The sequence below is a fragment of the Pelodiscus sinensis genome, chromosome 3 (assembly GCF_049634645.1).
Source record: "Pelodiscus sinensis isolate JC-2024 chromosome 3, ASM4963464v1, whole genome shotgun sequence".
In the NCBI taxonomy this organism is placed as follows: domain Eukaryota; kingdom Metazoa; phylum Chordata; order Testudines; family Trionychidae; genus Pelodiscus; species Pelodiscus sinensis.
In genome coordinates, this window is record NC_134713.1 from 28599356 (window position 1) to 28861823 (window position 262468).

Below are 262468 nucleotides of genomic sequence, written 5' to 3' on the forward strand. Positions count from 1 at the left end.
CCACTGAATTTACCGTTAAGGTCACCTTTATACATATACCTGAGGGCTTCTGACACCTGTCCCTTCTGACCCTAGTTTAAAGCCCTCCCCGGTGAGTGGGTGTTGAGAAGATGCACTTCCCCTTCTTAAACAAAATACAGGACTATGTAGCACTTTAAAGACTAACAAGATGGTTTATTAGATGATGAGCTTTCGTGGGCCAGACCCACTTCCTCAGTGGCCCACGAAAGCTCATCATCTAATAAACCATCTTGTCTTTAAAGTGCTACATAGTCCTGTATTTTGTTTCAGCTACACCAGACTAACACAGCTACATTTCTATCACTATTCCCCTTCGTAGTTAGGCAGATACCATCTCATAAGAACATAAGAACGGCCGTACTGGGTTAGACCAAAGGTCCATCTAGCCCAGTATCCTGTCTGCCGACAGTGGCCAGCACCAGGTGCCCCAGAGAGGGTGGACCGAAGACAATGATCAAGCAATTTGTCTCCTGCCATCCCTCTCCAGCCTCTGACAAACACCATTTTATCCCCTAGCTAATAGCCTTTTATGGACCTGACCTCCATGAATTTATCCAGAATTTATTGCTAGAAGAGTATCACTAGTAAAGGAAGCCAAAACTTTCCTGCTGGTACATCAGTGCAGCCATTCATTCATTTCCAGGATGTGTGAGTAAGAGAACAATTCCAAACTCAGAAGAAGCAAGTGCATCTCAAGGACAGAGGAAATGAAACCATACATTTTTGTCTGAGAGATTTATGAGATTATTTGATTAATTTTGCTGCCACTGTTTGTGCTCTGGGATTTTCCTGCAAGGCACTCTAATTTGCTTGTATTGTAAGGGTTATTTTATTGGATCCAACCATTTTCTAGCTCTGGTTGGGGACTGGAAAGAAGTGTTTGGTTAAATAATGTTATTCGAGTGATGTCCCTGTGCGTGCTCCGCGGTTGGTGTCAGGCTTGTCCCAGCGCCACGAATTGGCGACTTTTAGAGCAGTATCCAGTTGGGCTACACATGCACAAGCGATGAGCAGCTTTCCTGTCCTTTAAGTTAGCGCACGCAGCCCAATTCAACTCAGTTCCTTCTTCACCACCCTTGGTTATGGACAGAGTTGCAAACCCTCTCCTCTTTAGCATACTTCTGAAAGACGACGAGATATTTATTTAGATAGATAGTGTTGACTTATCCATTAGTTCCTTCCCTGTTAATACAGTTTAAACTTTTTTTCCCCTTCAGCTTGTTTATAGCTTAGTTATATTAACAGTTTACTGCCATGCAGCTGCAAGCTACAGCAAATTACAAACCAAATAAATAAATAAATAATTCCGCAAACACAAGCGGCTCCACTCATAACTACAGTCACAAGCAGCAGAGTCTGGCACTGGGAGAGATGCCAAGCTCTCCTGAAGTCAAAAGATACGACAACTGACAAGACTCTATGCCAGCCTCTGATGGTCACAACGAATGCATACGCTGTTCGGGAAGCATGCATGTTTCACAAAAATTTGTCCATTGTTGCAATCAGACAGCAAGAGCTCACAAGGATAGAGAGCTCAGAATACGCACACTGTCTATTGATAAAGCCCTAAATTCCCATGTCCACTCAGGGGAACTTCTCAAGCCCTTCACCTCAAAAAGCACATTAAAAAACCAAGGCCTCATTGGTCCGCTCCCTCCTGTTATGAATGAGTAACAGAGATGAACCTGGCACCTCAGGCATGGCAAAATCTCGAGCCTCCTCACTAACAGGTTCAACAGTGCACTCTAAACAGGTTGCGAAACCAGCTTCCCAAGCACGTACTAAGGGCCCCGAATTAACAGAGGCACCACTGGCATTTCTGGCACATGATGCCACCAGCACAGGCAATATCCCTGGATTGGTGCAAGCCCCTCGTGCAGCTTTCACCTCGGGCATTGAGAAATTATAGAGCTAGTTCTAATTGCCCTTCCATACCTCACATTAACCCCAGATCTCCAAGGGTATTAACTGCACCCATGCCTCCACCGCAAGCACTGGTGGACTCGGCAATGGGACACAAATCAACAACACACTGCCATTCTCCAATGTGCAAAACACATGCTCCACCAATAAATGACAGGAGATCTAGAATCAGATCTCCTGCTGAGTCTGCGGCACGACACTGTTCTTGCTCCCCATCGTCAATGGGAGGCTCTCTGCCCTCAGCATGCTCACCTACTTTATCACAACTCAGTGCCTACCACAGGGATACAAGGAGTGTGTTCTCTTTACAACACTCTTCCCCAGATAGACTGTATGCATCATCTGGGGCACACAGGCTACCACATTATCAATATACCCTGTGGCATCCCGACTGGCAGTACTATTCCTGGCATAATAGCCAGTAGTCCCCCTATCGCTTCTGGGCACCATAACACACCTCGACTGCCCCCCTCCACCTGCACAGAGATCACTGCCCTCTATACACTCTCATCCATTACATTCTCCATCTGAGGGCACGGATCTCAAGGAAGGGCAGACAGGATGATCCAACCATCCAACAATCAGACATTTCACCAACTGATAACTTCTCCTCTGCTCCTAATGAAGCAGTTATCCCAAATGACTCAACACCTAGTCACAACATGAAACAATTCCAGGAGCGTCAAAAGAGTGACTGCCAGTCAGGAGGTCGTATTATCAGGAAAAACACCACAGGCTTCTAAAGAACTTTCAGCCCTCTACAAAATCCAAAATTGCGCTGCCTCTAGATGAAGCAATACTTGAAGCAGCTGAATAAGTATGGCAAACGCCAGCCACAGTGCCCCAACTAACAAAAGGGCTGATAGAAAGTACTTCATCCCATCAAAAGGCATGGACTTTCTCTACTTATACCCTCAATCCATTTCTTAGTGGTTGATGCTGCAAATCAGAGGTCTAAAAATCCTCAACACAAAACACATACACAAGACAAAGACCAAAAATGCCTGGATGTGTTTAGGAGGAAAATGTACTCCTCCTCAACCCTTCAACTTCGCATAGCTAACTACACAGCCCTGCCTGCAAATCATGACTTTGACAACTATGCAAAACTAACAGAGCTCATGCAACATCTCCCAGATGACAAGAGACTTATCCTTAAAGCCATCATTAAAGGGGGATATACTATATCCCATGCAGCTTTCCAAATGGCCCTCAACGCCACAGACACGCGGCAAGAGCTACAGAAAAGTCCGTAGTAATGAAACGTGAATCTTGGCTTCAAACAGCAGGAGTTCCTAAGGACCTTCAGGCCAAAGTAGAGGATCTACCATTTGATAAGGCCAAATTGTTTGCTGCAGAGACAGATAAAGCACTGCATTCTAGCAAAGACTCATGCACTACCTTATGCACGTTGGGGATGTACACTCCCCCCTACAGAAGGAAGCGCTACACGCCCTGCCAAAGACACAGGGATACAACCTTTGGCAGACAAAAGCAGTATTGACTATTTGACCAAAACTGCTTCTGACTGTGAAACCAACACAGAAGAACCCCAAACACATGCTCTTCCATTATTCAGGTCTCTAGACAGCATGTCTGAAAATTTAGTTGAGAGTCTGCTTGACTTCCTCTCCATACCAGTGCCAGGCAAGTCCAACATCTTCCACCACTGCTACAATCAATTGGCAGCAATCACATCAGATTGGTGGGTTCTAGAATTCATCAGCCACGGATATTCTATCCCTTTCATAGCTATCCCCCCAACCTCTCCACTCTCTCTCTCCCTCTTCAGGGACCCCTCTCATGAAACATTGCTCCCCCAAGAAGTTCAACACCTGAGCTGTAGAACGAATCCCTGAACAATACTAAGGGACAGGTTTTAACTCAAACTACTTTCTCAAAGAAAAGAGAACAGGGGGTTAGACTCCTATCTTAGTCCTCTGTCAACTAAACAAATACCTTTGCAGCAGCGTTTCAAAATGGTTACTTGCCATGATGATTCCCACGCTGGACAGGGCAGATTGGTTTTCCACCCTCAACCTCTAAGACGCATGTTTCGACATCACAATACATCCGGTGCACAGACATTTTCTACACTTTACAGGAGCATTAGACCATTTTCAGTACTTCCATTAGGACTTCCATTAGGACTCTCCTCTACCCACAAAGTCTTCTCCAAGACCCTGGCAGTTGTAGGAGAGCATCTGTAGACAGACAGGAACCCCTTTTGTAACATCCATTTTTGCTTGCCTGGATATGCAGGCTCAGTGACCGTGAATGGCTGTAAACAGAGATATGCCAATTGCTGACCAAGAGGCTGCCGAGGAGTGCCCTTGACTAAAACCCATATTGATACGAACACACAGCCGTCCGCGGGGGGAGGAATCTCCCGCCCAGCAAAGAACATCCGGCACTCCTAATTTAGCTATCTTCCTCTTTTACAAGTGTAAGTTATTTGAAACTCCCTTGTAAGACTAGAGCCACAAAACGGACCAGTACAATTTGGCATCTTAAGATAAGAAAGAGGATACGAGCCCCCAGGAGTATAAAGATGGGTCCAGCAGCACATTTACTCTGAGTGTCAATCTACCATCTATCTGCTGGTCGGGTTAGGTGTTTGACCTCCTGAGGTTCCATGGGGATGCCCACTTCGTATTCGTCTTTCCTAGGAATTGAGGGACCAGCCCTGGCCTGACATGCTGGGACCGAGAGGCACAGAAGGGGGTAAAACTTGTACCTGGATGTGGTCCTTTGTCTTAAGTGTACACATAGACTTAGAGCTCTTTAAAGATTAAGCTGTCACTTGGTACCATTATTTCTATTTTCTATCTTTATTTTCTTTGTAACCATTTTTAAGATCTATATTTTTAGCAGTTAAGAAATAGAGCAATAGCCATTGTAACCATAAGATCTGTATTTGCTATCAGTTAAGAAAGAGAGCGATAGCCATTGTAACCATATGCTTTTATAAGTCTTTTTAATAAACCTGTAACTGTTTAAGTTTTTAACCTGACTCCTTCAGTTGCTGTAACAGAACCAAGCACAATTTAAAAGAACGTCAGCCGGTCATAAGGGACAGGTATAGGAAGAGCTTGGGCATTTTGGATTGTGTCACTCCCAAGTGACAGATCCATTGGGGCATATCTCAGTCTTCCCTAGACTGCCCGCTGCGAAGGGATCCTGTATCCTAGCAGCTGAAATCTGAGATGTAATAAGCTCTTCCTATAAACTCTGGGGCATCTGTCAGCCTGTTGGCTGCCCTCCGCGACGGGACCCCGGTCCTAGCGGTAAAGACATGGACGTTAAACCTTTTCTCAGTGACACACACACTCACACTCACACACCCCCGACCGTCGACTGACAGCATCTCAGATGAAAAGATATCACAATCTTCTCGTATTTGGATGATTGTCTCATCTGAGGTCCCTTCCAACAGATCACAAGGGACATGATCAGATTCACAAAGGCCTTCCTTCAGTCTCCAGGCTTCATTATCAACTACTAGAAGTCTACTCTATGCCCCACACAATCCCTAGATTTCAAAGAGCTCACACAGATTCTACAACAGCACACACCTATCTCCCTAATTACCATTTTGACAATATAAAAAAACTGGTCACAATCCTCTCCTAATTTGTCTGAAACTCATGGGGCATATAGCAGCCAACACATATGTCGTCCCATATGCCAGACTGCACTTTTGATGTTTCCAGCATTTGGACTTCCTCAATCTATATACCAACCAGCCGCCAAGTCCACAGACACGTTTCCCCTCCTCCGAAAGTCCTTACTCCCTTATAAAGGTGAATGCAAGGACAGAACCTCTGCAGTGGCATGCCCTTCTACCGAGATCAATTGTCCAAACAAATCACTACGGCCGCCTCACTGCTAGACTGGGGTGCACACTTCTAACAAAAATACGTGCAAAGGAAGTGGTCCAAAGATGAGTCCAGATTCCACATCAACCTGCTTGAGCTTCGAGTGGTTTACAACGTATGCAAGTACTTCCTTCCACATATTCGAGCATCTTTGGTGCATATCCTCACTGACAATACGACCACTATGTTTTACATCAACCTGCTAAAGGGGTTCGAAATCTCCTTTGCAATGTGCAGAGGCATTCCCGCTATGGAATTGGTGCATCCACCACAGCATAATCATCAAGTCAGTATACTTATCTGGGGACAAGAATATTATGGCTGATATCGATGCACTGCAACTTTCTCACGGAATATGAATGGGAATTGCATCATCAGATCACCCATGATCTGTTCCAACACTGGGGTCAACCGCAAATAGACCTCTTTGCAACCAGCCAAAATTTCAAATGCCCCCAATACTGTTTGAGAGCAGGCATAGGACACAGCTCCTTGGGAGACACAATGCTCCTCCCATAGGATGCTCACCTATTAGATGCATTCCCTCCTATCCCTCTCATCCCCAGAATTCTCCAGAAGATACAGACAGACAGGGCACGTGTAAGTCTAATAGCTTCAACTTGGCCTCAACAGACATGGTTCCCATGTCTTTATCAACTTATCTCTAGGACCTCCCTGCCCGCTTTTGATCCGCCTGGACCTCCTCTCCCAGAACACGGGTGCGATACTTCATCCCCAGCTGCCAACACTGCATCTGACGACACGGTACATGGTTCTCGGAAGCAGTGCGAGCACTGTCCTACTACATAGCAGGAGACAAACAACACGCAAGAGTTACCTGTACAAATGGCAATGGTTTATACAGTGGTGCACACGGAGAGGAATCCAACCATCTATGGCTCCGCTCCATTTGATACTGGAATACATCATGCTCCTGCAACAACAAAATGTATCCCTTTCATCACTCTGAGTTCACATGGCCGCGATTGCAGGCTTCCATCTCCCCGATTGATGGTTTCTCTATATTTGCCCACTCCATCTCTAAGAGATTTTGGAAGGGCCTACAGAACCTTCACCCATCAGGTAAACCAGTGCTCTCCACATGGGATTTAAAACTGGTCCTTCACTCTCAAAACCTTTGAGCCAATGGCAACTTCATCACTTACCTTTCTCACCATGAAAACGTTGTTCCTTCTGGCAATCAGGTCTGTAAGGAAGATTAGCGAACTTGTAGCTCTCAATGCCTCGCCTCCATACATGACCTTTTACAGACAAAGTTATTCTATGGTCCCATCCCTCCTTCTTCCCCAAAGTCATTTCCAAATTTCCTATCAATGAACTAATAGTCCTTCCCACCTTCTACCCAAACCCACACCACTCCAGGGAAGAAACCATATTACACACTTTAGATGTGCGAAGGGCCATTGCCTTCTATCTGGATAGGATTTCGACTATCCCAGAGATTTCTGGTATCCCTAGCCAAAAGGTCCAAGGGAAAACCATTTTCTTCACAGTGCATATCAAATTGATAACATTCTGTATTACTATCTGCAGGGCTTGCCGAATCACTATTTGCTATTTGCTCCAGAATAGGGCATTACCGACAACTCCCAAAGCCCATTCCACCAGCAACATGGCAACATCAACTGCCTTCCTCAAGGGAGTCTCACTCCATGAAATATGCAGAGCAGCGACATGGTCATCCTATTGCACCTTCATGAAGCGTTATGCAATTCCATCATGCTCGACAACAGATACTGCAGTAGCCAAAGCGATCCTCTCCATAGCCTGTAACAATTAGCTGAAGCCCACCTTCCGTCTAAATGGGCACTGCTATACAGTCACCAACACTAGAGCATTCACCGGGACATCGATCAAAGAAGAAATAGAAGTTACTCACTCTATGCAGTAATGATGGTTCTTCGAGATGTCTGTCCCTGTGGGTGTTCCATTACCCGCCTTTCTCCCCATTTCTTCTGGCATTAATAATCTGCTACAAGGGCTAACTTCAAAGGCAGGAACACCGTTCGCCGCTTACACAAGCAGAGCCTGAATGAACACAGCTCTAAAAGTCTCTGATCCGTGGTGCCAGGATGAGGCCCACGCCAACAGCAAAGCACCCATGGAGGGGACACATCTGGAAGAACCTTTGTTACTGCACTGAGTGAGTAACTTCTCTTTTTCATATATATTTAACATCTTGGACTCTTGTTTGAAGTAAAGGGGCTATAAGACTGCTAAACACTTAACTATGTTTCAAGATTTGAAAAGGGCCCCCCGGGGCTAGTTTTTTAAAGGATGGTTAAGCTGTTTAGTGCAAGTGAGTTATAAATCTTTCACAAAGTCCTAGATCTCATTCTGTCCTTCACTCCCCCTGTCCCTTTCCCCCACATGCCCACACCAACTGGCTGGTGACTTTCTGCATAGTATCATCTGAATTTCTGGAGATATACCTATCTCATAGAGCTGGAAGAGACTTGAAAGGTTGTCCTGTCCTGTCCCCTGCCCTCACAACAGGACTAAATACCATCTCTGACAGATTTGCCCCCCATCCCTAAATGGCCCCCTCAAGGATTAAGCTCACTACCCTGGGTTTAGCTAGCCAATGCTCAAACCACTGAGCTATCCTACCCCCCATATCAAGTCTTGTCCTCCAATTACTTGAATCTAGACAAACAATGGAACATTTTTAGTTGAGAAAAAAAGCTAATTATGTCTGGGAAGTGATGGAGACTCCATAAAGCTCAAGAGGTTAACACAAGGGACGACAAATTAATGAGACTAACTATATGAATAAAATCGTTGTGGGCTTTTCAAGACTCACGAAGCTCTTCAGCACAGGGGCCCAGTTATCTTGCCTTTGGGAACCCTTAGAGGCACCTCCTTTCGCCGAGGGCCACTGCTGAAACGCCCACAAATCACAACTGCTCTTCGTCTGAAGTCAGTGCATTCACACTGAAGAGCCCCTCCCGTGTGCACTTCAGGGTGCTAAGCTGCGCACAGCGGCTGCGTGTCTTAAGTTATTTCACAAAAAACCACCAGGTCTGTAGGAAGAACATGTTGTGGCCGCGCTGTCCGTTACAAGCCGGTTCACTTGTGGCTGCACAAGTTAACCGGTTGCATTCAGTCCTGTCGCACCAGCAAGGCTGCAGGGTCTCCTCGGAGCCCAGGGACCACGGGCGGGGCGCGCGCTGGAAGAACCCGTTCGTTAAAATAACCGCTGCCAGTCACCCAACGGTCCCAGGGCGCCCCAGCCTGCACATAACACGCAAAGCCCTGAGGCCGCCGAACGGGACGGGCCCTGCCGTTGGGCCAGGAACGCTTAGCAGGCACCCGCCGCTCTGCTTGGGGCCCGCTAGGGCAGCCCGAAGACCAGCGGGGGCACAGAACTCGGACAGGCGTCTCAGCCGAGGCGGAGTCTGCCGCAGGGAGGGACCAGCGGGGAGAAGAGAAGGCGACGAGATCCCGCGGGCGTTCCACCCCCGAGGCCGGCCGGGCCTAAAGGCAACTTAGGCCACTCCTGTGCCCAGGTCCAAGGCGTCGGGAGGACTCACGTGACCGGCTCCGAGGCGGGAGGGGGGCCAGGGAGACTAGGAGGAGGCAAGATGGCTGCCACCATCGCTGCCGGGTGCTGGTGAGGAGCCCTTGGAGCTGCCGCAGTTTGCGGAACGGAGCTAACCGCCGCCGTCGTAGTGTCTCCCGGGACCGGAGAGGCCGCCCTCCCGCCCGCGAGCGCCGAGTTCCGTCGGCTGCGAGGTAAGTAGCGGGGGAGTGCAGAGCTGTCAGTCAGACAAAGGGGTGCGAAGGAGCCGCCTTGACCCCCGGCTGCGGGCCCTGCCCTGTCTGGGGCTGGGCCGGGCGTGGTCGCTGTGCGGGCCGGGTTAGCTTCCCGGCTCCGTGTGCCGCCCTTTGCCTGGCGGGACGTGGCTCCTTGCTGCCCGGATTCGGCGGCGGTGAGGCTGTAAAGGGAGAGGCGGCGCCCACCTGCTCCATCTTCCCAGCTCCCACAGCCGCGCTGGGGGTCGTGTATTTAGAGCAAAACGCTTTCCGGGCTCGTGAACGGGCCTGCTCTTGGTCCATTTTCACCCCCACCTATTGTGTAGTATATTGTTATTTACACACCTTTACATCCACGTCCCGCCCCCGTGCAGGGAATCGTCATTTACACTCGTCCACCACCCCGGGATATTACAATCTTGAGTAGGTACTGTCAGCCACACTACAACATCTTTCTTCTTAATGTATTTTTTCCATTATTGCTAATATGGAGAGACAAACATTATATTGATGTAAAGTATAACTCTTATTAACCTGCATACCCATAACCCCCCCCTTCAATAAATCTCCCCACCCATAGGGAAGATATTTTTTAAAACCTAGTAGGCAGAGCAGGTGGAAAGAAATATAGCAAAGGAAAAGAAAATTGCATTTCAAATCCCCAAAACCATATACAAAATAAAAGTACTTAATTCCTGATTTACTGGGTAGACTATTTTTAAATGTCTAAAATATATTTCAGGAATAAAGCATGTGAAATAATATATTATATAGGACCAGCTTCAAGCATGTTAAGATCTCTTTGGTTAATAACATACAGTGTTGAGTTAAATGTGTTCATTATAGAGGACCTGCCATTTAAAGGCACCATTGAAATTAATTTAGTTTATAACAATATGAAATGATTATAGAAATATGATTATAGCAATTATGAAATATTAGTGTATACCATTTTTCTATTTTACAGCTTGTGATTAATATAAATATGAGAAATTAAGAAGTCTCTGTTTATTTGAAGCCTTAATTAAAAAAGTGAACTATAAAAATGGGAAACTGACAATCTGCTGCAAGGAGTTAGTCTAAAACAGAGATAGCACAAGATGCACTAGATGACTGAAAATGGTAATTTAGATGCCAGTTCAGTAAATTGATCATCGTGAGTGGACGCCTGCACTGGTATGAAGCACTGTTTTAAGTAGTCACTAGGGCTACACATAGGCAGATAGGTTGTCCATGTGGAGCAGTTAGGAAGATAGTGGTCTTAGTGCAGTTACTTTTTCAGGGTGAATAAATGTGTTCTTGCATACAAGATAAGAATCAAAACCATTTTTAAATTAGATTTTAATAAAGTATGTGTCATTTTTATTGCTAGATTATTTGCAGTCTCAGAGGGATTGTAGTATTAATCTGTATCTTAAAAAATAATGAGGAGTCAGTCTTGTAGCACCTTAGAGACTACCAGATTTACTAACTAGGGCATAAGCTTTTGTGGGTAAAAACCACTCCATCTGATGAATTGGGGTGGCAGTTACAGAAGTAGGAGTGTATGTGAAGAAAGTTGCTTATGTTAATGAAGCTACTCAAGTCAGGGCGGAAGTGGGTCATTGCTATATAGCATTTGGTCTGGAGATGTGAATATTCAGAGAGAAGAAACTGCCTTTGTAATGTGTTAACCGGTTGAGATCCTTATTCAGTCCTAAACTGATAGTGTTGACTTTGCAAATTAATTCCAGTTCAGATGTCTCCCCTGGTTACCAGTTTTGAAATTCTTTTGTAGAAGGATAGCTACTTTGAAATCAATTATAATGTGCAGGGAGGTTAAAATGTTTCCCTACAGCTTTGTGTGTGTGATCCTTCTTCATATCTGATTTATTTCCATTTATTCTTTGGCGTAGAAAGATTGTCCAATTTGGCCAATATATGGGGCAAAGCGATATGGTTGACACTTGATGGCATATATCACATTAGTAGCTATGCAGGTGGATGAGCCCCTAATAGTGTGGATTATGTGCATAGGTCCTGTGATGGTGTCACTTGATAGATGTGTTGGCAACAGGGTTTGTTGTAGGGAGAGTTTCCTGGATTTCTTCAGTAATTGTCAGAATTGCTGTAAATGTCATTTTTTTATGGATCTATTTATTTGGTAGTGTGGATGTTTAATTTAAAAGTTTATGGACTTGTCATTAACCTTATATGGAATATGTGTGTGATGAATAGTGTTCATGTTGTAAGGTAATGAATGATAAAATACACCAGTGGGATATAGTATATACTCAGTGATGACTTTACTTTCTACTCTGGTTTAAAAAAAAAAAATCTGAGCGAATACTGTGCAAAATGGTGGAGTGTTTGAGAATTAGAAATTAGATCATTGGTCCTGTGTGTAGAAAAAAGAATTATGTATAAATAATAGTTCTCTGTGTAAATAGATCTTTTAAAATGAATATTTCCTCCCCATTGCACATCTGAGGTACATTTGTAGATTTTAGTAACTGTGTACTATAAAATGCAATTGTATCCTCTGTATAAGGAGTCATCTAGGAATTCTTTGTGAGTAAGGAAAATTAGCTTTCCTGCGCTGAGGGTCAGCCCCTGGGGCAGGCGCGCATGGGGCTTCCCTGCACCGGGGGAAGGGGTTTCAGCCTCCAGGGCAGGTGCGCGCATGGGGTTTTCCTACGCCAGGGGGTCGGCCCCGGGGCAGGCATGCGCTGGTTTCCCTCTGGGGGGCGGGAATCCTGGGAGGAGGCAGATACAAGGGACTCTCTGCCTCCACTGGCACCCCACTCCTCAGCCACAGAACTCTCTCCCCACTCCCATATTCCCACTCCCCAAACTCTGTCCCCACTCCCCTGTCCCCAGCCACAGAATTCTGTTCCCCACTCCCCGAACTCTGTCCCCACTCCCCTGTCCCCAGCCACAGAACTCTGTCCCTATTCCTGTCCCCACTGGCACTCTGTCCCCTGCTGCAGAACCCTGTCCTCTGCCCTCCCAGCACCCTGTTCCCTCTTCCCTGGCCCCCGCCTCAGTACTCTGTCCCCACAAAATGTATAATTATAAAGGCTTCATTTTAGATTTAAATAGCATGAATAAAAAACAGACCATTTATTTCATAACTATAAACACGTGATTTTAATTTTATACGTCACATAATTTAAAAATAAACTGTTTATCAGAGTGTGTAAGTAAGGGCTGGGGATAGCAAGTGATGGACAGGAGGAGAATAGGAAGGGGCGGGGCTTCAAGGAAGGGGCAGGGTGGTATTTCTTTGCCTGTTCGGAGATTTAAAAAGTGATCTTGGGTGTAAAAATGTTGGAGACCACTGCCTTAGGGTGTGTCTACACAGGAGGGCTTAACTCGAAATAAGCCAGGCAAATTGAGCTACGTCAGTTGCATAGCTTATTTTAAATAGCTTATTTTGAAACTGGGAGCATATACATAGCACTTATTTTGAAATAGAGCACTCTTCCTCTGACTTTTCTTACTTCGGGTACAATGAGGGTTATAGGAGTTTGAGTAAGAAGACCTCCAGCTTGACAGTATTTCAACATTAGTTCGAAATAACTGCTTGCTGTGTAGATGTGGATGAATTTATTTCGAAATAATGTTGCTGTATAGACATACCCTAAGTCATCTCTTTTCCAAGCTAAGGAGCCCCAGTCTTATTAATCTCTCCTCACATGGCAGCCATTCCAAATGTAAAAGCCGGCTCCCCATGAGAGGCAGCAGCACAGGGGGAGGGCAAGGAAGGGTGCTGTGGAGCAGCCTCTGTCCACAGAAGGCCCAGAGGTAGCAGCGCAGAGTGACGGGGGCTCCCCAGGGACTGTCAAATAATCGTAACTGCTAAGATTACTGATGAATAAAGAGGAAGCAAGGGCGTGGTGGGGGTCTGCAGGAGCCAATACACATGGGAAGCTGGCTTGAAACCACCTCCTCGCGTGTATTAGCTCCAGCCTGTCCCTCTCACCCTCTGCGCTGCTGCCTCTCTATCAGAGGCAGCAGGGTGGGGAAAAGGAGGTGGATCTATTGCTCCTGGGGAGCTGGACCCTACTGGATACTATGTCAAAATGGGTACTATGTATTTGTTATCAATTGAATGATAATTAAATACATTAAGAGTAAGAGGAAGATGTAAGTTCTCTAGTAGAATGAACGAAAGCTAATAATTGATAAAAAGAAGAAAACTGAAGTGTTTGGTGCCAGTTTTGCTTCAGTTTTCAGACAAATAAAGTCCCAGAGGACTGAAGAACAAAAAACATAGTACCTTTCTTTTAAAAGGGGAACAAAGATAATCCAGGGAATTATAGGCTGTTCTTGGGGGCCTTGAATAACTGCACCATTAGGCACACCAAGATAGACATCAACATCACAATGGTTTGATGCAATATGGTATCCACAGCAGGGGCTGTGCTTATGCTGTGGTGTCTTTGCAGGCAACCAGGGCTAAAAAGGGCGAGAAGACTGTTTCACATTGATCTCAAGCAAGGGAGGAGGGAGTAGACAAGCGTGTTATGGGATGCTGATGACATGAACCCATAACCACCTGCTCCACAGCTTTGGTCCCTGAGTACACTGGGAGTATAACCCAGAATGCATAGCAGCACAGGCACGGTGGGCTAGTTACCCACAGTGCATTGCTCTCAAAGTTTATGGCAGTCTCCCTAATGGGAGTGTGCTACTTCGATCTACATTTAATTCTTGTGCACAGTGGGGACACAGACCTTCGATTTTGCAAAATCGGGTGACCAGAGCTCATCCTTAAATAGGTTTGACCTTATCTCATAGTATAGACATGGCCTAAGCTGTGTGATTCTCTTTAGAGCTATAAAATCATCCAATAGATGTAGCTCCACAGGGCCTTCTGGGCCCAGAACTACTCATTAATCCTTGGTTGCACAGTGTGTGACTTTTACATATCCATGTGATGGTATGTAAGATAAAAGGAAAAACTTACTTATCATAGGAGTAGTTGAGCTCTGAAACAGGTTTACACAGGAAATTGTGAAATCCCCATCATTAGAGATTTTTAAGAACAGTTTGGAAAAACACTTAGGGTAGTTTAGGTTTACTCAGTATAGCCTCAGTGCAAAGATCATGTCTGAGGTTTCTTCTAGCCCTACATTTTTCTCTGATACTATTATTGTGGAATGTGGAAGGATAGGGAATCGTAATCACTTTGGGATAAATTCATCCATCCTTATTTATGTTCAGAGCCCTGTGCAGATACAAAATTTATACCTGCATCTGTATCTGCAAAAATGAGCTTCGGATATCCACATTGACATTTGCAGATATAGATACCTGTAGATATCTGCAAATTTGCAGTGTTCTAGATACAAAATTTGTATCTGCATCCATATACTCAAAAATGAGCTGTGGATATCCACATCCACGGATTCGGAAACTTACAGATATGAAGCGGATATCTGCAGATTTGTGGGGCTCAGTGTATGTTCACTAGTACATTAAAGGTAGCTCTTGGAAATCATTGAAAGTATTTGCACAGTGTAAGGAAGTAAGGGTGGCACAAGCTAACTTTTTACAATTAAGACTAGAACTGAAAGATGTGAATGGTTAACTGGTAAACCTCCACTTAATGGGTGAGGCTTACTGGTTCCAGTTAACCAGTGGAGGCTGGAGCTGCTCCCTGCCCGCTCAGGGGCCCACCGGAAACAGATGCTGCTCCAACAGGTCTGCCTGCCAGAGCAGCCACTGTCTCTGGAGGGCCCAGACCCTGACACTGTGCTGCAGGCAAGGGCTGCTCTGACTGGCCAGCTGGATCAGCCCCTGATCATGGACGGCCCAACCCCCCCGCCGCAGGGTTAAACCAGTTAAACAGAATTTTATATCCCTAGTTCAGTGTAGATTTTTCAAAATTGATCATAGCATTTTATTAACAAAATATAATAGAATAAAATAGTTTAAAATTTGTGAGGAGGTAAGTTTTACTGACTCCCAATTCTTATTAACCTCTTGTAATAAGTATCACATAGAAATGTAATTACATTGTATCCCAATGTCTAATTTACAGTATCTAATATAGATTAGGGAGAATACCACATCTGTTTATTCAGTGTTCATTCAAACACTGCATTTAGATATTTTAGATATGCACACCTATTTTGCAGCAGATTTTCTTTATTCATCAGCAAGTACTGTCTTATGTATTTCCATTTCACATCTTTTTGCAGGTAATTGAAAAAGGCATCTTCCCCTCTCAGCAGGGAAGGGAAGGTAGATTTTGTAATAAAGACAGAAGAGAAAAATATTAAGGAAAACAAAATAAAAATACTTTGCTTTGTGAACTCCCTTAAATTTCATTTTTAAGAAACTAAATTGGTTAATTTTATGACCAATTTTTTTTTCTTTTTTTAAAATTAGGTTACGAAGTAGTGCTACAGTTGACTGTCTGTTACCTAGTCTAATTTTAAATATTCAGCTACTGACATGGGCAGAATGTCAACATGTGCTCTGGTGATTTGTCAAAATCAAATCACCAGACTACATATACTCTGCTTTCCTCTCTTGACAAATAATGGCCGTATTTTTAGTTTCCCTGTCAACATACTGAGCAAAGCACTGTGGATATGCATCCCATAGTACCTAGTGACACCACCTTTCACTAGGCACTGTAAGAATGCAGAACACATACTGTTTGTTTCCAGTCCTCCAGGGGCTTCCCGCTTCCTTATGGACCATTCTGTAAATTGCCCATCTTTGCTGTCCACTTCAGTATCTGCTGTGAAAAATCATGGGTGGCACATTTCTCTCCTATGCTGTGCTGTGTTTAGTGTTTTGAAGATGTCACGCATTGCAGCAGAGTTACTTTTGAAGTTACTGACAGAGGAAAAAGACTTGCAGGTAGATAACACTGTGAATGACAGGGATAGCAGCAACCTGGCATTGCATTTGGCTGTCACTGCACCTTTGCCTTTGGGCTTGGGAAACCAAGACTGAGTGGTGGGATCTCAATGTCATGCAGGTGTGGGCCAAAGGCCAGCGGCTACAGAATTTTAGGATGAGCAAAGCAACTGTCCTGGAGCTGTGTGGTAAGCTGGCACCTGAACTGCGACGGCAAGGACACCCAAATGAGAGCTACCCTCTTGGCAGGCTTTTGGGGCTGCTTCCTTGCTACTCATTCTGAGTAACATGTTCCCATGAAACAAAGGATGTGACAGCCTTCAACCTGATGCCTGATTTGGGTTGTAGAACAAGAAAACAGTGTCATTGTACTGTTAAACGTTTTTTCCTTGATTGATCACTGCATATCACATTCACACATCTAGTGTGAATGTTTTTTGGTAAGGGAGGGTTAGGAGTAGGGGAAAGCCTCGCAGCTCTGTGTAGATCCAGCTGCTGTAGTTACAGATGTGATGGGGAGTGGAGGTTGGCTGAAACTAAGGATTGCCAGACAGTGCAAAGGAGTGTGTGGGTGTAGAGCAGGGCTGGGCAAAATACAGCTTGGGGCCAGATATGGCCTGTCTAACAATTTGATCTGTCCTGCAGATTGCATCTAGCTCCTTTCTATGTACATCCTTCTGCCAGAATTTCCAGGTAGTGATTCCTACCACAGGAACCTATTTAAATGGTTCACTGTTGCGGCACTACCTGGCAAGGACTTGAGCTGTGAACCTTTTAAATAGCTTCATCCACCCAAGCTGGCTGCCATGCATTGCAGTAATGGGCAGAGTTAGGGTTATGAGTCCTTTACAGTGTTTTTAGTTCAGACCCTCCAGTCCCAGACAACTTCGTGGGGAGACTGGTCCCCAGCCCCACCCCTTCCATCCCAGGTCCTCCCCTTCCAGGGGTGGAGCCAAACTGTGACCACATAGCAAAATTAAGTAGCCTCCCTGTGAAAATTATTGCCTGCCCCTAGTATAGAGGGTGGGTTGCTGGACAAAGAATTCTGTATCTATTGTCAGAGATGTTGATGCCATTTCTGTTCATTCTGCATCTTGATTAAACATTTCAGCATCTCGGTTTGGTCCTCCGGGAGCTTGATCATACAGTCAATGGCATTTTTCCTATCTTTTATCTCTATTATTCATCTCCCCTCTCTTCTCTCTACCATTGACCTCCCTCACAATTTCCTCCCTATTTCGCCTTGGTCTCCCCCACAGTTGATGCTGTTGTTCAGCAGGAGAAGTTTTCTGAATTGTCAAGGTCTTCCCTGCAGCATACATGAACAAAAGAGGGATTGTAAAATTTCTGCTCAAGGTTTAAACACTTCACTCAGTAACACCTTTTGCAACATAAGCTGCCACTTTCCCATGGACTTTTGAGCAAAGCACACATCTCTGAAGGCTCTGTGAACATGGTGAGTTTTGGAGACAGGAACAGAGAAAATAAGGGGTGTAAATGGAGGCATAAGGCCTTGTGCAGCAGGTTTGTATTAGAGATGTTAGATACTGTGTAATTGGATAATCATGTAACCACACCCTATATGATCAGTTATATAATTATTCAGTAGTCCCTGTGGGCAAGGCTGGCAGCCAGTGTGCTCCCAGCCCCACTCCTGAGGAGCTCCCTGCATGTTGCTGCTTCTGTGTCAGAGGCAGCAGCACAGGGTGGCAGGTGGGAGCTGGTCTGGGAGGGGAGCCAATTTAAAAACTGGCTCCCCGCACTGACCAGCTGCCCTGCGCTGCTGCAGCCCCTGTTTGTCGGAGGCATGAGCTCCCCACAGACAGACTGCTCCATGGCAGTCTTCTCAGCTCCCTGCAGTGCTGCCTCTGATAGCTGGCTCCCCATGCATATTGGCTCCTGCCTGCCTTCCCTTGTTCTGGTGCCTCTGATGGGGGACGGAGAGGTGGGGGGGGGAGGAGGCAGGCGGAAGGTAATATGCACAGGCAGCCCCCTTGAAAGCTGGCTTCCTGTGTGTACCAGCTGCCACTTGCCCCCTTCACCCTCTGTGCTGCTGCTGCCTCTCTATCAGAAGCAGTAGCAAGGGGATGGAGATGCAGGTGGCTCCTCAGGATCCTGTGCTTTGGGGAGCTGGCTTAGAAGGCAGCAAGAGGGTGTGTGTTACATCTAGATAGCTGATAGGATAAACAGATAAGCTTTGCTTAATCGTGTACTATACTACACATTGACATCCCTGATTTGTATGGACATAATTCTAGTAATGCGCCACTTGTCCACAGGCTGGCATCACTCTTGCTGATATCTCACTCATTGAGGGTAAGCAGGGAAACCTGGGTTCTACTTCTGGATGATGGTGGTGTTTGCCCCACTCGTTCTACAGCCTAATAATGTGCCACTTTGGTTCCTTCAGTACTGATTGAAGAATTTACAGAAGAGTATCGTACAATGGCGGGGGCACTGCTATGGAATATGCGAGAGATGATTAATAAATACCTCAGGCAAAGTTCCCAGAGCATCTCTTTTCAGGATTCAATTGACATCTCAGTGTGCCTCAACATTTTGCTTTGACATAACATCTAGCCATGCAGGATTGCATCAGCTGACAGAAACACAACCACTCTCCTTTATTTCTCTGACCTTCTTCCTTCTCCCCCTCAAATCTCCAAGCCAGAGCCATTTATCCCGCTTCTCTTCTGAGCTGCTGCTCAGAATCATTCACCTTTGGACTTGAAAACAGTTCCTGGCTGCTTTTCATACTAGGCAATCCTGCTGTGAGCCCCATGTCCTCATCTAGTTCTCCCTCCCCATCTATAATTTCATCCTCTGGGTTAAATCTTTTTCCTCCTGACTCAGTGCCTTTGAAAGTATTCACAGGGCTCTTTGCAGTAGAGGTGGGGTCTCCATTCAGGATTGCATCTGACTCTTTATAAAAATGGCATGTCTTGGGTGCAGCGCCAGAATGATGGTTTGTTTGCCTTCCTCTGAACTGCAGTGTGTCCCACTCATCCCTTCTCACATAAGGATCGAGAAATGTGGCCATGTGTGTCCCAGTTCCTACGGGACACTGCCAGTTGTGACAGTGCAGACTACTCTCTGTATGCACTGATGAGATTCAAAATCTACACAGTGGTCCAAGCAGGTGAGCATCTGAAGTGACATCCAGGCATGATCAGCTGGGAAGATAGCTTGAGAGCACTCCATGCTGATTTCAAAGTTTTTTGGCTTGTGAGGAGGAGGAGTGGATTGTTGTCTACCTGGCTGCAGAGCAGTGGAGTTCAAAGTGCTGCCCAGAGTGACTACTTACACATTGTGGGAAATGTCTTAGAGTTGAATAAAGTTAATAAAAGCCTTTTGTGACACACACTGAATACTTGTGGACAGTACAGGGAGAGAAAAAAGTTCATGTGAAGGTGAAAGTTTTTTGTCATCAAAACTGGGTAGTGTTTGCAACTTTTATGTTGCCGTGTGAACACTATTGGGCTACGTCTACACTGCAGGCTTCTTGCGCAAGAACTGTTTTGCGTAAGAGTTCTTGCGCAAAAGGTCTTCCACAAGAGCGCATAAACACTGCCATGTGTTTTTGCGCAAGAATGTCCGTGGCAGTGTAAACACTCTCTTGCGCAAAAAAGCTCTGATAGCCATTTTAGCCATAGGGCTTTCTTGCCTGTCTATGCTGCCTTCTTGTGGAAGAACTCTTGCGCAAGATGGCTTATTCCTCACGGGGAGAGGAATAACTTCTGGAAGAAGCCCTATTTTCCAACGCTGTACTATATACTTGCATGCACAAGAATGCACGTAAAGTGTAGATGCTCCGCAAGGTTTTGTGCAAGAACCATTGTTCTTGCGCAAAAAGCCTGCAGTGTAGATATAGCCTTGGGGTTTTGTCACCAAAAATGGGTTTGGCAATAAAACTTGCCATTGTAGTCATGTCCGAAACAAAGGAGAAGAATTATTTAGAAATTAGGGTTTATCATACTTTCAGGATTTTATTCCCAAAAGGGAAGAGTACTGAGTTTAAGGAGGAATTTATTTTATATCAGTGACATGTGGGGAGCCCTAAACAGCAGTTTTACTGTGCTGCTAAGAAATCATTTATTTCATGATGCTTAGCATTTGAAAAAGTAAAACTTCAAAATGCATCTAACACAACAGATTTGATTTAAGCCACTGTTGATATTTTTTCCCTTGAGGACTGCTATGTCAGTTATTTTGCCATTTCCTGAATGTTTAATTGGTATCTGAGGGATAAAAATCTACATTAAAACAGAGCATTCACCAGCTGAATAATCATCAGCTTAAATAATAATTTGCAAAGCAGTACACTTATCTCTAGTGCAACAGGACTGTCTGCACTTTTGAAATGTGGAAGTCATTGACATTAAGGGAAGAATCTTGCTTTTAGTATGCAGAATACTCTTATCTCTCATATTCACTGTAGAATTGCCAACTGAGAATTTGCTGATACAATCTTATAAATATATAGAGTAATTTATTTTGGAAATGTTCATCACTTTCTCCTAATACATTTTATTTGTTGCAGGTTTTTTGGTATAGAAAAATATTTGTTCCTCTTGCGGAATGTTTTCAATAAAACATCAAAATAAAATATGTGGAATATGAAGGAAATCTGTAGAATTTTTGTTTAAAAAAAGTAGTTTTGTTGGAATTACAAAATGTAATTTTATTTACCGATATTAACTGTTTGCAGTATATGTTGTTTGGGTGATTGAATAAATGTTACTGTAGCAAAGTCTTTTTCCTTATTGGGCTATTAAACTCCTGTAGAGCAGGGTACTTAACCCTTACCTAACTTTTAAGCATGGGAATAGTCCATTTGACATGGCATTAAGGACCTTGTGAATTGGAATTCTGGTGCTAAAAACAGTGGATGGAAGTATATTTGTTCTGTTGATGTCTATGATTTGTTTTTTGTTTGGAAGGGGTATCAGACCCCTTTGTATTTTGGCCACATCATAGCATGCTCAGGATGTGAACTGTAGATGGTCTGCATTCTTCTTTATGATAACATTGTGGGAGCTGACTACTTATCCATAGCTTCTTATAGAAGGGAAAAAATTCACATTTCTGCTTTTCTCTTGTGACTGTTTAGCCCTTATGGCAACTGAGCTAAATAAAGCAGGCAAAAGCTGTCAGAAAAAAACACTGTAGAAAATAGCTGAAGCAGGGAATGCTGCACAGGGAGAAAGGAAGATGGAGTGGGAAATGGCCCCAACCAGGGCAAACCCAGCATGATCTATACAGGCAGTCCCCGGGTTACGTACAAGATAGGGACTGTAGGTTTGTTCTTAAGTTGAATCTGTATGTAAGTCGGAACTGGCGTCCAGATTCAGCCGCTGCTGAAACTGACCGCCAGTTCTGACTTACATACAGATTCAACTTAAGAACCCCAAGCTGCCCCAAGTCAGCTGCTGCTGAAACTGATCAGCGGCTGATTCCAGGAAGCCTGGGGCAGAGCAACTCTGCCTCGGGCTTCCTGTAGTCAGCGCTGGTCAGTTTCAGCAGCGGCTGACTTGGGGACGCCTGGGGCAGAGCAGCTGGGGTGCTGCTGGGTTGCTCTAGTAGCACCGCTCCTCGGCACTACTGGACCAACCCAGCAGCACCCCAGCTGCTCTGCCCCAGGTGTCCTGATTCAGCCACTGCTGAAACTGACCAGCAGCGGCTGAATCAGGACCTGGGGCAGAGCAGCTGGGGTGCTGCCGGGTTGGTCCAGTAGTGCCCAGAGCGGCGCTGCAGGACCAATCGGCAGCGCCCCAGCTGCTCTGCCCCAGGGTCCAAAACAAAAGCCTGGTCTGCTGGGGGGGGGGGAGGGGGCACACTAGCTGCGTCCCCCCCCCTCCCCCCAGCAGACCAGGGACACGGGAGCAGAGCCGCAGCGGCAGCGGGGTGCAAAGTCTCAGAGGCACGGGACCCCTCCGCTGCTGCGGCTTCAGTCCCGGTGCCTGTGGTCTGCTGGGGACCGTCCCCAGCAGACCACAGGCACCAGGACTGAAGCCGCAGCAGCGGTGGGTTCCCGTGCTTCTGAGGCTTTGCTCTGGCAAAGCCTCAGAAGCGCGGGAACCCGCCCGGTGCCCCTGGTCTGCTGGAGACGGTCTCCAGCAGACCAGGGGAACCGGAGCAGCTTACGAACGGGGCTTTCTCGCCCCGGAGCTCGCAGGTAGCAATCCGCCACCTCGACCTCCAGGGCGAGAAAGCCCCGTTCGTAAGTGCGGATCCGACATAAGTCGGATCCGCGTAAGTCGGGGACTGCCTGTACCTGGAACTGTGCAGGTGAGAGACTCCTTTCCCAGGCACTAAGAACCAACCTGCCATCTGGCCTTGAGCAAAGAAACTACAGGCCAAGCCAGATACTAGCTGCTAAGAGTAGCCAAAGAAGGAACTCCTACAGAAAATTCTGCAGTTTTGACCAGACTTACTCTGCTCTCTTTGGTTTAATTGTTTGCTCCAACTTCTATCTGCTTCCTTTCTAACAGTTTCTTAATTTCAGCCTTATACTGCATTTGTCCTTCTTGCCCCTCTTTTCTCCTGGGGATTCTTCATCTTTACTGTTCTTTCCCTTTAGCTCAGTGGTCACCTTCCAGTCGATATTCATGCAGTATTCTCAGCCTCTACTTGCTCCCCCCCTCACAACGTGCTGGCGCTACTGCATCCTGACACTTGCAGAATTGGAGCCAGCACTGGCTTCCTGTGGTGGGAGGAGGAAGTCCTGCAGCTCTGTGCCAGATCCGGCTTCCCAGGAAGCGCACACGTGCTGCTTCTTCCCTCCCAACAGCAGCACGCACACTTTCTTCTCTTCTCTTCCTTCCCCTGTGCTCTAGGGAGGCAGGGTCAGAGGGTGGGGTGGCCTGAGGCCTTGAACGTAATATTTTATTTAAAAATGAAGCCTGGCCAGCAAGCCCCTATTTGGGGCAAAGCCTTCCTCTGGCTGCAGCATCATAACACTGCTACATCCCCCACACACCCCGACTCTGAGACCATCATACACCTGAACTCTCTGCTCTGAGCCCCTACATCCTCAGTCTTGTTCCACAACACTCTTGCACCACCCACACACCAAAGCCCATCACACACCCAACCCAAACTCCTGCACCCTAATATTCACAAGTCTGTGGTTTGCTCAGCCCCCAACCCACCACCTGATCCTAACACTCTCCAGCCTTGAGCCCTCTCCCTGAGCCAGCATCCCCTCCTGCATCTCCTCCTACATCCAGATTCCCTCCCAGAACTTGCACCTCTCACCTCTTCCCACCCCAAAATCCCTCATTCCCACCCCAGAGCCCACACCTCCTGTCTCAACCTGGTGAGAGTGAATAAGGGATGAGGACACCATCTGATGGAGAGGGTGGGAGTGTGACGTAGTGGGGGTACCTGGCTGGTTTCTATGCTGCTGGCTCTGGGGTAACTCCCCCTGGCTGCCGTGGGTACCACGACCCAGCAAAACAGGATGAGTCACTATGCAAACCAGTATGGCCAGACACCCCCCATGGAGAGGAACAAAGGAAGGTGGAATGCTGCCCTGGCTGGGGGGCAGGGCTGGAAGAGGGTTAGTTAGTGGCTGTCTGGGAGCATGGAGGAGACAGCCTAGGGAAAGGGGCTGGAGTTTAGGGGTCCAGTCTCCCCCATCTCAAGGGGGCCTGAGGCATCCTAGCCCAGCTCTGTGACCAGATTACATCTGTGCTGTGCTGTATCCTGGAGAGGCAATAAACTTCCTCTATTCCACCGGCTGGTGCAGTCTGTTTGTGCCATTTCGGGGTGCAGGAGACGGGGGACCCCCACATAAGGGATGGGGACACCATCTGATGGAGAGGGTGGGGGTCACAAGGAATGGGTGGGGTCTTGGGGAAGAGATGGGGTAGATCTTGGATTGTCCCGATATTTAAAAAGTGATCTTGGGTGTGAAAAGGTTGGAGACCACTGCTTTAGCTTAAGTTTTCCTAATGGTCTCCCAACAGTTTTCCTAACTGTCTTCCTTTTTGAGCCCCCAAACTAGGCATGCAAAATCCTATTTCATTAGTTAACGGGTTAAACAGGTAACTGATTAAATGGGGATGGATGAGGGGGCTGCTTCAGAGGGTCTGGAGTGCTCTTGTCCATTCACATCCCTACCCCCATCATGTTATTAAAAATTCCACGACTCACTTGCACCTCACTAACTGGCTTTCTGTATTTAAAAACAAGGGCCTGTATTAAAGGGTAGGAAGCAGGGCAGTTGCCTAGGGCTCTGTGCCACAGAGGGCTCTGTGCCACAGTGACCTCTGCAAAGTTACATTACAGAGACTTGGACTTCAGCCTGGGTAGCAGGAATCAGGGCACTGGGCTTCAAATTCTATGCTGTCCTTGTTTGACCACTCCCCAGAAACCTGTTTGCTTCAGCTCGCCCTCCTCTCCCAGTGGGCTCCAGACTGCCCGATGGCCAAGGTGGGGGAAGAGCTGGGGCTAACCCAGCCTTGGCCCTGCAAGATGGCCAGGAGGGCGAGGAAAGCCTGGGCTGGCTTGGCCATTGCCAGGTGGCTGGGAGGAGGTGGAGGGGGGCCTGCTCTGCTCACCTTGGCCTACTCCTCCCTGGTGGCTAGGAGGAGAGCCTGAGGCTGCCTACCCCCAGAGATGGAGGGAGTGGGGATCGGCAAGCGTAGTGAGCACAAGGCACCACTCCTTAGTTAAGAATGTATTTTTATATCAATATGGGAGACCACCAGCCACCAATTTAACCATAAATTCCTTAATATAAGTATATAATGCACCGTTAGGTCTTTATAATTGCCCCAGACTTGCCAAACAGCCTGAAACTTAAGCGGTCACTACCCCCAGTACTCTAACAAAGTATTCATAAGCATGTGATCAGTATATTTATAAATGGGTCAAACTTAGGAAAACTGTTTCATGCGGTTGTGCTCCAGCATGATCAGATAGGGTCTCTTTTTTAATGAGGTTACAAATTTGCCTGACAAAAAGAATAATGTTGATATAGTATATTAATATCTAGTACCACATAATATTTTGGTTAAAAATCCTAAAATTTAATGTGACACAGCCATTTTTTACTCCATTTACTAACTGGTTTCAAATTCTCAGAAGTATAGCTGTGTTAGCATGTAGCTAAAAAAAGCTGTTTTAAGGGTTTTTTTTTTTTTTTTGGTTCTTATTTCAAATTGTAATTGTAAGTGGGGAATTGTCCTTGAAACACTCTGTTTTCGGTTAGGTTTCTCAGGATCAGTTCTTGACCCTATGCTATTTAACATTTTTTATCAGTTATCTTGAAAGATCATCATCAAAATTATACTACTAAAGTTTGCAGATGACACAAAAATTAGGGGAATGGTAAATAATGAAGGGGACTGGTCATTGATTAAGAGGGCTATAGATTAGGGATATTAAAGACTAATTGATTCCCCCACCCCCACTTTCTGTCTCTATAAGATAGAGACCGCATAAGGGGGGAAGAGAGGGTACTTGAAAGCGGCAGCTCTGCACAGCTGAGCCCAGGACACAGCTGAGTCGAGGTGGCGTTCAAAGGGGAAGCCTTGGCTTTTCAAAGTGGCAGCACGTGGAGCTGGGGTCAGCTGGGGAGTCCCCAGCTGATTCTGGGTTCCGCGGAAATGTTGCACTGGAGCCTGGGATCAGCTGGGGAGTCCACAGTTGACGCCGGCTCCGCGTGGCATTTCAAAGCGGCAGCACTGCATGGATCCCAGGGTCAGCAGGGGAAATAGGTTTTACATAGAAAATAGGCTTTACATAGATTGAATTCTTTAGTCTATTTATTTAGCTTAACATCGAGAAGGTTAAAGGGTGATTTGATTACAGTTTTTAAGTATCTACACAAGAAACAACAATTTAGTAGTGGGATCTTAAATATATTTTAGATAGGTAAAATACAATCCAGTGGCTAGAAGTTGGAACTATACAAATTCAGGGCGGAAATAAATAATACATTTTTGATGGTGAGGGTAATTAGCCATTGGAATAATGTATCATCGATCATGGTCAATTTTCCATTACTGACCATTTTAAAACCAAAATTGGATATAAAAGCTATGAGTTAGTAATTATTTCAGGGAAGGTCTATCTTCTGTATTATAGAGGAGGGTAGACTGATGACCAGAGTGGACTCTGGGGCAGAACTCTTAAAAATAACTTCAAATAATTGGAGTTTGGAAGATAGCTTGGGGCCAACTCTGCTGCAGTTGAGTTTCTATATACTAAGAAATAAGCAAAACAAGTAGTATCTTTTAGGGTGACAAGGACATTTAGGTGGTCTGTAATGCAGTCTTACACCGTAATGTGTGGGGGTGAGGTATGCACCCTGGTTGCTGGCTTCTCCCCAGATCGGCTCTTACCAGGGTGGGGGTGGGAAGGGAGCGGGTGTGTCCCAGTCACCAGTTTTGACCTGGAGTGGAAAGGGGAGAGTATATATGGCCGCCAACTCTACCCTGGGGCCGTCCTGGGAATGGGAGGGGCCTGTGCAGGCCTCCCACAAGTGTTCCCTATTCCTGGCCTGGGCACAGGGGGACCACGCTGGCCTCCTGTGGGTGCTCCCTGTACCCAACCTAGGGTTGGGATGCTTGCTGCCCCTTGGTGGTCATTCCACATTATAACTCTCTCCAACCAGACTCTTCTCTTTCCATTTTATGAGAAACAGTCGAATTCCAGGCACATCTCATTGTCTTGGCACAACCAAACTTTGACCTTGCTTTTAGTTAGGATAAGAGAAAGCTGCATACCAAATTTGGTGGTCCTGGTTCTTATAGTATTTTAATATCCCTAGGTACAGGAGGAGTTCTTGAACAAATGGACTCACACACTGACAGTCAGACACACATTTCTAAAATACATAAAGTGTAAAGAATATTATTTTTCTTTCAGAAGCTGCTATTCTTACAAAATGCTAAGAATAGGGTAAGCATTTGAATTTTCAAAGAATTTCAAAAGATTTAACTACTCAGTCTTTATTAAAATGGAGAGTTAGAGTTGTTAGTCACGAGAAGTATTTTATTGCTGAGTGGCAGATAACTTACATGCAATAAGTAGTTTTCATTCTGTAATAAAATCAGATCTGAATGCTTCATTACTAACACTTTTTTTTTTTAAATAATACAGGTATATACTGTTATAGAAGTACTTGAAGTACTATCTAAAAATGGCAAGTCTTATGACTCACAGTCTTGTGACCTATGTGGAAGAGGAAAATGTTCCTGCTCTGAAAGCACTTCTTGAGAAGTGCAAAGATGTGGATGAAAGAAATGAGGTAAGAAGAGTTTCTCAAAGATCTCTTAAATATTGTTACATGTTAATTGCAAGATAAATAACTGATAGAACATCACACTGGATATTAAATATAATTAGGAATGTAAAATCCTGTTTAATTGGTTAACCGATTAAATGTTATGTTTAACTGGTTAATCGATTAAATAAGAACCCATGGGGGAAGGGGGAGGGCACTCCAGTTCATTTGGGCTGCTGGTTAACCAGGAACTGGTAAGCATCACCCGTAAGGGTGATTCCTACTGGTTAACTAGTAGTATCTCTAAATATGATAAATTCCTATCCATAAATTACTTATTGCTTAGTAGCTTTTTTTCTTTATTACACTGTAAGAGATATCCCATTGTGCAAAATTTATTACTAGGATAATTATTCATAATGCTACTATCTGGAAAAATCCAATTAAAACTAACTTAAGAAATATGCCTGCTACATCAGAAATCTCTCATGGAGGAGTCAATGAATTTCCATAATGTAGTGTACTAAAAATAGAAGAAAGGACTTTATTAACATATTTTCCTTAATCACTTGCTGGTGACTACTTAATTACTAACCTTTACTAAAGCAGATGTCATCAGATTCCACGTGTGAGTAGTTTCTGGAAAATTACTGATTTACTACTTATAATGATATGGCTCTTGCATGCAGGCGTTCAGTGCATATCACTAAAGATGAGAAAATTTGGACGCTGCTCTTTGCATCTTTAAGGGAAGCAATGATCCTTTCAGATACAGGGTAACTTCTAACTTGAAGACGTGGAGTGGAGTGGAGGAGAGTAGTGAGAAATTCATTGTCTCACGGGGGCCAGTTGTAAATACTTTCTGACAAATTCTGTCATCTGCAAACTCACTGTAAGCTTGAGTATATCAAATTCCCCCCTCCTGCCCTTCCTACTCTGTCTCACAATAAGAAATTATCTTCTACGATGCCATAATGGATGGAGGAGAAACAATCTTTTTCATAGCTGAGTGACTTATGGATTGAGAGTCACCACAAAAGAAAGTGTTTAGTTCCAAGCAATGTAATCCGGGATAGTTCTTTTCCTCCTCCATCTGAGAAAGATGGGAAAGATGCCTTCTTGGAGAGAAAAAACAGGACTATGTAGCACTTTAAAGACTAATAAGATGGTTTATTAGGTGATGAGCTTTCGTGGGCCAGACCCGCTTCCTCAGATCAAATTGTGGAAGAAAATAGGCATGACCATATATACCAAAGGGATACAATCAAAAAAAGTGAACACATATAAAAAGGACAAATCAAAATTCGGGGGGTTTGTCCTTTTTATATGTGTTCACTTTTTTTGATTGTATCCCTTTGGTATATATGGTCATGCCTGTTTTCTTCCACAATTTGATCTGAGGAAGTGGGTCTGGCCCACGAAAGCTCATCACCTAATAAGCCATCTTGTTAGTCTTTAAAGTGCTACATAGTCCTGTTTTTTGTTTCAGCTAGACTAGACTAACACGGCTACATCTCTGTTACTATTCTTGGAGAGAGGTGTCTCCAAAGAAAGGACTCAGCTTTGTATCAGTTTTCTTTTCGTATCATGAAGGCTGGATTCAGTCAGATGAGACTACCTGTTACAGGAGTGGGCAACATACCGTCTGTGGGTCATATACAGCCCATCAGCTGTTTTAATCTGGCCCTCGAGCTCACACTGGGGAACAGGGTTGGACCCCTGCTCTGCTCTGTGCATGCTGTGATATGCACTGCTCAGAGCCTCCAACCACATCCTTTGCCCCAATCCTCTGTCCAAGCCCTGATCCCCTTCCCATCCTTGTTCCAGCCCAGAGCACCATCCTGTACCTAGGGATGTTAAAATGTGGGGTTTTTGTAAACATGTAACTGCTGAAATTTTCAGCTGTTATATGCTTTCATGTGGGGTGAGGGGCAAGCAAAACCTGTTTTCCACATGTACTGGGTCCTCCCTGAACTCCCTCCTCCTGCTGTAGGTGAGCCACGAATGGCTTGTTCCCCTTGCGCTTCTGCCTCTGTATCCGAGGCAGCAGTGCGGCAGGGGTGGAGGGCAGGAGGAGCAGGGGCAGGTGGCTCATAGGGAAACTGCTTAAAAACCCCATAAGCACCACCTCCCACCTGCTTCACCTCCCTGATAGTGGTTACACAGTAACAAAATTATATGTTAGTTTGCATCTTTATTACATACTCCCACACTTCAATGTTCTGCCCCAGCCCTGATTCCCCTCCCTCCCTCCGAACCCCTTGGTCCCAGTCTGGTACCTCCTCCTGTACCCCACACCTTTCATCCCCTGTCTCACCCCAGATATAGAGACAGTAGTATGTGGTGGAGGTACCCCTTGCATGTAGTCATAAAGGTTAACCAATGAGCCCAGACTGATCAGTTAACTGATTAAATGTATGTAATGTATGTATACTATCACATTCCTACCTGTACCTCGAACTACTCATCCATGGCCCCGTCCCAGAGCCCACACCACCAGTTGGAGCCCTTATGCACTAGGGATGTTAGTGTGTAGTTGTTTACACAATTAATTGATAACCCTGAGTTTATTGGTTAATCCTAACTACACACACCCTCCCTTTTGTTTCCTCTGTATTGAAGACAGCAAGGGGGTAGGAGGTTGGAGCTGGTGCCTGAGGAATCGCCTGTCCTCCCCTCCTGTTGCTACTTGTTAGGCAGCAGTGTGGGGGGATAAAGAGAGCAGGAGGTAGCTGGTACGTGTGGTCCTGGTTCATACCGGCTCAGAATCCACAGAGGCTACTTTCAGGCCCCCCCCCCCCCCCCGCACACTGCTACTTCTGCATCAGAGACAGCAGTGAGTGGAGGGGGCAGGTGGAGCCAATACGCATGGGAAGCCAGTTTTTAAGTTGGCTCTCCATGCATGCTGGCTGTGCAGAGCTGCCTCCTTCCCCTTGCTGCCTCCCATGGAGGCAGCAGCATGGAGGTCAGGGGACAGGGGGGCGCTGGTACTTGTATGGGAGTGGGCTTGCTGCTCCTGGGGAGCCAGCTTTCAACTCTTGTGGCACCATCCACCACTTCCTCACCTTGGTGCTTCCTCTAATAAAGAGGCAGCAGCCCAAGGGCATGGGGAGACAGGCAGGATACAGTGTACGTGGGAATTTGCTTTCAAGCCAGCTCTCAGCGCGTATTGGCTCCCACAAAGCTGCCTGGCTCCCGTGCTGCTGCCTCTTTGTCAGAGGAGGACAGACAGGAGCCAGTGCTTGTGGGGAGCAGGCTTAAAAGCTAGTTTCCCACAAGCGCTGGCTCTCGGGAGGGCCCCCCCCATCATGTGTAAAAAATCCAGTGGTTACATGTTCACAGAAATACATGTTAGTTAACCTCCCTATTACATGTGCCCATATCTCAGCTTTCTGTCCCAGCCCTGATTGTCTTTCCTCACTCTGAATCCCTCTGTCCCAGCCAGGTACTTCCTCCTGTACCCCAAATCCTTTATCCTCAGTCCTGTTCCGGAGCCTGCACCCCCAGCTGTAGCCCTCACATCCTCCCACAACCCAACTTCAATACTGTGAGCATTTGTGGCCTGACAGACCATTTCTGTACCCTGATGTACACCTCTGGCCTAGTACCTTGCCCACCTTTGGCCTAGTACCTTGCAGGATAAGACTAATAGACTCTGAGTTGCTCAGTTTTCTCATACAATGGCAATCATATTTGTATTCAGAAAATAAAAAAATGTATAACTGAACTATAGTTTCTGGACTTACAACAGAAATTTTAGTATGGACTTTTGGTGCTCTACAGATACTAACTTGTTGGTTGGACTATGGCTTTTTTTTAATTGTATGGCTAAGCTTTTTGTAAGTGTGAATAGGAAAGAAGAATTCTGGATCTCCAGTTGTATTAGGTGGACAAATGAATTGTGGACTGTTATGTTATAGGTGTATTACAATGCTTTTCTAAAAGCCACTCTTCATATATTTGAAACCACTGTTTGACTATGTGCGGAAAGATTTAATATAGTGTTGCCATTTCGTTTTTCATTGAATTTTTTTGCATGTGTAAATGAGTTATTTGAGTGTTTGTTTCTTTACATACTGAATTAAAGCATAAATTATGAGAAAAATACCTGAAATTCTTTTATAGATTATGGGTACTTCATTTGTGGTGTATATAACTGCGGGTTGTATAACTTGTCTAAATAGTTCAGCTGTAACTATCATTTGATTACAGAATGGTCAGACTCCATTGATGTTGGCTGCCGAGCAAGGCAATTTAGAAATTGTACAAGAATTGCTCAAGAAAGGAGCTAACTGCAACCTGGAAGATTCAGTAAGTATTAGTGTCATTTTCTTTGTCCAAGGTAGTTCCTTAGCTGATGTGTGTAGCTCTACAATATCATAGAATACTAGAACTGGAAGGGACTTCGAAAGGTCAAGTCCAGTCCCCTGCCCTCATAGCAGGACCAAGCACCTACTAGACCATCTCTGACAGATGCCTATCTAACCTGCTCTTAAATATCTTCAATGATGAAAATTCCACAACCTCCCTAGGCAATTTATTCCAGGACTTAACCACCCTGACAATGAGGAAGCTTTTCCTAATGTCCAACCCAAACCTCCCTTGCTGCAGCTGAAGCCCATTGCTTCTTGTCCTATCAGAGAACAAGGAGAACAATTTTTCTCCCTCCTCCTTGTAACACTTTTAGATACTTGAAAACAGTTATGTGCCCTCTCAGTCTTCTCTTTTCTAAACTATACAAGCCCAATTCTTCAGTCTTCCCACATAGGTCATGTTTTCTAGGCCTTTAATCATTTTTGTTGCTCTTCTCTGGACCTTCAATTTCTCCACATCTTTCTTGAAATGTGGTGCCCAGAACTGGACACGATATTCCATTTAATGATTTCTGATTGTGTTGAGGCTTGCTGCCATCAGCCATTTTGAAAGAAAATAATTTTTTAAAATTTGATTGGTGGGATGTTGCATACTTGTTCTTTGATACAACTTTAGAGAAAGAGTATGAAAGATTAGACAGAGGAAAAAATAATAATTTTATTTCAAAATGGCTGATGGCAGCAAGCCTCAACACAATCAGAAATCGAGATGGAAAGCGGGACATAAACCCTAAAAGGGACATGGAAATCAATTAAAAGTATATAGTGATGAATGCTATTGAGATATATACTACGCAGACTTCATAGTTAGGAAATCAATGTAATATGAGATTTAATGCGAAGAATATCCACAACTTCAGAGTGGATGAACAAGTCACTCATTCATTAGTTGAATAAGCCAAGTACGTTATAAACATTAATTTGTACTTCATACTAAAAACAATATTTGATAACTGTAAGGGAATGACTGTATACCAGGTTTAGTAGTTTGGTATGTAAAATCTCCATATTCTATTGAATTAAATACCACTAATTGAATTAAACTACTTTTTTCAACTCTTTTCTTATTTTAGGATAACTGGACAGCTCTTATTTCGGCAGCTAAAGAAGGATATGTAGAGATTGTAGCAGAGCTACTTAACTATAATGTAAATTTGGAGCACCGGGATATGGTATGATCTTTTTACTAATTTAAAATGGAATAGATACACTAATAGGGATATATATGACTTGATTTTTTCCAACTGTGCGAAACCAAATTAAGATCTTCTATTGTTGGAGTGCTTTAAAATGTAAAACGTTCTGCTTTAAAATTTTATCTATTGATAGAAAAGAACATATTTTTCCAGGACTCTTTTCTTTTTCTGTATATTAAAAAATTACTGAAACTGTGAAGTGAAAACTCTGTTATTCTCTAGACTGTCTTCCATGTTGGAGGAATCTCAGATCTTTTACTTTTTAATGTACTTATGTAGAATTGTTAAATGTAATATTTTCAAATATATGTTATGGAGGGGAAAAAAACCAAGCATTTTAATGGCTGATTTTGTTCATTGTTTGGAGAACAAAGGATACATTTTAAATCCCTTCAGCAAGTTCAGTCTACTTTTGGAGCTTGATTATATGTGCAATAGCATGTATAAGTGATAAGGTAGTCTCCTGATGTGGCATATGTTAAGGGTTATTAATCTAATTGAATTGCACAATCCAATTCTTGAAATTCTTTGGATTCTGAGAATTTGATTTTGTTGTGGGAGGTGGCTAAAAAGGAAAATACTTTGTTGGTGTTCTTCAATAAAGTAAATGTTAATATGGTTGCTCTAGGTAGGGAGAAACCCATATTTGCTTGTCTTTTATGAAACCGTGTACAGTAAAGTGGCAAGCCATGCTCTTGAAATCTGTTTATGCTTCTAGAACAATGAGTTCAGATTTGTCCATGGATTTTCCCAATAATGTTTATTTAACCAACTGTAATATTGGCAGGTTTGTCCCCCTTCATTATGGAAGCATCTTATTCAGTCTAGATACTGCAGTGCTTTTGTTTGAAGTCAGTAATTTTATCTGCAGCAAGTTGGATAAAATTGTTTAGGAGAGAATTTTGATTCTTCCTCCCCAGATACTGCCCTAAGTTCTACATGATCTTTTTACTAATTTAAAATGGAATAGATACACTAACAGGGATATATATGGACTTGATTTTTCCAACTGTGCAAAACCAAATTAAGATCTTCTATTGTTTGAGTGCTTTAAAATGTAAAACGTTCTGCTTTAAAATTTTATTTAAAAAAGTTTAGTATTAAATTTTACATGTTTGAATTTTTGCAACATTTACAATATTTCTTGTGATAGACTCCTGTTAATGAGTCTAAGAATAGATATGAATCTAAAAAATGCATAAGTATGTGTTTTAAATAAATCACTCTGATATCTTCTCAATTATACTTTACAGGGTGGGTGGACAGCCCTAATGTGGGCATCTTATAAAGGTTGTACTAAAGTAGCTGAGCTGCTTCTTGAGAAAGGAGCAAACCCAAACATCACTGGGCAGGTAAGGCTTAATTTCTGAGAGGAGGAAAATCCTTCAAAAACCTGAATTGTATAGTGGTATTATTTGTGAAGAACTATGAGTTATATAAAATTTTTGTAATGCATTTCATGGCAATAAATTGATTGTTTTAATATTTAGTTCATAGCAACTATTCTTAATTGGAGTAGATGATTTTATGTATTTAATTAAGCTTTTCATCAGAAAGATATTAAGATTGTGACAAGTAATTTCTATGTGTATGTACAGTAGAAGAATCATTCTATTCAGTTTTAATTACTATTTCTAGAAATAGATAATTTAATAAACACATATATAACTAAGAGTACAGGTTAAACCACTAAAATCTGGGATTCTGTGGTCTGGCAACATCTGTTGTACGGTAGAGAGGCAGCATCTATGGTATGGCTGGAGAGGTTCAGGGGTGGGCTGGCAGTGGGGAGTGCAGCCCCGGTGGCAGAGCACAGCCCTGGCTGGAGCTGGTGGCAGGGAGTGCTACCCCAGTAGGGCTGCAGGTAGTGGGGCTGGTGCCTGGAAGAGCAGCCCCAGCCAATCTGGGACTGCAGGGAGTGCAGCCCCACCTGGGTCAGGGGCAACATAGCCAGCTGCGCCCAGGAGTGCAGCCCCGGCTAGGACTGGCACAGCAGGGAGCACAGCCCCAGAGACAGTGGGGCCTGGGCTGGCACAGCTAGGGCCAGAGACAGTGGGGCCTGGTTTTCTCAGTGTGGTGGGGAGCACTGCCCTGTCCTCAGGCAAGTGTAGCCCTGGCAGGGCTAGGGACAGAGGGGCTGGCAGTGGAGCAGGGTTGACAGCCTTGACCTCTCTGGTCCAGCAAACTCTATGGTTGGGGATTGCTCAAGTTCCAAAGGTGCCAGACCAGGCAGGTCCTACATGTAGTAACATGTCTTTTAATTATTTCTTGGTAACTAATAGATAGTCTGGGTTGTATTATATATACAGGTATTCATGAGAACGTGTCATGACACTGATTTTTGGCAGTCTATTCTGTCTTCTGCATTTGTTGGCATCTTGAAGCGTATGTGATGTGATTATATACATAATGGCTCTGTCATTACAATTGTTTTTTAGGCTCTGTCATTCCAATGTGTAAATAGTGAGATATTAGGAAATTGTTACCTTTAACTGTTAAGGGTAACTGTTCTTTTTTACTGGGTTATGTCTACACTGCAGGGCTAAAGTCAAATTAAACTACGCAACTTGAGCCACGTGAATTGCACAGCTGAAATGAAATAGCTTTATTTGGCTTTTGGCGCTGTCTATACCGCAGGAAGTCGAAGAAAGAGTTTTCTTCCTTTGACTTGGCTTACTCCTCATGAAATGTGTATGTACAATGTGTACGTTACCATGAGTCAGAGTAAGAAGTCCTCCAGCTCGACTTTATTTCAAAATCAAGGCTTATAGTGTAGATGTGCACTAAGTTATGTAATGCTGCTGTGTAGACATACCCCCTTCTGATTACAGGATGTACTTCCCTGGTATGGCACCCTTAGGACCTGATGGGTCCCAAACAAGGGAATTTTTCAGACAAGGAGTGGTCAATGCTGGCCCCTCTGCTGCTGCTGGCCGCAGAGCTCCACTTTAGAGGGCAGCAGAGGCACTGGCATTGACCAAGCAGTGACTGGGGTGGAAGGTATTTGGGACAAGAGGCAGGGCAGCTGCGTAGACCCATGGCCCATCCAGTGGCAGCAGAGAGGCTGGCATTGACTAAGTAGGGCTCTCTGAGGAGGAGGCAGGATGGCTTTGGAGCCCCTGTAGGCAGGGGTCAGATAGTGGTCTGCAGTCTTGGCCCCTGATCATGGGGCTTTGTAGCCATCCTCCATGTCCTCCCTCACTCTCCTTAAGTTTGAGCACCACAAATGAACCCTTTGCAGTGCTCAGGAACCTCTAGAAGGATGGGGAGGAGTTGCTGGACACATGGCCCAGCTTTTTCCCAGGAGCACTCCAGCTCTGGAGCACTCACAGGGATGGTGAACCACAGATGTTGCCAGATGATGGAAGACTGGAGTACAGAGGTCCAACCTGCTAATCAAGTGAAGGGCCTTATTTCCAGTATAGCAGTGAGCTACTGGAAGCATCCAGTTGACAATACAGATACAGATGAAGCCATGGGTTTGATGGACAAGGATGCACAGATTTACAAGGAAAGTACCAACAGAAATAATTTGACCGCTTCTGTCAGGAATTAGGAAATGAGAAGCTATCACTTCAGATATGACAGATTTCCACTTACTTAACAATAAGGACAGGCTGTTACATGCCATTTAATTGGTAATAATTACTGAGGTATAGTCAGTAGATAATGCTGTACACATTTCTTTCATGTTTTGTGAAGTCCTAGACATTGTTAGATATTAATGTATAAATACAATAACCATTTATTTATTTATTTATTTATTTATTTATTTTATTTAAATATTTTTACCCTGCCTTTCTATTTAAAATATTCAAGGCGGCTTACAAGAACAAACAAAAAAAATACAAATATATATAAAAATTTAAAATATGAGAATTTAAAATATGAACATCTTCGTTGTTTCACATGACTTAGTTTTTATATTGTTATTGTTTGATTCAAGCAATACAGTGTTTATCCAATCATTTGGGCAGCAGGACGTGGCCACTCGGATATAGTACATCTCTTGCTGCAACATGGAGCTAAAGTCAACTGCTCTGATAAAGTAAGCTATGATGGTGTTTAGCAATTTATATTAGTACAGAAATTTTTGTGCAGTCCAGAAAAGTGTCAAAATGTTCAGGAAATTATCTGGTATATATTATCCAGAATTTTTCTTTTTCTTTAAAAAAATGCATTTATGCAGGAATATCAACATGTATACAACATTTTCTGATTAAGACATTTGTCTCTGATTCTGAAAAAAATGGTCTGAATTAAATTTTTTGCTCACATAGTTAAAATTCACGTGGCATAGATCAAGCCACCAGCTTGGCAAGTATCCTTTGCAAGTCTTTGTGCTTAATTTAGTATTTAATAATTATCTATGAATAATAAGCTAAATATAATATTGAAATATAGTGAACCCTGATTGATTACGTTAAAATATGGGTTTTTTTTTATGCTTTTATAACTCTTTGAAATGATGCTAGCCTAACTTGTGTGTACACACAATTCTGGTACCTAGAAACCTGTGAGAGAGGAGTTAAAATTGCAAGCATTTTAAATGTGCTAACTTCATTTTGTAAGGGCTAGCTTTTGTGACTAGTTGGTTGATCATTGTACAAATCAAATAGCTTCTGAGAAGGGATACAAATAAATGAAGCTTTAGCCTAAATGCTTAATGGAAATATTCAGAAGAAGTTGGATGACGAAATTATTTTTTAATTCAAAGTTACTTACTGGCCAATATAAGATACTCCAAAAGATGTTTAATGTTCCTGTTCCAAGGCATAGATCAGGTGTACTAATGAAAATGCAGACTGACACTTAATGGAAAGATGAAAAGAGAAGTAAATTACTGGCTGCTCAGTTTTGAAATGAAAATTTCACTGTTATTTTCTATTTTGCAAACTGGCGGGTCATATTTTTGAAAAAAATGAACATAATATTTTTACAGTCTATATTGTTTTTCCTCAAAGTCCTGAATAACAATACAACATCAAAACCTTGCTTATTCTTTTAATTCCCTTCTGCCTCTTACCTTAAAGGGCATCTTACTTAATAGGGAAACTTACTTTTGAAATCTGGGTTGTTAATTTTAAATACTTAATGAGACGCTTAGCGTTACGAGAATAAAACCCTTTTCTCAGAAGTTTTTATGCTTTCATCTGTAAAAACTGCGTAAGTAGCTAGTCAGTTCGATTTTTCTAAACAGTTGCTATGAAGGTGACCCCTTTGAGTTATTCTAGATGTCTCTCTGAAAACTCTACTCCTGTTATATGTATCTATTGTTATTGGGGGGTATCTTTTTTTTTATACTGTAAAATATTTTTTTAAATTTTTGTGTATTTTATCATGCCATGCATGTTGTGCTAGACAATATATAGTCTTGCCATTGAATACAACAACTCAACTTGAAAGAACATATTAATTTTTTGTGACTGATTTTGTTTATAGTATGGAACCACTCCATTGATTTGGGCTGCTCGGAAGGGTCATTTGGAATGTGTGAAATACTTGCTGCAGATGGGTGCTGATGTTGATCAAGAAGGGGCTGTAAGTAACTAATTTTGTTTTCCATGGTAAGATGCATCGACTTCTTGTTTCAAGTATAAACAGACTAACATTTCTAGCATGCAGAAATGAAACAAAACTACAGGTTGAACCTCCCTGGTCTGTCACCATCAGGACCCGAGTGCTCCCGAACAAGGGAATTTGCCAGACCAGGGGAGGTCAGGTGTCCAGGCTCTCCTGGGGCTCCCCTCCTCACTCCTGCCCCAGGAGCAGACAGGAGGCCTTACTTCCTCCAGCCCACCTGCCTGGTTCTGCTGCCCCCAGCCTACTTGTGGCACTCTGCTGCCTGCCCCCACCCTGCCAGGGACAGCAGCTGCCCTTGGGGCTCCCAGTCCTCAGCCATTCAGCCCCATGCGGGGCAGCAGCTGTTCCCGGGGTTCCCTGGCCCCACGTGGGGCCACAACTGTTCTGGAGGCTCTCTATCCCTAGGTCACTGGCCCGGCTGGCTGCCACTCCCCAGACCAGCTCCACTGGTTCTATTTAATTTTTCTGAAATGGAATTGGCATAATTAGTGTATTGATTATTTTCATAAAACTGCAGAAAGATTGTACAGTTCATATTTTTTTCAAAATTTATGATGAATTTTTAGGTTTTTAATGCTTGCATTTAGAAAGTTCTTGGAGATAGTACCTGTTTATTTTTAAACTTTAGATAGCTTTCAGTATACAGGTATTGTAATTATCTGTATTCCTTATTCAGTGTGTAATATTTTCTTTTTCTTTTTTAAGAACTCTATGACTGCACTTATTGTAGCAGTAAAAGGTGGTTACACTGACTCAGTAAAGGAAATTCTGAAAAGGAATCCAAATGTAAATTTAACAGATAAAGATGGAAATACAGCTTTGATGATTGCTTCGAAGGAAGGACATACGGAAATTGTGCAGGATCTGCTTGATGCAGGAACTTACGTGAACATTCCTGATAGGGTTAGTGTTCTGATGATAAACTTGGTGTCAAACATGTGCCTGATATAGAAGACTGAATAACTTAAATGTAGTGTGTAGTGGTGTGATGAGTTTATTATAAGCTATATATATTTTATGTTGTTTTTAATTTTCTGCTACCAGGTGGCAGATTTTTATATTACCATTGTTAATCACCCATGGACAACATTCTTGACAGGGAAAAATACTGTTTGTATAGAGATAGAGAAAGTCTAACCTTCTGGCACTACCAGTTGTCACTAATGTATAGATGGGCTAGTGATCACCTCTTCAACGAGCCTTTTCCAAGCCCCCTTGGTTTGCAGTTGTCATGAAATCTTTTCACATCCTGGCTTAACACAACAGTACTATTCATTGTGGAAAATCCAATTATGTTTCTTAACAGATGATCTTCCTGTTTTTACATGTATTTCCAAAAGATATGCTGTAGATCAGGGGTTCCCAAACTTTTTGACATTGGGACCTGTCAATCCATTCATGAGCTTTTGGAGGACTGATAACATTCATTTGTATATTTGCATGTTCATTAAGCAAATGATGAATATTCAAATAAGTTGGTTTTTGTCCTCCCAAAGCCCCCAGTGCCAGCTTTAGCAGAGCTTTTGGTACAGTCACCCACAATATTCTTGCCAGCAAGTTAAGGGAATATGGATTGGATAAATGGACTGTAAGATGGCTAGAAAGCTGGCTAGGCCAGGGTTTCGCAACTTTTTACTCGAGTTGGAACCCGTTTTTTTTTTTTTCAGTACTGTTTTTTGCAGCCCAAAAATATAAACGCATATTTTAAAAAAAGAACTAAAAATGAATAAATTTTCAGTGTTTCACCCGGCTGCATCCTACGCCCAACGTAGGCCCGGGCTTGGGGTACCCACATGGGCACTCCAGGAGGTGGGAGCAGATTTGCATGATCAGACAGCTAAGATTATGTTCTGTGAAATACCAACGCCTAATACGTTTGGCTCAGTGACAAAAACTTAGTGGTTGCTGCCATTTAAAAAAAATTGAAACTACTAATATCCACACTTAAATATCTACTTCATGAATCTCCGGAATAGTTTTGTACTAAACCGCTGACAGTATATACGGTATGAAAACTGTCTATTTTAAACATTTACAGAAACAAATGTTAAAATACTTTCATCTTCTGTTAGGAGCAAGATATGTAATTGGAGGGGATTGGAACTCTTCATTCTTTTTCTGATTAGGCTTCCAATATATGAAGCCTGGTTGTGGTTGAATAAGTATCTTTTGGAACTGTAAAATAATTAGTCTTATTACATGCTCTCCCGCTTCTTTCGCCCCTTTCCTTTTCAATACAGATTTTGTCGCAATGATTAGTCAGCTTAAAAGAAAAAATAAAATTTTGGTCAATATTACATTCACTAACACCCATTTTTATCTGCAACATTTAAGCTTAGAATTTTGGTACCTGGGAGGAGATGTTACTGAGACTCTGACCACTAGATTGCTTATACAGAATGGTGGTCATGTTTAGATTTACTTGCTCATTTACTGATGGCACTTATTTTCTCTCTTTCATGGAGTGTGTAATTTTTTCCACAGTTATGCAAATTGAGAGGTATTAAATAAAATGTAAATTGGATTTTATGCCTTTATTCTTCAAATTGTACTTCTATGTAATTCCAATGATGACGTGAAATTACTGCTTTTTATGTTACATCGGTGAAACCAGAATTAGCTGCTTGTGTACAGCATTTATTTATCAAAAGATAGTACTTAAGTATCAAAACTCCGCATGCTCTATGAAGAAAGAGCACAGATTTCTGAAGGATTAAAAGAATACTTTTCTGTATTAATACCTATACATTGATACAAAATTAAGCAAGAAAAATTTGACTTTTCCTCATGTATTTTTCTTCATGTTCTTCCATGCTGGCACTATTTTAAGATTTAGTCCCTCAAATTGTAATCTTGCTTATGATTGTTTTACTTCAAACACTTAATGTCCGACCTCTTTTTTGAATAAAAATACTCATTGACAAATGGAAGCCTTTTCTACTGTGAGTATAGTTAACTAAAATAAACTAGGGATGTAAGAGACTAGTTGAATATCCGATAAGCAAAAGTTTATTGGATAGTCGACTGGTCCCTTGACTAGTCACTTCCCCATCCCCCTTTGCTGCCTCTCAGAGGCAGCAAGGTTGTGGAGGATGAGCCAGTGCTGGGGGGAGCAGGCTTATAATCCGGTTCCCTCCAGCACCTTCTTCATGTGGGATACGGGGGTGGTTCGGAATGGGTGTGAACCAGAAATCAGCTGATTCCCAGTTGTTGTGCTTCTGCTTTTTAAATGTTTTAAGAGCCTGCAGGCTCTTAATACACTTAAAAATCAGAAGTACAGTAGAGGGGAGAGGGGCATCCAGCTGATTCCCAGCTTGTGCTGGGTCCTCCCTACTGCACAGCCTTTTAAGTGGAGCCTTTGGCTATTATCTATGAAGAGTCGTGGAGATCGGGAGAAATCCCGGATGACTGGAAAAAGGCAAATGTAGTGCCCATCTTCAAAAAAGGGAAGAAGGATGATCCAGGGAACTATAGGCCGGTCAGTCTTACCTCGGTTCCTGGAAAAATCATGGAAGGGATCCTTAAGGAATCCATATTGAGGCACTTGGATGAGAAGAAAGTGATTAGGAATAGTCAGCATGGATTCACAAAGGGCAAGTCGTGTCTGACCAATCTGATTAGCTTCTACGATGAAGTAACTGGCTCGGTGGACATGGGGAAGTCAGTGGATGTTATATACCTTGACTTTAGGAAGGCTTTTGATACAGTCTCCCACAATATTCTTGCCAGCAAGTTAAGGGATTGTGGATTGGATAAATGGACGGTAAGATGGATAGAAAGATGGCTAGAAGGCCGGGTCCAGCAGGTAGTGATCAATGGCTCGATGTCAGGATGGTGGTCAGTTTCTAGCGGAGTGCCCCAAGGTTCGGTTCTAGGACCGGTTTTGTTCAATATCTTTATTAATGATCTGGATGAGGGGATGGATTGCACCCTCAGCAGTTTGCGGATGATACTAAGCTGGGGGGGAGAGGTAGATACGCTTAAGGGCAGAGATAGGGTACAGAATGACTTAGACAATTTGGAGGATTGGGCCACAAGAAATCTGATGAGGCTCAACAAGGACAAGTGTAGAGTCCTGCACTTGGGACGGAAGAATCCTAAGCATAGTTACAAGCTGGGGACCAACCAGTTAAATAGTAGTTCTGCAGAAAAGGACCTGGGGGTTACAGTGGATGAGAAGCTAGATATGAGTCAACAGTGTGTCCTTGTAGCCAAGAAGGCTAATGGCATATTAGGTTGCATTAAGAGGAGCATTGCCAGCAGATCCGGAGATGTCATTATTCCCCTTTATTCGGCTTTGGTGAGGCCGCATCTGGAGTATTGTGTCCAGTTCTGGGCCCCCAACTACAAAAAGGATGTGGACGCATTGGACAGGGTCCAGCGGAGGGCAACCAAAATGATTGGGGGGCTGGAGCATATGACTTGTGAGGAGAGGCTGAAGGACTTGGGTCTGTTTAGTCTGCAGAAGCGAAGAGTGAGGGGGGATTTGATAGCAGCCGTCAACTTCCTGAAGGGAGGTTCCAGAGAGGATGGAGAGAGGCAGTTCTCAGTAGTGACAGATGGCAGAACAAGGAGCAATGGTCTCAAGTTGTGGTGGGAGAGGTCCAGGTTGGATATTAGGAAAAACTATTTCACTAGGAGGGTGGTGAAGCACTGGAATGGGTTACCTAGGGAAGTAGTGGAGTCTCCATCCCTGGAGGTGTTTAAGTCTTGGCTTGACAAAGCCCTGGCCGGGTTGATTTAGTTGGAATTGGCCCTACCTAGAGCAGGGGGCTGGACTTGATGACCTTCTGAGGTCTCTTCCAGTTCTATGATTCTAAGACTTTTAAAAAGCTAAAGCACGGTGTGTGTGTGTTTGGTGGGGTGGGGTGGGGTGGGAGAAGAGACCCAGTGTGAGCTGGAAATCAGCTTTCCCAGCTTGCACTGGGTCCTCCCTGCTGCGCTTCAGCTTTTTAAATGTATAAAGAGCCAGATGGCTCTTAACACATTTAAAAGAAAGAGCCACAGTGGGCTTAACTCCCAGGGTGGTAGCTGACCCTGCTGCGGCTCCCCCATTTATTGACTAATTGACTATTTGATTGAAAATCCATCGACTAGTCAATTAGCTGATTAAACTAAATTTAACATCACAGTATAAACTAATAAGTAATCTGAACTTCATTATATAAAGATTTAGTAAAAATAGACCTAATATATGCATTCATGGGTTTTGACTTGTCATGTAATATGATTTCAGGCAAAATACTATGTTTTCCTTGATAAATTATTTTAATCAAATGAGGATTAATCTATTGTTCCTGTTTTGTCATTATAATTTATTTTCAGAGTGGCGACACTGTGTTGATAGGGGCTGTTAGAGGAGGTCATGTTGAAATTGTGAGGGCTCTACTACATAAATATGCTGACATAGACATTAGAGGTCAGGTAAGTACATTGGTGTTGATTTTATTATGTTCCTTATGTGAAATTGAGAATTTCATGGTTTCGCTAAATCTACGGCTTGAGTAATTTGTCCAAAATCTACCAGCCAGAGGACAAAGCCTACTAATTGGCGTGAAGAAGTAATTATTGAATATATTTGATGCATTTTACTACTATTTCTGTAATATATATACTGAATAAATTGTATTGAAATTCACTGAATAGTACTTAGTTGTTGGTACTATTTGACAAGGGCCAATCACAACATCTTTCTTGGTTTTGTTAGAACTTCTTTCCCTTCTTAGCTTAACTCTTCAATTACTGTTCTTTTTTTTTTCTTCCACGCTTTTGTTTTGACTCAATTTTTTCTGATTTGTTCTATGTTTCTCTTCTTTCCTCTGCCCCTAAAGCATCTCTCCCAATATAGTACAGGCAGTCCCCGACTTACGTGGATCCGACTTCCATCGGATCCCTAGATAGGAACAGGTTGAGGCAACTCCCGCACATGCGCAGCAGCATTCCCGGGGCTCGCTCACCTGGGTCCTAGGATCCTCCTCCTCCTCGGGCCGGCTCCGACTGGGGTCCCGCAGAGCTGCCGGGCAGAGGAAAAGTGCCTCCCCACGCCCGCTGCCCCCCCCCACCCCCCTGCCAGCAACAGGCTGCCCCCTCCCCTGAGCAACAGGCTGCCGAACAGACAAAAGCAGCCTCTCTGCCCCTCCTCCCCTCTATACATGCTGAGCTCCCGGAGCGCAGCAGCGTCCCTGGGGCTCGCTCACCTGGGTCCTAGAATCCACCTCTTCCTCCTCTTCGGCCGGCTCCAACTGGCCTCTGCCTGCAGCAGCTGGCCACAGGGACAGGGATCCCGCAGAGCTGCCGGGCAGAGGAAAAGTGCCTTCCCACGCCCGCTGCCCCCCCCCCTGCGGCCTCGCATCCTGCACGCCTCCCCCCTCCCCCCCTGCCAGCAACAGGCTGCCGAACAGCAGACAAAAGCAGCCTCTCCGCCCCTCCTCCCCCTATACATGCTGGGCTCCCTGGGCAAACAAAGACTCCACCAAAACAAACAAAGTGCTGGCCTCATTGTGTTAGCCAAAAAAGGACCCTCCTCCTAGAACTCTGGGTGGTGTGTGGAAATAAAGCTATTAGCTCAAAGCATGGTGCAGAGCTGTTTGGTATTTGATGAGTTACTCCTTTAGTCCTGAGTTTGTCACAGGGACAGAAATAGATGTGAAATCTTCTGAACAGGGGAACAGACAGCAAAACAAACATTAGAGGGGAGTTAACCTTTCCCTATGCTATCCAAAACTAAAAAAAATGTTTGGCTAGAGTTTCCCCTACAATATGTACCAGTTCCGACTTACATACAAATTCAACTTAAGAACAAACCTACAGTCCCTATCTTGTACGTAACCCGGGGACTGCCTGTACTTATCTTCTCAAACTTATAACATTCAATTCTCTCTTGATAAACTTTCTAGCCATGTACAGAATTGATTGGTGCCCCAATGTCTGTACATTGACCTAGGGAGAAGCCAAGCTGTTTCCCCCAGCAGCTATGAAAGGGAAAGAATTTTTTTAGGCCTAATGCCATTATACTGTCACTGGATCCTGCTTGGGAATTCCATCTTTGTCATATCAGATTTTGGCTAGTATATATCTGATACATTTGGCGCCTTTTGGTGTCCTCAAGGTACTGGAATAGAAAAGGAAAACTTTCTGTTAGTTGCTTGGCTGCTGTAGTGAAGAGGGAAGGCTGGGTTACCACTGCCTGATCTCCTTCCCGAAGTCATCTTGACTGAATAGCTTATAGTTCAGGTCAGAGATTTCCCAAGCAACAGTGGGACAAAACTAACTTGATTCTTTGATCATAAACTATTTGCAGTAAAACAGACTAAAGCAAGACCATTTTTCATTGTATTGTACCTTGCTAAAATTATAGCAAACAGCAGAGATAATTCAGTAATCTATTGGCAGACTTAGAAATGCTTCATCAATTCATACATGGTTAGTTTTTCAAGAGTTGTCAGGTTATCTTCAGAGGTAAAAGAACTAGAAAATTGAATTGTTTAAAGAAAATCTTTTGGTTTTGGAAAAGTTGATGATCATTGCCCATGAAAGCTGCTTACTTGCTTTTGGTGAGTAAACAAGTGTTCTCCTCTCCTCCCCCCACGCTCTGGTTGAACAAATTGTATGGCTTGTAGACCAAGTTTTAAATGTGTTAAAAACTACTCTATATTTTGGCTAAGTATTTAAGAACAAGACCATGCAAATAGGCAGAGTCATCAGTAGGTTTTCCAGGACACTAATCAAAATGAGTAAATATTTATAAACTCTGTTGTGGTAAGACCTTCTATTCTTCCTTGATCCATGGTACATCTGCATCTTGAATACAGATGTGCTTGCCTCATCTCAAAAAAGATGTATTAGAATTGAAAAGTTTCAGAAAGAGCAAAAGAAATGATTAGGGGCATAAAGTGGCTGCCACATGGCGAGAGTAATAAGACTGGGTCTTTTCAGTTTGGAAAAGAGACAACTAAAGGAGAATATGATAGAGTGTATAAAATCATGACTGGTGTGGAGAAGGTGAATAAGAAAGTTCTATTTTCACTCTTCCAGAACACAAGAACTTGGGGTCACCAAATAAAACTAATAAGCAGCCGGTTTAAAACAAACAAAAGGAAGTATTTCTTCACACAATGCACAGTCAGCCTATGAAACTCCCTGCCAGAGGATGTTATGAAGACCACGAATTTAGCAGAGTTCAAAATTATTACTACTGTTGTTATTGTGTTCACAGTTGCTGTGGTCAAATCATTGCCTGGTGACCAACCTTCTAGTGATGAGCCTCTCCACACTTTGCTAGGCTGGTACTTGGACGGTGGAAATACAGTCGGCTGTCAGGACCGCACTTGAAACCTTTCCAGCTTGGTAGAACCTGCTGGAGCTTGCACTCCTCTGGAATAGCTTTCAAGAGCTCAGGGTCCCCTCCAAGCCATGATGAGGCAACAGAACAGGATTTTGTGGAGAACGATCTATGCCTGTATTGATGATGTCCTCGAGGAAAACATGAGAAGGGAACAGGCAGGCTTTCGTAGGGGATTTCCCACAGTGGATCATATTTTTGTGTCACACTGATGACTGACAGGTGTAGAGAGTACATGATCCCTCTATGTTTGTTATTCATTGACTTTAAAAAAGCCTTTGACTAGGTAGAACAAAATGCAGTTTTAAGTGCTCTTCTTTTGCAGGGTTTCTCCTGTATATGTTAGAATCATACAAGATTCCATTATGGATATAACTACGGAAATGATCCCTTGATCATTGACGTTAAATGAGGTGTAAATCAGGAGGATGTTTGTGCATCAAAGTTTTTTGCCAGTGTCCAGGAAGATGTCCTGTGGAAGATCAAAGTGAAAGATTAATTTCTTATTGATAGCGAGGTTCTTCAGATGCTCCTTTTTGTATATGACATTGTCCTAATTGCTTAAAAACCTGCAACATTGCAAACCCTCCTCAGTGACATCAGTAAGAATGCAAAGGAGATTGGCCTAACCATCCACACTGGAAAAACGAAGTGGATGAAAAACGCATATTGTTCAGAGTATGTCATGCAGTTGGATGGACAGACTGTTGAGCTGGTAGATCAATATGTATATCTTGGACAAACATTGCGATGGACAGTGAGTTGGGCCCAAAGTTGAGCAAGAGGAGGAAGTCAGGCTGGATTGCCTTTGGGAGTCTGCACAGTGTTTTTGTCAATCCCAAAGTTTCCACCACCATGAAAGCCCATCTCTTTAACACCTCTGTCCTTCCAGTAAATGTTCTATGGCTGCGAAACCTGGAATAGGATGCTTACAGATTAAAGCTGCAAATCATCCAAAGATCAATGGAAAGATTCATGGTGGATGTAAGTATGCTACAACATGTTACTATTGATGATTTGTCTGCCAGAAGTGATGTCAACGATATCATCCAAGTTATGTGCGATCAGAAAAGGAGATGGATTAGCCATGTAGCGAGACTGAGACACAACAGATGGAGATCACGTATACTTCATTGGTATCCATCAGATGTAAAAAGGACAAGAGGAAGGCATCCAGCATGTTGGGTGGATCCTTTATGAAAGATTCATGGAAGGACATGGATGAGAACTGCACAAAACCAGACAGCGTGGAAAAGTTGCTATCTGCATCAGTAGAGAGACTATTCACATCGATGAAATCACAGATCTTCCAAGTATTCCGAGTTTAAAAAAAAAAAGATAAAAATCACAGAGGATAGGTCCATTAATGGCTATTAGCCAAGAGGGGCATAGATGGTGTCCCAGACCCTAGCTTCTGCCAGGCAGAGCTGGGAATGAGTGACAGAGAATGGATCATGTCAAGATGACTTGTTCTGTTCATTCCCAGAAGATTGGATACTGGCTAGATTGACCTTTGGTCTGACCCAGTATGGCTGTTCTCTTGACCATAAATCTGGGACCAATTAGTCCTGCCTAAGCACAACCTGGTCTGGCTCTGTTTAGCAGTTCAGTGCCTACCTTCTACACTAGCTGTTCTAGTACTGTAGACTATAAAGCAATAATTTATGATTCTTTGTGCTGGCTATAACTTCTACCTACTTCTACACATGCAAAGAAAGAGCTTGGAGTCCTATAAAATAAAGAATATTTTCTGCTAATAGAGGTTCTTGTGGGGGAGGGTGTGAGGGAGAAGTAAAAGGAGCTGCTTTTCAGGAAGGGACCCACTTTTGTGACTGGATGTACGTACCAATCAACAGTAGGAGAGAGATTCATGGAGACCAGGAGCAGTTGGCACCATTCCAATCTAGAAATATACCAGTTATATACAATATCAAATGACATAATGGAATTCCACATTGCAGGCATTCATGTCTCTTCGCTGCCCTTTAATTCATGAAATATTTATGGAAAATTCCCCACCAATGTCCTTTCTGAACTTGAGAGTGGGTGGGGAAAAACGTACATAGCGTGGGACAAGAAGTCAAACCCATGTTCTGAACCTGCTTGTACTATCAAAAGTATGTATGGCCAGCAAATTGGGATGGCCAGAAAGCTTTGTTGAATTGGCAAATGGTGTTCCCATCATTACCCTATGCAATACATGTTGGGTGATCCTCATTCCTCAGAGAGATGAATTATCCAAACAGACTGCCTGGTATTCTAGTCTCTCTGAAGGCTTCCTTCCTTCCCCTGAATGTCACATAGTGTCTGACAATTACCAGTTTGTTTCTGCCCTACTGCTTCCAGGAAGCCAGTCCTGGGAGAAGGGATGGAGTGAATTGTTTCTTAGCTCTTGAAATTACATTTGAGAACCAAATTTACTTGTCTGCCAGTGTGCTGTTGCTCACATTTTATTTCTCATGTCTATCTGGAAACTCAGTATAAAGACCTCTGATCTTGCAAATGTAGAAGATTTGAGTTTTTTTATATTTGAATTGTAACTTATCTCAGAGAAACTAGCAATCTGGCAGAAAATATATTGATTTGTCCATAGGCAGTACGCTTTACTCTCAGTTGTGCCTAAAGCAATGCCCTAGAATGGTGTTAGGAGAAGTTGTTTGGTTAGAAGTCCTGACTATTTTGACTAACTAAAAATCTTTCTGGCACCTTGTACAGGCGGTAACCCCTATTTTCTAGCCAAATTCTGGTGCAAGGGGTTGTGTGCCACTCACCCCAAATCCACCTGAAGTTATAGTTGTATGTTGTAATGTCCTCTGCTTTTCTTGAACTATGATATAATCGTGCTGTATGACTTAGTGTTTTTCCCATATGTTCTAAAAAATGGATCCTGCTGGATGAAAACTGCTGTGTAAATCTAAAATGTTGGTTGTTTGTTTTTATAGGATAGCAAAACTGCTTTATATTGGGCTGTTGAAAAAGGAAATGCTACAATGGTGAGGGATATCTTGCAATGCAATCCTGATACTGAAATATGTACAAAGGTAAGTGACTGGGACTATAACCACAGATATGGTGTTTGTTGTTCTTCGTCAAGTAGTGTCCCTGAGGGTGCTTCACTCGAGGTGCTGGGCTCGTCCTGGCGCTGCAAACCGGAGGATTTTTGCTAGCAGTAGCCCTACCGGACCATGCATGCGTGACTGCTGCCTCATGCCGCTCAGCTGAGCGTGGTCCGGTCTTGTCAGTTTCCTTTAACTGTCCGCGACCACAGACGGAGATAGGACGCGCGCTCTCTCTGATCTGAGGAGAAAGGGAACTTTAGTGTTTAGTACTTAGTTAGTAGTTTGTTAGTTCAGCGTTTCTGTTAGCTCTTCCTGTTAGTAGTTGTAGTTGTAGTGATTTTATTGCAGTTAAAAAAAAAAAAAAAAGAGCTGTTTCAGTTCTAGTTCTAGGCTTGTGTTTAAAACTAAGACTTTAGTACACATAGCATCATCATGCCAGGATCATCTGGCTTTAAGAAATGCTCACAGTGCCGAGAGGCAACGCCTGCATCGGGCACTCACGATGCATCAAGTGCCTGGGAGACGGACGTATTCCGCTTAAGTGCGCACTCTGCATGAAACTGACAGCCAGGGCAAGGCGCTAGAGAGATGAGGCTACGGATGCTTCTCTTCAGCAAAGCCCTCCAAGCGCCCGAAGAAAATGAATTGTCCTCGGGCTCCCCAGGCAGGCATGAAGCTTGCCTGACTTACTAAGCAGCCTCTGTGCAAAATGTCAAGTCCCCCTGCCAGAGTCAGTGTGGGGGATAGACCTGGCACCTCAGGTGTACAGCCTAGGTAACCGATGGAGATGACGGGCAATGGCCATAGTTCATCAGCCGCAAGTCCTGCCGAAACACATGGTACCAACCTTTGTTAAAGGGCCGTGGGCTGAGTTGGCACAGGCAATGGCTCTAATGGCCGTTCAGAAGCCGGCAATGGCCGCACCAGCATCAGCTTCTCTGGCGCCTGCACAGATGGGAGCAACTCAGCTGGCACCCACAATAGCCAGAGTTAGGCACCAGACACTTCTCATCACCGATGCTGCTTCCGGTGCCGGAACAGCTGATAGCACCAGCGGCACCGGCTTACACGGATGGCAATGGCCGCTTTGCTGAAGCTGTCTGTGCAGCGATCAGCCCCTTGCACATGGCACTGTCCTCCCCATACATCTCCTCGGTACTGACCAAGGCACAGCAGAAGGCAAGGCGCATTCGAACGGTCTCCCTCACTCCAGATCGGGCTGCTTTCTCTCCAGGACCATTATCACCAGCATCATCCTGTTCTGCCAGTCACCACCGTGCTCCATGTTATGTTTCTACTAGGGAGCGCTACTACAGGTCACCTCGTCACTCCCCTTCACGACGGTATTATCGAGATCACTACTCTCGCTCCCCATCACATTACACCATGAGGTCTGTTTCCCCAAGGTCCTCAAGCCCTTCAGCATACTCACATCGCTATGGTACATCACAAAGATATTCCCCAAGATGCTCGCCAGGGTTGTATCATCACAGATGATACTATAGCCATTATTACCATGACCATCCATGCTCACTCAGCAGACGATACCCGCGATCGCGATTTCCGTATCGCAGCAGTCTAGCTTCTCTGTCACCCACCGTGAGAAGGCGAGACTGTTAATAAGTAATAAACTCTGAAAGTCTGTCATTGCAGGTACTGTAACTGAAAAGAGGAAATACTGTACGTAACAATGATTTAACTTTTTTTGCAAGTACATTGTTATCCATGTTATGGGAACTGTCCCTTTCTTTTAGACTGATTTTGGACTGTGTAATGAAGTGTCTGTAGGAAGGCTTTTACATTGTTTATGATCAATTTGCTATGTTCTTGAATAGTGAATGCATTTTTACCAGAAAAGTTGCGAAGCACTATTTTTTTATGTAGTGATGCTTCTGAAATTATAAGTGTCCTCCCTTAAAAGTAAAGAATGTAGTTTGTTTAAACATTTCTAATTATGATGAGTCGAAAGACGATGTTTTATGAAGGTTTTTATGTTTGTTTTTAAATCCTTTCATTTTTAGGATGGAGAAACACCTCTTATAAAAGCAACCAAGATGAGAAATATTGATATAGTAGAGCTTCTGCTGGATAAAGGTGCTAAGGTTTCTGCTATAGACAAGGTAAAGAATATTTGGTAATTTATTTTTAGTATTTCTGATCATATTAGTTTCGTACACAAGTGTGGTAGTGAATAATGAGTACTTTTTGTAGCCAGATAGAGCTCTGTTTTTGGGAGCAAGCCATGGATTTTTCCATCCTATAGCCTATATTTTATTTCCGTTCTCATATTGTAACCGTCACTATGTTATCTTAATCAACATGTGCTCTACCAGTAGTTGTAGTGCTGGTGTGCTGAGGCCATGGCTTGTGATGCTGTACTGTAAGTTGTCATGGTTTTCTTGTACTACCCTATCTGGCTATGTGATCTTACTTCTTGTCTTATACTTAGATTATAAGCTCTTCGTGACAGAATTTTGTGGGTTTTTTTGTTTTTTTTTTTCTTTTTGTATTGTGCCTAACACAATGGGATCCTGGTCCATGATTGGTCTCCCAGGTACTGTATTAATAGCCTTCTCTCCTTGCAAACAGGTTTCTGCATGGAGTCCATTCAAAGTGAAAGGACCTGCTAGTAGATACCACATTGTTCCAGCAGTTTAGAGTTGTTCAGTGTTAATGGCTCTTTGAATGTTCTGTGTCAGCTTCTTAGACATAGTGGACAGACTATGCCTGAGACTAGGTATCAAGTCTGTGCTACAGGATGGATGCTCTGATCTACGCTGAAGGTTACAGTTATAAATAAGGTTGCCAACTAATCACAGAGAACCATACACTCTTACCCTGCCCCTTCTCTGAGGGGGAAGAAGAAAGAACAGGGAAAGAGATTAACAAAATGCCAACAAAGGGTTTAAAAAGTGCAACAAGTGTCACAACCCTATGCTTGCCTCAGATGGCCATGGGTTATGTATTCGCTGCTTGGGTGAGGCACATGTTCTGCAGAAATGTGTGCATTATTGTAGCTTCATGGACAGGGCCTGAAAAGACTAGAGAGCTCAGATTCAGGATGTTGCTGTTTGATAAGGCTCTGAAGCCTCTAACCAGGTTTGCAAAGGGAAGTACTCAGCAGGAGATCCCCTCTAAGCAAAAGAAAGGGGCAGGCTTGTTTTCATCTAAGCCGCCTGCAAAAAAGAGAGCATCTCTAGCCCACTCCTTATCTCCCAGAGTCAGCACGGGAGATAAATCAGGTACCTCTGGCACTGGGCATCCCCATGCCACATCGTTTGCAGAACCGCAACAGCAAACTCCAGTGTTGGGGATGCACATATTAGGGTGTGTCTAGACTACCTAGTTTTGTCGACAAAAGTGGACTTTTGTCGACAAAACTATACCAGCGTCTATACTACCGCTGAGTTCTGTCGACATAACGTTGACAGAACTCAGCAGTTTTGTCGACGCTGGTATACCTCATTTTACGAGGCATAACACCTTCTGTCGACAGAACTCTGTCGACAGAAGGTGTTATTGCCTGTAATGTTGCGTCCAGACTACAGAGTTCTGTTGACAAAGCAGCTTGCTTTGTCGACAGAACTCAATGTGTCTGGACGCTCTTTGTCGACGGAAGTTTTGTCGACAGTATCTGTCGACAAAACTTCCGTCGACAAAACGCAGTAGTCTAGATGTACCCTTAAAGAACCGTTGTTACTGCACGGGGGAGTAACTTTCCCTTTCACAGGCCTTAAAATATGGAACAAGTCAGCTGAATTTTTTAAAATGTATTTTTCTGTTATAGTCCTCCTTGTCTGTATGTTAAATTTTGGTGAATTTCTTCAATGTTGTGTTCATGAGCACGTACCAGAGAGAATTTGTGTCACTAAGTTTTCCACAGTAATACTTTGGAATATGTATTATGTTCAGAATCTCACTTTTCAAAAATAATACCCATTGCTATTAAGAGAACTTTCCACTTGATCTAATTTCAGAAAGGAGATACTCCACTTCATATTGCCATTCGTGGAAGAAGCCGTAAACTTGCAGAACTGCTTTTAAGAAATCCAAAAGATGGCAGACTGCTTTATAGACCCAACAAAGCAGGAGAGACACCTTACAACATTGACTGTAGCCATCAGAAAAGCATTTTAACTCAGATATTTGGTGCCAGTAAGTGCGAGTGTTGTTTCTTTTTCTTAAGTATTGTTATGTGCTTTTAAGGAGAACAGAGTTCCTACTAGGACTTAAAGATTAAACCATGTGCATTAGAATAATCTTCCTAGGCTGCCTTTCTGTTTATCCCATTGTATGATGAAAATTGAGTGTAGTTTAGAAAAGTGCAGTTTTAATGAGGGGAAAGGTGGTAATCTAAAAAGGAAATCAGAGCTTGACTGGTATATAGTAAGAAAATCCATTATTTTGGCGCCCTAATACAGTTATAATTAACTCTTTTGTCATTTGTTTCTGAACAGTAAACTCATGTGAAATGTGTTGACAAGGACTCCCTTACGTTTGGTTTTGGTTATATTTAGTTTTTTGTTTTGAAAGGAATTTATTTTCTTCAACTTGTTGCAACTATAGGATATTGTTTGAATCCTTGCATGCTAAATCTTAATAGTCTTGAAACTGTAGTTCTTATGAGATGTGTCCTGTTTTCTTGCTATATTGCTTATGTACTTACAGTTGAAATCCAGTTGAGCTAGACTATATAATCAAAAGCAATGATTTTTAGTCTTTCATTGAATTTTTTATTACACAAGTGGATTTGTCATGATTTGAAGTAATTGTGTGAAATATATAACATGAAAAACATAATGTGTTATATTTACATTGCAGGACATTTGTCTCCTACTGAAAGTGATGGAGACATGCTGGGTTATGATCTCTATAGCAGTGCCCTGGCTGATATTCTCAGTGAGCCAACCATGCAGCCACCTATCTGTGTAGGGCTGTATGCCCAATGGGGAAGTGGGAAATCTTTTTTGCTCAAAAAACTGGAAGGTAATATTTGATGATGGCTTTTTTGTATGTTTAGATACATTGTCTATAAAATATCACATAGGTGTTACTACACTGAGGTAGACCATCAGGTTCAGTATCCTTTGATTCAATAATACAACTCTTCTCAGAAACTCTCCTCCTCCATATCGTGCCCATAAGTCAGGGAAAATATATAGCATGAGGACTGATAACCTTTAAGTTAGTTAGTGCTGTCCTAAAATTATACATTTTATATAGTTTCTAACCAGTTTTTGCTAACCTTTTGGTCTACAGGACTTCCTGTAGTAGTGAATCCTCCACATGGTAATTCTGTTGCTTTGAAAATATTTAATTTTCTTAGTTTGGAATTCTACTTTGAATATTAAATAGTTTTATTTTTTTATTATATGAAAATGTGAATACTGATCGCCAGGGCTCGACAAATTATACAGTCTACTCGTCACAGGCGAGTAGATTATAACCCGGAAGAGCTGGGTTCCGGCGATCTGCGCATGCACAAAACGATCTGCACATGCACAGATCACCAGACAGCACGGCTGGCGAGTGGGGCTCACTGCGGTTCGGCGAGCCCTGCTGATTGCTGTTTCTTTATTACAGTAGACTTCTGATAATCCAGTACCTTTGGGACCCAGGGGGTGCCGGATTATTGGATATACCGGAGTATCAGGAGGTACTGCAGTGGTGGGGGCTGGGGCGGCTGGGAAAGGGGATCGGCAGGGAACGAACCCTCCGCCGTTTTGCAGGGAGGTGGGGGAAGCCCCGCGCAGCTGCCGGCAACAGGCCAGCTAGGGCTACACGTGGCAGCAGCGGACTTGGGGAAGCGGTGGGGCAGAGCAGCTGGGGTGCTGTCGGGTTGGTCCTGCAGCGCCGCCCCTCATTTGAGCGGCGCTGCGGGGCCAACCCAGCAGCACCCCAGCTTCTCTGCCCTGCCGCTTCCCCAAGTCCACCGCTCGTCAGTTTCAGCAGCGGCGGACTTGGGGAAGCGGCTGAGCAGAGTAGCTGCGGTGGTGCCGAGTTGGTCCCACAGCGCTGCCCCTCACCTTGCCCCCTCTCCTCCACTACCGCTTGCAGCCCCAGCTGGTCTGTAGCAGGCAGCTGAGCGGGGCTCTTCCCTGCCTCCCTGCAAAACGGTGGAGGGTTCGCCCTTCGCCGCGCTGTTCCCTGCCGCCCCCTGCCCCCCGGCCGGCCACAGTGCGGGTCCTGGCAGACCCGTCATGGATATAATCCCCTTCCCGTCTCCTCCCCTTCCCTTTCCCGGCTCGTGAGTGTGCGTGGGGCTCACAGGAGCTCCAATTGTCCAGCTGGCTGGAGCACTTCTAGGTTCTAGTTGGTGCTGGCCTATCAGGAGTGCCGGACCACTGGATGCTGGACAATTGGAGTTTTACTGTATATCATTTGCTCCTTTTATGTATATTACCCATTTTATCTTTCAAAACTAAACTCTGGAATTTTAATTCTCTTATGTGGTTTGTGATTCTAGTAACTTGTCTTGCCATTTTCTTGCCTTTTTTATTGTAGAGGTCAACTTTCTGAGAGTGCATAATTAGGCTAAATGCAATATTTGAAGAGAGAATCATGATTAACTCATTTAATGCCATTTAAATATTTTCCATGTATTCTGTATTGTCTGTTGTAATGCATATAAACACTTATTTACAATTTTGACAACTACCGCTCATTGAGATTTCCAGGTTGTTCCTGTAAATATTTGAGATGTTCTATCAAATTCATAAAAGTTAACATACCTTCTAAAATGTATAATGGATTTATTCAATTTAATTCATCATCCTAATATCCAGTCACTCATGCTCACAATTTTTTTATGGTTTGAATAACTTAAAAGAATTAATACTTGAGCAGATATATCCATTCACTTTTCCACCTTATCCTTCCCATCATAAATAAAACTAACATACATTATTGGCTCTAATATCTGCCCTAAGTTAATGTTTTTTATTTGGAGAACTTTTGTTTGTTCTCAGTCTTTGCTAGCTGTTTCCCAGACATTTTTTAACCTAGGCTATAATATTGTTTCTCCTTTCGCTCCATGGACACTAAATATGTGTTGCAGGACATCTCATTTGTATGAACTTAAACTGAAAACAAGAGATAAATGCATAACATAATGACTTTCATATTATGATGGTTATCATCAGGGTTCTGATATAATTTCTTTAATTGGTATGCAGGGATTTATTTACGTGTCATAAAAATATATAGCTAAAGTTGACTTTTCTGTATGCTTTTCTCTTCTAGATGAAATGAAAACTTTTGCAGGACAGCAGATTGAACCTCTGTTCCAGTTCTCTTGGCTTATTGTGTTCCTGACGCTCTTGTTGTGTGGAGGGCTGGGTTTATTACTTGCTTTCACAGTAGATATAATGCTTGGAATAGCTGTCGCATTGAGCTTATTAGCAGTTCTATACATATTCTTTAGTAAGTCCATTTTCACTTCATATTACAATATATTGGTGCTATCTATCTTTAGATTTCAGTATTCATAAGTAAATGTTGTGCTTCAGGAAAAAAATCAAGTAATTCTGCAAAAAATACAAGAAAACTCAGATTGTTAATTTTCATTGATTTTAATAATAAACATTGGTGAATAAACTTAGGAAGAACAGTGAAATAATGCATTTGACTTCATTAATATGGGTTAGAACAATAGCTGTTCAGTAAAAATTCATAGACTAGACTCCCATATATTAATTTTGTCACTTCAGTCTTATAACTGTTTATTTTTGACAGAAATGCTTAATATTGAGGCAATAACAAGGTTTTAAAAGTGCAGGGCTCAGTTTTAGAAATGAACACAATACTTCAAATGATTGACATGGTCTGATTAAAATTGTAGAAATATTTGAAAACAGTTGGAAAAATATATTAGGATGGGGTTAAGAGCTATATCACATTACTTATAAAATATTGTATAAAATGTAATTGTCACCAAAATCAACACTGCAAATCTTGGGAATTTAGAGGTAAATTTAACTGAAAAGATGCCCATATGTGCTAAAGTGCAGAAATGCCCAGTTTAAGTTCTCAGAATATCCATAATTCTTTATAGTGGTACCATGATTAGGTCACAGAGGGTTAAAAATAACATTTCAAAAAAATTAATCTCAGAGCAGAGATTAATATGCTTTAAACATAAGTGCATGATTATTTTTTACTATCATTATAGGATTGAGTTGAGATTGCATCTGGGGAGCAGCACAAAGCACATGTGTATTGGTGAATCTGACTAGCATGAAGCTACAGACAGCTCTAAAAGCAGTAGTAGTTGGGGTCAGTTCAGTGATACTTGGCAGCTAAGTGATCTATGAATGAGAACTCTTGACATACAGGCCCTTTCACTTTACTAAACTGTTATCGATTAAAGGAATTACAGCAGGCATATTAACTGGAGAAGGAAGGTGGTGACTGGTTGATTTACTGCATATATTAGAATTCTACAATATAAATTATCTGAGCTACTGGCCTGGACCTGTTTTAGTCTATAACCATAACAACCAGATTCAGCTGTTAATAGCATTGTTTTATTGAAATCTAATTTCTTCAAACATAGACAGTGCACAAGTTTTCAATGGTATTTAATTATTTTGAAGACTCTCTTTCAATAACTGTCCATTATTAAGAAAGCTTGAAGAGCTATTTCTTGAGGGACATATTTTTAGTTTGTTTTAATTTCAAGTAAATAATTTACTTAATTCTGGAGTCCTGACTAGTATTTCCATAATAAAATATGATCAGTTTCTCATTAGCTTTCTTTCCAAGCTCTGCGTTAGACAATCTGTGTATGTACAGATACCTTTACATACCTGACAGAGTTCTCAGAACCACCTTTGTTTTCTTGCTTTAAAATCCCCTCTCAATTTTCAGAGTCACATTGCAGTTGCTATTCTTGTGATCAAAAAAAGACTGAACAAGGCCAGTTTTAGAATGCAGAAAAGCTTGTTTTCATTTGGCGATGGGACTTCTATTGGGTGTAACTGTACTTCAGTGCCTTGATGTAACTGCTTCCAAAATACTTAGTCCAGGACATTAGTTTGGAACTAGCTTTAAATAGATGCTAATTCTTTTTTTTTGCATGAGAGACAATTCCAAGTACAACTAAGCCACTAGGCTTCATCAGTTCTGCAAGTTTTGATAAGTAGTAAATTCTTACCTGTTGAGACTTTCATGACTTTCTTTATATCTCAATATAAAATAAAGTATTTTATTACAGCTGTGATTTACTTTGGTGGCCGAAGAGAAGGAGAAAGCTGGAACTGGGCCTGGGTATTGAGTACAAGGTTGGCAAGACACATTGGGTACTTGGAGCTGCTTCTCAAACTGATGTTTGTGAACCCACCAGAATTACCAGAGCAAACCACTAAAGCTTTACCTGTCAGGTTAGAGATATTTCATATGTACTTTTCTTTTTCTCTTTCCTTTGTAATTCAGCTTCACATACAGGCAGTCCCCGGGTTACGTACAAGATAGGGACTGTAGGTTTGTTCTTAAGTTGAATTTGTATGTAAGTCGGAACCGGTACATATTGTAGGGGAAACTCTATCCAAACATTTCTCCAGAGCTCAGTTTTATTCTCCCACACCTCACTTCCCTCAGTCCTTTATTCTTGAGCTGAGGGGTCTGCTGAGAAAAGCCGCTCCGCGTCTCCCTTGTCTGCTGGGGGGGGGGCGCTAGCTTTGCATCTTCCTGGTCTGCTGGGCAGAAGCAGCTAGTGCAGGGTTGCCTCACCCAGTTTGTAAGTAGGGATCTGATGTAAGTCGGATCCATGTAACCCGGGGACTGCCTGTATATAACAATCTACAAACTGTGTAATTTATTCTCCTTCAAATAACTCTTTATGATCCAATAACAAAAAAGAGTATCTATAAATCAGGATAAACTTTTTTTCTACTTTGAAGAAAATAATATTGGTTGCCAAGATAACTATGCAAGATTTCAGAGGGGTAGTAGCCATGTTAGTCTGTCACTTAAAAAATGAGTGGTCCAATGGCACCTTAGAAACTAGACAAAATATATAAAAATGATGAGTAATCCTATGGCACCTTAGAGACTAACAAAAAATGTAGTATTGTGAGCTTTTGTGGGTAAAATGCACTTCATCAGTTGAGCTGGAGTGCAAATAATAGAACTAAAATATTTATAAAGGGGGGTGAGGGTAGAGGAAGTACCTGTCGATTGTGATGATTAATTTTTTTTTATATTGAGACACTGAGACTTGTATTTTAATTAAATGCAATATAAGATAGGGAGGGATGCAAAGGAAAGATTGAAAATGTGAGAGAAGGAGGCAGGGGAAAAAGATTAAATTGCTATTAAGAGCAACGGTATACTTTAAAGAAACTTATATTTAAATGTTCTTTCTACCATATTTGAAAGAATACTCTTTAGTTGTAGGGGCATTGAAAGAATACTCTTTAGTTGTAGGGGCACAGGAAGGCTTTATTTCTACTAGCTAATAAAGAACTTAAAGCTTCTTTCTACATAGAAGATGTATACTTTTTTCTCTCTCTTCAGATTTCTGTTTACTGACTACAATAGACTGTCCAGTGTAGGTGGAGAGACATCAATGGCTGAGATGATTGCTACTCTGTCTGATGCATGTGAAAGGGAGTTTGGTTTCTTAGCAACAAGACTTTTTCGAGTGTTCAAAACAGAAGAAACACAAGGTATTTATTACTTAAATTACTTTTCTAATTTTTCCAATTCACTGCAGTTGTAAAGTGTTCTGTTTTTTCACATGAGTACATTGTTATAAAAAACTTTTAGTTTAGACATATGTAGATTCATGTAACATCCAATAACTTTGATGTTTTATAGGTAAAAAGAAATGGAAGAAAACCTGCTGTCTCCCATCCTTTGTTATCTTCGTCTTCATACTCAGTTGCATTATTGCAGGCATCACGCTGCTGGCCATTTTTAAAGTAGATCCAAAGAACATGACAGTGAATGCTATTCTGATATCTGTTGCGTGTGTTGTTGGTTTGGCTTTTATCTTGAACTGTCGTACATGGTGGCAAGTGTTGGATTCAGTCTTAAATTCCCAGAGAAAACGTCTTCATAATGCTGCTTCCAAGCTTCACAAACTGAAAAGTGAAGGGTTCATGAAGGTAAGCTTTGAGATTATGTTAATGATTGGTACTAAGGAGTGCAGTAATCCTCTTACAGTTGGATGTCATCCATCTAATTAAACCAAGCCTCACAAAAAGAACAAACTTTCAAATAAATGAATATTGTTCTCACACTGAAAATTATATTCAGTGCATGTGATCTGTTCCACCAAGGATTACTTGATTGGCTAAACACATTTTTAGTTTACAGTTGTACTTGGTTGTAGAAAGACACAATACTCTAGACCAGGGGTGGGCAATAATTTGATGGGAAGTGTCTCCAAGATTTGGTAAATGGACAAGGGCTTCACTTTTCCCTGGAGAGGGGGGTGCAGGGTCTGGGACAGAGGTTGGGTGCAGAAGAAGGTTTGGGGTAGGGGATTGAGGTGGAGAGGGAGTTTGGGTGTTGGAGGGGTTTGGGGTGCAGAGTCCTGGAAGGGGTATGGGTACAGGAGAGGAATCTCGCCTAGGGGAGGGATGTTAGGGCAGATGCAGGGTCTGGGAGGGAGCGTAGAGGGAGGGGGATGCAGAGAGCTTGGGTGGCAACACTGTGGCAGAGGATTGGAGTTTTGGGGTCAGGAGACAGTATGGGTGCAGGAGAAGATTCTGGTTTGGGGGAGCAATGTAAGGAGTGCAGGATCTGGGAGGGAGTGTGGATGTGAGAAAAGGTGGAGGTCCAGAGGTAACTAAGCTGCTTCCAGCAAGCAGCACTTTCAGACCGGTTTCCCTGTCTGCCAGCAGCCCTAGACAGCTTAAAGTGGCTGGCTGTTCCATGTGGCTCTCTAGGGTGAATGGGAAGCTTTGTGTGTTGCCCTCATCTCCTGCAAAATCTCTCAGCTCTCATTGGCTGGTTTTCAGCCAATGGGAGCTGAAAAGCAGCACAGAAAGCCTCCGCTCCTCCCCCCATTTCAGAGTGACAGAGAGCAGCCAGCGACTTTGAGCGGTGCTGTTCTGTACTGCAGAGGTGGGCTGCAGGCCAGATTAAAAGGCCTGTGGGCTGTATTTTGCCCACCTCTGTTCTAGACAGTAAATTATTTAAATGACCTTTGAAAGAAGTCCCTCTCAGCACAGGGTGCTCCTCATTGTGGTTGGGGCTGAGAATTAGCTCTTACCTGTTCTGGTGCACTCTTCATTGGTTGTTTGCATCATGTTCTCTCTTTCTCCCACGGTGCTCTTTGTGACTCATGGCACATAATGTCCCCCTCCTCCAGAGAAACAAATTCCTTCCAGAAAAGCTATCTGGATGCTGCCTCGGGAGGCCTTCAGTTTCATGTCTCCAGTTCTTGTGCCACTTTTCAAGTGGCTTAGAGGGGAGTCTGCGTTCATCTTGTGCTCCAGGTTCCTGTCAAAGAATCCTATAACTGGCAGTCCATATCTACTCAAATTTACAACTTGTTGCTGTCTCCCTGGGCTCCTTTCTATCCTACTCCTTTATCTCCTTGGCTTTTCCTCTGCTCTCTGTGGCTGCTTCATCCTTCTCAACCTCTTGCCAGACTTCACCTTCCAGAGCAGAACTCCAGGGTATACTCGTCTTCTGAGTCTCCTTGTTTATTGCCATCTTTCTTTCCCTCTAGGGAGTGACTGCAGACCTGCTTCTGGCATCCCCTTCCTGTTGTCACTTTCTGGCTTTATACTCTGATCTTGGCTCATCCCACATCTGGGTGTCTTCTGCCACTAGGCCCTGTCAATCTGTGGTTCCTCTCCAGGTGCAACATCTGAAGTTAATTGGCTCTTTCTGGCCCACATTAATATGCTGAGGATATGCACGAGTTGGATGTCCAATCACAGGACCTGCACTAGTATGATAAAAGTAATTGCATCAAATATTAAGATACATATTTGATCTTATGAAAGCAAGGAAACTTTACTGCAATGTTAATGAAATTAAAAATAAACTACACACATAACTTTGAGTGTTGTCAGTTATTTGCCATCTCTCTTTAGTAAAAAAAAAAAAAAAAAAAAAAGAATAAAGCCAATAGGAAAGTGACTCAATTTTTAGGAGCCGGTTAAACACTTAATAACAAAAATGATAGCATTTACTGAAGAAGCCAACTGGTGACTTCATAGTTACAGATTGCTTTCTAAAATTGAATTAAAATGGAACTTAAATTCCTGTTTGTCCACTTTTCTTAAAGAGGAAAAATCAGTGTGAAATTTCACATGGAGTTATATTTTTATACCCTTTGAATTTGTATATAGTTTTTGTTTGATTAGTTTTCTTAAATTTTTGACAAGTCTTTGAAATTAGATGTTGGCTGAAATTTGTTTGTGGACTGTCTTACGTTTCATTGCTATAGCTGAAAATATGTGCGCTGTGGACCTAAATTCATTTACTTGGTGCTGGGTTCTCATGAAATCTTGTTAGTCAGATAAAAGTTCTACTGTTTTATCGTATTCATCTTATTATGGAGAATAGTTCATGCCCAACTATTCTGGAGAAAATTATTTCCATCAGGCACTGCACTTGCATCTTTCTTGCTCCCTAGTCCACTTCCACTTGAATGTTAAGAAAACACTAAGAAATTGATTTACCGTAACCAGGGGACTGTTTCCCCAGCTCACTGTGTTTTGCCAACCCCCCTCTCGCAGAGTGTAGGTAATCCTTGCTCTCCCACCTGACCACCGGAGAGGGCTAGGCTGTGGCTGCACCAGCCTGGATCTCTGCTCCCTCCCCGCTCACCTGCCATCTCGGGTCCTGTCTCCCTATCCCACCGTGCAAGCCCAGGCCCCACTTCTCCCTTCCCCACTCCAGCAGTGCCCTTTCTCTTTCCCCCCAGCTCTAGCCCTTCCCAGTGGGGGCCTGGCTCTAACCCTGGTGGCTAGGTAGGTGCAGGGGTACCTGCTCGCCTTGTGTGGGGCGCAGTGAGGCGCAGGTAGTGCTGTGTACATGGCACCCCAGCACACTGCAGCCTGCTGAGGTGGGGAAAGCAACAGCTTGGGGGGCCACTGTCCCAGCCTCTCCCCCGTGGAGTTCCGCCGGTGCTGCTCGCTACCCAGCCCTGCCTGCAGAGCTCAGGGCTGCCAGCCACCTGTCAGGAGCAGTCGGAAAGGAGCATATTATATGAGTGCAGTGGCTTTTCATATAATAAATAAGAAAGTGCTGTAAAATTTAAAACAAATTTAGTTTTCTCCAAATTTCAGTTGATGTACCCCCCAAGACTTTTCTCGAGGACCCCTAAGGGTACTTGTACCACTGGTTGAGAAACACTGAAGTAAAGTGAGTAGGAGCTTGGTTTAAAATAGCAATTCTAAGTGGCAAGTGGGAGCAGCGAGATCAGGCTCGAGCTGGAAGAGAGGGCAGGGGGGGAAAGGGAAGAGGCAGGCGGGATGCAGAGTAATGTTGATGACATCACTGTCATCCCACAGGAAAAGAGGTTTTTTAGAGAGATTGTGTCATTTAGGGTTTCTTCACATAGTTACAAAAACCATTTAGACAAAGGCAGATAAGGAAAATCTTTGCATAAAATTTATGCGAAGTAATTCTTTTGAAGTTGGTTTCACTGGAGAAATTCTTTTGAATTCTTTTTACTCACTATTGAAATGCTGAGTTACTGTAAATACATATTTATCATTGTTAAATTAAGCTAGTATGATATTAACTTGTGATAGTCTGTGACCAGACTAAAACTACAGTAAACGAAAAATATTCATTTTTTCAGTACAGCTCTCTCAAACTTTTTCTTAAGTAAGAAAAAGCCTGATTAAGATACATAAATAAATGTTTTAATGGTTATTTAATTGATTTCTTTTTAGAATCCATTTGTTCACCCTTTTCAGAACTTAAAAGCATTAATGATATGATTGTTGATGGTTTTTTAAAAGAAATGGTATTTTTAAAAAAATATATAAAATTTATTTAAAACTAGAATTGTGATTAGAATACCTTTACTCTACTTTCCAGGAAGTTCTCTCCATATTTCCACTAAATAGTTTCTATTTGTTTTTTTTAATTTTGAAAGTGTTGTGTTTTTTTGTTTTTGTTTTTTTTTCAAATTTGCGCAGGTTCTGAAGTGTGAAGTAGAACTGATGGCCAAAATGGCAAAAACTATTGATAGTTTCACACAGAATCAGACAAGACTTGTTGTAATTATTGATGGATTGGATGCTTGTGAGCAAGACAAAGTTCTACAGATGCTTGATACAGTGAGTTATTATTTTGCAGAGATGATTTTTTGCTTTCCTCCCAGGGAACAGATCCTTATCTTGTATTAATTGTCCTAGCTCTAATAGAATCTGTAAGGCTACGTCTAGACTGGCCCCTATTCTGAAATAGCCATGCTAATTTCCAACTTTGGAATAGGGAAAGGAATAAGAGATCCTCCGGAAAAGGGCTTTATTCCGGAGGATCGCGCCAGTCTAGACGCTTTTTTCCGGCTTTTCCCCAAGCCGGGAAAAAAAGCGGCAGACATGTTTATTTAAATCCCGCGGGGGATATTTAAATCCCCCGCGGATTTCCCTATTCCAAAGTTGGAAATTAGCATGGCTATTTCGGAATAGGGGCCAGTCTAGACATAGCCTAATTGTTTATATCGGCCACAGATCTGCTCCCAGAAGTATTGAGACTAACTCTTTAATGATAGTGAAGTGCTTTGAGAGCTAAGGTGCCATATATTAGTGTCCTCTTGTGCTTAGTTCTTCAGGTGAAGAGTTTATTTTTGAAACTGCTCAACTAAAATTTATGTTAATTAAAAGGTTATTTTAGCTGAAAAAAATTCAGGAGTTAACAACTCAGTATTAAATTCTAGTGGTATGTCAGTCATAACTTTCATAGGATCATGTAATTTAATTACTTGTGACAGTATATGGAGTAGAAAAATGTTGTGTTTCACATGTATGTTGTGCTTCATCAGAACAAAATCAATATACAATTTTAACTATAAAAATGTTTAATGGCACATAGTAAAAAATAATTTACAATTTACCTTTTTTATTGCAGGTACGAGTCCTGTTTTCAAAAGGTCCATTCATTGCCATTTTTGCAAGTGACCCGCATATTATTATAAAGGCAATTAACCAGAACCTCAATAGTGTGTTACGTGATTCAAACATAAATGGACACGATTACATGAGAAATATAGTCCATTTGCCTGTCTTTCTTAACAGTCGTGGCCTCAGTAATGCAAAAAAACTGATGGTAGCTGCAACTACCAATGGAGATATTCCATATACAGATACATCAGGTAAGCTTGTAATGCAAGGAGGCTACAGCAAGGTTATAAAGTAAGTGATTTTGAAACCTTTCATCTTAAGCTTTTAAAATAACGTTTTGTGCAAATATTTGATATCCATAGACATTCTACAGTTGGAATAAACAAAATGCAAGTTTGAAATGTATTTTAATGAGAGTGTCATTTTTAGGAATACATGAAGATGTTGACAGAAGAGTTTCTCAGAATAGCCTTGGAGAGACAACCAAACTTGGCAGCAAAACTGCTCTTAATAGACGGGTGAGAAAGTAGCATAAAAAAAGAGATATTTACAATGTGTACCTATTTTCTGCTTTAATTATGATAATTCAAAACAATTTAATCATAATATCCCTTTCAAAGGCACATCAAACCCTTCTCTTGAAATCAACAAAATTAAACCCTTAATAAAAAGCCTGACTTTAAGCTCAACAAACTCAGGCTTGAGCAGAGCAGCTGAGAAGCACATTTCAGTGGCTATCCAGCCCACAAAAGCTTATGCCCCAACACTTCGGTTAGTCTGTAAGGTGCCACAGGACTCCTCGCCGCTTATCCAATCATAGAGACAGTTATTCCATAAACATTACTATCTAGGGGCTATTATCTGTAGTACCTCAAGATAATCTTTAGGATGAGACGCAAGAAGAAAGGTGGTAATTTTCAAGTAACTCAGACCTAGATCCATTTTTTGATTTTGCAGATCCCTTTTTGTAGCGTAACCTGTCATGGTCATGCATTGATTCTTCTGGGACAGCAGAGTAGCCTGGAACAATGTGGATGCACTGCTTTGACTTTTCTTATTATTCTGTGCAGAGCTTTCTGTTGTTTCCACACTTTTGGACAGAAACACTGTTAAAATCCATACATCCAGGAGCAGAAATGAACAGCTTCTGTTCCTGGGTGTATGGAATTTAACATTGTTTCTGTCCAAAAGTGTGGAAACACTGCAGATCAAAGAAGTATCCATTAGGACTGCAAAAAGCACTGTCTGTCCTCATGCCCTGCTATCAGGCTAGCCCAACAGCTGTGGGCTATTCTTTTTTTAGTTTCTTCTTAGTTTCTTCTCATCTGGCCCTGGCTAGAGATTAGGAGTCTGTTTGCAATCATTTGCTTCTTTAACATTTCTGTAGTTAGTCTCTCCGGTCTTAGTTGTAGTTTTCTTATCTTTATTGCTTCTTCCTGAACAAAAACAAAGAGAAAAAACTTTATTTTCCTCCCTTTTTTGTTGTGGATCCTTCTCCTAGTGGGGTATGTCTAGTGCATCAAGGCTTCAAGAAGTGCCACTTCTGCAGTGAGGCCACCCCTGTAGCCAGCAAGCAGTACTGGTGCATATGCTATTTTTGGGAATGTGGGGTCTGCCAGCAGCTCAGACCCAGAGCTCAAAAGGACCGCTCCCTGAGCACCAGCTCTTGCAGAGCCATCTCTCTCCTCCCCTGTGCTGCTGGCTCTGTATCAGAGGTGCAGGGAGCTGGCATAGCCTCCTGTTTCCTCTTACTGCCTCCCACAGATGGTGAGGACGGCAGGTGGGAGATGGTACGCGTGGGAAGCCAGCTTTCAAGCCTGCTCCTCACACATATTGGCTCTCGCAAAGCTGCCTGCCATTGTAGGAGTGCTTGGGTTGCCTGCACTACTGATCAAAGAAGTTTGTAGTATCCATTAAGACTGCAAAAAGCACTGTCTGTCCTCATACCCCACTATCAGGCTAGCCCAACAGCTGTGAGCTATTCCTTTTTAGTTTTTTCTCATCTGGCCCACACTGCTGCCTCTTTTAAGACAGTTCCCAGCAAGCACTGGCCCTCTCCTCCCATGTGATAGGGGAAGCAATGCACACTTTCTTCCACATTGAGGGAGGAGGTGAATTTCATATAATTTTAGGTTTGTACTCCAAGAGTGGCAGACACCTGGAGCTGTGTCAAGTTCCTTGAGCCAAGTCTTCCCAGAGCTGATTTCAATGTCTGTATCGTTCTGCAGATGTGTGTGGCCCTGCTTGTGTGCTTGGCTGGAAGAGGCTTATGCACCTGGCTCAGCAAGACTAGGTAAAGTGTGCCCAGGGTGACAGAGAAGGCAGTCTCGGTGGTATCTTCAGCACATCAGGTGGCATCCTAGCTGGTCCATTATGTCTAGCTATCATGCCTACCCCATTGACTTTAGCTGATGTCTTCTGGCTTTTCCAGGATTTGGCAAGGAAAGCTGTAGATACTCTGCAGATTGGAGGAAGTTAAGGATACCCATCACAAACTTGATGTACTACTCCCCTCCTCATCCTCTAAAATAGCCCTTCCTATTAACCAGGTTCTCATGAATCTGTCATGAAACATATGGAAAATCTCAGCATATAACACACCTGTTCGTAAGTGGGTTTATTAAAAAAATATTATGTCTGGCTGGAGAAATGGAATTCCTTGTCTTTCTCTTTCCTCCTCAACACCAAGTGAGGCCCACTGCCTATGAAAAGGTTTGTAAATGCTTGGACCTCTTTGGGATGAAAACCTTTACTTTGGTGACATTACCATTCTGAATTGATAATTATTAAGCCTTAATGGTTACATATGACTATGAACTATTGAAAATGTAGCAACTTTAATGATCAGTTCCTGAATCACAGCTCAACCAGTTCAAAGTGATCATCCAGGAAGGACAGGTAGATGGCACAGTGCAGATGACCCAGTGGCCCGGTCTATCTCCACAGCAGTGGTTATGTGACTGTGCCTTGGTTACGTCTGTCAGGCTTCCCTACAGAAGTATAGTTGGCTGTTGAAGACCTTCTTTTTCATGCCACCAGGAGAAGATGGATGTGTCTCTTCATACCATTATAGTTTCCAGGGTCACTCTTCGCACATTAGAGATCTACAGGCACAGACAAAAGAAAGAATTCAGTCTGCAGCCTCAACACAAACCACACACCTCCAAATATACCTCTCAGTGCTTTACAAATCTCAGAAAAAAGAATCTAGATTACCCAGGTGTAAACCATCTGGCCAATAGTCTTCCATGTCCCAACCATTCACCTCCAAACATTGAGTTTGATGTGTGGGTAGAGGTATCAGCAGACAACTCCCTCCAACTGCTGCAGCTGACCAACTCCTTTTGGCTATTATCTTGGAATGTTCCACAGCACCTGGGAATGAAGCGATGGGTCCTGGGAATTGTTTGCAGTGGGTATTCCATCCATTTTAACTTCTCTTCTTTCCATAATACCCTTCTCCATCCCTCTTCAGGGATCCCTCTCTCAGGAGTTTACTACAAGAAATAGCTCATCTCCAGTTAAGAGCCGTGGAACCAGTATCTCAGCTTCAATGAAGCAAAAGTTTTTACTCTTGCTATTTCTTAATACCCAAGATAAAGGGAGGTTGGAGACCCATACTAGATTTCAGAGCACTGGAGTTTGTCAAAAAGGTCATTATGCTACAGTTGTTACTGCATTGGAACAGAAATACTGATTTTTGGCTCATGACCTTCTGGATGCCTACTTTTCTATTGCAATCCTACTGTCCCACAGATGGTTCTTTAGCTTTGCCCTGGGACAAGACAACTACCAGTACAAAGTACTCCCCTTTTGGACTACATCATCTTTGAGAATATTCTCCAAAGATCTCTCAGTAGGCCGTGCTCTCTACGCTTCCAAGGAATCAAGATTTACTCCTGCCTGGACAATTGTCTCCTTAGAACACAGTCCCTCCAAGAGGCTGAGTCACCAAATCCACAATAAATTTACCCACAGAGCTCAGCCTACAGATCAGTGCCTAGAAATCAGTCCTCACTCTAGAGCAGCACCCGGAATTCATAGGCTCTGATCCTGACTTGGTACAGGCCAGAATGCCCTTCCACCTCAGGGTCATTGCTTCTTAGTGCTGACATATCCCCATGGGATGGCACACACATCTAAATGACCTTACAACACAGTGCTAGTGGTCCCTTCACAGCTTCTGCAAGCTCAAGATGGTAGGAATGCCTGAATTTATTTCCTGTCGGTGATCATGGGATCACACACAAGTGTCCTAACTAACACTATAGCATATACGTATTACATAAACCAACAAAGAGGAGATAGATTGCTCTCCCTCTGTGTAGAGGCAATAAGACTATGGGTCTGATGATTCTCCCACAATCAGAAGCTTAGCTTCTGGGTATGCAAATGTTAATAGTGGACACTATCATTCACAAGTTCCCCATATGACCACAAATGAAAGCAGTACTCTGTGACCTTTTCAGGTGGTGGGAGACATTGACTACAGACCTCTCTGCCACTTTCCTGAACAAGATAAAGTAAAACTCCAATAGTCCGGCACTCCTGATAGTCCGGCATCAAAATGGCTAGAGCCTAGTGAGTGAGCTTCAGCAAAAAATGAGTCACAAGGTAACAGCGGCAGCAGCTGAACTGAGCAAAAAGGGTAAAAAAGGCTTAAAAAAACTAAAACATTACAGTATACTGTATACAGTATGTACAATAAAAAGGGTTAAGAACACTTTATATACAGTATATAATGTATAAAGTGTGTGTGTGTGTGTGTGTGTGTGTGTGTGTGTGTGTGTGTATGTATATATATATATATATTAAAAAAAAAAACCATTTTATAGTACCTCCTGATAGTCCGGCATATTTGATAATCTGGCACCACCTAGGTCCCATAGGTTCCGGATTATCGGAAGTCTACTGTATATACTCATAACTACCCCAAATCAGAGATAAGAAAACACTGCCTGGGCAATACTCTTTGTTGTACAGTCAGTTCTTCTTCGAGTGGTTGCTCATGACTATTCGAATTAGGTGTGCGCACTGCGTGCATCGCGTCTTCTGGAGTGTTTTCCCTAGCGATACCCGTAGAGCTGGCAGGGCGCCACCTGGAGCGGCGCCGCCATGACGGGGCATAAGTACCCCTGCTGGCGCTGCCCCACCTCAGTTCCTTCTTACCGCTCCTGACGGTCGTTGGAGCGTGTCTCTCTCCTTGCTTAGTTAATGGTTCCCATTTCTCTCTTAGCATTGTAAATAGTTCTATTTGATAGAACTTCGTCCTTTGTTCATCCTCCCTTTGGGGGTGAGGAATGCCAGGGCCGCAAGGCTTCAAAGCGTGCGCTGTCTGCGCAAAGTTCATGCCCAAAGGAGATCCACACGACAGCCGTCTGAAGTGTCTGGGTGAGAGCCACCTCACAGACGCCTGTAAGATCTGTAAGTCTTTCAAGCCACGCACTAAAAGGGAGAGGGTCTCTCGCCTAAAACTTCTCCTCATGGAGACGGCTTTACAGCCGGTATCCACTGGCCAGCCTATGGTGCACAGTGCACCGGCGTCCACGCGGGATGTCCTGCCTCGGGCCCGGGCCTCGGCGTCGAGAACCCGGCACCGGTCTCACTCTCCGGCATCGAAGAGGGCGAAAGTCTTGTGGGAGGTCCCCGTCTCGGAAGACCACGCCAACCCTGTACCGTGGTGCCGACTCACCAATGCACACATCCTCTGCGGTGTGGCATAAGCGAGTGGAACGCCCCTCCAGCCCAGGGCAATTGCCCCCGCACTGCCCGTCCACGCCGGATACCTTTGAGGTGGCGCAGAACCTCATCAGTCTCACCACCTCCCCTCTGTCGTCGGTTGAGGCGGAAGGGTCGAGGTCGTCTACGCCAGAGGCCATGCTGGCTCTGGCTTCGCGTCCGCACCGGCATGACTGGCAGGCTCAGGCCCCTTACACGTCGGGACCGTCCCTCACGGGACCAGTACCGATTGCCTCGGCATCGACGCAGTTCTCGATGCCGGCTCCTAAGCCTCACTCAGCATCTGACTGGGCTTGACCCCCATCGGTGTTGGGCTCTCTCCTGGCCCCTCGTTTGGCTGCACCAGTGCCGTACCACCCTAGCCTTGTGTCACCGTCCACGGCACCGTCGCCTTCGACTCTGGCTCAGAGCACCCTTCCGGGACTGTGCCCCCAATCGTCGGCAACCGGCTGTTCGGCACGGACCATATGGACCTTGCTGGTGTCCCAGCCGACGATGATGTCATCCTCTTCGGGATTTGCCTCAGCACCGTCATGCTCTGCACCGGTGATGCAACCTGCACCGGGACTGGGTCTCCCGGCACTGCTTTTGGCACCAACAACCCTTTCGGCACCAGGCCTGGGCCGCAACAGCCACCGGCACTGGCATATCCCCGCCGTGTACATGCCGGCAAGCCCGAGTCCATGGCCAGGTTTGCCCCTCCGTCAGTTACAGGTCACTCCTCGTCGGTGCCTCCCTGGTCAGAGTCCGATTATTCGTCAGATTCCGATGCGACATCCCTCAGGTCGGGGTCTTCGGGAGCCTCTTTGGCCCATAGATCCCATTCCCAACATCGACGTGACCATTCACAGGTGCAGCAGACTTGGCCGCCGCATCTGTGGTGGCCTTTCTGGATGCTGTGGGCGTACCACCAGTGGCAGGGGCCCGTGCACCCCTCTGTGGTGTCGGACGCTTCGGGTCACCGAACGCAACCATCAGTGTTGTTGTCGTGACCTTCTCCTTCTCCCCAGAGGCCGCCTACATCAGATCTTGCGGCACAGGTACAGGCCCCGGTGCCGGAAACGTGCCCGCAGGCGGTGCCCTATGTCCAACCGGTACCGCACGCGGCTCCTGCGGTAGGTCCGGCACCGATACAGGAGTCATGGTCATTATCGTCTCCTGACGAAGCCCTGGCGGATCCTGCATCGGCCCTGCCTACTATGGATGCCCGAGCGCATCAGGAACTGCTCCGGCGTCTGGCTTCAAACCTGGGTGTCCTGGTAGAGCCTGTCGTGGAGGACACCGATCCGATGAGGACACCTTTCGGATGACGCGCCCGCCCGTTTAGCTTTGCCACTTAATAAAATGGTGGCAAAAATTACCAATGCCCTGTGGCAAACACCGGCGACTCTGACCCCTACCTTAAAAGTGTCGAGAGGCGCTACTATGTTCCCCAGTCGGGGCATGAGCACTTGTACTCCCAGCCTGTCCCGGGGTCCTTGGTCGTCCAAGCAGCGGCTCAGAGGGAAAAGCTCCCCCAGCCGGGGCCGTCCCCGAAAGCTAGGGAACTCAAGCGCCTTGACATAATGGGCCGAAAAGTCTACGCCACTGATGGGGTGTAGCTCCGCATCACTAATCAGCAAGCGATGCTAAGTCATTATGCTTTTAATACCTGGCAGGCCATGGATAAGTTCAAGGATAAGCTCCCTGCCGAGTCCCATCAGGAGTTTGCGGCCATGACCTGTGAGGGTAAGGCCATCGCCTGTACAGCCCTCCAGGCTTCCTTGGACGCGGTTGACTCTGCAGCTCACACCATGGCGTCAGGTGTGGTGATGCGCCGTGGTGCCTGGCTGCAAGTGTCTGGAATACCTCCTGATGTCCAGTCTACTATCCAAGATCTGCCTTTCGATGGCAAGGCATTATTCTCGGAGCATACGGACTCGAGGCTCCATATGCTCAAGGACATGAGGTCTACCCTTCGGTCCTTGGGGATCCACACACCGGCTCCTCAGCGTGGTCAGCTGCCCTACAGACAGCAGGGGAGACCGTAGTCCCAGAACCCCTGTGGGGAATACTGGAGATGCCGTCCTCGTGCTTCCGGTGGGAGTATGGGGACGGCTGCGGGCTCCTCGGCCTCAAGGGGTCGTAGGCGCCGCCCGAGAGGGGACAACTCCCGTGGGGTTGGTCAAGGTCCCTCCCAACAGCACAAACAACAATTTTGACAGGCTCCCAGAGAGTCTCGCACCAGCCTTTCACCCTGGCCCCCTGTTTGGGGCCAGGTTATCCCGGTTTGCTCAAGCCTGGGCAAAAATCACAAATGATGCCTGGGTCTTAAACATAGTCAGGGGTGGCTATACCTTCCCTTTTTGGGGCTCGCCCCCTTCCGACCCTCCTTCCCCATCCCTTTTCAAGGACACTTCTCACGAAGACACCCTACGCCAGGAGGTACTGACGCTCCTCCAAAAGGGGGTTCCACCGCACCTGGAGGGCAAGGGTTTTTACTCCCGATATTTCTTAGTCCCCAGACCCAAGGGCGGGGTCTGTCCCATCTTAGATCTACAGGGCCTTAACAAGGTGGTCGCGAAATCCAAATTCAGAATGGTAACTGGCTTTTGTCATTCCGGTTCTACAGTTAGGAGACTGGTACGCCACTCTCGATCTCAGGGATGCTTACTTCTGTGTGGCAGTAAGACCCAGCCACAGGAGGTTCCTCCATTTTATTGTGTCCCGGTGCCACTTCCAATTTGCTGTGTTTCCATTTGGCCTTTCTGCAGCACCCAGGGTTTTTACAAAATGCATGGCAGTCGTGGTAGCGTTCCTCCGCAGATCAGGGGTGCACGTGTTCCTGTAACTAGACAACTGGCTAATTGATGGTCGTTCCTATGAACAAGTAGAGACCAACGTGTCCCTCACAAGGATCCTCTTCGTAAGGCTAGGACTCATGCTGAACGAGGAAAAGTCATGGTTGACCTCAGCGCCTCGAATTCGTGGGTGCCTTCCTGGACGCCAGGTTGGCAAGGGCGCTTCTCCCCAGGTCCAGGTTCCAGGCCATAGTGGAGCTCATCTCTGAATTAGCTCAGTCCCCCATCACGGCTGCCAGGATCTGCTCGAGGTTGCTGGGACACATGGCGGTGTGTACGTACGTGGTCTGCCATGCCCAGATGAGGCTCAGACCTCTACAGGCTTGGCTGGCAAGGGCATTCAGTCAATCCAGGGGCCACTGGGACACGGTTCTTATGGTGCCCCCAGAGGTAATAGTTTTGCTGCAATGGTGGACTCAAGAGTCTGTGGTGTACAGCGGGGTCCCCTTCTCTGTACCTCCCCCCTTGCTCACTCTGGTCACGGATGCCTCGGACCTGGGTTGGGGTGCACACCTGGGGTGCCGCAGGACCCAGGGTCTGTGGTCCTCTGCAGAGCGCGCTCTGCACATAAATGTATGGGAGCTCAGGGCAGTCAGGAGAACGTGCAAGACCTTCCTGTTAAAGCTCTCTCACCGCTCTGTTCTAGTCCGTCTGGACAACATTGCAGCTGTTTTTTTACATCAACAGGCAGGGGGTGCCCGGTTGCCTCCCCTCTGCTGCGAGGCCCTGAGCCTCTGGGAACTGTGTATACAGCACAACATAACTTTGCAGGCAGAGTACCTGCTAGGTGCAAAAATTTACTAGGTGATGTTCTGAGCAGGTCCCTTGGAGCCCACGAGTGGTCTCTCAAGGACTCGGCCCTTCATCAGATCTTCCGCAGGTGGGGCTATCCCCTACTAGATCTGTTTGCCTCGGCATGCAATACCAAGTGTCAGAGTTACTGCTCCCTGTTGGGTCTGGGGGAGCACTCCTGCGGGGATGCCATGATGGTCACGTGGCCGGCGGGCATCCTTTATGCTTTCCCCCCATTCCCTCTAATTCCCAGGGTTCTGACCAGGGTCAAGACCTTCAGGTCCACGGTCAACCTGATAGCCCCCAGGTGGCCCAGACAATTCTGGTTCCCCATACTGGTGGACATGTCCACCAAGGAGCCTATAACACTCCTGCCAGCCTGGGATCTCCTAACCCAACTGTGGGACGGGGGGCCCATGGTTCACCCGAATCTCAAGACTCTACACCTAACGGCCTGGTTTATCTATGGTTGAACCAACCAGAAAGGGAATGTTCCCAGGAGGTACAGATGGTGCTCTTAAGTAGTAGGAAACCTTCTTCTACCAGACGGTCGTACGCTGCTAAGTGGCGGCGCTTCTTGTCCTGTGCGTCCCAAAGGGGAGTGCACTCGTCCTGTGCCCCTGTTCCGTCCATTCTGGAATATCTTTTTGAACTTGGGTCTGGTGGCCTCTCTATCTCTTCTATCAAAGTCCATGTGACATCTCTCTCCGTCTTCCATGTTGGTTCAGCAGGAGTTTTCTCTGTTTTCTGACCCTGTGGTCAAAAGGTTCCTTACGGGTTTGGATAAGTTGTATCCCTCGGTTAGACCCCCTCTCCCCGCTTGGGACCTCAATCTTGTGTTGTTTAGACTTATGTCGCCCCCCCCTTTGAGCTGCTGGCTTCGTGTTCTTTGAAGCACCTCTCCTGGAAGGTTGCATTCATTCTGGCCATTACGTCGGCTCGCAGGGTTTCTGAATTGAGGGCATTGACTATAAATCTGCCCTATGTGGTATTTTCTGACAATAACATGAGGCTCCGCCCCCATCCAACTTTTCTCCCCAAGGTGGTATCACCTTTTCATTTGTCTCAAGAAATGTATCTCCCGGTTTTCTTTCCAAAACCCCATGCCTCCCCCAAGGAGCAGGTGCTCCATTCCCTAGATGCTAGGCGTGCACTAGCCTTTTATATTGATAGTATCAAACCCTTTCACAGGTCCCAGCAGCTGTTTATTGCTGTCACGGACAGGGTGAAAGGGCTCCCCATTTCAACTCAGAGGTTGTCCGACTGAGTCGCAGGGTGCATCAGGGAGTGTTATGTCCTGGCCGGGAAGGTCCCGCCCTGGATTACAGCTCACTCTACCAGGGCACAGGCGTCCTCTGTAGCTTTTGGGGCACAGTTTCCAATCACTGAAATTTGCAGGGTGGCCACGTGGTCGTCACTCCATACCTTTACGGCACACTACGTGCTGGCACAGCAGGCCAGGGAGGACGCAGGGGTGGGCTCTGCAGTCCTCAGCTCTATATTGTAAATGTTTGGTTTATCAGTGTCACATTGCACTTTATACAATTTTTTCTGTGTTCGCTTGGTTGAATAAATTTTTTTGGGTTCAACTTTTCGTGGACTTTTCTGTCTGACTGCTCCGACCCCTCCTCCTTGAAGTGGGATTAGCTTGGAAGTCACCTAATTCGAATGGACATGAGCAACCACTCAAATAAAAGAACGCTTACTTACCTGTAACTGTTGTTGTTCGAAATGTGTTGTTCATGTCCATTCAACTCCCACCCTACCTCCCCTTCGTCGGAGCATCCGGCAAGAAGGAACTGAGGTGGGGCAGCGCCGCCTGGGGTACTTATGCCCCGCCATGGCGGCACCACTCCAGAGGGCACCCTGCCGGCGCTACGGTTACTGCTAGGGAAAATGCTCCGGAAGACGCAGTGCACGCGGTGCGCACACCTAATTCGAATAGACATGAGCAACACATCTCGATGAACAACAGTTACAGGTAAGTAACCATTCTTTTTTCCGGTTTGTCCCAATGGGTTCCTAACAGGTCCTCTACTCCAGCGATGATGATACACTTTTGTCTGCATGCGTACATACATTTGCTTCCCTGTCTAAAGTGTTAACCCTGTACACTTGAGTTAACACAACAGACTCCTGAGAGAGTCCCCAGAGACCACAAATTAGATAAGGATCAAAATCATCCAAGCAGGTTTATTGCCAAATGATATACATTAACAGTTGTTAGCAGACAGACTCAACATTAAGCTGCTGTGCGTTCTGTAAGCCATGGCAATGTACCAACACTTATAAAGTTCACAAAGCACCTCCCCCCCCCTCCAAAGGTCAGTTGGTGCTCACCCTTTGGGTTGCCTTTTTATAGACAGGTACAAACAAGTTACATCACTTCTTACATATCAGGTTGCTACCCTCTGTTACCTAGTTACCACTCCTGACCTTGCAGAATGGTGGCTTGCTTACTATTCTTCATGCTGTCAATTTTGACCCGGTCCTGAACCTAGGTTGGTAAGTACATTAGATTTTGGGGAGTCAATTGATACCCTTGGTCACATCCCAGAACCCTGCACTCCAGGGCCCTATGTCACAACTGCCTTCACCCAAACTCCCTCCCAGACTCCACTCTCCCTCTTTTACCTCAGTCCCTTACCCCAAGCTCCATTCTGCAACCAACCTCCATCCTAGATCCCGCACTACCTCCATTAATATGGAATAGTGCAGCCCTCGACTACTTTCCAAAATCTTGGATTGCTCCCCTGTCAAAAATTATTGCCCACCCCAATCTACAGCTCTCATAGGCACATACATCTTGAATAATAATCATTACTGCACAAGGTGAGTAACTTCTTCCCTTCACTGCTCCCACAAATGAGCAGAGTTCTTCTATCCCACTTGCAGAAAATAAATTAATTTTTAATTCATTACCCAGAAAAGCAAAAAATGAATTACTAGCACACTGTGTTGATCTCTCTCTCTCTCTCCTGTTTCCTGTATAATATTTTTCATAAAGTAATTCCTCATTTAACACGTGCCCGCTTAACACATTTTTGTGATAGCACGATATTTTTTAGGGAATGTTTTTTGAATTACATGACCATCCTCGGGAAAACATGATTTCCTCAGCTGGCCCATTGCCGGCGGCTGCACGGGGCTTCCCCCTCTCCTTGCAAAGCAGCAGAGGGTTCACCGCTTGCCTCGCTGTTCCTCAGCAACCCTCCTCCCCCTCGCCAGACGCAGTGCGGGTCCTGGCAGACCCATCACAGGAGCATACTCCCAACCCAATCCCCCTCCCCTCCCCTCTCCTCCCCTTCCCTTTCCCAGAGCCAAACACCTCCCATCCCTGCTGTAACCCAGTCCCTTTTCTCCCCCAACCTTATGTTCCAGTCCCAACAGACACCACCGCTTGAAACGCAACCCTCACCTTTTCCATTATTTTCTATGGGAAAATTAACCCCTTATAACACGTTTTCACTTAACATGATAATTTTCTGAAACATATCTATAGTGTTAAATGAGGAATTACTGTATTTATGATTTGTTAAAATTTTTCTAAACACAACAAATATAACAAAATACCAGATTCATCGAAATACACAAAGTAAATAGTTAGGAAAAAAGGATGGCAGAGGAAGAGACAAAATTGTTTTCATGGTCTACATCAGGGGTCTCCAAACTTTTCAGCCCGAGGGCCGCATTAACTATCAAACAGCAGTTCGGGGGCCGACTACACACTTGAGGTCCAAATAAAAAACAATCAAAACATGGATGTTGTTTTTAATTATGTATTTAATATTATTTTATTCAGTTATTATTTAATAACACATTCATACACTACACATGAACACCTGTATTAGTGTGAATGGTGAAATTGTTTCCTGGATGCCAAAATAGCAGACATTTCTGGCTTTAGATTTGTTGTCCCTAACATCAACAGTGACCTGAGATTATCATCGGACAAGTTTGTTCTCAAATTGTTCTTCACGTATTTCATTCTTGAAAATGTTTGTTCACACAGGTATGTTGTTCCAAAGATTGAAAGGTACCTTGATGCAAAAGTTTTGACATTAGGAAAGTCTTCCTTGGGCAAAAACTGGTAAAAACCCACCAGTCCTATTTTGAACTTGTCCCTAAGGAGGTCATTTGCTTGCAACTCAATGACTTCCAGCTGCAGTTCATCTGGGCAACTGGCCACATCTGCTTCAAATGGGTTTTGAAACAATCTCACTTCTTCTGCCTTTGAATCCAAAAAGGTCTCCACGGGCCGGATGAGAGGGCCTCGCGGGCCGCATCCGGCCCCCGGGCCGTAGTTTGGAGACCCCTGGTCTACATTATCATAGATTGCTAAAAATCATCCAAAATTGCTTTGAATTTTTTCAGGTGTTCCTTTCTTGCAGAATGCCAGTTGTTTGATAGCCATGTCACAAAGGCAGGCATCAGTGGGAGTCAATTTCTCTATTTTTTTCAGGTTTAATTTTTTAGTGACCAAAAGCTGCATGAAAGGACCATGCCACCTTGTTATAATGTAATCTCCAAATAGCAGAAATACATTTCAGAATGAAACTTATGGAAATGGCTCCAGTTTACCAACCAGTCTCAAACTATTCCTTTGTCCCATATCATACTGTGACGTAGTGAGAGAACCTGGCTGGTTTCTATGCTGCTGGCTCTGGGGTAACCCCCACTGCTGCCGTGGGTACCATGACCCAGCAAAACAGGATGAGTCACTATGCAAAGGGATCTCTCAACCGGTATGGCCAGACACCCTCCATGGAGAGGAACAAAGGAAGGTGGAATGCTGCCCTGGCTGGAAGAGTGTTGGTTAGTTGCTGTCTGGGAGCATGGAGGAGACAGCCTAGGGAAAGGGGCTGGAGTTTAGGGGCCCAGTCTCCCCCATCTCAAGGGGGCCTGAGGCATCCTAGCCCAGCTCTGTGACCAGATTACATCTGTGCTGTGCTGTATCCTGGAGAGGCAATAAAATTCCTCTATTCCACGGGCTGGTGCAGTCTGTTTGTGCCATTTCAGGGTGCAGGAGACGGGGGACCCCCAACGCGCCGTCACACATACCAAAAAAGTCTTGATATAAGGACACTCTGAAAACATATAAGCTAATGTACATCAAAGAAGTTACATTTCCAACAGTGGTCAGCATTTATGAGGCCCATTATGGGTCCCCACATAGCTTAAAAGATACTTGAAAAAGTATCTTTAATTGAATAAGCCACTGTCTCAAGTCTGTAGTTGCTTTTTTAACATTAGATACAATTATGTTTCAATGATTGGAAATAGTTGCATATCTAGCTCTCTATTTCAGTTGATTTGCAAATTATCAGTCTTCGGTAGCATTTTTTTTGTGCCAGAAAATCATAAAAGGTTGCCATTGACCAGTAAGTATTTTCAATATAAGAAAAGTTCTGGAGGTTGTGGAGTTCCCAATAGATCTGGTCCCAATATATTTGCAAGTAAGTGCATTAACTGGAGGTATGTTCATGGTCTGGAGCAGGACAAGCCAAATTATTGCTGAAGATCTACACATCATTGTCAATGAGCTGTGACACATTCATAATTCCTGGCTCCATCATCCAGTCCCTTTACATCAAGATTACATTATAACAAGGTGGCATGGTCCTTTCATGCAGCTTTTGGTCACTAAAAAATTAAACCTGAAAAAAATAGAGAAATTGACTCCCACAAAAATGCTTGGCTTAACAACTGCCTCCTAAACAATTTCTGTGTGATGTGTGCCAGAGCTATGAATGACAGTTCTTTGATTCATCAAAAGTAAAGGTGTTCTTTTGAGTTTTTTTGCCTTAATTTAAAAAGTAGTTTTCTCAAGAGTATGTGAGAAAATGGATGAAATGTAACTTTTTGAAGAGCCAGACGAATGTGGTGACAGAAGTTTTAAATGGTTGTTCATGAAAAATAACATAGAATTGCATTTTTGTCATTCCTAATTGTGGTATGAAAAACTCTGCTGCTGTTTGTAAATCATATTAATGTGACTTATTAGAAATCACTAGAAGTTTTATCTAGTATCACTTGGATTCTTAACTCAATTAATTTTTGTTTCTTGGAAAATAAAATGAAAATGTACCTGCTTCATTTCAATCATTGCTATGGGATGGGGCTGGTGATGAGGAGGTTCAGTACACCGGCTGCCCTGTCGTACGACGATTATCCCAGCCTTCTCTCACCACAGCCACTCGGGATCTGGTGAGAAGCGTCTTTTCATGACTGATGTAGTTGAAAGGTGCATGTTCCCCAGCTTGAGCAGGTCTAAGTTCTTCTTCGAGTGATTGCTCATGTCCATTCCATGTAGGTGTGCGTGCACTGCGTGCATGTGTTGTCAAAAGATTTTTCCCTTAGCGGTACCCCTTGGACTAGCAGGGGAGCTCTGTGGAGTGAAGTATCAGAGGGGTAGCCGTGTTAGTCTGAATCTGCAAAAGCGGCGAGGAGTCCTGTGGCACCTTATAGACTAACTGAAGTGTAGGAGCATAAGCTTTCGTGGGCAAAGACCCACTTCGTCAGATGCATGTGGAGTGGTTGACTATATTGGCTAATATATACCCCTGCTGGCCCTTTACACCCTCCATTCCTTCTTTCCACTCCTGACGGTCATTGGAATGTGCTTTGCTCTTACTTTGCAAGCACCTCTTAGCTGTTCTCACCTGGTTTTTGTAGTGTTAGTTGGTGTTTTTCTAGCTGATTGTTTTCATCTTGTTGTAAATAGTTAAGTGTTTAATAGTTACTTAAGCGAGGAGCTCGGCTTTGGGCCCTGGTGTGTGGCAGGGCATGCTCGGCCCCCAAGGCTTCAAGCCCTGCATGAAGTGCCAGAAGCTTATCTTCTGTGGGGATCCCCACAAAGCCTGGCTCAAGTGCAGGAGTGGGCAATAATTTTTGGTGGAGGGGCCACTCCAAGATTTTGGAAAGTGGTCAAGAGCCACACTTTTCTGTAGAGGAGATGAGTGTAGAATGGAGGTTGCATGCAGAAAGGCACACAGGTAAGGGTGCAGGAGATGGTGTAAGGTCTGAGAGAGAGTTTGGCTGAAGGAAGAGGTTGTGACCTCGGTCAGGGTATTGGGATGTAGGGTCAGGGAAGGAGTATGGGTGCAGGAGAAGATTCTGGCCTGGAGGGAAGGACTCTAGGAGGAGGTGCAAAGTCTGTGGGGAATTGTGACATGGGAGAAGAGGAAAAGGGGGTGAAGACTACAGAGGGTTTGGGTGGTGACCCGATGCAGGGGATTGGGGTGCAGGGTCTGGGAGGGTGTTTGGATGCAGGAGTGTATTCTGGCCTGGGGGAGGGGTATAGGGTCTTCAAGGGTGTTGTGACCAGGGGCAGGCGGTGCAGAGGGTTTGGATGGTGACCTGGTGTAGGGAGTTGAGATGCGGGAGGGTCAGGGGTGCCAGAAGCAGGCTCTGACTGGGAGGCACTTACCTAAGCAAGCAGTTTTGCAGCACCCACAGGATAGGCTGGGTTCCCTGCCTGCTGCAGCTCCAGATCACTTTAAATTGCAGGCTTTTTACCTCCATGTGGTTCTTAGTTCTGGGAAGGGAAAAGAGGCTCATGCTGCCTCCATCCCCATGGCCAATCTCGCAGCTCCCATTGGCTTGTTGTTTCCAGCCAATAGAAGCTCAGAGATTGGCTGGAGTCAGTTCCTATTGGCCGGTTGTTTCCAGCCTGTAGGAGCTGAGGATTGGGCTGGAGGCTGGGAGATCACATGAAGCATCCGCCCCTCGCTGCAGAGGAGAGATCTGCATGGACTGTGCTTTAAACCGTGGCAGCTATATGCCTGAGGGTCCTGGCAGGGTCATCCACAGATTGGATCTGGTGGCTTGGCGGGCCAGATCCACCTTCTGGGCCATATTTTGCCCAGCCCTGTTCAAGTGCCTTGGAGAAGCCTGCCTTTCTGAGTCGTGTAAGATCTGCAGGGGCTTCAAGCCCCATACCAAGCAGGAAAGAGTCTTGCTTGAATATCATCCTCATGGAAGTGGGTCTTCATACAGCACTGGCATTGGATCTGACACCAGTGACCCAGAGCGCACCAGCTTTGGTGTGTGAGGCACTTACCCCCCTCGCATGCCTCCTTGGTACCATGAAGTCCTCCGCATCAATTTCAGTCTTCAGTGCCTCAGAAGAAGTGGAGATCTAGCCGGGGCAGGTCTTGCTAAGGGATATGCCATCTTTGTGCACTCTGGCGGGACATGTGGCACCGGCAGATGCAGCTCATGTGTCAGCACTGCTCCAGCCTGTGTTGGGATCCAAGTCCCATGGAGGACCTCCTGGAACCCTTGACGCCTGACACGTGGGAGACCATGAGGGACCTCATCAAGTTTAGGCCACAAGGGACCTCATTGAGCTTATTTTGTCTCAGACCCCAGTACTGGGCCCGGTGATGGAGTGTGAAGCCAGATGGCACTGTACTATGGTTATGGCACCAAGCACCTCAGTACTAGATGCAAGAGGGCACCAACAACTTTGATGCCATGTCTGGTGGCAGCACCAACTCTGGTTCTGACTCCAGCTCAGGCACTTGCACCAATGCAGGTGGCCCATGTGGCACCTTCCCTGTCATTGGGCCCTCTTTCTATTGGCACTTCGGCATTGGGCGACACCGCTTCCCAATATCCCACTGCCTCCTCCTCGGCACTGAGGGAAGCCGGAGTTCATGGCTCAGCACACCTGTAGTTGGAGGTCTCTGGTTGTTACCATACCATCCTGATCGACCTCCATATACTCCACTGATTCAGGAGCAGAGTCTGCCATGCCATCGTGGGACACTAGGTCGAGGTCGCAGCACCTAATTTGCTCCCAGCACCAGAGTATGTTGGCACAGCAGTAGCAGCTATCCTGGCCTCCACAGCCTATGCCTGTCCAGCTGGTGCAGCAGCAGGGGCAGGTCCCTCCCCAGTGGTTGTTTTGGACCTCCTGGATGTATCATCAGACCCAGGGTGTGGGCCCTTCTACACCCGAATCAGTTGATTCGGGGCAGAGTAGTCTCCCACGTGGCCCTTGATGCAGCTGATGCAGCAGCCCACACCATGGCTACAGGCCTAGTGTTGTGCTGCAGCTTTTGGCTGCAAGTGTTGGGAGTGTCCCCTGAGCTCCAGACTACCATTCAGGACCTCCCTTTTGAGGGACCAGCCCTAGTCTCCAAGCAAACCGACCATCATCTGCACAGCCTGAAAGACACCCGGGCCACCCTAAAATTGCTCGGAAACTTCAACTGTTCCAGAATGCGGCTGCTCAAGTTTTAACTAACATTAGTTATATGGAACACATTATGCCAGTGCTTCGGCAGCTGCACTGGCTTCCGGTATGTTTCTAGGCACAATTTAAGATTTTAGTTACCTATAAAGCCTTAAATGAGTTGGGTCCAGGGTATGTGAAGGACCATCTTCTCCCATATGAACCTGCTTGGGGATTGAGGTCAGCTGGGGATGCTTTGCTTCGTGTTCCCCCACTTGTGGAGATAAGATTAACATCTACGTGGAACAGGGCCTTTTTAGCTTTTGCTCCCAGGCTGTGGAATTCTCTTCCTCAGGATATTCGCATGGCGCCAACGCTAGTGTTGTCTCGGCGTCAGGCTAAAGCCACCTTTTTTACTCGTGTTTTTATTAATGTTTGAGTCTGTATGTATATTTTCTCCTCTCTATATGTTTTTAGATGGTTATGTCCCTCCGAGGTCTCATATTTTACATTCTCATATTTTAAATTTTTATATATATTTGTATTTTTTTTTGTTCTTGTAAGCCGCCTTGAATATTTTAAATAGAAAGGTGGGGTAAAAATATTTAAATAAATAAATATCCGGGCTCCAGAGAGCCACTCCCTCTCAGGCAGAAGTGCTCCCAGGCCTGCCCAACAGGATTTTTCCCAGTGCAGTGGGAGGAATGAGAACGAGAGAAACAATGGGCGCTGCTCCTTCCCTTCCTCAGATTAGGCCTCTCCAACAAGACCCAAGGGCCCCGTCATGGATTTTGAGCATGCACTTGAGGACAGCCTACTAGCCTCACCTCTTCAGTTCCCTTTCTACTATGCCTTGGAGTCCATCACCTTGGATTGGTGGATCTTAGGAACAGTAGGAAGGCGATATGCCCCTTCTTGCCCCCTCCCTACTACCCCAATGCCCTGTCCTTCGGGGACCCCCTCTCATGAGCATCTCCTGCTGGAGGAAATGCAGCAGCTCTTAAGTCCCCTGGAGTTCATGAGCAAGGATTTCCTGGTCCCCAAAGTGAAGCAGGGATTTTTCCTATCCTAGACCTCAGGAATCTAAACACCTTCATTGCCAGAGCCAAGTTCAAGATGGTGACCTTGGCTTTGATCATTCCTTCCCTCAATCTTGGAGACTGGTACGCTGCCCTTGATCCAAAGGCTGCTTATTTCCATAGAGGGAAACGAGGGGGAGGAGGGCCAGCAGGACAGGGTATATGTTAGCCGATAACACTTACCTTGCTTTAAGTTATGCTAAGAAGACCTGTATACTGAATTTGGCGGTCCTGACTTTTATCATGTAGGAGGAGTTATTGAACAGGCAGACTGACAAAATCAAATATATAGTAGATTTACAACATGTGTTGCTTATTTTTATTATTATTATAGTTTAGCAAGGAACTTTTTTCTGTGAAAAATTTTCATTGTATTAGAACACATCTGTGCCTTTTGCCAAACTTGTAAAAATAAGAATATTTTTAAAGTACAAAATGTGTAATGAGAAGCCCTTCAAGTATATACAATTTGGAGAAACTGACCATACTTTCTGGGTTTTTTTCCACTTACCAGGATACTTACCGAAGACGACAGATGCATCGGACTATAACCCGCCAGATGTCTTTTGATCTGACCAAGCTCTTGGTTACGGAAGACTGGTTCAGTGATATCAGTCCTCAGACCATGAGAAGATTACTCAACATTGTTTCTGTGACAGGTGTGTATGATGTGTTTAATTGTGCACTGTATGCAGTATGTTGTGGTTATTGGTCAGAATTACAGTATGCTCTCAGGATGCTGCAACTCTCTGAGTAATATTTAGTACCAAAAAGTCACAGAACATCATGATATAGAAATTTAAAATAAGTTGTGGTACTTTGTATGAGGCACTATTTAAAAAATGGTACAGGTTGGACCTCAAAACTCCCTCGTCTGGCAATGTTTTTGGACCATGGAGTCCTTACTGTGAGCCCCAGTGGCCAGCTGGCAGCTCGGAGCCCAGCAGTGCTGGGGCTGCAACCATGCCCAGAGCCCTGGTAGCACAGCTAGGGCTGCAGTAGCCCTAATAGCAGGGCCAGGGTGGCTAGGGCTGGCAGTGGGCAAGGGAGGCAGGCTGGGGGGGCCAGTAGCAGGTGGACTTTTCCTGGTTTGGCAAATTCTGTCCTTCAGGACTGGTCAGGTCCCAAGGGTGCCAGATCAGAGAGGTCCACCTGTTGTTGAAAAGGTAATGTATGTGAATGGCAAAATACATGCATTTGTTTCCAAGTGCTTTTTAAAAATTCCTTCTTCTAAGGTAAGATGCTTTTCTGGAATGCTAGCAGCTATAGCCAAAAAATGATTCAGTGTCTTCATGTCTCCAAAACCAGAACAAAACTGAATGTTTTCTTACAAAATTAAGAATAACTTGAGCATTTTGTAAATCTTAAAAAAAAAAAAGTCAGTCATTAACGTTAATGGGAGCCATTCGGCTAAAACCCTGGTGAAATGCATCAAAAACATATTCTCGTGTGTATGATACATTTAGACTGCATTTGACATGAAGAATGACATTCTCATAATTAAATTAGGGAAATATGGTCTAGATGAAATTACTATAAAGTGGATGCACAACTGGTTAAAAGTAGTTATCAGTAGTTTTCTATCAAATTGGGAGGGTGTATTGATTGGGCTCCCGAAGAGGTAAGTCATGGAGAGTACTATTCAATATTTTCATTAGTGACTTGGTTGATGAAATTGAGACTCTGCTTATAAAATGTGCAGATAATATCAGACTGGGACGGGTTGCAGGCACTTCAGAGGACAGGTTGAAAATTAAAATGACCTTTAAAAATTGGTGTGAATTCAGCAATATGAAATTAGGTAAAGAGAAGTTCAGAGTACTTCACTTAAGAGAGAAAAATCAACCACAAAATTGGGAATAACTGTCTGAGTTGGGCAGGCAAATACCAGCCCACGGGCTGGATCAAGTTTGGCAGGATTGGCTACTAATGGGCCCCCATCACTATGTTTACCTGCAAATCCGTAGGTATTGGCAATCACAAATCCTGTTGGCCTCAGATTTGCTATTCCTGGCCAATAGGAACAGTGAGAAGTGTTGTGGACCAGGATACCGCTTCCTGCAGCTCCCACCAGCTGGAAACCGTGATCCACAGCCAGTGGGAGCTGCGATTGCTGGTACCTATCACTGTGCAAGTAAATATAGCAGTGGGGTCCCTCCAGGATTTAACCCTGGTGGTCCAGATCCAGCCAACAAGCCAGTATTTGCCCCTTCTTGGTCTAAGTGGTAATACTGCTGAAAAGGATTAGTGGGTGTGTGTTACGGATCAGTTTCCCAACCTGACACATTCGTTGAGTGTAGAGACGTGGCTAGCAGAATAAACTCTGAAACCTGTCTCTCTAACTTCCAGAGACAAACTTGTCTGGTTTCAGTTTCTCTGAGATCCAAGAAAAAAAGATAACAAAACTTTGCTGCCACCACCCAAGTGTATTTAAAAAGATCTAAAATAAACATTTTCCAGAGAAGAGATCACTTGATGTCCTCCCTAAGGTAAAGCTATCCCCTCTGCCCCAACCTTCGTTTTACCTGGATTTAGGAAAACAAAAAGAGGGATTCTGCAGAGAATATTGGAGCTCTGCTTCTCCCAGGTAACTGCAATCTTAAGGACACAACAATCAGTCAATACCAGTTAATCAACAAAAAGGAAAACACTTTTATTATCAAAACAAAGCTACTGTTGCAAGCATAGTAAAAGACTGGGTGTTATATAGCCATGGAGTGAAATAGACTCAGGGGAAATCCCTAGGTTACAATTCTTAGTTACAAAGGAGAAAAACAATTAGCTATCTCAGATGTGATTTCCAACCCCCCAAACAAGGAAAACAATAAAACCTGAAGGACTATTTAAACTTTTCCCTACTTACATATTTCAAGAAGTCCATTCCTGGGAAAGCCTGTCTCCCTCCATACCTGAAAAAAACTTCTCTGATCTCAAAGAAGAGGGGGGGAACCCCCTCTCTCTGTTTGAAATTCCTGTCTGCATTTCACTGGCTGAATGCCATAGCCCCCTCCCTCAGGTGCATCTCCAGTTGCTTGTCCCTTACTTCAGGTAAGTCAGACTCTCCGTAGCAGCTCCTATTTATGACAGAGGGTTATTGTGCATCACAAAAAGCTTGAATGTGAATCATCAATGTGATGCAGCCTCCCAAAAAGGGTAACATGATTCTGGGGGAGTAATAGGAGTTTTATAAGACACAGGAGATTATTGTCCTGCTCTACTTGGCATTAGTGAGGACTCTGCTGGTGTACTGTCTCCAATTCTAGGCACCATAATTTAGGAAAGATGAGGACAAATTGGAAGGAATCCAGAGGAGAGCAGGAGAGCTATAAAAATTATGAAATATTTAGGAAACCTGGCAAAGGAGGAAAGGTTAATAAGATGCCTATTTTTAGTCTTGAGAAAAGATTAGAGATGGGGGGTGGGATGGGTTAGATGAACCTGATAACAGCCTTATAATATGTTAAAAAGCGGTTCTAAGAAGGTTGGTGATCAATTGTTCTCAATGTCCACTATAGATAGGATAAGAAATAATGCACTTCATCTTCAGCAAGGGAGATTTGGGTTAGATAATAAGAAAAACTCTGAGGGTAGTTAAGCTCTGGAATAGGTTTACAAGGAAGGCCTTGGGTTTCCTCATTGAAAGCTTTTAAAAACAAGCTGGACAAATACCTGTCATGGATGGCCTGTGTTTACTTGTCCTGTAATTCTGCAGAGGGCTGGACTTGAGGGCATCTTAAGGTCTCTTCCAGCCCTCCATTTATCTGATTATATAAATTAAATATATTTCCAGATTGTACAATATGATACAATGAAAAATGCTCACATTGCTATTATTTAAGGTGAACTGCAAGGAAAAAACAATAAAAAGGGTTTCTGTAATGTATAAAGAAGCCTCTTTTTTTTTAAACTCTTCTTGACTTTTATGTCAATTTTTGAGAGAACCATCTGAAAGATTAGTGGAAAACATCATCATTTAGGACTAGAACCTAGAGCTGCAGCCTTTAGTTGAGCAAGGAACAGATGATGTTCTTTGAATAGTGCCCCAAGGGTGCTCCACTCCAGGTCTGCATGTGCCCCACATGCTGTCAAATGGAGATCTCCAGTCCCACACTGAGATGATATAGGGCGGTGTGAGTGAAACACTCTGTTACTTCTCAACTGCCTCAGCCAGGGATGGAACTGCCCTGAGCGTGCCTCCACTTACTTTTTTTTTTAGTTGTCGATTTAATTTTAGACAAACAACACAATGATCTGTTACATAGATATATAAGATGGTGCTTGCTCCTCTTCCCTATGCTAAAAAGCCTTCCGTGTTTTCTACATATCTCACCACATCCACCTTCAGACATCATACTTACTGGGGGAGCAAAACAAGCTAGTGGATCAACTCAGCTGTTTGTTTGCCCTCCATATCTTCTACATATCTCACCACATCCACCTTCAGAATAATACTTAACCTAGCGGGCCAACTCAGCTGTTCATTTAATACCCACAAATGGACATTCAGGGTGGACATCACCTTTTCCACATTCCACAGACCTCTTTGTGACAGGGAGCAATGGGAAGGTTAGGGTTTCAAAATCACAGCCAAAGGTCCATAGTGGATGAGTTTCACATCTCTTGGTCAAGTAACTGTTCTGCACCTTCTCACCCTTCCCTTTTATACACAGGGTCCTTCTCAAAATCTGGCAGGACAGGGCATCACTCATCTTAGTCGCACCACTGTGTCCAGACAACACTTGTTCACCACATTGCTGAACCGATCAGTGGACAGGCTGCTGGTCTTGCCCATACTCCCAGTCCTTATCACCTAGGACCATGCCCATGTGCAACACCCCAACCAGGAGTTCCCCCACCTCATTGTGTGCAACTCCATGGCTAACTCAGCTCAAGCTATAGTGCTCGGACTTTGTCCAGGAAGTCTTCCTCAGTAGTCGTAAATCCTCTTCTTGGGCCACATAAACAACAAAGTGGAAGCATTTTCCACTTGGTCCAACCAACAAGGTTTCTTCCTGAAGCAAACTCCCATTCCCACCATCCTCTACTACCTCCTGCACCTAAACAACAAGATGTGTCCACCTGACAGCCATCTTGATGTTTCATTCAGGCAGTGGGGATTGATTTGTTTTTGGGAACCTCATGGTGGGGTGATTCCTCAGGGGACCTGGGCAGGTTATACCCTCACATCAAAGATCTGTTCCCTAAATGGAATCTGAAGCTCATCCTTCTTAACCTCCTTCAAATCCCTAGCTACTTGCCGCCTGTCCTATCTCTCTTGGAACATAGTCTTCTTGGTGGCCATAACTTCAGCCAAACGCAGTCTCTGAGCTCGCACCTCTCACATCGGAACAACTGTACACTGTTTTTTATAAGGAAAGGTGAAACTGCACCTTCACCTGTGTTCCTGCCTAAGGTGGTCTCACATTTCCGTATGAATGAGGACACTTTTTGCCAGTGTTTTCCCCAAAATCTCACACCAGCGATAGGAGAGAGCATTCACTTCCTTTGAGTCAGACACACACTTACATTCTGTGCTGAATGCACTAAACCATTCCACAGTCAATGCAATTATTTATTACAATAGTGGTACTATGAAGTGGGTGCATAATTGACTGGATAACCATTCTCAGAGAGTAGTTCTTAATAGTTCATAGTCATGCTGAAAGGGCATAACAAGTGGGGTTGCACATGGGTCAATTTTGGGACTGGTTCTGTTCAGTATCTTCATCAACGATTTAGATACTGGCATAGAGTGTTATGCTTATGAAGTTTACAGAGGATACCAAAATGGGAGGGGTTGTGAGTGGTTTGGAGAATAGAGTCAAAATTCACAACAATCTGGTCAAACTGGAGAAATGGTCTGAGATAAATAGGATGAAGTTTAATAAGGACAAATGCCAAGTATTCTACTTAGGAAGGAACAATCAGTTTCACACATACAGGCAGTCCCCGACTTATGTCGGATCCGCAGTTACGAACGGGGCTGCCCCAGAGTACACAGACTGTGGGACCTCGCGGTCCTGCCGCCCGTGTACTCTGGGGCTTTCTCTGCGTCTCCCTGGTCTGCAGACTTAAGAACAAACCTACAGTCCCTATCTTGTACGTAACCCGGGGACTGCCTGAACAGAATAGGAAATGACTTTCTAGGGTGGAGTGCCGCAGAAAAGGATCTAGGCGTCACAGTGGACCACAAGCTAAACATGAGTCAGCATATGAGAGGACAGCGTGACACTGTTGCAAAAAAAGCAAACATGACTCTGGGATGCACTAACAGGAGTGAGCAAGACACAAGAAGTAATTCTTCCACTCTGCTCTGCGCTGAATAGTCCTTAACTGGAGTGTTGTGTCTAGTTCTGGGAACAACGTTTCAAGAAAGACGTGGAAAAATTGTAGAGGGTCCAGAGAAGAGCAACAAAAATGAATAGTCTAGAAAACATGACTTATGAGGAAAGACTGAAAGAATTGGGTTTGTTTAGTTCGTAAAGGAGAAGACTGAAAGGAGATGTGACAGCAGTAAGCTATAATTCTTCATTAGATTCAGGGCATTAGGTTTGTGGTGGTGGTGGTGAGTATTTTTGTGGTTTTGTTTTGTTTTGTTTTTTTTGCTATAAGATATTTTCATGTAGTGATACACACATCTCAAAAACCCCCACAAAAAAACAAAAACCCTGCTTGGTATAGGCCAGAATAATTTTCAATACTGGTTGCTCCCTTTCTGAGTTTTCTTGGTTCTGAGAGCTTTCAAAAGTTTTAGCAGTGGTGGCTGCTTATCTTTTGTCAAGGGGCAGTTTTATTATTTTCTAGACCTCAATAATGAGCAGTTTGAGGGCTGGTCTTGCAAAAACAGTGCTATCATCCACTCAGAGGGCTCTTCCTGAAGTTGGGCCTTCAAACCAATGTAAAAAAAAATCCATGTTTGTTCTCATATGAAAAATGCAATTTATCATAGTGTCTTTAGATTTGTTGATGACCAGGACCACCTACCTTTCCTTTGACAGTCACAAGATCATCAAATCTAGTAAAGACTATTCACAGGAACACTCAGACCTCAGAAAGAAACTGCTTTCAACTCCTAGGTCATTTGGAGTTTTGGGAAAGCTGTAGTTTGGGTAATTATTCTAAGATGTCACCTATTCTTTTCTAGTTCTCAAATTCTCCAACCTAACAGAAGTCTAGATTTCAGTGTTCCTGATACTTTTATGGTAAAAAATATTTAAAACGTTTGATGTGAAACAATCAAAGAGCAAGAAGGAGTGCATGCAACACAATTTTGTCTTTGCATTTCACCATTAGCATCAAATTTCTGACACCCATAACACGTCCCCTGCCTCAGATACAAAAAGGAGTACAGAGAAAATCCAAACTAACGTGTACTCAGGCTTGATACAATGAAGTGTGTGTGTGTGTGTGTGTGTATAGATATAGATAGTTTTTGGTACAAGTAAGAGAAGTTACTTACCTTTACAACTTAATATACACTAAGGGAGTGTCTAGACTGAGTTTTTTCGAGAAAAGTGGCCTTTTTAAAAAAAAAAACTTCACCAGCATCTAGACTGCTGTCACGTTCTTTCAAAATTAAATTGAAAGAATGCGGCAGTTTTTTTGAAATCAGTAAACCTACTTTTACCAGGAAGAATGCCTTTTTTCAAAAGAGCTCTTTGAAAAAAAGGCATTCTTGACCACAAACAGGGCTTTTTCAAAAGTGTGTCCCCAGACTGCCTGGGTGCTCTCTTTCGAAAAAGAGGCTCTCTTTTGAAAAAATGGCTCTCTTTTTCAAAACCCTGGTGGCAGTCTAGGCGATCTCTTTCAAAAGAAGCTTTTTCGAAAGGCTTATAGTCTAGGTGTACCCTAAATATAAAATATCTTTATAACCTTTCTGTGAACTGAAAAAAAATGGTAAGGGGAAGGACCTATTTATTCAGAATAGGAAGTTTTTGAAAGTTTTTGCATATAGCAGCCGGTAGGATATGGGTAGACACATGCTGTAGTGAAAAGGAGGCAGTGTATAGCTACTGTTGCAGACCTCTGGCTTTGCCTGACAGTGGCTGGTGCTGCACTTCTGGGTGGTTAATCTTTGCCTTAGAGACTTGCTTTTGTTTTCAGTGTAGCCTCTCACCCTTTACTAGAGGCAAGGATCACACCCTGCTGAGCCACCTTCATCACAGGCCAGTCAATGGGTTTGGGGTGAAACCCTCCTTGATCCCAGTTGCCAGCCTTGGGGATATACTCTGCAGTGGTGAGGGGAAGGTTGGGAGGAACCAAGGCCCACCCATTTCTCCAGGTTCCGGCCCAGAGACCTTAAGGCAGTGACAACAGGCACTGTTTCCTCCACTACCAGTGTAGCATCCTATCATTGGATCTCTCCCGAAATTGATCCCTCCTAGTACCCTCTTCCTGGTATCTGACCCCATCCTTCTTGCTTCTCCACAGTGCAACTCCTCATTCCCAGTCCTTTGCTCCCCTACCCTCTCTGAAGGGAAGCCTTTTAACCTAGCCCCAGCTGGTCCTTAACAGGCTGCAAGTGCTTGGAATAGCCTGTGTTTGGCTCCAGGTGCCTGCCAGATTGTGCTGCAGCAGCCTCTGCTCTGTTCACTCAGGGAACAGTGGTCAGTATATCTGTGTTGTTTCAGACTATTATAACCAACTGGTGTTGGCTTGTCATGCTACACACAGCAGTGAATGGCTTTGGCAGAGCATAGGCAGAAGAGGAGGGCCTTTTCTCAATGCCTACACCCTACCAGAGCCTTTCCCCACTGCTGCAGCAGGGAAAAATTACAATGGAATTTTGCTCCTAGAGCCTTTCTGTGGAGTAAGGATGTTAATTTGTGGCTATCTGGTTAATTGTTTAATTGATACAATTTGTATTGACTACATGATTAGTTGATTAAGGCCACTCTGCAAAGCTGCAGCAGGTCTAGGAGCCACCCAGGCTCTTACTACATTTAAAATGCAGAGGCACAGCATCCACATGAGCTGAGACTGCTTGGTCCTGGCACACGCTGAGTCGAGCAGCCCCTGTTCACGGTGGCCAACCCTGTTCACTGAAAACAGGGGCTGCTGCAGGCTTCTGCCAGAGTAGCCTCTGTCGGAGGTGGCCAGGGCCGGCCATGAACAGAGGCTGCTCCATCATCCCTGTCTGTCAGGAACAGAGGCTACTCTGGCAGTAGCCCCTTTTGTGGAGGCCAGGACTGCCTCTGATACAGGCTGGGGGAAGGTGGAGCAGGTGGCACCATAGAGATGGTCTCCTGTTTCTCCCCCCACTGCTATCCCTATGCAGGCAGGTGTGGGGGGGGGGGGGGGGGAGAAGCAAGTAGTCGACACTCAAGTCGACTACCCATTAGGCTTATGCTTATCGAGTAGTCGACTTGTTGACTGCTTGCTTGCATCCCTGATGGGGCGAGAGGAAAAAGTTTAAGCAGTTTCTTGTGGCAGGGAACAGGTCCAGTATTTGGGAGCCATTGGTGCCTTTCTCCGCTGCCTTGACTGACTGTGAGGCTTTTCTGCTCTGACAGTGAACCAATACGTTGCTAGAAATAGCAGCATAGATGGGGGACTGTAGGTTTCCCACCCCAGTCTAAAGCATTTAGCCCTAAATGACTGTGATTTTAATGATGAGAACATTCGTTTTTTAGAAAAATTGCATTTGTAGACAAGTTGCTAATATTAGTATTTCCATTGCATAAAAATGAGATGAAATGTGGTATTAACCTTTTAAAAGATAGTCAATATTAAGTATTTACAAATGTGACTTTCATGTACTCTTTGCTTATATAGATTTTTCTTATATTTAGCATAAATATTTAATACCAAAATATGAGTTCATTAGGTAGCGTTGGCAGTATAAAATTAGGAAAATTAATAATTGCAGATGTGTCAAGCTACCAGGGGAGTATTTTGATGCTGGCAGACAGGCATACTTCTTGGTGTGCAGATTAGGAAAGTAGTTTCCTATTTATAAAAAGATCCTTTTATTAAAAAAATTCCTAATTTTAAGTTTTAGAGCATGTTGAATTTCTATATAAAATTAAACTATATTTTCTTTGGTCTCATCAGACAAGCTTTTCAGGTTTTTGTTGGCGATTTTCTTGTTTATAGTATAATATCATTCAACAGGAATGTTACATTAAGTATTGTGTATAAGATATATGGAATCACAGCAGGTGTTAGTCCAGTCTTTGTTTACAAACCACCAATTGGGGGATTATAGTAGAGTAAAAAAGTAGTCAAATAGAACTACTCTAGCTCTGCCTTTTTAAATGCAGTAAAAGCTACTGGGAGCTGGGAGGGTGGGGGGAAGCAGTGTAACCTGTCTGGGCCCGGCATGGCTTCTCTCCTAGGGTATGTCTAGACTACAGGCTTTTGTCAACAGAAGTTTTGTTGACATATACGTCGAAAAAGCTTCTGTTGACAAAGAGCATCTAGACTACATCCAGTTCTGTCGACAAAGCAAGTCGCTTTGCCGACATGACAGTGTAGACGCGAAGGACAGTGTAGATGCAATAATGCCTTCTGTCGAAAGAACTCTGTCAACAAAAGGCGTTATTCCTCGTAAAATGAGGTTTACAGCCGTTGACAAAACTGCTGAGTTCTGTTGACGTTATGTTGACAGAACTCAGCGGCAGTGTAGACTCAGGTATAGTTTTTTCGACAAATCCCTGTAGTCTAGACACACCCTTTGATCTCACTGAGTCCTGTGCTGTTATCTGCCTTTTAAATGTAGTAAGAGCCACCGAGTGGCAGAACTGTAGCAGGGGTAGCGAGCACATTATCGACTAATCGATTAGCTGATTATCCCCAATTTAACATACCTAGATTATACAATCTTATATTCAAGAACTTAAGTATCCATGTAGTTAGATTTTATTTCCTAATATCTAAAGTAAATCCTCGTTAGTGCAGATTAAGTTGATTACTTCATATCCTTTCATCAATGGATATAGAATCATAGGACTGGAAGGGACCTTGAGAGGTCGTCTAGTCCAGTGGTTCTCAACTGGGCTATTCAGAGGCCTTCCAGGAGGTACATGAACTTATTTAGATATTTGCCTACTTTTCCCAAGTCTACTTAAAAAAAACCTTGCAAAATCAAAACAAACTAAAATTGCACACCAATTACTTGTTTATGCTGCTTTATATAGTATATACTGAAATGTAAGTGCAGTATTTTTATTCCAATTGATGTATTTTATATGATAAAAAGGAGAAAGTAAGTAATTTTTTAAGTACCGTATTTTCCGGCGTATAAGACGACTTTTATGCTAAAAAACATCCCCCAAAAATCGGGGGTCGTCTTATACGCCGGGTATACAGGCAGTCCCCAACTTGCAGGTACGAACGGGGCTTTTCTCGCCCCGGAGGACACAGACCGCGGGACCTCGCGGTCCCGCCGCCCGTGTACTCCGGGGCGAGAAGCTGCTCCGCGTCTCCCTGGTCTGCAGACCATGAAGACGCGGAGCAAAGCCGCAGAGGGGCTCCGGCAGTGGGGCAGCCCAGGCGCACCGCGGCTGTCCCGCTGCCGGCGTCCTCAGAGGCTTTGCTCCCGGTGTCCCTGGTCTGCTGGAGACGGTCCCAGCAGACCAGAAGCACCGGGAGCAAAGCTGGGGAGGCGGAGGGGCTCTGGGGCGCTGCCGGTTTGCCTCTTAAGGGGGGGTAGTCTTACACGGTGAGTATAAGACGAAAACCTATCTTTTAACTAGAAAATTAGGGGGTCGTATTATACGCCCAGTTGCCTTATACGCCGGAAAATACGGTAATGGTGTGGACACTTTTTTTATATTTTTATTTCTGATTTTATAAGCAAGTAGTTTTTAAGTGAGATGAAACTTACAGTAAGCAAGACAAATCAGACTCCTAAAAGGAGCATGGTAGTCTGTAAAGAATGAGCGCCACTGTTCTAGTGCACTTAAGGCTGAACTAAGTATTATCTGGACCAGAGTTAATCAGTAGATGGACCATGGACCAAATTCAAACCACCAGATACCTTTTCAAGGATCATGGAATCTTTTTGTTTATTTATAATCGTTATTGTTGTTCAGATGTGAAAAATGTTTTTGAATTCTTGATTTGACTATACCTTGAATAAGAAATTTGGACCTTGACAAAAAATAGATCTACACCATCCCTGACAGGTGTTTGTCTAACCCATTCTAAAAAAACCTGTGACAAAGATTCCACAAACTTTCCAGGGAATTTGTTCTAGAGCCATGGTGTCCAACACATTAGATGTTAACCACATGTGGGTGTTTGGCCGATTGACTGTAGGTAGTTGGCTTGAACAATGTGGATATTTGGCCGGTTGAGTGTGGCTAGTTTGCTGTAGCAGTAGCCACTATAGTGCCTACTGCTTCAGAACTGATTGAACACCATAGTTCTAGAGCTTAGTTATAATATCATTTAGAAAGATTTTCCTAATGTCCAACCTAAATCTCCCTTGTGGCAATGTAAGCCCATTGTTTCTTGTCCTCTGCTCATAGGCTACTACTTTTTGTTAGTAAGAGGCTACATGACTTTCAGCTGTTATGGTATGACAAAAGACCATGCTATTAAGAATTGTTTCCTTTCTCACCTCACCTTTTGTATTTTTAGGACGTTTATTGAGAGCTAATCAGATCACTTTCAATTGGGATAGATTAGCTAGCTGGATCAATCTTACAGAGCAGTGGCCATACAGGACATCCTGGCTCATATTGTATCTGGAAGAGACTGAAGGTGTTCCAGATCAGCTTACTTTAAAAACCATCTATGAGAGGTAGGAATGGTTTATGATGATGTACCAATATTTGCCAATATTTACCATATTAGTGTCTGAAATTCCCAACTCTTTCCCCAATATTTAAAATCTGTGTTAAGTATTGGGAAATGTTGACTTTTAAAAAAAGACGTTCTCTGTTAATTAAAGCAAGTATACTGTTTATCTGTGTGTACTGTTATTTTATTAAGATCTGTATGTGGTGCTTGTGCATAGTTGGTTAGCACAGCTATTGTGTTTTCATTGAGCTAATTTTCATCTCATTAAGACATCGTTTCTTTGCCATCTACAATCAAATTATAATTTTTAAAATATTAAAAGGGTCATAATATTGTATGAACAGGTGGGTGTTTATTTGGTAATATATTTAACAAAGGTTCTTGAATTATTTTCTAGACTTCTCAGTGGTTCTTTCAGAAGTTTATTATGGGGAAGGCTGATAGCATTGCTTGTTAAAGTTGTCCAACGCTTCCCATTATAACACCTTTTTTTCATTTGCTTTTAATTTTGCTAAATTTTCATAACATGTATTGGAATTTTACATGCCAAGTGCCTATCTCAGGATGGACTTGTGTGGAATAATTTAGCCAGACATTTCCAAGAATGAGATTAGGGAAAAAAATGTTTTGCCTGTTATAAAGAAAGTCTTGTGATCTTTTATGTTTTAAATTTCCTATGCTTTCAAACATGGATGTGGAAAATTGGCCTTTGTGTCAGATTTGTCTTCCTGTACTTGTGAAAATCTGCCCATATTTGGCCAAGGTACAAGACTGTGAAAAATCACAATTGACACATGCTCAGCAGAGACTTCACTGTAGAAGCTAAAATTGCTTAAGATTCTATCATCATGGAGTATGCTCAAGCATCTCACAGTTTTTAGGGTGACTGGACTTCATATGCACCACTCCCACAAAGCTACTGAACATGCTTCATCCTCTCATAAGTCTTTTATGTAACCTGACCTCTTGTGTGTCATTCCCCCAGAGCAATTAAGTATATTCCCTACTGCCTAGCTTTCAAAGCATGGGCATACTCTGTAGAGCCCAGGGCAAAGATGGACTTTCAGCACCGCACTTTGAAATGAGGCATAAGGATTTCCTTATGGTATTAGGTGAATCTTTACCTTGGCAATTGGTTTATTTGAGGATGTTCCAAAGAACATGTACTGATTGCTATTCACTGAATTCTCTGCTTGTTTACTGTGTTAAGCCTTTAAACAAACAAGGCTGCTAAGGTCATTGTCTCTCCCCTCACCTCCACTCCCTGGCTTCCAGAATCCTTTTTTCTTCCCCCTCTCCCTGCACTGCAGCCAAGAGCTGGGAGGGGGGGAAAGTGTTTGGAGCAGGGGAGCTACTTACTCAGCGTGCTGGCAGACAAGATGGTGGAGCCCGAGTCCTGCTGGACACTCGCTTGGTGGTATGGCTGTCCTCAGCGGACACTCTGCAGGATAGCTCTGCCCTGCAGACACTTTCCTATTGTGCTTCTCTGAGCAGCAGCTCATCCTTTTGTATGTTATGGAAAACTGTCCTTTCCCCAGGCTTCTGGTTGTCCTGGCACAATCAACTGTGAGCTTGCTTTAAGTTAGAAGAAGAGGAAGCTGCATACCACGTTTGGTGGACATAGCTCTGACTGATTAGGAGTTCTTCTTGAACAGACAGACTCACACATGGACACACTCTGAAAGGGTATGTCTACACATCAAAGTTAATTCGAAATAACAGCTGTTATTTCGAATTAACTTTACTAGTGTCTACACAGCCAAACCGCTATTTCGAAATAAATTTGAGTGAACCTCAAGGTCAAATTTGGTAAACCTCATTCTACAAGGAATAACTCCAAATTCGAAATAGCTAATTTGAAATAAGTGCTGTGTAGACACTTATTTCAAAATAAGCCTTCCCAGGGTGCCCTAGTGGCCACTCCAGCCTCAAATAAGAATACTCCTCTCCCTTCCCTCCCTCCCTGGAGCCTGTAAAGGGGTTGACTCTGCCCATAGTGCCTGTGCCAGCTCCAAGCCTGTGGGCCCAGAGCCAGCAGTCACTGCTTCTGTGTCAGTGGCCCCAAAACATGAGCCAGCAAGCCACTGGCAGCCAGCCCTCCGCCACTCCCCAGGAGCAGTCTGCCAGCTCCCAGGCACCTTCCTGGTCCAGGGTGGAGATCAGGGTGGACCGTACTCAGGTTTGGGGGGATGCCCTAACGTCCATGATCTCTGCACTAGACTGAGGAACGTGGCCATCTATGGCAGGATAGTTGCCAGCCCTGGCCACCAAAGGCCACATGCGAACCCAGGAACAGGTTCGCATGACAATCAAGTTGGTCCGGCAAGACCCCCAACCCTAAGCCCTGAGCTTCCCCTCTCCCTTCTTCCCCTTGCTTCCCGCTTCCACCTCCCTCCTCCCAGGTTTCCCTCTCCCCTCTCCCACCTCCTTTCTCCAGTCTCACCAGTTTCATCCCCCCCTGTGACATAGTGGGGGGTATCTTGCTGGTTTCTATGCTGGGGCTGTAGTAACCCCCACTGGCTGTTGTCTGTACCACGGCCCAGCAGGACAGGGGAGGAGTAATTATGCAAAAAGGGTCTCTCAACCTGTCTGACCAGCTACCCCCCAAGGTGAGAAACAAAGGAAGGTGAAATGCCGACCCTGGCTGGGGGGCAGGGCTGGAAGAGAGTTAGTGAGTCTCTGTCTGGGAAGCAGGGGAGAAGGAGAGGGGAGAAGGAGCTGGGGAGGGGGCTGGGATTGTAGGGCCCAGCCACCCCCCATCTCAAGGGGGCACTGAGGCCTCTTAGCCCCAGTTCCTGTAACCAGATGACATCTGTGCTGTGCTGTATCCTGGAGAAGCAATAAACTCCCTCTATTCTACTGGCTGGTGGAGTCTGTTCGTGCCATTTCGGGGGTGCAGGAGACGGGAAACCCGACGCGCCGTCTCACCCCCTACCTCCCAGTTTTGTTAAATAAGGAAAGTTTGTGTTCGTGAAAATACGTGTATTGTATTTGACATCAGGAAGGGGGGCTGGAACGATGTGGGGGAGGAATGAAGTACAACCCCCCAGTGGGGCAGACCAGGGAGGCTCTTAGTGCTCCTCAGGGTGGAAGCTCTCCCACAGGGCCTCCTGGATACTGACAGCCCCCTGATGGACCTCCTGGATGGCAGCCTGCAGAAAGTGCAGCCAGGCTCACATCAGCGCGTTCATGAGAAGCACCAGAGTGCCCAGGAGCAGCTCTGGCTCCATGTTGCAGAGTGCTATGGTGTCCTGAGTGAGGGCAACCAGAGCACACAGACACACAAATGCTTTGCTGTCCATCAGAGGTAGGCAAGCAAGCAGGGAAAGCTGAGAACCGGCTGCCTGGGGTGTGGGGGTCCCTTTAGGCACAAGCCTCAGATAGCCTCCGGCAGCAGCCACACAAATAAACTCCTGACCTGCTGGACCTGGTTCTGGCTGGCCTTCAATGCAATTCAGTGTCCACTCAGTGTGGACGAGCTATTTTGAAATAGCAAAATGCTATTTCGAAATGCATTTTGTGTGTAGATGTGGTATTTCAAAATAAGATATTTCGAAATAACATTGTAGTGTAGACATACCCAAAGAGAGAGAGAGAGCTACAGGCTGCCATGTGACCCCAAAGCCGGGCAATTCCTTCCAGTAGTTCTTCAGTTATCATTAGGGACATAGATGTCTCAGGCATTCACCCAGTTAGGGATCAAAGAGCTCTGCAGCAAGGGAGGTTTGTGTTGGACATTTGGAAAATCTTCCTGTCAGGGTAATTAAGCACTAGAACAAATTGTCTATGGAGATTGTGGAATTTTCGTTGTAGGAGATTTTTAAGAACAGGGTAGAGAAATACCAGTCAGACATTTTCTATTTAATACTTAGTCCTGACTTACAGAGTCTACCTGGTTACTATTAACAGCATTTTGTTTATCATTTGATGAGCTTTCAGTATTCACACACTCTGACTGCAAGATTCATTTAGGGTTTCATTGGCCTTTTTCCTCATGTTAGAATGCCTGCTCCATCCTGGAACTAAGAAACAGAATAAACTACCCTTAGAGCCCATTGGGAGCTGTTCCCTTCTCCATTTATCTTTCAAGACCTCATTCCTTGAAGTCATTACTTTGGCCAAAAATCTGGGAGACGAGGGGGTATCTTTCTTGCAGATCCACTCTACAGAGTGTTTTAATAGAACAAAGTAACTTTATGACTTCATCCTCACTTCTTGTGGAAGAGCTCATCTTACTTGCACATGAATTGGGAAGTTCAGAGGCCAGTCTCTTATTCCAAACCCCACACTTCAAGGAAGAAAGCCAGTCTTCATACTCTTAATATAAGAAGAGACATTGCATCCTACCTTGGAAGGACTAAGCTGTTTAAACTTTCCTAGAGTTTGTCCTTTTCATTGCCAGGATGAAAGAAGCTCCTGTTTGTACCCAAAGACTGTAAAAATGGATCTCAGGGTGCATTTTAGCATGTTGCAAAAGTTCTAGAGTGCACCCCTCCTTCTCATCTAGGGTAACTTGTCCATTCTAGTAGGGCTTAATTCATTCCTACTGCCCTGATTAAGGACATTCCCATTGTAGACACTTGCAGAGCTACCACCTGATTATCTGTGCATTTTTTCTTGCCACTGTGCTATTTTTCACTCTAGGGTAGATGAAGCTTTTCATGATGATGATGATGTTGTTGTTGTTGTTGTTGTTCTCAGAACTGTACTAGATCAGTTTCTTCAGCACCCACTTCAGTAGTTGGGGTGCTACTTGAGAGTCACCCAAAGGGAGCATCCCTAGGGAAGATTACTTGAAGGAGGGGAGATTATTTACTCGTATAGTAACTAAAGTTCTTTAAGATATTTGTCTGTATGGGTGCTCCAGTACTCCTCCTTATTCCTTTTTGCTTCAGAGTCCTTGCCTTACCAGATTTCATAGTTGAAAAGGTACTGAAGCAATGATAGGTCCTTGCCTCCCTAAATCTGACACTGCTGCTAAAAATCTCTTGATTAAAAGTGTGCAGTAAAGCTCACACTTAATGTGGAGCACCTATAGGCACAAACATCTTAAAGAATTCCATTTGCTGTACAGGGTAATAACCTCTGCTTTATCTGTTGTCTCAGATCAAGACATGAATCTGTATATAAGTTTTCGATCAGTTTCTTGTTTGGCCTTGCATGTAGAATAGTAATCGAGATGTAGCCGTGTTAGTCAGGTCTTGCTGTCTTTTTTTTGTTTTGGAGATTGATAACATTGTCTCAAGGAATTTTAGGTTACAAAACATCATTGCCTGGATTGAGTCTCAAGTTACAAGCAAACGGTATGCCTTTTTGATAGGGTTAAATGTTTATATCTAGGACAGTGGTCACCAACCAGTAGATCGGGATCTTGGAGCAAGGGTGGACAAAATCCTCTCAGCAGGCCGGATCCGGCTCATCTAGGACTTTGATCCAGCCTGCGAGGCAGTTCAGGCTCTCCCCTTAGTTCTTTGCCTGGAGCAGGAGAGGGGCACAAGCCCTTCAAACTGCTTCTATTTAAAGGGCTTGCATCTTCCCCGCACTTCACCTAGCAGCTGTGGGGAAGGCCTTTTCCTGTTGCTCTGGCTGTTGCCTAGCAACATGTTGCCTAGCCCTGGGGAAGGCACCAGCCCTTTAAATAAAAATAGCTCCCCAAACCTCTAAGGGGTTGTTGGACTGCGATCCCTTTCAGCTGTTTCTATTTAAAGGGCTTAACCAGGAGAGTGCTTTAAATAGAAACAGCTCAGAGGGATCTTGCATCTCCGGCAATGCACTAGAGGCTTTGGGAGCTGCTAGCCCTTTCAGCTGTTTCTATTTAAAGGGCTCTTGTGTTCCCTAGCTGCTTGGCAACAGATTGCCTGACAGGCACAGGGAAGGCACCAGCCCTTTAAATAAAAGCACTTAAAAGGGCTTGCAGTTCCCCCAGCCTCTAATGAGTTGTTAGGAAGCCAGACATGTGAGCCCTTTCAACTGCTTCTATTTAAAGGACTCACCTTCTGGGCAGCTGCATTGCCTGGCAGAAGCAATTGAAAAGAGCTCTCAGCTCTGCCCCAGTGGCCACTTAAACGATGCCTGGGAGCTGCCCAGAGGCATGAGCCCTTTCAACAGCTTCTATTCAAAGGGCTTGTGCCTGCTGGGCAGCTGCCAGGTAATAGGTTAGAAGTGGGGGGCATGGCTTTGTTTTCCTCTCCTTTCACATATGTGGTGGATAATCTCCCAAGTGACCTCCAAATTGAGCTTATTGACTTGCAGAGTGGTGCCTTGCTTGCAGAACAATTCAAATCAATGCCACTTCTGGATGGTAAATGGGAGGTTCAAGCAGCTGTACCAGTGGAGGTTCATATAAATAAAGCATGAAATGTAAATAACCCTGGTGAAACATATCTGCTCCATGGGCTGAAGTCATTATCCCTATGGTAATTACTGCTCCTGAAAGTGGCTGTCAGTGAGAGGCAGAGCAGGGGATCTCCACCTGCTGTCTTTGCCTTCAGACACCACTCCTGCAGCTCCCATTGATCAATAACAGGGAACCGTAGCCAGTAGAAGCTGTGGGCTCAGTGCCTGTAGATGAGGGCAGCTCATGGAGCCATTGAAGTCCATGCCAGCTGCTTTCAGGAGTGGCACAGGGCCAGGGCAAGAGTAAGCCTGCTTTAACACCACTGTTCCACCACCTGTAAGCCATCTCACTTAAACGATACCCAGCCAGAGCCTGCTTCTTGAACCCCTGTCCCAGCCCTGAACCTTCTCCTACATGCAACCTCCTGTCCCAGACATGAGTCCCCCTGCACCGAAACTCCTTCCCAGAGCTTGCACCCTGAAACCCCTCCTAGACCCCAATACCCTACCCTGGGCTAAACCCAGAGCCTCTTCCATAGTCCAAACTCTGGCCCACGACCAGAGCCTGCACCCCAAATCCCTACCCCATTATGGTGAAAATTGAGTGAGGATTGAGGAGGCAGAGGGAGACGGAGTGAGCAGGGTGAGGCCTCAGAGAAGGGGTGGAGCATGGGCGGAGCCTCAAAGAAGGGGCAAGAAGGAAGTTGGGCAAGAGTATTTGGGTTTGAGGTAGATCTTACATTGCACTTAAATTGAAAAAGTGATCCTGTGGTTAAAAGGGTTGGAGACCACTGATTTAAGAACAAAGAATGTAGAATCTATTTACAAAAATTAGGGGTAATGGTGGATAATCAGCTGAACATAATGCTTATAGTGTGACACTGTGGCCAAAAAAGCTAATGTAATGTTCCGGTGCATAAATAGAGGAATGTCGAGGAGTAGAAAAAGGGCTATTTTATCTCTGTGTTTGGCTGTGGTTAGATCACTGCTGGAATACTTGAGGTGGTATCCACAGCTCAAGAAGATGTTGATAAATTAGAGAGGGTTCACAGAAGAGCTGTGAGAATGATAGAAGGATTAGGAAAAAATTATGTCCTGCTATGGTGGCCAGGTGCTTAAGGCTCTTTTAAATTGCCACGACCCAGGACAGCTGTCCCTGTTGCTCCTCCCATTTTGGCAGCTCTGCCAGTAGGATCCAGAAGTACTACCAATCAGGAGAGGAAGAGCAAAAGGGGTAATGACATTAAAGTGCTGCTGGGGCAGCGCTTTGACATTGACCATGTATGAGCCAGGGCTCATACCAACCCACTTTCACTTCTGTCTGTCTGAGAATGAGTCACCAGGACTTCTAACAAGGATAGGTGTGCACTGCTCTCTTATTAGCTCATGGCATATTTATATCTGCCAATCACATGCATGAGGCACCAAATCAAGAGTTTTGGCTAGATCTGCCATAACTACACAGCTTGATTTCAAGAAATATAGGTGAACAATTTCTTGTGCACACTTGTGTTGTATATTTGTGGTAAGATCTAAATTAAACTTGAAATGTAGTCGTAATTTTTTTTTAAAGGGATATGCTGCAGTTAGCTTTCTAGTATCAATATCTTAACTTTAAATATGGACTCGGAGCAATAGTTTAACTTCATCACACTGAACTGCTTCTAATGCTAACTTTGTTATGCACTGTATGTTGTTATACCAGCAGATGGCACTAATACATTAATTATCTTGGCAAAGTACTATATAGAGAGCTAATACAACATGAAATTGCTCTGTCATGCATGGTTTAGGATGCCCTCTTTTCTGCAAAATTAATATCTTTGATTTTTCCCTAGAATGCATTTAATTTTGTTTTATTACAAAAGATAAATTTCATTTTTTTAACTTACATACAAACGACAAACTTTTGCAAACAAAAAACTTTGGTAAGAGTGTAAAGATTAAAATGTCATGCACTCCATATCAGAATAAAGGTTTCTGAATAGCTGTAGTTCAGCCCACCTCTACATATGCATCATAATGCAGTTGTTGATTACATGGAGTTATTCTTTTCCAAAGGATATCTGTGTCATTTGTGCACCAGACAGTTTCTGCTAAATATTTCAGTTAGAGTTGTGTAGTTTAGGAGGCAGTTGTCTGTGCAATATCTGTTTGAACTACAGAAGCTGGAAGGCATGTAGTGAATAAGGCAAGGGATTGTAGGAAGAGAAAAAGGATGATTCCATGCCAAAGGCAGTTGACTGCTGCTCTGTTTGAAGAATTAATTTTGTCCTTATCTCTGCAACAGAGTTCTTGTGTGATTCTGGCCAAGTCACTTTTAAGTAAATATTTCATGGATGGCTAGTTTGTGTGTATAATTTTCTGGGTGCCAGTTTGATATCATATGATCTGATTTGCAGAAGTATTGAGCATTCACAGCTGCAGCTGAAGTCAAGGGAAATTGTGTTTTATACATATTATGTGTCATATGAAACCTAAGAAATCTAGTATCAGAGGGGTAGCCATGTTAGTCTAAATCTGAATCCTCGCCGCTAAGAAATCTAAAAATTCAAGTCCTTGGTGTCTCAAGTTGGGCACAAAAATTAGCGGACACTTTTGATCTGAATCTCTGTACAGGCAGTCCCCGACTTATGTCGGATCCGCACTTACGAACGGGGCTTTTCTCGCCCTGGAGCTCACGGGCGGCGGGTCGCCGCCCGTGTCCTCCGGGGCGAGAAAAGCTTCTCCCGGTCACCCTGGTCTGCTGGGGGGGTCCAGCAAAGCCGCTGGACCCCCCCCAGCAGACTAGGGACACCCGAGCAAAGCCGCCGCCTGGGCAGCTTTGCTCGTTTGCCCGGGAGCAAAGCCGCCCAGGCAGCGGGGGTCCCGCCTCCTGGGCGGCTTTGCTCCTGTCCCCCTGGTCTGCTGGGGGGGTCCAGAGGCTTTGCTGGACTCCCCCAGCAGACCAGGGGGACAGGAGCAAAGCCGTCCAGGTGGCGGGGGTCCTGCTGCCTGGGCGGCTTTGCTAGTTTGCCCGGGAGCAAAGCCGCCCAGGCGGAGGCTTTGCTCGGGTGTCCCTGGTCTGCTGGGGGGGGGGGGGGTCCAGCGGCTTTTCTGGACTCCCCCAGCAGACCAGGGGGACAGGAGCAAAGCCACACGGGTGGCGGGGTCCCTCCGGCTGTGCGGCTTTGCTTGGGTCTCCCTGGTCTGCTGGGGGATGAGGGGGCGCAGCTAGTGCGCCCCCCCCCCCCCCCCAGCAGACCAGGCTTTTGTTGTTGGTCCTGTGGGAACCTACCGGGCAGCGCCCCAGCTGTTCTGTCCCAGGCTCCAGATTCAGCAGCTGTTGAAACTGATCAGGCTGATTCCAGGAAGCTGGGGGCAGAGCAACTCTGCCTCCAGCTTCCGGTAGTCAGCCCCTGGTCAGTTTCAGTGGCAGCAGCTGAATCTGGAGCCAGTTCTGAGTTACATACAAATTCAACTTAAGAACAAACCTATAGTCCTTATCTTGTACGTAACCCGGGGACTGCCTGTACTTCAGTTTCCCATTTATAAAATAGGGATATCACCACCTAATCTCATGGCGGGTAAAGTCAAAATAATTGTGTTAGTGTTTTTGAAGTGGTCAGATACTAAAAAGTTGTGTGGTATACGGTCCATGAGGAAGTTCTGTGATAGGAGCAGAGGTTGAATAAAGTATGATATAAGGTATGGGCCAGAGTGAACATAAAAAATTGGTGCACTGAGAGCACAGGAAAGACTTTTTGTTTGCTCTTTGTTCCTGTGCCTAGTGCCACAATAGGCAGGAAAAATACGTGTAGGGAAAGCCTTGCTAAGGCTCAGCCCTGAGCCTAGGATAGTGATTCCCAACTTTTTTCCCATGGAGGAACCCCGAAAATAATTTTTCATATCCCGAGGAACCCCTACCTATGAAAAGATTTGCTTGGCCAGAAAAAGCTGACAGCAGGGAGCACAATTCAATTGCTGCTAAATTATTGTCAAGAAAATGTATTTGAAAAGAGCTGTTATTTTTATATATATGTCAGCTTACATTGTAAGAAAAAAAATTGGAGCATTTTTCTTGTCTTTTTTTTTTTTCAAATATCAAAATATCAAATCAAAATAAAGTTTACTTAAACATCAAAATAAAGTTCACATCCAAACTCAATATAACGTTTACTTTCAGTGTGACACTTGGGCTTCTTTGTTTTTGCACAAATATTGAGTTCTTAGCTGAATTTTTGAGAAACACACTTGGAGTTCTTCCTCGACAGACAGCAGACGATTTCTTTCTTTGCTTTTAATTTTTGTAAGACATGAGAGAGCTTGTTCACAGAGGTAAGAAGTTGAAAACTGGAGTAAGATGTTCACTGCTTTTGCTGAGATCACAGGATACTCTCTTCTTATTGAAATCCAAAACACATCAAGTAGCACTTCACTGAATTTTATCTTCAAAGTTTGATCGCACTGTAGTTCAGTCAGTTGTTGTTCTTCTCGGAGACTGAGTAAATTTTGTGAGAACTCAAAAAAAGGGTTCCTAACGCAGTCATACATTTCTGATGACAAAGAAGGAAAGTATTGGTCAAGCTTTTCTGTCAGTGATTCCAAATGACTGGTAATTAATGGGATGACTTATTTATAATCTGTCTGACTTTGAAACTGAAGTTGGAGCAGAAACATTTCAATATTTCCACTTGAAAGGTGTCTTTTCAAACCTTGAGTTTATTCTTTAATACAAGAAGTCTGTCTGTGGAAGTTACAATGTTTTCTTTTGGCCCCTGCATGGTGGGGTTCAAGGTGTTCAAGTGCTGATAAATATCTGCTAAGTAGGCTAGTTTCAGCAGCCATTTTGTATCTTCAAGAAAGTCAGAAAAACTGGCTTTATTATCTTTGAAGAAAAGCAGTAGTTCCTCTCGTAGCTCAAATACCCGTGTTAAAACTTTCCCTCTTGAAAGCCATCTAACATCAGTGTGTAGAAGGAGTCACATGGTCTTTTTGCATATTTTCACACAGCTTTGAAAACATGCGTGACTTAAGAGGGTGCTGCTTTATAAAATTGACCATGTTCACAGCAACATCAGGACTTGTTTTAAATCCTCCTCAGCAGTTTTTGAAACAAGTACTTCCCGGTGGAGGAAGCAGTGGGTCATTATGACATCAGGGTTTTTTTCTTTGACGAGTGTAACAAAGCCTTTTATTGAGCCGATCGTTGAGGGGGCACCATCCGGGCAAATTCCAATACACTGGCTCCATGACAAACCACAGGATTCCAAATAAGAAGACAAGATGTTGAAAATGTCATGACCTTTGGTGGTTTCTGGCAGCTCTTTACAACAACAAAAATTTTCCATTATTTCACCTTCATTTTCAAATTGTACGAATGCCAACAGCTGAGCTTTACTTGTTATGTCTGTTGACTCGTCGACTTGGAGAGCAAAGTTAGTATTTTTAGTATTTCAGACAAGACATTTTCAATGCTGCGTGACACGTCATCCACATACCTACTAATAATATTATTAGAAACAGGAACTTTGTCAATTTCACTTTCAGCCTCTTTGCCTATCATTGTACTCTCTATTATTTTACATGAAGGCATTATTAGGCTTTCAGCAATAGTGTGACTTTTCATTTTTTGTGCAACTTAGCTCACCTACTAAATAGCTTGCTTTTTGAGCCTTTTCACTGATAGTTACCTTCTAAAAAACCTTACATTGTTTTCCTTGTGAATCCAAAAGTTGGTGAAAGTAATTAACTGTTTTATTTGATGAGTGGCCATGATTATTAGCGAACTGTCGATTTAACTTGGCCGGGGCTATAGCTGTGTTAGTTATTTTTCCCCTGCAAACAATGCACAATGGAACGGGGCAATTTTCGTCTCCAGTCCATGTAAAACCATGGCCAAGTAACTGTCATTGTAAAGGCGAATTTTTTTAATATCAATTACTTCTCTTCCTGTTTCACTCGTACTTGGCTCTGATAATTTTGATTCGTTTTCACTGTCCTCTCCTTCACTGACGTGCCTTCTTTTCATATACAGCCGCTCCCCGACTTACGGCCATCTCCACTTACGACCATCCGCACTTACAACCAAAGCTGTTGTAAATGCAGATCCGAGTTACGAACGGCCATCTGCGCTTACGAACAATGTGGTCGCCATGTAACTCTATGGGATCCGAGTTACGAAGTTCGAGTTATGGACCAAATGTTGGTCCGTAACTTGTTCGTAACTCGGAGAACGGCTGTACTTCCACATTTTTTAAATTTTTGATGGCCGTATAAAAATACTGTTACGTAGGTGAGATTTTAGATGCACGAAAACAACCACAGTTTCAGTAAAAACGTTAATTACAAAACTGTGCAAAGACCACAAATCTACAAAATGACGAACGACCATAACGTGCACTAGAAAAGACTAGAAACGCAGAGAATTCTGGGAAGCAGAAGGGCAGGCACAATACAACCAAATATAACCTTAGATATGAACTGACCAAAAAAAAAAAGGCAGTTGGTAGCTTACGAAGATTACTCTTGTATTGCCAATTGCTGGATAAAAATTCCCACGATATTTCAAGGGATATTTGGAATTGTTTGTGGTATTTCAATATTTTTATTTATTTATTAATGATTTCTCACGGAATCCCTGACAATAATCCGCGGAACCCTGGTTGGGAAACACTGATCTAGTTTGTCCAGATCATTTTGAATTTTGACCCTGTCCTCCAAAGCACTTTCAACCCCTCCCTGGTATTATTAGCAAACTTAATAAACATACTCTCTCTGCCGTCATCTAAATCATTGATGATATTGAACAGAACCAGTCCCAAAACAGACCCCCTGTGGAACTCCACTTTTTCCGCAGGGGTCTGTTTCAAGCCTTTCCAGCATGATTGTGAACCGTTAATAACTACTCTCTGAGAGCGGTTATCCAGCCAGTTATGCACCCATCATATAGTAGGTTGTACGTCCCTAGTTTATTGATAAGAAGGTCATGCAAGACTGTGTCATGCCTTACTAAAATCTAGGTATACCACGTCCACCTTTTCTCCCTTATGCACAAGACTTATTTTCCTATCAAAAGAAAGCTATGAGATTGGTTTGACATGATTTGTTCTTTACAAATCCATGCTGGCTGTTACCTATCACCTTATTATCTTCCAGATGTTTGCAGATGAATCCCTTAATTGCTTACTCAATTATCTTTCCTGGCACAAAAGGTAAACTGACTGGTCTGTAGTTTCCTGGGTTGTTTTTATTTTCCTTTTTATAGATGGGCACTATATTTGCCCTTTTCCAATCTTCTGGAATCTCTCCCGACTTCTGTGATTTTTCAGAGATGATCGCTAAAGGCTCAGATATCTCCTCTATCAACTCCTTGAATATTCTAGGATGCATTTCATCAGGTCCTGGTAACTTGGAGACATCTAACTTTTCTAAGAAATTTTTAACTTGTTCTTTTTTATTTAAACTTCTAAACCTACCCCATTTCCATTTGTCACCATCCATTTTCTTGACTAAAACTGAAACAACAAAGCCATTAAAGCACCTCTGCCATTTCCAAGTTTCTTCTTATTGTTTCTCCCTCTTCACTGAGCAATGGACCTACCCTGTCCTTGGTCTTCCTCTTGCTTCTAATATATTTGTAGAATATCTTTTTGTTATCCTTTATGTCTCTAGCTAAATTTAGCTCATTTTGTCTCTTTGCCTTTCTAATCTTGCCCCTGCGTACTGTGATGTTTGCTTATATTCATCCTTTGTAATGTGACCTAGTTTCCACTTTTTATATGACTCTTTTTTATTTTTAGATTATATAAGAGCTCCTAGATCATGGGCTCCCAAACTGGGGGCCGTGCCCCCCTGGGGGGGCATGAAGAAATTCCAGGGGGGGTGCGAGGCGACCCAGCACCTCCATCAATCCCCCCACAAGAAAGAGCCCGGTCCGTCCGTCCTCCAGAACATTTGCAGCTTGGGCTGGCCGGGGCAGACTTCAAAATGGCCACCGTAAAAGGGCAATGCCTGCTGTGCTCTTAAAAGGGCTTTTTTTCCCCCTCAAGTTTTGCTATTTTGGGGGAGAAGGGGAGGGGTGGCATGAGGGGTTTCTCAAAAATCAAAAAGGGGGCTTGATGCTGAAAAGTTTGGGAACCACTGTCCTAGATGCTCCAAGATTATCTCCTTGCTATACTTTCTATCTTTCCCATGCAGTGGAATAGTTTGATTTTGAACCCTTAATAATGTCCCTTTGAAAAACTGTCAGTTCTTCATCGAGTAGTGTCCCCGAGGATGCTCCACTCGAGGTGCTAGGCTCGTCCCGGTGCCGCAAATGGAGAAACTTCCTTAGCAGTAGCCCTGCCGGCCCACACATGCACTCCTGCTGCCTCGCACTGTTCAAGCCGTTACAGCTGAGCGCGGGCTGGCTCGTCAGTTTCCTTTCAACCGTCCGCAGCTGAAGACGGACCTAGGACGTGCTCTCTCTCCTGCCTGAGGAGAAAAAGGATTCTTTCTTTAGAGATTTTAATTGCCACTTGGCAGTTTATAGTTAGTATAGTTGTTAATAGTTAGTAGTTAGTTTTCAAAATCTTTGTTTTCTGTCCTAATCTATAGTTTGTGTTTAGTAGCCTTTAAAAAAAAACTGTTTGTTGTTGCTTACAACCTACAAAGACTATGCCTGGCTTTAAGAAATGTTTACAATGTCAGGATGCAATGCCCGAATCAGACGGGCACTCATGCTGTGTCAAATGTCTGGGGGACGGGCACATTCCGATGAAGTGCCCTCACTGTATGAAACTGACAGCTCGTGCCAGGCGCGATAGTGAAATGCGACAAAGTTATTTTATTCAACAAAGCCCTCCAGTCTGAGGCGAGCGCGCCGTCCCCCATTGCCTCTGGGACTCATTCAGCTCAGCTGAACTACCTCAGCAAAGGAGCGTGGGGGACAGACCAGGTACCTCTGGCTCCTTGCTGAGGCATCCAACAGAGAAGATGGGCAAGGGCCATAGTGCCTCAGCCCCGAGTCTTGCCCGTTCCAAAGACCCGATGCGGGCTCCTTGTAAAGGGCCACAGGCCCAGCAATGGCGGCCCCGGCAACGGCTGATGCCGCGCATGCGCAGCCAATCACAACCCTACCAGTACCCATGCCTGCGGCGCCGGCTGCTGTGACCGTGCTCTCCACGGTGCTGCAAGCAACAGCGCTGACTCCGGCACCACAGGCGAGCATTGGCACCGCGCAGCCCTCTACACCGCAGCCTCCTCCGGCAGAGCTTCCAGTTCCCACAGCAGGGCAGCCATTCGACCGGGGCCACACCACTTCAAACGGCACCGTCTTCCCCCATTGATCATTCGGTGCCGACTAAGGCTCTATATAAGTCAAGGCGTGTTCAGACTCCTTCCCTCACGCCTGACGGAGCTGGATTCTCTCCAGGACCCTGGTCACCAGCTTCATCTTGCTCGGACAACCATCATGCTCCCCATTATGTCTCCACTAGGGATCACTACCATAGATCACCTCATCGATCACCATCATACCGTCACCACTGCTGTCACGATGAACTGCGCTACTCTTGCTATTCTCGTTCTCCATCTCGTTTTTCTGGTAGATCTATCTTACCAAGATCCTCGAGATGCTCAAGATATTCACACCGATGCGATGCGTCCAGAGCCTACTCTCCCAGGCGCTCCCCAACTCACCGTCAGATATGATCATTACTATGATGACCGCCTACCTTCTCATAGCACGCGATGCCCGCGCCCGCGCTCACGATCTCCACAACCCACTAGTCTAGTGTATCCACTTCACACACCTTCACCAACGGTTCCATCAGTGCCTGTGGAGGACACTATCTCGGTTTCTAATCGTGACGAGCATGAGAACAACTATACCCCAAACAGGGAACCTCAGAGCCCTGGGTCTCCGGCCCATCTCCTGACGAAGCTGTCTTCCCTGGAGAGCTATCTCCCATGAAAGATCATAAACAATTTCAAGAGCTTTTTGCGAGGGTTGCGCAATCTCATGGTATTCAAACTACGGACGTGCAGCATAAGCAACACCCCTTGCTAAAGAACTTGAAGTGGTCACAAAAATCGAAGCTGGCTCTGCCCTTTGATGAGGCTATCCTGGAAATCGCAAATGATATATGGCAGACTCCTGCTGCTTCTTTACCGACTAACAAGAGACCTGATAAGAAATATTTTATAAACCAAAAGGGTATGGATTTTTTGTTTATGCATCCCTAGCCCAACTCCCTCGTTATGGACGCCACCCAACAGAGATGGGAGCCGGCTCAAAATAAAAAATACTGCAAGTGACAAAGAGGCTAAGCGCCTGGACATTTTAGGTAGAAAAGTATATTCTTCTGCTGCTTCAGTTCTCCGAATGTGTAACTGCATGGCTCCCCTCGCAAATCATGACTTTGACAATTATTCGAAATTAGTCCCTCTTCTAGAACACCTACCGGACTCGAAGCGTCAAATCTTAAGGGCAGTAATACAGGAGGGCTACGCAATGGCCAGAACAGCATTGCAGATTGCCCTGGACACAGCTGATGCAGCAGCTAGGGCCACAGCTACTGCTGTAGTCATGCGTCGTGTGTCCTGGTTACATCAAGCCGCTGCCCTGAAAGAGTTGTTGAACAAGGTAAAAGACTTACCCTTTGATCGCTATTCTCTCTTTGCCCAATCCACTGATCAGGTGTTCCACTCGGGCAAAGACTCCCGTACGACTCTTAGAACGCTTGGGATGTATACACCTCCCGTATAAGCGTAAGAGGTATACGCCCTATAACAAACAGAGACCCTTCTCTTGCGCAACATTCCGTGCCAAGCCATATGAGCAGCAGAGACCAAGACAACACCAGCAGAAACGAAGACAACAGTCTGGCAAGACATCTGGTCACCAGCAGGACCGGCAACAAGTTTGATGGGTCAGTCGAGGGACTGCGTACCACCCCTTTGTCGGGAGCGTCACACAGTCAGATAGCTTTATTCCATCATCGGCTGAGGCCTTATCAACATCGCTGGTCTCTGGTTTCCACCGACTGCTGGGTCAGCGACATAGTTGTTTCAGGATATGCCATCCCTTTCAACTCAACCCCCCCCCCCCACTCCCCATCCTCCCCGTCCCTTTTCAGGGACCCCTCTCACGAGACTCTTCTACAGCAAGAGATGTCTCGACTACTTACTATAGGAGCAGTGGAGAGGGTACCCATTCAGTTCCGGGGAAGAGGTTTCTACTTCCGGTACTTCCTCACCCAGAAGAAGTCAGGGGGTTGGAGGCCTATCCTGGACCTGCGTCGACTCAACCGTTACCTGCGGAAACAAAAATTCAAAATGGTCACCTTAGCTTCTATTATTCCGGCTCTCGACAAAGGGGATTGGTTTGCGTCCCTCGACTTACAGGACACCTATTTCCACATACCGATTCATCCGGCCCACGGCGATTCCTTTGTTTCGTAGTGGGTTCAGACCATTACCAATACCGAGTGTTACCCTTCGGTCTGTCAGCAGCATCACTGGTGTTTTCCAAAACCCTGGCGGTGGTAGCTGCCTACCTTTGACGCCTCAATATCACGATCTTCCTGTATCTCGACGATTGCCTACTGAAGGCCCCTACTCGCGAAGAGGCTACATGGGCAGTGACCACTACCACAGCGGTGTTCAAGGCGTTGGGCCTCATAATCAACTTCAGCAAATCATCCCTGACACCGAGTCAGGACTTGGAATTTATCGGCGCAAGGCTCGATGCACTGAGTGCAAGAGTATACTTACCTACAACAAGGTTCAAGTTGATTCGGGATGTGGTGCAGACTGTGTCAGATCCCACATACTTACCTGTCTACAGCTGCTCGGACATATGGCTGCCACCACATATGTGTCACATGCGAGACTTCACCTACGCAGCCTCCAGCATTGGCTTTTCACGGCGTACACACAGTGAACAAAACAGTATCCATTCCCAGACACGTCAGGACTTCACTAACATGGTGGGACAACCCCAAAAATTTGCTATCAGGGGTCCCCTTCCACGCACAAAGGCCTGCAGTGCAGATCATAACGGATGCTTCTTTGATTGGTTGGGGGGCCCATCTGCAAGAACATCGTGTTCAGGGGCTCTGGACGTCACAAGAGTCCCTCCAGCACATAAATTTCCTCGAGCTGCGAGCTGTATCCAACGCATGCAGGCACTTCCTCCAGAGGATCCGAGGTCTTGCAGTCCACATTCTCACCGACAATATATGCACGGTGTATTATATCAACAGGCAAGGCGGGGCGCGTTTACGATCCCTTTGTGCGGAGGCTATATGGCTGTGGAACTGGGCAATCCATCACGATATAACCCTTACCGCATCGTACCTTCCAGGCAAAGACAATATCATAGCCGATGCGCTCAGCAGACCCTTCCTTCCTCAGCACGAGTGGGAGTTGCACAACAAAGTGGCTCGTGGTCTTTTCCATCTCTGGGGTTTCCCGAGTATAGGCCTCTTTGCCACGCGTTGCAACAAAAAGTGTCATCATTATTGCTCACGAGCGGGCGTCGGCATGAATTCCTTGGGAGATGCTCTCCTGCTCAATTGGGGTCGTCACCAGTTACTCTATGCGTTTCCACCTCTCCCTCTCATTCCGAGGGCGCTGGAGAAGATAGCGATGGAGGGTGCGACAGTGATCTTCATAGCACCCTTTTGGCCCCGACAGACCTGGCTGACGCAATTGTTGAAAATGTCGGTCGCTCAGCCACGATGACTACCACTGCTGCCCAATTTGCTGTCTCAATGGCACGGTTCGATGGTGCATCCGAGCATCGATCGCATGCACCTCACAGCATGGCTCCTAACTGGTTCTAGCCACCAGAAATGACCTGCTCTCAGGAAGTAAAACATGTACTAATAAATAGCAGATGCCATAGCACTCGCAAATCCTACACCTACGAATGGCATTGGTTCCAAATGTGATATCTGGAGAGGGACGTTGATCCTCTCTCTTTACCGGTGCAGCAAGCTTTGGACTACATCTTCCACCTGAAGGCAGAAGGGTTAGCAAATGCTTCGCTGAAAGTTCACTTGGCAGCAATCTCGGCCTTCCGCCCTCCCATCGACAGACATTCGCTGTTCGCTCACCCGTTAGTTAAAAGATTCCTAAAGGGACTCGGGAATCTGTATCCGACCCACACAATCCCACCGGAGCCGTGGGACTTAGCCTTGGTACTGGACACGCTAACTCGTCCCCTCTTTGAGCCGTTAGCAACTTGCGACTTGCGCATGCTCATGATGAAAGTGTCATTCCTTCTGCCAATCACATCAGCACGTCTAGTTAGTGAATTGGCAGCTCTTTCGGCCGATCCACCGTACACATTATTTTCTGAACAGGGGGTTCTGCTTCGCGTACATTTCCCCGCCCCCTTCCGAAGGTAAATTCTCCCTTTCATATAAACGAGCCCATAAGCCTGTCAACATTCTATCTAAACCTCATTCTTTGCCAGAAGATTCGAGTTTACATACTCTCGATATCAGACGAGCACTGGCCTTCTATTTGCATAAAACACGCGCCTTCAGGAAGTCTTGACGTCTTTTTATAGCTACGGCGGAGCGTTCCAAAGGCCAACAGCTCTCCAAACAACGTATTTCCAACTTGATCACCTCCTGCATCGCACGTTATGCCCTACGGCATGAACCCTTACCAGGACGGCCTTGCGCTCATTCCACCAGAGGCATGGCCGCATCTACTGCGTACCTTAGAGAGGTACCCTTGCAGGACATATGCTGTGCAGCAACTTGGTCATCTGCTCTTACCTTTGCCAGGCACTATGCCCTTGTGAAGATATTGAAGAATGATTCAGCGGTGGCTCAAGCAGTCTTGACCACAGCACAGAGATCATAAGTCCGAAGCACACCAATAGTGTTGGACGGGGCTGCTGTGTACTCACCTCGAGTGGAGCACCCTCGGGGACACTACTTGATGAAGAAGAGAGGGTTACTTACCCTGTGTAGTAACGTCTATTCTTCGAGATGTGTGTCCCCATGGGTGCTCCACGACCCATCCTCCTCCCTGCTTTGGAGCTTCTGTTTTATTTTTCAGACGCTTCCGGTTGGGAGGAAACTGACGAGCCGGCCCACGCTCAGCTGTAATGGCTTGAACGGCGCGAGGCAACAGGAGCGCATGCGCGGGCCGGCAGGGCTACTGCTAAGGAAGTTTCTCCGTTTGTGGCACCGGGACAAGCCCAGGACCTCGAGTGGAGCACCCACGGGGGGGACACATCTCAAAGAACAGACGTTACTGCACAGGGTGAGTAACTCTTTCCTCTCTTCAGTTGTTTTTCCTCTTAGTCTTGCTTCCTATGGAACCTTAGTTACCAGCCCTCTGAGTTTACTAAAATCTGCCTTCCTGAAATCCATTGTTTCTATTTTGCTGTTCTCCCTTCTACCGTTCCTAACAATCATGAACTCTGTGATTTCATGATCACTTTTACCCATGCTGCCTTCCATTTTAAAAATTTCAACCAGTTTCTTCCTATTTGTTAAAATCAAATAAAGAATAGCTTACCCCCTAGTAATTTTCTTAACTTTCTGGAAAAAAAAATTATCTCTAATGCAGTCCAAGAATTTATTGGATAATCTGTGCCCTCTTGTGTTAGTTTCCCAACTTATGTCTGGGTAGTTGAAATCCCCCCTCATCACCAAATCCTGCACATGGGATGATTTTGTTTAAAAAAAAGCCTCACCCACCTCTTCTGCCTGGGTAGGTGGTCTGCAGTAGACCCCTAGTATGACATCACCCTTGGTTTTTGCCCATTTTAACCTAACACAGAGATTCTCAACAAGTCTGTTTCCTGTGTCCATCTCCACCTCAGTCCAAGTGTATACATTTTTAATATACAAGATAACACATACTCCCTTTTTAACCTGCGTATCCTTCCTGAGCAAGCTGTACCCTTCTATACCAATATTTCAATCAGGTATATTATCCCACCAAGTCTCTGTGATAATAACTTTGTCATAGTTGTGTGTGTTTATTAGCACTTCAAGATCTTCCTGCTTATTCTGTATATTTTTTGCATTTTTATATAGGCACCTAAGATACTGATTTTATTTTGCTTCCCAGTTCTGCCTTGTCTCTCCTTTATCTCTGCTATTATAGCCTATGCTCCCTCCCATTTCTGAGCCATCTCCCAGGTCATAAGTTTTTGTTTTTTTTGTTTTTTGTTTTTTGTTTTTTACAAGGCTAGAACCATGTATTTTCCTCTAATGTTGTTCTTGGAAATGATTAAACCGTGTTTTGCTGAAACTTACTCAAAGAATTCAGCCTGAGGCTGACACATAGCATTGGAAATTTAAGACCAAATGGGAGAGTTATGAACAACTGAAAATGAACTTAAGATAGGAAGTATTAGACATTATATATATATATATATATATATAGTAGCCCAGTGTATGTGTGTCTGTAACACTGACGTACACGGCCCCGCCCCCTGCACACACATACATATATAGTAGCCCAGTGTATGTGTGTCTGTAACACTGACGTACATGGCCCCGCCCCCTGGCTGTGTAAGTCAGCACCACGCCCCCCTTCCCCTCGCTCCATGATGGTTTGGGCCACAGGGCCCCCCAGACACCCCCATCCCCGCCAGCGCTGCTTCCCTCCCCCCTTCCTCAGGCCCCCCCATCCTCCCCTCCAGCCCCCAGTCCCCCACCCCAGCTCTGCTTTCCACCCCACTTCCAGCCAGCCCTGCCCCCTTCCCCTCCCTATGTGGCGCGCTGTGGCCAAACGGCCACTTGCCACCGCTTGCTTCCCCGCCGGGGGCAGAGCTGGCCGGAAGGGGGGTGGGAAGCAGAGCTGGGGAGGCTCATAGGGTGTAGAGGAGGATGGGGGAGGACCGGAGGAAGGGGGGAAGGGAAGCAGCACTGGTGGGGGGGGGGGAACTGTGGGGCTGGCCAGCAGGAACAGGGGGTGGGAAGCAGAGCTGGGGGGGGATTGGGGGCCATGGGACTGAACAGGAGGAGGAGGGCGGGAAGCAGACCTGGCGGGGGTGGGGGGTGTAGCCACTGGCCACAGCCTGATCCCAAAGGGGTGCTTGCCGCTGCTTGCTCCCCCGCCGCTCAGGTGGGCCCGGTGGGCCAGGAAGAGGGGGGCGGGACAATGATGTACACAGCCAGGGGGTGAGGCCGAATACGTCACCGCCCCCCTTCCTCCTCCTGCTGTGGCACTGAGTAGTGCGCCCCTCAGCCGAGCCGCTGTGGGAGAGGAGGGAGGGGGTGGTGACATAAACAGCCCCGCCCCCGGCCGTGTATGTCACCACCCCGTCCCTCCTGCCTCACGGCGGCCCATCTGAGCGTGCAACACTCAGCTGAGCCGCCACGGAGGGAGGGGAAGGGGGCGGAGCAGTGACATATACGGCCAGGGGATGGGGCCGTGTACGTCACCGCCCCCCTTCACCTCCCACTGTGACACTCAGCTGAGTGGTGCGCCCCTCTGCCGGGCTGCCGGGGGAGCCAGCAATGCAAGGGGCCGTTTGGGCTCCCCTGCGGTGGGAGGAGAAGGAAGGGCGGTGATGTACATGGCCCCGCCCCCTGGCCATGTACGTCACTGCCCTGCCCCCCTCCCTCGCGGCAGCCCGGCTGAGCAGGCAGCACTCAGCCAAGCGCCACGGCGGGAGGGAAGGGGGCGGGGAAAGACAGAGGGGAGAGAGAGGCAGGAGGAGGAGGAGAAGAGAAAGGAAGAGACGGAGAGAGAGGCAGGAGGCTGAGAGGAAGAGAGCTGAGAGACAGGGTGGTAGGCAGTAGGAGAGAGAGCAACTGCGCATGCGCTCAGGAGAGAAGACCTGAAAATCCCGTCTTATGATGGGCTAATTGGCCAGTAAGAACATAAGAGTGGCTTTACTGGGTCAGACCAAAAGTCCGTCTAGCCCAGTAGCCTGTTTGCCAACAGTGGCCAGCGTCAGGTGGACCGAAGACAATGACCAAGCGATTTGTCTCGTGCCATCTATCTCCCGCTTCTGACAAACAAAGACCAGGGACCCCATTCCTACCCCCTGGCTAATAGCCTTTTATGGACCTAACTTCCATGAATGTATCTAGCTTCTCTTTAAACTATGTTATAGTTCTGAAGTATAAACAGTGCTACCAGCTCTGCCGAGTATGTAAGTTCTATTGACAGTAGCAAAGCTGTTATTAGGTAATCAAAGCAAAACTTTGGCTGTCTTTCAGTCAAGCATTTGACACCAGGATTATACTGTAAAAAGGGATTATCCTGTAAATTAGGTGGCTAGTTCCTGAGTTGTGGGTTACTTCATATGTACAATCTTTTTTTGTTTAGTGTAAGTAATATGTTTTTAAAATAATTTGTATAACACAAATATTCTCTACATAGATTCCTCTGAGAGGCTGTTGTATTTGCTAAGTGCAAGGCATATGTTCCCTTGAAGTAATCTGAAGCTAAAGATTTGGCTTGGTGCCCTGTAATGGTGATCTTTTAACTCCAATCACTTTTGGATTCTCTGAATGGTTATAATATTTTAGTCTTGTTTTCTTTGAAAGAGGTCAAAGACTAGAAAGGTATCGAATTGCCAATGTTTCTTTAGAGATATATGTCCAGTTTGTAGTCGCTGTGAAATATTTTTGATGATCCTGCCAGGTTGTTGTCACGTGGATCCAAGGCTGCATACTGTGGAACTCCACAAGGAGCTGGCTTTTCTGATGGAGAGATACTGAGAAAGAGTGGGTTGTGGATAGAAGACTTTTTTTTAATGGTCATGTTTGCTCTGAATCTTGGTTTTTGAATTGTAACTTGACTAGACTAGTCTAGTCTAGTTTTGTATTTTTGCCCCTTTTGAATACAAAAGGCATTTCAGAGTTGTAAGCCTTTCTTCTGCCTTATAAGAGTTTTTAAAAATGTTACTAAAATATTAAATCACTTAATAGAAATTCATACTTGTAATTGCTTATCTATAAGTTCTGTATATATGTAAGACTCCAATTATTATATAATGATCCTTGGAGTTATCCTTTGTAAGGCAGATTGAGGGTGAAATCCATTTCAGAAATAAAATAATTAGATAGCTTTTCTATCATGGATCTTCCTCAGTTTAGCCTGTATGGAACATAGTGAACAGTAAGGAAAAAGTATGGAGAGAGAGGTAAGAACTTGTAATAATATAGAATAATTCTTCTCTACAGACTGGAAATAATTAAAATAAATGACCAGCACATCTAAAACATGTGTGCCAGAAAATGATTGCATGTCAGTGTTTCTTAAACTATGTTCCATGGCACACTAGTGTGCCGTGGAGAACAACAGAATGCAAAATGGCCACCCTTAAAGGGGCAGGCAACTTTTTTTGTTCAATAACTTTCCCCCAACCCTTTTTTCCCCACAACTCTTTTTTGGAGCAAATCCTTGGTGTTCACCATTTACAAAAATATTGTTTGGTGTTCCTTAGTCTTAAAAAGTTTAAGAAACTCTCTTCTACAGTGTCTGTAGATACGTGTTGATTGAGGACTAGGTTGGTAGTTTGGGGTATTTCTCTGTGGTCACTTACTTTCAACTAGTGTGCAATATAGCAAATGAAAAGGACAAATGTCATGTCCCAAGTTTCAGTGTTGAACAAATGGTGTCACAAGGCTGTGAAAGTTTATCTTGGCTACTCCAGTTCTCTTGGATGTGGGAAAGTCCTGATATTTTACACCTGTCTGTATGTGGTACTCATTGCTTTGAGGAAGATGGATGAAAGTTTGGGAGTTTCTGTAGTCTTCCTGTGTGAGCTTCTCCTGCTTCTACTACTGTTTTCCATGTGGAAAGGAAACAGGAGTCTACTGGACTTGATATCAAAGGCATGTTTCTTTGGGTACACAGTAAGAGGGAGGAGCTGTTGGATGCTTTAGAGAAAGAGTCCTTAGTATCTAGGAGTTTGATAGTTCTCCACCTATGAACTCCTTTGTTTTCCCATGTGAAGAACAGATGGGGATGCCTATTGTTCTAGTAGGAAGGGTGTCATGTTGATATTTTGATTTTTATTAGTAAATATTGTGTAAGCAGCAAGATGATGTAAGTGTGATATTGTTACTTGCTACTGTTTTGCATAAAATATAATAAACTAAAACACTCAAAATATACAGGCTTAGTATATAACATACATGTATATATACGTTCTTTCCTACAAAGTATCAAAGATTCTACAATAAGAGGTGAAATAAGAACATTTGACAGACGTGTATAGAGAAATGGAAAGTTATATGTGAAACTGAAAAAGTAATATTTAGTGGAAATTTAAACAGGTTAAAGATTGAGAAGTATTCCTATGGGGGTGATTATTATATTTATTTGTAGTGAGAAGCCTCTTAAAGGATGTAATTATAGAAAAGGAAAAATGAATAATATAAGAGGAAAGGTCCTTTCATGGATTGATAACTGGTTAAAAGACAGGAAACAAAGGGGAGGAATAAAGGACAAGTTTTTCAAATGGACCCTAGTGGGGTCCCCCAAGCGTCTGTCCTGGAACCCATCCTATTCAACTTATATATAAATGATTTAGAGAAAGGGGTAAACAGTGAGGTGGTAAAATTTGCTGATGGTACCAAACTGCTCAAGATAGTTAAGACCAAAGCAGACTGTGAGTGAAGAGCTTTAAAAAGATCTCCCCAAACTAAGTGATTGGGCAACAAAATGGCATATTAAATTTAATGTTGATAAATGAAAAGTAATGCCCATTGGAAAACATAACCCCAAATATATATACAATATGATGGGGACTAATTTGGCTACAACTACTCAAGAGAGAGATCTTGGAGTCCTTGTGGATAGTTCTCTGAAAACATCCACTCAGTGTGCAGTGGCAGTGAAAAAAGCAAATAGAATATTAGGTGTCATTAAAAAATTATAAAGAATAAGACAGAAAATATCTTATTGCCTCTATATAAAACCATGGTACGCCCACATCTTGAATATTGCATACAGATGTGGTAGCCTCATCTCAAAAAAGATATATTGGCATTGGAAAAGGTTCAGAGAATGGCAACAAAAATGATTAGGGCTTTGGTCCCATATTAAGAGAGATTAGAAAGCTTAGAAAAGAGGAGACTAAGGGGGGGATATAATAAAGGTATATAAAATCATGATTGGTATGGAAAAAGTGAATAAGGAAAAGTTATTTACATATTCCCACAATAAAAGATCTAGGGGTCACCAAATGAAATTAATAGGAAGCAGCTTTAAAACAAACAAAAGGAAGGTTTTCTTCACTCAGTGCATAGTCAACCTGTGGAACTCCTTGCCAGAGGATGCAATGAATGCTAGAACTTTAACAGGGTTCAAAAAAGAGCTAGATAGATTCATGGAGTTTAGGTCCATCAATGGCTATTAGCCAGGATGGGTAGGAATGTTATCCCTAGCTTCTGTTTCTCTGGAAGTGGGTGACAGGGGAGGGATCACATGAGGATTACCTGTTGTGATCCTTCCCTCGGGGGCAGCTGGTATTGGCCACTGTCTGCAGACAGGATACTGGGCAAATGGATCTTTGGTCTGACCCAGTATGGCCGTACTTATGTTCTTAATAGCAATTTCTCCATTTTAATAACATGTAAATGAAGTTTTAAGGAGAACTTTAGAGAGGATTTAAGTAGGCATTTTAAATTGTGGTTAATCAGCTAATCAAGTAGTTCATGGAATTTCCTTCAACTTCTTGATCAGTCGATAAGGGGGAGAGGTGCTCGCTGCCCCCACTATGGCTCTGTAATTCAAATATAGTAGGATCTGTGTACTCAGCATGCATTAAAATACAGAGCCGCAAGTATGGTGATGCGAGCCAGGACTAAACAATCCGGGACCGAACAATCCGGCTCCGGGACACTGTGGCTCTGCCTCCCCCTCCCCATTGAAGTGGTGCTGGGGGGGAACCAGATTTTAAGCCAGCTGCCCCCAACACCAGCTCCTGCTTCCATCTGCCTTGCTGTCTCGGCATATGCTTATTGTGTAGTTGACGTCTCCCTTACATCCCTAGATTTAAGTCACTCAGGCTACATCTAGACTACAGGCTTCTTTTAGAAGAAGCTTTTTTTGGAGGAGATCTTCCGAAAGAGAGCATCCGCACACACACACGTACATCGAAATAGCGATGCGCTTTTGCAAGAGATAGTGTCCAGACTGATTGGACGCTCTCTCACATAAAAGGCCACCCGGAACCGCTTTGGGCAGAGCTTTAGGTCACCAGTTACTTCTGAGTGCTGATTCTGGAGCCTTGCAGAGAGATACACTTAAAGGGAACCCCCCCTGGACAGCTGTTTTTCTGCTTCTGCTACATGCTTGCTACCTCTTTGAGGGAAAGCAAAGCTCTTGCAGTGTCTGCTGTGGTTGCCCTGCCCTTTTTTTTTTTTTTTTTTTTAAATGCCACAGCTTTTCTCTTAGTGCCATGGAGCCAGAGCTGCCCCTGGGTATGTGATGACACTACACAACCATGCTGCCATATTTGCAGCACTTAGTGCCAGCTGCCTTCCTGGTCCTGCATGAGCTGGACCCTGAGCTCATTCTGGGGATCCTGTCCCTGGGTGCAGGAGCTACATTCTGGCAATTGCAACCCACTGTGGAGAGGCGTTTTTGGAAGCTTGACACCAGTTTGGACTGGTGGAACTGGCTGGTCCTGGAGCGGTGGGATGACTAGCAATGGCTCCAAAACTTCCACATGCAAAAGGCCACCTTTTTGGAGCTATGTGTCTGGCTTGCCCCCGCCCTTTGGAGACGCGACACCCACCTGTGGCCCGCCATTCCCTGGAGAAGCGAGTCGCAATCGCCCTCTGGAAGCTTGCCACCCTCAACGGCTGGTGGCTGGTGGCTGGTGGTCGGTGGTCTACCAGTTTGGCGTGGGGAAGTCCACCGTCGGGGCCCTCCTCATGGAGGTAAGGCACTCTTGGACTGCAGTCCCAGGGTGGGGGGGAAGGGAGTCCTGTTAAAGGGGGACTCCTGGGAAAGGGGGTTGGGAGCTTTGGAGAGGGGACATTTTTGTTGGGTGGTCGGGCAAGGCACATGATGCCCGAGTGTTCAGAAACTCCAGCCTGGACCGCAAGCTGGAGGTGGGCACAATTTTCCCCTGCCAGGACTTTGCCTTTGGGGACATGAAGATGCCACTCTGCATCATGGGGGATGCGGCCTACCCCATCATGCAGTGGCTTATGAAGCCGAACACCAGCCACCTGGACCCCAGCAGGGACCAATTTAATGCCCATCCTGGTCCAGGTCAAGTCTGCATTCGGCTTCCTGTAGGCACGTCTCCAGGGCCTGCTGACCCACCTGAAGGTGGGAGAGCGCAACATCCCTGAGGATGTCGCAGCATGTTGTGTCCTCCACAACATTATGGAGAGGAAGGGGGAGGTCTTCCTTCTGAGGTGGGGGGCTGACGCAAGCGGGGAGGGTTTGAGCAGCCGAGGACAGCTGCTATCTGACAGGCCCCTCAGGTGTGGGTGTACATTTGGGAGGCCCTGAGGGAGAGATTCTCTGAAGGATCCCAGTAACTCTCTCCTATGCCTCTCCCAACAGAGGCCTCTGGCTTGCAGCCCTATCTCTTCACCGCCACACCCCTTCCTTTCGCCCCACCCCCTCCTTTCGCCCATTCCCTGACCTTTCAATAAACACACCTATTTGGTTTTGAGGTGGTCAGTCATCCTTGCAGATACTGTCCCTGAGGCCGTGCCCTCCTCTGTGAGCAGCGACCAACAGTCCTCAGGGCAGAGGAGGGGGATGTCCTGGGAGTAAGACCATGTGTGGCCTGCACAGCGGCCAATGCCTCACAGGAGTCCCGACGTGCTCAGAGGGCCATGCTGCCTGCTTCCCAACCCCCGCCCCTCTGGGCCCACGGACAAGCAGGCAAGGGACGTGTCCAGCCATAGTGGGATCCTCTCATGGGCAGCAGAGGAGCTGGGAGCAGCCTGGGCCTCCGTGGGGTCCACATACAAAGGTACGGCTCACAGTGCTTCGCATGTGCAGGCATGCCCATGTGCTGTGTGTGGCACTCCTCGGACTGTGTGGGGTCGTGCCTGGGCCCTTTTGGCTTGCCTGCTTCCAGCCGTGGTGGCTCCCTCCCGCCATGGCAGGACAGGTGTAGCCTCCCCTGAGCCTGCCAGAAGGATCCCACCTATGCTCGGGCTGCCTGCTGCGTCCACATGTTGCACACTAACACTGCACATGGTTGCATGTGCACGAACCACAGCACAATGTCTAGCCCGAGCGACACTCGCCCCCTGCCACCTGTGCACCTGCCTTCCCCGCCCTGCGTGTGTGACAAAGTAAGACCTCTCACCTGAAGATCTCTCCCAGACATCCAAAGAGAGGGTCACTGTGTCCGTCTCCTCTGGCTCCTCCTTCCCCGAGACCTCTGGCAGGCGATCACAGGGGAGTCCAGGCCGGAATCCATGAGGATGGGTGGGAAAGATGTTTCTCCATCCCCCAAGGTCTGGTGCAGCTTGTCCAAGTAGGGGCAGGTGTGGGGTCCATGCTCCGCCAGGGATTCGGCCATCTGTCCATAAATGTCTGTGTTTCGGCACTTGGACCGGAGATCCTTCAGGGTCTCCTCTTCGCTCCACAGTTCGAGGAGGACAGGAACTACAGTTTGGACCAGGAGGGTACCAGCCTCTTGGTCCCCCTGGATGGGTCCTGAGAACCCTGGGGTTGCTCCCTGTGAGGGCCAGAGGAACAGCAGGGGGCTTGTGGCTCAACCATGGGTGGCAAGGCCTGTGGCAGGGAGAGCCACAGGGTGAGTTTCTGCTCCATGGCTGGCTTCCCGCCACAAGGCTAGTCCAGGGTGGCTGCAGCTTTAAGAGGGGCCAGCAGAAAGGAACTATAGAGTTGTGATTACGTTGTATGGCATGGCCACCAGGGCACCTGTGCTGTTTGCTGGAGGCCTCTTTTTTTCGGGGGAAAAAAACCCCCAAAACCCTCTCTCCTGTACGCACATGCCTTTTTCCGAAAGAGTTCTTTCAGAAAAGGCGTCCTTCCTCCTAGAAAGATTACCAACATTGGAAAAACCCCTCTGTTCTTTCTATTTACTTTCAAAAGAACGCTATTGCAGTGTGGACGTTCCGCAAGTTTCGTCGGAAAAACGGCCATTTTTCCAACAACTCTGTAGTGTAGACATACCCTCAGACAGTATTGACATTACTGCATACAATGCAACACCAACTAAGAATGACCACTAACTTTGTGGGCAGGTTATCTGTCTGGCATGCGGAATGTGATTGCCAATGCTCTCAGCAAGAATTTTGTATACTCCTGGGGAAATTCTGTGCCAAAAAAAATCTGTGCACAATATTTTAAAATTTTGCATATTTTGTCAAAATAACGTGATATAATCAGATCACTTTCAATTATTTTGGCAGTTTCAAAATATCCATCAGCACATATGTATGTAATACAGGAAAAAAAAGATTCAGGAAATGTTTTTGACGAAAAAATTCTTTTCTAGGCTCATGATATAGAACTTAGTAATAAATCAATTCAATTAAAATACAGTGCTTTATTTTCTCAGAAGCTGTGCAAAGGCTTTTGGTGAGTCAGGGATAACAGAAGATCTCAGGGAGAAGGGATGTAATTGCTGGGAAGGAACCTGGGTATGAAGCCCCCTTGTAGCATTTCACCCACACCCTGTCTCTGTGTCTTTGTGCTTCCATCCCCATGTGGCCCTACACTCCCCTCCACCAGTGGTCCTGCGTTTCCACTCCCATTCTGTCCCTGTCTCAGTCTGTTGTCCCCCACTAGTCCTTATGAAACTCTGTGATCCCCTAGTACCCTTATGTGCCCCAATCTCTTTCTCCCCATAGTCTTCCTCCTGACCTGGCCGAACATAACTCTGGGAAGAAGGCACTGCAGGCTGTTTCTCTTCCTTGACTAAGGCTGACAAGAAAAACCTGCTCTCTTTTTGCACCAAAGAGCCCTCTGGTGGCTGAAAGGCAGAACTGCATCAACTTTCCAGAAGAAATTACAGGAGGTAGCTGAGTTAGTCTGTACAGGATAAACTTAAAAAACAACAAAAGGTCTGGTAGCACTTCATAGAGTAACAAAACATGTAGGTGGGCACAGCCCACTTCTTCAGATGATCTGAGTTAAGAGTTTAGGATGTGTAGATCCAAAATAAATAGGGGAGAAGGGAAAGAGGCGGGAGGAGAGAAGGAGGTGGGAAACAAGGAGCAGAGGGAATGAAAATATCAAAGAGAAAAACAAGCAGGCAGAGCTGGTGCCTATACGCACCTGAAGATTGGATAGTTAAAAGGAAGCAGTCATAGATATTAGGATTTTGTATCTCTCTTGCTGCAAATACAGGAGGGCATTCAGACTCTTCCTGTGGGCTCTGGGTTTGGCCACCTTGCTTCTCCCTTCATGCAAAGCTTTGTCTCTTTAGAGTTGCAGACAAAACAATAGTTCAGTGCTCTAGCATTATCAATTGCAATGCTAATTTTTAAAGCTGATTTTTTGGATCAAAACTTTTTTTTCAAGTTTTCTCCCTTAGAGAAGTGAAATTCCATGGAGAATTACAAAGGCAGAGAGTTGAGGGCCATCTGATCATTTAGAATGTCACCATTATTTTTTCAGTAAATGAGATAATCTGGAGAGCTTCTTTCTATCTGCTCCCTATTATCTATCATTGCAGATCAGGACACAAAGCAGGGTCTAGGGGTATAAAACCATCAGCATGGATCTTTCACTTAATTCCTCCTACCTGGAGGATCTTTGATCTGCACAGCACATTGGGATCTCTGCATTTGCCATACTAACTGAGACACATTCAGAGATGCCTCTGAAGGGCTGGGTCATTCATCTTCAGCTTTTGGGACTCAGCAAATTAGACTGTCCAAAGACTCTCTTGGGGATAAGTCCATAATTCCCCATCCTACCTATTTCAGGACACATTCCTGCATCTTGGTCCAAAATATCTGAGCCCGACAGCTTGGTTATTATGTTGGAAGATCCAAACAAGATAGCTTTTTCTTCTAAAATACGTAAAATAGAGACTCGCCTATCCCTCAGGCAGGCCATCTACTCTCTGTGTATTTGTCAGTGTGAGAATAAAAACCTCCCAAGTAGAAATATCAGCCACAGCAAATGAGGCAGCCTGACTTGGGATTTCTTACAAGGTGGCCTAAATTGGACCAAAGACATCTACCATTTCATGTCATGCCTCACTGCTAAAGTGTCGTAAATGCATATTTATCTAAATCCAAATACATGTCTTAATACTGTTGTAAAAAGTTCTATAAGGCATCACACTTATCCAAAACAGTTCAAAGATTTTTTTCTACATCAGATTTGTCCATGGTGCTACAAGCTGCCATGACCAATCTATTCAAATCAGTAGCATCTCACTCTTCTAGCTTTCTGTAAATGTGTTCTTTCTGGTTTCACTAACAGGACCAAGAACTCTTTGATGTCTTTGGCACTTAACTCTTATTTTGCAATACTAGTATTTTTGTCCCCAAAGTCATAAATAAGCAACATTCTGTACTTCAAAGGAATTATTCTATGTTTATTTTGCTTAAATTTGAAATTGAAACAAGAAGCAGATATCCTTCGGATGTCATAATAATAATTAAAATATATCTAAACAAAACAGATCAGTGCAGAAAAATAGTAATTTGTTTCCTTCCATACTGGTTCCCTTCTGTTTGCAGATCCCAAGTTCACAGTTTGGCCAATGACTACTATTTCTTGTAGTACTTTTTAAACTGCTATTTGGGTAAGTCAGTTTGAGAAGTAATTTGTAGGTAAGCTTGTTGTGCCTCAGATCTTGCATACTTCCAACTTTCCAAGGAAGAGGACCCATTCCCTATGTATAGAATTATAGATAATACTGCATTGCTTGAGAGTAAAGAAATGTGTATATATATTAAGAATATATTTTTGTCAGATCAGTTGGTATGATTCATCCTAATCCTGCTGTCATTGTGCCCTGTATTCTGCCTTTTTTATCTCTCTCTCTTTTGGTTAAATAATTTAAGGCTAATATGCTTATAAATGCAATGGCAGAGGCTATAGATCTGAGGTGAGGCTTAGATTTGTGTTAGAAAGTGGACCAGCTTCATTGGTCTGTTTGTATCATGTAGAAGTGAGCCTGGCACTCAGTGGACCTATCTGAATCAAGTCAGGAAAATACTATATGCAGGTTATATATATATTAAAAACTCTCCAAGTTGAATACTTCTATCTCATTTACTCATTTAAATATGAAAAGTGTTGTATTTAAAGCTTATTAATATTAGGATATTGAGGCTATACATTATTTTATTAAGGAAATCTGATCTCAGGAAACAGTATTCTTTAGCACTAGTAGTAAAATTTATTTTTTCCATAAAAAGCCTCATTTATTTTTATAGCAATTTGATGACACATCTGCTTGCTTTATTCAGCTTAAAAAGAAAATGTTGGTTCTTGATGTTTTGTAAAATTGCTTTGTTAAATTATTTTCTAAATCGTTCAACTTTTAACAAATGACATTTGATACTAACATTGGAAAGCAATTTCAGCTAATTAAGTAGATCCTTCTATAAACCATTGCAACATTAAGATGACAAACTGTTCATTCAGGATTATTTTAATTGGTACAATTATTGTAATTTTGTTGCAATTATGTGTTGAGTTAAAAGCTTTTGTCTAAATCATTTGAGGGTTTTTTGTTAACACACATAAGTAAGAAGAAAGGGAGTAAAATAAAAAATGAAGATAAGCATTATCTGTTTCCTTTTTCATTACAACATTTTAGACCAGTATCTATTAAAGTATTCTTTCTAAAAACTGTATTTCATGTTTTCAACAAACCTTTTACAATTATAAAAATTAAACAAGATCATTTTAAAAATATTGCTTTTCTGTACGATGATTAAGTTACTAATTCCTGTTTTGACACTGTTTAAAGAATCTTTGAAAAATTTTAAAACACATTTTTGAGAGATTTGTGGGCAACATTGACTTTATTCTGATGTGTTGATTTAAGAAGTGCAGTATTGGAAAAGGGGACATGCATTTATCTTTTAGTTCTGTTTTCTGTGCTTGATATGAGATATTATGGTCCTGTGCACAAACCACCAGTTGGGGTATCAGATGAGAGTTCTGTTCTAGGCTTTGCTACTAAACATGGGTAAGTCTCTACCTCTCCTTATCTCTGTCTCATATCTTTTCTTTTTTCTTTTTCAAATTGTAAGTTCTTCAGGATGGGAATCATTTTAGTGTGTGAATGTACGTTTACTCTCTCAGGTGGAACTTCTAGGCAGGATTGTAATACAACTAAATAATATTATGCATTTTTTTTTTTGTTTTAGAATCTCAAAATATTTTACAAATGTTAATAAATAAAGTTTCCGATCATCCTTTCAGGATAGGGTATCCCAGTTTTTCACATCAGAAACTAGTGCAGATAGGTGCTCAAGAATACAAGATTTTTTAAACTTCATGGGGTAGCCAAGTTAGTCTGTACAGAATAAACTTAAAAAACAACAAATAGTCTGGTAGCAGTTTAAAGACTAACAAAACATGTAGATGGTATCATGAGCTTTTGTGGCCACAACCCACAGGTGGTCATCTGAAGAAGTGGGCTGTGCCCGCGAAAGCTCATGATACCATCTAGATATTTTGTTAGTCTATAAAGTGTTACCAGACTATTTATTGTTTTTTAAGTTTGAGATTTTATGTTAGAACTGGATGTAGGATCCAGGTCACCTAATTTCTAGTCTCATGTATTTAGACAAATTAAATTAAAGACACCAGTAAAACCTATTATAAACTACATTTTGGCTCCACATACACTCTCTCTCTCATACACAGCTTGTTAGTATTACTTAACATTGTGTGGTTAAAAAAAAGGGAAAGTATGACCAAGAGGGAGGACTGTGGATTGGGGAAACTTGTTCTTGTCTACAATGCAGTTCGACACCCATGGCTGGCCTTGTACCATCTGATGTGAATTCTGAGGGTTACAGGACTGTTGCAGTGTAGATATCTGGCCTTGGGCTGGAGTCTGCAAGGTGAGTGTATCCATGAGCTCAGAATGCAGCTAAAACCCAGAAGTCTATACTGCCATGAAATAGCCTGTCTAAACCCATGAGTGAATCAGCTGGCATGGGCCAGTTGCGGATGTCTAATTGTAGTGTAGACTCACCCAAAAATTCTATTAATTGCTCTGTAACAAACATTATACCTTTTCTTTCTTCTACATTATTGGCTCTCAACCAGAGGTATATATACTCAGAGGTGTTGCAGGAGGAATGTCAGCTTATCTAGATATTTGCCTAGTTTTACAACATTCTGCATGAAAAGTGACTCAGTACAAATTTAAATATCATAAAATGAGTTGTGTATACTTCTCTATAAACTGAAATGTATGTGCAATATTTGCAAGCAACTTCTCCTTTATATAAACTCTGCTTCTGTAACTTCCACTCCAATTTATCTGATGAAAAGTGGGTTTTACCCATGAAAGCTTATGACCTGATAAATCTGTTAGTTTCTAAGGTGTCACAGGACTCCTCGTTGTTTTTGCAGATACTGACTAACATGGCTACCCCTCCAAGTATATTTCAGTTATTTTATAATTGCATGGTAAAAATGAGACCATACTCAGTTTTTTAGTAGTAGTGTGGTGTGACACTTTTGTATGTTTGTCTGATATTTTGTAATCAAGTAGTTTTCAAATGAGATGAAACTTGGGGATTCACAAGGCAAATCATACTCCTGAAAGTGGCTCAGTAGTCTGGAGACCTTGACAAGCACTGTTCTACATAATCTGCGTGCTTTAGTTTTTGAATATATCAGGAGCTAATGCCAAATAGCAGCAGAGTAAGGATTATTTATTAATATTTGTAAAGTGCTTTGAAAGTGGCAGAAGTTACACTATACAGTAAATAAAATGTACTAATGTTTCATAATGACTATTTTACATCTATATAGTAGCATTCAAATGAGCTTTGCAAATATTGTGCAAACTGTAGATAAAATAGGAATTCCAATAGAACCTGTTTGCACTGAAGCTACTTCTGTGGTTAAACATGGGTATAGTAACACAGACACTCTACATAATTTTAGGAGCACAAATTATATGTATATATGAGTTAGGGATGTAAACAACTAGTCAGGTAGTTGACTACTCGATAAGCCTAGGCTTATCGTGTAGTTGTGTCACTATTCGACTAGTCGCTCCCCCATCCCTTGCTGGCTCTATCAGAGGCAGTAAGGATGGGGAGCAGGAGCTGGTTCCCCCCAGCACCGTCGCTGCACCAGAGTAGGGGAAGCAGAGGTGCAGCAGGGAACTGGGCATGATCCAGGACTCAGCTGTCCCAGCATGCACCCAGTCCCAGATGCTGCACCTCTGCTTTTTAAATGTAGTAAGAGCCACAAGGGTCCTGCGCTGCACCTCTGCCTTTTAAATTTAGAAAGAACCGGGTGGCTCTTACTACATTTAAAAGGCAAAGCCACAGCAGAGTTAGCTCCTGGGGCTAGGAGGTAACCCCACTGTGACTCTGCATTTCCCCCCTTATCAACTAATTGAGTAGTCGATGGAAATTACATCAACTACTCAATTAGCTGATTAAACGCAGTTTAACATCCTTAGTATGAGTATATGTACATGTGTTCTGCTGTTTCTCCTTTCCTTATCTTTGTGTGGCAATTTTGCTTCTTAGAGTAAACTCCTTGAAGCAGAAACTGTCTCTTACCTTGTTTTTGTACAAAACCATTATAGAGTAGTAAGGCCCTGATCCTGACTTCGACCTCTGCACTGCTGCAATATCAAAGTTAAATGACAGTGCTAGATAATTATAGATAACAATAAGATTGGAGTATATTAAATGATTAAAGTGCCTTTTATAAAGTACTTTTAACTTGAATATTGTGTATATCTCTCACACTGTTCTGTAGTGCATTTTCATATTTTTAGTGATTGTACCGAATTACTGTGCTGCGATTACCATCAGGATGTGTGCCCATATTTATCCAGGGGACATGAGAAATTACTTCAATGAATGTTAACTTTCAGTGGGATAAAATTACTTTCTCTTTCCAAAACGAACTAAACAGTTTGCAGTACCAAAACCAGGCACCTTATTTATTGCTAATTGTATCTGATAGCTGTAAGTAGGTTTTGCAGAGAAGGCATTCCATGATACATACTGTAATTATATATTTGCAGAAGAATTTTTGCAGTAGAAATAGTGGTAGTATTGTAATTTCCCTGCGGTATTGTATAGGAGTTTCTAATCGGGATAAAATAAAATCTTCATGTATTAAAACAGACTATTTGTATTTATTCTGCAGAGGAAAATTTAATTGTGTTATAGACCAATTCTAAATGTGATGTTCTTAATATCAGGTTTTCAGTGTTGTCTTACACTCCATTTGACAGAACTTGGATTTGAAATTTAAGCCAAAGGTAGACAGACTAATAGGTCAGATTCTTCTACGAGTACTGGTCTCTCTGGGTATTCACTGTGGATTCACATGTGCTCTGAACCATGGGTATGAAATGTAGCACAGACTGCTTTTCCAGTTTCTTTCTACTGCTCGTGGTCTGGAAGTGAATACTTTGCCTTTGTAAATCATTTATCTTAGAAAGCTGTAAATATCTTAGTTTTTCTTGGAGTGATGTCCCCAGGGTGCTCTACTGTTGTTGGTGTCAGGCTCATCCCAGCACCACAGAGCGGAGATTTTTCCAGCAGTAATTGGTCATGCGTGGCTGGGTGCGAGTGCCATTTGCACCTTTGGAGTTTGCACGTGTAGCCCGACTCTCCTCAGTTTTCTTCATACTACTGTCGGTCGCAGACAGAGTCCAATTTTATCTTTCTCTTTGAGTACTTATAGATAAGAATTCAGTTCTCAGTTAGTTTAATGTTCTTGTTGTTCCTTACTTCTATTTGTTACTTAAACAACAACAAAAAAGACTTATTCCTCATGTAAATAGTAACTGCGTCAACACCACCGTGATGCAGCATAGTGAAACTGAGCCTAACAATGGCCCTTTTGAAAGAGATGGAGAGAAAGAAAGGATCGTGTACAAAATAAGCACAAAGATTACAAAAGTCTACTACAACATATGAGAGACAGGTAGACAATGCAGAGTAAGATTTTTATTTTTTTATATATATATATATAAAAGCCAACCTCATGCAAGCGGAACAAGCAGAGGAAGAAAAAGAAAAAGGAAGAAGAAAGAACAGGGAAAGAGTCTAACAAAATGCCTGGCTGTCCCAAGTTTAATAAGCGTGACAAGTGTCATGACCCTATGTCAGATGGCCACGGTCATGGATTCACTGCTTGGATGAGGCACACGTCGCACAGAAATGTGTGCATTGTTGTAGCCTCGAGGCCAGGGCCTGAAAGGACAGAGGCCTCAGACTCACGATGTCACTGTTTGATATGGCTCTGGAGCAGGGGTGGACAATAGCTGCTCAGCGGGCCAGATCCAGCTGCCTAAGGTTTTGATCTGGCCCATGCAGCAGTTCCTGGCCCCACCCCCTAGCATGTGCCTGGGAGCAGCATGAGCCCTTTCAACTGCTTCTATTTAAAGGGCTCACGCCTTCTCAGTTGCCTGGTCTCATTTCCTTGGAGCATCCTAATTTCAGTGACTTGGTGGGAAACCAAGGACTTTTTCTGCATAAACTTAAAAAAAGAAATGGTCCTTAGAGACCAACAAAAAATGTAGATGGTGTCATGAGCTTTCATGGGCACAACCTACTTTTTCAGATGCATGACGCAAGGGGTCCAGAGGTACAAATAAATAGAAGAAAAAGAGGGGATGGGGAGGGAAAGAGAAGGGAAAAAAATCTTGTCAATTAGAGTGTTCATGCTAAATGAGACTAATAGAATGGGCTGTAAATGCCTGGTAATTAGCTTTTGATGTCATTAGGATGTTGAATGTAGCTCAGACAGGGTATGGTCACAGACAACCCCTTAGGGGTGGCTCCCAGGGTGCTGACATGGCCACTGCCACTCACTCACCTTTCTGCTCTTTGGGGCTCCTCACCACCCAGTCCTGCTGGGCCAGCTCCGCTGGTCTCCCTCAGCCAAGGCCCCGGACTGATCCTTGCCCCCACTGAGAAACAGCACAAACACAGAACCCCTTCAGGTTCAAGGAGGGTGCAGTTAAGGGCCCAGTTTCCTAGGATACTACTCTCCAAATGGGATCAAACTCCAAAGAATTAGGTAAGGGTTAGCCTCCTTTTACAATGAAAGGGGGAATGTACACACTGGTTGCCTCCCTCCCCCAGGTAACAATTATTTACACTGGGTTTGATAGAAAATAAAAGTGATTTTATTAAGTACAAGCAGTAGGATTTAAGTGGTAATAAATGAGAATAGGTTACAAATCAAAAGAAACAAAAACACTTAGCTAATTCTACACTGAAACCTCAGTAAAAACTTATTCACACTCACTCTAAAACCTCTTTTCCAGCTGCCAAACCAGGGTTTTCTCCACATCCTGGGGTCTTCGGTTCCTTTCCTTCAGGTGCAGCCCAGCCAAAAGACCAAGGCCTCTGCTTTCTTATTCTTTTTGCTAAGGAATTGAGGCCACTCCCTACCAACCACTGTTCAGACTTAAGGACAAAAGAGATTGTTTAACAGTTGCTCATCAAGACTTTGAGGGTAACACCCTCTATGTCTGTTATTCACACATTTGGAGCCCACAAAGTATTCCCCACTCCATATGTCTAATTTTATACACATAAATGATACATACATTAAAGTAAGATGAACAGAACTGTTAGATCATGACATGAAGATGGATAGGTTACATGAAATCATTAACTGAAAGGTGCTTTGAGTTATGTACATGCATGTCCATAAGTCCATTTCATAAAGCATGGGGAGGAGGGCCTGTCACAGGGGTAGCTTATCTAGTTCAGGTCTTTGTTTAAACCTTAATTAAAGGTATCAGATTTGTAAATGAAGGCAAGTTCCACAGCTTCTTTCTCCAGCTGGTCTCATCACCTTTAGATCCATTAATAAGTTCCTGGGCAAGTTAAAATGTTCCCAAACAGGTTTCTGTGTGTTACCATTTCAAATATCTGATTTGTGACTGTTTATCTTTTGTTGTACAGACTCTCCAGTTTGGCCATTATACATAACAGAGGGGCATTACTGGCACTTGATGGCATATAGCATATTAGTAGATGTGCAGTTGTATGAGCCTCTGATGTGGTGGTTTATGTGGTTAGACCCTGTGATGATGATATTTGTATAGATATGTGGACAGAGTTGGTACTGGAGTTTATTGGAGAGGTGGGTTCCTGCCTGAGTATGATGGAGATATGCCATGTGGTTGCCGGAAAATTTTTTTTCAGGTTAGGAGGTTGTTTCTAGGCGAGGATTGGCCTGTCCCTCAAGGCCTGTGAGAGTGAGGGATCATTTTCCAGGAATAGTGATTGTCTTTGTTCCCCCAAAAACACTGTTGGGCGGGGGTTGCACCTGATAATATGACAGTAATTCTGTTAGCACTGTGGTGGTCAAGAGATTTCTTGTTCATCACTGTCTTACAGACATATTCTTACAAATCTTTCCAGATATACTGTCTCTCAGTGGAGGCAAATATACATCCCTCCATCTTGTGGCCTGCGTTTTGGATGGACAGTGAATGAAGAGGCTCGATGTCAGGATGGCGGACTGTTTTTAGCGGAGTGCCCCAAGGTTTGGTTCTAGGACCGGTTTTGTTCAATATCTTTATTAATGACCTGGATATGGGGATGAATTGCACCCTCAGCAAATTTGCAGATGACACTAAGCTAGGGGGAGAGGTAGATACTCTTGAGGGCAAAGATAAGGACCAGAGTGACTTAGACAAATTAGAAGATTGAGCCACAAGAAATCTGGTGAGGTTCAAGAAGAACAAGTGCAGAGTCCTGCACTTGAGATGGAAGAATCCCAAGCATTGTTACCGGCTTGGGACCAACCAGCTAAGTAGTAGTTCTGCAGAAAAGGACCTGGGGATTACAGTGGATGAGAAGGTGGATATGAGTCAACAGTGTGCCTTTGTAGCCAAGAAGGCTAATGGCATATTAGGGTTCGTTAGGAGGAGCATTGCCAGCAGATCCAGAGATGTCATTATTCCCTTTTATTCGGCTCTGGTGAGGCCACATCTCGAGTATTGTGTCCAGTTCTGGGCCCCCCCACTTCAAAAAGGATGTGGGTGCATTGGAGAGGGTCCAGCAGAGGGCAACCAAAATGATTAGGGTGCTGGAGCATATGAGCTATGAGGAGAGGCTGAGGGAGTTGGGTCTGTTTAGTCTGCAGACGCGAAGAGTGAGGGGGGATTTGATAGTAGCCTTCAACTTCCTGAAGGGAGGTTCCAAAGAGGATGGAGAAAGGCTGTTCTCAATAGTGACAAATGGCAGAACAAGGAGCAATGGTCTCAAGTTTTGGTGGGAGAGGTCCAGGTTGGATATTAGGAAAAACTATTTCACTAGGAGAGTGGTAAAGCACTGGAATGGGTTACCTATGGAAGTAGTGGAGTCTCCATCCCTAGAGGTGTTTAAGTCTTGGCTTGACAAAGCCCTGGCTGGGTTGATTTAGTTGGGATTGACCCTACCTAGAGCAGGGGGCTGGACTTGATGACCTTCTGAGGTCTCTTCCAGCTCTATGGTTCTATGATTCTAAGAGAGATCATGCTCAGAAGAGGTCCAATCCAGCCATAATAATAGCAGGAAACCTTAGTACCAGTAATTGCAAGCAATTCTATTTGAGCTGTCAGCACTCATTTTCCTTTTGAGGAATGTATGATCCCTCTTACCCTGAACAACCTTTGCTTCTTGAAGACATTGAGCTTATCCATCAGTTCACTGTGTGTAAATTTAGCAGCTGCTAGTTGATGATTAGAATTTCATCCATCCCATAACCTTGAAATTTCTGAAAGACTTTCTCAGAACATTCCTTCCTGTATTAAAATTCACTTCTCTCTGGAATTTTAATCTTGTGTATTTGGCACTTTATGAACCTACCATTCAAGCTGCTGGCCTTTTGCTGCTTTCTATACCTTTTTATATAACGTATGCTTCTTAATGGCTGTGTCTGCTTCTAGCAGAGTGGATGATCTTAGGGTCTTTTATGATACCCCCATACATGATGATTCATGGGGATAAAGTATCTTTGAGGTTGCATCTGAAGTTAATCACAAACATATCTTTTGAATTTCATCTGAACCAAACTTGTTCCCTGGCCCATCTTCTACTCAAAGCCTTATGTTAACAGGGAGGACAGGAAGCTGCATCCACAGATGGATTCTCACTTTCTCTTTGCACAGGATATGCCTTTTGGAAGTCTGTTTATTGGTCTCTGTCTCAAAGAGGATGACTAGGGAAACAGTCTCTCTTCCCAAAGACTCTCTACATGGATTTCCATCTGCATTCTCCTTTGTGATCTCCTCCTCCTGAGACTATCATAGCTCATTCAGGCACAGCACAAGCTGCCTTGTTGTGTCTCTACTGGGAATTTATCAGAGGGGTAGCCGTGTTAGTCTGAATCTGCAAAAGCGATGAGGAGTCCTGTGGCACCTTATAGACTAACTGAAGTGTAGGAGCATAAGCTTTCGTGGGCAAAGACCCACTTCGTCAGATGCATGTAGTGGAAATTTCCAGAGGCCTCTGGAAATTTCCACTACATGCATCTGACGAAGTGGGTCTTTGCCCACGAAAGCTTATGCTCCTACACTTCAGTTAGTCTATAAGGTGCCACAGGACTCCTCATCGCTTTTACTGGGAATTTGCCTCTGAGATCCACAGGGAAACAGCTTGGGGTTCCAGTTATACTTTTTTTACTAAGCATATTTCCTAGTTCAAGCTTCTGTTAAGAATGCTTCCTTTGGCTCAGTGATCTTGTGATGTCATGTAGAATGCTTCCTTGTACCCTCCTCCTCAATGAGCACTGCTTGGGAGTCACCTAAAGGAAATATCTCTAGGGAACAGCAATCAAAGAAAAAAGGAAAGTTACTTATCTTACTGTAACTGGAGTATCTTGATTCACAGTATAATAGGAACTGGAGAGGAAATTGTCTTGTGCCCCCCCTTATATACTTGGTTCAGAGTACAAGCATATGTAGGGCTGTGATGATTGGGAAGGGTGCTGCCCTTTTCTAAACATCCCAGCATCCAGTAATTAAAGGATTAAACCCAAACTATTCAGGAAGTGTTGGCAGGGAGCCAGGAGAATCAATGGGAATTGTTGAGATTTGAATTGAAAGGGAATCTGCCTGCTACAGGTCTTTTGTTGGAGTTCAAACCAGAAGCTGGGGGAAAAAGATGAATTGAACAAGGGAGGAATATCCATGCCTAGAAAAGGAATACCCATGCCTAAAAATGGACTGGACCTTGAAGTTATGGCTATGTAGTGATAGTGAATGTTTAATTAGACATGATCAGGTTATTTTCTTTGTTTTGTAGTTTGGTTAAATTCCTTTGTGCTGACTCCATGTGCGCCTATCCCCATCACCACCATATTGTAACACAAACTGAATCCCAGGGAAGCAGTTGTCTGTGCTTTAATCTATTTTTTCTCAGTTGTACCAAGTAAGCTTTTCTAAGTTTATCTTTTTGCTTTGTTAATAAAATCACCTTTTTAAAAACTATCATCTGGTTCTTGTGGCCTGGAAGATAACGGGCGGTCTGTGTACTCATGTCTAAGACTGTGAGGTCAGCTATCAGAGATTTGTGGAGAGGGGTGAGGGGTAAGTTCGCTTATGGTAAGAGTTTGGGGTATCCTGTTGGAAAAAGTTCCCAAATGAATCTGCCTGGGTTCGAAAAGGTTTTGTTTTTTTCACTTGGCATACCACCCGAGGTCAAGGAATCTGTGACCTTGGGGGCTTTTTAAGCAGAAGTCTATAGAAGCAAGTTATTTTTTTTAAATCTCTTGCAGGGCCCCCACCTTTTGCACAAGTTCCAGAGTGGGGAATGGCCTTGACAAGGGAATAGGTGCATACCAATGCTTCTGTTTCAGGCATATGGAGCACATGCACACGCACAGTAAATAGGAACTTCGCTTCTCAAAGAATTGCAGTTTCTGTGAAGTGTAACCTTCCTTTTTCTGACTGTCCATTTCTGAACACTAGATATTTTTCAAAATTGTTTCTTCAGAATAGCCACAAAAATAAATTATTCCTTTCCTGAACTTAAAAAGTCTGCAGACAAAAATGTAGTATGTATTTGAGAGAGTTAAGAGAGTTTCCCTGTCTGTTGGTGTGTCTGTCCACCTGTGTCTGTCTGTTCAAGAACGCCTTCTAAAATGGTAAGAAGTAGGACCACCAAATGTGGCATGCAGCTTTCCTTTTATCATAACTTAAAGCAAAGTCTGGCTTTGGTTGTGCCAGGAGAATGGGATGTGCCTGAAATCTGATTGTTCTCATCAAATGGAAAGGGGGGAGTGGCTCTGATAGCTGCAGACAGCAATAACTTCTGCTCTAAGTTGTACAGAATAGTTACTTTTTGCCCCTGATATTAAAGCAGGCCTGCACAACATGCAGCCCACAGGGGCTCACTGTGTGGCCTGTGCTGACTATGGGCGGCGCGGCCCTACCCCATCCGATCCGCCGGCCAGGCGGAGGAGTGGAGCACCACTGGGGAGGGGGAAGTGTTGTGATTCTCATTGCCACGCTGCCTGCATGCAGCTCTGGCGCAAGGAGGCAGGGCACGAGCCAGAGGGCAGGATGCCGGCAGACCCCAGGATGCTGGAGTGAAGTGGTGTTATGACATCACGGCCAGCAACTGCCAGATTCAAAAAGGTTTCGGCAGCCCCGCAACCTGGAAGGCAGAAGCCAGGTAGGGGAGGGGAAGGGGCTTGTGCTGAGGGGAGGGGGGCAGGTCAGGAGAAAGAGGAAGGCAGCAAAGGGCAGGGTGCACAAAAATTTTTAGGCCACGTGTTCGGTATTTTTTGGGAGAGCATCCCTACTTGCGGCCCGCAGCTGTTTTCTTTTGAGTAATATGGCCCTTGCCGCTTTCTGAGTTGTTCAGGCCTCTGTTAAAGACACCCTATCTGTGTGGTGTAAGCACAAATAAGTTACTTCAGCATCTGAGTTGAGGGTGTAATGTGAAGCCAAGGCTCTGCCCTTTGCCCACCACCAGCACCTCTGCTGCTGTTAAACTCTTATTTTCTTGCCTCTTAGTTGTGGCAAACTTTAGGTTTTTGGATTGTGTAGACTTTACAGCAAATGCTATTATGTCAGAGGGAGAAATTCTGTCCAAATTAAAGTCAGTGGGAATTTTGCCATTGACGTAAATAGAACCAGGATTTCACCCTAAGTTTTGCTACTTAATAGAGATTATGGACTGTGCTATTTTCTGTTTTCTGTATAGGAAAATACTGCAGTTACCAAAGATATTCTGAGCAGAAAATTCCGAAGTCTAGTAGCACACACTATAACATTTTTAAACATAATAGGGTCATCCTGTACCATGCACCACAATCCCTTTCGAATTGGCTTGTACTGTTCAGCTATGCCAAGGCTACTCAACATGTGGCCCGGGGCCTGTTTGTTTGCAGCCTGTGGTGTGGTTTGGGTTTACGCAGGGCTCATCACGCAGCCTGCGGGTGGGAGTCAAAACAAAAAAGTAGTCAATATAGTAGTCTTCCATTGATATGTGTTTTAGTAGTTAAATTCCTGGACTGTCAGTGCTGTCATAATTGACTTAAATGGGGCCTATGTGTTGTGTAGTCTTGCGTTAATCTTTGTATTCATGCCCATCAGTGTGAAAAGCTATTTGCATATATATATTTGAATGTATATGCAACCATATTTAAGTTGCGGCCCTCGGCATGTGCTGTGAGTATCATTGTGGCCCCCGGAGCTTCAAAAGTTGAGTAGCCCTGAGCAGTGCTCTTTTATTGCTCTTCCTGACTTTTCTTCTAGAACTACTTGCTATGTCCCCATAACTGTGAAAACAAGTAACTGCAGGTCAGGGATGTGCCTTCACTTCAGGCATTGGAGTAAATGTTCTATGCACTGTATTGAGCATCACACAGATTTTTTGGGAGGAAGAGGGCATATTAAGGAGGCTCAATTCTCTGCATCAACTTGCTTCTCTAAAAATATTCAGGTTGCCCTCACCATACACTGTGTGTTTTCATTTTTTCCTGGCCTCCCTCTATTGTATTGTTTATTTTAAAAAACATCATGTACACCTATGGTACTGTAACAAATATTACTACTACCAGATTAAGTTTTTTTTTAAATGACCAGAATATTTCTCTGGGATATAATCCAGATAACTATCTCCTGAACTATTCATAATCATTTATTCAGGGTGGTTAGAACTAGGGACGTAAAAAGTTAAAACTAGGGATGTAAAAGGTTAACCCGTTAACCAGTAAGCCTCACCCTTAACGAGTGAGGCTTATCAGTTCCAGTTAACTGGTAGGGGCAGAAGCATCTGCCTGTCCACCCCGTAAGGGAGTTACTCCAGCTCTGTGGGGCTCTCCAGAGCAGTCCCTTACTGTGGTGGGCCTGGCTCCCCCCCTCATTCCACTGCTGCAGGTTACATACTGGCTACCCAGGAACGGGGCTGGCAGGGGCTGCTGGTCCCACTCCCCAAGAGACTTTGTTGCAGGCTATGCAATGTTGGCAGCTCTGCTCCCAGGAGGAGGCTTCACTGCGGGCTCTGCAATATAAAGCTTAAAATAAGCTGTATGCTACAGAGGCCACAGCACATGTAACTGCTATGATTTTTTAGTGGTTACAGTTACATTTTAACCACATTTTTACATCCCTAGTTAGAACCCATAATCAAAATAAACATTTGTTAGAATACTTGAGACATTTCTTCTGCTGTCATACATTTTAGGCAATATATTTTAAGGCCAGCCACTAAAAGGTTAAGATGATCACAAACTAGAAAACACTGGAGCAAGTCTTAATGAAGTCTGCTGATAGAGGACAGTGTGGTGGCATTCACTGTAATAATTGCTGTACATCACGTTTATAATAGATAAATGGGACATAGTGTATAATTTCTACTTTGTACTCTCAGCAACTTTTTAGGATAACTTTTGAAAAGTATTAGAATTGCCCAGTTGACTGTCAGTTTATGGCAGTGGTGGCCATACCTTTTGTCTTATGGCCCCACCCCCAGTAATGGAATCTGTATTTGACCTGCCTCCATTACTGCACAATTGGCTCAGCAGAGGAGCATAGCTTGAGGGTGGAGCTGGTGGCTGAACTGAGGCTGAGGGAGAGGATCCTAGGGCTAGAGATGGAACTGGCCTGTGGATGGAGAAGAAATGTGAGTAGAGCTGGACTTGGGGGAAGGGCCATGGAGTGAAGTTGGCTAGAGGCAGAGCGGGGCTAAGTGACATTCCTTCTCTGCCCTGCATGGGACCTGTCTGGGACCCTGCCATGAGCCTCCTCAAATGTTCTTATTCTGTCCCCCTCTCCTCTCATTCCAGTTATCTAAGTCTACTAAAATATTTCTTCAGCTAGCTTCAAAATCAGTAATTTGTTAATCTAAAAAACTATTTAACCTCTCATAAAAGGGGCATATAATGAGACAAAAACAAAGAAATCCTTACATTTTAATTAGTATACTGTCAATACAATATGCTATATTAGGTTCTGTTCCTGAGAAGAACTCAGTATCCATAATTCTTCTTTGAGTTATGTCCCCGTTGGCACTTCACTCTAGGTCCTGGTGCTGGCAACCGGAGATTTTTTCTAGAAGTGCCCTGCTGCACCGTGCAGGCCACTTGAAAGACTTACACTTATAAATGAAATGGTTCTCCAAGTGGGCATGGGAAAAATATAATGTTTTACCCATCTACCAATCATGCTGGAATATCTCCTTGAAGTATGAGAATCAGGTCTCGTCTTCAGCTCAGTAAAAGTCTATGTTGCAGTAATCCCTGTGTTCCAAAACTTACAGACGGGAGCTCACTCTTCGCACATCCTATGACCAAACGCTTCCTCACGGGACTTCAAAATGTGTTCCCCACAGTCATACCTCATATTCTGCTGTGGGATCTCAATCATGTCCTGAAGAGTCTAATAAGGATGCCCTTTGAACCACTTGCTACCTGATCCTGGCTACATCGCTCCATGAAAGTGGCCTTTTCTGTAGTCATCACTCCCAGCAGGAGGGTGGGGGAGATAACACAGCTGATGGCTGACCCCCGCCCCCATATACCATCTTCACCAAAGACAGAATTACACTCATCCACCACCCTAAATTCCCCCCTAAAGTTCCCACGCCCTTCCACATTAATGAACCAATACACTTACCTGCATTTTGTCCCAAGCCTCATAACGACACGATTCAGGCAGCATGACACACTCTGGGGGTACGTCTACACTACAGCGCTAGTTCGAACTAACTTAGTTCGAATTAGTTAATTCGAACTAAGCTAGTTCGAACTAGCGCATCTAGAACTAAAAACTAGTTCGAACTAGCGTTTTGCTAGTTCGAACTAGCGCGTCCACACTGATTGGACGCAGGGGGGCATTTAAGGGCAGCTGAAACCGGTTCTGGCAGGGCATCAGGTCAGCAGTTGCTTTGTGTGGCTGCTGTCTGAGGCTATCTGAGGCTCGTGCTTAAAGGGACCCCCCCTGGACAGCCGGTTCTCAGCTTTTCCTGCTTGCTTGCCAACCTCGCCGAGGGACAGCAAAGCGTCGGTCTCTGTGCCCGTCTGTGTCGGTGCTTCCCTTCGGGGGGGCCGCCGCAGGTGGCAACATGGAGCCACGGCTCGCCCTGCACCTTCTGGTGCACGTTCTGGACTTGCTGCTGCAAGCCTGCCAGCAATGGCTCGAGGCTGCCTGGCACCACCTGGGGAACGTCAGCCCCCTGCCTCTCCGCCTGGCCGCCCTGGGGGCCGTGGAGGAGCCGCGGCGGCGCCCCGGCACCGGCGTGCCCCGCCGCATCTGGCGTCTGGACACCAGCAGCGACTGGTGGGACCGCATCGTCCTGGAGCACTGGGACGACCGACAGTGGACCCAGAACTTTAGGATGAGGAGGGACACCTTCCTGGAGCTCTGCGAGTGGCTCGCCCCTGCCCTGCAAAGAAGGGACACTCGCATGAGGCCCGCCATCCCCCTCCAGAAGCGGGTGGCCATCGCCCTCTGGAAGCTCTCCACGCCGGACAGCTACCGATCCGTCGGGAACCAGTTCGGCGTGGGGAGATCCACTGTCGGAGCAGTGCTCATGCAGGTACGGCGCTCGTCGGCCACCGAGCCGGGGGGGAGGGGGGCTGCGAGGAGGGGATGGGCCGCCCCAGGGACAAAGGGGGGGGCGGGAGGAGGCGAAAGCGCCCCGCACCGGAGGGGTCGGGCTGTCCCGGCCGTACTACACGCCGCCAGGGGGGTTGCTTCCGGGAGTGGGGCGCGGGGCACTGCCAGGGCACGCACGCTCCCAGCCACCCGGGCGCCCCACTGATTGACGCTTTGCTGTGTCTCTCTCCGCAGGTGGTCAAGGCCATCAACCGGGTGCTGCTCCGCAGGGTGGTCCGCCTCGCCAACCCGGATGCCGTCATCCGGGGATTCGGCGCCCTCGGCTTCCCCAACTGCGGGGGGGCCATCGACGGGACGCACATCCCCATCCGTGCCCCGGAACACCAGGCGTCCCGGTACGTGAACCGCAAGGGGTACTTCTCCGTCATCCTGCAGGCCGTATGTGACCACCGGGGACAGTTCACGGACATAAATGTGGGCTGGTCCGGCAAAGCACACGACGCCCGGGTGTACCGGAACTCCTCCGTGTGCCAGCGGCTGCAGGACGGGACCTTCTTCCCCGACCGCCACATCAGGGTCGGGGACGTGGACATGCCCGTCTGCCTGGTGGGGGATGCCGCCTACCCACTGCAGCCCTGGCTCATGAAGCCCTACACGGGACACCTCAATCCCTCCCGCCAGGCCTTCAATAACAGGCTGAGCAGGGCCCGCATCGTGGTGGAGGGGGCCTTCGGGCGACTGAAAGCCCGCTTTCGATGCCTCCTCACCCGTCTGGACCTGGCCGAGCACAACATCCCTCCCGTGGTGGCGGCATGTTGTGTGCTCCACAATTTGTGTGAGCGGAAGGGGGAGGCTTTCTTGCCAGCCTGGATGGCTGAGGCTGACCGCATGGCTGGACACTACGGTCAGCCCCGCACCGCCGCCGTCCGGGAAGCCCAGCGGGGGGCCATCCGGATCCGGGAAGCCCTGCGGGAGAGCTTCCAGGTGGAGGAGGAGGAGGACTGACCTCTCCCTGCATGCCCCACCGGGGCCTTCTTCCACCCTACCCCCCCCCTTCCCCTTTCCCCTCCCTATCTACTGTACAATAAAGACACCTGTTTTTCAAACAAAAACGTCTGTTTATTTCAGAGAACTGGGGTGGGGGAGGGAGGAATGAAGGTGGGAGAAGGGAGGGGGAAACCTGGGACGAGGGAGCTGGAAGGGGAGGGGAGGGAAGGGAGGAAGGGAAAGGAAAGCTCAGGGGTGGGAGTCTGGGTGCCTCTCCCGTCTCGCCACACTGCGGGTCCGGGGGCGTCGGTGGGGAATGGTTGTGGAGGGGGGGGCAGAGAGGACAGGGGGTGTGGAGGAAGCAGGAGCGGAAGCAGGAGCGGAAGCAGGAGGAGCAGGAGGAGCAGGGGGAGCAGGGGGAGCAAGAGGGGGAGCAAGAGGGGGAGCAGGGGGAGGAGGAAATGGAAAGCGGTCTAGCAGGCTCTGGAGGTGGCCTCGCAGGGCACGGCCCTGCTCCTCCAGGGCCTCCAGACTCCTCTGGCGCAGCCTGAGGTCCTCCTGGACCCAGTGGTCCTGGAGACGGAGCTGTCGGTCCAGGAACCGGAGATGCCGCCTCTGGTAGTCCTCCTGGTTCCTGGCTGTCCTGCTTGCCCGGGCGCGGGCGGCTGCTGCAGGCGGTGTGGTGCGCCCTGCAGTCCCCGGTGCTGCAGCTGTGGTGCAAGAAGACCAGCGGTCAGTTACCCCAGGGGCCCAGGTGTGTGAAACCCAGCTCCCCTCTGCAAGGCCAGGGCCCCTGCAGGATCCCCAGCTGCTGCTCCGTAGTGGGCAAGGCCCAGGCGCACGGTCCCGGGGCTCCCTCTCGCCCCAGCCCCCCGTACACATAAGGGGAACACGAGGGTACTCACAGGTGGATGCCTCCCCGGCCTCTGATGATGCAGGCGAGCGGCTCTGTGGGGTGCCTCGGGGGTCCCGGGTCCTGGGAAGGCTGGCAGCAGGCTCCTGGCTCTCAGAGCCCTCTTCCTCCTCCTCGGTGTCCAGGAGCGGTCCCTCTGCCCCGGGGTCAATCACGTCCCGGGGGGCAGGGACGGCATGAGGCCCCAGGATGCGGTCCAGGGCATGGAAGTGGGGGCAGGCCTCCGGGTCAGCCCCTGGCAGGCAGGCCCGGGAGTAGGACTGCCGCAAGTCTTTAATCTTGCAGCGCACCTGCTCCCGGCTGCGCTGGTGGCCCCTGGCGGCCAGGCTGGCAGCCATGCGTCCATAGACGGCCGCGTTCCGGTGGCTAGTGCGGAGATCGTGGACATTTGAGGCTTCCCCCCAAACCTCGATGAGGTCCACGATCTCCGCACTTGACCAGGCGGGCGCCCGCCTTTTGCGCCCCCGGGCAGGCTCCCGGGAGCCGCCAGGCTGGTCGTGGGGAGCAGTGGAGGGCTGGGAGCCCTCGGATGGCTGGCTCATCCTGTGGCAGGTGCAGGCTGTGCAGGCACGGGTGCTGGCAGCCTTGCAACTGGCACAAAGTGAGTAGCCAGCCCGTGGCCCTTTAAGGGCTCCGGGGCCGGGAGGGGGGCAATAGAGTTTCCCTGGTGTTGGCCAGAGTGGCCACCAGGGAAACCTGGGAAGCCTTAGCCTCCCACTAGTTCGAACTAAAGGGCTACACAGCCCTTAGTTCGAACTAGCTAGTTCGAACTAGGCGTTAGTCCTCGTAAAATGAGGTTTACCTAGTTCGAACTAAGCGCTCCGTTAGTTCGAATTAAGTTCGAACTAACGGAGCGCTAGTGTAGCGCATAGGAAAGTTAGTTCGAACTAACGTCCGTTAGTTCGAACTAACTTTCTAGTGTAGACATACCCTGGATGTCTGATGAGTCTTGATAGAACAAAACCATGAGAAAATCAATGGGATTCTTTGTCTCATTTGCAGAATTTTCAAAAGTACAGGCTTTCTCCTCCCAGAGAATATCCAAATGGATCTCCTCGTGCATCCTTGCTCATTACATCATTCACAACAAGCAGCCACCATTAGTCATCAGAGGTCATTCCACCAGAGTGGTGGCTTCCACCACAGCATTCTTGAATGACATTCTACTAGAGAACAGTTGCAGAATGGCAACCTGATCCTCCAAGCACACATTTGCCAAACATAATGCACTCACCTCCAGTCTAATTCCAACAACATTAGTGGCACAGGCAGTACTAGCCACAGTCTCTGGAGCAAGGCTCCAAAACCCACCTCCATGGGACAGACACTGCTGTCTAGTCACGTAGAGTGGAGCATCTATGGGGATATCACTCAAAGAAGAAAAGAGAGATACTCATCTTATGCAATAACAGGAATTCTTCAAGATGTGTCTCCCCATGGGTGCTCCACTGTTCTCCCTCCTCCCCTATTTTGGAGCCTCTTACAGGCTATAGTCAAAGTAGAGAAGGAGTGGAGGTGCTGTGTGCACAACTAACGAACACCCAACAGCATGAGGAGACACTAGTGTGCATGCACAGCGCAGCAGGGCACTGCTAGAAAAAAATCTCCGGTTGCCAGCACGAGGCCCCACCAACAGCTAGAGTAGAGCACCCACAAGGACACACACATCTTGAAGAATTCCCCTTAGTGCACAAGGGGAGTAACCCTCTTTACTCACTGATTTCAGTGGGATTATAAAGGTGCTCAGTATCTCTTTAGAAACAAGTTATAAGCCTCTGAAACAGTTAATATTTTGCAGGGTTGAAAGTTTTTATTAACTCTTTGGTGCCTTTGATGGTAAAAAATTATTTAAGTCTGAGAAAATCCAGCTGCTAAGCAAAAATAATGTAGGCTTGTTCATAAGGATTGGAATTTGAATCTACTCACTTCAAAAATGACTTACAGTTAAAATATAAGTGCTTTGTATGCTAACCTTTTAAATTTATCTGAGAAATACAGGCACATATGATTTTTGTGGCCCTTTGCCAAAAGATTATCATTTACATAAATATCCCTTTCAACTGAATAGTTTAATATATTGAGCTCAGGAGGTTAGAAGAGAGACTTCAATCTGTAGCCCAGCAGTGGGCTATTGGCTTCTGAACAGTAGCATTGTTCATCATATTCAGAACACTGTTCACATTCAGGCTTAAGCAGAGCTGGCATTAAAATTCATCTAATTTGTTTCATGTGACTTGTCAGCTGTGTGTTTTTTTTTTTTTATTTAAATCTCTATTTTCTTTTCTTTTGGCATTTTTGTTTTATAATTTTAAAAAGTGTTGAAATGGATAAGCCAGTTTTTAACTGTTTAAATCTCTAACCATTTTAATTTTTATCAGTTGTTAAACTAATGAGACATTTTAATATAGTGTATTATAATTTTTGTGCTCATGTAAAAAAGGCCACTTTTGTTTTGTTTCTGCATATAGTTGATTTGAGGCATCTAATCAGCCTTCTAAATTCAGTTTTAGTGGAAATTGTATGTAAAAATCAATTGGAGCGCCATCATTTGAGGAACTAAATAATTTGCATTTTATTAGAGGGTTTATACAGGCAGTCGCTGGGTTACGTACAAGATAGGGACTGTAGGTTTGTACTTAAGTTGAATTTGTACGTAAGTCGGAACTGGCGTCCAGATTCAGCCGCTGCTGAAACTGGCCAGCGGCTGACTAAGGAAGCTCGATGCAGAGTGTCTCTGCCCCGGGCTTCCTGGAATCAGCCGCTGATCAGTTTCAACAGCGGCTGAATCTGGACGCCTGGGACAGAGCAGCTGGGGCGCTGCCAGTAGGTCCCCGCAGTGCCACACCTCGGCGCTGCGGGGACCAACCCGGCAGCACCCTAGCTGCTCTACCCCAGGTGTCCCCAAGTCAGCTGCTGCTGAAACTGATCAGCGGCTGATTCCAGGAAGCCCGGGGCAGAGCAACTCTGCCTCGGGCTTCCTATAGTCAGCCGCTGGTCAATTTCAGCAGCGGCTGACTTGGGGACGACGGCTGGGGCAGAGCAGCTGGGGTGCTGCCGGTCGCTCCAGTAGTGCCGAGGAGCAGCGCTGCGGGACCAACCGGCAGCGCCTCAGCTGCTCTACCACAGGCGTCCGCGAGAAAAACCTGGTCTGCTGCGGGGGGCGGGGGGGGGGGGGCGCACTAGCTGCGCCCCCCCGCCCCCAGCAGACCATGGAGACACGGGCGGCGGGACCGAGACACTCCGCGGTGCCGCCGCCCGGGTCCTCCGCAGCTTTGCTCCGCGTCTCCCTGGAGACCAGGGAGACGCGGAGCAGCTTTTCTTGGCCCGGAGGACGCGGGCGGCGGGACCGCGGCGCGTCTGGGCGGTCCCGCCGCCCGCGTCCTCCGGGGCGAGAAAAGCCCCGTTTGTAAGTACGGATCCGATGCAAGTCAGATCCGCATAACTCGGGGACTGCCTGTACTTTATATTTGTCATCAGATGCATCTGTGGACATTGAAGCATGAGTGTAAACTCTAGCTTCTCATTTTTGTCCTCTCTTTCCTAATAGACAGTCTTTGTAGCTAACAGTTATCTAAACCAGATTTCCCCCCCTGGAATGTGATTGAAAAGTGAGTGGTCTTGGCTTGTCTAGTGAAATTTCTAGTCTCCAAAATTGTCACTGAGTTAATTGATTCTGCCGCACACCTAAAAACTCAACAATGTGATTAATCTGCCAAGGTCTTGGGCCTGCAAAAACATGTTAGCATATTGAATTTTTTACTTATTTGTTCATGAAGTGTTAACAGGTGAACAAATCCTTGCCATGTAAATATCAGAAACCAAACATTTGTTACAAGTCATCTGATGAGGTGTGTTTTACCCACAAAGGGTTATGATGTTACATATTTTTGTTAGTCTCTAAGGGTAGAGCTACACAGCAGAGCTAATGTCGAATTAAGCTATGCAATTTAGCTATGTTAATTGCATAGCTGAAGTCAAAACAGCTTAATTCGGCTATTGGCACTGTCTACACAGCAGGAAGTTGAAGGAAGAACACTCTTCCTTCGACTTCCCTTAGTCCTTGTGAAATGAGGGTTACCATGAGTCAGAGTAAGAAGTCCTCCAGCTCGACATTATTTCAAAATAATGACTTGTAATGTAGATGCGTACTATATTATTTCATTATAATGCCAGTTATTCCGAAGTAATCCTGCCGTGTAGACGTACTGTAATACCTTACAGGACTTATTGTTTTCAGTTGTTACGACAGTTAGCTTTTATACATAGAGACATTATACAGGAATACTGTTATCAGATCTTTTAGTTTAACAAGGTTTTATCATAATACATATTGCGCATTATTACAACAGCCAGAAAAGTTATTAAATTAAGTGAAACACATGGTAACGTTTATGCACAGAGAGTGGTCCTGCCTGGAGTCAATAGAATTTCACAGTTAAGTACCAAAAATATAGTAGTAGTGTAAAGTTAAGCACCCAAAAAAGGCTTTGCAGGAATATCTGAATAACAGATATTCAGCTGAAACTGAAACTCATTAGATATAGTTAAAATAGTTTAGTAAGAAATTAAAAATACTTTAAAGGTTAAATAGTTTTCCTTCAGACAAATACCAGTTGTATACACAATAGAAGAGACTATTAGTATGTAGTTGTTGAACAGAGCCATTAGTTAGCAAGCTGTGTTATGCATAGATGGTATGCATGTTCCAACCCTTCTTTATTTTAGAGGCCGTGTGAATTAAGGACGGAGAGAGAACCCTTAATCATAAAACTTTTTAGTTTGGTTACCATGATTAAAATGAATATTTAAGCTTAATGCTTCCAGATAATTTCTTCATCCTGTTTTAGGTACTATGACATTATCTATATTTAAATTGTTGCATTGTATATTAAGTACGTGTTATGCCACACCTGAGAACTATCTGACGTATGGAACTAGCTTATATAGGATTTTTCTTAAATAGTAATGCCAAATCAATCTGTCTGCAGAAAATGGCCTAACCTCTGTGTAACAGCTCTGTGCCCTAAAGGATTTGGCATCATGGATGTGATAGCATATGCTGAGACAGCATTTGAAATGGAAATATTATTCTCTGATAAATTTGACTTATTTGAAGTTTGCCTAACTGGTGTTTATTTTCTATAGAATTTCAAAGAACATTCCTACAACTAAAGATGTTGAGCCTCTGCTTGAAATTGATGGGGACATACGGAACTTTGAAGTATTTTTATCTTCACGGACCCCAGTTCTTATATCACGTGATGTAAAAACCTTTTTGCCGTGTACTGTAAACTTAGATCCAAAGCTACGAGAAATCATTGCAGGTGACTGTTTTCAAATAAAATGAAAATGGAAAAGTGTATTATAATTTTCTTCCTTATAGACATTGGTACTGCTTCAAATATGTACAGTCTCAGAGTTTAAGGTTTGTAGCGTTTGTGTCCAGGGGAATTATTAGTTAACTTAGTCTGATTGTCATACACCATTAAATTTCATCCAGTAATCTCAGTATTGAGCCATAACTTATGTTTTTAAGCATATATTCCATAAAGTCATCAAAATGTTGTTTTGAAGATATCAAGAGCTGGAGAATCAATCACTTTCATTGGTAGCTTGTTCCAGTGCTTTCCCATATCAATTTTCTACCCTTTATAACTTCTAATTTATATTGTTTGCTGTCTATTTTCCTCTTCCATTTGTTTATATATTGTGACTAGACCCATGCCAGTAGGCTGCAGTAGCCTGGTAGTAAGTAGGTATACCGGCCTTTGGATAAATAGTTTTCTGTTCCCTGAGTGACCAGGGCAGGGGCAGTTCCAGAGCAATCAGGAATGTACTAAAATCAGTTAAATCTGTAGGAATTATAAGACACCTGGAGCCAATTTAAAACTTGCTAGAAACAATTGAGAGAGATAGGCTAATCAGAACATCTGCAGCCTATTAAAAACCTCCTGGGACTAGTTTAAAATGCTCCCCTTCAAAGAGGGTGGTTTGTCTGGGAGTTACGGTAGTGCATGGTGGAAGAATTGGGAGGATAAGAGAGATCATGTACCAGGAATAAGGTGCTGGGAGGCAGGGCCGGCTTTAGGAAGTGCGGGGCCCAATTTGAACAATTTTGACAGCAATTTTGGCTGAGCAAAAAAAAAAAAAAAAAAAAAAAAGGCACAAAAAAATCCCCCGCCAACACACAGGGCACAGGAAAACCCTGCGCTAAACTCATACCTCCTATGTATAATTTTTGGTGGTGCCCCATTAACCACTCCCCTACCCCTATTAGGCACACCCTCTGACCCCCGTTAACCAGGCCTCTGGAGGTAACACGCTTGGGGCAAGATGGACACATGACCAGAAGTAAAAGGTGTCATGTCACCCCTCTCGAAGGACTTTTCCCATCATCCTACCAACTGGGATTAGTTTGGCCCCCACCAAACCCGCCTCATGCAACTATCCTGCAATTGCATTAACCCAATGTGTGTGACATTAACTTGGGGGCAGAGAGACTGGTGGAAGTGTTCCTTCTAAGGCTATGTCTACACTCGTGGTTTCTTATACAAGTATAGGCATTCTTGCGCAAGAATGCACAGAGCAGCCACACTGCCTGCCTGCTCTTGTGCAAGGAAATTTACAGTATGGCGTGATAAGAGAGGGTGTCTTGCGCAAGAGCTACGCTCTTTTCTAACAGGTGTAAGCTCTCTTGTGCAAGAGGGCAGTGTGGATGCTTGACAGGGATTTCTTGCACAAGAAACCCCTATGGCTAAAATGGCCATCGGAGCTTTCTTGCTCAATACTCATACTACCATGGATGCTTTTGCGCAAAAGCACAGCTCGCACATGGCAGTGTGGTCATGTTCTTGCGCAAGACTTCTCGCACAAGAACCCTTGCGCGAGATGTTCTTGCGCAAGAAGCCATCAATGTAGACATAGCCTAAGAGTTACCTCCCATGAGCAGAATGGATTTTGTGTTGTGCACCTGTACTGAGTTCATGTGGCTTGTTTGGATGTGCCACTGTGGCACCCAATTTATTAATAAATATTTTATAAACCTTTACCTTTTCTCTTTGCTGCCATGTCTTCTCCCCTTGCTCCATCATCTCCCCTGGTGCTGCTGTCCCCCAACTCCTCACCCTCCTCTGCTGTCCTGACTCTTGCCTTTCTCACTGCCCTCAGCCCTCCTGTGACCTGCCCCCCTCCACCAGCCCTTCTCTCCTTCCTGTGCCAACTCCTCCAGTAGCCTCACTCTGATCATGTGAGCTACCCTTCCTCATCCTAGACTAAGCCTAGACTAAGCCTCACAGGATCATGGGCATATCCAGCATCCCAGTCTAGAGTATCTCCATCTCATGGCCTGGTAACTCCATGAGTAAGCCCCTCAGTGCTCACATGCTCAGATTCCATTAGGGATGTTCTCTCTGTCAGCAAGAAACCTTCACTCAAGCCACTTATCTGGTTCAGTGGAAGAGATTCTTAATTTGGTGTCTACAAAAAGACACTCCACCATTAGTCATCAATTCCTTTTATTCTGGATTATTTACTATACCTAAACCATCAAGGCCTGTCAGTGTCACCAATAAAGTGCATCTGGCTGCCGTTTTGGTGTTCCATCCCAGTTCTGCTGACCAGTCAGTATTCAGTAAACCCATGGTTGGTCTCTTTCTCAAATGACTACATAAAATGTACCTTCACATAAGACAGGTGATCTCCCCATGGAATCTCAGTCTGGAATTCTCAAGGCTGGTAGGTCCTTCTTTTGAGCGCTTAGTAATATGCTGTCTCCTCTGTCTTTCCTGGAAAGTGGTATTTCTGATGGTCATAACATCTGCCAAGAGGGTGTCTGAGCTTAAGGTCTTAATGTCCGCGTCCCTTTATGTTGTCTTTTTACAAGAACAAGGTACAGGTGCAACTTTCTTGCCTTCCTCCAAAGGTAATTCCGCAATTCCATGCAAAACAGGTCATTTTTCTTTCAATGTTTTTAACCACATGCTAGTAACTGGGGATGTATGTGCCACTCCTTGGATGTCAGGCAAGCATTAGCTATTTACACTGAGAGGATGAAACTATTTCAAAAGTTGACAAGGATCTTCATCACAGTTGCTAAGTGGATGAGGGATTCCCAGTATCATGCCAAAAGATCTTGTTATGGATCAGGGTGTGCTATGACCAAACAGGGATAACTGTCCCAGCTTTCATAACACAATCCACAAGAGCTCGGGCTTTCTTAGCAGTATTCCTGGCACAGATCTCCATTAAAAAATCTGCAGGGCAGCAATGTGGTGATTGATGCACACCTTTACCTTACATTACACCATTACTCTGTGGGCTAGAGACAAATGCTGCAATTGGCAGAGCAATGCTTCTGTCTGGGACTTGGTGAACTCTGATCCCTCTTTCTACGAACAGCTTGGGAGTTGCCTTTATTTGGAATTCACATGAGCAAACATTCGAAGAAGAAATACAATTGGTTACCTATCTTTTTGGTAATTTGTTCAAGCTGTGTTGCTCATGTCCACTTCAAGACCCACTCACCTATCCCTATGAAAGAAAGAATTGAAGAAGTGGCTGGTCAGCAGAGCCCTATACATGCTGCCATGAAAATGTTGCTCCAGGTTCTCACACCCAACTGAACTGGTACTGCTAGGGGGGGGAAATTCCAACAACTATTAATGCAGAACGTGTGCACCTACTTGGAATGGATGTGAGCAATACATCTTGAAGAACAAACGGTAGGTAACTTGGGATTTTTTTTTTTTGTGAGATGACTTTGTAACTCTTGATTAACGTTGTGTCATCTGCAAACTTTGCCCACTCAGTGGCAAGATTACTTTAATATTTTCTCCTCTCTGTGAAAACCAACCATTCTTATGCTTGCTTCTTATCTTTTAACCAATTACTGATCCATGAGGGAATCTTCCCGCTAATCCCATGACTCTTACTTTGCTTAAGAGTCTTTGAGGGGCCTTGTGAAAGGCTTTCTTAAAATTCACTTGTGCAATATCCACCTGATCACTTTTTTCCACATATTGTAGATACCCTCAAAAAACTCTAATTGATTGGTAAGGCATTATTTCTCATTACAAATCTACATTGGCTCTTTTCCATCATATTGTGTTCATCTATGTGACTGATAATTTTATTTTTACTATAGTTTCAAACATTTTGCCTGATACTGAAGTAAGGTTAACTGGCCTGTAATTGCCAGGGTTACCTCTTCAGCATTTTTTTAAATGTTAGTTATTCTGGTACAGCAGCTGATTTAAATAGGTTACTTGAATACAAATACAGGTTAAACCTCCCAAATCTAGGAGTCTCTGGTCTGGCAACATCCTTTGCTGTACCAAAGAGCCCCAGAGGCGAGAAGCATGACCCAGTGAGGAGTCTCTCAGGTGCTAGTGAGCCCTGGCTTGGTCATCAGGGGCTAGCCTTGTGGTGGGTGGGGAGTCCAGCCCTGGGGAATCCAATTCTGGGGAGCAACCTTGGGAGCACCAGCCTTGGCTGGGAACTCCTGGCAGTAGTGGGACTAGTGGTACTTAGGCAATCCCTGACCCTAGCCAGGGGCCCTGGCAAAAGAGGGGCCAGAGGTGGCTGGGAGGAATCCCCAGTCCTGGTGGGGAACCCAGTGGCAGTGATGCTGGCGATTGCCAGGGGGAATCCCCAGCTGAAACTTGGTGAGAGCAGTGCTGGCCACAGCTGGAGAGTCCTGCCTTGAGGAGGCTGACCCCAGAAGTCCTGGCATAGGGCTGGAAGCAGGGCGTGGAGCCCAGGCTCCAGGGACCCCACAATCCAGAGAGTAGCCTTGACCTCTCCTGGTCTGGCAAACTCCCTGGTTTGGGACCACTCAGGTCCCAAGTGTGCTGGACCAGGGGGTCCAAACTGTAGTAGTTCTTCAATTTCATATCTGAGTTATTACAGAAGTTGTAAGAGAATATCATCTGGTCCTAGTGACTTATTACTGTTTAATGGATCCCTTTGTTTCAAAACCACCTCTATTAACATCTCAACCTGGGACAGTTCCTCAGATTTCTCACTTAAAAGAACTGCTCTAGTGTAGGAGTATTTTTCTCATCTTCTGAGGTGAAGACTTGGAGAAGACTTAAAACAATTACTATTAGTTTTTGTGTGTGTTGCTGCTTGTCCTTTAGTTTCGCCACCCTATCAGTGCTTTTTCACTTGACTTTAGAGTTTGATTGTTTCTACACTTTCCTCATTTGGATTTGTCTTCCAATTTTTAAATGATATCTTTTTCATCTCTAATCACCTGTTGTACTTTGTTTAGCCATAGTGGCATTTTTGGGTTCTTTTGATCCTTTTATTTAGGGTAATTTGAGCCCCCATTGTGTTTTAAAAAGTTTCGATGTAGTTTGTAGGCATTTCACTCTTGTGACAGCTCCTTATAATTTCCACTTAACTAGCCTCTTAATTTTTCTGTAGTTCCCTTTTTTTAAGCTAAATGCTACTGTGGTGGGTTTTTTTCTTTTTTTGGCACAGCCCCCAAAAATCATGTTATGATGGCTGTCACTGACTGTTTCATGTATAGTCACATCTTGAATCAGCTACTGTGCACCATTCTGTAGCATAGTCTGGATGGGACAATTGGGTGGGCCCCCAGCATTAGGCAGCTACCTCTTCATACCTCCAGCTGGCCTTGGGGAAGAGAGGGATAGACAAAATGGCCCCTCACACACTTCACTCAGTACTCAGGGCTTGTTTCCTCTGCCCTCTAGTTACTCCTGCTGGAGAGAGGAATCCGAGGCTTGTCCTGTTCCATCCACCAGGTGCTCCAAGCAGGCTGCATGGTCAGGGCAGGGGGGCTTGCCCTGCTCCACCCTCTCTCCTTACTCCAAGTGGGGTCTGGGCTCTATGGCTTACCCTCTTTTGCTTGTCTGGTGTTCTGAGAAGGTTGCGGGGTCAGGATGCAGGGGGCTTGCCTTGCTGTGCCCACCCAACGGTCAGTGCAGTGTTGGGACATGGCACTTGCCCCAATCTCCCTGCCCAGTGCTCCAAGCAGTATGTGTGGTTCGGGCTCTGGTACTTGTCCTGCTCTTTCTGTCTATTGCTCCCAATGGGATTGGGGCTTGCCCCACTCTGGTACTCCAACCATAAAGCAGGATTGAGGGCTTGCCCTGCTTTTGTCCGATGCTCCCTTTGGGAAGTGAGGTCAGGGCTTGCCCTGCTCCCCCAGCCCAGGCCTCTGCTCTCAGTAAGAAGCAGGGTCTGGGCACGGGGACTTGTCCCATTCTGCTCACCCAGTGCTCAGTGTGGCTTGTGCTCCCATTGATGACCGGGATGGGGGTGTCCTGGCTTGCCAGCTCCTGTGCTACAGCTGCAAAGCAGGATTGCAGACTCGCCCTACTTTCCCTGCCCTCCCAGAACTCCTGCTGGGGACTAGGCTTGGGGCATGGGGTCTTACAATCCCCCAACTCTGCTCCCTGGCAGGAATGCTGAGTGAGTGGAGCAGAGCTAGCCCCCGATCCTACTCCCCAAGCTGGGTGGGAGCATTAGGCAGAGAGGAACAAGTCCCATGCCTGGGTGGGAGCAGAGCTAAGACTGGGGTTGGGTGGACCATGGCCTGCTCAGGCGCAGGCTACCCTTCTGGCACCATTTAGAACTGAATCAAGAATTACCCTTCCATTGTGGGTTCCAGTACTAGCTGCTCTAAGAAGCATTATTAATGCTATCTAGAAGTTTCATCTTGCCTCCTATCCTGGGGTGACACATACCCAGTCAATGTGGGGATGGTTGAAATTCCATGTTACTTGGTTTTCAGTTTTTGTAGCCTCTCTAATCTCTCACAGTTACCATTGTCATCCTGGTCAGATAGTCGGTAGTATATTCCTACTAATATACTCTTGTTCAAGCATGGAATTTCTCCTCATAGAGATTCTATACCAAAGTATATTTTTACTATATTTGACTTTATACTTTTTCACATATACTGCCATCCCCCACCAGCACTACCTACTCTGTCATTCCTAGATATTTTGTATCCTGCTATTACCATGATAGTATGTTTTTATTATCCTATTATTCTGTTGTTTTCCTTAGCTTGTTTCTCATATGTGCAATCAAAAGCCTTTGGAACTACCTTAGGTCTACTCTTTGCGTATTTTGCAAAATTAACTCCAGTGAATTGACAAACAATAAAAGGAACTTAAAACTAAGCACTGCAATGAGTCCCTCTCCTTTCCTCATCTTCTATACACATTTTAATGTTTCAGATGTTCGTGCGGCGAGAGATCAAATGAACATCGGAGGACTGCCATATCCCACACTCCCGTTACATGAGGCACCACCTAGAGCATCATCAGTGTTCAGCCAGCCTTCATCAGTTTGCTCTTCATCCACTTCTTTTAATGGGCCTTTCAATGGTGGAGTTGTATCGCCACAACCTCATAGTAGTTACTACAGTGGTATGACAGGACCTCAGCATCCATTTTATAATCGAGTAAGTAACCAATTAACTATTAAAACACAATTAGCACAATTTAATCTCATAATATTGCACAGTTAGTCCTGTAAATGCTTAAAAGAAAAGAAACAGACAAGCCCCCACCACGCCAAAAAACCCAAACCCTCCCAGTAAATAGAGACAGTAGAATATTGCAGGGAAAAAAAGGTAAAACTTTTACGGATGGTCACCCATGTCCAGTCTATTGGAGAAGCATATGGAAAATTGAAACAAAAGGGCAAACTGTAAGGGAAATGTCCTTTAAGTTTAAAATACTATTAAATAGTGGGACGACACAGGAATTTTTTACTGGTGGTTGTGTTAGGGAGGGATTGTTTTAATACACAATTACCAAGTAAATTTGCTCTAGTGTTGTCTCAGTAAGGCACTGACAAATTAGTCTGAAATCAGGAGATGAAATTAATTGGAGACATAACAAATTATTCTCATCTAAGAAGAAAAAAATCAAATGCAAAACTATAAAATGTGGAATAACTGGCTAGGCAGTAGATTTGTTGAAAAGGATAGACAAATTGAATACGAGTCAACATGTTGTGAAAAAGGCTAATATTCTGGGGAGTATTAACACTTGTACATAAAACATGGTAGGGAAATTGTCCTGCTCTCCACAGCTCTGTTGAGGCTTCCATTGAAGTATTGTATCCAATTATGTAGACTGTCCTTTAAGAAAGACAAATGTAGACAAATTGGAATGAGTCCAGAGGGGAGCAACAAAAATGATAAAAGGTTTAGGAAACCTGTCCTATGAGGAAAGGTTAAAAAAGCAGAGTTTTATTCTTTAGAAAAAACTGAAGGAGACCTGATAAGTCTTCAAATATAGTAAGTATTGATGTAAAGAGGACAGTGATCAATTATAACTCCTGATGGAATTTTCCACCAAAAAAAAGTTCTGCAATAAAAAATAAAAAATTCTGTGCACAATATTTTCAAATTCTGCAAAATTCTATCTGTGTTATTTGTCAAAATAACAGTTTAATCATATCAGTTTTGTTTCATTTTGGTCATTTATTTTAATATATCTGGTAACAACCATGTGTAACAATAAAAAAAAAAAGTCAGGAAATGTTTTTTGACAAATAGATCCCTTCCTAGACACATTAATAGCCTCCAGAAGCAGTGCAAATGGAGATGAGGAAGAGGGAAGTAAATTTCTGGGAAGGAGCCTAAGTGTGAACTTGGAAGATTGTTGGGTATGGTGGGAACAGGTGTGGGGGTTTTTTTTTTGTTTGTTTTGTTTTGCTTTGTTTTGGTTTTTGAGGTATGGAGAGGGATTGTTAGGGAGCTTTCCCCATGCAGAGCCTGGTTGATCTTTAGTGGTGGGTGATACATTTTTGATGTGGGTCTCTCCAAGAATTTGGTAAGTGGTCAAGACCGCACTCTTCCATGGTATGGAAGATATGTAGGGTCTGGGGTGGAGGTTGAGTGCAGAAGGGACCCGGGGGTAAGGAATTGGGCTGCAGGAGGAAATGTGGGATCTGGGAGGGAGTTTGGGTGAAGGAGGGGCCTGGGTGAAGGAAGGACTGGGAGCAGAAGAGGATTCTGATCTAGAGGAGGGGTGCAGGAGGGAGTGCAGAGTTTGGAGGAGGGCAGGGGTGACTTAGGGCAGCAGATAGAGAATTGAGGCGCAAAGTCTAGGAGGGAGTTGTGACCTTTAGAATGAGTGTAGGAGGGGGTGTAGAGTCTGGGAAGAGGTATGGGTGCAGGAGCTGGAGTGCAGAGGGTTTGGGTTACATTAGGTATGGATGCAGGAAGAGGGGTGGAGAGTGGAGGGGGGTACCAGAGGCAGGCTCTGACCAGGAGGCACTTACCTGGGCAGCTCCTGGACAATAGCCCAGCAGGTTCCTGCCTTCCATTCCTCTGCACATACTCAGAGCAGCCAGTGCTGATCTGAATGCTGTGAGCCCAAAAGGGAAGAGGAGGGTTAGGTCACATGCTGCCTGTCTTTTAAACAAGCAGCTATCATTGTTTGAACACCAGCTCATGGGAACTACAAGAAGCAGGGGCAGCATAAGAAACCCTCTCTCCTCTCCTGCCAGGCTTACAGCATTCACAGAAGCCCATGGTCCTGTGGTTGGCTTTTCTGAGTGCTAACTGAGGGGGGGGGGCAGGAAAGGAGCCACATCTGCCCCCTTCCCCATGTATTCTTCACCTTCTATCCTTTCCTCTATTCCCACTCAAACACCCACTCCTTTGTCCCCATATGTCTGTGCCTCCCAGCTGTTCTTGCTACTGTCTTGTCCCTATGTATCCAAGTATCCCCTGCCCTTGTCCCCATTTGGCCCTACACCTCCCTCCCTCCAAAACCCTGTGCTTCCCTTCTGATTCAATTTCTGCCACAGCCTGTCCTCCGCACTAGCCTGTATGAGCCACTGTCTGACCATCCAGCAACTCAATGCTGTTTCCCACCCCTCCCTGCCCCATAGTCCCTGTTTCCTGACTCAGCCAGACAGTCTGTTTTCTTCACATTGCCTATCTCTTCATTACCTGGCATGGAGTGGCTGTCTTGTTATAGTCCCATTGCACCTTTTGGTGGGCAAAAGGCAAAACTGCAGCAACATTTCACCAGAAGCTTTTTTCTGTGCAAAAAAATTAAAAATCTGCAAAGCTCTTTAAATGTTCTTACACACAGTTGTGCAGAATTCCCATGGAAGTATATTGTTCTCCATGTCCACTGATTGTGTAGAAATAGTAGTAATCAGCTTCCCAATCCCTGGCAATTTTTAAAAACAAGATCCTTTATCAGGAAGCCCTTATGCTATGGAACTTCTATTTGCATGGAATTCATCACACGGAAGCCATACACTTCTCAGCAGATGGAATGTGCCATCAGATCACTTTAGCAGGTCCTTCTGCTCTCACCACAAATGGTCTGTCCGCATAGAGGTAAACAGTCCCATCTTGCAGAAGTGACAGGCCTCTCCCTCCCATGTGAATCTCTTCACCACAACAGAGAACAAGAAGCATCACCTCTTTTGCTCAAGGATTGGCTGGGGTAAGGGCACTGTAATTGTTGCCTTTCTTCTCCCATAGTTGGGCAGCCTGATGTAAGCTTTTCTGCCAATCTCTCTGGTTCATAAGGTGCTCCCGAGAATAAAGGCGAACAAGGCAAAAGTTATCCTTATCACTCTAGCTTGGCCTTGCCAGCATTGGTTTAGCAGGCTTTCAGACCTTATAGTCACAGCCCCGGGGACTTTCCCTCTCTTGCTATATTTAATCTCACAGGATTAAGGGAGACTCTTCTGTTCAACTTTACAGGATGACATTGACAACGTGGCTGCACAGTGGCTGGATCCAGAGGAGAAAAAATGCTTTGACTAGGTGTAGCAATTCTTGTTTAGGTAATAGAATGCCCTCTACCAGGGCAATCTACCTAGCCAAATGGAAAGGCTTCTTGTATTAGGCAGTCAAAGTCTTTCTCCCATGCAGGCATTACTGTAGTTTATCTTAGAATATGTCCTTCATCTAAAGCTCAAAGGCCTGTCTAAAGGTCCACTTGGTGGCTATCTCAGCTTTTCACCCACCTGTTCAGGTAGATAGTTTTTTGCCCAAGATATGACTTCCTGAAAGGCCTTAATTGACTTTATCCTCAAGTGTGTATCTCTGTCACATCTTGGGATCTGATCCTGGTGCTGTCAAGGTTCGTGGGGGCCCCCTTTTGAGTCTTTAATTTCTTGTTCAGTGCTGCGTCTCTCATGGAAGATTTCCTTCCTAATTGCAATCACTTCAGCCCAGAGTCTCTGAAATCAAAGTGCTCACTTCAAAACAAACCTATATGGTGTTTTACAGAGACAGGGTCCAACTACAGTACCACCCTGCTTTGTTGACAAAGATAATGTCACAGGTTCACTATAATCAGGATATAGTCTTGCTTGTATGCTTTCCAAAGTCTCATAAATTCAATGAGGAATGCAGGCTACATAGCCTGGATGTTAGATGGACGTTGGTCTTCTATCTTGAGAGGACCAAGCCCTTGTAAGTCAATGCAGCTCTTCATCACAATAATGGCTAGATTTAAAGGCTGGCCAGTTTCTGCCCAGACCATCTGATTGTGGAAAACTGCCTGCATCCTCCTCTTCTGTTTTGAGCAAGCAGTGATTTCACTACCAGCTATTGTGACTGGTCATTCATCCAGTGTGTAAACTTGAGCAGCAGCCTTCCTTGACTAGGTGCTAATACAGGACATCTGCAAGCCACACCTTGGTCTTCGATCCATGCCATCAGATCACATTACACTGTTGTCCATCAAGTGCAGAATGATGCATGTTCAGTAGAGTAATGTTACAAGCCTCAAGACTATGAACTCTGAGCCCACCTCCAAGGTTACAGCTTGTGAATCATATAACATGGAACTGACATGAACAAGCACTTGAATTAAAAACAGTTTTGTAACTATTGTTCTTCAAGCTGTGTTGCTCATGTCCATTTGATGACCTATCCTCCTACCCCTCCATTAGAGCTGATGGCAAGAAGGAATGCAGGGCCAATAGCATATCCTATATCAGCGCATGAGTGTGGTACTCCAGAGGGTGTCAGAGCAAACCCTATGGATGACACTAAATGTAAAATTTCTGACAGTGGTGTAGGTGGCATGTGCACATCTTACATAGGGAGGTTGTAGAATATCTCTGGAGATATTTAAGAGTAGGTTAGATAAATATCTATCAGGGATGGTCTAGACAGTATTTGGTCCTGCCATGGGGGCAGGGGACTGGACTCAATGACCTCTCGAGGTCCCTTCCAGTCCTAGTATTCCATGATTCTATGATAGAATGGACACATCTCAAAGAACATCAGTTATGAAAGGTAGATAACCATTTTTTAAACCCAGCAAATTTGCTGCTGGTCTACAACAAGTTATTACTAGGTAGTGAGAACTACGACAGCATCTTGTCTCACCAAGCGGAAGCATTTTTCTGCGTGGTCATCGCAACAAGGCCCCTCACTTACTAGGTCACCTCTCCAATCTGTGCAATTAAGATGCACGTAGTGGTCTTGTTGACATTCTACCCTCCAGTAGATCATATTTTTTCTCTCTCTCAAAATGTCCCTTCACTTCCTCAAGTGCTTAGAGAGATTATATGCATACATTCACAAACTCCTTCTGCTGTGGGACTTAAACTTAGTCCTACTTAGTTCATAAGCCCTGCCATGGAGCTCCTGGCTTGTGCCCCTTCTCATATATCTCTAGGAACGTCACATTCCTGGTAATGAACCTCTGTATATTGTCGTTTTTAAGGACAACATATTATGTCACTACTACCTGGTGTTCCACCTGAAGGTAGTTTCACAGTAATCAGGCTAATCTTCCTGCCAATATTCTTCCCCAAACTGCACAAGATAAGTGAGGAGCAGTGTCTCCTCTTGCTGGACATTAAGCATGCTATGGGCTTCTATTCAGAAAAGACCAAACTCTTCCATAAGTCCACCTCACTTTTTGTAGCATTAGCAAACAGGATGAGAGGCCTGCCAGTTTTGACCCAAAGAATTTCATTCTTGGGTGTCCCGCCCCTTACCTTCTTGACTATGCTCTTGACAAAAGATCAAACTTCCTCACTGGTGTTTCTAGCCCAAGTGCCAATCCAGAATATTTGCAGATGTATCACTTGGTTGTCAGTGCATACTTTTTCATCCCACTATGCCATCACCCAGCAGGCTAGATATTGTGTTGGGTTGGTAGAACAGTGTTGCATAGTTCATATGTTCATGAACTCTGAGCCAGAGGCCCTGGAGGTTTTTCGCCTTCCTCTGTAGCATTGGGCACAGATCACAGCTGAAGGACTCTCTGCATGTTGGGGCCTTCAAAGTATTTGAAGGTTTCAATATCTGAGACATAGGTGAGAGGATTATTCTAAGAGGGGTGGGCGAGATTCTGTGGCCTGCACTGTGCAGGGGGTCAGACTAGATGATCATAATGGTCCCTTCTGACCTTAAAGTCTATGAGTCTATGAGAACCTTCTAAGGTACCACTTGGGTGTACCCTAACATGGAATGGACATGAGTAAGCACTTGAAGAAAAAAAAAATGGTTACTAACCTTTTTGTAACTGTTGTTTTTCAAGATGTGTCACTCATGTTCATTCTATGACCCATCCTCCTGCCTCTCTGTCCGAGTTAGCCCTCAAGAAGGAACTGTGAGGATATGGAGCTGATGGAGGCCATTTTACTGGCACATGAGCTCGCAGCACCAGAGGGCTCTAGAGTCATTTTGTCAGGTAACACAGAGGGAAAAATCTCCAGCAGCTGTGCACATAGCTCACATGCATTTAATGTGGCGTGAGCATGAGAAACACACCTTGAAGAGTAACAGTTACAGAAAGGTAAGTAACCGTTTTTTCCTGAGCCTGGTTCATTTTAAAATGTAAATGATTTTCTTATAGCAGGGGTAGGATTTAAATATCCCTAGTCTACACATGTAGACTAGTCTTGAACTACTTTTGAAAATTGTTCTGCTTTGCAAAAGTAATTCCTGTTGGTTTGTTTTTGCAGAGGTAAAGTTCAGGCCAGAAGTTCTCAGAGTTTCAGAGATCTTGGGGGCTGTGAGCAAGTTTTGGGGGAGTTATTCTCAGGTCTCTGCATTAATCATTAGGGCAAAGGGTACATTTAGAACAGCATGTTTCCAGGTGCCCTTTTAAAAACTATTTTTCACACCTGTGGAATGCACTTTACTGGTTTGATGAAGGCAATCAAGAGTACATTATTCTTGGTTGTGGTACAAAGAGTTCACGAAAGCTAGTATCATGGGGACTTTTAGACTCCATTAATTACTGGATCAACTTTTTCTCTTAAGGTGAGTCATTTAAGTAGGAACCACTCTTTTTGTTTGTTTGTTTCTTTAGTTACTGTAAAGGACAGGGATTAGAGTACCGTGAAATACAAAATTGAAAATTTACCTTCTGCATCCCCTACTGCAAGTGGTGGGACAGTTGTTATTGCTGAGTCATAAGTTACTAATTCCATTAGTCAGTTATATTATTTCCCGTTGACTGCCTGGTGAAGAGCCAAGTGTTCCTATTTGGGCTTTCTCAGAGGAATGTGAGTTTTCTCTGTCAATACATTTTTTATTTAATTTATTTCACATTTTTAACTATAACTAATGGAATAGCCTCACTTTCTCTTTTTTTGAGTCATAGAAGTGTTTTCACGAGCTGTTTGTGTGACACCAACCACTAGGGGTAAATTTATATAGTGATAAATTAGTATAGCGTACTTTGAATTTTGTCCTGTGGACCACTGAGAACTTTGTCCAATAGTGTGGATATGTATAGATGCTACTTCACTGTCAGAGAACAGCTATAAAATGGTAAATTCTTTTTTAAAAATGTCTAAATATATAATATGTATGTAGTATAGCTGCAACCATATTCATTCCAGGATGTTAGAGAGACAGGGTGGGTGAAGGAATATATTTTATTTTGCAGATCACTATTGGGAAGAGAGAGAAGCTTTTGAACCACACAGATCTAGCGGCCCAAAACCTAGTCTCTCTCATAAATAGAAGTTGGTACAATAAAAGATATTTTAAAGGCACACCACAGTTACTTTTATAAAAATATTAAAAATTGGGATCTGACAACACGTGTAGACTAGGGATGTAATACTGTAGTTGATTAACCGATAAGCAAAAGCTTATCGGTTAATGCTATATACTACACACATTTCCCTCCTCCTCTTGCCAATAAATTTTTTAGCAGCCTTGCTAGCAGCCCAGCTTAGTCCTGATTTGTGATGGATCAGGCACCTACCCCTTTTACAGCTCTGCATTTAAAGTGTATTAGGAATAGTACAGGCAGGCACCCCACATTTCTGCCTCTTTATTGGAGGCAGCAGCTCAGGGTGAAGGGCAGCCGGTTCGTGAGGGGAGCAGTGCAGAGTGGCAGGGGGCTTCTTGGGAGTGAAGCCGGAGCTCTCTGGCTATCAGCCCCAGCCCTGGGGCCTATAAAATAGTCAACTGATAAAAATCCATGAGATTACTCAACTATTCAATTAACCTATACTGTATTTAACATCCCTAGTGTAGACTTAAAATTATGAATGTACCTACAGGTCAAAACAAATATGTTGCAATGTTTGACAAGTAGTTTGTCTGTCTTACCTGCATCATGAATTGTAGGATTCCATGTTTTGCACATCTACAGTTGCTTTATTTGCATAACACACAGATCATAACAATGCAGTCATCCTTGGAGTGCTGGTCTAGATGTTGTTGGTATCTGACAGTCACAGACCAAATACAGAATCTTACATTTGCTCCCGAAAAATGTAAATAAAGGAGAAACTCTGTTTTGAATTATTAGTTTTAAATTGAGAAAATATAGTGTTAATTTTGAGATCTTTATCTGATTTTGGTTATCAATGTATGAGGCAGAGTCTTCTGATAGACTAAGCATATGTCTTTATAGCCAGGAACTCCTGAATTCTGGTTCTGACATGCTATGTATGTTTTGCAGTTTACTTAACATTTGTGTCCTTAAATCCCATCTATTTTAAAAAAGAGAGAGCCTTGCCTGTTCCATGAGAATGCTTAGAAACATTAATATTTTTCTCAACCAGAATATATTTAAAGGAAGATACATTTAACAATAATTCCCATAAAAAATTTGATTTTTTTATTAAAATGTACATTGTATTAAAATAGATTTTTTTCTATTAAGGACTTTTATATATCTGTAGTTTTATAGCATCATAATATGCTGTAAAAATGCAAGCATCCAAACTGAAAATTGAACACAATTGTATTAAAATATTTAAAAAATAGCATGAACTAAAAAGTAGTAGCTTTACTGTCTGGTTTCTTATTCATTAAAACAATAAGAAAATTGGTTATAAAAAGCATTCTATAGTCAAAATTACCACTCTTACATGCCATGAACTCCATTTTCTATGTAGTTCTGTAGATATCCAATATGAGGAATATTTTGAAGTTTTCCAAATTATCGTGTGCTCTTGTTCCCTGTAATTGTAGATTGAAGAGCTTTGTGATGGTGAAAGTAATTGCAATTAAAAAATTCATCCTTCATTCTTCCTCTTCCCTGAAAGAGACATTGTGATGGGAGTTTCAAAAGTGTTCAGCATTGACATTCATTTGTTCTACTTTGGAGTCAATGCTAAAACTTATTGGTGTCAGTGGGTACAGAGTGGTCTATACTGTAGAACAATTTCTAACTTTATTAAATTTAGCATTCGTAAGCAGAAGTTGTATTTTGTTTAAATGAATTTTCTTTGGATTAAAATTACATTTTGATTTGTGTAATTTTGTCTTTTTTGTTTGTTTGTTTTTTTGTTTTGTTTTGTTACGTGTTTCTTTCCATAGCCATTCTTTGCCCCATATCTTTACATGCCAAGGTACTACCCTGGCAGTTCTCATCACATCTCACGTCCATCACTAAAAATGAGTTTGTCCAGGGATCAGAACAATGGCCTAGTAAGTATTCTAAAGGATAATTAAAATAATAATCTAGACAATAAGAATACTGAGTAATACAGCAGTAAGTTTAGTAACTTTAACGTAATAATACACACTTTATTTATATAAATAGCTTTAAGAAATGTTATGACATTGATACATGAAATGTAAAATATATTTTGTTTTTTAACTTTTAGAAAATATCATATATAGGATAGAAATTAATTCTAACATCTAAGAACTAAGAATAGAAATTTTTACTGGCAATGGACATTGGCAGGATGGCTTTTTTTTTAGTGAAAACTGTCATTTCTTGCTACCATAAATAACATGATGTGATTTAGTACTATGACATAAACATCTTCACTTAAAAATGTATATCTCACTTGGTAAAATATTGTAATTACTTTTTATATAGGCTATTATATACATGTGTGTGCAGATGTATATGTATCTATATAAACAAAAGGCTTTGAGGAAATATAGTTTCATCCTATTACTTCATGTAGAATTTGGGATATCAAATCGCCATAATAAAATTATTATTAATTAAAAGGACTACTTTTTTAAATTGTTTTATTTCAGATTAAAACAAAATATATTTATATTCAGTATATGTCAGTTTTAGCTTTGTTAAAATACATATGATTTATATTTACATATACATTTTAAAAGAAAAAATGAGCTCTGTGCTTCTTTTCTAGGTGCATATAGAAATAAAAATACAGATCCTTTAAAAAGAATTTCATAATTTATTGTATTAGATTGTGTTCAAAAGAGAATTTACATCAGAGGAAGGCTAAAAAAGAGCCTCATTTGACAATCACTGTAATACTAGAATAGTGATGCCTTTGGATGCAGTTTTTAAAAAAAGGATTTAAAATATTTTAAATCACTCCAGCAAAACAAATGTTTCTGTTGATTATGTATTATTATACTCATTTCCATACTTTATTTACTTCTTATTTTTGTTGAGCCTTTTATTGTTTTACACAAACCATAATATTTTGTTGTTGTTAGGATGTTATCAAGGAGGATGTCGATGAGGGGCTTTCTTCACCCACAAACCCCTCAATGGTAAATGAGTAGTCATGTGGTGTGGACACTTAGCATCTCATTGCTTCATCAGCAGTAATGAGTCTGCATTGATTTTAATTGCAGTTCACTAACACTGCATCAGTGGCTTGGTGGACAAATAGAGTAGTTGAACACTAATAATTGTAGTTTGTGAATGAATTCAAAAGCTAATATTTTACTTATAAGACCTGCTGTATTATTTTCCAGTAGTTTCTCCTGACTTTCTCTCCATAGCTATGAAATACAAAGTCTTCAGCTAAGAGTATATTGTTTTCAGATTTCACCAGCAGTTCCCTGATGGCCAAATGGAGTGGGGAATGGCAGTTGGCCATTTATTACTTAGTTTTTACAACTGAGTGGCTGAATCCTATCCTATTGTCTTTTGTTCCAAGATCCCAGCAGAAAGCCACTGCAGTAGTTACAGCATAAAGCAACTTTATATAAAAATAACAACAATCTGCTATATATGATATTCCATGAGCTGGTATGTTAAGGTCTACCTTAACTTATGAATAAGTGAATATTAAGATGTTGTATTCCACAACTTCAGTCTTTGTCTGAATATTTATAATGAAATAAAAGTATCTTCCTTTATATGTAACTATTTTAGCCCTTAATTGTGGAAGTCATTCCATAAAAAACCATTCCTGGCCATCAAACTCTGTGGTGACTGCCAGCACAAAAGGGTTATCATAGTTTTAACCATTCTCGATTGCTTTATTCTGTTATCTGCAACAGCCTAAGTGTATGACTTCAGCTATTTTTTGTCTTCTCTGACACAGGTAAATATTTTAATAAAATCTCACTTTTATTATGCAGCAATGGGGAAAACAAGAATTGCAGCATAATTATAGCAACGAAGACTGAATTAAAACGTGTGTGTCTTACTGGAATGGGGTGTTTCTCATTCTTAAACTAATGCTATTGAACCTACATACACAAGCATTGCAGAACATATACTGTTCTGAAACCCTGTAATATTTTCATAAAAATACAACGTTAATGGGGTCAAGTATCAGAGGGGTAGCCATGTTAGTCTGAATCTGCAAAAGCGGCGAGGAGTCCTGTGGCACCTTATAGACTAACTGAAGTGTAGGAACATAAGCTTTCGTGGGCAAAGACCCACTTCGTCAGATGCATGTGATGAAGTGGGTCTTTGCCCACGAAAGCTTATGCTCCTACACTTCAGTTAGTCTATAAGGTGCCACAGGACTCCTCGCCGCTTTTGCAACGTTAATGGAGTAGTTAAAACCCTGCTTCTGAATTTTATAGTGGTTGTGAATTCCTTTGTTTTAATACCTGCTTGTCTTCTCCTTTGCTCTGTGTAAAGGAGGCTGAAAGGGCTTTGGTATCTACCATCCCTAATCCCCTGAAAGCCCTTTTACAGGTAGACTCTAGGGCTGTGTCTAGACTGGCCAGTTTTTCCGGAAAATCAGCTGCTTTTCCGGAAAAACTTGCCAGCTGTCTACACTAGCCGCTTGAATTTCTGCAAAAGCACTGATTTCCTACTGTAAGAAATCAGTGCTTTTTGCGGAAATACTATGCTGCTCCCATTCGGGCAAAAGTCCCTTTTGCGCAAAACTTTTGCGCTAAAGGGCCAGTGTAGACAGCTGAGATTTGTTTTGCGCAAAAAAGCCCCGATCGCCAAAATGGCGATCAGGACTTTTTTGCGCAAAAGCGCATCTAGATTGGCCACAGACGCTTTTCCGCAAAAGTGCTTTTGCGGAAGAGCATCCGTGCCAATCCAGACACTCTTTTCTGAAAATGCTTTTAATGGAAAACTTTTCCGTTAAAAGTATTTCCGGAAAATCATGCCAATCTAGACGTAGCCCAGGAGTCTAGGGTGGTTAGCTATCTCTAAACCTCTGGGGAATCCGCTATGCAAGATAATACTGACCTTGCTGACTTTCTGGTTGAAATTCTGTGGAAGAGAGAGACAATATTACTTAATATGTTTGTTCTCTATTGATTTAACTATGATGGAAAAAATGAACTGTTTTCATGCTTCCATTGAGTATAAAGTGAATTTTTCAGAGCTATTACAGTCACAGTAGAGGCATTTGAGGCAATTCAGTTATCCACAAATGATGGATTCAATAGACATAATTCCATCCAAGTATTATGGGAGCCCTTAATACATATATCTTCGCCAATATATATGATAATAGCTTTTACATATTTAATGCATGGATCCATGCATGCAAAATAATTCAGTGTACAGGCAGTCCCCGGGTTACATGGATCCGACTTACATCGGATCCCTACTTACAAACGGGGTGAGGCAACCCCGCACTAGCTGCTTCCCCCTAGCAGACCAGGGAGACGCGGAGCGGCTTTTCTCAGCAGACACCTCAGCTTGAGAATAAAGGACTGAGGGAAGTGAGGTGTGGGAGAATGAAACTGAGCTCTGGAGAAATATTTGGCTAGAATTCCCCTACAATATGTACCAGTTCCGACTTGCATACAAATTCAACTTAAGAACAAACCTACAGTCCCTATCTTGTACGTAACCCGGGGACTGCCTGTACTAAAAATCCTTGTGAAATTTTTAATGAATACCAACTACTGTGAATGATTTCGTGATCTAATAGCAGTACCATATGGAGAATTAAAGTTAAGTCTTGATTTCTGACTGACAGGGGCTAGAAAGGCTGATTTATATAGCTCTGAATAGAGGAGAGAAGCTCCCTTGGCATGCATTTTAGTAACCTTCCTTGGTCAGAGCAATGAGCTAGTATTTCTGAAGCACCCATTTTTTTTATAAGGGTCAAAATTTCTGTGCGTTGTCAGAGCTTTGTGGAAAAGGTCCTATCCAGAGGGCTGGAGCTGTTAACTCCTCAAGATCCTTTCCAGTCCTATATTTCTGTGATTCTATGATTGCAGAATACCTGTTCATGCTTTGGGGTTCCTGCCATTGATGTCAGTATGTCAATAATATTAACCTAATTTTTATAGAAGATCCTAATCTTTCCTATGCCAATTTAAATCTGAAGTAACTTCATGGAAATTAATGAACTCTGATGTGGGTGTAAAACTCGTGTAAGATTTGAATTACATGTTTAATTTTTGTTTTGTGCATTATATTGTGCAGAGCAAAATAGTGAATCAAGAATAATATTAATATTCCCTGCAGTGTTAATGCTGGCCCTCTTTAGTAAATTAACTGACTTAGAACCTGATCCTAAGGCTTTGAAATGAATGGAAGCTTTGCCATTAACTTCAAGCGCAAAATGCAGCCTACCGTACATTATAATACTGACTCTGTACTTTTGTCCTGGAGTCTCCAAAATACCTTTTCTACAATAAATTCACTACAAATTCACTATTCTTTAATGAGTTCCAAGCTGTTTCTTGTTCTAGCAGGGTATGATGTAGTAATTTTAATGAAATTTTTTGAAGTATTCACTTTTGTTTTCTACTAGCACCCATGATTTTCTAGGCACTGTTCAGACAGCAAAGAACGCATGATCTCTGTCCAGTCTAAAGAGTTGTTTGGATTCTGATCTTATGACAAAGACCTATGTTATCTATCAACATGGTATCAGGAATAAAGTTAGCACTACTAATTACATCTGTGAGGATAGAGCATGCCTTAACATAGTTATTTTTTAAAGATGTTTTCCCTGTTACATTACATTGATAGTGCCTTGTCATAATATACTTTCATTGAATAGGCCCTAAAGTGGGCCTGTGCAGTCACATACTATGAATAAACCCTGTCTATCCTTCAAAAATAATGGACGCAAACAGATCTTAGCAAACAGATCTGGGCACGAACAGAGGATGTAACTTGGGAAGTTTATCACTTATTTTTGCAAATGTTGTTAATGTGGAATGAATCCCCTTATAACTCTATTACTGTATACTCTCAAAGTCTACCTTTTCAACTAGTTTTCCTTGCTTAGCTATGAGGACTTTAAAATTATTTGACAAATAATGGTGTGACCTAATTTTGAAATGACAAAGAAATTTTAGGAAGCAAACCAAGAGTTTTTCAAGCAAAAATGATACAAATCTTCCCTCTATTCTAACATATTAAATGCCAATAAGTATTCATCTGCTTTTTTACAAATACAAAAGGAGCAAGTTACTTATCAAAATTATTTATCTTAAATGTTTTATAGCAGTATAAAAATATCAATACGCTAACTTTGTATTATAAATGTAGTTTTACATGTATTGTTTAAAATGAGATTAATATAAATGCATAAATATAAATTACATCTTTAGACATTTTTGATGTTTCACTTTAAGTTTCTGTCTCTCCATTCTGTTTTGTCCCTTTCTTGAAGCTGTGTAAATCTGGGTTAAACAGACAGAGACAGGTACAGCAACTTTCTATGAATTGTCATTCACTTATTTGATGGAATCATTGCCAAAGCTATCATACTGGCTCTTCATGCTAGGCTGTCTATAAACTAATGCTCATTACTAGCCCTTAGGTTTTCTTTGACAAGCTGCTTTTAGCTTTTGCATGGCTAATATTTTTCAGTGTAATGTTCCCTAAGCTGAAAAATGTGTCAGTTTAAGTACAGTTTTAAATCACTTACATGATGACATTATCCCTAAAGCAATTACATATTTATTCTTCAGGCAATATTCTTATTTTTTTTTTTATAAATAGTCCTTTGGATTAATGAGTATTTATTTTAAACAGTTTATACTTTAACAAGCATAATCTACATATTTTAGCAGTTTCCCCATATGATTTTTGAAGTAGAAAAATGCTGCTTTCCAAACTAACTCCTAATGCATGCAGAAATAGTGACTTCCAATAGTGCTCTTGACTGCTAAAATATTTTGATCTAATGCAAGAAGATCTATTCCATCTCAACACTGACATTCCTTTTTTATTGCTTTATCTACAGATACTGTATTTGATAGAACTTTTCACATTATTGTTAAAGTATTTATGTTAGCAGCACCATTATAAAATAGTTTTAACCATATTTTTGGCTGTCATTTTTCAAATGACAGATTTTTTTCAAATGATAGATTTTTTTCATTAACAGTGCAATTTGAATTATTAACCAATAAATTGTGATTATAGGTGGATTATCCTAGTTCATGCTTTTCAGCTTTTCTTATTCACTGTGTTCATTATAAGAATGTTGAGAGATCACATTGGAATAGGAAGAAGAATGGGATAATGCATCCAAACATCTCTAAATGTTTCTGAATTATGCTGACAACTTGGGTAAAAAAAAACTAATATCAGAATGATTAGTGCTACAACCTTTTTATTGTCTTTTGGGCAAATTTCTCAAGTCAAGGTAACAATCGTGTAAGTTTTAACCAAGAACATTTTCTAAAATGTTTGTTGTTTACTTTCATTCTACATTGGAGTTATCTATTAGAACAGAAATGTAGTTGTTTAAAAAAACCTCTCAATCTGTTTTATTAGAATTATAATGCTCTATTTAAAACCATGTTTGCTTTTATTTGTAAAAGAAACTGGAATATCTTTTACTATTTACATACTATGAAATAAGTATTAGATAATTGTGAATATCAAAAATGAGTAGTGAGTGTATGGTGAGGAAATATTAGCTAAAACTATCTGTTAAGTAGGAGTCTAAGAAGGCTAAGAATGTAAAAATGATGTAAGTATTGGAAAACAAAGATTACAATACAAATAATGCTCAATTATTGCCCTATGTGCAGCTGCCTGTCTTTTTTTCTGTATACCTGACAGCCATTGTATTATTTGGGATCATAAGAATAACCAAACCAGATCTGACGAGTAGTTGCTCTAATTCAGTATTTTATTTCTAGCATTGTACAGTACCAGATGCTTCAGAGGAAGATGCAGGAAACCCTATACTGTGGGCAGTCACGTAGTTCAGAGAGGAAGCTTCTTCCTAATGTTAATCACTTAGGCTATGTCTAGACTGCAGGCTTCTTTCGAAAGGCTCTTTCGAAAGCATCTTTCGAAAGAGCCTCTTTAGAAAGATCGCATCTAGACTGCAGGCGGATCTTTCGAAAGAGAAATCCGCTTTTTCAAAAGAGAGCACCCAGCGAGTCTGGATGCTCTCTTTCGAAGACGGCCTCTTTACATTGAAGAACGCCTTCCTTCGAAAGAGGAACTTTCGAAGGAAGGCGTTCTTCCTCGTGAAACGAGGTTTACCGCCATCGAAAGAAAAGCCGTGTTCTTTCGAAATAATTTCGAAAGAACGCGGCTTGAGTCTGGACGCAGGGGAAGTTTTTTCGGGAAAAGTCTACTTTTCCCGAAAAAACCCCTGAGTCTGGACACGGCCTTAGTGATTGGCTTATATTTTGATGTATATGAGGGCTTATCCTTTTAAAAAAACTAAATTATAATATTGTCTAATGTAGCTGTACATTTTCTCATCATCAAGAGTAAATGTATTTCTTTCCTTGAATTTAAGTGCTCTTGATGCTTTCTTCAACTCATCTCTGAAAGTGAAGTGATTAAATAAAGAGAAAAAAGAGAGACACACTATAACACACTCATTTTTCATTGTTCTGGGGTGTATTAACAAGATTGTTTGCATATAAGACACAAGACTTAATTGTCCTGCTTTATTCAGCACTGTTGAGGCCTCAGATGAGTAGTGTTTACTCATCATGCTTTAAGATGTGGACAAATTGGTGAGTCCTAAAAAGAGCAACAAGAAGGATAAAAGGTTTAGAAAACATGACCTATGAGGAAAAGTGTTTAGTCCTGAGATAATAAGATTGAAGGAGTACTTGATCACAGACTTCAAATATGTTAAGAGATTTTTAAAAGGAAGACTATGATCATTTGTTATCCATGTCCACAGAAGGTAGGGCAAAAAGTAATTTGAATGACTAGTGAGAGAGATTAAGATTAGTTATTAGAAAGATAGCCATTAGCTGTTACGAAACTCCCATTATTGGAGACTTTTAGGAACAGCTTAGACAAATGCCTCTCAGGGATGGTTTTGGTTTATTTAGTCCCACTTTAGCACAGGGTGTTGGACTACATGACCGTTGGAAGTGCCTATCAGCCTTGGATTTTTAAGATTCTATTAGTCTCTTCTTTTATAGAAGACGACTGTACACAGCTATCCTTATTTGCTTCCAGGTGTGTCTTTTTCACTTGTGTTTTCTGTGAACCAATGTGTCACACTGCCCAGAGTGGTTCGTGCATTAATGTCAACCTCAGGGCAGACTGTCAAGAAGCAGGGCAGAGACTCCAAATGAGGTTGTGATTTTGTAATTAGATTTCACCAACTCAGTAAAAAATGAATGTGTAAAGCATGATCATATTACGGAGTCACAGGCAGTCTATCTTGCCACCCAAGCAGCCTGTACTTAGTGATAGTTGGTTGCTGTACACCAGGCATGTCCAAAGTCCGGCCCGTGGGCCAATTGCGGCCCGTGTTCTGGTTTAATACGGCCCCACAGGTAATTTGGCAATATCTATCTTTTATGGCCCCCAACGAATCCATATGTATTGAGATGAATACATTGTAAAATCTCAGTTAATGTCAGTTGGTCTAAATCAGTTATAAATATATTTGGACACAACATGTATACTTGGTGTTATGTTCCTGTTCATATTTTTTTAACTTAAAAGTTGACAGACAACCTTTATTACCAATAATATGTAATGTACTTTACAATGTTCCTGACACATATTTCAGCTTCCTGGATTTTTTTTCAATCTGGCCTTCAGATATGAAAGGCAGAGTGATTTAACACCTGTTTAGATTTGTCATCCATGTGACGAAATGAAAAGTATGCCATTTGCAATAAACTTTGCATAAAATAGTTAATTTGCATTTAATTTTAATGGTTCAAAGAATGTCAGGCAAAATGGTTGGCCCTCACGCATGTTCACTTCATCAAATCTGGCCCTCTTTGAAAAAAGTTTGGACACCCCTGCTGTACACCAAAAATCACAAAATATTCAAGTTGCTCCCCGTCCCAAGAGAGCAAACACTTGTCTGAGGTTATTTTGTACTTTAAATCTATCTCAAAAGACAGTGCTTGTAGCTGCTCCTGCAATAAATTAACTGAAGATTGTTGACTAAGAAAAGAAATTAGAGTTATTACAAGGTTAAAGCAAGCAATCTTACATAAACAAATGAGTTAATCTGTTTAAAAGATGCCATAGTTGTAGTAATCTGAGCTCTGAATGGGGAATTGATATAAGCTATAATGGCAATTCTTAATGTAATGTGAGAACTTTTGAACACTACATCTGATGAGTTCCAAAATTTCAGGAAATATTCTAGGCTTCATCTTGCTCTTAAAATGCAACCTAGTTAAATCTATCAAAACTATTGGTGACACATGTTAGTTTACCCCTTATTTATATTGAAATGTTAATTTGTTAAATACTGATGTTTTAATTAGTTTGGTTAAAGTAGAACATTTTCAGTATGGACAGAGTTTCAGCCATTTCTTTTTCAGTATGATTCATATTACTATTGCCTTATATTAGTATTTTTCATTATTATGTTTAGATAATTTGGTACTAATCATGGTATTCTTACTTTTCAGCTCCATCTCCAAAAATGCGTATAATTGAAGACAGTTTGATTTGCATCATTCATGCTGAATATTTGAATATATTGTTTGTGTACATTTTTCTACGTGCATAGGGAACAGGAACAGTCACAGGATCAGCCACTGGAGGATCACTTGTGTCTTTGAACTCCATGAATGTAGATGTCATTTGTGAGAAGCTGAAGCAGATAGAAGGGCTGGATCAGAGTATGCTACCTCAGTACTCTGCGACTATAAGAAAGGTGATCTGTTATTACACTTCAGTTATTTACATAGTATGTTCAAAGCATGTAAAGCATCTTTCATGCAAAATGTCTTGAACATCTTATCTTGTGCTGTTTGGACCTCTATAAGCCAGACTTCCCTCGTACAGCAACATCTGTGGTTCAGGGTCTGTGGGTGCTGTGGGGTTATGCTCCTAGGGAAAAGAAATTTCTCCCCTACCCTCACAGAGCTTTCAGAGCACTGCAGTTCAAGGTCAGGGAGGGAGAGAGAGGTGCAGGGATGTGGGGGACATGCAGAGGAAGAGGCAGGATAATTGTGTAGTCCTGCAACAGGAATTCATCCCAGTGGTGGGGGTGTAGAAGCACAGCCTGTCATCCTTGGGCCTCCACCACTGGGCTGTGCCCCCAACCACAAGGCTATACAGCCACCTTGCCTCTTCCCCCAAGTGCATTCCCATCTCCACTGCATCAATGCTGATCTTTCTGGTGCTGCTGGAACAGAGCCTCACGGTTGGCAGGAGCAGAGGGATCAGCATTGACCTCCTGGTCCAGAAAATTTCCTGTTTTGGGATCAGTCAGGTCCCAAAGTTGCCTGACTGGGGATGTTCAACTTGTATTTGTAAGTCAGATAAGTCACTAAAGTGAAATGTCACACAGATTATTATTGCAAAAAGAATATTGTACATTGTTGTAATTAATTTACCTTGCTCAGTTTATCAAGATGATTTTCCTAAAGCTTGCATTTAATATATTTTTTTCTCTCAGATAAGACTGTATAATCTTTATCATACTTTAGATCAGGGCTACTCAACGTGCAGCCCATGGGCCACATGCGGATCACAGCCTGTTTGTTTGTGGCCCGTGATGTGGTTTGACTTTATGCGGGGCTCAACACACAGCCCGCGGGTGGGAGCCAAAACAAAAAAGTAGTCAATATAATGGTCTACTGATATGCGTTTTAGTAGTTAAATTCCTGGACTGTCATTGCTCTTTAAAAGTGCTGTTATATGGGTAATTTTTTTATTTATGCCAGTTAGTGTGAAAGAAGTTATTTGTATATATATTTGCATGTATATGCAATCACAGTTAAGTTGCGGCCCTTGGCATATGCTGTTAGTATCCCCTGGATCTTCCAAAGTTGAGTAGCTCTGCTTTAGATAAAGGGAAAAATGTTTCTAAAGACTTTTCATTTCCATCAGTGTTATTTTCTGATAAATTAGGAGATAGTTCTTCCCCCGTTTATTCCCTTATCCTGGCAGAGATATAACAGGATGGAGTGTTCTGGATGTGTGCAGAATACTAAAATTCTACATAACCTTCTGAAAGGCTTAATACTGTCAAAGGGGTGCTCGGTATGAGAGCTAACAAATGAAAACTACTTCTAAAATTTCCATCCCTACATGAATTAAACAGTTCACTACAGAAGCCTAATCTGAAATGGTATTCTTTGTCTCCAAGTAAGGTGACTGCGTTTGTTTTTCAAACAAGTAAAAATGGGATCCTTGTCCCAGAGGGGATGTTATAGATATGTAGGCTGTCAAGAAAGTGGGTAAAGGAGGATTTTTGGCAAGTATAGTATCTGTAGGGAGTCAGAAGGGGAGAGAAGATCCCCTACCTTCCTAAACCATAGCTTCCTCTGTTCTCCCTTTTCAGCATAAAATATGGAACAAATTACAATCCAGTATGGGCTTCTATTTACATTTCACTGTTTTCTCGAAGTCCCTGTGTATTTTCTACTCCTGTATTTGCATGACTTTTAACTATTTTATAGAAATCTCCCATGCTCCTAGATGCCTGTCTCACAGTTTTCTCATTTTATTTTTATATATTCCCTCCTCCTGTTTTGTTTTTATATTTTCTGTAGCTTTGGGTTTTTTTGTCACTTCATCCTATCTCATATCACTCAGTCCATTTACCCTTTCCTCCTCCTTAATCCCTCACCATTCCATATCTCCCTCACTTTTTCTGACACACTTATTCACTATCTTTCATTTACTCTGTCTTCCCTCTCACATACTAAAATTAATCCCTTTTGTCCCCCCTACCTTTTCACAATCCAGTGTTGCCTACTGATGCCAGGAAAGTAAGAAATGTTGAGGCTGGGTCAGAAGCCATTTTTCTATTTGGGTGATTTTGCTGAGCTTTCTGTAAATTCCGATTCCCAACTGTATGTCAGAGTAAATCTGTATTGACCTTTTTTATAATTATCCGCTGAACCCTCTTGGGTAAGTGCTGGATTACATGTCCCTGATTTTCTACATAGATCATAAAACTGAAAAATTTTAAGATTCCAGAAGAGACCATTAGACTATTTAGTACAGCCTCCTGCGTAAAGCAGGCCAGAGAATTTCACTAAGTTACTGATGAAAGAAACCCAATGATATCTTTGACTAGAACATTTCTTTCAGAAAAGCATTCAGTCTGTGTATGATGACATCAACAGGCAAAAGATCTACTGCTTTCCTTCATCATTTTTACTAAATGATTAATAACCTTTGCTGTTAGACTTATAGAACACTAGAACTGGAAGGGACCTAGAGAGGTCATCGAGTCCAGTTCCTTGCCCTCACGGCAAGACCTAGTACCATCTAGACCATCCCTGATAGATGTAATGTGTATGTGTACTTTATTTGTAATCTTAGTTTGCCTGGCTTCAGGTTCCAGCCATAAGTTCTTGGTTCATAACCAGGCTTCCCCTTGAATAGTCTTGCAGCTTTATAGGCTTGGAGCCATTGAGTCGTTTATGGAATCTTACTTTAAAAGGACCTCACGCTAGCCTCTGTGCATACTCAAACATTTTCTTGTAGGCATTGTTCATATGGAGCGTATCAGTGACCCAGAAGTGGGTCAATCCTCTATTCCAGCCATTTAAACTTTTCCTCTTTCCAAATTGCTAATAGAGGTGTTGTCCTTTCATAAGGGAAGTCTAAAATATATTAGCAGCACTACTATGCTGGAATGTAGCTTCACTCTTCCCTAACAGCTCAGAAAACTCCAAAATGTATTGCTAAAGATAACCTTTAACTCAGAAAATGTATTTGATGCAGGATATTTTAAGGATGGCTGTTGGTCCTCTTATAAGGTTTAATTTATTCCTTAGTATTAATCTATAACTCTAGCTGTATCGTGTAGTGAATACTTCTATTCAAGAACCTTCTCTGGTCATCCCTATGTGATTTCTTCTCTTATTTCCAACTATCACTTGCCTTTAGATGGCAAGCTCTTGCACTGCCCCATAATCATCTTTATTCAACTGTCTCCTGGGAGGTCTGTCATACTACTCCTCCTATTAAATACCAAAGGCTCCAATCAGTCTCCAAAGATGGAAAGATAGTATACTATGCATTTATTTATATTCTAGTTTATAAGGATAACAAACTGGAAATTTTTTGCCCCATTCCCTTTTCTTTTTGGGCCCAGTTCTTTTGAGGTTGGATTACAAGCAGAGAGGTTTCTGCAGTGGATTAGATCAGTTTAGGAAAAAATAAAAGGGAGAACCCAATTCATTCTACAAATAATTGTGACTCATGAACTGGCTGCTGCTTGTCACAATTGTTGTGAAGCAGAGGAAACTCGTCCATCCCAAATCCTTGTTCTGAAATAGAGGCCTCAAATTAATAAGAAATATTTCTCTTCTTTGAGTTCTTGTTCATGTCCATTCCATTTAGGTGTGTGCTCGCTGCATGCACAGATTGCCAGAGTATTTTCCCTTAGCTGTACCCGTTGAGCCAGCAGGGGAGCCCCCTGGAGTTGTGCCGCCATAGCAGCACATGTATACCTCTGCTGGCCCTCCACCCCCCTCAGTTCCTTCTTGCCGCCCATCATTGGAGCTGTTATCTTGCTTGATTGCAAGCAAGGTCCTAGTGGTATTTGCAGTTAGTTAGCACCATATTGAGTCCCATTGTTTCTCCAAGTTGCTTTCCCTGTTAGTTTATGAAGTCATTGTTTTAGCTTATTGTTTAATGTTACTGTTGGGTCCTGGTTTGCCAGTTTCGCCCCCCTCTTCCCCCCCCCCCCGTCTCACCCCTGGAGCATGCCAGGTCCTCACAGCTTCAAGCCCTGCACAGACTGCACTACGCGTGCACTCTGTGGGGACCCACATGACTCGTGCCTGAAGTGTCTGGGTGAACCTCATGTCCTGGCAAACTGCAAGATTTGCCATGGTTTCAAGCCCTGGACCCAGTGGGAGAGAGACTCGCACCTGAAAATACGCCTGATGGAGTCAGCACTCCAAATGGCACCGGACGCGGACGAGGCACAGGAATCCCGCAGCGAACCAGCCTTGGTGTGGGAGGCACTGAGTTCTTCCAGGATCTCAACGGTGGTGAGATACCATTTCGCCGGTCAGTGCTCTCTGTCCCTGATGCTTCTTAAAAAGAAGAGGGTGGAAAGGGGCTAATGACCACCTCAGCACGTGCGCATGGTGTGCCCCCAGTCAGGGCACCCTGCTGCGCCAGCGCCGGCCCTGAGGCCTGCTGCTCCTGGGCCCACGCGTGGCCAGTCGACTGTGGCCAGGAAGAGGAGCCCAGAGGAGGAGCCGATGCTCATCAACCATGCCTCTATCACTCCATGCCGGACATCTTTGAGGCAGCACATGGTGCCTTTGCTGCCTTTGGTGCACCCTGACCGAGATGTCAGCACTGGACCTGAGCAGACAATCGTTGAGGTCGGCTCTAGCTGAGTTTTTGATGATAACCTCAGGCCCAACAGCACATGCGGTGTCACACTTTAGTGCATCCATTGATGCCGGCTCTGGCACCGGCTGTGGCCACTGGACTGGTGGCAACGCTCTCCCAAGAGTAGAGGGAGAGCTCATCCTCCAGCACCCCCATCCACACAGAAGTCTGATGCTTCCACCACCTCTCCGGCATGGCGGCAAGCTGGTGGCAATGGTCCGGCACTGCTTGCAGGGCACACTTTTGGCATCACCATGTTTGGAGTCCGAATACTCCTCAGACTGCAACGCAGAGTTGGCGTGGTCCTTGGCTTTAGCTTCACATTCCTGGTCTTGGTGCTACTCCAAATCCCAGCATCATTCTAGGTCTCGGCACCGTTCCACTTCTTGGCATCACTCACGTCACTTCATTGTCTCGGGCCTATTGGTACAGCAGACCTGGCCACCTCAGTGGCAACACCAATAACAGTGGTCTTTCTAGACCCTGTTGGCCTACCATCAGGTGTAGGGGAGTGCCCCATCCATTGAGGGCTCCTCGTGTTCAAAGCCTCGGGTACCATCCTTGACCACACAGCTGCCCTGATCGTTGGCGCCGAGTCAGGTGACATCAACCTGGAGGGATTCCCCTAAGTCCTCCTGGGAAAGGTCAGTGGAGCAGGGCCCCCCGCTCCCTCTCCAAGCCAGCCTGCTCCATCCCAGGCTTTGGAGTGAACTCAGGAACATGAGGACTCAAGAGTACACAAGTACTCGTCTTCCTACACAGACGAGGCCCTGGGGTTGCCAGCAATGGATTCTTGGGACCACCAGGATCTTCTCAAGATGCTGGCGCAGAGTTTGGGGGTGCAACTTGAGCGAGTGTTGGAAGACTCCAACTCAGTGGTGGACATACTCAACTTGGAGGCCTCTTCTCGCATGGCTCTATCCTTGAACAAGATGGTGGGCAAAATTACAAAGGCACTCTGGCAGACGCCTGCCTCTATACTGCCCACAAATAAGAGGGCAGAGCAGCAGTATTTTGTCCTGCAGGCAGTGCGTGATCACCTGTTTTCTCACCCACCGCCAAGCTCTGTTGTAGTTCAGGCCACCGACCAGTGCAAATGCCAGGGTCAACCCGTACCTACTCGCAAGAATAAGGAGGCCAAACAGTCAGACCTCTTAGGTCAAAAAACCTATGTCTCTGGGGAGCTTCTGCTCAGGATGGTCAACCAACAAGTGCTCCTAAGCAGGTACGTCTTCAACTCTTGGGCAGCGATGGACAAGTTTAGGGAGCTCCTGCCCCAGAATTTCAAGCAGGAGTAAAAGGCCTTTTTGGAAGAGGGCAAGGTCGTATCTCAGCTGGCATTCAGACTATGGCGACCAGCGTGGTACTGCAGAAGGGCGCCTGGCTTCAAGTGTCTGGCATCCCAGCAGAGGTCCAGAAAACCATTCAGGATCTGCCATTTGAGGGGGGCAGGCCTGTTCTCTGAGCACACTGACTCTAGTCTCTTTGGGCTGAAAGATACTAGAGTGACCCTCAGGTCCCGCAGAGACATTCACTCCCTTGTGCCCCCTCCCATCTGTACGAGCAGGGAAACGGACCAGATTTCTCAAGGTGCGGGGGCAATAACAATAAAAGGAATGGCAGGCAGCTGTCCAGCTCCTTTTCCGATCGAGGGAGGTGGGTCACTCGAACAAGCCCTAGGGCCCTAGGCTGGACCTTTGAAGATTTGAACTGAGACCACATACCAGCCACACATCAGCGGCTTTCCTCGAGCTCTCAGTGGAATGGCCCCTGGCCCTTCCCCTGTACCTAATCTCTCAGGAGTTTGGCAGGCTTTGGCACCCAAACCTCCGATCCCTGCACCTCATGACATCGAAACTCAGTGGCTGACTGCCATGGAGAGGCAGTGCACAGACCAAGTTCAGGCAGTTCTCTTGGGAAGTCGTAAACTCTCTGCAAGGGCCTCTTACCTGGTGAAGTGGAAGCATTCGTACTCCGAGGGTAAGGGGTTCTCACCTACGGAGGCCCTAGTCCTAGCCATTTTGGATTACCTCCTGGACCTTAGAACCCAGGGCCTGCCCCTTCCTCTGTAAGGGTGCACTTGGTGGCTATCTCAGCTTTTCACTCAGGGTCGTGGGGCTGGTCTGTTTTCACAGATCCTATGGTGCACCGTTTTCTTAAGGAGTAGGATAGGGTTTTTCCCCAGGTATGTAACCTCCTCCCCTCTGGGGGTATGTCTACACTACAGTGCTAATTCGAACTAACTTAGAGCGTGGAGCTGCTGTCTCAGGCTAGCTGAGGGTTGTGCTTAAAGGGACCCGACCCCCACCCCAGACAGACAGTTCTCAGGGGTGCCCCGCTTGCAAAGCAGTCCTGGCTTGGATTGCCTGGAGTACCCACACTGGGCACATCACAGCACTCGGCCATCAGACCGGCTGCACTTGCCGCAGGCTGCCATCTGGGGAGAGGGGGCAATTGGGGGGTTGCAGGAGAGCTTCCACCCCCAGAAGCCCGCAGAGCCAGCCCAGTCCTCCCCATCAGGGGCTCGTACCCCATTCCCACCTCACCTCCTTCCACTTACCCCTCCCTAGCCCCCCTTCCTGATGTACAAAGTAAAGGACAATTGTGTTCAAAAATAGAATCTCTCTTTATTGAACAAAACTGGGGGAGACTGGGAAAAGGAGGTGGGAGAGGGGAAGAGAGAGGGTGGCAGAGGGGAGGGCAACTACAATGATCAAGGGTTTGGAACAGGTCCCATATGAAGAGAGGCTAAAGAGACTGGGACTTTTCAGTTTAGAAAAGAGGACACTGAGGGGGGATAGGATAGAGGTCTATAAAAGCATGAGTGGGGTGGAGAGGGTGCATCAAGAAAAGTTCTTCATTAGGTGCCATAATAGAAGGACTAGAGGACACCAAAGGAAAGGAATGGGTAGCAGGCTTCAAACTAGTAACAGAAAGTTGTTCTTCACAAAGCAAAGAGTCAGCCTGTGGAACTCCTTGCTGCAGGAGGCTGTGAAGGCTACAACTAGAACAGAGTTTAAAGGGAAGTGAGATAAAGTGATGGAGGTTGGGTCCATGCAGTGGTATTAGCCAGGGGGTAGGAGTGGTGTCCCTGCCCAAGGTTTGTGGAAGGCTGGAGAGGAATGGCACGAAACAAATGGCTTGGTCACTGTCTTCGGTCCATCCCCTCCAGGGTCCCTAGGGCTGGCCGCTGTCGGCAGACAGGCTACTGGGCTAGATGGACCTTTGGTCTGACCCAGGACGGCCATTGTAAGATCAGGGCTCAGAGTCAGGGGTCTTAGTGGACCACCTTGATTTTCATGCACACCTGCTCCTGGGTGGCCAGGCTGGCAGCTCTCCTGCCCTAGCTGGCCACTTTCCTGTGCCTAGTGCGGAGGTCGTGGACGAGGTCCACGATGTCCGCACTAGACCAGGCGGGTGCCCGCCTCTTGCGGTCCTGGGCAAGCTCCCGGGAGCCGCCAGCCTGGTCCCGGGAAGAGGGGGAGGGCTGGGGGGCATCGAGTGGCTGGCTCGAGCCGTGCCAGGTACAGGGTCAGCTGGCTGGATGCTGGCAGGCTTGCACCTGGCACGGGCACCGTAGCCAGCCCGTGCCCCTTTAAGGGGTCCGGGGCTGGGAGGGGAGCAATAGAGTTTCCCTGGTGTTGGCCAGAGTGGCCACCAGAGAAAGCTGGGGAGGGCTAGCCTCCCACTAGTTTGAATAAAGGGGCTACACACCCCTTAATTCGAACTAGTAAGTTCGAACTAGGCTTAGTCCTCGTAAAATGAGGTTTACCTAGTTTGAACTAAGCGCTCCGCTAGTTCGAATTAAGTTCGAACTAGCGGAGCACTAGTGTAGCGCCTATTAAAGTTCATTCGAACTAATGTCCGTTAGTTCGAATTAACTTTGTAGTGTAGACATACCCCAAGATCTACACCTGGTGCTCTCTAGGCTCATGGCCCCTCCCATTGAGCCCTTGGCAATGTCCTGGCTCCTGCACCTGTCCTGGAAAGTGTCCTTCCTTATGGCCATTACCTCAACTAGGTGGGTTTCAGAGCTGTGGGCACTAATGGAGGACCCTCCGTACAGTCTTCTTCAAGGACAAGGTCAGGCTTTGCCCTCACCCTGCATTCCTGCCTAAGGTGGTTTCCCACTTCCACTTCCATCCGGACATTTTTCTACCAGTCTTTTACCTAAAACCCCACAGTTCTGGGACAGAGCAGGCTTTACACACCTTAGCTGTTAGATGAGCCTTAGCTTTTTATTTGGAAAGGACCAAACCCTTTCGTAAGTCCCTCCAGCTATTTGTGTCCATAGCTGACAAAATGAAGGGCCTGTTGGTATCAGACCAATGTATTTCATGCTGGATCACTTTCTTTATCAGGGTGTGCTATGAGCTGGCACAGGTTCCAGCCCTGCCTATCACGGTCCATTTGACCAGGGCCCATGAGTCTTCCACCACCTTCATATCTCAGCTGCCCATCGTAGAGATCTGCAGGGCAGCTACCTGGTCATCGGGGCACACTTTTGCGAACCACTATGCCATGGCGGGGTGGGGGCCTGACGACTCAGCTGGGAGCACAGCAGGGTGGACAGTGCAGCAGGGTGACCTGGTCCCAGCAGCTGGGCAGTAGCAGGGACCTACAACAGCTGCGCTGGAGAGCTCCAGCCCAGGGAACAATGGCTGGCCAGGTAGCAGCAGGATGGGCTGGAGCCCTAGCTGTGGGGCAGTGGGCGAGAAGGACAGCGGTTTAGCACAGGCCAGGAGTGGAGGGACCTTTCCTAATCTGGCAAATCCCCATGTTCAGGTCCCGAGGATGCTGGACCAGCGAAGTCCAACCTGTAATAAATTTGTTCCTGATAAATCCATCCTCCTTTAGAGTAATCCATGTTTTATCTTGGGGAGAGAGTTGGTCACCACCACAATTCTCTTTAACCTAGCCAGGGAACTGAGATTTGAGCTTGTAAATTGCCATTTGGTAGTCTATGACATACACTTCAAGGCTTTCAAGATAATCTCTATTGTATAAAGCATGGGTTCCCAAATTAGGGGGGTGTGAAGAAATCCCGGAGGGGGGGTGCAAGGCGCGACCCAGTCCCCCTTCCCCTCCCCCGGTATCAATCCTGCTATCCCCCCCCTCAAGATTTTGTGCTTTTTTTGTTTTTCGGCCCCAGTCAGTTCCTTTTTTTTTCCTCAAGTTTTTCTGCTATTGCTGGGGGGGGCGGGGGGAGAGGAGAGGGGGGAGGGTTTCTCAAAAATCAAAAAGGGGGAGTGGATTCCCAAACTTTTCAGGATCAACTGGTATAAAGGAACATTAAGCTTTGAAAAGAAAGTCAAGATTACTAAAAAGATTTATTTTTCAAGTAAATATTACATAGTTTTACTTCCTTTATTTAGGCAAACATAAATGGCCGTGTCTTGGCTCAATGTAACATTGATGAACTGAAACGGGAGATGAGCATGAATTTTGGTGACTGGCACCTTTTCAAAAGCACGGTAAGATAAAATTTTGAGTTTTTCTTAACTATTACATATCAAGAGTTAGCTGATTATTGTTCTACATTTGATCAGAACTCCCATTTATTTACTTTTTCCATGGTACTATAAGTCAGTTCTCATGGTAAATGTGCAAGCATGTATCATTATGTTGCTACATCTTAACATTCAAACTGCTAAAGTATTTATAGTATTGGACTTACACAAGCCATACATCGGGGATAATCAATTTTTTTTGTCAAGGTCTGGACTCCAGAGAATATAATACAGAAAGAACAGTAATAAGTAAATAAAGAGATTTTGAGGTCTGTTCAAAAGCGTTTGGTGGTCCAGATTTGGCCCATGATCCATCTGTTGACTACTCCTACTATACATTCAGGAGCAGCTGTATTTCTGATACCGTTAAGCTATTCATGTACAGTAAAAGATTTTTTTCTTCCCTCAGCTTTGAGGGTAAATAACATAGTTAATGAGTGCTAGGGATAATCATCAAAGACTGTTACATTCTCCACAAAGGTATTTGAGTAGTGTTGATTCTCTACTCCAGTGATCTTCAACCTGTTGGTCAGGAGGGGACCCCAAACTGGGTCATGTCCCTGTTTTACTGGGGTCACCAAGCTTTTCTTAGACTTGTTGGGGCTTCTTACCAAAGCTGAAAACAGGGCCTGGTTACAAGTCACCTATCTAGGTTTGAAGCCCTTGGGCTTTGATGTTAGTTAGCCCCCCTCCCTGGGTGGGTTTCAGTGGGATTGGCCTTTGGTCCCCAACCCCAATTATTTTTGTTGTCAGAAGGGGGTCCCTGTGTAATGAATTTGAGAACACCCTGCCCTACTTGTACACTGAAGAATGTGTTATTTCTGCTAATTCACAGACTTGTAAATATTGTTTGTAACGAGATAGTGTTTTATTACAAGACAGTTTATAAAAACATTAAATATGGTTGTGACGGGTTGGATCACAGGGGCCCCTTTGGAATAATCATGCAGTATGCTGCTCATGCTACTGGGCCTACCAACCTCTGGGATGCTCCAACACCCTGTCCAACTGTGCCAGAAGATCTGGTTTTCCCCAGCCAAAGCAGAGTTGGGGTAACAGCCCCCCCCAGCAGAGGAACACAGAAACTGAATTAACTCAGCTCCGGCAGGGCTCAGCTATACGGCTGTTGACAGCACCTAGGAACACAGCCTCTAAAGGGGACAAAATACCAAATAAATTTGTCTTACTGTGCATAAAAGTTTTTTACACAGAAAAAGCTTATAAGTTCATCCTCTTTGTGAAAGAGAGATATGCACAGTGGTTGCTATCCCTACTCCCCAGTAACAATGATTTACACCGGGCTTGATAATAAACAGAAGTGTTTTATTAAGTATAAAAAGTAGGATTTAAGTGAATGCACATGAAAACAGATCAAAGTAAGTTAAGACAAAGTAAACAAAACACATAAGCTACTAATACATTAAGAAACTTCTTACATGCAAATTTTTACCCAAACTGTTGTTCTACTCATCTCTTTCTCAAGTCAGGCAGTCTCCTATTTTGGCCCTGTGCTTTCCCCATTCAGACGTAGATGTTTCCAACAGTCATCTTGGGTTTCCATGCATTTGGACAATCCCTCCTATTGTTTGGTTTCCCTTTCTTTATATCTCTTTTGCCCAAGGCAGGACTTGTTTGTGCTCAGTTAAAAAAATGTTCACCTTGAGTTAGGGATGTTAAGGACTAGTCGACTATCCGATAAGCAAATCCTTATCAGATAGTCGACTAGTCGCTTTCCCCCTCTCCCCTCCCTGCTGCCTCTATCACAGTGTTTCCCAATTTTATTTGGCCACGGAACCCTTTTAAACTCGAAAAAATTTTGCGGAATCCTTAATAACAGTCTTATATATGGAGCTGAAAAAATTAGACCACAAATAAGTAAGGATAATAATAAACAAATGCTAAACAGGGTCATGAGATCAACACTTAGTTTAATTGCACATATTTTAAAAACAAAAATCACATTTAATGTGTACAAAAAAATTTAAATAATAAAATGTTATTGTAGTGGAATTTTCTCACGGAACCCTTATTTTCACTTTGCGGAACCTCAGGTTTCGGTGTTACACCATTTGGGAAACACTGCTCTATCAGATAGAGGCAGCATGGGAGAGAGAGGGGGGGTACTTCAAAGTGGCAGTGCTGCACGGAGCCCGGAATCAGCTGTGCAGCGCTGTGCCTTTGAAACACCACCGCAGCGTTTCAAAGTGGCAGCGCTGTGTGGAGCCTGGGGTCAACTGGGGAGTCTCCAGCTGATCCCTGGCTCTGTGGGGTGCTGCCACTTTGAAATGCCATGGCAGTAATTCAAAGGGACAGCACTGCCCTATCCACTAATCGAATAGTCGATGCAAAAATGCATCAACTATTTGATTCGTGAATTACACGCTACTTAACATCCTTACCTTGAGTAAAGTACTAAATCCAAAATGGATTCCAGCATCAGGTAGCATGGTCAAATGTATGATCACTTTGTAGGACCAACGACAGTATGGACTTATAGGAAAAACAAAACTATTCATAGGTCGCTTAATTGATCACCCAGCATTAAGGACCTAGAACCGTGGTCACCAACAGGTCGATTGCCATCTACTGGTTGATCGCGAGGCCTTGACCAGTCGATCATGAAGTGTCCTGTCCGCCCCGCCCCCATTTCCCTCCCATCCCCGAGAAGCCCCACTACCTACCTCAAGTGAAAATGGAGGTAGTGTCGGCTTCCCAGGGATGGACAGAAGTCCTGCAGCTTAGCGCCACTTCCGGCGATTCCGGAAGTGTGCTAGCCGCTCTGCCGGGTGTACTGCAGGAGGGAGCATCGGCTCCCTGCACCGCACAGGAGGGGTGAGTCAGCGCTGGGGGAGGGGGTTCGGCCCTGGGGCAGGGGCGCACAGGGTTTCCCTGCACCGTGGCGTAGGGGTTGGCGCCGGGGCAGGCGCGTGCGCGGGGGAGGGGAGGGTCAACCCCGAGGCAGGCACACGCTGGGTTTCCCTCTGCGGGGGGGAATCCTGGGAGGAGACAGATACAGGGGACTCTCTGCCTCCACTGGCACCCCACTCCCCAGCCACAGAACTCTGTCCCCACTCCTGTCCCCACACCTCGAACGCTGTCCCCACTCTTGTTCCCACTCCTGTTCTTGATCCCTGAACGCTGCCCCCACTCCCCTGTCCCCAGCTACAGAACTCTGTTCTTATTCCCGTCCCCACTCCCCGAACTCTGTCTCCACTGGCTCCCTGTCCCCTACTGCAGAACCCTGTCCTCTGCCCTCCCAGCACCCTGTTCCCTCTCCCCTGCCCCCACCTGCAGAACTCTGTCCCCACAAAATGTATATTTATAAATGCTTCATTTTAGATTTAAATAGCATGAATAAAAAACAGACCATATATTTCATAACCATAAACATGTGATTTTAATTTTATATATTACATAATTTAAAAATAAACTGTTTAACAGAGTGCAAGTAAGGGCTGGGGATAGCAAGTGGATGGACAGGAGGAGAATAGAGAGGGCGGGGCTTCAAGGAAGGGGTGGGGTTGTAGATCTTCGCCTGTTATGAGATTAAAAAAGTGATCTGAGGTGTAAAAAGGTTGGAGACCACTGTCCTAGAGTATCAGTAATGACCCTCATTAGCACATTTAGGGTGCATCTACACTGTACTGTTATTTTGAGATAACTAGCATTATTTTGAGATAACTAGCGTTATTTCAAAATAACAATGCGAGTGTCTACACAGCCGTTCTGTTATTTTAAAATAAATTCAAAATAACAAACAGCTTATTCTGAAATCTGTAAACCTCATTTTACCAGGAATAATGCCTATTCTGAAATAGCTATTTTGAAATAAGGCACGTATAGACACTCCACTTCCTGTTATTTCAGAATAGCCCCTCACAAGGGCCATTCTAAGTTATTCATCCCCAGTGCCTCCTGGGGCTCTAAATTGAGATAGCATGTCTACATTAGGGAAACCTGCCTCGGAGTAATTTTGAGGATTCCCTGCAGTATAGATGGGCTGTTTCAAAATAAGCTATTTTGGAATAACTATTCCAGAATAGCTTATTTTGAAATAAGTGTTCAGTGTAGATGTACCCTTATAGTTATAAGTAGATTCATATTTCATATTTCTGACTTCATATACAAGAATGATACATGCACAAAAATAGAATATACGCATTCGGCAGATTGTAATTTTAAGAATATGTTACATGATATATTTTGTCAGAAGCATTTTCATGTTATGCATATTCATATTCATAAGCTAATTTTTATAAAGTGGGAGGGAGCATGACAGTGTTATCTGCTTTTCACTCTTAAACTTATAACTAGAATTTTTTTTACAGGAATGGCATGCTTGAAAATGAATAATTTTTGGCATGTTAATGTTTTGAAGAGGTTACATACAGTAACTAAATATTAATCATGATTTTCATTGCAGACAATGAGGACATTTCCATAAAGAGATCTCTCTGAAGTAGTCTTTTTTGATGATTTATTCAAAAACTCATATGTAATTGTACAATTTTTTTTAAAAGTTACATTTTCCTGTTTCCTTTTGTTTGGAATATAATTGTTACAATTTAAGAGAGATTACTTGCTCAACCCATTTATTTTGCTTTGCTGTGTAATGACAGTTGTGTTGGCTTTTTTTTTTATATATCTTAAGGTACTCGAAATGAGAAATGCAGAAAATCAGGTTGTTCATGAAGATTCTCGTGTAGTGAGTGAACATGTTACCAATGTGATTCCTCACAATGAGCTTGGTCGTCGTCCAGTGCATAATAGTGAATTGCCTCACACTGAGCTTACAGGCATTTCTACTCAGGTTCCCTATACTCTCAACTTCAGCTTTGAAGAACTGAACACAATTGGTCTCGATGAAGCTCCCCCACATCACAGTAATTTGAGCTGGCAGGTATTTACTAAAGAAATGTATTTTGTTTACTTAATTTGTGGAGAAATTACTGTTTTGCTAAATAACAGAGTAGACTGCAAGTCCAATCTATCTATCGAGATACACTCTCAACTCCTTGTTGTGCCCCAAGACCATAGCTTGGAGAGAGAGTAGGGAACAACTCCCAAGCAAACTATTTTCACTGCCTCGTCCTCATTTTCTCCCATCCCCAGTAGCTATTCCTCCTCCCTGGTAATTCCCCTCCAAGAGGAAGAGTATAATTAAAATACTTCATTCACCTTGCATAAGGCAAGGTACATACTAGATATTTCATCAGAAAAATGTTATTAATCATTCTGTTCAGTCCTCACTCACATGGTAAATATTTTAATATCAGCATGTACTACTCAAAGGTTGAAAAATATGTTTATGATTTTTATATTATTAATTCCAACAAGCATAGTACTAATATATTCCAGAGCATAGGTCCTGTGCTGATAAGTCATCCAGCATTAAATTCTGGATTTGGGATCCTCCTCCTATCTTGCACAAGCTTTGTGCATATAGTTTTGAGGTTATAATTTCCAAACTCACAGTAAGTGTGAGCAGTTTCAGCTATATGGGGCATTTACAGATAATTTCGTGTTATACAGTGAATGAATGCATGCAGTGGTTAAGATTTTGAAAAGCAACTAGTGATTCTCCTTCGAGTGGTGTCCCTATGGGTGCTCCACTCAGATCTCACTACATTCTTGTGCCATCGATCAGAGATTTTTGCCTAGCAGTGCCTTTCCGTGTGCATGCATGGTCACCTTCTCACGCTGTTTTCATCCGTTGGCTGCACAGTCCTCCTCAGTTACTTTTCTCCTGTCCTTGGCAGAAGATGGAGTCTCACACCAGTGTTATTTTTTTGACTGAAAAGATAAAAATGAAGTAGTTAGTTCATAACAATAAAAATAGAGTAGTTAGTTTATAGTTCATTAGTACTTTTAGTCAGCTTATAGTTAGTGCTAATCAGTTCTTTTTAGTTTAAAAAAAACAAACAAAAAAACCCCTATTTGCCCCAGTTTTTTCTCTTAGATTTTTTGGCCAAGTTTTGGACCCCTAAAGTTTTTCTTCTTAATATGCTAGGCTTACACTTTTTAAAACCAGGAGACTCTTGCAGAGACTCGATGCCTGCATCTGATGGGCACGTCTCTTGCATAAAGTCTCTTGGCAAAGGCTATATGGAACAGAAATGCCTGCACTGCTAGTACATGATGGCCAGAGACAGAAAGTACTGGGAAATGAGACTCAAAATCCTCTGGAACAAATCCCTTCAACCACTGGAGGCTAAGTCCACCGAGCCCTTGGCGCCCCATCTCCTCGTAAGAAGGCAAATTCATTTCCCTCAAGGGTCTCCGGGCCTCTCCAGCACAGTCTTTACCATCCACATCATGTGCCGCCCATTCGCTGGTGCCATCAACCTCTGGCACCTCGGAGAAGCAGAAAACCGCACCTATAATGAGAGTGGAATCAGAGCCGAAAGGAAATCTAGCTCCTCCGCACCACCTGGTGCTGCCTCTAGATCAGAACCGATGAAAGACATGCCACCACCTCCAGTGCCAACAGACATCTCAGCACCAAGCCACCATTCCAGTTCCCAGCAGCTGGAACCCAAGCACAGTCCAGCACCAGAGCCCAAGAAAGCTTCTCACAAGACTGTAGATACGCGGCACCGAGCACACTTTCACTTCCACTTTCTCCTAGCCCTGACAATCTAGTCCACACCAACTATCCTTTAAGCACATTTCCTATTCATCCACACCATTGTCACCAGGCACTGCACTGGACAGGAGAGCAAGTTCTCCTCACAGCATTCCTCACCAATGGGCTCAGTAACTTCATGGCATTCCACTCAGCACCCGCCTCCCCCCCAGTATCTGTGGTTTAATTACCTTTGGCCATATCCAGCAGAACAGTCCCAACCCCAATGGCCTCCTTAGGAGCCCTGGAACCAATACCGCACCCACTCCTCACATTGTTACTGATCACACAAGACAGTGGTATCGACTCCAGCACATACACCAACAAGGTCTCCGGCCACCACTACACAGTCTTCATCTCATCCTCTGCAGACACCTTCTGTCACTACCCAAACTGAGCCAGTGGATGAAGATGATTATCTGCCTCATTCAGAATTGGATAGCTCCTCTCCGGTTCCCCAGTCCTCTTCTCTGGATGAGGTCGTCATCCTCTCCACTGCAGATGAGCTGAAGCAATTTCAGGATCTATTCAAACGGGTTGTGCAAGCCCAGGGTATTACACTGCAGGAAGTATAAGAAAAACAACACAATTACTTAAAATTCTTCAACTAGCTACATCCTCTTAAAATAGCTCTACTATTTTATTAAGCTCTGCTATTATGAAGCCATCAGAAGCACTATGGCACACTCCATTCATCTCACCAATCGTAGAGCAGACAGAAAATATTTTGTCCCGGCCAAGGGCATGGATTTTCTTTATCATCCCAACCCAACTAACTGGTCGTGGACTCAATCCATCATAGATCAAGATAGCCACAGGATAAATGCACAACGCAGGATAAGGAGCATAAGCTGTTAGGCATTATTGGCAGGAAAGTTTACTCTTCTGCCACTCTCCAGTTCTGTGGGTGTTGCTCTACCCTCCCTTCTTTCCCACTACTTGGAGTCCATTATAGGATTTCCAATAGAAAAGGAAGGGAGGGGGATCTGCGCTGCAAATGCAGCCAACGGATGAAAACAGCATGAGACAGTGACTGCATGTGTGACATGGGAAGGAACTGCTAGACAAAAATCTCTGGTCACTTGCGTGAGGATGCACCGAGACCTGAGTAGAGCACCCACAAGGACACACATCTCGAAGAACCATCTTTACTGCACAAGATGAGTAACTCCTTTTCAGTGCCTCTATTTCTGGGAACCCAAAAATTGAAGCCTGATTTTCAGAGGGTCAAAGCTGAGGCATTCAAATCACTAATTATAACTCATCACTAATCTTTTTAAATCATCATAATTATCACTGAAATGTTCATAAAATTATTTAAGACAGAAATGAATGTTTCTTATGAACACTTCACATGGAATCTAGTCTCAACATGTCCTTTTCAACACCAATATGGTGTGGCTCACTGACTTTTATTTGTAGTTTTTCATTACATGTCAAGAACCTGGGAATAATGGAAACAAAGATTTTGAAAGACAAGCATTTTTGAAAAACCCTTTTGATACTAAAAGATCAGAACTTTAGAAACACGAGAGAGAGACAGAGACATTTAATTAAGAAAAGTAAGAGGCTAGTTTGACTGTCTACTTTTGGGAAACATTGGAATCCACTATTCAAAGGCTATGTAGCAAGTCTCATCAATGAGACTTTTCTGTGGAACGCCTTTTGGAAATGGGCAACCAAATTTAAATACACCTTAGTGAATGAATTTAGCTGTATTCAGTAGGAATATGCATACATAGCTGACCTTATCCATCTTTGAGACTGCCGTGTTTCATTACGGGTTCTGAATTTCTCCAACAGCTTGTAGTCTTTAATTGAACAGGGCAGGCACTTATTTTGGGTATTGTTCTATTCAGCATTAATCATGTTTGGTGACTTTACAAAATCCTAGTACGTAGAAAAGAATCTTGTGAGGAGCTGTTACTAATATTTAATTAACCATAAGACCCTGGTAGTAGTACAGAGGGGATAACCAAACTACAGTCCACAGTTAAGATCCTTCCAATGGCTTCTTGCACATAATAGCTTGCTAAAAGGATCATGAACAGTTTCTGAGGAAAAAAGAAACAGATTCGGAAAAATAAAAAGAATGCATGTAGGACCAAGAGCAAGGTGGAAGAGAGGATAAATGATTGAGAAGGAGCAAAGAGAGAAGAGGTGAGGAACAGAGTTAATAGTCTTGCTCTGAAAGTCTGATTTTTCTGAAATCAGCTGAATACAATTAAACTTTTAGTATATATTCAACATTAATGTGTTTAATTATTCTGAAAATTCAGCATCAGAAATGTTCCTGGAAATGTAATGTCATTGAAATTTAAATTTTACACACACACACACACACACACACACACACACACACACACACACACACACACACACACACACACACGTGTGTGTGAGAAAAGCCTAAACTCAATATACCAAATAAATTTAATAATTATAAAGTGTTTTTAAAAAAGGATAAACTTTACATATTTGATAAAATACAGATTTGTATGTAATTTATCAACGGAACAGGAATGACTGTTGCTCAATTAACAAATATGACTATTAAGTATATACAGATCTTTTAATGGCTCTTTAAGAATTTTACTGCTGTGATGCATTACAGATAAATGTTTTCCATTCATTCATAGACGCTATTGCTTCTGATTATAATGAAAATGTCAATATGTTAATTTGTTTGGTTTTCTTCCAGTCACAAACTCGCAGAACCCCAAGTCTTTCAAGCCTCAATTCTCAAGATTCTAGTGTTGAAATCTCAAAGCTTACTGACAAGGTGCAAGCAGAATACAGAGATGCCTATAGAGAGTATATTGCTCAAATGTCACAGTTAGAAGGGGGGGCAAGTTCTACCACTGTAAGTGGCAGATCTTCCCCACATAGCACAGCAGCTTTCTATATGGGGCAGAGCACATCTGGAGGCTCCCTCCATTCCAGTATAGAACAAGAAAAAGGAAAGGATATTGACCAGAAACAAGATGATGGACGAAAATCCTTTCTGATGAAGAGGGGTGATGTTGTAGATTACAGTGCTTCAGGTGTTTCCACTAATGATGCATCTTCTTTGGATCCTATCACTGAAGAAGATGAAAAATCTGATCAGTCTGGTTCCAAGCTTCTTCCAGGAAAGAAATCTTCAGAAAGAACAAGTATTTTCCAGGCAGCAGATTTAAAACTAAAAGGAGTTACTTTGCGCTACCAGAAACTGCCAAGTGATGAAGATGAGTCTGGGACAGAAGAATCAGATAATACTCCACTTCTCAAGGAAGGAAAGGATAAGAAAATGGATGGGAAAGTGGACAAGCAACCAAAATCCCCAGAACATGGATCCGAGCCTATTAGAACCTTCATCAAAGCAAAGGAGTACTTAACAGATGCCCTTTTAGACAAAAAGGATTCCTCTGATTCTGGTGTGAGGTCCAATGAAAGTTCTCCAAACCACTCTCTCCACAATGATGGAGCAGATGATTCACAGCTTGAAAAAGCAAATCTAATTGAGCTAGAAGATGACAGCCACAGTGGAAAAAGAGGAATTCCACACAGTCTGAGTGGTCTTCAAGATCCAGCTGTGGCACGTATGTCAATTTGCTCAGAAGACAAGAAAAGCCCTTCAGAGAGCAGCTTAATAGCAAGCAGTCCTGAAGAGAACTGGCCTGCTTGCCAGAAAGTCTACAATCTAAACAGAACTCCCAGTACAGTCACCCTCAATAATAACAGTGCTCCAGTCAATCGAGCTAATCAAAATTTTGAAGAAATTGAAGGTATCCGAGATTCTTCTCAAATCATCCTGCGCCCGGGCTCAAGCTCCAACTCAACTCCAGTTCAGAATGAGAACCTAAAAAGTGTGGCTCACAAGCGAAGCCAGCGTTCAAGTTATACCAGGCTTTCAAAAGATTCTTCAGAGCTTCATGGTGTTACGGCCTCAGATGCAGCAGGTTTTGGAGAGGAGAGAGAGAGTATTCTGTGAAAAGAACAAAAAGAAAATAAAACAGATCATGTCTGCATGTCATAATTTTCTTAAAATCCCCGATTTGTCAATTCATGATCATGGTGAACACTTATCTCTTTTGATAGTCTCCACTTAAAAGATGTGGATTTTTTATCAGTCATTTCCTTGGAAAGAATAAATAACCCACGCTATAAAATATTTCACTACCCCTTTCCTCAATTTATATTTCTAGTAAATTTAATTATGTCTTCCCCAAATTAAAGCAGTACTTGACTTTCTGCATAAAAAATAAAATAAAATTCCTTGCAAAATAATTTTGAGGGGAATGATGTTTTAGGATTAAGTATGTAAGCAGTATTTGATAGAAAAGTAAAACAGACATTAAATGTCTGCTGCAATGCACAGAGCTCACACTTGGTTATCCCTTCTAAAAATTCCAATTAAACAGCTTATTTTTAGAAAAAGGTTGTATTGTGTGTTGCCCTCCAAATTTACAGAAGCCAGAAGACACAGTATTAAAATACTTCATACTTAATAACGTGATACTTTTCATTAACTAAATGATCTCTAAAACTGTGTGCAACACAAAATAGAATATGTTGAATAAACAGGGCTCGACCAATAATACAATCTACTCACCTGTGGTGAGTAGATTTTAACCCAGAAGAGCCGGGTTCGGGCGATCTGCGCATGTGCAGAACGATCTGCACATGAGCAGATCACCGGAAAGCGCGTCTGGCAAGCGGGGCTAGCCGCGGTTTGGCGAGCCCTGTGGATAAATATTAAGATACCTGTTTGACTGACTGGGCATCTTTATCATCTGTTAGTTTGTTCTATATTGCTTTTGTTTCTGGCAATTTTATTTGCATTGTGCTAATAAGCTTAGTAAAGGACATTGTCTGGATGTGGTGTTAGAATTAACAGATATTTAGTATATAATGTTCTCATTGACTAGCGAGTGCTCTATTTATTCTTGATATATAATTTCACAATCATTACATTAAATAGTTGTAAATGTTGTTACTTCAGGACAATGTTGCATATAATGTCTGACTTTATGAAGTATTGTTCTGCATGCCCTTTCACTAATGTATTGTTTTCACCTAGTTATAGAAAGGAAAAAAGTAATTCGTGTCTGCCATTTTAAAAGTAAAATTTAAAAAGCAGAAGTTTAGTGAAAAGCTGATACACCGTATTATGCTAGAAATAAGAGTATTTAATCATTTGTGTTTCTCAGCTAAATATTGTATCTGGATGTCATCGTAGCAAATGATTTGTACTGTATGTGAAATTTGCATGATTTTGGAAATTTGTTCAATCAAATATACTCCAGTAGTATGGAGTGAATAATAAATTAGCATATTGTTGTGTTTGAGTTTTTATTATAGTGATTATTTTTTCATTTGGCTGAAAAATCAAATGTACTTGAGAGGATGTTGTGATTAAAGCACTTTGACTGTAATGATGATTAATGCTTTAAAAACAAGGTAATATTTTTCATTAATAGAATCCCTTAAATAAACTCATTACAAAAAAAAAACCCCTATTTGATCTATGAAACAGGTAAACTTGGGTCATTTTTAGTAAGAGGTACATATGGGAGGGAGGTTAACCTCCCTCTGCTTGAAAATATTGCAAAGTTGCAGTCACTTAGCATTAGCTAGAAGTTTTCTGTAACGTGTTCCAGTCTCATTTTATTTTAAATCAGGTTTGTATAGCTGGAGCACATGGTAATGGTGTCTTTTATCCATATTGAGATAATGCATTTCAAGGCAGAGTCAACAGAAAGAGGAGGTTGGCTGTATCTGTTTCTTTAGTTTTCCGTTTCCCACACAAACTATACTGAATACTTGGCATATAATCACTATAGAATTCTGTTAAACTGATGACTATATCAGTTACATTGTATATTTCCCAAAATATTATCATATTGTTAGAATTTCTGGTGTACGCTATTATTTTTCAGATGCCTATTGTAAAGTTTTGGAGAAATACTGGTTTTCAACAAACTTTACAGAAAACAGTTTAATAAATGCTGCCAAACATTTTAAAATATTTTTGGTACAATCCCTTTGCTATATTTTACATATCTCTGACTGTGCATCACTGATTACCCTGTGCACCAATGCAGAGTCTGATTTTTTTTTGAAAGACAATTTTTAAAATTATTTTAGAAAGAAGAGGTATGTTCTCTTTCATTAAATCATCTTGGCAGTATTAGAAAAAGCTACTGACAAGCCTTGTTCTCTGTAAATCATCAAATAATCGCCGAGGAAATGTCAGATAGTCTTCATTGAATTTTAAACTTTTAATATTCTAAAAGAAAGTCTCATCTTCCATCGTCCTCATGGAAACCTGGGTCTTTCTATTTGGGATGAAATATGAGATGCCATGATAAAAAGACTCAATATTTTACACAATATTTTCAAGCTTTCATTGGCCAACGCTACTGAGGGCAATTTTGATAATTAACAGTTGAAATAAAGTGTTTTAGTAAATAGCTATGTGAGGTCTATATATCTTAATCTTCTACTATGCTAAAAATTAGCTAAACCAGCTTAGTAATTGGACCCAATCGAACACACTTACAATTCAAAAATTGAGCCACCTCCTATCTTCCATTTTTGAATCTGTTCATGAGATCAAAGAGATCACTATCTTTGGAGGGAGGAGTGGAATAAATAAAAAAAGTAGCCCCAAGAGATCTTAATGTAGGAAAGAAAAGTGTGAAATCTATTGACTATGTTGGGTTTTTATGGCAATTACTGTACATGTATGTGTAAAACTTTTTGCAGCATTCCTCTGGAAATTAAAACAACATAAAATCTTTACTCACAGCTGGTTGTTTGAGCTGTATATAAAATCTCTGGGCCCATTTTAGTGACAAGTGCCAGATTTCCAAATCATTTAAGCCCTATACTCCAAGCCTTGTCTCCACTTACCAGGACATCAGTGCTGTAGAGATTGGTCCCCCGGACTTTGATTTAGCAGGCCAAGTAAGGACCCTCTAAATTGACCGCTGATCGTGCCACCGTTGACTCTGGTATTCCATTGGGTCGCAAGGAATAAAGGAAGTCACAATGACTTCTGCAAGACAGGATTTGGCAATCTGGGCTTTAACTCTGGAACTCCCGCACACTGTTTTCTGCAAGGACAAGGTCCATTTACTACCCCATCTTACTGAGGGTGGTCTTCTTCTTCCACTAGGACATCATCTTACCAATGTACTGCCCCAAACCTCACAAGACAGAGGAGGAGAAGCAGCTGCATGCCCTGGATGTTAGGAGGACTTTTGCCTTTTACCTAGAATGTACTAAACCATTCTGCAAATCATCTCAGCTATTCATTGCAGTTGCTGACCCGGATGAAGAGCATGCTGGTTCCACACAGTGGTTAGACACTGGATTACCTTATGTATCCAATCTCCTATGATTTTGACAGGGTTCCCCTAGTGAAGATTGTGCAGGTCCATTCAACCAGAGCCCAGCATTGTCAGTGGCCTTCCTGATACAAATGCCAGTCCAGGACATGTATAGAGCCGCAATGTGATCCTTGGTCCACATGTTCACAGCCTACTATGCCCTCATGCAGCAAGCTAGAGATGACATTGGGTTCAGCATGGTCATGCTTCAGTCTGAGACCATGAACATCCACTCACCTCTGTAGCTACTACTTGAGTCATCTAATGTGGAATGGACATGAGCAAACACTTTTTTTTAAACTGGTATTCAAGATGTTACTTACGTCCATTCCATGACCTGCCTTCCGTCCCCATTGTCAGAGTTTCTGGAAAAAAAGAACTGAGCTTGGGGGAAACGTGCAGCACACCTTATACTATGCCATAGCAATGCCACTTCAAGGGTCACCAGAGCTGCTCCTCTGTGCATGCTGGTAGGGAAAAAACTTCCAACACTGTTGTATGTGGTAAACACACACACCTAATGTGGAATGGCCATAAGCAAAACATCTCGAAGAACACCAGTTACAAAAAAGTATCTATTTTGTCTCCCACACATATTTAACTAAAATTTTATATATATATAAAAATCCCTCTGATTTACTGCATGTTGGCAGCATAGGAGCATTCTTATGTCCTTCAAGTGCCACTCAGCAGCCAAGATGAGCCATTATATTTATTTTATAGTGCACAAAAACATACTAGATGTTTAACAGAAATTGAAGAAAGACATGATTCCCGTGCTCTAAAGAGTTGATAATGTAACTACGAATTTGGGACTCAGCAAGTTGGGATGGTTAGAAAAAAAGAGGGCATAAAGTGAAAGAGGATCTGGATTACAGCCATACAATAATACAGTTACTAACTTCAGACATGTATACATCATGATGGTCCAGTTGAGGCATCTTTATGTAAATAACAGATGCAATGAAAGCAAGATATAAGATGATGAATTTTTTTACTAATTTATTGTAAATTTCAGGGAAAAGCTGAGTATTTGAAAGAGAGTAGATGGTAAGAAAAATGCATATCCATTTGGATAAAATGTATACATTTAAGATCAGAATTATCTATAATGTAAGTATCATTTCATCATATTGGCCTGTCATAGAACTCTTTTTATTCCATTTGATAGCATTTATGGTGACAGGACAGATAATGGGTTATAGTGGTTATACCGTCAAATTGATTTAAAAACATATTTTCATTCCTAAACAATATAGTTACTGTTGTAGGTTTACATAATGTTTGTGTTTCTGAGCTGCTTATATATGGATTCCCAGTGTAGTTCTTGAAATTGCAGGATATGAACATATCATCTGCAAGAAGAACCCACTTACAAATGTTGTAAGTTTAGAAAACAAGAAATATGTCTAGTTCTCTTTGGAATCACCTCTTAAGATGCTGTTGTTTACAATAAGTCTGTAGTTCAAAAGAATGCATTTTTATCAAAGTGTTGTTGATTTTTCCAGGTTGAAAATAAATCAGAGAAGGGAGAACGAAAGGGAAGGAAGGAGGAGAGAGAAAGACTTTTCAAAGATACAGGAGAGTAGTAAAAGCAAGGTTCACCTATGACATAATAGATGTATATAGTTGCTGTTGAAAATAATCTGTCTCATACATGAAAAAGTTGCAAAAATCTAAAAATAAAACGTTTTAATATTCCTGAAACATTTTTGAGACTTCATTTCTAGGGCTACTAGCTAGCTCAGTTGATTGTACAATTTTGGATCCAGGGGGCTATAAGTATTCTCCAGTTTTAAAATTTTAGGTCTGTGACCTCGGAAATCAGCATTAGTGGGAACCCAGAGTTCCGTGAAGAATGGGGCAATGCTCAAAATGAATGTTTAAAAAGGTAAATGAAAACTTAGAGCATGATTATTGTTGGCATGCAGGTCTTTTTAAAACATCATTATGTGATTAATTTCTATAGCATGTGTGATCCTTTAGCTTGGCAGCTCCAGAAGGCATCCAAGCCCTTATGGGTATTTCTCAAATGCTATGGTCGTCCCATGTCAACTGACACAGGCATCTGGGGCTTGTGTTGAGTGGTGGAGGTCTAGGTTGGATATTAGGAAATACTGTTTCACTGGGAGGGTGAGGAAGCTTTGAAATAGAATTCCTAGGGAGACAGTGGAATATCCATGCAAAGCCCTGGCTTGGATGATTTAGTTGGGGTTGGTCCTGCTTTGAGCAGGGGATTAGATTGGATAACTTTCTGACGTTTCCTCCTACTGTAATTTTCTGAGAGTCTTAGTGAATGGGTAAACAAGAAGAAGGACTAAGTGGACTTGCAGGCTCTAAAATATTACGGTTTTGTTTAAGTTCAGTTATTTAACAAAAATCTACATTTTAAGCTGCACTGTCATGATAAAGATTGCACTACAACTGAGGATTTTTAGGTGCAGAAATAAGAAGTATTAGTTCATTGGAATATAACTTCAGTTTGTTCGAACTCTTACAGTCTAATGAGGATGTTATGAGATGCTAACTTCTGGAAGTTTCAAGGCAGTAAAGAACCAGATACGGAAGAAAAGACAGATATGCATGAAGAAGCCCAAATTTTTAATATGAGTAGATATTACAGAATCCAAATACAGTAGAATGCCAAAGAGAAAGGATAGGAAGATAGGAGTCTCAATCCACCGTATTTACTATCGTCTTTGTCTATCTTACATTACATGCTAGGATACTGATATTTTACTATTTAAAGCCTAATCGATCAGTAAACATGATAGTTGAGAACTTTTCAACAAGAAACTTGCAATCTGAATATGGGATAATGACTTGTACTTAGATCCTAAAGTTTGCTAGATTTCAGCAAAACTAAGAGGAATGACTCTATAGGAGGGGAGTTGAAAAGTTTTAGTAAGAAACAGGTAAATGAGAATACTTTCAAAATATGTAGCCTGCAGAAAAATTCTTGTATATGTTAACCCATCAAATAGTCTCATGATGCAAGTGTAACACCAACATATCCTGGTTACTGATGGCTGGGATCAAACCTAGGACCTCTGGAAGTAATCACATGAGCCTCTACTACATGAACTAAAACACACATCTCTATTAGTCAAGAATGTAGCAGGCTCATAGCTCTCTAACTGGTCTAGCTGCCACTAGAAGGGAATAGTGCCACAGAAGGTAAGCAATTTTTTATTTTTTTGCTTGTATAAGCGCTGTACTTTTTTCCTATTTGAAACTATTAGGCAGCAACTTTCTTTTACCTTGCACATAATTCCATGGCAGAAGTGAGTCTCCAATGCAGATTGCCAAGGTTTTTGAAATTTGTTAGGTATTAGATAGTGCTTTGGTGGTGAAACACATGGGCTGACAAGTGAAGGGCCATGACTTTCTTCCCTAAATGCATTTTAGAACCATATGTTTGTGTCTTGTTCTTCAGTTCAAATCCTTTCATAAGTAACATTTGATAGATATTTTAGTTAGTTCCTGTTTTTGAAATTCATGCCCTGCTCCATGTCTCCTGGAAATCCCAAGAGACATAGGATTCTTATGTGAGAGATTTGTTTTCTAAATCGGTCGCATGGGATTGCAGCTCTGTGGTTAGATTGATATGAGGCATTTCAGCCATCTGGCCCCTATATGAGAGACCCTGAAAACATTAACTATTTCCTCTGCCTTAGTGATATTGGAGAATAAAAAGTGTTTTGGATTTTCGCCAGAGAATATTTTATATCCAGTTACACAAAGAACCTCAAAGACAGATAGAACTAGCTCTGGTGGTTGATGTCCTGCTCCTATTTCTCCTTCATTCGGAGAAACCATAGGAAGCCCCTGAGATTCAAGTCTTGGGTTGAGGGAGAATAAGTGAAATATTTAAATTCTGACAGATTCTGATCCTCTGGCAACAAAGATCTTCTAAAAAAAAATTGAGAGATCGAGCAATATGCTCTCAGATCTAGCATATCCATTAAAGGGAATATGAAAATAGGGTTCGTGATTACCAGAATTTCCTTTCTATTATGTGAATCTAGAATGTGGCCATTACTAGAACTGGTTGTAAAGTTTCTAGTGGAATATTTTTCCATCAGAAAATAACAATTGAAAGAAACTATTTTGCAGAAACATGGCTTTTGGTGAGTTCTTTGATGGAACACAAGCTCGTTTTGAGACGAAACCTTACTGATTTCCTTCACTATCCTGGCTCCTCTGCGGCCTGTGTGAAAAATTACCTCAACATCAGAATCCCAGGGCTTCTGGAGTTCTACAGTAGCTGGGCAGCCCCACCACATAGACTTCCCTAGAGCTGAGGACCTCAGGGTTTCCCAATTCCTAGGTCAAATATCTCCCAAAGCCTAGGGAGCCAGCTGCCTTGAGAGTTGGGGTAATCTGAAGACCCAGCTGGCAGAGGAGTCTGAAAGGCCTGGATCTCAGACACAGACCATCCACATGGCAGGGCTTTTCTCCCGCTTCGGACCATAAAGCCTTGGCAGGAGCTGACTGTAATACATATGATTCGTATCCATTTCATGGCTGCCCATTAACTAATCAGTGGTGTGTAGCCATGAAATGTAACAAAAATCATGTCAATTAAGAACAGCAGCTGCTAGGAATCTCAGAAAACATCATTTATGGTGTTTCCAAAATGAAATATTGCAGGATTTCAGTTACAAGAAAATTATCATGGTTTTGGCTTTTTATTCTGATTAGAATAAAAATATCCCCAAACTTGGAAATTATAATGGAACAGGACTTCAGTTTCCTGGCCACTCGAGGCATTATATGATATAATAAACATATTTCATGATGGGCTCTTAAAATAGTGCTATTATAACTCTGGCAAGTTCCTGAAATATGTTTGAGACATCTTTCGAGTAAGAGGAAGACCGTATTTAGATGCAGACTGGCTAACCTAGTGAGGAGGGCTTTAAACTAGGTTCAGCAGGTGACCAAAGCCCACAGGTAAGTGAAGAACATAGAGACCTGGGAGATGGGTCAGAAATGGGAGGGAATGTGAGCTATAATAGAGAAAAAGGAGGGACAAGGCAGAACTGGGAGGCAAGATCAAATCAGTATCTTAGATGGCTGTATACAAATGCAAGAAGTATGAGTAATAAACAGGAAGAACTTGAAGTGTTAATAAATAAACACAACTATGATGTTGGTATCACAGAAACTTGATGGGATAATATGCATTATTGGAATATTGGTATAGAAGGGTACAGCTTACTCAGAAAGGATAGGTGGGGGAAAAAAAGAGGAGGTGTTGCCTTATATATTAAAAATGTATACACTTGGACTGAGGTGGAGATGGACGTAGGAGACAGATGTTTTGAGAGTCTCTGGGTTAGGCTAAAAGGAGTAAAAAAGAAGGGTGAAGACATGCTAGGGGTCTACTATAGATCACCTACCCAGGTGGAAGAGGCGGATAAGGCTTTTTTAAAACAACTAACAAAATCATCCAAAGTGCAGGATTAGGTGGTGATAGGGGAGTTCAACTATCCAGACATATGTTGGGAAACTAACACAGTGGGACACAGACTATCTAATAATTTCTTGGACGTCGTTGATGACAACTTTTTATTTCAGAAGGTTGAAAAAGCTATTGAGGGGAAGCTGTTCTAGATTTGATTTTAATAACGAGGGAGGAACTTGTTAAGAATTTGAAAGTGGAAGGCAGCTTGTGTGAAAGTGATCATGAAATTATAGAGCTCAAGATTATAAGGAACTAGCCAATTAGACCGTCATAAGACGGGATTTTCAGGTCTCTCCTCCATGTCGGTCTTCTCTCCTGAGCCTCCAGTCTCTCGCTCTATCTCTCCTCTCACTCTGTGTTTTTCTTCTCCTCCTCCTGCTGTGTGTGTCTCTCTCTCTTTCTCGCTGTCCTCCACCTCCTCTCCACCGCCTCTGTTCTCCTCTGTGTCTGCTCTGCTTTCCTCCTTTTGAATCCGGCACCCTTTCCTGACATCAGAGATGCATGCTCGTCTAGACTCTGCCCTCTGGCTGTTCCCTCTGGGCGGCGCTGTTGCCTCCTGCTGTGGCGCTCGCCTGACTTCTGCGCCGCTCAGCCGGGCCGCCGCGCAGGAGCAAGCAGTGCAAGCGGCCGTTTGGGGTCCACGCTCCTCATGCATTTTTATTCTTGTAAATCTACCCACCTCCACATTTCAATGTTACAGAGTCACAGACATTGCACTACTATATATATGATGGTAAAAGGGAGAACAGCAAAATAGAGAAAATGGATTTCAGGAAGGCAGATTTTGGTAAGCTCAGAGAGTTGGTAGGTAAGCAAGACTAAGGAGAAAAACAACTGAAAAGAGTTGGCAGCTTTTCAAACGGACATTATTAAAGGCCAAAAAGCACGCTATTCTGCTGCGTAGGAAAAATAGAAAGTATGGCAAAAGGCCACCTTGGCTTAACCAGGAGATCTTGCATGATCTAAAAATAAAAATGTCATATGAAAAGTGGAAACTAGGACAAATTACAAAAGATGAATATAAGCTAACAATACTGGTATGTGGGGAAAGATTAGAAAGGCAAAGGCACAAAATGAGCTCATACTAGCTACGGCCATTAAGGGAAACAAAAAGACATTCTATAAATATATTAGAAGCAAAAGGAAGACCAAGGACAGGGTAGGCCCATTGCCCAGTGAGGAAGGAGAAACAACAGCCATGGTGCAATCATATGCTAATATCTTTATGGATGAATAATTCTTCTGATCTACACAGGATACCATATTATCCCAACAAGATTTTTTTTCTTCTATTCTACAATCAACTTTCTCTTCCATTGTTCAAGAGACTGAAGTTCTGTGGCGTGCAATCAAATCTTGTTTTGTCAAACTTCTGGCTAGCATTTGTTGAATTCCAATGTTCCAATGTAAATGGCTTAGTTGCTTAATGACTTCTTTGTTTCGGTCTTCACCGAGAAGTTTGATGATGAAGGAATGCCTAACATAGTGAATGCTAGTGGGAGGCGGGTAGGTTTACAAGATAAAATAAAAAAAGAGTAAGTTAAAAATCACTTAGAAAAGTTAGATGTCTGCAAGTCATCAGGGCCTGATGAAATGCATCCTCGAATACTGAACGAGCTGATAAGAGGAGGTATCTGAGCCTTTAGCTATCATCTTTGGAAAATCATGGAAGATAAGAGAGATTCCAGAAGACTGGAAAAGGGCAAATATAGTGCCCATCTATAAAAAGGGAAATAAGAACAACCCAAGAAACTATATACCAGTCAGTTTAACTTCTATGCCAGAAAAGATAATGGACACGTAATTAAGGAATTTAGTTGCAAACACCTGGAAGATAATAAGGTGATAGGGAACAGCCAGCATGGATTTGTAAAGAACAAATCATGTCAAACCAATCTGATAGCTTTCTTTGATAAGATAACGAGTCTTGTGCATAAGGGAGAAGCGATGGACATGGTATACTTGGACTTTAGTAAGGCATTTGATACAGTCTCACATGATCTTATCAATAAACTAGGCAAATACAACTTAGGGCTATTATAAGGTGGGTGCATAACTGGCTGGATAACCATTCTCAGAGAGTAGTTGTTAATGGTTCACATCCTGCTGGAAGGGCATAACAAGTTGAGTTCCGCAGGGGTCTGTTTTGGGACTGATTCTGTTATTAATATTTTCATCAACATTTTAGATACTGGCATAGAGAGTACGATCATTAAGTTTGCAGATGATACCAAGCTGGGAGGAGTTGCAACTGCTTTGGAGGATAGGGTCATAATTCAAAATGATCTGGACAAACTGGAGAAATGGTCTGAGGTAAATAGGACAATGTTTAATAAGGACAAATACAAAGTACTCCACTTGGGAAGAAACAATCTGTGTCTCACATACAGAATGTGAAATGACTGTCTAGGAAAGAGTAATGCAGAAAGGAATATAGGGATCATAGTGGACCACAAGCTAAATATGAGTCAACAGTGTGATGCTGTTGCAAAAAAAATAAACATTATTCTGGGATGCATTAACAAGAGTTTTGTGAGCAAGCCACAAGAAGTCATTCTTCCGCTCTACTCTGCGCTGATTAGAGCTCAACTGGAGTACTGTGTCCAGTTCTGGACACCACATTTCAAGAAAGATGTGGAGAAATTGGAGAGGGTCCAGAGAAGAGCAACAAGAAAGATTAAAAAGGTCTAGCGAACGTGACCTATGAAGGAGGACTGAGAGGGGACATGATAGCGGTTTTCAGGTATCTAAAAAGATGTCACAAAGAGGAGGAAGAAAAATTGTTTTTGGCCTCTGAGGATAGGGCAAGAAGCAATAGGCTTAAACAGTAGTGAGGGTGGTTTAGGTTGGACATTAAGAAAAAGTTCCTAACTGTCACGATGGTTAAACACTGGAATAAGTTGCCTAGGGAGGCTGTGCAATCTTCATCTCTGGAGATATTTAAGAGCAGGTTAGATACATATCAGGGATGGTGTAGATAGTACTGAATCCCTGCCATGAGGGCAGGGGACTGGACTCGACCTACTGAGGTCCCTTCCAGCTCTAGTGTTCTATGATTCTATGGTCTTATTCAGTTAAGTGTAAGTTCCTTTTGGTATTGTGGGCTGGGACTGAGACCTCTTGAAGGGGAAGTTGTGACAGTTATGAGACTAAGAAGTTCAAAGTCTTGCACCAACATCTAAGCCTTTCTATGTCTCAGCTCTGTCTTCACACAGCACGCAGATTCATCATACCAAGGTTCTGCCCAATTCTTTGCAGGAATTCCATAATGTCTCAGGATCTTCCAGAGAGCTTCTGTGTACTCTATCAAACACTTTCATAAAATCAAGGAAGTTTAAAATATTTTTCTGTTGGTACTCTAAGATTTTGTCAATAAGTCATTACAAGTAGAAATCCTGATCTGAAATCAACCTACCAGAACAAAATCCAGCTTCCCTGAATGTTTTAACAACACCAATTTTCATCCTATTCAAAATGATAATGCAAAACACTTTTCTGGGTACCAATATAAAAGTCACCCTGCTGTAGTTATCACAAATAAGCTGTTTCCCTTTTTCAGGAATTTTACATATGACCTCACTTCTTTGAGAGAGATGTCTCCATGGATGCTCTATGTCTGGTCTTTGTGCCTATATCAGAGATTTTCAAGCAGTACCTGCACAGGCTACACATGCATAGTGCCATCGGCTTGGGTGTGCATATTGGAACTGCAGATGCGCAGCCTGAGCCCTTCAGTTCCTTCTCGAACATCCTTGGCTGAGATGAAGCTCCACAGTTCCCTTCACTCTTTAGATGGTACATAGTTCTTAAGTTAATTTAGTAGATAGTTATTTTTGTTCATGTTACTCTTAGTCTTAGCATGTTAGTATATAAAAAAAACCTTTTAAAACATTATTAAAATGCCTGGTTCTTTGGGCTTCAAACACTGTTTCCTGCAGAGAGGTGATGCCAGATTCTGACAGACATTCTCAATGTGTCAGATGCCTCAGTGAAGATCATTTGCCTCAGGACTGCCCTCACTGTGCCAACCTTAAGGCCAGGGCTCCCAGGGATAGAGATCTTCACCTGAAGATCATCTCTTGGAAAGGAATCTGCACCATGCTTCTGATCTGGGATTACAACCTACGGGGGTACGATCATCTCCAGGTTCTCCTCATGGCAAACAGGAGTTCCTCAGTTCTTCACAGTGACTTTTCTGCTAAGAAATGGTCTCCCACAAGATCAGAGGTCTTCACACGTCAGCACCTACAACGCCCATGCCATGTCAGGCACCATGGCACCACCTGCCGGCTCAGGTACTAATCCCAAAGAGTCTAAACAACATGCCAAACCAGTGCCAGCAAAGGCCTCGGCACCAACAACTACATCAGCACCACCGTTGGCACCATTGCTGCCAATGAAGACTACAGCACTGACAAAGCTGACACCACTGATATGCCCCATGGCATCGACAGTACTGTTGGCACTGACCACAGCATTGGCACCAATCATTTCCTTGGTGCCACTGACTTATCAACACTCTCTGCCTTCTACACTGACTACTCCATCAGCTCCGTACATACCAACATTGGAGAAACGGGCACCAATACTTGGGGCATCGTTGCCTTACATTCAGCACATATAACATCTTCAGTACTGACATACTGCCCAGACCACATCATCACAAGTGGTGTCCCCAGCTCCATCATGTTTCTCCAGAGACAATGAGAAGGTCATACAGGCCTTTTTCTCTCTACTCCATAAACCTCCAGCACGCTACTACAAACAGCGCCTCAAGAGCTTTCCTTACACATAAACTTGTTCGAACTCCACAGTACGTGCAATGCCTGCCAACACTTCTTGTCCATGATTGCCCATAAATGTGTGGTTCCTTATAGTGTTGCCTGTTTTCTATGTCAACTGGCAAGGGGGAACCAGGCTGTCTAAATGGATCAGATTCTGTATCAGGCTTTGCCACACCCTCAAAGGTCTTCAACCACCATTATGCTTGACAGCTCATTCCACAAAAGCCATCTTTTCATCCACTGTGTACCTTTACAACATACTGCTCACAGACTTTTGCAATGCTGCCACCTGGACATCACAACTTACCTTTGTGAAACATTATTCACTTTCCTATGGGGACAAAGTCCAGACTTAAGTGGGCACTGGGTTTCCACAATATTCTGAAGCCCCAGCCATCACAGGACGAAACTACTTGTTAATCACCAGATGTGGAGCATCCACAGGGACATCTCTTGAAGAAACGAAGGTTACTCATGCAGTAACTGGAATTCTTTGAGAATAGTGTCCCTGTGGATGCTACACAACCCACTCTCCTCCCTTCTGCTTCAGACTTCAGGGGCCTCCAAGGGAGAGAAGGAACTGGAGGGCTTGGGCTGTGCATGTGCATGGTGGCCCATGCAGGGACTGCTTGAAAATCTCCAATCTAGGCAATGGGACAGCATCAAGACCAGATACAGAGCATCCACAGGGACACTCATCTCAAAAATCTTCAGTTCTTCTTCGAGTGGCCCCGTGGGTGCTCCACTGTAGGTGTCGGGTCCCGTCCCGGCGCCGCGGCTTGGAGAATTTTCATAGCAGTGTCCCGCCAGCCCGCGCATGCGTGCTCCTTCAAAGCGCCGTTCGCGCCTTTGATCAGCCGCGCGCAGGCTGGCAACTGCCAGTTCCTCTCAACCACCTCAGGTCGCGGTCGGAGCTCCCTGTGTTGTTAGATATATCTTTCTCATTAGCATTATTAGTTTGTTTTCTCAGTGTAGATAGTTATTTTAGGATTAGTCGTGTTCCTGTTCTACAGTTCTATTGTAAAAAAAAAAAAAAAAAAAAAAAAAATTTTCTCTTCAGATCAACTCGTTAGCGCTATGGCCAAGCGCTAAAGAAAATTGAAATTGACAAAGCTTACCGAGGTCGGCATCTAGCCACCCTCTACGCCTAGCAATGCCGGGATCCCCCGGTTTTAAGAAATGTTCACTGTGCCGCGAAGCTATGCCCGCGGCTGATGGCCATGACGCTTGCATAAGGTGCTTGGGTAAGTCACACGTTCCCCAAAAGTGCACCCATTGTTGCAAGTTTACGTCCAGAGCCCGCAGAGAGCGGGAATTAAAGATCCGCATGATGTCGTTTGACAAAGCGCTGCTGCCTGATCCGATACCCTCTCCAGCCTCAGCAAAAGCTTCTGATTCAAAGAGGAGAGCGGCTTCTCCCAGACCGGTAACTTCAAAGAGAGCAAAGCCGTCCCCGGCTCGCTCCCTCCCTCCGGCAGCCTCAAGGGCTTCGGCAGCCCCCAAATTGACCTCCACGGGGTCCCGCTGCTCTACTGACCCTGCTGATAGGGGATCGAAAACGCAGAGGGCTCGGGCTGCTTCGGTGCCGGCAGCAGCAGCGCCGGCTTCAGTTTCGCCGGCTGGTGGTGCAGCGTTACCGCTGAAACTGACAAGCCAGCCGGTGCCGGGTTCGCAGGCATCAACGTCAATGGTGCGGGATCCAGTGGCACCGCTCGTGACAGCACCGGCATCTGCGGCACCGGACCCAGCCATGCGCATTCTTGACATGGCGCCACCGGCAAATTTAATGACGTCGGCACCGAGCACTTCATCGGCACCGACAGCGGAGCAGCTGCAGCTGATCTCCCCGGCACCGCTCTGCGTTCACTCTGTACAGAGCTCTCCAGCTGACATGGAAACTGACAGTACCTCATTACATAGGAAAGCTCTATCGAAGACTCCTGGGAGGGACAGATCTGCCTCCCCAATTTTCTCACCAGGACCATCTCCATCACCACCAAGGCGTGCACGGTATCGAGACTGTAGTGCCTCTCCGATCCATGTTGCATACAAGCGGCGCGATTATAGGGACACAGTATATCTAGAAGCACAGCGATCTCACGATCTCGTTCACCAAGTCGGTCATATAGATATGAGTCTTCTAGACGTTCTCCACGTCGCGTCTATTACATTCAACGCACTAGTGCACATTCGTCGCGTCATTCTTCTCTGTCACACTCTGAGCGCTACTACGGGCACTACTATCGCTCATGTGACGACGGTACCCACCGTGAACATATATTACCTTCACATAGGGGATCATCCTGCAACTGCCGATCACCAATCACACCGATCACCTCATCCACAACAGCTAAACTCACCTCCTCCATTGACAAGCCAATCTGTCCAACAGGATCAGTCCGAGTTGGAGGAAGGGCAGCTGTCTGACACCGAGGACCCTAAGCCAGAAACCTCTCCAGCGGACTGCGCATCGTCCTCACCAGATGAGGCAGTCTGTCCAGGTGAATTGTCTCCACCAGACGATCTAAAACAGTTCCAGGACCTGTTTAAACGGGTGGCAGGCATGCAGGAAATACAGCTGGCAGATGTTCCAGTGAGAACACATTGCCTATTAAAGAACCTCCGCCCACAGCAGCGTGCAAAAATCGCCTTACCAATTGACGACGCGATCATGGAAGTGGCGGACGAGATATGGCAAACTCCAACATCGATTACTCCTACGAATAAGAAAGCCGATAAGAAATATTTCGTGCCGGCGAAGGGGTTAGATTTTCTATTCAACCACCCTCAGCCCAATTCGTTAGTGGTTGACGCAGCGCAGCGAAGGACCAAAGCACCACAGTACAGAAGTGCGCTCCACGATAAAGACAATAAAAAGTTGGATCTGTTTGGTAGAAAGGACTACTCTTCAGCCACACTCCTATTACGTATGGCTAACTACTCGGCTCATTTATCAAATCACAACTTTGATAATTATTCGAAGCTAACGGAGTTGTTACATCATCTTCCAGACGCTAAGAAACCACTATTAAAAGCAATAGTTCAGGAAGGATATGCAGCATGTAGTACTGCATTGCAAATTGCAATGGACGTGGCAGACACAGCAGCTCGGGCCACGGCTACGGGTATCGCAATGAGGAGGTCGTCATGGCTTTCCTCTGCAGGAGCACCGAAGGAGATGCAAAATAAGGCTGAGGATCTCCCCTTTGATAAGCTTAAACTTTTCGCAGCAAATACTGATGAGGTTCTCCATTCAGGCAAGGATTCTCGTGCCACCTTACGTACACTGGGGATGTACACGCCCAATTTTAAACGAAGGCGCTATTACCCTTATCAGAGAAGATATGATTTTAACTTTTCCAGACAACAGACACGCATGTCGGAAAATCAGCGCTCTAGGCAATGTCCTCAGGAACCTTTCCAGGTACCGACAATTTAGTAGCGGACTCACTCAGCAGACGTTTTCCCCACGACCACGAGTGGGAACTCTGCACAGAGGTTTTAAACAAGATATTTGTCCAGTGGGGATCTCCGACAATAGACTTGTTTGCCACAGAAAACAACAGGAAATGCCCCATCTATTGTTCAATAGCAGGAGTAGGACATCAGTCACTAGGAGATGCCTTCCTCTTTCACTGGGGAGGGACACTGTTGTATGCTTTTCCCCCAGTCGTTCTAATACCCAAGGTTCTTGAAAAAATCAGCTTGGATGGGGCGCGAGTAATTCTTATAGCCCCAGCGTGGGCTCGTCAGCCTTGGTTCTCAATACTCCATCAGATGTCAGTAAAGACTCCGTACCCCCTACCACTACTCCCGAATCTCTTGACCCAGAGCAAAGGATCTCTACGTCACCCAAAACCCGAGACCCTGCACCTCACAGCATGGATGCTTGTTGGTTTAACAGTTTCGAACAACTCTGTTCTCAACGAGTCAAGAAGGTGCTGATGCATAGCAGGAAAGAGTCTACGCGAGCTACTTATATAGCGAAGTGGTCCAGATTCCAGGCATGGTGTGCGGCTAATAGCCTTGATCCCTGTTCCACACCTTTACTGCGTATATTGGAGTACATCTTGCAACTCCATGATAAAGGCAATAGCTTCTCTACGGGTGCATTTAGCAGCTATTAATGCCTTTCATCACATGGACGATTCTTCCTCCATATTCGCGCACCCTACTACAAAAAGATTCCTAAAGGGACTCTCAAACCTTAATCCGCCTCGAAGACCCCCTGCACCCTCGTGGAATTTGGATCTGGTATTGCAAACTCTATCTCAGCCTCCCTTTGAGCCTCTAGCAACTATCCCGCTACGCATACTTACCACCAAGCTTCTGTTTCTCCTAGCCCTTACCTCAGCTCGTAGGGTTAGTGAGATAGCAGCATTTATGGCTTCCCCTCCTTATACAATATTCTCTAAGGACTCAGTTACGTTGAGAGCTCACCCAGCGTTTATTCCGAAGGTGTCATCTGAATTTCATATTAACGAACCAGTGGTTCTACCATGCTTCTTCCCTAAACCTCATGCCTCACCGCAAGAAGCAATATGGCATATGCTGGATGTGAGAAGAGCCTTGGCTTTCTATATTGATAGGACACGGGACTTTAGGAAGACTGACCGTTTAATAGTGTCGTTGGCAGACCGTTCTAGAGGCCAACCGCTGACTTCTCAGCGTATCTCGAGACTTATTGTTTCATGCATATCTATGTGCCATTCTTTACGGGGGAAACCCCTGCCGTATCCTCCAAAAGCTCACTCCACCAGAGCGGTCTCCACTACTACAGCCTTCCTGAAGGGAGTCCCGTTCCGGGACATTTGTAGGGCAGCAACGTGGTCTTCTAATATCACCTTTATGAAACATTATGCTATAGTTGACCATTTTGCTTCGGATTCTTCAGTGGCTACAGTAGTACTTAGTCGTACTTAATCGTTAAAAAAAAAAAACCATTTTTGAGTTTGGAGCGCTCCGGACTCTTTGGTTACTGCTCCAGAGTCACCTAGAATGGAGCACCCACGGGGCCACTCGAAGAAGAAAAAGAAGTTACTCACCCTGTGAAGTAACGATTGTTCTTCGAGATGTGCCCTGTGGGTGCTCCACGACCCGCCCTTCCTCCCCGCTCTGAATCTCTTTATTATCTCTTTCAGTTGAGCGGATGAGAGGAACTGGTGGTTGCCAGCCTGCGCGCGGCTGATCAAAGGTGCGAACGGCACTTCGAAGGAGCATGCATGCGCGGGCTGGCGGGACACGGCTATGAAAATTCTCCGAGCCGCGGCGCCGGGACGGGACCCGACACCTAGAGTGGAGCACCCACGGGGCACATCTTGAAGAACAATCATTACTTCACAGGGTGAGTAACTTCTTTTTACTGCATGAGGTGAGTAACTTTCGTTCTCAATCTTTAGAAATGATCTTCTTTTAAAAAGCCGTTCTGTATGGCAGCACATGCAATTCACCATCACTTTCTCTTAAGCTTTTAACATGTCTCATCAGTGGTGTTTTGCCACTTGTTAGTAGATATTCAAAACCCTACATTTCTGTTATGTATTAACCAAAATCCTTTTTGTGTATAACCCAATGTGCTTCGTATCTCCAGATCTAGTGCCCTGAACCTATCAAACTGAGAAGTTGTTTATACATTGAGTCTTAGTGGGTGATCAATGATGGAATGTATAATAGTCAAATCAATAGTGAAATGTATAATATTTTACTTTAACCCTTTAATCTGTTGGGAATTGTTTCTAGATTTCCAGGGAGGACTGCTGGTAATTGACAACATATTAGTTGTTACACATGTTCTGTGATTAATGAGACTGTGATGATTGACAAGGGATGTTTGTTATCAGATGTCTTTTGATATTTATGAAATCATGACCCATAGATTGATGTTTGTGTCAGTTAGAACCACTTATTGTCACAGTTTGGTAATAATGGATCAGTCACAGATGTCTTTAGCTTCTTGAGTAGGTAAACCAAGATAACTGGACAGACTGTATAGTTAGAACAAACATGGGAGAACAATTTATGTGATCTTAACAGTATATAAAAGGAAGATCTGGGAGAGTTAGGAGTGGATCAAGCTTCAATGTCATATCTCCAGTCTTCAGATTGGTATGTGTAGCCTTTCAGTATTCTTCTTGTGCTGTATTAATCTTTGACTAATTCCACTTGAGCCTTTTAATGCAGTAGCTCATATTGTTATTGTAGTAATTAAATTAAAACATGCAACACACTCTTCAGGTGGTTATGGCCTCATTTACTTACTCAAAGACAATTACTTATAGTGATTTAGGTGTCTGCTGTTTCTGTGCATCTTCAGTATGTATTGGTGGTTCAGGCTATCCAAATGGGCTGTGTGTACCTTGAGCCTATACCTTGCCACAATACATTAAGAATTGTGATGTACTTCTTGTGCTTTATTTTTCATCCATTGTTCTCTCTCTTTTTCTGGCTGATCTTTTAACTTTCTTATCTTTGCTTATTCTTGTTGCAGAAAAAGTTGATTACTTACCTTTCTGCAACTGCTGTTCTTCGAGATGTGTCGCACATGTCCATTCCATGTTATTTTTTTCCTTTCAGGTCGTATCTAGCACCTTCTGGGGTTGTGTGATCATATACTAGTATAAAGGGACCGACCAATCCCGAACCATATTTGTTACTTCTTTTTGGTCAAGTCTGACCGAAGGGTGGATCGTGGAATGGACTTGTGCAATACATCTTGAAGGACAACAGTCACTGAAAAGTTAGTAATCATTTTTTCTTTTTCAAGGAATGTCCCTGTGGGTGCGCCACTGCAGGTGTCTTGACGTCTTAGTGCTTCAAACCAGAACTTTTCAGCAGCAGTACTCCCCTAACTCCCCAGGTGGCGGAGCGCACACATGCCACACCACAGGTGCCATAGAGAGAGTGCTGATACATGCGTGCCGCCAACTACCTCTCAGTTCCTTCTCAACTGCTCCTGGTTTGGTCAGAACACAGCAGCACTCCATGCATTATTCAAAATTAGTATCAGAGTTTGATTAGGATAGTGCTTAGATAGTTTGTCACGGTTATCCCTCCTGAGTAATTAGTCTTTCATAGTTAACATTTTTTTTTTTTTTTGCATTTTTCATTGCCTTTGGTGAGGGGCCTTGTCAAAGGCTTTCTGGAATCTAAGTATACTATATCCACTGGATCCCCCTTGTCCACATATTTGTTGACCCCCCCCCCCCAAAGAACTCTAGCTGATTAGTAAGGCATGACTACTCTTTACAGAAACCACGTAGACTTCCCCCAACAAATGAGGTTCATCCATGTGTCTATTTTTTTCTTTCCTATAGTTTCAACTAATTTGCCCAGTACTGATGTTAGACTTACCGGTCTGTAGTTACCAGGATCATCTCGAGATACTTCCTCATTCCAAAAAAAATCAGGAGGTTAGAGGCCTATTCCGGACTTGCGTTATGGAGCTTGTTGCTAGTGACTCCCACAGGGAGTGTGTGAATTTTGTCAAGACCAGCTTTAGGTCCCAGGGAAATGGGTTGCTGAACCTATGGAATATAGTATTTCTAGGTTGGGGTGGGCAATAATTTTTAGTGGGGAGCCACTCCTTTGGAAAATGGTCAAGGGCTGCACTTTTCTGTGGAGGAGGTGTGGTGTCTAGGATGGAGGTTGGGTGCAGACGAGCACACGGGGTAAGGGACTGAGGTGCAGGAGATGGTGCAAGGTCTGAAAGGGAGTTTGAGTGAAGGAGGGGGTTGTTACCTGGGTCAGGGGACAGGGGTGTAGGGTCAGGAAGGGAATATGGGTGCAAGAGAGGATTCTGGCCGGGGGGGAGGGGCTCTAGGCAGGGATGCAAAGTCTGGGAGAGAATTGTGACCTGGGAGAAGGGAAAAAGGGGATGCAGCCTGCAGAGGATGTGAGTGGTGACTTGGGGAAGGGGAATGGGGTGCAGGAGAGGATTCTGACCTGGAAGGGGGTACAGGATCTGGGAGGGAGTTGTGACCTGAGGCAAGGAGGTGCACAGGGTTTGGATGTGACCAGGGGAGGGACTTGGGGTGCAGGAGAGGCAGGGGTGCCCAGAGGCAGGTTCTGGCTGGGAGATGCTTAAGTAAGCATCTCCCAGCCAGCAGCCCTGCAGAACACCGAGGCAGGCTAGACTCCCTGCCTGCTGCAGACCCAGATAACTTGAAACTGCAGGCTCTTCCTTCCACATGGCTCTCAGCTTCGACAGGAGGAAAAGGCTTGTGTTGCCCCCATCTAGGCCAATCTCTTAGCTCCTATTGGCTGGTTGTTTCTAGCCAATAGGAGCTGAGTATTGGGCTGTGGGTGGGGAGGTCACAAAGTCTTCCCCTCCCCGTAGAGTAGAGAGCCAAATGGACTGTGCTTAAACCGAGGTAGCTGTGTGCCTGATGCAGGGTGGATTTAACCGTGGAGCTTCCAACTCATGGTGACTAGAAAAATACCTGCTGAAGTGATCCTTCAAGCTGCCTCATCTGAGGAGGACACAGGTATCACCTCCCCACAATAACCTCAGTGCTCATCAGTGGCCAGTGGTCCCCAGAGGAGTTCTCTACATGTAGATGTCAGAGAGCTAAAATCAGTCCATCTAGACTGTTAGGTGTTCTCACCCCACATCATAAACAAGAACGTGCTAGTGCTCCTGGGCAATATAGCAGCCATATTTTACCTCAACAAGCAGGGAGGGGCTTAGCTTTTTGACACAGAGTGAAAGGTATGTGGATGTTCTGCATAATGCAGATCATCTCAAAGATTCTCACCTTCTGGGACCTCTAAATGAGCTGGCAGATCATCTCAACAGATATTTCTCTAGTCACCATGAGTTGGAAGCTCCATGGTTAAATCCTGAAGAGCTGGCCTGTTGGGGTCCTCCACCTCTCCTTCTGCACAGTCTGGGTCCTGTGGGTCTAGGTACTGAGGGTCAGTACCTGGACTTGGTACCAGAATCTGTGTCAGTAGAGCCCTGTGTAGATACACTATCTACTTACCTATGTGGTAATCCACAGGTAGACCTTGGTATCCATTGATCTGCAAGGGTCTAATCTCAAGATTAGTAGCCAACAAACAGGAGAATGGCCCCATCACTCCTGAGAGCCAGTACCCCCTCGCCAGCATCTTCTCCCAGTATGCAGCTGTACTGGCCCCCTCTCGCCACTAGCGAGACTGCGTATGATCTCGGACACAAAATGCTGCAGCTGGGGGCAAGGTTGGGGAAGCAGTACAGTTGTACAGCCAGGAGGAGCTGCTGACGTAGAGCACTGGCTCCCAGGAGCTATGAGACCCCACTCCTCATTATTGGCTGCAGTGTCTCTTGGGAGCAGATCCCTGCGGATCAGTAGATGCCGATGTCTATCTGTAGATAGACATTTGTATATCTGCAGGGCTCTAAGGATCAGGTGCTGGTCAAGGAGGCGGAGGTGCACTCCTCTCTGAAACCAGAGTATGAGTTCTTGGAGGGGGGATCTTTTTGTTAGGGCAATGGTTCTCAAAGTGTGGCCCATGGACTGCTGCCCACCAGGTGGTCTGTGGCTCGAACGCTGCTCTATCCCCACGCAGTCACAAGCCCCTGCCAGACCCATCTCCCCACTCATGACCTCCCTCCCCCCGCCGGTGTCCCTGAGAACCACCCCAGCTCTCCATCAACCTCCACCTGGCGGCACAGGGACCCCATTCAGAGCAGTGACACACACCTACCCCCATGAGGATTGAGGCCCCACCCCTGCATGCGCCGACATGTGGGGACCTGCAGATGGGGGGGGGGGAAGGAACAGGCTGCCCTGGCCCCACCCATGCACTGCTGATGTTCCACCCAGCTCTGCCACTCTGGCATACAAGAAGGCTGGGGGAGAAATAAGTCCATCCCTGGTGCCCCTGAGAGCTGTCCTGGCTCCCTGGCCACTTCCACCAGTGGCACCAGGGACCCCACAGAGCTATGGGATTGAGGTCTCACCCTTACATGTGTGTTGCTGCTGCTCTGCCCATGCCAACATGTGGGGACTGTCCCTGAGCAGCTGCCACCGTGCAAGATGGACAGGGGTATCTAAGGTGTCGAGGGCTGGGGAGTGATGAGGCAGTGGGGGTGGGGGAGTCTGCCCCTGCTACTCCTAAGAGCAGCCCTGGCTCCCCGCCTGCTGTCAAAGGCGGCACAGGGACCCTGCACAGAGCTGGGAACTCCTCCCTCCCCTCATGGGAGGAGTAGAGGATTGGGGGCCGGGCTGGGGGGAAGCCAAGGCAAGGAGGCAGTGGGGGGACTGGGGTGTGATGGGGTCAGGATCAGAGATCATAAGAACTGGGGGCACATGGTAAAGTGTGACCCCTCCCCAGAGGCAAGGCTGTTTAAGAAGCCGACCCCGGGGATCTACCCACAGCTTTACACAGGCCAGGGAGCAGGACACAGACAGAGAACAGAGCACAACCCCTGGACTGATGCAGGGGGAGAGCAGGCCTGGCCTGCTTTCAGGGAGGACAAGGATGCCCAGGTCAGTCTGTTGCTCTGCAATCACTCCCTGCTCTAACAAACTAGACCTCCCCGCCCCACCCCGCTCTGCTAGGAACAGAACATCAGCTCCTGTAGCATTACATCAGGCAACTGAGGTCAGTGTCAATCAACAGTTCTTCCTAAAACCCACTGAACAACTGTGCAATGCTGCTTTTACACAGCTCCACCCCAAAGGTGGCTGCATCTCAGCACTTAGCAGTGGATCACTGCCTAAACTACGCTTCTACCTGATCCCAGGACCAACTCCTTCTCTGTACCAGGTGAGAGCACCCTCCCCATCCCGCTGGGGGAACAGCAGTGCAGTGATGCACTGTCCAAAGGCTTTGCCTGCTGCAACAGGGTGTGAAGCCAGGTAAGCATCCCTCCACCCCTTCAAGCTCAGACCCCTGCACCTCAATCCCCCTCACTCACTCCGCTCCCCTGGCCAAGACTCTGCACTCGCCAACTTGCTCCTACACCTTCCCTTTTTCCTGCACCCTTCCTCCTGGCCACACTCTGTATCCTCCCTTGCTTCTGTACCCCCTCCCTGGCAAGACATCTATCCCCACCCTGCTGCTGCATCCACTGTTGGGCCTGCACCCTCCCGCCAGGCCACACTGAACCCTCCCACCTTGCCACACTCTGCACCTTCCCTTGCTCTTGCTTCCTTCACCCCTGGCCAGACACCCTACTCCCAGACTGCGTCTGCACTCTCCCCCCTCTCCAGACCTTGCACCCTCCCCCCTCCTGTACCCCTCCTCCTGCCCAGATCCTGCACCCCCATCCCTAGCCCACTCACTGGAAGCCCTGACCCACACACTGAACCCTTCATTTTCGTCCCAACCCTAGAGTCTAGGGAGGTCCACAAAATCCACTAACTCCAGAACCTCAAAAGAGTAAATCTGACCTATGGCAAGTCCTGAATCTCAGTTCTACCTGTCCCTTCCCCTCACCTTATGGTACTGGGGCACCAGAGGAGTGAGGTGTCTCAGTTGGGGGACACATCTGTGAGGGTTGGGGGGGGGGGAGTGGAGGTTTTTTTGCTTCACACTTAGGTGGTCTCCAACTGATTTTTCTGTGGGTCGTTGACCCACAACCCAAAAAAGTTCCCCACCCCTGCTATAAATAAAACATTGAAACTTTTTGTGATGGACATAAATTAATATTTTACTTTATTTAAAATGAAGTTTGATAAACATGAGAAAGTTTGATCTGTTTAATACAGCCTCTCCCCGACTTACGAACTGGTTATGGACCAAGCAATTGGTCGTAACTCAGTTTGTTCGTAAGTCAGACCCCATAGAGTTACACGTGACCACGCTGTTCGTAAGCGCAGATCACGTTTGTAACTCGGGGTCCGCCATTTACAACAGCTTTGGTTGTAAGTTGACCATTTCCCCTTGCAGACGTTGGCAAACCTGCCACCTGGGCTTCTAAGCACACTTTTGCCAAACGTTATCCTCTGACATAGGGGTCCCAGATGGACCCTTGACTGGGTTGAGTGGTGCTATCAACCACATTCTTACTAACTCCAAAGCTCTGTCCATCCTTAGCAGATACTGCTTTTCAGTCACCTGGAGCGGAGCACTCACAGGGACATCTCTCAAATTAAAAAGGTTAGTCACCTTGTGCAGTAACTGAGGTTCTTCAAGAAGAGTATCCCTGTTGGTGCTTCTCTCCTCACATCCCTCCCTTCCGCTTTGGAGTTTGGATCAGGTTCCCAGTGAAAGAGGAATTGAGGAGTCTAGGTAGTGCTATTGAGGTATGAGCAGTGCATAAGGCAGGCTCTCTGTGTGTGCAACCCCTATGGACACTGCTATAAAACTCTCCAAGCGAAGTAATGGGGATGCATCATGACTTGGAATGAAACATGTATCTCGAAGAACTTCAGTTACTGCACAAAGTGAGTAGCCTACGTTCCAAGTAAAACTTTTTTTTGTTTGAATAAACAATTTACTGTGTAATAATTAGGCCATGCCATTTGTAGTGCATACACTCAGTTATTATCCTTTTCTCCTCTTTGTGGTTTTATTCTGGTACAAATTTTCATTTTCTTCCCATTTTAGTGTGTCACATCTTTAACTGTTATCTGCTAACAGCTTGAAATGTATACATGGTGGGTGTGAGATTCATCAGTATGTTCAGATACGCGTGCACTTCAGAATTTACATGTGTGGCAGTTGGAGTATTGTATCATCTAGACCAGGGGTGGGAAACCTTTTTTGGGTCAGGGGCTGCTGACCTACAGAAAAATCAATCGGGAGGGGGTGGGGGAGCAGCGGGGATTGGAGTGCCAGCTCGGGCTCCCCAAGCCTGGGACCATATCTGGCCCCTGGGCATAAGGTTCCCTACCCCTGATCTAGACTAATAAATAGCTTTACTTCAGCAGGCAGCTTTTGAGTGCCCAAAGAGACTAATGTTACCTTAGATATGCAGAAAGCAGTCTCTCTCACCAGATCTCTGTTTCACACTCTAGGACTACGTCTAGACTGGCCCCTTCTTCGGAAGAGGCATGCTAATTTCTAACTTTGGAATAGGGAAATCCGCGGGAGATTTAAATATCCCCTGTGGGATTTAAATAAACATGGCCACCGCTTTTTTTCTGGCTTGGGGAAAAGCCGGAAAAGAGCGTCCAGACTGGCGCGATCCTCTGGAATAAAGCCCTTTTCCGGAGGATCTCTTATTCCTACCCTCCAATCACCCTCATCCACTGAGTGCTCAACAAAATCAGATTGGAAACACACACGGTAATCCTTATTGCCCCGGACTGGCCGAGATAGATTTTATATGATTACCTGGCTCAAATGTCCACTAAACGACACTGGTGTCTTCCTCAACTCCTGACCCAGGAGCAGGGGAGCCTGTACCATCCCAATCTCCAAACACTCTACCTCCATGGTTGGTTCCTCAATGGCTCACCTCACTAGAAACAACATGTTCACAAGAAGTACAATAGATCTTATTCAACAGCCACAGAAAATCAATGAGAAAATCCTACCTTTATAAATGGCACAGGTTCTTACAATGGATGGAACAAAGGAAATTGGAACCAACCACAGCTCCACTGAATGTTATTCTGCAATATATACTGGAAGGGAAAGATTCATGAGTGTCGCTCAGCTCTCTTATGGTCCATGTTGCAGCCAAAACAGCTCTACACTAACCTATCGACAGTAAATCGGTTTTTGCTCATCCTATGACTAAGAATCTTAAGGGGTATACAAAATATTTATCTACCTCACAGGCCTCCTACTCCTCCTGAGGACCTGAACCTGGTTTTACGAGCTCTCACAGTGAAATCATTCAAACTCTTGGCAACATAGAATCATAGAACACTAGAACTGGAAGGGACCTTGAGAGGTCATCGAATCCAGTCCCCTGCCCTCACGGAAGGACCCAGTACTGTCTAGAACATCCCCGATAGATGTCAATCTAACCTGCTCTTAAATATCTCCAGAGATGGAGATTCCACAGCCTCCCTAGGCAATTTATTCCAGTGTTTAACCACCCTGACAAGAAATTTGTCCTGATGTTCAGCCTAAACTTTCCTTGCTGCAGTATAAGCCCATTGCTTCTTGTTCTATTCTCAGAGGCCAAGGAGAACGATTTTTCTCCCTCCTCCTTGTGACACCCTTTTAGATACCTAAAAGCCAATTCTTTCAGTCTTCCTTCATAGTTCATGTTCTCTAGACCTTTAATTATTCTTATTGCTCTTCTCTGGACCTTTTCCAATTTCTCCACGTATTTCTTGAAATGTGGTTCCCAGAAATGGACACAATGCTCCAACTGAGTCCTGATCAGTGCAGAGTAGAGTGGAATAATGACTTCTTGTGTCTTACTCACAACACTCCTGTTAATGCATCCCATAATCATATTTGCTTTTTTTGCAACAGCGTCACATTGTTGACTCATATTTAGCTTGTGTTCCACTATGACCCCTATATCCCTTTCTGCAGTACTTCCTAGACAGTCGCTTCCCATTCTGTATGTGTGAAACAGATTGTTCCTTCCTAAGTGGAGTACTTTGCATTTGTTCTTATTAAACGCCATCCTACCTACCTCAGACCATTTCTCCAGTTTGTCCAGATCATTTTGCATTATGACCCTATCCTCCAAAGCAGTTGCAACCCCTCCCAGCTTCGTATCATCTGCAAACTTAATAAGTGTACTCTGTGCCAATATCTAAATTGTTGATGAAGATATTGAACAGAAGAGGTCCCAAAACAGACCCCTGTGGAATCCCACTTGTTATGCCTTTCCAACATGATTGTGAACTATTCTCTGAGAATGGTTATCCAGCCAGTTATGCACCCATCTTATAGTAGCCCCATGTGAGTTGTATTTGCCTAGTTTATTGATAAGAAGATCATGAGAGACCATATCAAATGCCTTACTAAAGTCTAGGTATATTATGCCCACCGCTTCTCCCTTATCCAGAAGATTTGTTATCCTATCGAAGAAAGCTATGAGATTGGTTTGACATGATCTGTTCTTTACAAATCCATGCTAGCTGTTACCTATCACCCTATTATCTTCCAGGTGTTTGCAGATGAATTCCTTAATTACTTGCTCCATTATCATGCTCCATCTCTCCATGAAGGCTGCCCTGCTGATAGCGTTGGCATCTGCGAGAAGAGTTAGCAAGATCGGGGCTCTCATGGCAGACCCTCCGTTCGCTATATTTCACAAAGATAAGGTCATTCTCCATTCTCATCCTAAGTTCCTCCCAAAAGTTTCCACGCATTGTCACTGTAACAAGCCCATAAACTTACCTATATTTTTCCCAAAACCTCACCCCGATGCAAGGGAAGCTGTGTTATGCACTCTCAACACCTGTCAGGTGATTGCTTTTTACTTGGACAGAACCAAACAACTTCGCAAACCAAACAGACTATTTGTCTCCATCACAGAGAGGTCTCTGGACATGCCGATTTCCACTCAGGATATCTAGGTGGATAGTAGAATGCATCAGTTTAGCTTACAGTAATAATGGGCAGACACCGCCTTTCCAGCTCAGAGCCCACTCAATTAGAGCCACCTTGACCTCCATGGCCTAGATGCATGGTATCCCTCTCGTGGACATTTGCAGAGCGGCGACATGGTCCTCGTCTCACACATTTGCAAGGCACTACGCACTGACTTTGAACACACTGTCCTTAATACAATACCATCTAACTGAAGCACCCACCTCCTCATGGCTACTGCTTTATAGTCACCTAAGGTAGAACACCCACGGGGGGGGGGGGGAGGAGGAGGAGGAAAAAAAAACAACTCATCTTGTGCTGTAATTATGGTTCTTTGAGCTGATTGTCCCTGTGGGTGCTCTACCACCCTCTCTTCTTCCCCTCTGCTTTGGTCTGCTAGATTCTCCTCCTGGGGCAGAGAAGGAACTGAAGGGACGGTTGCTGCGTATGCATTGTAGAGGCACCGCTCGTGCTGTCTGCTCCGCATGTACAGCACGCAGGAGAGCACTGCTACCAAAAATCTCTGACTAGGTGCTTGGGCGCTGCTGTGCACCTAAGGTGGAGCCTCCACAGGGACAACCATCTCGAAGAACCTCCGTTACTGCACAAGGTGAGTAACCCTCTTTTCTCCAGCAATGGGGTTACAAGTGAGAGTCAACACTAGGGATAGATGCTGCATTTTGACTCTTTGCTGATCTTTCCTTTCCCCTGTTCCATGCATTTGTATTGTTTCGTCATATGAGAAATAGGAATGGTCTTTTGTTCAAGCTCTTCTCTTTTTCCTAGAAAGAACAGCTACCTCTAAAAAACTGTCAAGTAAAATTCTCTCCAGACTAAAGGGAAAAAGAACAAGAGTCATATAGTTCACTGAAATTAATTCAGTCTTTTATCTCTCAAAAGAGTGGCCTAGCTACTAAAATATAGACTATTCTGGAGTGGGTCTTTCTCAAACCCTCCTGTTGAAGCTGTTCCACTTTGTATAAAAAACTTAATTATTTAAATACCCAATGGGTCAGAAAGTGTGAGAATGAGTCTACAGACAAATGGTTAGGGCACTTACTTGGGAGGTGGGGAGTGTTGAGCACAGACTGTTACAAGGCCTAAGCCCCTTTGTGAATCTTGCCTTGTATTGAGAAACCTGGTTTGTTTGTTCACCCATCTATAGAGTGATTTTAAGACTTCTGTTTGTAAAATACTTCACATGCATCAAATGGAAAGCTCTTCATATGTGCTAAGTTTACTTATATAATGCAATAAGAGTACAGTGCCATATGCTTCTTTTCTTCTTTGTCCTTCTCCCTCCTCCGGTACATAATGTATTCAACAGTTTCCATCCTTTATTTTGGTCTTGTGATGGTCTCTTCGGCGTCCTGTTGATGGATTTGACTTCTTTTCTCGAGTGTTCTGCATTATGTTTCTCTAGGTTGCCTTTTTTTAATCCTCCCAAGTACTGCCCATAGTATCACTTGATGTGAAAGTTGTATTGATAGCATTTTGAAAGCATATCCTAAATAAGTTTGTTGTCATCTGCTTTCCATATTTGATGTTTTGGGTTGGTGTCCTCTACCAATATTCTGATATTGCTAAAGCAACTCTTTCAAATTGATTCTGAAGCTCTGCAGGCATTTACTTTGGAATGAGCTGATTTTCAACTTCTTTCAATTTTCTGGTTTAGAGTTCCACGAGGGCACACATGCTGCTGGTGTAAAATATTTTGTGTGTCAGTGCCAATAATACTTTTTTATTTTTTTCAAGTTTATGAAAGTGGTTTGCTACTTATGATATCCATTGCTTACCATCAGCATGGTGCCGTCATCACTGCACTTCTGACTTCCTGCACAGGTAAAATGACTTACTTCTAGTGTTTGTTCACACTGATGCCTGTTTTTGGGACACTAACAATCACATATGTTGACTTCTCATTGTTGATAAACAAACCAGCTTGTTTTGCTATGTCTACCCAAAACTGGGAGAATGTCATCAGTAAAAATGAGGTAATCTAATTCTGCTTTATTTGTCCATAACATTTCATAGTATTCCATAATTGTCCAAAGACACTCTCTGTGCCTGCTGTCAAAACCATCCTGGAAATATATAAAATTTACCATAAAGGGTGCTTTCTACTCCACACTTTGTTCCATTATATGCAAGAGTCTGCACATGAGCTCAGTGGTCTAAAACCTTCAGTCCCCCTAAGTAGAAGATCTGTTTCTTAATGCATCCCAGTGCATTGAGTGATGTTGCAAATGATTTTTCCAAGCACTGAAAGTAATGAAGCTCTCTTCAGTTGTTTCACTTGGTAATTCTTTGAGAATCTTGCTGGTAAGGCTCTCTTCTCCAGGTTGGGTTCTTTTCTTCATTCCAGATTCTATCTGAAACCACAAGGAAAATCTGGAGGGTTATTCTGTCACTTGTTTTAAGCATCTCTTCGGGAATGTTATCATCACTAGCTGTTCCAGTTTTAAGTTTACTAAATACATCTTTAATACATCTGAAATCAGTATCATATTCTGGTCATAAATCTTCCTCATGTCTAGTTGTTTGTTTGTGCTTGGTCTATTTAAAATAGTCTGAAAGTGTTCTGCCCATAGAATAGAATAATAGGGTTGGAAGAGACCTCAGGAAGTCATCGAGTCCAACAACCTGCCCGACACAGGACCAACTCCAACTAAATCATCCCAGCTTAGTGTCATCTACGAACATGCTGAGGGTGCAATCCATCCCCTCATTCAGCTCACTAATAAAGGATGTTGAACAAAGCTGACCCAGAACTGACCCTTGGGGCACTCTCCACATGACAATGATTGACAACCAGACTTCGAGCCATTAATCACCACGCATTGTGCCTGACAGTCTAGCCAGCTTTCTATCCATTTTACAGTCCATTTATCCAATCCATATTTCCTTAATCTGCAAGAATACTATGGGAGACCATTTCAAAAGTTTTGTTAAAGTCAACATATATCATGTCCACCATCTTTCCAATATCCATAGAGCCAGTTACCTTATCATAGAAGGCAATCAAGTTGGTCAGGCATGACTTGCCCTTGGTGAATCCATGTTGACTATTCCTGATCACTTACCTCTCTTCCAAGTGTTTCTAAATGGATTCCTTGAGAATTCCCTCAATGATTTTTCCGGGGACTGAGGTGAGGCTGACTAGTCTGTAGTTCCCTGGATTGTCCTTCTTCCTTTTTTTAAAGATGGGCACTACATTTGTCTTTTTCCAATCATCTGGGACTTCCCATGTTTTCCTTTGTTCTTCTTCTATGCCAAGAATTTTTCCATTTTTGTATTGAATAAAGCCTTTGGTACAGTTTTCTGCAAGATTGTAAGTCAACTCTTTGGATGACATCTTGAACCTCTCAGTATTTTCTCTTACTATTTGTCTTTTTATCCTTTCTAGCATCCCTATTTCCTCAATTTAGAACTCTGTATTCCTCTTGCCATTTGCTTATCTCTAAACATCTTATCATTCATATGTTTTTGTTTTCTGCTCCTTTGTGTCATTTTATAGATAAATAATACAATCCCTGTCCCATACAATTTACAATCTAGACTGTATAAAATGTGTTGATACACCAAGAGATGAAATTATGACAATGAAAAGAGAGAGAGTTTTATATGTAAGTATTATTCTCCTTAATTTATACTTTGTTTTTCCTACATCACATGGATTATCCTTGGGTGTATTTGTCTGCAAACTATTTCCTTTGATGGGGCAAATAACTTTTCCTCAGTTTCTATGCACACAATGTGAAAAAACCTATCTTGTTTACCCAAAACAAATTTAAATATTGACATGCCTTACAACAACAACGAAATAATTTTTTAAAAGAATTAATTTTCATTTGACCCTCTCTTTCAGACTCTGGTACCAAATTTTTAAGAACGTCAGGCTTCAGAGTTGGATCAGCACAAGCAACAGAAGTAATGTACTAGATTTTCATCCAATTTATATATTTTCATCTGAACTCTAGGATGCAATTATAAAATTATTTAAAATAATTCATAAAGATTTGTATTTTCTCCTTTTTCACTAAAATGTAAAGCATCAATTGATTTCTTTCTTATAGATGTTTTGTGCCCAGTACAGGAATAAGTTAAAAAAAGAGGGCAGGCATTTTCCAAAAGGAAAAGGGAGAAGCTGTCTTCTTTATTTGGACCAGAAGGTGGCGATAACCCTCCATGGCTGGTGCATTTTACACCAGTAACAAATTATAAAGAGACCAACATGAATGGAATGTGACTCAGAGGTACTAATTTTAATCTGGAGTCAAGACTCATTGTAGCAATTTTGTCAAAATATTGGCACTGATTCTTTAAATGACTTGTGATAAATATTTGAATGCATTTGAAATCTTTTCATCTGCTTTGGAAATGACCAACAAAAACGAAATGGGCCCTCTGTGTTGTGTGTTATCTGAGAAGCTGCTTTGGAGAATTCTTATCAGCCCATCTTCTAGAGTGAGAATTTTCTGAAATCCCTTGTTGGGTTCTGTTTGCACTGGGGCCTTTACATCTTAAATCTGTGGCTGTATTTGCAACTTGTAGGCCTTGTCTATGCTACATATTTTTATAGTTAATAAACCCGTTTGTTAACATAACTAACTTGTTGACCACTATTTGATCTGAGGAAGTGGGTCTGGCCCACGAAAGCTCATCATCTAATAAACCATCTTGTTAGTCTTTAAAGTGCTACATAGTCCTGTATTTTGTTGACCATGGTTTGTCCTGATCTGCCACATTCAGAATCAAGTCATTTAACATGACTGTTGGCAGCTGCTGTATTCAGATAGAGTATATAGTTTACATCAGGCCCCAGAAAGAGGATGAAAAGTAATTGATCTAGAATTCCTTGCTTGTGCAGAAACTTTTAATGTTCCCTTGGCTTATGAGGCCAATGTCATATAAAGGGAGGCTTCATTCTTCAAGGAAATCTTGATCATCAATATGAAAATTCCAGGGACCAAGCTTTGACTTTCCTGTTGATCTCTGAAACTAAAAAATTCAGTATGAACCAAGGTTCCCTCTTTTCCATGTGTGAAATAAACTTGTATGTGCACTAAGGCATGTGTGAATGTACACCACCAACTGAAACACAAAATCTAGGTGTTGGCCTTCTGCTTATCAGCTGGGCAGTATTTGAATTTCTCCTGAATAGCCACACACATACACAACTTATAGGGAACACTGGTATGAACCCAATGAATGTGAATCTCTAATAAAACATCTAGAGCTATGCGACTAATAAGCCCCAAACACTGATCAGAGGAAATATGTGGTGAAAATGCCAAATTAAATCAGTTAATATTTGAAGAAACAAACAATTTAATTTGCATTTTGAAAAGCATATGTTTTCTATTCCTCTCTCCTTCCCCTGCCTGCCAAGAAACCCCCGAATTCTTGGCAATGGAAAATCTCCTGTTTTGCCACTACAGTAATTTGTGACTACTAATGTATTTGTCACCCCTTTATTCAGAAGTGTCCAAGAAGCATAGTGCCTTGCTTTCTGAGGAGCTATGCTGTAATGATTAAGGTTCTTGCCTTTTTTCCTAATTTCATAAGGCTCCTCTCCTACCCTCAAAAAATTGTCTTACAGCAGCACCCATTGGTGCCTGTTTACAACCTCAGCCTGACTCAAGTTTTAGGTAGAAAGTCAGCATTGAGGGGGAGGGAGGAACTTGGCAGCGTCTGAGTGTATTAGGTTTGTTAGTGTGGGATAAAGAGACCAAAGACCTCAAAACAGATTAAAATCCTGGGGCTACTGTTGTTTTGGGTTAGAGAAAATTCAGATGCAGTAATGATTTTAGTGGGATTGAGACCCCCCTTAACTTCATTTATATAAATCAGTGTATTTTACTTAAATTCTTTCTTGTGGGTTAATCATTTACTGTGCAACGTTAGAACAAACTGCGTTGCTGCACCAGTAGCAGGGTCTGTCCACGGGAGGCATTGAACATTGTTACAGTTCTGGATGACTTTTAATCACTGGTTTGACAAGGAGGTGGGTGTAGTGTGAGAAGCAGTAGATTAGCTCTCCTCCCCCACCTCACTCTATTCTGAATCCAGACTCTCAATGCAATGCTTGTGTTCTTAACTTCATTGATCCCTCACAAAGGGCTACATCACTGATTGGTCAGGGCAGCTTCTGTATTAAGAGATCAGAGCTGGCTTTCTCCCCAGCTTCAAAGGATGGATTTTGTGTCAAGGGCAAAGAAAGGCAGCTGATGCAGCCTGTATGGTGCCACCTACACACCTGTTCACTCTGGAAAGTGTTACCGGCCTCAGGAGCAGCTTCTGCCTTTCCCTAGTAGAGTCCCCAGAGTCTACAAATTTCAGTCCCACCTATCAGACCTAAGATAATTCCTTCTGCATGTCAGTCCTTACTTAGACCATTACCAAAGTTTCCCTAATTCACTGCAAATAACTCCATTCAGTTACAGGACTTTGAAGTGTACATGTTTGGAATTCCCAATTTAGAAAACTTAGCTTGAATTAGAATGCAATACCAGGAGAGTTCAAGTAAATGCATTCCCCCCCCCCCCCACACACACACATATAACCTTTTATGTTATGGCAACAAAATAAATCAAATGAAGACAGATAACTTACACAGGTACAGTACAACAAATGTCCTTGAGCAGTACGAGGGCATATATGCAAGAAATACCAAATCACATTTTGCTTTTAAAAATGTTAAGTCTCATTATCAGCTTAATTTCTTTCTGACTGAATTAAAGCTTGGAGCAGCCAAAATTTAATCAGTAACAGCAGTGATTTAGTTCAGTTCTCAATATCTTAGTCATATGGAGAAGCTGCTGCAACTGATTAGAAAACCCATTTCATTGAGCTATTGCATGGAAGCATGTACATTCCAGTGTGGAAAGGCAACAGTCACTTCATTATTCCAAATCACATGTTAACGCATCAGCAACTTTTGCATTCAAAGCCTTTTGCAGGAATTAAGTGGTTGGGAGACTAATAGCCACCCGCAACCCTTAATTCTGTGTAATTATTCAACGAGCAAGTTACCAGATCTTGGGCAGCACTATGGGAGAACTGAAAGTGAGTCATCAACTAAACTAGAGGGTGGGGGAAAAAAAATCAAACACCAAGGGTATCTCTTGTGACTAACAACTTTTGTGTATGTTTCCAAACCGTTCTTCAATAGCATCCTCTCTGTCATAATCCACAACTCTGGCAATTCCTTACACACTGTCCATAAGGTGTTCAGCTGAAAGTTGGAACATACATTTAAATAAGTCAAATTACAAGAATTAAAACTAGTAACTTAATAATAATGTTATTTATGTTCTACACATACTTGAACTGTTACATTGTAAAATCACAGTATCCCATACCCAGTAAACTGTTGGTCCCCAAGAATAAGGCAGGCACTCAGTTCAATAAACACACTTGATTTATTTTGTATAAAAAAGGGTTAAGTTTACAACTAAACTTTTATAAAAAGTTTAGCATGATTAAGTACATCATTACACTTTTTTTGCAGAAATGTACATTTCTGCCACTATACAAGAAAACTCTAATTAAAGAGTTCACAAGGTTTCACTCATACACATATATATATATATATATATACATACATATACATATACATATATATATATATATATATATATTCATATATAAATATATACACAGCATTCAATCCTAGGCTTGCATCAGAAGGTCATTTCTGACCATGGACTTCCCTAAGAAACTGAACACTGGGTCCTTCTGATACTCACGCTCCACCTTTGGAAAAAAGGCAAAGTCTGCTTTAAAATGGGCAATTCCTTGTGAGTTTTTGTTTCACTCCCCAGGCTGGGAATAGTATATAAAGGGCACCTTCCGACTAGGGAAAGGGCATTTAAAAGTCTCTTCATAAATAGCTAAGATCAGTCCAAGTTGAAGGGGAGGGAGACAATCTCAAGTTTCTTCTTTATTAGTTTTAAAAGGTCCATTCCATTAATTATAGATTCCCCCTCCAGATAAAGCTGAAAAATAAGTTCAGCACCTCAAAAAAGAAAAAAAAATCCTGCAGACATTTTCTTGTGGGGGAAAAGTCAGCAAACACCTGCAAAAGATTGAAAAAGGAGAATTTAGGAGAATGCTAACAGGGCAGAGATCCGGACAGACTGGCGCCAGAGAGGAAGCCACAGTTTGAACATTTAACCAAACACTCAAAGATTGGGCAAACCCTGGCGTCCAGATGCAAAACACACACACACAAAAACCCCCTCAAAAGCACAAATTAAACATTAAAATAACATACATTCAAGCAGGAGGGGGAGAAAGAGGATTCTCAGTCCAATCTCTATTTGGATCTCTGTAACTGCACTGCTCAGAGGCGCCAGTCTGCCTCTTACAGCAATTATTTGATTAAAAGCAGACACTTACTTAACTGATAGTGCAGACAATTCCACATGACAAAACTTAATGGATTATGCTAAAATCCTCAACTAAATCAGTCATTTCATATGAAGGTTAGGATTTTAGAAACAGAATTTACATTATGTGGTAAAATGTAAGTACAAAGAAATAGTCTCAGAGCAAACAGTCTATACTACTTATTAGCAAAGGCAAAAATACTCTTTCATTTGGGCTACCCCCAAATGAATTACTAGTGCAATTTTTATGGCTTAAATACTGGTTATAAAGGCATCCTCCAATAAACCTATTTGTATTATTCACTATGTCTTAAATCCAAGCCCATACACACATTTTAATCCCCAAAAATGAAAGTCCTTTAACCCCCCAAATGAATTGTATTTCACATTACATTTATTTTTTTAAAAAAAACCAAGCATGAAACACTCACCAGTGAATTTAGCCACAAAGTGCTTTGCTATCATTTGACATTAATTCTGAAGGGAATTCAGATGCCTGCAAAGAAGAAAAAATAAAACAGCACAGTGTTAAATACCTTACCAGCACAATAAAAAAATACAAAATACTCTGGATCATGAAGTTCATTCCATATACCATGCCATGATTTAGTTTCACAATGACAACCAGCATCACTAGGGCTGTCTAGGAATTGGGACATTTCCATCTATTTCAATCTAAAATTATTAAGTATTAGGGTTTTTTTTAAAGTAACCATTTCTCATGCCAGTCACTCCCTGTCATAAAAGCTACAGCTCTCTAATACTGACTCCCTAACAACAACGTCCACTGTCATTATTAAGCCAAACTCAGTCACTGTATATAGGCCAAGAAACAGGAGGGAGAAAAGTCAGCCAGGGTTAAGGAGACAAGGTAGGTGAGGTAATATCTTTTATTGGACCAACTTCTGTTGCTTAGAGATACAAGCTTTAAAGCTTATGCAGAGCTTTTCTTCAGGACAACACAACTACAATAACACTGTGTACACTTACCTGTAATGACAAGATGCTGATGTCTGTGTTTAAGGTGGTCAGAGGAGTTCTGGAGGAAGGATTTGGTCCTGGTCTCTGGTGATGGAAGCTGACAATACTGGGGTGAGAGTCTAAAGCGATCTGCAGGTCCAGGATGTAGTCAATAACATGCTGCAGGATTTCCATCTTGCTCACTTTCTTGTTCTGAGGGATACTGGGCACTAGCTCTTTCAGTTTGGAGTAGCAGTCATTCATGTTGTATAGCAAACTCATAGGATCATCCACGGGGGTTTTGCTCCGGGATATTCCCAGGGTGTGTTCAGAGAGGCTGTTTTTCCTGACGGATCTCACAGGACTGAAAGCTTTCATGCTGGAAGAGAGCCTGATTTCCAGGGCACAGAAAACACACACTAAGGGATCACTCTGCCTGCTTGACTGCCTCACTTCCTTTTCTTTCTCTAAGCAGCTGCCTGAGCTCAGACTGAAGCAGCAAGCTGCCTCTACTTGCTTTTATAGTGCAGGCTCAGCAGCTGCCAAACCTAGCCAGTGCTTACTGCCATTGGAGGCACCCAATGTGTCCATCAGACTGTGAGACATTCTCACTGGTACAAATGAAACCTAAAAGAAGGTTCAGGCCTTCCGCACTCTGAGCCAATCGTAGGGAAGGGGGCGTGGCTGTTCTAAGCACAGCTGAGGATAGTAAATACTGTACAGTAACTGCTGAGCCTCCTGACTCATTTTACAAAGGCACTGAGAAAGGAATGAAATGGGCATTATGCATTGTGGTTGCAAAGAGCCTGGTCGGATCACAGAGGATTCAGATCTCTTTGGTGCAAACAGACACTCCCCATATATTTTCTTTTCTATTTTAAAGAGCTAGCTTGCTAAAGTTGGAATGAAACATGTAGCAAATTTAGGATACGAAACTGAACTAGGCTTTGGGAGACATAAGCACATTATGAACATTTATATGTGTGGGGCTTGAGGGAGTCATACACTGATGACTATAAATACACCATAAGCAGATAGTCTCTATTGTAACATTGTGTCATTGAAGCCTGATACTTCCTGAAAGTTAAACTGAATTATAGTAACAAACCATTCTTTTAAATTATGGTTGTCTACATCAGCAGTCAGCTTCACTAATAAGTACTGTAAACTAAAACATTGCAGGAAGGGTATGCATAAAAAAGTCAAGTAAAGAAACAAAATCAACAGGAACTTTTTCCTGTAATGACAAAATACTCAGCTATAAAACTCACGCTCAGGGCTTTTAAAGACTGAGAAGACACTATTAGCTTGCTGTCAAATTTGCTATTAATTGGAGACAGGCAAATGTTGAAAATACCTTTGCACATATTACCTCTGAAAGGCTGCTGACCTAATCCACCAGTGCATGACATTACTGTAATTAATTCTGCATGGATTGATTTTAGTGACAAATGTGTGTATTTACTGTACTGTTGCATCTTTGCTTAGCACCAGTAAAATGCATCTTCCAGAAATACTACAAACAGGAATTATCTTGAGAGAAATCATCTTTGAAATTTTCCTTTTGCCCAATTGCAGTTTGCTCATTTTGTGTGCACTCAACTGCCAGATTCAGAACTAATTCCCAAGATTTTTCATACTACTCAAGGAAGGCTAAAGTTATGAAATCGTAAACTATCTATGGAAATTATTTTATTATTTAAAATATTTTTACCCCACCTCGCTATTTAAAATATTTGAGACGGCTTACAATTTTTTAAAAAATGCAATAAATATACATAAAGTAAAATATAAAACTCCAAAGAGGGTGAGGACATAAAAACCTGCTAAAATAGAGACACTGAAGAGGGACACTAACACAAACACAACTGAATACCACCAATACAAGCACGGGTAAAAAGGGTGGCTTTGACCTGGCATTATTTATGTATTTAAAATATTACTACATACTATAAAATGATTGTACAGTAACTTATTACATTTTCCAATACATATAGTTCTGTATTGCATAAAACCCACTTACATTAGATGGATAGATGTAAAGTCACTGTGGGAATTTAAGAACTGTATTAAAGAAGACACACAAGTCTTTGATTTATCCAGGTTGTTGGTTCCTTGTTGCCAACCTTCATCTTACTCCGAGGGGGGAGGACAGACATTATTGGCAACTGGAAGCAGAGCTCTATAGGGATCAATCAATATTTTCCTCCAATTAATGTTGCATTCCTTAGCTAGTATTTGGGGAGGTCTCTGACAGGACATTTTGCTGACTGCAACACAAGCTTATTTGCTTCAGGGCTTTTATCTAGGGGGTGTAGGCGGTGCTGAGCCTGACAAGAACACAATTCAATGATTTTGAAATGTGAAGGGTGAAAGTGAATCTCTCCATTCAATCTTACAGGAAGACAAGTACATTGTTTAAATACAATTAAAAGGCACAGTAAATAAAAAAATGTGTGGCAAATCAACAGCTTAATTAAAACAAATACTGACTGCAACTCCAATCCTCAGGAAATGCTAAATTGACAAAACCTCATTTATATTAAATCTGGTGATTTACTATCACAGGTTTTACCCTACGGACTTGCTTGTATTTCTGTTCCACATGTGCTCCAGTGGAACAGACTTTGTTTTGACACTATTATTGTTACAACAATAGCCAATATAAACATATCTTCATGTTTCTCTCATTATCTGCCATCCCTGGATAATGAGACAATGTTACAGAAACGTTCTCCTAGGCTTTTACAAAGAACTTGTTCATTCATAGGTGATTTTGTACTTTTATATTGAGTACTGAAGGCATTCTGGTTTTTTGTACTTGTTTTATAGAGTAGAATTATATATTAAGAGGGGCTAAGTAGATCACCATGATCACTATGCCTACTTTCTGGGTGAAAAGTGTTTTCACTTCTGTTGGGTAAAGGATTGACTCTTGATTTATGTTTACACACCCTGGTATTATGAATTGGTCTTAAGGCCTGTTTTCAAAGTTTCACTCTTTAAAGATTTTACAATTGACAGACTACCAATTTGGGAGTCAGGGGAGGGAATAACTCCTTTCTAATCCGTACAGTCGTGGAATAACTTTGGGTTTTATTGTCACACTGGGCGAAAGGGGACGGGATTTTATGTAGGGAATCTCAGAAAAGAGTACGCCGGACCTTGGAACGCCTGTAGCAACCTCCCTACGGATCTTAGAAAACTTTGCAAGCAAGGACTAAATGACATTACACCTGTGACTCCCTTAAAATGGCAGTCCTGTTTCTCTACCCCCAACCTCAAAACACTGCTGCTGCTAACATCTGGAAGGAAAATATGCGAGTTCCTGTCAGACAAAGCAGGGCTCGTCTGCTGATCTCTCTCCCGCTCCCCAGTCCCGTCCCCCCCCCCACAACGCTGCAGTGGTGACAAGGGTGCCCCCTTCCATAGGGCATGACCCCCCCGTCACTCCCACAGGGACCGCTCTTCTCTGGAGCACTGAGAGCCGACTCCCTGTGGTGAGCGGAGCTAGTGAGCCCCCCCCCCTCCCGCCTCTGCGGTGGGGAGAGGCGTGGAGCCCCCGCCGTGGCGCACCGGGACTGGGATCCCCGTAATGAGCCGGAGTGGGGCGCACGGGGGGATTCCCAGGCTCTCCCCAGCCGGGGCTCCGCCCCCACAGCTCCAGCCCCCGGGGCCGGGCCGGACCGCGCGGCGCCAGCCCCGTGACATCACCCCTCGCCTCCCTCCCTCCTTCCCCGGCCGGGCCCGGCGGCGCCGCTCAGGCGGCTGCCATGGAGACCGGGGCTGAGCCCTGGGCTGTGGGAAGCGGCGGGGCCCGGCCTGGCCGCCCCCGCCAGGGCGCACCTGCAGCCGGGGCCCCGCGCACGGCCCCGCTCCCCTCCCTCCTCCGGGCCGCCGAGCAGGGGCCCTGGGCGCGGCGCCAGCTCCCGCGCGGGCTCGTTCTGGGCCAGGCAGCTCCGCAGCTTGTCCGGCGGCAGCCTCACCCGGCCGCGGGGTGCCCCCCTTGTCAGCCCTACGCCCGTGAAAGCACGGCCAGGGGCCGCTGCTAAGAGCGGGAAAGGGCAGCGAGGCTGCGCCCTTTGGAAAGGTCTCGACCCTGCTGGCTCACCCAGCCCAGTGCGGTGGCTTTCTAGGAACCGGCCTCTGGCTTACATAAGCGGTGGGGCCTCCTGGGTTTGACCCTCACACGAAGTCCTGGGGAAATTGAGTTCTTCCTCCGAAGCAGAGCCGTCTGGCGGCACTTGGCTATCAGCCATGTATTTACCTCATCATTAGGGATCTTAAAAGTTTTCATCCCCCAACGCCGTGTAGTTGTTATAAAATGTATTTATACAAACCAACTAGAAATTCTACACAAGCCTTTAACTGCCATGTATTTACTCTATTAGACTTTATTAATATCTGTCTGGTATCCTGAGCCTTCACCTTATTGCTACAATTCAGCAAACTAAAATATGTTGGCTAAACAGAGGTTTGCAATGGACCTGGTGGAATCTCCCTCTAAGCTCAATTGCTTTCAATGGCCTGATCGTTTTTATTTGGCTCATGTTTCAGCTCCATTCAAATAATGCAGTTCTAGACTTTTTTGGGTGGGGGGAGACGAGAAATAGAGGGACAGCCTGCATGCAAAATATTTAGTTACAAATTCTGTGAAGTGCACTGATCTGTAACAATGTTTTCTGCTTTTACAAAGGATTTTCCTGTTATTTTGTTCCGGTCAAAAAATTAAAAAAAAAGAAAAAAAGAAACTTGGGAGAGATAAGGTCTGGAAAACAATCTGGATTTGCCAGTCTGTTGGTGGGAGCTCTGCAGGGCTGGCGTCAGGAAGTCTGCGCCGCCTTCTATTACTGTTGATCCAGCTTTGTGCAGCTGCACTTAGTACAATTAGCTTGTAGAAACAATCCTGCTGTAGGCAGCCTCTTTCCTTCAAAGTGCTTTTCTATACTGATCCCTTCACATCATGATGTTGGAAATCAAGTCACAAGCTGACCACTGTTTGGCCAACATCATCTGTGGGAATTCATTAACCTCCATCTCAGAAATGCAACAAGAGATTGTTTGTCTAGAACTAAACTTACATCTTAATATTATGATGTAGCTCATACAGGAAAAAACCTGTGTCCCATTTTTGTCTTTTTTGGTCATAACAAGAAACACATTGTGCTTAGAGAGTGGGGAATGTAGCTGAACCAAGCATGAGCCGGCTCCTGCTAAAACTTTGCCATGAAAGTGATTGTTTTTTGGTTAATCAGGCTGCAGTTTCCATAGAAGCAACTTATCCCCTTGATCATTTTGCTGGGTGCACTTTGCAAGCTCATTTCCGTCTGAGTTTGCTCTGCTGCTCTCGGATGCTGCTGCTGACACATTTCCTCCTCTTGTTCTTTGCACCCACCTTATCCCTGCCTGAGATGCCCAGGGCTGATTGTGTTTAGAGGGGGTTGTTCAATGCAATCTGCAACTGCAGTGGGGATTGAGATTATCCCCCCTCCCCCCCCACACACATACCCCTCTACACATACTTTCCACTGCATGATTATCAGATCTAGGCCACACAATCAGTGAGCTACAAACAGACTCTCCCCACGCCCTCCTTCCTATTTATCACCTCAGTTCCAGATTGCAGGGACACCAACTGCTGCTCCTGCAAGCTCTTTGCCACGCGCCTGCGCCTGTCGTGTGCTGCTATGTGTAAACCTCACTGGTGGCTCGCGTGACTCTACTTCCACCGGCGGCCCCAGGAGGGGAGGGAGCATGGGCGGAGAGTGACAGCAGGGAGGTGGGTGTGGGGAGCTGGCTACAGAGCATAGTGGAATAGCTGCAGTTGTGGGTTGAATCAGCAGGAAGAGGAGGCTGCTGCATGGGGAGGGCCAGCAACAAACTGAAAATATCCCCTTCATCCTTTTCTCCAGCCACTGTCCTGGCAAAAGAATCCGGGGTTTGGGCCCAACAACCACTCTAGTGCCCTAAGGACATTTGCACCTAAATTCTGGCAAATCCAGGGTCCCAAATACCCTGTGCATCCCAGGGACACTTGGGACTAAAACCGTCATCCCTAGGGCCTCCACACACTCCCAGGGATGGCCAGGACCAAATTTCTTAGAACATAAGAATGGCCGTACTGGGTCAGACCAAAGGTTCATCTAGCCCAGTAGCCTGTCTGCCGACAGTGGCCAGCACCAGGTGCCCCAGAGGGGGTGGACCGAAGACAATGATCAAGTGATTTGTCTCTTGCCATCCTTCTCCAGCCTCTGACAAACAGAGGCCAGGGACACCATTTCTATCCCCTGGCTAATAGCCTTTTATGGACCTAACCTCCATGAAATTATCTGGCTTCTCTTTAAACTCTGTTATAGTCCTACCCTTCACAGCCTCCTCTGGCAAGGAGTTCCACAGGTTGACTACACGCTGTGTGAAGAAGAACTTTCTTTTATTAGTTTTAAACCTGCTACCCATTAATTTCATTTGGTGTCCTCTAGTTCTTCTATTATGGGAACTAATAAATAACTTTTCTTTATCCGCCCTCTCCACACCACTCATGATTTGTCATAGCCAAATTAGCCCCCATCATACTGTACCTATAGTTGGGGTTATTTTTCCCAATGTGCATTACTTTACACTTAGCCACATTAAATTTCATTTGCCATTTTGTTGCCCAATCACTCAGTTTGGTGAGATCTTTTTGGAGTCCCTCAGTCTGCTTCTGTCTTGACTATCCTAAACAGTTTGGTATCATCCGCAAACTTTACCACCTCACTGCTTACCCCTTTCTCCAGATCATTTATGAATACGTTGAAAAGGATTGGTCCCAGGACTGACCCTTGGGGGACACCACTAGTTACCCCTTTCCATTCTGAAAATTTACCATTTATCCCTATCCTTTGTTTCCTGGCTTTTAACCAGTTCTCAATCCATGAAAGGATCTTCCCTCTTATCCCATGACAACCTAATTTACATAAGAGTCTTTGATGAGGGACCTTGTCAAAGGCTTTCTGGAAATCTAAGTATACTATGTCTACTGGATCCCTCTTGTCTGCATGTTTGTTAACCCCTTCAGAGAACTCTAACAGATTAGTAAGACATGATTTCCCTTTACAGAAACCATGTTGACTTTTGTCCAACAAATTATGTTCTTCTACATGCTTCACAATTTTATTCTTTACTATTGTTTCGACGAATTTGCCCGGTACTGAAGTTAGATTTACTGGTCTGTAATTGCCAGGATCGCCTCTAGAGCCCTTTTTAAATATTGGTGTCATGTTGGCTACCTTCCAGTCATTAGGTACGGAAGCCGATAGGTTACAAACCACAGATAACAGTTCAGCAATTTCCCATTTGAGTACTTTTAGAACCCTTGGATGAATGCCATCTGGTCTCGGAGATTTGTTAACATTAAGTTTTTCTATTTGTTCCAAAACCTCCTCTAATGATACTTCAATCCGGGACAGTTCCTCAGATTCATCACCCACAAAGGACAGTGCAGATTTGGGAATCTCCCTAACGTCCTTGTCAGTCCCCGTAATACACGAGGTTCGAAGGGATGCCGGAAAGGATGAGACCACAACTGGGGGTTTCAAAAAGCACAAACTGATTTTATTTTGATGGCGCCAGACAATCATCAGAACAAAAATTAAACAGATTGCCAGACAACACAAAACAATTTCCTGAGGCTTTTCTAAATCACAATAATTCCCAATAACTGCCCAGGGGTTAGGAACAGTTGAATTAACACTGGTATTATCCATAGGGCTGTTTATTTACACAACTTTATACAAGGAAACAGTAAAAAACCTAAACCACAACTATTTATAAACTAACTTAGTAACTTTTTAGCCACTGTCACTTGGCAAGCAATAAGGACAACTAAAAAATCAATTAGGATAGGGATGAAGGGGGGGGGGGGTGTTATACCAGTTCTGGAGACAGCAGGAACACAAGTACCGGTCACACGCTCATAAACTGTCTCCACTTGGGTCGACCAACTCGGAGTACGCTCAGTAAGACTCAAGAGCGGGGGGTGCAAGGCGTCTGGGTGATCAGGCCAGGCGTTCACTCAATGCGAATCCCCAGTGAGAGAGGGGCTGCCTGCCTGTTTTATTGCCTGTGAACTTATCACCCCATAGGTTGGTTTTTGCTGCAGTGGGTGGAGTAGCAGGCCTGAGCACCAGTCAGCCCACTGGCTGATCTGTTACTGCAATGGGTGGAGCGAGCAGGGGAAGATTATTAATTTACATGCCCTTATATGGAAAACACTCCACCTCACAGACAGAGCCCCCTATACCAGCCTCAGAGGTATTACAAGCTATGGCTCCCTGCGACGGGCAGCCATTTCTGATGTTCTGCCTCGGACAGTCCTCAGCTGTGAAGACTGATGCAAAGAAATCATTTAGTTTATCCGCAATGGCTTTATCGTCCTTGATTGCTCCTTTTATAGCTCGATCGTCTAGGGGACCCATAGGTTTTTTAGCAGGCTTCCTGCTTCTAATGTACTTAAAAACATTTTGTTATTTCTTTTTGAGTTTTTGGCTAGCTGTTCCTCACAATCTTTTTTTTGCTTTTCTTATTACATTTTTACACTTGATTTGACAGTGTTTATATTCCTTTCTATTTATCTCATTAGGATTGGACTTCCACTTCTTAAAAGATTCCTTTTTGTTCCTCACTGCTTCTTTTACATGGTGGTTAAGCCACAGTGACTCTTTTTTAGGTCTCTTGCTATGTTTTTTTTAATTTGAGGTATACATTTAAGTTGGGCCTCTATTATGGTGTCTTTAAAAAGTTTCCATGCAGCTTGCAGGGATTTGGCTCTAGTCATTGTGCTTTTTTAATTTCTGTTTAACTAACGTCCTCATTTTTGTGTAATTCCCCTTTTTGAAATTAAATGCCAGAGTGCTGGACGGCTGAAGTGTTCTTCCCACCACAGGAATGTTAAATGTTATTATATTTTGGTCACTATTCCCAAGCGGTCCTGTAACGGTTATCTCCTGGACCTGATCCTGCGCTCCACTCAGGACTAAATCGAGAATTGCCTTTCCCTTTGTGGGTTTCTGTACCAGCTGCTCCAAGAAGCAGTCATTTAAGCCATTGAGAATTTTTCTCTCTGCTTCTCTTCCTGAGGTGACATGTATCCAGTCAATATGGGGATAATTAAAATCCCCCATTATTATAGAGTTCTTTATTTTGCTATCCTCTCTAATCTCCCTCAGCATTTCAATGTCAGTATCGCTGTCCTGGTCAGGTGGTCAGTAATATATCCCTACTGCTAATTTCTTATTATTGGAGCATGGAATTACTATCCATCACGATTCTATTGAACATGTTGATTCATTTAATATTTTTATTTCATTTGATTTTACATTATCTTTCACATACAGTGCCACTCCGCCACCCACCCGGCCTGCTCTATCCTTCCGATATATTTTTATCCCGGTATGATTGTGTCCCACAAATTTTCCTCATTCCACCAGGTTTCAGTGATGCCTATTATGTCAATCTCCTCCTTTAATACGAGGTACTCTGGTTCACCCATCTTATTAGTCAGACTCCTAGCATTAGTGTAGAAGCACTTAAAAATTTGCCACTGCGTATTTGTCTGCCCTTCCCTGATGCATTGTTTCCATTTTGCCCCTGAGGATATTCAAAATTAGACTTTCTGTTCCCAATGCCCCTATGTGCCTTTGGGGATGATCATGAATGAACAGCCCTGCCTGCAGTGAGGATGTTAATGTCTGAATCCTGGTTCCCAACACCCCTGTATGCCACCAGGAATGTGCTTAACTCTGGGTCCCAGCACCTGAAGTGAAGGGATGTTTGTGCCTAATCCATGATTCCCACCATCCCTGTGCTCGCCTGAGGATGTCCATGCTCAAACACTAGTGCCCAGCACCTTCAGGAATGTTTTTGCCCTAACTCCACTTCCAAACTTCTCCCTGTGCAACCTGGGGGTATGTCTACACTACCCCGCTAGTTCGAACTAGTGGGGGTAATGTAGTCATCTGCAGTTGCAAATGAAGCCCGGGATTTGAATTTCCCGGGCTTCATTTGCATGAAGCCGGCCGGCGCCATTTTTAAATGCCGGCTAGTTCGAACCCCGTGCCGCGCGGCTACACGTGCATGGAACGAGGTGTACAGCTAGTTCAGATTAGGAAGCCTAATCTGAACTAGCTACTCCATGCCGCGTGTAGCCGCGCGGCACGGGGTTCGAACTAGCCGGCATTTAAAAATGGCGCCGGCCGGCTTCATGCAAATGAAGCCCGGGAAATTCAAATCCCGGGCTTCATTTGCAACTGCGGATGACTACATTACCCCCGCTAGTTCGAACTAGTGGGGTAGTGTAGACATACCCTCGAATCTTAGTTGCAACCTGCCCTATCCCGATCCCTATTCACTCCAGGGACATATGAATCTGTTTGAGACCTATGTGCCCAGGGACTGGCTTCTTTACCATAGACTTATGCCATCTGAAAAGAGCTATTGTAATATTGTTGGTACCTGAAGAGAGATGATACAAAATTCTTTTGCATGTGGGTTCCCCTTGAAATAGTAAATGTTAATTGTGCAAAGTGGCCTATATTTGCCAGTATTACCGCTTGCTTATCTAGTGACTTGAAAATAAACACCTCTTTCTTTTTTAATCCTGATCTCTCTGTGTGTTCAGTCCTGCTGAGGTAATTTGACATTTTAATTAGATTAAATCACATGTCTTTGCCAAGTAAAAGTTTAGTTGCATGTGACTATTCTGACCCAATTAAATGACCCCATACCTTTTATGGTTGTGCTGAAATCTGGGACCAGTCAGATTCCCCCACTGTAGCAGGGATAATACTATCTTACAAATCAGAACATTCTTACAGCTGAATACCACATGTCATACTTGGCTGTACATATAAATTAATTTAAATCCTTAAAATCTCCTAATTTTACACTGATAGCAGTTCTCAAAAAATAAACCAAGAGAGTTTAACTTAAAATTACTTATAAAGCATGGTGTGAAACAAAGAGATACCAAGTTAAAAAGAAGGCTACAGGCTCTTTCTGAAGATACATATACAAAGTGGCTGAAAGATTTAACTTCCATACACTAGCTCTGCTCAAGCTAGCCTTCAAAATAGCTGTGTGGCCACAGCTACTCAGGAGTGGCTTGCACAAGAGCCTTGAATGCTGACCCACTTGACTGTTTAGGTAGGTATTTTCCCGATTAGGTATCCAGTGAATAAGGGCCACAAAATTCCAATTTTAATTTCACATGAGGAATGGGAAATTCATGGTAGGACTAAGCCAGGGGTGATGCATGGGAGAGGGGGGTCATGAGAAGGCCCATGCCCCCACAATGTGGGCAGGAGGAATGAGGGGCCAGCCAGCAAGGCCAGTCCCTGGGTGTACAGCAGGGTTGAGGGGCTGTTGTTTGCAGCAGGGGTCCATCCCCCACACATTCACCAGCAGCAGCAGGGGAAGTGGACCACTGCTGTGTTCTACATAGCTTGCTCTTCTCTCCTGGCACATTGTTCGGGGGGGGGGGGGGGGCGGGGGGGGGGGCGGAGCTGCTTCCACATTCACTGGCAGGAACTTTGGAAGTGAAGAGATGCGGTCAGGGGAGCAGAGCGAGCTGGAGACACATTGCTCCACTTCTCCTGCTGCTGGTGAGTGTTGAGAAGCTGGCCCCCTGCAGCCAACCTCTCCGACCCAGTAGTCCCCCAGGCTGCATTGGAGCAAGAGTGGGGTAGAAGAGGAGAGAGGGCAGAGCAAGCTTAGGGAAAGGATGGAGTGGGGCAGGGAGAGATGTAGCCTGGGGGTGGAGAAATTTTTCCTGGCCCCTCCCCAGGTTGGGGGGAAGTGTCAAGTGGCTGGTGCCCTCCCCTCCCCGTGTCCTCTTCACCATTCATCCCTGCACTAAGTAATCTATATTATCCCTGACAGGTGTGTGTCTAACTTGTTCTTATAAATCTCCAGTCTCCCTAGGCAATTTATTCCAATGCTTAAACACCCTGACAGGAAGTTTTTCCTAATGTCCAGCCTAAACTCTCCTTATTGCAACCTATGACCATTGCTTCTTGCCCTATTCTCAGAGGTTAAGGAAAACAATGTATCTGCGACATCACGGTCTCAGACTGGATTTGTGACACTGTGATTGGGGAAGTCACTTTGCTGGAATTTCATCTCCCCTTTTTGACTGTAATCTATCAACACAAATAATGGAGCGTAATCAAATATAAACCAAACACTTCTACCAGGGTGAAACTATTAAGTAGAGGATTAGGGTGGCACCCTACTAAGGTTGCCAGTTGTCCAGTTTTGAACCGGACAGTCCAGTATTTGAGCTTTCTGTTCGGGAAACAAATTGAGAAAATATAAATGTTTGGTATTTTCTAAATAAGATGTAATGTAGATTGTGATGTAATGTCAAGTGTGTCCGGTATTTTTGTTGAAACTGTCTGGCAACCCTACACCCTACAAGGATTAGGGCAGCACCCTAGTATTTTCCAAATGAATACAAAACAATAGAGTAAAAACTTCAAAATTGTCCAAGTAATTTAGGAGTCTAAGTTCCATTTTCAAAACTGGAGATGGATTTTCAAGGTAGTTAAGAGCCTAAAACAGTCGAACTATCTTTGAAATCTATGTGCTTTAGAAATCTGTAAGCACTTTTAAATCTTTTAAGCTCAAGATTTTAGAAGTCCCACTAGACACCTATCTGTAGGTACCTAAATATCTTTAAAATCTTTGAACTTAGGTCTCTAAAAATTGTCCCCAAATCATCCTCAAAGAGATGACTTGGTAATTTTCATATTTCAACAATCTACAGTCTTGGAAGTTGGTAACATGTTCCTTTTAAGGTGCTGAACAGGAGAAATCTCTTTCCATCAGAGACCAACAAAAGGTCATCAGTCTTTCTTAGCAAAGCTCAACTAGTCATATTCCTTTCAGAGTCAGTTTTAACTTTGGTGAATTTGTTTATTATGAGCCACAAAATTGTAGAAAAATCATACTGAGAACATTTTATATGCATTTTTTACTGTTTCTGTCAGTGAACACCAAATAGTTATCAACTGTATAATCATTTTCAAACATTGTTACACTGTTTGTAGGTAGGCATTAGGCTTCTGACTGGGAGAAATTAAAGTAACCTGAGATCACCTGTTTCATTGATCAGGTTTCAGCTAAGTATATGGTTGGCAAGTGAGTCTGCAAACGAGACTGATGTCATAAGCACCAAAAGGTAGAACGTTGCACGTATACCCTTGTAGACTACATCTGTCTCTATTAAACAACTATGACAGTATACTCATATACTTGATGTGTGTTAAATTTAGGAACACCTGCATCATGCAACTACAGCTATTGGAATTGAAGTCAAAATTGAATTATTTAAGACTTGAAACTTACTGTTTCCAGCAGAGATGGTGGTGGGAGAACATTAAAAGGATCCAAGAACTTCTTTAGAATCTACTAGGCCCAAAGTGAGAAGAACTGATTTATAGCAGTTGAGGATGTGACTCATGATGATCTGAACCAGAACCTCTTTTGTAACTGTTTAATGTCTGCCCCTTTGTTTTCACAGTCTTTTACTCCCCTCCTGCCGCACACACTTTCTTTTTCCCTCTGTAACCTTCATGTATGCTTAGATGACAGCCCCATTTTGTACCCCATTCTACCTTTCACAGTATTGCTAGTTCTCAAGATTTTAGCATAGCTCTTGTGATAGTGTTTTCTGTAAACCCACAGCTCCTGGAGTCACTAGAATCTGTTTTAATTAATTAAAAATAGGTAAATTTCTAGCCATTGTGGTTGTGCAGAAAAGCTGGAAAATTTGACCCAATGGCAACTTAAAAACATAAATATCAGAAAGCAAAGAAAAAAAGATTCCAACTTTTATTTTAGATTCTTGTGATTTTTTCAAACCAATCTCATGAATTTTTAGACCCAAACTCATTTTGAGTGGTTAGAATTGGCAGAACTACTTTCCATGTCCATCCCAGTTGTATTTCTGTGGTTGTTTTTCCACCTCTTCAGTGATGATTTCAGAGTTGTTCTGGATGCCGAGTAACTGTGAGAAAATTAAAATTCCACCTGTTTCTGTCAAAAGGCAAAAATAATATGATGGACTGTTCATGAAGAAACTATACCTGCTAAAACATGAGCTAAAGTTTAAGGCTGGTGTATCATGTGCTTTTACCTTATACTATACAGCTATCACAGGGGAGACCAATGTTTCTCAAATTAGGGCTCATGATCCAAAGGGGAGTTGTAGGGGAGGTCACATGTGTTTTTATGGGGGGTTGTAGTATTGCCCCCCTTCACTTGTGCATTGCCTTCAGTGCTGGATGGCCAGAAAGTGGAGTCTATTGGCTGGGTGCCCAGCTCTGCAGGCAGCAGTGCAAAAGGGTGGCAATACAATACCATACCTGGCCATCCTTAACTCTGTGCTGCTGCTGGCAGCAGCTCTGCCTTCAGAACTGGGTCTTTAGCCAGCAATTGCTGCCTTCTGGCTACCCATCTCTGGATGCAGCACTGCCGCTAGCAACAGGGCAAAAGTAAGAGTAGCAGTACTGCACCCACCCTACAATAACCTTGTGACCCTCTACAACTACTTTTTTTGGATCAGGATCCTTACAATTATAATAATGTGATACATCAGAATTAAATTGCTGAAATCATGAAATGTATATTTTTTAAAATTCTACAACAGTGAAATTGTCCAAAATGGACTGTGAATTTGGTAGGGTGCTACACATCAGGCAGGTTGTGTGAAGTAAACAAATTGCTTTTCTGGTAATAAATTCCTATGATTTGCTGGATAAGTTAAGGCCGAATCCAAGGATCAACATAACCAGGCCTGAGAATGGAAAAATAAAGTTTCACAAAGTTTGTCTCCATGGTGGAAGCCCCACTGCCAGAGGCTACGTCTACACTGTTATTCTATTTCGGGACAGAGAGATAGACAGATGCACAGACAAACTTTCTCAATTATATAGCAGATAATTGAAGTGATAGAGAGTACTGCCAGCTTCTTCGACTTGCCTTTATGGAAGGGAGAGAGATCATTCCTACCCAATCAATGTCTTCATCATTCAAAAAAAAAAGCTGTTCGGAAAGGGATAGATAATGCAACATCATAATGCCACTATATAAAGCCATGATATGGCCACACTGTGAATACTGCGTGCAGTTCCAGTCACTCATCTCAAAAAAGCTGTTAGAATTGGAAAAGGTACAGAGGAGGCAACAAAAATGCTTAGGGGTATGGACCAACTTCCATACAAGGAAAAATTAAAGACTGGGACTCTTCAGCTTTGAGAATAGATAACTATGATAGAAACCTATAAAATCATGAATGGTGTGGAGAAAGTGAATAAACCAGTGCGATTCACCCCATTCATAACACAAGAACCGGGGACCATCTAATGAAATAAATAAGCAGTAGGCTTAAAACAAACATAAAGAAGTAATTGTTCACATAGTATAAACCCATGGAACTTGTAGCCAGGGATGCAACTAGGTTAAACAAAGAGAAGTGGATAAGGTAATGGATGATCCATAAGTGACTATTATCCAAGATGGTTATGGACACTATTCAGAGTTCCATCATACATCCCTAAGGTCAGGTCTTCACTGGCAGTGAAAGTGGATGAAAGATACACAACTCCAGCTGCATGAATTGCATAACTGGTGTTTGATGTACCATGCATTGATTTTCTGGAATGGCCTCATAGTGGGAGGTTGATGGGAGAAACTCTCCCGTTGACTTCCCTTACTCCTCGCTACTGTGAAGTGTTCTGAGGGCACCCTCAGTCTTCAGTTTAGTGGGTCCTTCTGTTTTTATGTTCTTATGTCCTTAACAGACCTGCTAAATCGAATGCCGGGAGATTCACCTCCAGAGCATCAATATTCTCAAAAGTGTAGATGTGTCCTTAGTGGCTTCCAGGAACTGGGACTGGACATTGATGTGTCACTCGATAAATTGTCCTGTTAATTTCCTCTGAAACATCTGGAACCAAACACTGTCAGAAAACAAGATACTGGGATATATGGCCCACTGGTCTGACCTAGTATGGCCATTTATAATTTCTTATGTGTGTTAAGCAACTCTACTTCTGTGTGAATGTACCCCATTAAATGTTATCCGTCAGACAATTTACACTCTTGTTTGAATGCATATACAAGTGCTTGTACCTTTTCCTACATTTTTTACAAAATTGAGAAGACATTTTTATATTTATAATTTGAGTGTTCTTTTAAAAAAGATAAAGGGACTAAAAATAGAATTAAGAGGAATTCTTTATTTTATAAGTATTGTTGTCAAAATCCAGCATAGCCTATTTGAATATTGGGGGCTCTAAAAAGTTTAAAAGATATTTCTTCTAACTGTGCAAAATGGAGTTTATTTTTGGGGTAGCGTGAGAGATTTCTGCCCCAAAGATAATGTATAAGCCACTGGATGCAGACACTTAAAATGATGGCACCAGTTTGACCATAGCATGTGTGATGAACAAGTGTATATTGACTAGAATAAATAAAAAGCATAAGGCCAGATATGGACTGTGGAGGATACAAAAGAATAGCCAAATGAGTAAACGCAAAGTGAAAAATTATCCTTAAATTGTGAGAAACCAGTGGCAATTGGAAACACAGCTCAAGGAGCAGTTGAGCCTCCTTGCTAGCTAGAAGAGAATCTGCCACCTCTGTGAGAACTTCTCTAGTCTGGCACTCTCTGGTCCGGCATAATCCATGATATGGTATGATTTTAGTTAGCCAGATTTCCACTTATCATGGGGTTGGCCAAGTTTCCTGCAATCCCATAAAGTTTGTTTACAGCCACCAGTCCTGGCTCTCTCTGTTCTGTGCTATTATTTAGCTCTAATTTACCCCTAAATGTCTTCTAAGATCTCAGTAAGCAGTAGAAGTGTTGGTAATGCTGCTAGCCAGTATTGACCTCCTGTGGTCTGGCAAATTCTCTGGTTCAACTCCGGTCAGGTCCCAAGTATGCCAAACTAAAGAGGTTCAACCTGTAGTATTCTCATCAGAGACAGGTCAGTAGCAGTCTAGTGTATGTAACTTGTCACGGTATAAAGGCTGCTTTTGATTGTGAAGGTCTCTGAGACAGTTGGGCTGTCTCTACATTGGCCACTTATTCCAGAAAATCAGCCGCTTTTCCGGAATAACTTGCCAGCTGTCTACACTGGCCCCTTGAATTTCCGGAAAAGCACTGACGATCTACTGTAAAATCATCAGTGCTTTTCCGGAAAAACTATGCTGCTCCCGTTTGGGCAAAAGTCCTTTTCCGGAAAACTGTTCCGGAAAAGGGCCAGTGTAGACAGCACAGTAGTGTTTTCCGCAAAAAAGCCCCAATCGCGAAAACGACGATCGGGGCTTTTTTGCGGAAAAGCACGTCTAGATTGGCCACGGACGCTTTTCCGGAAAAAGTGCTTTTCCGGAAAAGCATCCTGCCAATGTAGACATGCTTTTTCTGGAAATACTTATAACGGAAAACTGTTCCGTTTTAAGCATTTCCGGAAAAGGGTGCCAGTGTAGATGTAGCCTTGTAGTTTTTCAAACCCAACAAGTTCAGCCTGCAGCAGTTGTCAGATACACTAGTATGCATGGACCCAATGATATTTTCATTTAGATCTCTCCTGAAACAAAATCACTTGTTGCTGACCAGGCTGTGGGTGGTCAGATCTATTGGTGGAAGCTAGAGTTTGGCCTACCTGTTAGACCTGGATTCAGGGTGGGTAGGGTCCAGGAAATGAGCCATGGGTCACTATCATTCCTATGGAGGGGAATAAGTCAAATACCGAAGTTGTGGGTAAACAAGAATTGTAAGCCAAAGACAGAGCTGGGATCAAAGCCAGAAGTCTGAAGCTGGAGGGGAGCAGGAATGCAGGCTGTGATGCACACGCAGACTCACACCTTCTTGTCATCCCAATTTCTTGGCATTCTATCAATGTCAGGGCTTTTCAGATTTAATGTAAAAAAAGAAATGGCTAGGCCTTTTCCTAGATTTTCCCATATTTCCTTTTAAAATGGAAAGCAGTTGTTAAGGTTGAAGATCTATTTTCCTTTCTAAAAATTGTGGTTTATTCATGGTGCTTTCTTTGCAGGTGCTGAGATACCCATGCATCTTTGGTATTAGTGAACTGAATTTGTTTGTACTCTTTGAATTATATTTTGCTTTCTGGGCATATTTTCCTTTTTTAATAACTTGAAAGGGAGAAAGGGATGGGATAGTTTTTTGGAGCATTCATGTTATAATACTGGTACAGATGGTGGGGGAAGAAAATAGAGACAATTATCTAACTTTCACCAAAATATAGAAAAACTCCTTTGGTGTTGGAGAGCCAAATGGATGCCAGGTCTTTGCTTATGTGGAGAGTTTCCTTTGTTAAAGTGTTAGAAATGTTGCCAACCATTTTCAAACCCTAGCACAAATACCTGGGCTTCACTTCACCTGCAACAACAGAGTCTGTTAGCTCAAAGACTATTTTTTTCTTTTATAAAAAATGACACCCTTGGCCATAGTGGCATGATGAGTGGAAATATGGCTAAAGTTGCCTTTGTTTCTTACATGAGATGAAGCCTGAGAAAGTTTTAGGGACTAGATATATATAAAAAAGTTACGGAGAACTAAAAATGGAGATGTACCTCCCGACACTGCAATAAATATTATGATGGCAAAGGGATCTCCCTCCATGGAAATCATTGCAGGAATGCAGGCTTTAGAAAGGAAGTAACTATAGCATCATTAACAATGCACAGATCCTGATAATTTAGTTATACTTTATTACCCTGACAGATTGCTCCGGCTGCAGATAGCTATGGAATTTTGTATAGCAGCTGCACGATGAGAAATTAGTACGCTTTTGAACTTCAAAACAAAGTGTTGTAGTGTTGCTCTTTTTAAAAATGCTTTACCAACTACTACTTCATTTTTAATGAATTTATAAAAGAATACGTACAGTAGTCCTGAAATCCTTGCCAATCCTTCATCTTGTTTTTCTTGGCATAGTGGTAGGGAATTAGGCTTCTGAAGTCCACTGCTAATGAAGTACAGGCAGTCCCCGGGTTACATACAAGATAGGGACTGTAGGTTTGTTCTTAAGTTGAATCTGTATGTAAGTCGGAACTGGCATCCAGATTCAGCCGCTGCTGAAACTGATCAGTTTCAACAGGGGCTGAATCTGGACGCCAGTTCCGACTTACATACAGATTCAACTTAAGAACCCCAGGCGTCCCCAAGTCAGCTGCTGCTGAAACTGATCAGCAGCTGATTCTAGGAAGCCCGGGGCAGAGCAACTCTGCCTCGGGCTTCCTGTAGTCAGCCGCTGGTCAGTTTCAGCAGCGGCTGACTTGGGGACGCCTGGGGCAGAGCAGCTCGGGTGCTGCTGGGTTGGTCCAGTAGTGCGGCCGCTCCTCGGTGCTACTGGACCAACCCAGCAGCACCCCAGCTGCTCTGCCCCAGGCGTACTGATTCAGCCGCTGCTGAAACTGATCAGCAGCGGCTGAATCAGGACTCCTGGGCAGAGCAGCTGGGGTGCTGCCGGGTTGGTTCAGTAGCGCCAAGGAGCGGTGCTGCGGGACCAACCGGCAGCGCCCCACCTGCTCTACCACAGGCCCCGGGCTTTGCTCCACATCTCCCTGGTCTGCTGGGGGGGGGGCACTAGCTGCGTCCCCCCCCCCCCCCCAGCAGACCAGGGAGACGCGGAGCAAAGCGGCGGAGGACCCGGGCCGGACCGCGGCGCTTCCAGATCAGCGGCGCTTCTAGCTGATCTGGAAGCGCTGCGGGTCCGGCCCCGGGTCCTCCGCCGCTTTGCTCAGCGTCTCCCTGGTCTGCTGGCTCCCCCAGCAGACCAGGGAGACGGGGAGCAGCTTTTCTCGCCCCGGAGGAGGTGGGCGGCGGGACCAGGCGTCCCGCCGCTCCAGTCCTCCGGGGCGAGTCGGATCCACATAACTCGGGGACTGCCTGTACTTCATTTTACGAACCTATTTTTGTCCCCACTCTCCCATTATCTGAACAGACAAAAGCCCTTAGTTAGGAGACCGAGGAGTCACTATGGTTTGAGGAAAACCTAAAGCTGAACTTCAAGTTACAGCTAGACTAGAAGAGAAAAGGCAGGCATATTGTGGAATGCCCCCACAAGGATTTAGCACATCTTTTTCTTAGGTGGACTAAGCCTCTCTCTATATATATTTATTATGGTTAAGCCCATATGAAAAATGTGGAGATGCTATGTGATGATATAAGAATACTGAGATGTAATTTTATGAATACTGCATGTGACCTGGTCAGCAAAAGAAAATTACAGGTAATCCCCGGGTTACATGGATCTGACTTACATCGGATCCCTACTTACAAATGGGGTGAGGCAACCCCGCACTAGCTGCTTCCCCCCAGCAGACCAGGAAGACGCGAAGCTAGCGCCCCCCCATCCCCAGCAGACCAGGGAGACGTGGAGTGGCTTTTCTCAGCAGACACCTCAGCTTGAGAATAAAGGACTGAGGAAAGTGAGGTGTGGGAGAATAAAACTGAGCTCTGGAGAAATGTTTGGCTAGAGTTTCCCCTACAATATGTACCAGTTCCGACTTACATACAAATTCAACTTAAGAACAAACCTACAGTCCCTATCTTGTACGTAACCCGGGGACTGCCTGTATTGTGTATTGAGTTATACGATTTTCCAATATAAATGTATTGATCTAGCTTAACAAGTGGCTGTGGACAAAACAAGCAGGGAAGCAACACAATAACTGTAGATAAGCAACCTCCTAACAAATATGGGAGAGTCAGTTACAGGAGAAACTCAGATTTATGGGAATGGAGGTTGTTAACGCTTAAATGTTCATAACTCTGAACAAAACATTATGGTTGTGCTTTCAAAAGTTTATAACTGAACATTGACTCAATACAGCTTTAAACTTTACTCCGCAAAAGAAAAATGCTGCTTTTAAAGTGAAACAAGCACAGAAACATTTTCCCTATCTTGTCAAATCTTTTTTTAAACTTTCCCTTTATTTTTGTAGTAGTTTGTTTAATAAAGGGCCATACTGATTTTTTGTTGTTTCTTTTTGGTCTCTGTTGCTTGATTATGCACTTCTGATTCCAAATGAAGTATGTGTTTGATGGGTCAGTTCCTACCTCTGGTGTTTGTAGCGCTAAGGTATTACTGTACAGGACAGTACACTGTCAGGTGCCAGGCCATAAGGGCACAACTATTTTGCTAACAAGGTTGCCAGATGGTTTAAACAAAAATACCGGACACACTTGACATTACATCGCAATCTATATTACATCTTATTTAGAAAATACCGGACATTTATATTTTCTCATTTATATTTTCTCAATTTGTTTCCCGAACAGAAAGCTCAAATACCGGACTGTGCGGCTCAAAACTGGACACCTGGTAACTCTATTTGCCAGGAAAAATATAAAAATAGAGTTAAAAAGCCCTTCTCTGGAGAAGAGGATGGAGATCAATTGTTAGCAGATGTCCAGGAGGGCAAGCTGACAGAGGGAGACTGCGGAGGGAAACTAAAGAAGTTGGGCCTTACCCAATCCATGGAAAAGATAATCCT

At 43.9% G+C, this 262468-nt stretch overlaps 2 protein-coding genes across 5 annotated transcripts; one reads left to right on the forward strand and one right to left on the reverse strand.

The window, feature by feature from the left end:
- Nucleotides 1-9439: 9439 nt before the first annotated feature.
- On the forward strand, nt 9440-203808 carry KIDINS220 (kinase D interacting substrate 220). Of its 4 annotated transcripts, XM_075923523.1 has the most exons (31): nt 9440-9578; nt 27570-27717; nt 31906-32004; nt 33140-33238; nt 34516-34614; nt 37209-37310; nt 38705-38803; nt 39551-39748; nt 44171-44269; nt 50129-50227; nt 52267-52365; nt 54223-54400; nt 55067-55231; nt 57488-57667; nt 59460-59625; nt 60761-60912; nt 61064-61353; nt 65359-65499; nt 66293-66536; nt 66715-66803; nt 86431-86575; nt 98502-98664; nt 155153-155331; nt 162220-162446; nt 171780-171890; nt 172893-172949; nt 177242-177274; nt 181544-181690; nt 191724-191822; nt 196510-196758; nt 201185-203808. In XM_075923523.1, the coding sequence occupies exons 2-31, from the start codon at nt 27610-27612 to the stop codon at nt 202454-202456; spliced, it is 5388 nt and encodes a 1795-aa protein (XP_075779638.1). In that variant the 5' UTR covers nt 9440-9578; nt 27570-27609; the 3' UTR covers nt 202457-203808. The 4 variants fall into 4 exon arrangements, with proteins under 4 accessions (XP_075779638.1, XP_006123681.1, XP_006123682.1 ...); XM_006123619.4 differs by lacking the exon at nt 177242-177274; XM_006123620.4 differs by lacking the exons at nt 172893-172949; nt 177242-177274.
- Nucleotides 203809-238953: 35145 nt separating this feature from the next.
- ID2 (inhibitor of DNA binding 2) lies at nt 238954-241470 on the reverse strand. The gene is made up of 3 exons (XM_006123622.4): nt 240932-241470; nt 240373-240437; nt 238954-239628 (listed from the first exon to the last, which is right to left on the reverse strand). The coding sequence occupies exons 1-2, from the start codon at nt 241277-241279 to the stop codon at nt 240381-240383; spliced, it is 405 nt and encodes a 134-aa protein (XP_006123684.1). The 5' UTR covers nt 241280-241470; the 3' UTR covers nt 238954-239628; nt 240373-240380.
- Between the last annotated feature and the right edge of the window lie 20998 nt (nt 241471-262468).

Bases quoted from the DNA above. Each gene is read 5' to 3' on its own strand.
- ID2 (XM_006123622.4), bottom strand. From the start codon at position 241,279: ATGAAAGCTTTCAGTCCTGTGAGATCCGTCAGGAAAAACAGCCTCTCT. The intron at 240,438-240,931 runs GTAAGTGTACAC...TCTTCTTTGCAG, and splicing joins TCAGCATCTTGTCATTACAG to GCATCTGAATTCCCTTCAGA.
- KIDINS220 (XM_075923523.1), top strand. From the start codon at position 27,610: ATGGCAAGTCTTATGACTCACAGTCTTGTGACCTATGTGGAAGAGGAA. The intron at 54,401-55,066 runs GTAAGTGCGAGT...TTTACATTGCAG, and splicing joins AACTCAGATATTTGGTGCCA to GACATTTGTCTCCTACTGAA. The intron at 162,447-171,779 runs GTAAGTAACCAA...TTCTTTCCATAG, and splicing joins AGCATCCATTTTATAATCGA to CCATTCTTTGCCCCATATCT.